Source organism: Heteronotia binoei, chromosome 12 (assembly GCF_032191835.1).
Source record: "Heteronotia binoei isolate CCM8104 ecotype False Entrance Well chromosome 12, APGP_CSIRO_Hbin_v1, whole genome shotgun sequence".
Lineage (NCBI taxonomy): Eukaryota > Metazoa > Chordata > Lepidosauria > Squamata > Gekkonidae > Heteronotia > Heteronotia binoei.
The window spans coordinates 30,344,452-30,589,650 of NC_083234.1; the positions used below are offsets into that span (position 1 = coordinate 30,344,452).

At 43.4% G+C, this 245,199-nt stretch overlaps 1 protein-coding gene across 15 annotated transcripts; it reads right to left on the reverse strand.

The window, feature by feature from the left end:
- Window positions 1-10,253: 10,253 nt before the first annotated feature.
- Window positions 10,254-235,656, reverse strand: CAMK2B (calcium/calmodulin dependent protein kinase II beta). 15 transcript variants are annotated; one of them, XM_060251387.1, is made up of 27 exons: window positions 235,492-235,656; window positions 185,886-185,980; window positions 129,200-129,259; window positions 113,554-113,608; window positions 108,083-108,148; window positions 77,570-77,642; window positions 71,323-71,425; window positions 71,135-71,218; window positions 70,091-70,185; window positions 66,600-66,722; window positions 62,739-62,822; window positions 58,469-58,511; window positions 55,863-55,937; window positions 47,076-47,113; window positions 46,567-46,638; window positions 35,152-35,196; window positions 28,736-28,784; window positions 24,482-24,586; window positions 23,988-24,116; window positions 23,048-23,176; window positions 21,264-21,392; window positions 20,442-20,570; window positions 19,827-19,955; window positions 14,145-14,220; window positions 13,516-13,610; window positions 11,377-11,611; window positions 10,254-10,955 (listed from the first exon to the last, which is right to left on the reverse strand). In XM_060251387.1, exons 1-26 carry the CDS (start codon window positions 235,554-235,556, stop codon window positions 11,379-11,381), a joined length of 2,379 nt encoding a protein of 792 aa, XP_060107370.1. In that variant the 5' UTR covers window positions 235,557-235,656; the 3' UTR covers window positions 10,254-10,955; window positions 11,377-11,378. The 15 variants fall into 15 exon arrangements, with proteins under 15 accessions (XP_060107370.1, XP_060107357.1, XP_060107358.1 ...); XM_060251374.1 differs by lacking the exons at window positions 21,264-21,392; window positions 23,048-23,176; window positions 23,988-24,116; window positions 24,482-24,586 and having other exon boundaries at window positions 47,076-47,116; XM_060251375.1 differs by lacking the exons at window positions 21,264-21,392; window positions 23,048-23,176; window positions 23,988-24,116; window positions 24,482-24,586; window positions 77,570-77,642 and adding an exon at window positions 98,363-98,435 and having other exon boundaries at window positions 47,076-47,116.
- Between the last annotated feature and the right edge of the window lie 9,543 nt (window positions 235,657-245,199).

A 245,199-nucleotide genomic window follows, 5' to 3' on the forward strand; every position in this document is an offset into this window, starting at 1 on the left:
CATATAAAGTCAAGAAAATGTTACATCAGTCTGAAATTTGGTACATAGAAAGGCCACAACAGGGTGAAATTTCAACAAAAAACAACCCATTGGACTTAAAATGGCTGAGCTGTGCACATACCAGAAAGAAATGTTTTGCAGTGGCTGGTGGAGAACTTCCTAATTATCCTTGATCACTTAATGCTTTGTTTATGAAATGTAGTAATTAAATAATGTGCTAGATGCCCTGCGCCCTCTGTTACAAAAAAAGATTGTATCTCTTTTCTTGCTTATAAAATCAGGCCTATTTTTCTTTAAAATTTGGGAGGGATGGGCTTTAGTTGAAAAATATAGCCTGATAATTTCATTCAAAATCAGTGTAAATGAGGGCACTTAAAGCTGGAAATAGTTTATTTTTGTTCTCAAGATTATAAAATAAAGTCCCATGTAAGAGAAGAAGAGTTAAGACAATTATCAATTATCAGTTCACTCATTTTTGGAAAAGTGGACACTGTAAGTTGAGGTCGCCACCTTAAATCTGATGTTGTATGAACAGTACACTAGTTACGGAGAGTTCCATTTTGGGCTGGTTTGCCAGTTAAGGTCCATTGGGCAGGTGCACTCTCTTAGCACTAGTTCCGTCTCTTAGCTAGTTGGGGTGGGCATCTGTGCTTTATGTTTTGCACAAACTTCATTGGTGAAAAGTGCTGTCAGTTCGCAGCTGACTTACGGCACCCCTGTAGGCTTTTCCAAGACAGGAGACCTTAGGTCTGTCTGCTTCGCACACCCTTGCACTTGCATGGTGGTCTCCCATCAGAATACCAACCAGGGCTGACCATGGCTTAGCTTCCAAGATTTGATAAATTCCTGCTAAGCCTGGGCCATCCATGCAAATTTAATTACATGGGGGAAAAGAATTCCCAATGCAAGGAATGAATGTAACACCAGTACCAATTAAGCGGAAAGACCTAAAAGGGTAGTTGTGCTATGTGTAAGTTGTAACTAACCACAAAGAGGCAGATGTGTAACTTCAGTTTTAATAAGGCATTGTAAGAAAATTTAAGTTGCATGTGACCCATCAAAGGGCTTGAGTTGTCAGTGCTTGTGTTGTCCTATATTGTTATCTCATGTTGGAAAAGTGCTTTGGAGGTTGTCACATGAAGGGTTTTGGCTAATGGGCATGGCATGTAGAAAGAAGAAATTGTAGAAATTCCCCCTCCTGTATAATGCCAGTGCCTAATTCTCACTGCTACTTCCCCCACCTTGAGAATCAGAAAGTAAGCATTTCCTTTTTAAGTTCCCTTGAAAGGTTTGATACGCACAGCTTTCCATAGTTGGTGCATTGCTTCGAAAAGAGGCAGTCCACCATACCTTTCTTTGAGATTTCTCTTAAAAGAACCCGTGTTGGTTAGAGTGGAAACGCAGGAATGTGATCAAGAGAAAAAAAGGAACCAAAGCTACTTTTTTTTGTCCCTTTTTTGTTTTGGTTTTTTTTATTTGCAGTTTCCCGAGACAAAAACAAAGTCGGAATCATCTTTACACTTACAAGGCTCAGAAAGAAAAGACAGTGAAATGGCAAGAAAAAGAAAGGGAGAGTAAGTCAGAAAGAGGAAAAGATCCACCAGCATTCATGGGACAGACTTTTAACAGCTCAGCTTTGCTTTTAGTTCTCATAGATATAGATATATATAGATTTTTTTTTCTCTTTAAAGGTCATGCAAAAGAAAATACAACCCCCCCTCCCCCAATCCAAAAATACCCCCAGCAACGCACTTAGTTCCATAGTAAACAAGGTGAACACCAAAGGGGAGGAGGCCCCGGTACATTAATGTTTAATAATGAAACACCTGTTTCAACATGCGGCTTGTAATTTTTTTTCATATACATGGATGTAGAGACGTTTCTCAGTATGTCTTCCAAAGAAACCATACAAGCATAGTATATTATGCCCCCAACTGTGAACTCTCACTCTCCTTGCACATTTATCCAATACCCACCTCCCCTATCTTCCAACCCCTCCCCTGGAAAAGAAATGCAGAAAAAAAAGGTGCTTTGAAAGACAAGTCACCCAGAATGAGCTGGCTCCACCCATCGCCTCCTCCCTGGTATACAGCTGGACATTACCCTCTTGGAAGCAGGATCTCCCTCCTGATGGAGAAGGGGACATGAGTCACCTTGGTTGGTTTGTTAAGATTCTGTTTGTGTGGATAGATGCAGAAGAGGGAAAAACATTTGTTTTGACCTTTAACCCCAGCAGTCTGCATTCTGTTCTCCTAAACACCCTCTTCCAGCCTCAGAGAGGGCATAAGGGGGATGGGGAGGGGAAGGACGGCAGGGGTACAACCTCTCCTAAGCCTCATCTAGAAAGAGGAGCATCATTTAACACTTTTTGCACCACTCAGCTCCTTCTGAATTTTTCTCGTCGGGTTTGGCGGTGCAGTGCAAAGCCCAGTCTCGGGACAGGGCAGGAGTAAGAGATCCAATCTCTTGAGAATAAAGTGCTTTCAATGCTGATCAGTGCTGGTGGGACACCCGCCCACCGACGCCCACCCTCTCTCCTCCCACCCCTCTCCCCCCTATTCTCCCACCCCTGCTCAGTCATTCTGGCTTGGTCCAATGGGTCCTTACATTCATTGGCCACGGGGAGTGCTGCATGAGGTGATGAGGATGTTTGAAATGCTGCTGTCTCTACCAGTCAGAATCCCATCAGCTATGGTTACACACATGCCATGCGTTTCCCCTCTTAGTGGCAGAGGAGGTGATGACTCTCTCATACCTAACAATGGAATGAATGGATAAGCCAAAATGTCTTCTAATTAATTTCAACATTCTTGAAGACCCCTCCCCGTAATTACTTACTCTCGTCTCATTGCATAGGGCAAGCTGGCAGCTCTATTATACTAATATACAGGACCGTGTCTATTGCTCTCAAGCACATTCTCAGAGCCAGGCTAGCAGCTCTACAAAGAGATGCTAATGTGCAAAGACATCATTAAATCTAAGACTGGCATGAACTTTGCCTAAACCCTGAACCACGGCCAACCTCCCCTTCCCCCAAGGCACAGCTATGCTTTGAATATTACACACTGTGCTGTCATTTGAGCACACTGGCACCTTGACACCTCACACCTTCAGAACTGAAACTTGCATTGCCAAGGGCTCATTAGTGTCCCATCACCTTCACCTAAGATTTTTCCTATCAATCCTCACAAGATTTCCAAGGTCAATAGGAAGCTTTGCCTTCCCTCTTCCTCCTCTCATAGTCCCTTTATGGGTAATTTTGCCCTCCCCACTGGGAGAACCTCTAGGAAGCTGCGCATAATATGCAATTTTAACCCTGGGACATCAACTTTTTAAGGAATCCAAAACCAAGCATGCAACCAGCCCCTCTCTTTTGAACTGGACATCATTGTTTGGGTCTGCAAACTACTAAGAAAAAAACACTTTCCCCTCTTGGTTTCTTGGATCCTTATGTACAGATTCCACTATATGTTGGGGCCATCACATCAGCAGAATGGAGATTCAATCTCATATGTCCAGATTTGGCTTTATGGCACTTCAATTACTAAAAAATAGCAAAGAGTGGGTATAAATATTAAGGAAGATGAATGTGCTGGTGAGCTCTAGTCTGGTTTGCTTCAGGAAGGAATGTGAAAAGTCCCTTTATGAAGGATACACACAGGCATCTCAGTGGACTGTGCACCTTACATTTCTGTATATTCGATAATGTCTGACAAGTGTCTATGCTATCACAACGGAACTGAAACTACCAGAAACACTAATGCTACTCTAAAAGGCAGAAGCATGAAAAATAGGACCCATCACCAAGCACTGAAGCAACAGTATTAGAACCAGCTCCTTGGAATGTGCACAAAGAGTTGCAGCCACATACCAAATTGTGTTTACTAGAGGGCATGATATGCTTTCCCCCTCGGTGTGGTCGATTCCAGCTCTGATACCATGTTCTCTGAGGGATCTCAAACTGAGTAGTTTCTATTCCCACTGACAAACTCGGCCGTTCACCAAAATGTTTCTGTTTAATTAAAAAAGAAGCTGGTTTGGGTTTCTCAGTTCCAACATCTCTGGAGCAAGAAAGAAAAAAAATGATTTCCCATCAAGCTCACCATTCCTATCAAATTCCAAAAATAGGAATGTAAGTACCTCTCTAACATGAATGCATGAACTCACACCTCTGCAACATACAGAAGAGCTACCTTTTAATGGATTTATAGTCGTCTTTGTTTTCTCAAAAGGGCTGCATGGTCAATTGTACAGATTCAAAGGGTCGAGCTGCTGCATGTCCGGCTGATATGAATGAGACCTGCAGAATATTGTACAGAGCTCCAAGCAGAACACACAGCAGCTTCCTTCATGTAGCTTCTCACACATATCCTGTAGAAATTGTGAATACAAGAAAGGCATAGCTGCCTGCAATAAGTCACTACTCGTCCGCTACCTATGTTTATATATATATTCAAAAGCACCATGCACACAGCAGAGCAAAGGTAATGGAAAATATGCAAGGTTATTCCCTAGCAGCCAGTCCTGTGGAATGATTTTAGGGACCTCCAAAGTTTTACATTTTTCTTTGAGATGTATAAGCCATATTTGTTTGAAGTACTCCTTCCACAACTTGCTCGGCAAACACCACCTTAGTGTTAACAATTCTGATCTGGAAAGTTAAGGTGCAAAGCAGGGCCAAGCAATTGCTGACTTGTTGGCAGATTTCAGCATGAAAAGCATACCTTGTTTTTATCACAGGGTTATGTACTCCATTTTTCATACTAACAGGTGAGCAATTGGCTATGAGGTTGCAGTGTGATGGATGGAATTTTTGGAGTTTTATCAATCTAGAAGGGAGAATCTAACTGTACAGAGAGCTTCAAGTGTAGCAATAGCTGGACAGGTAGAAAGTGAAAAGGTGAAACTTACCATTTTTTTTTAGTGTTAGGCTGCTAAAAGATACAGTAATATGGTCAGTAACAGTGATGGTGACCTCATTTGCCTGTCTTACCTAAACTTAGGAGATCTGTTTGATAAGGAAGAAACTAATGATTTATCTTCTCTACACAGAATGATTTATAATGTCATTCTAGCTCCTAATGTCAGGATAATGGGAGAGGCTGTGCTTGCCAAACTCTCTTTTATGCAACTATTTAAGGGACAAGGAACTCTTGTCCAGATGAAGAAATTGCTTTCTTTAAAACAAAAATATCATTCCATCACATATTTCCCCCAACAACTGCAAGCCATCCTACAGGAAAGCTGGGTGACTCACCACTTGGAAATCTAGATGAGCAATGATAGTTAACAGCAATGCCTCACATCAGACCTCTGAACTTGAGTAATCAACTTTTATTCTTCTTGGTTGGCATGAGCAATAGAACCTCCTGATTTCATTAGCTTATTTACAGCGCTATACTCAGACAAGCACACTTTTCACTGTTAGCTGCAAGGACAGTTAGACACTAGCAATATCAATTTATTTCTCATTCAACATAACACAAATATTCTGATCTCTGAATTGTTATGCAAGAACAGTTTGGCATATAACAATAATGTAAGCCAGGATTCCAGTAATCTACTTAACCAGTCATTTGTTTTTGATGACATCTGGATACTTTTAGACTCTTAGAGAAAGTGGCACAAGCCAAGCCATTCATAGAACTACTAGGTTGCTCCTTAACAACCTATTTCCATATTTTTAGAAGCTCCTACAAAACAAACAGGGTGGCTACACAAGTGACCAAAACAGCTGCTAATGAAACACTGTGTGACCTGAGACATGTGCAGCTAGGACCTCCGGCAGGGTCACTGAACAGTATTGGGGCATAACACTTGCATTCCAGAGTCTTGGATGAAAAACCCAGACATGCACCTCTTGGACCATAGCAGCAAATTGTTTTGACCAGGCTATTTTCCAGGGTATAGTCTGATGTTGTGTTCATTTGTATAGCCCTTTTCTGACCTTGTGCTAGCAACCTGGCTATACAGCTTCCTCTTACTTGCACTATCAAGTCTTTCGTTATCAACAGCCGCAATCCAGAAACCGATTACACAAGCCATGCTTTATAAAGGCAGCATGGAACTTTCTGACTTCAATCTGGCAACATTTTAAGGACTGGAATGGATTTTTCTTTTTTATTCATTTGTAGAGGCCTAAAATTCAGGAAACTGGAAACAAGTAGAATGCCATTTCATTGCTCAGCATAAGATAGCTACATATTCCAAGGGAAGTACACAAAGTATGTTAAAGATGGTATTAAATTTCTGGCCAGAGCCAAAAGATTAGAAATCTGTAAGTGTACACTCACTTTAATATCTTCAGTTCAGCCCTAAGTTTAGTGCAAACTGTTTGTATTATCAAATGACCTGGTAAGATGTGGGTATTTTATAGGCTGCCTGGGAACTCTTGAGCGCAGTGACATCTCACCATACGTTTCTTTTGACTGCTGGGGAGTTGCATGGGGAAGATATAGGACTGTGGCAGTCGTGTTCCCCACTGGATCCAAGATATCAAAAGGAGGGACTGATGGTGTTGGATGATAAATTAGATAAGTATGATCTTCAGGCACTTTCTCGTCTCCCACTATACTTCTGCTCTAGCTCCTTGCTGGAGACAAGTGAAATGGGAAGCATTCAAGAGTTATTCAAGGTTGTGTTTCCTTTCAGCTGGAAGATCATCCAGTTCATTGCAAGTGCCTCAATCTTAGTAGAAATCAGCGATACAGAAAGGATGCGCACCATTGCCTGTTCTTGTCTGCTAGTGTGCATTCATTATATTTACTAAAGAGGGAAAGAGAAATTGCAGTTTTGAATCTGTTACCATTGGCTCCTCCCAAGAAAACATGGTCTTAGTGGTGTCATCAAAAAACTATGACATGGAAGACTATCCCCTAGGAAATGGCCTGAGATGATCCTAGGGATCAGCAACTGGCTTCCAGAGAGTAATAATGAAATAGGGTGTTAATTTAGTCAGCTACTATCTGCTTCACATACAACTTTCACAGAGATTACTATGATACAGTAATCTTTATGTGCAAAACACTCATCAAGCATGCTCAGACATCTCCAGTGGATTAATCTCACTATACTGCTGCAACATCATGATCCCAACCTTGTCTACTAATTACTAATGGTAAGAAATGTGTAAGTTCCTTCAGTAATGCACTCAAGTTGCCCATGAGATACAGAGATCACATGGGATGGGTCTGACATTTAAGCTGAGTCTTTATTCTGTACATTCTCTATGTTACCTCATTCTCTCCTTTCACTGGCCAGCAATAACAGGAAGTCTGTCATTGAAAACATACTTCCTAGTCTTGGTGCTTGCACTCACTGTTGCTGCCTTGGCTCTATGCTGGTACTTTCACACTCCTTGCAGATCCTGCTATTCCAGTGACTAGCAGTGATCAGAATGGGGATCATGATCACTTCCTTAGAATACAGGGTGGATGGGTGGCATGCCTATTGAGTGTTCCTAGTTTTTATAGAACCATTTGGTTGAGCCAGGAAGACATCCTTGGCTGAAAGTCTGCTTGTGGCTGCAATCTTTGTTGCATTCTCCCCCCCCCCCCCCCCCCCAATTCTGGTTTGCTTCCTTACAAACCTTCTTGAATTCCTTGAACATACACACTCCCTGCTTTTCAGATTTTAGGTTCTTGTTTTTCTTTTCCAACAATAATGTCAAGTTTGCATAATCCAGCCATGTTGACACAAACCTGCACAACAGCTGTTTGCTGTGCACGGTCAGGAACGTCATCACCTGACTTAAAAGTCATCCTTTAAGCATCAGTCTCAAGAAAATTCATTTCTGAGTGTTCTAGAATTGGGCTACCCAAACCTAACACCCCAAGCCTTGGCAATTGCATTTCATCAAGTATTATTTCCTTCTACTGAGAAGCAGGAATGCCTTCCAAATGTTTATGAGCTGAAGTCACCTGCCAGTTGCAGTTCCAAAGTCCTAAAGACCCTAATGCAATTATAGCCTTCCTGCAGCTTTGACATTACAAATAAATCCTATTGAACACATTAGATGTGGAAACATAAATCTTTCATTTACAATCATAAATCTACTTCCAGGTCTCTTCTTTGGCTCCAGGTTCTTTTTGAACTTTCGAGGGAAGACAGTGCACTTCTGACAGCTCCTCCAGGATGGCCCCTCCACTGCTCTATTTTCTTGTCCTACTGTCATACCCATTCTGCAAAGTACTGATGGCTAACTGAGGACTGGGCAGGGTTCAGAAATGCAAACACTGCTGAAGTAGTAGTTACACAGAATTATTTCCCCACCTGGTAAGCATCGTCTGGGCATATGCTGATGAACCAGTTCTCTCTTAAAGTTTGAGGATGATGGTCACTGTCTCATTTTTCACAATGATACACAGACACAAAGCAAGGCCACAGGTGCTGAGTGGCACCAGAAGAGAACAGGTTACAGAGAAGCCCTCCCTCAAATGATCACGCCCCAAAGCATAAGCAAAGAAAAGCATCCCTGTTCATAGCTTTACGCTCTCCAGGCAAATATTTCAGGGCAGTCCAACTATTCCAAAGTTCAGACTGAACTGTACTGTCAAAGCCTTGAAGCGATATATATCTAGAACATACAGGCAAAATGCCTAACTATCAGGATGAGAGGGGTGACATTCCAGAAACTGGAGCTGAGAAATCATGGCATTCCAGTATCATGAACAGTCTACCAGCCTTCAAACTCTTTATCTGATAATGGTGAGTGTGTAGCTGAGGATCCTCTTCCCCTTACCTAATTCTAAAAAAATAGGGAACTGCCCACAAGATTCCCTCTGTTGTTTCTGATATTTACAACTTTCTATAGGCCCTCTCTACCATACCACTTGACGGGATTCTTAGGCAATCCATTAACTACCACTCTATTTAGCTTTGCTATTCCCTATAGGAGTGCACTCAATAATGTGAACAGTGGCTTGATGAACAATTCTGCATCTATCAAAGAACTGAGCTTACAGACACTGAGCAGGGGTAGGAGGAAGCAGCGGGCGTTTCTCCAGCCTCCTGGCAAGGAGTTTTTGGACACCCCCAACTCATCTTCCTTGTGGCCATGGACAAGGTCGAGGTGACCAGCTAAACCACTCACCAACCTAGAGCAGTAATTGGGCAGTGAGATGCTAGCAGTGGGGTCTCCTGTGTGAAAGGGTATGAAGAGGTGAAGGAAAGGTGTAAGGGAGACCAAAGAGGAACGGGGTCCCCCTCTTTCAATATCAAATTTTTCAGACACGTTCCTTATTTTGGTGCTTTCGGCAAATGTCAGCTGCTCATCATGCAGGCACAGGAAGCGGAGGACAATGGCTCATAGCTTGCCTTCCTTTGGGAGCAAATGGAGCTGAGATTGCTGGCTCGGCTCCACAACATTTGGTGCACTTGTATCTGTTTGCATTGGCTCTGTGTGTGGTTCAATAAAAAAACCCTTCCAGCTTTCTCTGCTAAGGCTTGGTCCATTTGACAAAACAGTCCCCTTTCAATAGGACAGATGCCATGAGGCTGTCGGCAGAGCCTGATCCTGCAGCCAGAGCTACCTGAAGTGGCTGGCTTCCCCTCTCCCTGGCTTCTTGGCCGATCAGCTCCTCCTCTTAGTGAGTTATAAGCTTCAGAGAGAGAGAATGCACAAGTTCAGCTCATCAGCCTTCCTCTTTCCAGGCTGATAAGATGTGGGAGCAGATCCTTGAGGCAGCATTGACGATCCCACCCCCACCCTTTAAATTACTACACTTTCTGCTCAAAAGGAAAAAGTAGAAGAAAATTGGACCAGGCTTTTAGGGAGCAGAACAATACCTGACAGTGAGGTATCTGATCCTCCCTTTTCCTGGGGAGTCAGTTTCCAGGAACTGGAAGAAGATCAGATTTTTGCAGTTCCAGTCTTCTCCTCCCTAGCTCTTCTAACTCAACTATCGCTACTGTCCCAGCCAGCCTCCTTAAGCAGGGGACTCACCCCCATAACAAAGCCTCAGCGTGGGCCCAGGCACAATGACGCCACTGTTGGTAGCCCTTGATGAGAGGTCAAGGTCAGGGAAGATTGGAAATATGAGCGCCAACAAGAATTCAGACATTCAAAATTCCTACAGTGAGACCTATGTGTATCTCTAAGGCTACAGTTACCCTTTCATGTAAGAACCCATCCCGCTGGGCATGACCAACAGCTTCCAGGCAATCCCCAGCAGTGGGTGAACATGGGAGGGGCCCCAGAAACTCAAAGGCCCCAGAAGGGGGTCACCTCATATCCAAAAGAGGAACAAAATAAATTAAAAAGTCTGAATAATTATAATCATCATCAATAATAATCCACAACCACAGCTAGAGGAGAAAAGAAACGGGCAGCCCGAGAGCTCGGGAATAGCATCCTCCGCAAAAAACAAACGGTAACACAGGTCACAGACTTCCAAGCGCGAACACAACCACTGGAGAAGGCCCATGCTTTGGCAGAGAATGCGAATACTATAAAAGTTTTTTGTGGGTTTTTTTAAAATATTTTTTTTCACCTAACAAACTAACACCGTTCAACACTGGGTTCGACACAGGGAGGTGGAGCCTTTTTGTTTGTTTGAAGTTGAAACATTTTTTTCATTGCAACACCTGGTCACCTGAACAGCCGGACGGACGGACACAAAGAAATGGAGTCGGGGACGGGAGATGCAGTGTGGCCACGCTGCGAGTTGGGACATCTGGGTTGGTTTGGCTGGGTTTGCTGATTTTTAAAAATTTCATTAATATAATTTTTTTTAAAGAATCATGTCTGGTTGTTTTTTTTTCTTAGTTTTTTTTCCTTTTTTTTGAGGGGTGTTTTTTTTCTTTTTTGCAAACACAGGCACTGAAAATGAAAGACGGGAGGATGGGGAAGGGGACACGAGCATGCGGGCACGTGCTTGTCACCGCTGCTCCCGGCTAGCGGCTCAGCTCAAATCACCGTCTCCTTCGAGATGAAACCAGAACAGCCAGCATAAGGTCTGCAAGACACAAGCATGGAGAGAAAGATGCTGTCATTGATTGTCTGAAAAATCCAGGAGGCTCAGGGGACTCATCTGAGCCTTCTCCTGTTTGGCAATAACAGCAGTTGGGTTGGTTTGCGAAAACTTTGGCAAAAGTTGACTATTTTCAGCCTCCCTCACACATAAGCACACATTCGCTTGTTCTGTATATGTATCCTTTCTGCACTTTTCGTTGGGTCTCCCATTCTCCAGCAACAAGAAAGACCTGCCACATAGAGCCATGTAAGGCTTCTAGTGTCCTGGCCCCATTGATGGACCTCCTGATGGCACCTGAATTTTTTGGCCACCGTGTGACACAGAGTGTTGGACTGAATGCACCACTGGCCTGATCCAACATAGCTTCTCTTATGTTCTTATGTACATATCTTGCCTAGCTTACCTTCACTGGAGTGGTGCCACTGGTGCTCCCGAGCAGTGGAAGTGGACATTCTGCCACTTGCCATCACGGCGGTGCCAGACGCGGGTCTCCTCGGACTGGCAAGTACGAGGGCGGCCCTGCCCGTCAATGTACTGCGTCAGGCGGATGTAGGCGATGCATGCAGCGTCTTCACCAATAACGTGTACATGAGGGTTCAGGATGGTGGTGTGAATGGGCTTGTTGTTCTTAGATAACACTGGAACAGCACAAACAGGAACATGGAGTGAGTTTGTGGGACAGAAGGTTGTTGCTAGGGGGGAGGGGAACGAGCATAGAAGCAAAGAGGTGAAGAGGCCAAAAAGAAATTGGCACAATTATTTATAAAAAGGTAAGCAAGCAACAGGGTCAGGTTTTAACATCATGACCTGAGGAATCTACTTTGCTTCATCTCTATTTATTTTAAATGTTCTAACATCTAGCCTGATTAAGAGTTCTGGGGATCTCAAAAGCTTATACAACATTTTGTGTCAGTTTGATCGGTCCTATTAAAAGGTTGTACACAGATATTCTTGGGTTTGGATTTGTTCTTTTGCATGGGCCAATATGGAATCAGGCCCCTGAGCAACTGGCTCTTGTCTGCTTCCTTCTCTCTCTCTCTCGCTTCCTTCTGCATCTCAGCTTGCTTTGCATGGCTTGCTGAATTGCATAGGAGCTACAGAGCAAAACTTCGATTTTCTCCATTGGTTGAGGCTCCTCCCCCCTCCTGGTCCCCTGGGGAGGGAGGGAAAGAGCCAGAGTTTCCTTTGCCCAGTTCCCTGGATCCCATGGGAGAAATACAAAGAAAGCACCTTTAAGACCAACAATGTTTTAAGCATGTTTTATTTGTATTTGTTTAACAAAGAATCTTTCATCATGTTTGTTTGTGTCCTTTAAAAAGTTTTATCTCTGCTACCTAAGTCTAAATAGGTACACACATGGCCCAGCCCAACAGGGTCTCATTTATGTCAAATCCAGCCCTCATAACAAATGCATTCAACACCCCTGGTCTAAAGGCTTTAATAAAGCTTTTTTTTCTGAATATCTGCACTGGTTTGCTAGTAGCAGGGATGCATTCAAACATGTTGAACACCCAGTCACAAGAGGTGCACACTTAGGAGAGTTTAGGAATGAAACTTTAAGAGTGAAACTGGCTGCCACAAGCCTTATGCTCTTAATGCTTTTGCATGGACACAAGGCTTGAGCATAATTACAAGTGCCTAAATTGTGTGGGATTGAATATCGTAGCACGACTCCACATTATCCTACTCAGTGAGATCCTGCTCAGAATACAGAAGTGGATGCAAAATTAGTATCCACCAGGAGCAGGGGCTTTCCACTGACTCCTCGACACTGAGGAATTCCTTCTTTCTGGAAGTCCACCTTTCTCATTTTGGAGGTGGCTGAGGAGTGGTGTTCCCCCCCCCCCACGCTCTTTCATGCTTTTGGAGGCAGAGTTTCATTTGTTTCGTTTATTATCTTTACTGTCTTTTTGGTTATGGCCTAGTTGCTTCCAGCTATTTGGGATTGTTGAATTTTATTAGTACCTGCCTTTTAATTGTTTATTGTTTTTAATGGTTTTGTAAAATTATTGTTGTGACCTACCCTGCGTCTGCTTGTCGTGAGGGTGGGATATAAATAGAAATATATACATACACACATACATACATATTTAGGGAATTCCTGCTTGCTCCTGTTTCTGATGCTTTTAAGACTGCTTGTAATAGATTTTTTTTTAGTATTTATTTGAGTGGGAATATTTAGTTGATGAATGGTGGGAAAGTCTTGTAAACAGAGGTGAGCACCCTCAGATGAGGCCCTGGCAGTTCCCAGAAGGCACCTGTTTGTCATCCTCTCCCCATAATTGAGGCAGACAGATTTGAGGGAAGAGATGGAAATCTTTTAAGGTGGAAAGGAAACATCAGAAAGCGCTCCTCATGCAAATAGCCTTCTGATTTGAGAAGGAAAGCGGGTTCTGGGAAAGAAATCTTTTTGTTAATGGTCGGGGGGAAAGCTCAAGTTATCAGACATGGTTTCAATTTGGGGGAAATCACACCCTTTTGGGGGATGGGGGAACAACAAAGTGTGTGAACCCAGGGCCTAAGTATAACAAGATATACTCACAGTTTTCAAAGTAAAATCTGTGGAAGTCCATTCCTTCCACGAGGTTGCCCAAGGCTTCTGGCTCAAATGAAGTTAGGCCTGGATCACAGATTTTTCTAGTAAAGCAGAAAACACAGAGATTGGTGAGCTGAGGAAGCTTCCTGCAGTTGGAGATGAACCTATACAATCTTCTGCCTTTCTCTAGTATTCTGAGGTTGCTCGCATAAGACAGTGTCATAGCTGAGCCATAAACAAACAAGAACTTGTTCCAATGTGTAGATCAAACTGCTCATTGTCCACAAAGTTCTTACACCTGGGGTTACAGTTACTAAAGTGCTGCTGACAGAAACTGTGGTGAGATAGTCCCCTCATTCCGTGCCACAGTTGCCTTTGTATGGAAAGAAGAGCCTGGTTTAGGAATCAGTCAACTGAGGTATGGGCTGGAGGGGGGTGGGTAGTAGCAAACCACTCTGTCTGCTGCATTCCACTACACTGAGTGTGGATATCTAGTCAAGAACTGTGTTGGTCTTAAAGAAATAGTAAGTTAATATTGCAATCAGATTAGTCCTATTGATGGAGGGATGCTGATGCACATAAAGTCAGATATCCAGGCTGGCTTTTCAATGAGATCCTCTGCCCGGCTTACTCACGCATAGGCCTCAAAGTCGCCATTGTTCACAGCCTCAATCAGCTGCTCAGTTATCTTGATGATTTCCTGCTTGCGGGCTGCAAAGGGAGGAATGAGGAAGAGGCAAAACAGACAGAAAGAGAGAGAGAGATGATGTACAGCGTCAGTGAGAGCAGGTCACATGCATGCCCAGCTGCCCTAACAGAAAGCACTCCACCAAGTCCAGCTTTAAAAAGTGGCTTGTCTTTGGGGGGTGTGGGAGAGGGGGACTTCTACATTGTAAAGGACGTGGCTACTGAATCATCACATCAGTAGACAGGATAGAAACAATCTAACATTCCCAGGAAGACATCCTAATTCCTTACAAACTTAAGCACATAGGCAATTTAGGTCCTGAAGAGCACAGACAACTTCCCCATCAACACCCCCCCCCCAAAAAAAAAAACTTGGAAGAAAAGAGGTACATTGAGTACATTTATGGGTGATTCCACAGCTACTGTAGATCACAAAAGTCTAGGAGCTGCCCACATCCTTTTTGCAGCACTGTAGGTTTGGAACATTACACATCTCTGCAGCCAGCACACGTGGGAGATCTGGGGAGATGCAGGAATTTGCAAGGCACCCAAGCGACCCAGTTAGAGCAAGTGCTATGAATAATGCAATGACCGAGTGGCAGAGATGGTGTCAGTGGCTTTGCCAAGGTCATCTCTTTGGAGCAGGAGCATTAGGAAACTTGTGCCCTTGCGGAAGCATCCATTTCACGCTTGCCTGATGTAGCACACTACACCCTTTCCCATTCTGAGCCCAGCCTCCCACCAGTTGTCCTTTGCCCAACACAGCTTGCCTCCTAACCTTACACAACAATGAAAGGTTGTAGAAAGACTTAAAAAAATGTGGAGAAGCTCGGGCAGCAAGGATCCCATTCACATCTCAGGAACTAGTATGTCTAATGTATAGCTGAGTCTCAAAGCTCCTATCAGCTATGGTGTCACGATATGGCTCTCTGGACATGTTATTTGTGTGGAACTTTGGTCTTCCTAAGCTGAAAAGTGAAACTTGTAGAGTTTTAAAGTTGTCTGAAGACTGAAAAACATTATGTCCACTGTCAGCACTGCAAACAAAAATAAACCAACATGCTGCCTTCTTTGCTCAGTCCTTCACAACTTGTGACTAGCAAGTCAAAGGCTGCTCACCAAAAGTTTGAAAACTTCCAGTTTTGCTACCAAAAAAAGTGGTGTGTCAAAACCTCTGGTGGGCTTCCAGCTGGTTGTGCAGGAGTGCTAGCTTGTCCCCATTGTTAAGTAAAAAGAGGACTGGATCAAGACTATCTTTCACAATTGCCTAAGATTAACATTTCGTATACTGAGTGACTCGTGCAATTCGATGTCTCCATAATGCCACACATCTTAAGTCTGCAACACAGACGACTGTCATTCTCCATTATACACCTCCTAATTTTCATCTCCTTTCTATGTAGCTATGGTCTGAAATAGAGAATATCCCTTGCTTTGCACAAGCATGAAAGAGTATTAGTATCTCTGCTGAACAAAGCAGTGGACATATATGTGCCAGAACGGCTTTGGTAATGGCTGTTCATTTCTTGATGCTCTCCAAAATTAGGCTTTCTATATATATTCTTCCTACATCCTACCTATTCCTGATCAACATCTCCCCTTCACAATAAGTGAGTTCCTCCACTGGCCTTTATTTTAAAAATCCTACCCAGTTTTCTCCCAACGGTTCTGAAAGTTTATGTCTGCCTCAACCTCTGGACTCTGCCAAATGCAACAATTCTAGAAAGAGATGCTAATCTCCCCTTTCTCCTCAAAGCTCATAAGAGTTACCATCTATTAATTTCCCATCTTCATGTAACTTTGCTGACTCTGATGTTCTCCCCAACTTGAAATGTAAACTGATCCCCAAATGCTCAGATTCCCCTCCTTTCAACCAGCCTCTCTATTCCAAGCTAGAAGTAACATGAAGATTCTTCTCTGAAAATTAAATGCAAAATAAATATGGAAGAAAGATCTTGACAGTAGTTATAACCTAGAAACAGAGGCATTATGAGCTTGGAAAGAGCCCTGTCTGTCTGCGAGCATTTCTTGCCCTTGTTCTGGGCTTCTCACTTTGCAAAACAACATCTTACAGACACTGTCCAAATGCAAACAGCTACTTCCGTATCAGGCTTGTGTGATGTCATGTTTTTTTCAGATCTGTATGCATAAAAAGCAGCTACAAAGGTGCTTCCAAATGACCTGTTAGAAACTCCTGAACTTAGGAGTTGAGCTCTTTTGGTTGAAATGCCTTCTGAGCTGTCTTGACTAGCATTCAGTGGCAATTTGAGTGTCAGTGGGTAAGCTGCTCTTGGGGAAAATGTAAGTAACTAGTCCATGTTTACATAAGGGTAGCACATATTTTCAGAGAGCTCAAAACCAGGCCCAAACAGCCCTGTGACCTGCTTAAGGTGAGATCATTTTGCAACATCTAAAAGAGGTCAAAGGAGGATTTCTGGAGGATTTGTAATTTATACTGAGAATGCTGAACATATTCTGGCCTGTACTCTCAAGAGGAAGGTGGTTTCTCAGAGACCCCATGTTTTATAATCTGTCAGCATTTGCACGTAACAGGGTTTTAGTACAACCTTATTCTTCTTTATCTAGCAATATATGAGATAGTTTATGATGAAACACCACTGAACTGAACTAAAGGCAATGGATCTCTCACCCTAGGAGGCTTCCCTTAGCTATGTATGTACTAAATCCTAGATGAGAGACGAGTGTGTACCAAACAGTACTGGAACTCATATAACCTGTGGAAATAATCTATACATGTGCACAACGAACCTGTGCCATGGTACTCTCTCTTCAAGCACAGAGATAGCTACTCATTACAATATGACAATTTCAATTAGTTTTCATCTGTGTTCCAACAAATTTACATCTATAAACCAAACTCTGTCTTTTCCTATTAATACTCCATCCTATCCTACCAAGGTTTGTCCTCACAGTTGCTAACATGAACTAGAATTATGAACTTTAAAAACAAAAGCATGGCAAAAGAGAGAGACTGACTGTCCTTCAACCATGTTGGTTGCAAAATAAACACACAAAACAAGGGATAACTGATTCATCTTATGCCATCTTAAATCTGCAGAAAGAGTTGATAGCCAATGAATGCAGGGCATTACGCTGCTGCACATCTCACCCTGATGACAGACCTCATCTCCCTGGAAAAACAAATGCATTTTCTTTAACCTTCCAACCAAGCCAGTGCTTACCTGAGAGTTTGCCAGGCATGCCTGCTTCCACTTTGAACTGAGTGTTCTCCGTGTGCCCTGCTCTAACACTATCTGCATGGCATCTCAGCTCACATTCACTGGTGTCTCCCTCCCTGCAAAATGTGCCAAGCTGTTATCCATCTCTGTAAATGAATACTGCTGCTAGGGACTCCCAGTTTCTCTGGAAGAGAAAGAGAGTTCAGAGCAGGGAGAGAAAGAGTGCACAACTTGTGACTGACTCACCAGCTCTAGAGATACTACCAAAATTCTCAGCCCCACCAGTGCAACCTGAAAAGCCTTTATTTCAGTCCTGCTTCGCACTCATGCAAGATGAACATGTATGTTCTGTTCTTTGTGCCATTATCTGTTGCCTTGTGCTAAACTTCTCATGTAACTTTACGCCATCTGTTATTTACTTTTTTTGCATTGTTTTGGCCTATAAATGGTGCATAATTTTAAAATGACATCGCAGAAATAAATGAATCAGAAATATCAGCAACAAAAAAGGGTTGTAACAGTTTGTGAACATGACAAAGGCATATTCATACATCACTAATGCAGGGTTAATAAATCTCTTTTCTGCAATTGCTATTGCTTGCCCTTTAGGAATGTGATGCCCTTGGAGATACACTTCAGTCACTACAGGCTAGGGTAGGCTGAATCAGCTCAGTTCTGCTTATCTCATCTCATGAATCTGAGGCCCTGAATTGCTAGATTTGAGTAGCAGCTTAGAGATCAACAAGATTTTGGGGGTATAAGCTTTTGAGATTCAAAGCTGCCTTCATTGGGGAACTTTGACTTTTGGAAGCTTAAACATTTATTGGTCTCTAAGGTTCTGCTGGACTCCAGTATAGCTGTTCTACTGCAGACCAACACGGCTACCCTCTGAGGCGCTGAAGGTGCTAATAGGGAAGGTTCAGGCTCTCCTGTACAGGGATTTTATGCAAAATTAAGGACTGGGAAGAAGAAACAGTGGGAGATAAAACAGTTCATCAACAACATGCTTAGGAGACCACACACAGGTTATGTGCCTGAATGACAAGAGGCTAGATTCTTTATTCTTGTTAATCCATTTAAAGTTGCAAGCAGTGCTTAGCAGCTCGTCTTCAACTGGCTACTGTCTGTTCTGGCAGGACCCACCCCAATTTCTCTTTTAAGTTGTACAAAAACTGGAAATGAAAAAGCAGTGTATAAATGCAAAGGTCTAATCTTTGCTGGAAACAGTTATTTCATCGCTCACCGTTCTAGAGTTAGTGTTGACAAAATGTATTGTTTAGGTTATCAAACAACAACAAAATATAAGAATATGCAAATACAGACATAACTAAAACAGAACCCACAAATATATTCTAAGCCACTATCACATCAAAGAATCCCCTAGGTATTACAATATGTTGGCCACAATCTAGAACAGAATTGGCATAAGTTCTCGTGATTTTGACTGCTACCTCTATGCTGCAACTCCTTTTACAAAACTGCATGGATCTTAGTAACAGAAGTCACAAATGTTGCCACACGTGGGAGTACAAAACAGCAGATGTAACATACATGGGGTGTTTGATTCATCCTGTGCAACAGATACACACATTGGATTTATACTCCATTTTAGCATACCAGCACTCCTTGCTATAAGGATGGCAATCTTAAACTGAGACCTGATATTGTCATTTTTTTTTAAATAAAGCAGGAGCATCTTGCATCAGGACATTCAAATATTTGAGCCTTTGAAACAAATGTTTATAGGAGGAGGAGGAGGGTTAGATTTATACCCCACCCTTCACTTGGAAGTCTCAGAGTGTCTTATAATCTCCTTCCCCACAACAAATACCCTGTGAGGTAGGCGGGGTTGAGAGAGCTCTGAGAGAGCTGAGACTGGCCCAAGCTCACCCAGCAGGCTGCATGTGGAGGAATGGGGAATCAAACCCAGTTCTCCAGATTAGAGTTTGCTGGCTCTCTTAATTCATTTATACCCCGCCTTTGTACCCAGTGGGGACCCAAAGCAGCTTACTTTGTTCTATTTCCTCCATTTTATCCTTACAACAACCCTGTGAAGTAGGTTAGGCTCAGAGAGTGTTCCTGGCCCAAGGTCATCCAGCAAACTTCCATGGCACAAGTGAGGATTGAACCCAGGTCTTCCAGGCCTGACACCCTTAACCCTCATACCACACTGGGTCTATTATGATACTTCCTTCACACCATGACGATTTCTCACATTAGGCTTACAATATGCAATGCAACCTGGATTAATACTCTCTGTTAGCCTGCATTCACATAAGCATAAAGTATTTGTCCAGTGAGGCTGCAATGGTGCATGTGAAGCCGTGCAGCAATAATGTTAAGCTGAGCGGTAAAGAGTTTAGAAGTGAATTCTCTTCTGGGTTTAACAAGAACCACCAGGGCTTAGCTGCAGGCCACAAAGCTACTTACGATCAGAAGGAAGAGGGGTTGCCATGAGTGGAAGAGGGAAAAGCTGGCTGACAGCAGGCTGTGGCCCCTCAGCTTCTGGGGCTCCAGAGCCCCGCCTCACCATGCCTAGGACATCGGACAACTTGGCAGCTGGGATGAGACAGAGGGAAGAAGGCGTGGAAAGAACAAAACAGAACAAAACAAATGGAAAACTAAGAAACAGGAAAAAAACAAATGGAGAGTGAGAAGAGGTAGGAATGCAATGGAAAGAAAGAGACCAGATCAAGGGTGATATGCTTTTAAAGTCTGACAGACTATCTAGGCAACAAAGTGGTTGAATCCATTCTGTTATTGACATTCAGCCTGCTTCATGCAGTGCCAGTCGTCTTAGAAAAGTTCCTTAACCATCCATTCCCTCTACAAACAGCTGGGTTTACTCATCTGGGGGCAACTCTGTTTCAGTACACCGTCTATATTTTGGAGGTTCCCATCTGCTCTTTCCAAAGCCAAGTCCACATTTAATAAAGGCAAGTGGAATAATTCATGCAAGATTATGGTCAAAAACACAGGAAAACCATTTAGATTTTATGTCCCATTGGGTGTAAGGCAGAAATCCCAGTGACATCCACTACTTACACTGGGGAGGAACAGGGTTTGCAACGACTGGAGGTGGGAAGGGCAAAGTGATGGAAGGCTTTGACTCTTCTCCTTCTGGGGGCCCAGAGCCCCTCTTCACCATGCCTAGTACATCCGACAACTTGGCAGCTGGGGTGGGGACAGATGAGAGTAGGAGAAGGAGGGAGAAATAAGAAAACGAACAGAATGGCAAAAAGCAGGGGAGAAATGAATGGCAAAGGACACAAATAGGAACATAGGTGAAAAAAAGATCAGGTCCAAAAGTGGAGTTAGGTAAGTTGTGGGGTTCTTTTGGATACCACACATGGTTTAATAGTTTAAGAAAATCACTTTTCAGCCCATCAACTAAAATAAAGTCTATGTAGTTTAGGAAAAGTGCAACTAATTAGTCTTCCTAGAACCGTCTTTCAAAAGAAAAGATCTTAGTTTTAAAATCAAATGTTATCTGATGACTAAATTAAGTAAATGAGATCTGATCCAGAAATAATCTTCTCCTGGACTATACTTCAGACTATAGACTTAGGGAGGGTGAAATCACATGACTGGCTGCTCTATAAGCCCTGTTCACAAGTGACAATGAACACATGTACAACCTGTGTCTTTCCTAGCACTGGACAGCTTTTAACCAGGAATACCAGGGACTGAACTTGGGAATCTTCTGTGTTGCAGAGCATGTGCTCTGTCAGACAGCCACAGCACAATGCATCATGCATTCTGATTAAATGGACCTGTTAATTGCAAGGTCTTGGCCAGAAGGAGTAGATGAAACAGCACAGGTTCCTCAGGAATGCATCATGGCCTTTGGTATTAAGTGCTACTTACACTGGAAAGGAGGAGGATTTGCACCACTTGAGGATGGGCAGGGCAGGGGGACAGAGAGCTTTGGTGCTTCTGCATCTGGGGGCCCAGAGCCCTTTTTCACCATGCCTAATACATCAGACAGCTTGGCAGCTGGGAAGCAAAAGATGAAACAAGGAAGGAAGAAAAAGATGAGAAAACAAACAAAAAAAGAGGAGAAATAAATAAATGACTAGGAGGTGAAAATAGAAAACTGAATCAAAGGAGATGACCTGGTTTTGGGGTTTCTTCAAATATTGCCTAAGAACAGTCTTGTCCTGGAGCTGTTATGGGAATATTTCTCTCCTTATCTATGGGACATTGTGAGTGATCAGAGCTGGAGACAGCTCAGCTAGATGATTTTCTCAGTTTTAAACATTGGAAATGGAACTATATCTTCACAAGTATCAGAAAGGTGACCCTGAGATTGTATCACCTTCCTCTGTAGTGTACGGAATGATCCAAGCTATTTGTATACTGTATGCTAAATGTCCTCCTTTTGCAGCCACTTTTGGCATATCATGGGCTTTTCACTGATGGTGAAAAAGGAAGGAGGATTTCCTTTGACCATCAAAAATAGCTATTCTGGGGATTACTGGACCAGTACTTTCCAAGGCCAGGTAGGATGGGAGGCTATAGTAAGGAGAGGAATTGGGTGCAATTGACCAAAAAGCTGATTGGATCAAACCCCACTGCTGTGGCTCCTATTTGCTCCTGCACTCTCTAACACAGGCAGCTGGAGTAGTTGGTATAGAGACTTTGTTGCACTATAGGAGGAATTTTAACTGATATTTAAAAGTTATACTTCTACACATGCTATGCTGGGAGTTTTCTTTGCTGGACACACTGCTACTTACTTCTAAGAAAACATACACAGGATTGCACTACTAGCCTTGCTAATTTGCAGTGTTTGGGTTGGGTTCTGTCATTAACTATTCTGTCATAATGAACTGTGAAAAGCATAATTTGATATGTTTACTGATTCTATATAATCCTCTGAATTTATTTTGGTTCACTATTGTGGACAATATTTAGCTCATTTGTCCAGCTGCAAAAATTGAAACAGCCTCCTGTCCCTTAAGTGATTCTGTAGGATGTGCAGAGAATACCTCTTGAACAACTTGAGGTACACTAATTTTGACCCAGAATTTTGCTTGCATTCTGATTCCAATTAAAATCTAAAAGCTAATATTTGAGTTTGTTGTAATGCAGTGTGGAAATTACAGCTCTGTTCTTGCAGGTAGCATGGGAACTGACCTGAACTTTACTTACAGAATATATATAGCATAGCTTGCTTCATGCTTACAGAGTTAAATATAGGTTAAAGTATAGAAAAAAGCTATTATGTAATCAGGTGCTCTTCTTTTCCATCCTGGGATAAATGACCACAATGGAATGGGTGGAGTTCAGAATTCTTTAAGAATGCAAAAAGGCATGTCCTAAATGTTTCGAGATGCCCACAAAATGCAACAGAACTTGTTTATTCAGGATACACATGAATGTGTCTTACATGAGATGCCAGTGACTGCACGTGGGATCTCCTGTAGCCAAAGCATGTACTCTGACATGATCCCTTTCCTATCAAACCTGATTCAATAATCCCTTAAACAATCATACCCAATTCTAATTGTGTACTCAAGCAGTCAAGGAATGTCCTGTGGCACTGAGTGAGGGTAGCTGGATTGGCACAGGGAAGTGGCTAAAAGGGATCTACGAAAGGCTCTTACAGCAATTCCCCTTGGCAGTCCTTGGTGTTACATGCTACTTACACTGGAGAAGAAGAGGATTTGCAACAACAGGAGGGGGGAAGGGCAAACCAATGGAAGGTTTTGGTTCTTCGGCTTCTGGGGGTCCAGAACCCCTTTTCACCATGCCTAGTACATCAGACAGCTTGGCAGCTGGGGTGGGACAGATGAGAGGAGGAAGGGTAAGAGTGGAGAGAAAATAAACATTTTTAAATGCAGAGGAGAAAAGTACTAGAAAGAGATGTTAGAGAATGCAAGTGGGAAAAGAAAATGCATGGGAAGCATTAGGGATCTCTTCTAATACTACAGTCACTCTTAGGCTAATAAGTTTACTGTAAAGCATTTTGGGTTAATTTTTTCACTCAATGTGGTTAAAAAAATATGGCTTAAAAGCTGCATCTATCCCAGGAAGACATTCTTTTTATTTATTTCAGCCCTGCACTTTTGCTATATGAAGACTCACCTGCTGTCAGATTATTTTAGGGGAAATGCTACCTGGAAACACCTTCAACAAACTACACCAGCCTTCAGGCCAAACACCCTCTAAGCCTCATCTGATCCAGGGAGGTGGCTGAATAAAGTTTGTCGCCTCCTGGCTCTGGTATTCCAAGGAGGTGTCGCATCCAAGAACATGCCAGAGTCAACCCAGCTTAGCTTCCAAGATCTGAGGAGATCAGGCTTGCCTGGGCTATCCAGGGCGGCTAATTTGTAATATTTGTTTTTAACCTTTTTTTGCAAAAAACTGCAAGGTTACCATAGTGTGAACATGATGCAACCTTTCATAGGCTTTTGAAACCTGGCTCCACCTTTTCTAGCAAATGAAACTATCTGTAGGGAAATTCCCTTTGCATTCAGTAAAGGACACTGAAAAAGTGAGAGGTCTGATGCTACAACGGCCCTCTAAGGTTCCTTGCTACTCTAACCATCCATTGATTCAAAGCCCTGGAGTCTACCTACTACTTACATTGAGGAGGCAGAGGGTTTGAAACAGCTGGAGATACACAGGGCGGAGCGGCTGGAGGCTTTGATTCTTCAGCTTCTGGGAGCCCCGAGCCTTTTTTTACCATGCCTAATACATTACAGAGTTTGGTAGCTGGGATGGGACAGATGAGCAGAAAGAGAAAGAAGAGAAAGCAAGTGTAATGGAAAAATAACATGGTGAACAGAGCTAGAGAGGTGGATTAGGAAACAGGAACATTAGATGAAAAGCACCCATTAAGTCCCATCTAATGTACTTTTCCCCATGAAGCAATGCATGTATTGTGTTCTTATCTGTGCTTTTCTGGTTATGGACACTGGATCAATATTACACATTTATTAATTGCAGTCAGCGTGCTCTATCTGCAGTTGTTCCTCAAAGCAGACCAACATCATGACTTAAAGGGACTTAGGGCATTTATTGATAGAGGTTGTGCACTCGGAGCGGAACCAGAGGAACACACAGATCTTGTGACTTACAAGCAGCAGTGGATGGCATCAGTGATGTTTGCAGACTGGGAGGAATTTCAGGGGCATTTCCAGGATTCAACTGGCTTTTTACAGGTTCGTTATCAGTGGTCTTCACTGGGGAGAATTGGTAAGAAATGGACAACAAAAGAAAACACCATAAAGAAAGGAACAGAAAAAAAACCCTAAAAGAAAGGGGTGATTTCATTCAGCAGGAGGGGAAAAAAAGGAGACAGAGGATGGCAAAGTAGAATATACATCCAAGGAGAAAGAAAAAAGGATGAAGCAACAGGACCAAGATGAGGACAAAATACATGCCTCACTAAGATGGAGAAGAAAACACACGCCGCAATAACTATTTACAACAGCCTTGTGTTATTAGCTCCATTTTACAGATGGAGCAGCACTAGTTAAGCTCCAGAGAGAATAGTTTGCCTAAGCTTATACAAAGCTTAGTTTTGAACCCAAAATACCTGGTTGGTTGCTCATGCTTTTCACTGTTACACTACAGCAATAGTGCGACCATCAAGCCACCTACTGTTTCATTAAATATTGTTTGGCTGCCAAAACACACCTCTGTATGCTTTGAGGCGTGTTGAAATTCGAAGAGAAGCAAGAGTTAGCAATACCAAACACTGCGGGAGCTTATTGATATTATGAACTTAGGTCAATTTAGCGACAATAACACTACTGATAACACTATACTTGACTGGATTAATCCTAATACAAGTAATATATCACCCTTTCCTGGCAAAATTAATCTGTTCAGCCTTGGAATGCACTGGTTATTTCTAGCTATCCTGTCCTGCGGATTATTTTAAGGGTGATATGGTAGTTCAAGCCTCCCTTTCTCTGTGTACCTTGCCACCTTGTTTGCCACAGGCTGGCTGCATCTGTCATTCACACCCTGCTTCTGAGTGCAAGATGCTAGTCAGCTGACAATGCCCTTCACTGCTGCCTTAGCTTTATCTCATTATCTTTCTTTAGTAGGGATGTGCATGAACCTGTTCGTGGTTCACAAACCAAAGTTTAAAGGGAATGTGGTCTCTTTCAACAGGGTTTGCCGGGCCACAAACCATGAACTGAAATTAACTACATTTTTCCAGTTCATGCCCATTGCTATTCTTTAGCCTTTCCCCCTTCAGCTCTTCCATCTCAGCTACAGTGCTGTTTTCTCACACTTACCCCAAAATGCACCCCCACCCCAGAGTATTCCAACTTGGTCATCCTTTGGCAGACTTGAGGGTTCAGGCAGTTCAGCTTCACAAGAGCTCCTAAAGTACAACTCCTTCCTTGCCCCTCTCCTGGAACATCCATACTAGCCTGGGCAGCTTTTGGCTGGAACAAACCCTAGGTCTTCAGTCCATTATTTTTAGAACAGCTGGACCTGCTCCCAGTTTCAGGCTGGCAGCAGCAGGAGTCAGTCTTCTTGAAAACACAAGGCTGTCCCAACCTACCCATTACCATAAGCTCTACTCAAAAATGCTTGGGAATCCAAGGGAAGACTCCACTCAGAGGAGTGTTTCCCAGGATCTAGCTGTGTGCTGCAACCATCTCAAAAGGATGTACCCAACATGTGATTTATGCGCAAGTTAAAAATCCCATTCCCTCAAGTACACCACCATGAACACAAAAGGACTCAAATCAACTTTTTTTTTTTTGCTTCTCGGACAAAGGAACTGCAAATTACTGAAAACGCTTATTTTTACCCTCTTTAGATTACTCTGTTAAATCCAGTGAGTGACAACTAAGAATATTTGCATGAAAATTTGCTCTTGCCTGCCTCCCCCAAGCAACCATACCACAAAACCTGAGGAAACTGTACCAGCTTCCTCTGAAATACTGCAAGGGACCAGGAACATACCTCTCCAAATCCATGCTGTTTCACTGTTTGCCCTAAATATATTGCTGGTTCAAACACTGATTAGATTGCTGGTGCAGTGCATCTGGACCTGTTTAGTTTATTAAATTTATACCCTGCCCTTCCCACCAAGGCAGGCTCAGGGCAGCTGTTGCCCTGCTCTACCACAGAAAGACCAGGGCCTCTCTCATAGTTTTTGAACCCAAGAGACACTGCCCCTGCAGTATACTGAACAATCCAAGGGATGGATTTTTTTAAAAAAAGAAAGCCGAGTTTTGCTTTTTCACTGCAAAAAAAACAAACATTTGTTAGCTCGGGGCTCCATTACAATTAAAACAAGAAATTATGACAATATATAAAACATTTTCCTCCTTTGGTTTACAACTTGATTCAGAATTCAGCCTTAAAATTATTGGTGGCGGAAAGTGCCATCAAGTCACAACTGATGTATGGCAACACTGTAGAATTTTCAAGACGAGATATTCAGGGGTGGTTTGCCATTGCCTGCCTCTGCCTTACAACCCTGGTATTCCTTGGAGGTCTCTCATCCAAATACTAGCCAAGGGCCCACCCTGCTTAGCTTCTGAGATCTGATAAGACTGAACAAGCCTGGGCCATCCAGGTCAGGATATTCGGAGGAAAACGAGAGGGATTTATGCAGCAGGTGAAATCTGCTTACATAAACTAAGAAGTTGCAAGTCCTGTAAACTAGATGCCTTCCATCACAAAACAATAAGGCAATGCACCTTTTGGCCAAACTGCAAACTTCAGAATGCATTTGTATTTTCAGAGTAGTGTTTTACAGCCGATGCAACCTCCTCCTCCTTTTTGTCATTAGCTTGGTTGCTGCCAAGGTCTGCAAGCAGTAATAAAACAGGTTAGCACCTGTGTCTTGCCAATAGAGGGCACTGTACTCCACAACCTGCGCATCCAGAATCTCCCTTCCCTCTTCCTATTCCTAGTGTTGCAGCTTTCATCTCTTAAAAGGCATTTCGCAGTGGACCCTCAATACTGCAGGCCACATTGCAAAGTTCTTAGTTCTGTGCACCTTCCCAAGGAAATCAAGAGAAGATATCACAGAGGCAACATTTCTGCAAGAAATGATGGATTATCTATACAGAAAGCATGGCAATGCATCATAAAGTACCACAGTGAGCTCAGAGCTTTAAGAAATGTGCAAATAGAAAGAAAGTTTCCTAATGATCTTTATTTTAGAATCACACTCCTGAAAGGAAGGCCTGCAGTCTGTTCATGCCTTTTATCTGATTGTTCCCAGAGAAGAACTTCGGGATTATATGGTTTTACTGACTGACTCTGTTGTTTTAAAATCACCATTCTAAGCCACTTAAGAGTCTCTTTTTGGGAGAAAAGAAGGATACAAATAAAAAAAATTGCTATGGTTCATTGGACTGTCAGAGATATGTATCAATGGCCTGTGAAGCAACTCTTCTTCTAAAGTTTCCCCAACTTTTAAAAGTAGTGTTGCAGGATCCATGGTACTGGTTCTACTTTTCTTCTTTAGCTGCCTAATTTTGGACCAATGATAAGAGGTATACAGTTTCTACAAACACAGATGCCACTTAGCATTTAGTACATAAAACAGTGCTATGTATATTTAGGAAGAACAGAACTTTTTCATTTGTATTCCAATAATAATCACAAATACACCCAGAGTTAGAGATGGAACCACATGATGCTGTACATCGTTTTGCTAACTGACAAACAGCAAAAATTAAAAAACTGCAAATGCAAAGCAATTATTTGGGCTTAAAATACTAAATGTACCTTGTGCTAAAATCCATTAATTCCTCTCCATAGTTTAATTAGCAAAATTGCACTGATAATTCTGAAAGAGAACATATGAGGCCCCACCAACCACCCCAGGCAAAATTTAACTGTTCCATACTAGATCTCAGAAAAGTGGGAAGAAACTTTCCATCACCCTTGAAATTTTCCATTTCCCTGCCACCCCCAATTTTAAACCTCTAGTGAAGAATGTCACAGAACTGAAGATGTGTGTGGAGGGGAAAGGGACCATGAAATCCAGTAGAAAGAAACAGAGGATAGAAACTATTTGTCTTCAGAGAATAAAGCAACCTGGAGACTTGAGTAAATTCCCACAAACCCAGTACTTAGCCCTGTCCTCCATACCACAGGATATAAATCATAGCCTGTATGGCTCCATTGGATTTAAATGCTTAGGAACTCCTCTGTCCACAAACCAAACTAGTCTCCTCTTGCTACCGTGCACAGCAGACCTGTAATCCTTTCTCATTTTCCCAACCTGTATTTTTTTATAGCTTCCAAAGATCCTTTTATGGTCGAAACACTCAAACCACCAAAGGGCTGCCAGCTTTCTCAGTCATGAAACTTTGACTTGCTGTTCGATCCCTTGAGACTATTACCTTTCGTGTCCTCATCCTCTATGGTGGTGTTTGTGCTGTCGGAGGATTCCTGTGGAAACAAACAGGGATGGAAGAAGGAGAAGACAGAACATTAGTGGCTCCAATCAGAATGGAACATCTGAGGAGAGGCTGATAGTGAACAACTGATGCATCCAAAGTAAGGGCCTTGGGGAATAAAAAAGGGACTTGGAGGGTGGACTTAGAAGCTTTTTTCTCAAGCCCCTTACCAGAGGAAAAATAGAACAATGGTAGGGCTGTACATTTTTATCCTCTTTTTCTGACTCCAAGATAGACACTTCTTAAGCCAGTTAAAGCATGTAAATAATCAGTACAGGCCTTCATTATTACGATGTCCATTTTTTAAAAAATCTCCTGTGGCTTTTCAGGACATTCTAGAAGTCCATATCTTTGTCCTTCAAACCACATCTGACCTCTCCCACCTCCCCTTTAAATGGATTCTTAAAAGTTTCCTTCATTTCTTTATATATGAAAAAATCCCTAGGTCAAAGCTCAGCAAACTTAAAAGCTCCGATCACCCTGATTATACAGAACATGTCCTAAAAGTGTTTTTAGCTTCGGAGATAAGGTGCAAAGTGGGGATCCACAGATCTCACTTGCAGGTGGCCTCTGAAGGTGAAATATCTCACTGCAAGTGAGATCTGCCAATTCCTGCTTGGGATAATACAACATAAACAAGGAAAGTAAAACAGTAATGGCTAATTTTGTAGGCAAAAAATATATCAAGGTGTTGGCAAGAGAGAGCATGCAGCAATTATAAAAAAAAAAGACCACCATCCAGGGAAATGCTCTGAGAACTGCTGCTCAGAATGGGTTGTCTATATGCAGCCTCTCTCAAGTTTTGTTTCTGTGGCCATTTTAAGTCAGAGATTCCCATCTGTTTTTCAAGCCATGAGTTATGTAAATTCTCAACTTCTCCAAAATGCCACAGAAATATGCTGCAGATACACAGTGAGCAAGTTTGGGAAAACAGTTGGTGCACCTATTCTCAAGGAAAGTCAGATTCTTCTTTTTTCAGTGAACAAAAAACTCCATAGCAACTTGCCAGTAATGCAGGCAATTGCTTATAGCCCAGTCCTTTGCTATCACCTATGAAGTCGCTGGGACAGACTTCGTGCTGCAGTAATAAATCACAGCCAAAGGTAGATGAGCAGAACACATGGAGGGCTAAAACAGTAGGACACCATCTCAGCATCTGTCTTCATATTGAAACCTTTTGGAAAAACAATCCGGTGTTTTTCTCAAAATGCAGGGGGTAGGAGAACTCATAGGGGGAAATCCCCCTCCTGATTCTCCCCTGCTAATGCTCTCAGGAAGTTTTGTTCCTCCCTCCCACAACTAGTCTCTGAAACTATTTAAGTACCCCTCCTTTTTGCCAAACATCCTTTACAAAAGCCCCCTCAGTCCTGCATTTATGCTTCCTTGGTAAACATGAAACCCACATTTGCTACAAGAATGTGTTATTTCTACCCTTGCTCTAAGTATATTCATCTGTACTTTGGGTAAATGGTCACCAACGTTTCGAACTAAAGTGGACCAGATTAGCCCCTCTTCTGCTGATAAGGAAAATATTCTGCAAAGCATTTTCCCAGAACGATTCTTGCAAAGACCTCATAATTATCTATATGAAGCAACAGAGAACAGCAAACCAGCAGTAAATTAGACAATGTGTTGTGTGGTTTATCCAGCAAATTAGGAAATAAAAGACTAATTGTTACAATAGCAATTTCAACCTGTGTTTTTCGGTACTCCCCTTGGGATCAGCCCACTCTCTAAACAAACTAGTGTCCTTCAAGCACTGTGCGTTCAGCTTCCGGGTACCCCATGGCTACTGCCATATTTATCAGGTCCATCATTACTCTGTCAAGAGTGCAAACATTTGGGAGGGTCCATGGCACAGAAATCATCCTGTGCTCACCATGCAATTGGTGCCAAATTGCACTAAGGAGCAAAAGACAGGCAAATGAGAGAGAGTGGATCTTGGTTCTGGATGTAAGAGATCAAAGACAAGGGGATGACACCATGGGGGAGGTGAAGAGTGACAAGCAAATGCCCCGTTTGTGGTAGTCCTGAGTACAGGGTTGGGTCTGATGGTCATATCAACAGAAACAGGCCTCTCTAAAAACTGAAGGGGCATAGAGGAACGTTTTTCTGTGCAGGAGGAGGAACCAGATTTGCTGCCTGAAGTCCAGGTACTATATCTGCATTTTGGCAACTTCAGTAGAGTACACTTCTCTCTGAGAAAGTGTGCCATTTAAAGACAGTACTCAGTGATGCAGAGGTCTGGCTGGGGCTGAGCCTTGGAATGAGCAGTGCAAACATGCTTCCTCCACAGCCAGCCATACTATAAGCCTCAGATGGTAAGAACATTACAAAGGACTCTGAACTTATAACCCAGAAGGGAAATACCCACAGTTATTAAAAATTCATCAAGCCTACAAATGAAAGCAATTTGTGCAAGTATGCAGCCAGCTCTGAATATGTTGGCACCATTGCCCAAGGAAGCAGAAATGGCCTATTAAGTCCTATTTTCTTTTGCTAAGAAGCACTTGGAAACACTGCTACACGCTTTGAATTGTTTTAAACATATGGGAAGTCTAACCAACTCTTTGTATGCGTAATTTAGGCAGATGATACATCCATATATATAACTTCAAGCTTTCATACAGGAATTATCTGTATTATGACCAATTGGATTAGCTAGCAAAGATTTCCCACCTAACCAGCTCCACAGTGCTAAATGTTGTATCTCATATGAACTCTCTTGCAATCAGGAAGCTGACTTCCGAACTGCTGAAAAAAAAATTCCCAAAATTTCGGAAACTGAACAACTGTGAGAATTCCCAGAGTCTGTGTAGAACAGCTTGTGTGTCTTAAAGGGAGCTGAATATCACTAATTATTTATCAGGTCAGCATTTCTCAAGCCTTTTGAACTCTTTTACCCCTGTTAAACTTCTGTTTTCATTCCCCCAGACAGCACTATTTGTTTCATAGGTTAATGTACACTCTGTGCACACATCTTGATGCTGTGTGTGAAGTTCCCTTGATTTAGTACCACACTAATGTTAGAACAGGAATATAACATGATCCCTGATCCTATCCAAAGCCTGATACAGATAAACACCGGAATAAAGCTGCAGCAGTAAAGGTGCCGTCTTCCTGTCCTGCAATTCAACCTGGATCAGCAGGTCCACTCAAGTCTTGGCAGGTAGGGCTTGTGGGTACCACCTAACCTTAAAATTTTTCCCTTCCTAGACCCTCCTGTCTCCTTTTCAGTCTGTGGGACCTAAGCGCCTCAAGGGAACACCATCCTCCTGCCCCAGTATAAGAATCAATGTATTACATATATGCAGCAATAGGACCCTTTTTAAAAATCAAGACCAGCTACAACATCACAAAGGAATAAGCAACTAGCAAAACAGCTTTGTGTATGATTTAGTGGGTTCTAATAAAGGTCTTAGAAGCCCTGTGGCGCAGAGTGGTAAGCTGCAGTACTGCAGTTTAAGCTCTGCTCACGTCACGACCAGAGCTTGATCCTGGCAGAAGCTAGGTTCAGGTAGCCGGTTTAAGGTTGACTCAGCCTTCCATCCTTCTGAGGTCAGTAAAATGAATACCCAGCTTGCTGAGGGTAAAGTGTAGATGACTGGGGAAGGCAATGGGAAACCACCCCATAAAAACTCTGCCGTGAAAACGTGATGCGACGTCACCCGAATCAGAAACAACTGGTGCTTTACCTTTAATAAAGGTCTTACCCTACTGTTGTGTTTGGATTTTTTCCCCATGGAGCAAAAAATCTACCAGCAATTTCTGTATGTCTGCTGCATTTTGCCTTCCTTTAGACTTCTTTCAAGGTTACAGATTTAAGATTCTACATAATGATCTATAACATTTCTAACAAAAACTCTGAGGTGTAGCTTACCTTTTGTTAGGAAGTAAATCTTACTGTTTTTATGTAATATGGCTGGACAAGCTACTTATAAAAAGTACAGCCATTTAAAAAAATCTTTGCAAAATCACCTTCTGGACAAAGTTCTACTTTCCTGCTAAAGTATGTTCTGAAAATAATTCTTATTTATTACTTTATTTCTCTTTTTAAAAATTGTACTGCATATAAATTGAGAAGCAAGCAGGTTTTGGCTCCCAAGAATTTTGCCTATTGTTGCTCTTTTGCCCACCTGAAGGTCAGAATAATTTCTGCAACAGCTTAGGCACAAAAGGACAAACATTTCAGGTTGTGCCCCTATGGTTTTTATATTATGTAGAAAGAGGGTCTTAATCCTTCCTCCTCCTCTCAAATGAATAGGCGTTTATTAGAACGGCGAGTCTTTTAAAAGATTGTATATAGGTGGCTGCTGGATCTGACCAGTTTATGGTGCCACAGATTAAAAGGTGATGTAGGTAGGGTGAAAAGCCCTACCTGCATCACCCTTTAATCTGTGGCACCATAAACAGTACTTTAATCTTACTTAATGGTTTTGCGGTACTTCAATCTTACTTAACTTAAATTGCTGAAAAAACTGAAGGTGATGCAAATCCCAACAGGTTCCGTTATAGACCACATTTTTTAAATCTTCAATGAGATGATAAAAATAGAAGAGACTGATTGGAATCGCAAGGGTGGGATAGATGAATAGAGAATTTTCCACCCGACCCAAATTTCCCCTCCAGAGAATTATAAACTTCTAGAGGTTTGAGGAGGCCAGTTCCCCACCCCCACCCCCCATTCCATGTCTCTAGGGAACAACAGGCATCTTCTCATCAGGCCATTTCCCTCTTTTTGCTTCTTTAATTTATAAACTAATATTTTTCTGCCTATTTGGAGTCAGCCAAGCATTCGAAAGCCCCTATCCCTACCTTGTCTGTGGGTGGCCCCATTTTGCTGCTTTCAAGTCAAGCATTTCCCTCTGCTTTTAGAAGGAACTATTTCACTTTATATTCTTCAGACTGCTGAAAGCGGATTAAAGCTTTTGTTTCAAGGATGTGTATGAAGCTTAGAAAATGAGGACAGTCCCCCTCTCTCTTGGCAAAGGCTACGTCCTCAATGTGATGGAACTTCAAAGCACAGCGTGCCTGCCCAGCATACAAAACAGAATGGCGAGGAGTTGACATATTGGCAGAAGAGGAGAGTCTCACCTCCTCTTTATGCTGACCCAGAACAAAAAAGTTGCAAGAGCTCATCTTGATTCAGCTGCTGTTCTCATTACCAAATACAACACCCATACACATCTTACACTTATTTTTCAAAACAAAGGATGCATAGCTACATTATTTTTCTTTTAAGTCATGTAAATAGGAAATAATATTTCCAGAAGAAATTGGGGGCGAGGGAGGGACACTACCATCTCTGTAGGGTTTTCTTCTTCCTTTTTTTCTGCTTGGCCTCTATCCAGCCCTAGTTGCTTCCACACCAAACGTTTAACTCTGGTCATCTTCCCCAAGCTCCATTTAATGGCCATGCCAGATGTACTGAGTGAATGGGCTTGACGAGGAAGCATTAAAAAAATTGAATCCCTGCAGCAGGGAATGGGTAAGAAATGTAGGCTTGGGTGGAGGAGAGGGCTGGATCCAAGCAATGGATGGATGTGGCATGGAGTCTATATGTCAGTCCTCAGCCAATCCGAGTTCTTGGATTGGTCTTTTTGGTCTGCATGGCTGCGTTCTTTCACTTAGGAGCTCAGTATAGCTGCCCTTTGATATAGATCCTCTGGGGTCAGAGTAGAGGCTTCCTTCCTTATCCTGCCGTCCACAGCAAAATGCCCAGAGGCTAAGGTCAACTCCCTTCTCCTGTCTAATGCACATTCTTCCAGGCAGGCGTGCATTTTGAAACTACCAACCTTTTCCTCCTGTTTCTTTCCCCATAACCTAGAGCCTCTTTGAGGGACAGAAATGTACTGAAACGATGAGTATGGAACACACCAGGGAACAGGACAATAAACCTCTCCCCCTCCCTCCCCAAAGAGGCCTAATCTTTATGATTCCCCAATAAGACCAGTGTCTTGTAGACCAGAACTGTGCCATCCACTTCAGCTGTATTACTTGATTTACACTGGAGCGTGTGTGAAGGGAAAGGGGAGCTGTTGGTGGAAATGGGCTTCCCAGAGAAACAACTCCTTTATCATAAGCACACAGAGAATCCCCAGGAAGACTAAACCCTGCTCCATGGGGCAGCTACAGTTTGGATTCAGCTTGGGTAGACAATCTCCTTAATTGACAGCTGCCACAGATTCTGTCTTGCACATGGTTTCAGACATACCGAAACAGACAAGAGGTGCACAACCTGAGCCTAAGGTCTGTCCCCAGAGGTGAAATTACACAGCTGTGCATTGAGCAGAAAAGTCAATTTTTATCCAAGATCACAAAAGGGCAAACTGAGGAGAAGGAAAGACAGGCAGCAGTACCTTAATGCCGTCCACTGGGTTATGGATAACGGTGGTTTGAGGTTCCTACAGAGGAAGGAAGAATGAACCAAAGAAGAATAAAAAAAGAAGAGGAGGAAGAAATGAAAGAGATCAAAAGAAAAGGTGATAATTGGAAGGGGGAGGGAAATGGAGCAGAAAATGGTGATAAAAATGTGAAGGAAAGGGAAGAGGATGAAAAAGAGAAAGACCAAGACCCACATAAGAGCAGGGAGGGGAACAGAATGGAAGGGAAAAAAGCAAAAGGCAATTAGTTCAGCAAAAGGCAAATGATTAACAAACAGAAAGTGGCAGAGTAAATCAGGAAGAGAAGAATCGAAACTGGATTTTCTATGAATGAAACCAAAATCATATTCAACCCCCATGGCAAGATTGTTGTGAGCCCCTTGGAAATGGAGAGCACAAGCTGAAATCTATGTTCAGCCCTTCTGCAAACCAAAGAAACCTTTGCGACAAGGAGAATGAGAGGAAGTGCCAGGATAAGAGAAAATGGTAGAAATGAGCTCCCCATGAAGATGTGGCCAATCCATACCTGGGTTAATATCCCCAAAGAGGCTCCATCTGAGATTAAACAGGGAAGAAAAAGGAAAGCAAGAGAACAGAAGGTCCTTGGATCATGTTCCCCACACATGCTGGGTTGTGCCATTTGCATTAAAGACAGACTTTAGTTATTGAAAGTGTTTCAGAGGAGTGTGACCCATGATTGTCATGTGAAGCGCACTTTTTGTCCATAGATTCTCACAGTAGAAAGGCTGGTGGGCTAAAGAATGTGCTCTTTAGGAGTCCAAATAAATCACTATAATATATGCTGCCAAGTTTCCCAGTGGTTGAGTACTTACGCTTTGTATCAGTCTGGTGGCATTATCATGCTCTGAAGGGCTGAAACATTAAGATGTACTTACCTGGAAGTGGGCTATGAAGACACCCACAGAAAATCCATTATGTCCTTATTGGCAGGGCTGCTGAGAGCTCCCATGCCTCCCCTCAGCTGAAGATTTCTGTAGGTCCCTCCAACATACATCAGTCATACAGACACACAATCCAAACGTCTAATTAAAATAAACCACATGACTTGCTCAGCTTCATGGGATCCCCAGAGTGACTAGGACAGTTTGTCCTCCAGGTTCCCTCCAATAGCCCTGAGAGCCAGTTTGGTGTAGTGGTTAAGTGTGCGGACTCTTATCTGGGAGAACTGGGTTTGATTCCCCACTCCTCCACTTGCACCTGCTGGCATGGCCTTGGGTCGCCATAGCTCTGGCAGAGGTTGTCCTTGAAAGGGCAGCTTCTGTGAGAGTCCTCTCACCCCCACCCACCTCACAGGGTGTCTGTTGTGGGGGAGGAAGGTAAAGGAGATTGTGAGCCTCTCTGAGACTCTTGAGTGGAGGGCGGAATATAAATCCAATGTCGCCGTCTTATTATTATTATTGCCCCCCTGGCCTGGGTGGTAGCTAGAATGGCCATTCGATTGAGAACTGGTGGGTAGTTTTGGGAAGTAGGTTGCCAGATGCACCCGGCAGGGCTCTTATGTTCTTATGAACAGAGTGCTGATTTCTATTCCTTTAATGAGGAAAAATATGGCCTAAATCAGGGCTTTTTTTGTAGAAAAAGCCCAGCAGGAACTCATTTGCATATTAGGACCATACCCCCTGGCACCAAGCCAGCCGGAACTGCATTCTTATGCGTTCCTGCTTAAAAAAAAAAGCCCTAGCCTACATTATTTTGCACAGGGACAAGTTGTCCAAATGCAGAAGGTGGCCAGGGGTCTTATATCTGATGAAGCAAAATGAATAGGGCAGGTGCACCTTATATATAAGTAAGGATGATACATTTTCTGAAGTTCCCTTTTCTGCATAACTTTTTAAAAAACTAGGGCTCTGTCTTCCTTTGTATTTGATTGCCCTGCTCTGGGAAGGAAACTGCTTACAACTAGCTCAAAGCTTAGAAACGGCTTAACTCTTACTTATAAATACAGTATGTTTAACTAGGCAAGGTAAGCAAGATATACACCTGGGAAAGAAAATAGCTGTTTTGAAGGCTTCTTTGTGATTAGCAAGGCTTTCTGCCCACAGTGTGTGTTTTTCCTGCCCTCCCACAGTGGTCTGAAATGTTCTCCAAAATCCAGAAACAGGAGGCATTTAGGGCTGTTGGAGGGAAGGCTGGGAAAATCATGCTCTGTAAGCATAAATCCAGCACAGACTCCTAGAAAATGATAGAGTTCTTTTCAATCTTAAACAATTACTTGGAAGAACATGCCACTCAAACCAGAAGGTTTCAATACGTTTAGAACCAAGGAGCTGATTATCTACATCCTCAATCAATAGATTGTGTGTCATTTTGTTTTTGACATGCTGTAAAGCACTATGTACACACTGACTGGACCATGCTCCTAATATTTATTACATGGGTCCTTCCTTAGTTTTTGTTTCCCTAAAAGAAGATTCAACTGATCCTAGGAATATTAAGCAGTTCTGGGGCACGCCAGCAAATGTGTTCAAACTGCTTAACTCATGTAATTGTAGCTTTAAAAGGAATAATTTAGCAGCAGGAAACAATATCTTAAGCAGTGGATTCAGATTCATTCAGATTATTCTAAAGCAATACATCTTCCTCATAGCTCACACCTGACAATCTGAATCATACCAAGTGATGCTCCATGTTAGACACTAAAGCAACCTGAAATCAATGGGGTCACTTAGTTAAATCAAGGCATGCAGTCAGAAGCAGGCCAAGCTGGATGACTGATGAAGGGTTTTTGCAGGTTGTCTCAACTCCTGGATCTGTGGATACTCATACCAAAGAAAAAACACTGGGGTCGTTTTCGCACTCACCTCCAGCCGGCGCGACCCCCCTCTTCACCGCGCAGGATCTGCGCGGATTTCGCACTAAATGCCGCGGAGCAGCCTTTTGCACCGGAAGCTCCCGGCGCAAAAGCCGCTCAAACGTAAATCGCCAAAAAGCAGTTTGGCGTTTGCGCGGCTTTTGCGACGGGAGTTTCCGGCGCAAAAGGCTGCTCGGTGGCTATTAGTGCGAAATCCGCGCAGATCCTGCGCGGTGAAGAGGGGGGTCACGCCGGCTGGAGGTGAGTGCGAAAACGACCTGGGTTTCACTATGTCCCCAAGTTAGCTTGTATTGCAGGAAGGATTTCACGCTTTATCATGGAAAAGGGCCAGGAAGACTCAGGTTTGTTGCTTGAATTGGAAAGAGCGGGGGGGGGGGGGAAGAAAGCTGGAGTTAATGCAAGTCGGGTGCACTTCAGCGGTCTTTCTAGCAGAACAGGAGTTGAACAATTGGTTTGTACAAAAAGGTAGGTAGATCTCCATGCAAATGCATTATCCATTGCTATGGCAACTGGCATTACCCATTCTGGAAGCAAGTCAGAACTGGCTCTAAAACAAAATATCCTGATTGGCTTTGTAAAGAATTAAACAAGGCTAGGGTTGAGGTTTTAATGAAGGAAAGGCGGTTCTTATCTGAAAAGGCGGGAACTCGGGGGGGGGGGGGGATATCTGCCATGGATGAAAGGGAGTGAATGAAGGCAACAGATTCCTTACCAAGACCAAAAGTTGCTCTTCTTGCCTTTGGTGGCACATGTTGAATTGGAGCATTCACTAGCTACTTCCTAATATTTAATGCACCACAAGGAGCTCTAGCTATTGTAGTCATTGAAAGATTCGTCTCAGCCTTCAGCAGAGCCAAGGTTTCTCCCAGCGGACAATTGGTGATTTGAACTTGAAAAGACTTCCATTTTACATAATCAAAAGCACAGTTTTCAAGCCCATTTCTCTAGAGGAGCAATATTGTCTGGCACTACCACAAAAGTATTCTTTCTTTGTGTCAAAACAAGTTGCCATTCTGTTCCAAACTCACACTGACTTCTAGAATGCTGCAGACTGAGAAGCAGAACTTCCACTAAGCATCAACAGGCTTCATGTTATTTTCTGATTTTCTTAATATCTAGACATATATAGGGAGGACATGCATCAGTAACAACTCTTCTCCCAGCTTTGCCATTGAATGGTGCCATGTGCTATGGAAACCATAGTTTAATAAAGAATTGAAAAAGCCTCTTCTAAAGAGATAAAAGCAATCAAGTAAAGAATGGCTGCAATAAATTAAATGATTAAATTAAATGGAGAATGATTGCCCACCTGCAATAAATTAAGTTATTCATCATTTCATCTAGCACAACTGTCCACTTAAAATCAGAAAACTAGTAATGAAACTACTAAAGAAAAAAACAAGCTGCATAATTTGGAGAGGGTCATTTTCAAACACATCATGGCTAAACCATCCAGCCTGTAACCCAAAGGATGCTGCCTGGGAACATTAATTCTGTTCTTAATGGCATATTCACAAGTCATTTTTTAACAGTGAATATGCATCTTACGTTATACCATTGCTCTGACATGTACATTGTTCTCTACTGTCTTATGGGCCCTACTCCAGGTGCTGGTTCTGTATGAAGCTCAAAACAGCCTGGTATCAATAGTCTGCCTCTTTTCCAGTGTTCCATTATGACCCAGAGACCAGCCAAGGATGTCCTCTCAATGAAATCTTTATGCCATGTTCAAACTGGCATTTCCCAAGAGGCATTTCCCAGTGGAGGCCACTGAATTGTGTCACCCTGGAAACCCATCAAGATCCAAGCCAAGGAATCTCAGAAGCACTGCATGATCCATCTACATTAGGATGCTTTTTAGTTGACAGAAAGGGGGAAGGGGACATTTAATTACATTTTAATGGGACTACTGAATGGGATTTCTAGGTTTCTAGGTGCCCCAAGCCCTTGGAATGAGACAGGTTACTCACACAAACCAACTGACAACAGACTGAGTTTTGTGAATGCTCCACACAAGCAACAAGTTAGCACCTTCTAGATAAACCAGAGGGTGGCTGTGTTGATCTGCAGTAGAGGAGCTAGATCTGAGTCCAGTAACACAACAGAGATCAACAAGGTTCTCAGGGTATAAGCTTTGGAGAGTCAAAGCTCCCTCACATCTATGGGAAGGCTGACTCTTGGAAAGTTTATACCTTGAAAATCTTGTTGGTCTCTGTGTTGCTAGTTGTACTCTATGATACTACTACCAGTTTTTCCAAGGTTTCCAATGGAACATAGAATCATAACTTAGATATGTAGCACATATTCTTGAACTGGTTCACCAAACCACCCATTGACAAACTTCACCCTTTGAATCAATTTATGACAATAATATAACTCCACTTTGTACCGTATGCGACCAACTTATAAGTTAAAATTAAACTTCAGAGCAGGCTATGTAAGGAATGTACAACTGTTGTGGTCACCAGGTTTCAACTTCTGAAGCAAGATGGTAACCTGAGATAGACTCTGCAAATTTTTGCCAGTTCTTTTAGTAAAAGAGAATGCACTACCTGTTTGCCTGAGCTCTTACCGTCTGTGGTCTGGAAGCAGTGGGATAGTATAGCTGTCATGCACTAATTTATTATAAGCTATACTTACCTGATAGAAAAGGGCAACCACAGAATTTCACGATGGAACACTATGTAGTTTAACTGAAGAAGGCTATTTGGGGAACCACCACATGTTCATTACATTTTTGGCGCGGCACATTCCACAGTAACACATTTTAAGGAAAAATAACTCTGCAACTTCGCATCTTAATTTGAAATAATGTACATACCATTTTAAAAGAGAAATACTGACAATGCTTGTCTCTTAAAGAAAGCAAAGTCTGCTTTCAGAACATCCCCATCTGACCTTTCTACCCTTGAAGTTACAAAAAAACCCAAGAGGGCCAACCAAATGGTGCTGTGTAGTTGGCATAGTAATGAATGCAATGGAATTGAATCCATCCTATACTATAAATGAAATAAAACAAAAACTCGGGTACAACTTGATGTTAAACTGCATACAGAAAAGATAAGATCAAAAAAGAATTGAACCTAGCTCCCTTAATCAATTTTGAGAGGTTTAAAATTTCTCCTACAATTCTAATGCCCTTGCATGGAGATGCTTCAATCACTCGTTAGCACTCATGAGAAAATTGGAATAGTTCAAGTGATCCCCCTTTTATATAAGCACCCAGCTTACAGTGATTTCCTCTAACTTTGTATGAAATGTCAGCAAAATAACTGATCTGTGATCTCTCAGAGCCATGAGTCATTTGCAATTTATTTAATTTTATAGAGCGGGGGTTGGGTTGAGAATCTTGTGGGTAGGGCGTTAGGTTCAGCGAAGAGAACAGTTAGGGACACTCAGGATCAGGAACCAGATTATCCCAAATAATTCCCTTGATCAGTGCACTTAGAAAAAAATAATGTAATTGCAAATTTGTGCACAGAGAAACCAGCATGCCAACTAGAGCAATGCAACAAATTCATTACTGCTCACACCCATTCATCCTACATTGCAAGTTGGGCAGCTCTTTGGAAGTGAGCATCTGCACCTAGGTGCCACTCCAATCAACTTGGAAAGTAAACAATTTCAGAAATTCTCTGAATAAAACAGCCACAGTGTGTAGCATGGAAATGCCCAGCAATGAAACTCTGGCTCTTCAGGACACCATTAAAATCTCTCTATTTAGGTTTAAATTCAAGCCTAACTGGATTGTGAGGATAACACATTGGCTAGCAATCCCAACACTCTCTGCTTAACCTATCTCAAATAGGTGTTTTGAGGCTAAAAGGATAAAGTGTCCCAGTGGATAAAAAGGTATGATATAAATGAAGTAAACAAGGGAATAATACATCAACTAACTCCAGGCCAGTGTTCCCTCTAAGCTGAGTTAGTGTGAGCTAGCTCAGTTTTTTAGCCTCTGGCTCACATATTTTTGTCTTAACTCAGGAAAAATGGCCCCAGAGCAAGCAAATTTATGTAGTCGCTCACAGAGAAGAATTTTTGCTCATAAGACTCCACAGTTTAGAGGGAGCATTGCTCCAGATGTGTATAGATCCAGGTGGGTTGGTGTGAAGCAATAGAACAAATTTGGAATCTAGGGGCATCTTTAAGACCAACAAAGTTTTAGTCAAAATGTAAGCTTCTATGTGCTCAAAGCACACTTCATCAGGCAATAGTATGGAATGGAATTAGCAGTCCTACATATATAGATTCACTGCCCACTTTATAAATGTAGGGCTGCTAATTCCATTCTATACTATTGTCTGATGAAGTGTGCTTTGAGCTCACAACAGAAACTTACATTTTGAATAAAACTTTGTTGGTCGAAAACAGGTGGCCAAACTGTAGCTCTTTCTCACATGTTGTGTGGCTCTCAAAGCCTCCCACTGCCCCATTGACTGGCTTGGAGAAGTCATTTGTCTCTTTAAATCACTTCTCCAAGCCAAGCTACTGGTGGCTTGGAGAATGCATTTCAAGTGAAAGTTGCTTTCTTTCCACCTCCCTTTCCCTCCCCTCCCCCCATCTATTTGCCTGCTTGCCTGCCCTCCTGCCTTGTGGCTCTCAAACATATGACATTCATTCTATGTGACTCTTATAAGTTAAGCAGGTTTGGCCACTCCTGGTCTAAAAGGTGCCCTGGACTCCAACTTTGTTCCAGGCATGTATGGAACTGGAATGGGTTAACTGAAAATGCCAATATGTGCTGGGAAAAATGGTTATATGAGCCTCTCCTAGATAGGATTTATTGTGGTCATAAAGACTGAAGACTATCTCAGTGGTAGATCTAAGTGGGCAGCCATGTTGGTCTGAAGCAGTTGAACAAACCAGGAGTCAAGTGCACCTTTAAGACCAACCGAGTTTTATTCAGAACGTAGGCTTTCATGTGCTCTCTAAGCACACTTCATCAGATGAGCGGATCAGGTATTGTGGGCTGAAATACATGAAGTTTGTTAATTAAGAGAGCAAACGAGCTGTGGTCACATGGTGAAACAGTGTGGCTTGACCATTTGGTCTGGATAGCCATAAAAGGCAATAAAGTTTCCTGCCAGTTGGTGTTTCTACAAATCTAGGTAAATAACAAAAGGACGTGTATTTCCTAGCTGTAGTCCACCTCAGTGGTACTGTTCCACCTCATTTGCAATTACTATCAACCAGAAAGGCCACAATTACTTCCATCCCTACCATAAGGCCTGTGCTGGTAGCTTTTCCATTCCTCCATCAGCAGCTGTTGCAAGGTGGGAACCAACTGCTAATCATTCAGGCAATCATTTGCCTTCTCCACTTTCCCCAAAACATAGGGTGGGTGCCACATTGAGGAACAGTGCTCAGAAGATCAACAGGTAGCAAGCTTGTCAAAGAATCACATGCAATTCTCAAGCCACTGAGTTAGTATCAGTGTTCTAGTTATTGCTCCTGTGCAGCATTGCTTGTGTCACAGTTCAGCTTGAAACAGAATGCTGCCAACTGGAATGCATCTACTCGCAAGGCATGTGCATGCAAGACTGCAAGGTCAACAAGAAAGGGCCAGAGGACAAGATGGCTACCCTGATTTCCTCTAAATCCATGCCTGCCATATGTATGCAGCAATAGCCAGAATGGTAAGTGTGGATAATTGCTTTTTTCCTCCTTGGGGTCTTTGTGTAATTAAAGGGTAAGAAACGTAAGAAAACTGCTGTAATAAGTGCATCAAGGCAGAAACCCTAATTTCATGTCCATTTTAAGCACATTTTGTAATTGGCTTGGTGGCTCTACCCTCTCCCCTATAGCTGAAGCACAATTCTGGCTCAATACACGTCACTTGAAAAGTGGATCATACTTATAAATAGATGCTCTCAAAGGAAATCCTCTGCTTCTGCCCATTCTTAGCCTTTAAAAAGTTTGTGCTAATTCTCTCCAGATAGAGAGAAGTATTATAAGGGTTCCTCTTAGTCCACCAGAAGTAAACTAAGCCTGGGGCCTCTTGGTCTGCATCAGAGCTGTTTGCTTAGGCAGCTAAAATCAACAAACCTAGAAGAAGCCAAGGTCACATGTATTATTGCCTATGTCAGGGCCTCCTATCAGGCCCCTGAGCAACTAGATGCCATTTGCTTTCTTCTTCCTATATCTTGCTTCCTTCTAAATAATAGCTTACTTTGCAAAGCTTGCTCAATTGCAAAGGAGCTACAGAGCAAAACCTCTATTTTCTTCATTGGCTGAGGCTCCTCCCTAGTAGAGGAAGGGGAGAAGAATAGCTTGCTTTGACAGGCTCTCTCAATCGCACAGCAGAGCTACTGAGCCAAGCCTCTCTTCTATTGGCTGAGGTTCCTTCCCCCTCCCCCTGTTCCCTGGAGAAGGAAGGAAAGAGCCACAGCTTCCTTTGCCCAGTTCCCTGGATCCCAGGAGAGAAACACAAAGAAAGCATCTAAAACCAATGAGTGCTAACGTTTTAAGCATGTTTTAAGTTTTTAAGAAATGTATATTTGTGTTTGTCTGTGTTCTTTATAAAATTTATTATCTCTGCTACCTAATCTTAAATAGGTACACACATGGCCTGGCCCAACAAGGTCTCATTCTTGTCAGATCTGGCCCTCATACCAAATGAGTTCGACACCCTTGGCCTAGGGTATGGATGATCTTTGCTCTATACTACAGAGGTTCTTTGGGGAGCTGGTTTTCTAGATTAGGAAATGGGGAACATAGAGGTTAAAAGAAAAGGAAGATGTTGGTAAAAACACACACAGAGGGCGTTTTCGCACTCACCTTCAGCCGGCGCGACCCCCCTCTTCACCGTGCAGGATCTGCGCGGATTTCGCACTAAATGCTGTGGAGCAGCCGGAAGCTCCCGGCGCCAAAAAGCAGTTTCCGTTTGCGCGGCTTTTGCGACGGGAGTTTCCGGCTCTTCTGGCTGCTCCGCGGCATTTAGTGCGAAATCCGCGCAGATCCTGCGCGGTGAAGAGGGGGGTCGCGCCGGCTGAAGGTGAGTGCGAAAACGCCCAGAGAGAAAAACATGCTACTAGCTTTGCTGAAATGTGTCTCCAAAGACTATTAAATAAATTTTACACAATAACCTGGATATTCATTTTATAAGCATGGGTGCATTTAATTTCATAGTATAGACAGTACTCAAAGAACTTTAGGAAAAAATCATTTGCTGTCTTTGAAAGTACATGCTAGTGGCTGGCTGGATGACTTCTAAAAATCCTTTCTACCCTTTTAGAGATTTTATAACTAGATGAAAATCAGCAAAGAGTTTGGTTCATCAATGTTAATATTAATAACAAAAGCTGAAAAAATGTACTAAGGACTAGTTTTTCACATTACCAATGAGATACCGTATCAGTTTGGGTCCCAAACATATGTATGTTCCTACAAGAGGCAGATGATTAACCAAACTTACTGGGTCCACTCATTTATGGACATTTGTACTGACATGGTTAAAAGCCCTCCACCACACGTGGAAGAAGTTTAATTCTCACAGTTCAGACCTCACATTATTTTGACATCTGAGCTGCATCTATGCTGCAAAGACAATGTGAGAGAATTGAGTCTAAGAATCTCTAGTAGTGTGTTGCTCATATGAGAGTCAATGAAGAAATCAAGTTTGTTCTGCTGATCTGTTTTTAGATTATCTTCATCTAAATGCTGGAAATTCCTTTGGATCCACTGAAGCTTTGCCTTCTAGACACTTATGTCAGCATTATATTCAGACATGGTCTGTGCTCAGAAGCAATTCCCCATGTGGTTAGTTCAGTACTTTAGGCCTGACAAAAGCACTGTAGGTCTTTTGTGGACAAAAGTATTTATGAAATTCTCTCTACTATTATTTGCCTGAGTGCTAGAGCTAAATCAGCAGAATGAAAATGTTTATTTTCTAAAGTGGCACTTGCAAAATATTTGCTTGTTTCCTCAGCTAATTCCAACATGAACCTTTGTGTCCTAGAGAAGCCTCTCATTCCAGCCATTGCACGTAACATGGCCATGTCATATTTCCTACAGTGACTGAGACAAGCCTGCTGCCGATCGGCATGACTGTATAACCAGCAGAGTCAGGGAAAGTTCTTGTTTCTTAAACACCTTTTAAAAGTTTTCAGTGCTTTGGTGGGTCTTAACATTCACAGGAGAGGAAAAGTACATCCACATGCTGTTCAGATAGGGAGAGAAAAGGCTTTTGGTGTTTGCTGTAGTGGTGTTTGCTACAGTGCCAATGAAATCTGATATTTTTCTGGAACAGATTATAATTAAGAAACATTTATTGTCAGACTGGGCTTCAGATTAGAGAGTTCAACTACATAGGCATCCTTCCTAGTGAATCTACAGCAAGAGCCCGAGAGATGTAGGAGATGCCTACAAGTACATGGCATCACCGAGGTATATGGCATCATATAAGAGTCAGCATATTAAGAGTGGACATAATTTCCGATCCCATAAATCCCTTATGCAAGCTTTAAGCAGGAACTATATTACCAAGGTGGCAAGCAAAAACTGTGTCTCCAAAATCTTTTTACTGAAAGGACTATACAGAAAGTACAAAAGACCCATACCAGTGCGGCTGGAGGAAGAGTCCCTTTCGGGCTGGTGACCCCGGCGCTGCCTTTGGTGCTGTTCGTTTGAGCCTGCAGGAAATAAAAGTGCACAGATACAAAAAAGAAGCCTCAGAAAGGGAAGAAAATTAAAATTACCCTCCACACAAGCAACCCATATTCATATCACCCAGACCCCACAGGAAGGCATAGCCCCCTATTGAGATAGGCAGCTACACATAAACATGGGTTCTGGTAGCAAAAGAAGATAGGAAAAGTTCAGAGCAGATGTTGTCAAATGCTGCAGAGTTTCATGTGTGAAAAATCAGAATATTCCTTCAACCTGAGAAGGTTGACTGTTTTGTAAACACTGGGTTTTAATAGCTCTAAACTATAGAATTTAAAAAGACACACTGCAGGTGGATTATTATTTTTTTGCTGTTAGTGTGGCATAAGCTGTAACTGTCTCCATTCTTCCCCAGATAAACTGTTAGGCAACCCCCCCCCCCCCCCCCCAGAATGCTACTTACCTTCACTCCATCAGCTTTCTTGTTCAATAAACTCTTAGCTGCTGCATGAGGAGGGAAAGAAGAGACTTTAGTGGCAACTCTCTTAGTGTCCTGAGACATACTCTGTCCTGCCTGAACAGCCAAAAAAGATTCACACAAGCTGTATTGATGCAGTTTTCTCATCAAACAGCTAAAAGGAAGATCAAAAACAATGGATAAATCCCAAATTCTATGAGGGTGGGCAAAGCACCAACATCTTTTGAAGCCAAAAATGGAGGTATCGATGGCAAAATGCCACATGTGGGCAGTTTCCCAAATGCAGGGAAATCGGGGGAAGACTATAAAGTGGAAATGTCCTTGTTGATGCTTGAATCACTACGTTGTCTCTCTTTTTCCCATTGGCCTGGGCACATATTGAATTGTCCAAACCTTGTGCAATAGCAACAAGGAGGGAGTATTTGCAGGACAATGTGCCCAGATTAATAATAGTCTAAAATAGGACTCCACTCCCACCAGAGAATCTCTCAAAACCTTCCCACAACTTAATGTTTATGGAAGACAACTCATGTATTCTTTGTTTATTGTTAAGTTTAGGTACACTGCACCTACTCAAGCAATGTGCCTAAACTTAATAATCGGATTTCTCTGCACTTCAACAAAATGCACATTGGTATGAAGCCCATTAAGATCTATGTAAACACTGTGTATTGAGAATACTGAATCTCTGTAACACAGTTTCACACAGTTCCTTCCCACTATGAGGTTTCAGATCATTCTTGCCAGGAAGGCATACTTAGGAATGGCCATTGAACATCATTTCTTCTTTTATTCCAAGAGTCTCTAAGAAGGGGGGAAATGGGCTGCAATCCAAGCTTTTCAACAAGGCAGCCAACCAGAACCTCATGTAACATGTGATCCTTAAGACTACCTTCTCTACCTGTCTTCTGTGCACCTCCCAGTAAGACATCAATGCAGCCATTTCTGCAAAAACGCTGCCTCATTGATACATACCCTCATCTTTTCTTAGCCATGCCAGAAAGCCTCTTCACATGTACTGTCTTTACTGATCTCACTTGTATTGTTTTGTCAATCTATTGCACTTAATCTAATGCAACGCTTCGCTGTTACTTTAACGTTGCTGTTACTCCAGTTAAAACACAGCAGTACAGTACCCTTCTACCCAAATGGTTCAGCAAACACAGAAAACATCTGAATAATCGACATTTAGATATTGAGTACCACCTACGTAAGATTAGAGTGGTCCAGAGGACAGGATTAATTCATAAAACTATGTTTCTAATATACTGCATTGCTTCAGAATGCTTCTTGTTTCAGAATTGCATCTTGCCTTTTAAAAAATTTTTTGGCTGAGGAGAGACCCAAGAGTGATATGGTGGGTAGGCTGGAGGGGCTGAAATGAAATGCATGGCAAGGGGTGGGTAGGAGGTGTGCTACAGCAGGCGGGATATATGTTATCATCAAGAGGAACAGAAATATGGGTGCCTGTCATATAGATCTGGTTAACAGAATTGTGAGGGACCAGCAAAGCCATGTGAAAAGTCTTTAGTGAGTAGAACAAGTTATAATGCTGTGGCTAGGAGAAATCATCTATTGCCCGTGGTACGAGGCCAACACGCTGTAACTAGAATGCATTTTGTTCAATTATCCTCCGCAAAATCATAACCCATTACTGAATCCAATCCAGTGGCTCTGTGGACAAGCACTGACATCAGTAGGACCATCATCCTCAGAACAGGAAGAGACCATTTATTTTGGGACCCTGTGAGGTCATGAAATGTCTACCACATTAAATCCAGTCACCACAGTAGGTATTAAGGGCAGAACTCGAGAAAAAGTTTGCTTACCTTACAGAAATTTACAGAAGAGGAAAGGCGAGAGAGACAGGCAGGTGAGAAGGAGGTTTGGAAGGGGTGAGGGGAGAGAGAGAAGAAAAGGGAAAAAAAAAAAGAAGTGTTGAGACGGAAAGCAAGGCCTTTGGGGTGAAGGCCCAGTCTGACACCAAGGGAAAGTGAAGCAGCAGCACCAGCACCACAAAAGCAGCACTACAGTGGACTTTGCTCACGCACACACACACAGGAAGGAAGGAAGGAAATGGTCCATACAGTCACCACACTAATGGAAAGATGGCAGTCCTTGGAATTGCTGATGGACTCCGTAGGATGACACATTCTCATTTTCCATAATGGCTGAGCTCAGTAGTCCAACAATTAGATTTGCTTATGTTTTTATTAAACATATGATCTTTGTTTCCTCCTCCCATCTCAATCCTGAACTCTTTACACTGTAAACCTTTTTTGGGTCTCTCTTCCATATCTATTAGTGAGCCATGCTGTCTGCGAAGTCTTGAGTGAAACAAGGCAGGAGTAGGAATGTAAAATCTGCTAATTTCCCCGGCAACCTTCATGAATTCAAATTAGAGTTTTATGACAATCAGTTGATATCAGATTGTAAGGTACAGGCTCTGCTATGTATTTTACCACCCCTCTGACTGCAGACCCCGTTTCTCCCTCATACTACACTTGATGGTCCTCTGTCCCTTCATCTTGGGGAGCACACGTGCACATTCTAACCTGAAATCTTGAGCAGAAAAGAACAGAATTTGCCTATAAGGTAAGAGATGGCACCATGAAAACCTCTCAGGAGTTCCACAAAGCACAACTACAGAAAAGACACTGTCTTCAGGAAACCACCCACTGGACTTCTGAAGATTAGGGTACCTAAAGAAAGGCCTCCAATTACAGTTTCAACTAAGGTACTAAGTCATAGTGGTTTAGGTGGAGGGGCTGAGGTGCACTGGTACCAGGGTTTAATCCCTGGTTTGTAAAAGGACTAGGCAGTGGGTGATATGAAAAACCTTTGCCTGAGACCCCAAAAAGCTGCTACTGGTCTGAACAGACAATACGGGCCTTGATGGACAAATGGTCTGATTCAGTATAAGGAAAATTCATATGCCCATGTGTAGTGCTTTGCATTACACACAAAGCCATTTGAAAGACATACCAAGAAAAAACTATCACGTCACCTTCAGCTCTCAAAAACAACTCTCTTCCTCCAGCATGAATTACATTCTTGTGTATGGAAAATTAGAGAAAAAGGAGGGTAACACCATGAAATTTTGGGACCTCTGCACAGGTTACATGTTAATGGATATTACTACATGTACAAACAGCTTACATTTCAGCGGGTACATACTGTGAAATAAACACACACATCCACCTCTAATTGTATTTGGTAAACCAACTGTATATGGTAAACCACTTACCCACAAATATCATAACATGTCACACAACTTTTAGATTAATGTAAAGTATGTTAATATAAAGATTAACCATGGTACCTGGCATTTACCCACAAATTGTATGATATGTACCGTAACTTTTAGATTAATATAAAGTAAAAGAAAGCAGAGGGGGAAGATTTTGGAATTTGCAGGAAGGGCAGGAGTACAACATCTGTAGGCAGAAGGTCCCAGGTTCAGTCTCCAGAATCTTGGGTAAAAGACCTCAAGTAGCAAGTTCTGGGAAAGACCCTTACCTGCCTTTGACCCTCTAAGAAGTACTGTGATGTCAACACACGGTACTGAGGTAGATGGATCACTGGTCTGACTCAGTGTAAAACAGATTCCTATGTTCATACATACTGTGAATTTTAGATATCGCAAATGTAGTTTGCCATAGCAACAATTACTCTCAATACAGAAGATGAGACCACTAAGAGGTGAGCATTTTGTTTGATTGGTATATGTTTAGGGCAGCAGCAGGAGGACCAAACACATTAACCTTAACCCAGAGAAAATATCCAAGAACAGAATCCACAATTGTGACTGGATACCATAAAACCTTTCCTGAATCTTCATGGTTGCAGTTACATGGTCAACACTCAAAACAACCCCTATTGTCTTCTCTCATCTGATTCATCTGAAGCATCACAGATTATGTTCATGTAGACTATCTGTAGACTATTTTATTATCTAGATTATTTTGTAGACTTGCTTGTGACCCACTAGGTGTCCATTTTCTGTGAGTGCTTTCTGGTTCCTCAGTTCCTAAATTGTATCAAAATCTCCCTGAAAACAGTGGAATCTCCCTAGCTCATTTACTCACCTGGAGAAAAACAAAGCATAAAAGGTTAAAACACAACTGTTTTCATTTATGAACCAGGTCAAAATTCTGCTATTAAGCAGCACTATCATATTAAGAGAAAGCGTGAACAGTTGTGATGCCACAAATAGTTTCCTTTCAAAACTATTTTTGTCTTCCCTCATATGAAACCTGTTCTCTATATTTCATTTTAATTCATTTTCTATACTCAGATTTATCTCATTTAACCTTTCAAACTCTCTCCTTGCTAGTTTGAGAGTTTCCATAAACAAATACATTCCCAAGAATTCTGGGGCAACTTTTAAAAGCAGTAATTAAAGTAATTATAAGACATATAGTAATGGAGTCAGATGTTCTGAGGAACAGAAGCTTTAAAACAAGATAAATATGCAATGAGTTGCCATAATTTCCCATCTGCTTCTTCATTTTGCTCACACTTAAGATCCTAAAGAATATTTTCAGAGGGACACTGAAGCCAGGTTGATTTCTTCCGACTGGTCAAACTGCTGCTGCTGCCACCATGCATATCACTTCTCCGCATGCAGTACCACCATCAGCACAGACATAAGCAGAAGCCCTCATCCACCTTCTGATTAGAGATGTGACTAGGCAGGGCCCTGGAGCATGCACCTGGGCTACATAAACTCATGCAACAAGTCAGCACATTCAACCTGCAGGCAAAGTTGGGATGCAGACAGGGCAATGGTTAAGACAAGCAAAGAGCTGACTTTCGTGTGAGAAACCTTGGCATGAAAATGCATCAAGGGGGACCCCTGTCTGCATGCCCAAGAATTGTCCTTGTTGATTGCATATGGAGGGGAGATGTTCTCACAGCAACGGCCTTTCTCAGGTTCAAGTCAGTCTTAATGACTTTCCCTAAGCTGCATCAGGTTATTTCTCCTACTAGCTTTTCTTTTTCTTTTCTTTTTTGTATAAATGATTTTACAATCCCTCACCACAAAAGGAAGATCCTTCTTTGTGTTGGTCCTTCTTTCCACTCTCTTCACAATTGGGACTATTCAGGTGGAGCTTTAGAAAACTCCCCAAGATTGGGTTGCTAAGATGCATGCCAACAACCAAAGAAAGTCACAGGAAAGGTGCTGAACATTTCCTGGTGGTATATGCACAAGGCAAAACATATTTAAGGGTGCATACAGATGTACCCATTTTGAGTGATGAACCTGCTGTGGAACTGCATTTCTGACCCATTGTACAACCTTGCTCAGAGAACTGAGACTGAGAGCAATTAGTTCTTCCTATTTCTAACAAAAGCTGACACTGCTGAAGGCTGGCCGTTGTAACCATCACTCTCCACAGCTGGACTGGCAAAGTGCCAACTGGTTGGCCTAACAGCCAAACTCCCCCCTCCCTTTTTCAGAAGTGATGTTTCAAATAGGAAAAAGCAAGCTGACTTTTTAAAAAATGCTAATAAACATATTACCGGATTAGCATGCTAGGCTCCAGACTATTTTTAATTCCGAAAAACTCCTTCATAAAACCATGGTGGTTTGGGGGGTTTGGAGCCAGGTACCCGTTTCACCAGATGAGGGAAGAGGGAGGGGGGACAGCAGAGGTTACCCACATAGTAAAAGTAACTGCACTGGCTCCTGTAGATAGATACATCTGTATGCACCCTAAATCAGGGAGAACTCTCCCACCTATCTGGTCAGAAAAGTTTCCTAAATATAATAGTCACAGCCAGTTTGTGATGGATGTAGAAACAACGTAATCCAAGATTAATTTGTCTTACTATAAGTGCCAAAGCATGCCAATTTTAGGCTATATCAAAGGAGACAGCTGAGTGTTGCAAGTTCACACAAGAGAGGAACTGATGCCTGTACATTCTCCAGAGTAAATTATCAATATGCCTGCTCTGTAAGGATTCTGTGTGCCCTCCCTCCAACTGAAAAAGGAACCACCCTCAGTGGAGTGGTGCCTGATCTTAATGGGATAAATGCTTTTGCATCTTACTCACATTAATTACTCATATATCCTGACAAACCTCTATTTGGTTGTGACAGTCAGGAACACAACTTGTCACACATTTTCATGCACTGCCTCTCTCCCCACTCCACACACCAGAGTGTGACTGAAACATGGAATGGGAAGCCTTTGAACAGAATGCACTCTGACACAAAATCTGCATGGAGATGCAAGGGAAAAGGCAGCTTCCTTTCCACAAACTGGGATTCTGAATTATCCTAGATCAGAACCCCAATTTGTACAGGGGGAACAAAGAGCAGTTTGTCCATGCATCTGCATTCAGATATCCCAGCAAATGTGGTATTTGGCTGAAGGCCGCCCTAGCTTCCTGGGAAGTTCTCCATTCCATCCCTTGTGTGAAGGGAAAAGGGTTTGGTGTTGCATCTAAATAAGGCTGCATCACCTGAGCCCCATATTAAAGTTGCAGCAGCATATAGAAATATATCTTTATACCCCATGAATATAACTGAACATGAGTGGTAACAGAGAACATCATACAGAAAACATCAGTTCCACCGGTGAAAGAACCCCATTTGTTCCCATTGATATAGCAAGCAGCGGTGAAACAAATAATGTCTTAAAGAATGGATGGTTTTCCTACTGCGTTAGGAATGTATATGCATTGGTAAGTGTGCACTGCCAAGTAGCAAATTACATCGTATTTTAAAATTCCTGAAAGGATCAAAGACAATATGTCCTTGTGAAAGTACCACCACTACAACAGTGTTTTCTAGTCAGAAAGATTAAATGCCACTAGCTATGTTTTAGGGCTGATAATTAAAGATTGTGTATAGTCATGCTGTGACAGAAAATTTCCCCAAACAACAATAGTATAATGCATTTTTATTATGTCCAAATAAACTGTCAAAAACAGTGAACCAGCTCTTGACCGGTTGATTGTTCAGTATGCCTCTCAAAGGGGTGTGTGTACTTTATGGCATGACGAGGAAGTCCCTAATTTGCAGTTTGTGGAACCTTAAAAATGGAATGCAAGGCAGCATGTGTTACAGACTTAGTTGGATTACATCATGCTCATTGAAATTCTACTCTCCCCTCCCCAATATACTAAAGGCTACTGGGGTGGAGAAACATAAAGAATGGCCATTTTTTCTGTTTCTCTTCTCCTAGCAGACTTTCGTACATCTTGAAACCAAGCGCCCAGCACCATCCATCTAATCAAGTCTGCAACACAGCCTGTACCCTATTTTTTAAGACCAGTAACTACAATATATTGTGCTCCTCCATCATGCTCTGAAACAGCTTTTTCCTCTCTCCTTCCCTGTATGAACATCCTGCCAGATGAAGAGTTCTGGGGAACTTGAAAGCTTGTTCACTGTTTTTATGATATGTTGTTGGTCCTCATAAAAAAACATCATGCTACTGTTGTTTTTGGAATGTTGCTTACAAAATTCAGGCCTGAGAGCCCAGACTAGACTAATCTTGTCAGAACTCTGAAACTAAGAAGGGTTGGTACTTAGTCTTGTCTTAATCTTGCCAGAACTTGGAAGTTAAGGAGGGTTGGTGCTACTTAGAAGAGAGACCATTAGGGAAGTCTAGGGCTGCTATGCAGAGGAAGGCAGACAACAGCAAACCACCTCTGCTCATGTCTTGCCTTGAAAACAATTAAAAGTGTGCTGTCCAGTTGCATCCAACTCATGGTGATCCCATGGCAGCACACTTTTAGTTGTTTTCATTGCTGGAAACCAAATGTAACTATGCTGTGGGCATTTACACATTCAAAAGAAGGGAAAGATGCCTTATGTTTGTGTATAATCATTCACTTAATATCAGTAAGAAATTTATTTAGTTTCTGAGGCTGCCTGTCCACTCCGTCTCTTTCTTACATGACTAGACCCTCTCCCATCAAAAAATCTAAGGTCACTGCAAAGGTCTCAGAAAGGACTTGTTTCCTGATGAGAGTGGACCTGGTCACATAAGAAAAGGCACCTCACAGTTTAATCTTAAACAGAGTCACAGCTTTCTAAGTTCACTGACTTCAGGCATCCTGGAAAGCTGGGAAGAGAAAAGATGGAGCAGGCTTGAAAAATCCAGGGGAGGCTGGACATGACATGAGTTCTACCAATTGCCCCTCTCACTTAGATCGTCATCATTCTTTGCTCTGTGTATGAACTGCTCTGCCCCCAGCTCAGTACTGGTGCCAAATCAATATTATATACTAATAATTGATGGTATTTGGTATCACCTATGAAAGGAGGATATGTGGAGGCAGTGCCATAATTAATATCCATCAGATTTCCTGAACTGAAGATTCTCTCCTTCCCTGCCCTCTAAGATAAATCATGTGGTTTCTCTTATGTGGTGGAACTGAAATACTTCTCTTGTTTAACACTGATCTGAGATTCTAGAATAATTTTGGCAGTACCTGATCTTAGCTGCATGGATCTCTGAAAGCTTATGACTTTTTTTTAGTATTTCAGTTTCCTAGTATCACTTGATGGGATGAGTTAGAGTTACCATCACTGACAAATATATAATTGGAGACAAATAATCATTTATAGTATTTGGTAATATATACGGAGGTAGGCTATATGAAGAAGGGGATTTGCTACTGGTTGTGAAAGGGGTGGTCCTGGATTCTTAAAACAGGGTGTGATGAGGTGCTTGTGATGAGTGACACTTCATGCGCTCAGATTTCAAAGTGAGAAAGGGGGGGGTGAGGAGGGTCTCTTCAGGACACGTCTACCTTGCTCCACCAACCCCATGGTGGCACCGGAGGCTGCTGCAGACATTGTGGCGGGAGCGGTGGTCTGTCTGCCCACTGTTAGCACCAGGTTGGGAAACAAAGAAATAAAGGACAGCATATTGGGAAAGGGACGGGGTAAGAGTAAGAGAAGAACAGAGAGAAAGATAAGAGAAAGACAGAGGGCAAGTAAGAAGGGGAAAGAAAGGAGACAAAGGAAGCAGAAAAAGATTAGAGTTAAAGTTGAGATGAAGAGACGTGACTACTGGTAGCAAACTTGCATTCACTTTTATACAATCCATGGGTCAATCCATCCAGTTCAGGAGTTATCCTAGAACCCTCCTATTCTCTTTGTTCTGGATACCCCATACTGCATAGCATCTGGTTGGGGAACCACAGTGAGTTCTGAGCATAGGATCATGCATTCTATAGATAGCAAAGGAAGTTGCTGCTTCTAAAGAGGAAAGCTACTACTTCTTTTGGCCTCAAGGAGAGGCAGGGAAGGTTGTTTACATCTCCACTGTTGAATTATGTCATCAAAATCTTGTAGGAATGTCAAGCTGTGAACATCAAAGAAGGATTTTTGCTGTTAGGTCTGTGAATGCTAGAGGTTCATGAAATTATCATGTGGCACAGGAAGTACATAAGCCATGCACCAGTTCTGTGGTTCACTTCCTGAGCCTCTTTACAGAGACAAAGAAACCTTGATTACCGTTTATTAGCACTTCAATATCATCACTGAGTTTTCCTCCACTATAATTCTAGAACTGTTGACTGAGGAGTTGCTTCACATCAGCAGTGGAAATGTGAATGCCAAGTATGAGACCCAGTATTAGCCAAAGAATCAGTTCACTTGGTAGCTCTACAGAATTTGGCAACTGTCACAGAAAAAGTTACCCAGCAAATGACAGTTGGGTATTTAGGATCCATCATCTGCTTTCCAGTTGGAAGGATCTGGTGAACATTAGAATTCAGTGGCTTCCCCAGATAAAATGACAGGCGATTCAGTCATTCTCCATAGCTAACAACAGTATGAGAATAGAAACATCTTATGAATTTCTCCCTCGATGATTGTTCTTCAGTACTTTCCCTTCTCTCCTCAACATCTTTAAATGCTACTGCTTTCTTGACTTTCTGTATAACAACACCCAATTTCTGCCCAGAAATTCCAAATTCCACAAAAAGGTATGGTAACATGTGATTTCTGAAGTATATAAGCCAAATATTAATCCTGTCATAATGTTATTTTATATAGTGTTATGGGATTTCATAGGATTTTTTTTCACCTACTTGAAGAATTTGGATTTCCTGGTTGCGGAAGATGGATTTTGTTTTTGTTGTGTGCTGTAAAATTCATGGGGCCTTGAAGAGGCCCATGAACAAGGGGATGAGAAAAGGAAGCCCTGTAGGAGAGTGAGGGGGGAAGAAACAGTGTGAGTGGGTGGATTCTTGCTTGCGGAATCTACTCAGCCATCTTACACCCTCTGTTTTCTTGTAAAATGAAGGCACTTTTATTCAGCTTCTCTAGCCAGGAACAGCAGCATATCTTCCTTGGGACCAGCACTTGGCTGCTATAGCAGGGCAAATTCTTCTCTGATTGATCAGATGGTGGTCATGAAGCAAAACAGGAAATGTCAAGAGGGAAAAAGACACACTGAATGTCTGCAAAACCAACAGAAGTGTTAATGGCTATCAGCTAGTGCCTAAGCCCTTGAGATGTCCACTCTAACAGTAGGTTACCAAGGTTTTCTGAAATTAGGATTGCCTGCATACAAATCATTTTTAAAAGTATTCACATTTCTCTCACAAGTAAGAGAAATAACAGTAGTTGCAGGTGCATCATATTAGACTTCAGGAGATGTGAGAGTAAAGAGAGCTAGAGTTGGGAGACAAGATTGACATCAAGGTCCAAGGGGTAACTCTTGGATATATTCAAGATCAGATTGCAAACTAAAGGTGATTACTATCATAACAACATAGGAGGTCCTAAGAAATAATTACAAGTGTGAGTTTGTTTGGGTGGGTGGGCAGGCGATACTGTCCTCTTCCTAATGCCAGCCCTTATGATGGGGGTGGGAGAAACTCTAGCAATCCTGCATTCCAAGATCAAAATCCTAAATGGACAATGTTGAATCAAACTGTTTTAACTGGCTATGTTGTTGAGGTTTCTGCAGGGGAATTAAAGGAAGGGGAAAGGAGGGGAAGACAACACCAGAAGTCAGTCAAATGATACTCAGAGTTCTTGAAAGAAAATGTTTAAGAGGGCACTCTGTGTTTCCTTCTGTTTGGTTTTATTTGTGCAGACTGATTATAAGCAAAAATAAATTAGTTTGTTATTGTATTCCTGGTCCTGGTATTTAATGTTCCACATCAGAATACTGCCATGTCAAAGAGAGCATAGATAAGAAGAGAAAGAGAATGGAAATCACACTCTCAGGACTGAGTTTGATTCACAAAATCTATATGAGTGGAGTTTGAACAGGAGTTATGCTTGTTGTAAAGCACTACCTCAGTTAGAGGGTTTTTTTCTTTTAATTAAAAAGGGAATGGAAATGACAGCAATGTGAACATCTTTCTTTTCTCTTCATTAAGAAAAGCAAAGTTCTCACCTGAAAAGTTTCTTGTTGCCAACATAGTGGTAAGAATTGCACCCTAAAAGAGAGAAAGAAAGGAGATTTTAGATAGATTTTCATAGGGGATTTTTTTTTACAGAGTTTAAGCACAATGGGGGGCTTTTAAGAATGAGAAAAGAGAACAGAGTAAATTTATGGAAATGCTGGATAAGCATCACTGAATGAGCAAGACAGTTTCTACAGCCTATACCTGTGAAACTAACCAAAATCAGGTATAATGATAAGCCGTGGTTTGTTTAAATTTTGCATAGCATACTCTAGTTGTATACTAGAATGAGCACAAATCCTGCTTCCCATTTCCCCAGTTTGTTTGCTTCTTGCTTCCTCTCTGCCTTCCAAGAGAGGAAAGACCCCTTGCATAGACAATTCTGTGGCCAGGCAGCTGCAAGAGGCAGTGCTACTCAACAAGCTGTATGCACAAGTTTGAAATCCTACTTTGGTGCCCGTGCTGATCATCTGTATTCTGTGACATCCCAACTTCATAACTAGCTCAAGTGCTAGTTCATACACCCTTTGTTCTGATTTTCTGTTGAGCTTCCTCTTGTTGGCCAGGGCTTCAATTAATTGAATCAATCAATTAATCAACTACTTAAATTGTAATTTACTTATTTCTTTTATCATATTTTGCTCCTGCCTGACTTGCTGATTAGAAAACGTCATGTAATCCTATAGTAATTGCTGACTTTTATATCCTACAGTGTCTATGGACTTTTTGCCTTACAGATTTAGGATGCCTTATTACACCTTTTATGATTGTATTATGACTTCAACTTCAATAGAATCTTTTCAAAAGACAAAAAAAATGCTAGTTTATGACATTTGAATGCTGCTGCGGTGTAGATGACGGGGGAAGGCAATGGCAAACCACCCCATAAAAAGTCTGCCAAGAAAATGTGATGATGTGACATCACGCCATGGATTAGTAACGACTCTGTGCTTGCAAAGGGTGTTTGCACCTTTACCTTTTTTATTGTGTGGCTCAGGACAGATGTGCTGTTCCAACTGTGTGGCTATGGATAATCCTGCCTCAGTGCAACTTTCAAAGCCTTACAAATCACTCTGAACTTAAATTCTCAAGCTGATGTGTGTAACAGCAGCCTATGTGCACACAGCCCACCTCATAATTGAGAAAATGACTAATGGCTCCTTGTAATTTGACAAAAGAGGCAGCCATCAGATTCTGACCTGAGAACTTTTAAAGGGGATCAGCAAAGACAGCACAAAAGGTCCACATTTTACACAGAAGTACTTTTTCAGGTAGCCCCCAGCTTTGAAAGAACTTTCCTAACTCCCAGTTTGTTTCTGGGCAGCATTTGATTTGTTAACATTATAGAACTGGCAGATAGCTAATTGACCAATATCGACAACTGCCTTTGTATCCATCCATCTGCCCAATAGCATTTTAAACCACAGATCTTGTTGCAGGAAAGGAGATTGTAAACCGCTCTGAGACTCCTTTGGGTAGTAAAGGGTGGGGTATAAATCCAATATCCTCTCTTCATCTCTGAGTAGTGTACACAACTCACTCCTCTCCTCCATTTTACCCTCAGAACAACCCTGTGAGGTAGGCTGAGAGTTTGTGAAAATATGCCACAGGCATGCCCTTACTTGCTGTCTTCAGAATGTTTATGGGGGTGGGGGGGAAACAGCACAGTTATTTATAAATAACTATCAGTGCTATCCTAAACAGGTCTCCTTGGATTCCTACTCAAGTTTTCTCAATGGAAGTTCTCCCAGGAAAGTGTCCGTAGGAGTGCATTGTATGTAATTTATCTATAAATATTAGTGAGAACTGCTGACCAAGGAATAGACAGATATAGCTAAAAATGGTTAGTTTTATTAACATAAATGATCTCCCATAAAATCATCACCAAAATGCTAAAGGAGCAACTCTATCTCCCTTCACTTGTTTCTATTATTTCAGCCTTTGAAGGTTAGAGACACCTTGTTGAATAAATCAGTTCAGGTCATGTGAGGCCTGAAGATAAACGTTTGTGCCCTAGAGCTGTCCATTCTAATACTATATTACTTTTTCCATCACAGCTGTAGAAAATAGGTTAAATAGTTTGTAACAAGCAGATCATTAGCATATAATCAGAAGAAACAGGTTACTCTTATAGAGGAGCCTGACTGAAACACTTCTGTGTTTAATCTTGATCCCAGGGTAATCATTTTCATTTCATGCAGGGTGGGGGGGTGAGGGGAGAACATTATGCTTCATCTGTATCCTTTTAGCAAAAAGTGTGGTATGGTGTTTGGATTTAATGAGAAAAGCACCAGGCAACTGATGTACAGACTTTGGGTGGGATCACACTAGGAATCTGGCACTAGTTCTGTTTGATGTGTGCCACAGCAATCACACAGTTCTTGCCCTGCTGCTGGAAGAGTCATGGGCCACGCACATGCAAGAAGAATATTCAGTCTGCTCCTGCACATGTGGGGCAGGTGCATTGCGTGCCCTGGCCATTCAAACATCCAGGAAACACACCCTGCATGTGTTTTAGAGATTTTTAGGGGTGGGCTGGGACCAGCATTTTAGGGATGGACTGGGACCAGATTAAATAGCTACCAGGAACTTCCCTAAAATGAGGTAAGTATGGGCAGTACTTGGGGGGCTGATGTGCATGTGTGATCATGTACATTACATCTGGAGGGGAGGTGTGGTTAGGTTGGGCCAAATCTCTTGTGTGATCACACCCTTGCAAACTACAAAATTCCACACAATCCATCTACAGATCATACAGTGAATGCACATGCAGAATCCATGGTATATACATACTCTGGGAAGTAACAACTGGTTAAGTAAGACTTCCCAGCATGCTCAACTGTTGCATGTACAATTGTCACATGCACATTATTTCCAAAATAGCAATGCCAATAAGCATCTATTTGAGATAGTGATTACAGGACACATAGATCAAATTATTTTTAGCAAGAACATGCTAGATTGACTGGAAACTGAAGGAAAAGAACAGGCTGCAGAAGCTGAGACACATAATGGCCAAGACTTTTTGCTGTAGATGTTAAAAGGGAAAGGGTAAAAATTTTAGAAGACCTCAACCACAACAAGTAGAAGCAACAAACTCCCCAGTAACTAGGTAAGAGAGGTGAGCTGGAATGGAAAGATTAACTATCTTCCTTCAATATTTTTGGCAGGGTGGTGTAATATGAAGGAAGAATCGCAGAAACAGAAAGAGATACAAAACTAGGTATGACAGTAGAAAGTATTGAAAGAAGGAGGAGGAGATATGGAATGAAGTTTTGGAACTGAAAGAGAATAAAGCAAGAATAAAGCAAGACAGTTCAGAATGGGGGAGGTAGAGGAAGGGGAAAATGCAGAGGAAACGAAGAAGGAAGGAGTTGATTGGTGTCATGAGCCCTGACAAGGAGGAGCTGGAAGGGTTAACAGACCTGGAAAAGTTGCCAATCAGTTCCACAGCTGAACAAACAGCAGCTGGTCCATCAATCACTCTCCAGGCACCAGTGTCAGCTGTTGACGATCAATTTCCTCCAAGCACTCCTCCTCTCATTTCAAGAGTTCGAAGAAGGCTCCGGAAAGAACTTTCAGAGCGAAGACATGAGGCACGCTGATGCTTCAGGTCTCTCAGCCCTGAGTTCTAGCAGAGTCACTGCCACCCAGGGAGCAGGCTGATTGAGACTCCCATATAGCTCCCACCCAGGACCCGGTAACCTTGTGGAAGCAACAAGTCTATTCTCTGGCTTGCATCCATGCTCCTCCCTAATCCTGACCTGCTTGATTTCCTTGGCACCCTGACCTTTTGGCTTTTGGACATTGACTTCTGATTCTGTTTTGTGATTCTGCATTGGTGACTTGGCTCCTGCTTGACTTCCTGGACTTTGCCCTTGGACTGGCTTTGGACTGCTGCCTGCTTGCACCCTGAGAACGTGACGATTGGAATCAATACTGGACAGTGTCAACTATCCTTTTGAAGAAGATGGTCAGCACTCTCACAGGGCAAGAAAGAAAGGAAAGTAGCTGAGTCGGTGAGAGGGGAACAAGGATTATTAGCCAGACGATCAGTCAGGAAAATAAACCAACAGTACAATCCTATGCAGAATTATTCCATTCTGATGTGACTTTGCATAGTATCATACTGTAAATTACTTAGCATGGAATAGAACAGAAGTGTATGTGGAGAGAGAAAACTGCAAGCAAATTCAGCACTGGAAGCCCCAAACATCTCCCATGCTTTACTTTTCTAATTTGTAAGACAACTGTACTTACCTTGAGCTTCCTTCTGGCATTGAATTTTTTCAGACACTCTACAGTCTCCTGTCTGTGCATCATGGAGGCCACTGTTGAACGTTGCTGTTAAAGGACAAAAAAATAACATGAACAAAGTTTGGAACTTCTGTCTTGGCACAAGAATATAGGAAGGAGAAAGCAACAAAAAGGGAGGGGTATGTGTCCTAAGATGTGCAGTGGATATTACTTCCCATAAGCCTCTGAATATGACTGCTGTATTTTATATATTGCTCAGTCATGGAAGAATTTAAGTCTGTACACTAACACAGTACATAAATATATATGTACTCTCAATATGCTGGACAAATTCAGGTGGGTAGCCATGTTGGTATGAAGCAGCAGAATAAAGTTAGAGTCTAGTGGCACTTTTAAGACCAACAAAGTTATATTCAAGGTATAAGCTTTTGTGTGCAAGCACACTTCCTCAGATACTTCCTGAGGAAGTGTGCTTGCACATAAAAGTTTCTACCTTGAACAAAACTTTATTGGTTTTAAAGGTGCCACTGGACTCAAACTTTGTTCTATATTAGGCAGTCTTGTCTGACTGCCAGACTACTGCAACTCTCAAGAATCTGGATAGTATAAGGGAGCAACATTTTGGAGCTCAACATGATAAAGTTCATTCATAACTTAAGACACAACACTGCAGCTTTCATGGATGAGACAAAACCTCTGCCTGAAACAGGATAGGAGTGGGGCTATGGCTTGGCATGCAGAAGGTCCCAGGTTCAATCCCTGGAACTGCCAGTCATAAAGATCAGGTGACAGGAAAGACCTCAGCCTGAGACAATATAAAACCATGCCAGTCTAAGTAGACAATACTGAATTTGATTGACCCCGGGTCACATTCAGTAGAAGGCAGCTTCTTGTGGCTTGGAATGTGCCGGTCTGGCGTGGGAAGTGGGGGAGGGGTTGGCGATCTGGCTGGTGTACCGTCCGCCTAACGCACCAGCCAGCGCCTTACCAGCCCTGATGGAGGCGGTGGCGGGCTGGGCGTTGGAGTTCCCAAGGCTTATGGTCTTGGGTGACTTCAACGTCCATGCAGACGACGCGGCCTCCAATCAGGCGCTGGACCTAGTGTCTTCCATGGCGACACTGGGACTCTCCCAATTTGTTACCACTCCCACGCATCAGGCCGGACACATGTTAGACTTGATCTTTGCGTCCGGGATTCTGGTGGACGGTATCGCAGTAGAAGCGGTGCCATGGTCGGACCACCTAGCCCTTAAGGCCCGTGTGGGTGCGCCCCCTCGACCCTGTACAGGCGGCGAGCCTATTTTGGCTCGCCCGCGGAGTCAGATGGACCCTGAGCGGTTCCAGAGGGCTCTGCGGGACCCCTGGCCCCCTAGCAATTCCCTTGATGACCTAGTAGATACCTGGCATGACAGGTTATCCAGGGCCATCAATGAAATTGCACCCCGGCGTCCTCTGCGCCCCCGAAGTAGGCTGGCTCCTTGGTACACCTCGGAGCTACGCCAACTGAAACAGGGACTCAGACGACTAGAGAGGCGGTGGCGGCATACTCGTGACGAAGCGACGAGAACATCCTATAGAACGTTTATGAAGTCTTATGAGATGGCAGTCAAAGCTGCAAAGAAGGAATACTTTGCGGCTAGGATTGCATCTGCAAATTCGCGCCCAGCACAATTATTTAAGATAATTGAGAATCTGACCACTCTGCCCCAAGGCAGACCAAACATGAAAGAATTGGAAATAGGCTGTGAGGCTTTTGCGAAATTTTTTGCAGATAAAATCTCGTCACTCCGCCAGGACTTTCCTGCCACATTGAATGCAGTAGATGAACCCGGGGCTCCGTGCCTGTCTTCTGGTGTTATCTTGGATCACTTCGACGCGCTTAGTCTTGGGGAAGTCGACGAAGTCCTCTCAACTGTACGCCCTACAACTTGCGACCTTGACCCATGCCCCTCCTGGCTAATCAAATCCTGCCAGAGGGAGCTTAGATATCCTATACGGGATATCATAAATAGATCCCTCTTGGAAGGGCAATTTCCAACATCTTTGAAAGAGGCCATGGTCCGCCCTCTCCTGAAAAAGAGTACAGCAGACCCGGCCGAATTGGCAAATTACCGGCCGGTCTCGAACCTACCATTTTTAGGTAAGGTTATAGAGAGGGCAGTGGCGTTACAGTTGCAGAGTTTTTTGGATGACACTTCCGCCTTAGACCCTCACCAGTCCGGCTTCCGTCCGGGTTATGGGACGGAGACAGTGCTGGTCGCCTTGGTGGATGACCTCCAGCGGCATCTGGATCGAGGCGGCGTGGCTGTGCTGATATTGCTGGATCTGTCGGCCGCATTTGATACGGTCGATCATCAGTTACTGGCCCGCCGGCTCGCCGACACGGGGATTGGGGGATTGGCCTTACAGTGGCTGTCCTCCTTCCTCGAAGGACGGGGACAAAGGGTGGCCATTGGGGGGGAACGGTCCCGGAGGCACCCACTAGTATGTGGGGTCCCACAAGGGGCAGTTCTCTCCCCGATGTTATTTAACATCTATATGCGCCCCCTTGCCCAGATTGCCTGGAGGTTTGGACTTGGGTGCCATCAATATGCTGATGACACCCAACTCTACCTGCTAATGGATGGCCGGCCTGGCTCCGTCCCAGAAAGCCTGGACCTAGCATTGCAAGCCGTGGCAGGCTGGCTCAGACTGAGTGGGCTGAAGTTGAATCCAACGAAGACAGAGGTCCTGTGCTTGGGTCGCGGTGCCCTGGGAGGGGAAATCCCCTTGCCAGTCCTTGACGGTGTGCAGCTTAAAGCGGCACACAAGGTCAAGAGCCTGGGGGTTCTTCTGGAGCCTTCATTATCAATGGAGGCACAGATAGCGGCCGCTGCCAAGTCCGCGTTCTTTCATCTTCGTCGGGCGAAGCAGTTGGCCCCCTTCCTAGAGCGCCGCGACCTAGCAACAGTGATCCATGCTACGGTCACCTCGAGACTGGACTACTGCAACGCCCTCTACATGGGGCTGCCCTTGTGCCGAATTCGGCGGCTGCAGCTGGTGCAGAACGCGGCGGCTAGGCTGTTGTTGGGGCTCCCAAGGTGGGAGCACATACAGCCGGGGCTGCGCGGACTGCACTGGTTGCCAGTGGCATACCGAGTTCGCTACAAGGTGCTGGTTATTACCTTTAAAGCCCTATATGGCCGAGGACCTACCTACCTAAGGGACCGTCTCTCCCCATATGAGCCCCAGAGGGCACTGAGGTCATCTGGGAAAAACCAGTTGAATATCCCTGGGCCAAGGGAGGCCAGACTGAAAGCCACCCGGGACCGGGCCTTCTCTATTACTGCTCCATTACTGTGGAACCAACTCCCTGAGGAGGTGAGGGCCCTACGATGTTTAGAGGGATTCCGTAGGGCCTGTAAGACCCACCTTTTCAAGATGGCCTTCAACTAGCGAAAAACTGTGACAAATCTAGATATGCTGCTAGAAATGCTTTTATTCCTGAAATGTTTTTACTTCTGAAATTTATTGAAACCTGTTTTAACGCCATACTGTTATGTTAATTTTAATACTCTGTAATTGTTTTAACTATTTTATAAGTATAATTGATGTAATGTGTGTTTTATGTTGTGAGCCGCCCTGAGCCTGCCCCGGCGGGGAGGGCGGGATAGAAATAAAAAATTATTATTATTATTATATTATATGAAACTTCATCTACAAGCAATTCTGACACCTTTTGCCAGATTGCTACACACAGCATCAAAAGCAAAGCAGCAACTGGAATCTTGAAAGAAAGGGAAAAAATAAGTAGATTCAAAAGACGTTTCCTTACTATGATAGGCAGGTGTCAGGCACAAAGGCAAGAGAAACAGTGACACTTACACAGACCCATGGATGTTTTAAAGCTTCATGAGCTGTAATTCTCTTTGCAGGGTTGATAGTTAACATCTGGTTTATGAGGTTTTTTGCTTCAGGGGTGACTGTGTCCCACTCAGGAGAAGGAAACTGTGGACAAAAAGAGGTTACAGGAAGGTTATGTTGGTGAACACATCAGTGCCCAAGGAGGAGGGTGCTCCCATTCAACAAGTCAGCATTTAAAAAAAACAAAAACAAACCAAAAGCAGTTTAATAAACCGGGGGCAGCTTTAGAGTCTGTCCAGAGTCCCCCATCCAGTCTGTATAATTTTTATAATTACCATATCAGAGGTAAAATAATATCCACTCCCAACTGAGGCCTTGTATACTAGGAATTTCTAATTAATATCTGAAATCCAACACACAGTCCTATCCTTCTATTTCAGCAAGTTCAACTGACATTATTCAGTTTTTCATTTCACTATTCTTTGAATAAAAAGAGGCCTACATGAGCAAATGAAAGAAGAATGCATGCTGCAGTTCTGGATGGGTGGAATTTTTATGAGACCATTTCCAATTCACCCTAACTGTAGATTACCAACATGGTTCTTGTCTACCCCCCCACAGATCTACCTCTAATGAACATGAAAGGAACTGAAGCTTCAATTTAATGCAGAGATTTTGCAATCATGCGTCAAAAGAGGGGAATTAAGCAATCCTTGGAATCTTAACAGCACGGGGTGCTGCTCATTGACATTGTTAGAAAAAACACTAGCAGATATCTCAAAGTTTGAGAATCACTGCATTATCTAGAACTACGTGTTCTTCCTTAACAGTGTCTTTAATACAGAAAGAGCCTTAAAAATAAGACACTCAAGGCATTTCACAAGTTACTCTAGAAATGTTATTTTTCTTTTCTCACCTACACATTCACTCCTACTGCATTATCCCACTCTTACCAGCATTACTGTGATGAGCACAGGATTTGAAAATATGTTTGTCAATGCAGTCTGTAGTTCTGCTCTTAAGAGGCCTTGGAAATACAATCACAGGCCTATGTTGATATGTTCCTATACTTTTTGAATCTCCCATGGAAACAGGATGAATGGACGGCAGAAATTTCTCCACAACAGACATATAATGGACTCTGAATAGAGGCCTGGAGTGATGAGAATTATTTCTGAGACATGGTGAGGAATCCAGTCTGAAGAGTTGTCTAACAGCACCCTCCACTGTTTGGCATAGCATAACCACACAGAAATATCATCATGCTGCTGTGCTGCATTTAGGCCTCAGTCAAATATGAGATGCTCACTCAAAGTCCTGTTAAGCACACATTTGCCCAGCTAGACTAACCTTCATAGCACTTGTTCCCCTCATAAATAATATGGATAACCTGCTCTAATCCCTTGGATATGTGATACTTGTGCTTGACTCAGCAGGAAGATGTCTACACTCCCCTTCCATTAGCAAGGAAGGCATGACTGCAGAATACAAAATTCTTGAGCCAGGTATGTTGACACATGGTCCACAGTGCTTGTACAGATTAAGGGACTGCAATTTAACACTTCAGGACACGTTCCCATCCATGTATCTGATCAGAGGAATGCTACGTAAATCTGTTATTAGTAGCATCTATTACATTCCTGGTCTTTAATGTAAAATAACTCCATTTGTTCTGGCTTTTGAAAGAGAGGGGGGGGAACGTTCACTTGGTTGCCAGGTTTCTTAAAACATGTGCTCTACGGCTGGATTTGCTCGAGGAGCAGAACAAGATAAAAGAAAGGACAGTGGCCAGGTTTGCCAACCCCAGGTGGGGTCTGGAGATTTCCACTATTGCAGTTGATACCTAGACTACAGAGATCAGTTCTCCTGAACATAATGGCAGCTATGAAAGGTATACTTTATGGCACGACACCCCTTCAGACCTCCTTCCCTTCCTCAAATGCCATCCTTCCTAGGCTCTTCTCCTAAAACTCCAGGAGTTTCCCAAATCAGAGTTGGCAACCCTAACTGTAGCACTATTTCAGACTACTGGCACTTCGGAATGTAAAAACTGCCCATTTGCAGTAGCTCTTTCCTTTGCTGTATGGGTTTTCTATTTCTAGAGAGGTTTTAATACAGAGGTGCAATGAAAAGTGACCTCCCCACAATCACTCCTGTAAAGTGGCACAATATATTCTACCATCTCTCATCAGTCCACCAACCTAATTTTATTGCATATACCAGGTCAGGACACAATGCATGAGACAGGCCAGCTCCAAAGCAGTTTTCAGTCTCAAATCCAATTCTAACCTCTCAAAATTGACACAAATGTGTAATTTTGCTTTAATTTCAGAGATCCTGTGTTTTGTAGATATGGGACTGCTCCCTCCACTGTCTCTGAAAAATGAAATGGTATTAGTAGTCTCTACTGTGAAAGCATTAGATTATGAGATTTAATGGGTAGTGAGCAGATTTTAAATGAACAGATTAGGGAGGAGCATATTATGACAGATAAAGGGGTTTTTTTTAGCTTGGACACAGGTAGTTCTAGGGATAGAAGTGTACTCTTCTGCATGGGAAGGACATGAGCTGAAATGGTATCAGTCCAATGACCTTCAAACACAGACAAGAAAGCAAATGAACACAAGCTAACTAGACTTCTATTACAGATATAAACCCTTAGCACTAAACAGTATCTGAAGGGCCATCAACTTCTATACCACCCTGTCTGTCAACCAAAGTCATCATCTGAAACTGTGTGCTTGGTGGTCCCACTTTAGGGAAGTGGATAGTTATAACTAAGAGAAAAGGCTTTCTCTGTTGTGATGCCTTGTCTATGGAGCAGACTTCTAAGAAACATTCACTTGGTGCTCAGTTCTTTGTTTGCTTCAGAACCATGCCAAACTTTTATTTATTTATTTATTTATTTATTTATTTATTTATTTATTAATTAATTATTAATTTTATTTATATCCCGCCCTCCCCACGCAGGCAGGCTACTTTAAATTCCAGCATCTTGAGGGCTGGCCTCTTGTCTTTTACCTTTGTTATCTGCTGCTGCTGTTTATTTGGAATTACTTCAATGTATACATTACTTAAAATTCAAATTGCGTTTTTTTATATTTAAGTTAGCCACCTTATAGTCTGTGTTTTTAAAACATGTAAAGCCAGGCATGCAGCCACTCCCTCTTGGCTTTTTTACAAATGACTCACCATATTTTTATCTCATCCCACCTCCAAGGAGCTCAAAGTAGCATGCACAGGATACTCCTTGCCTCTATTTTATTCTTACCGTTAAGTAGGCTGGGATAGCGAAAGTGTGTAACTGTTCCAAGGTCACCCAGAGAACTTTGTGACAGAATAGGGATTTGAACCCAGGTCTCCCCATTCCTAATCTGACACTGTAACCATTACACCACACTGGATCCTGTGTAAATCAATGACTGTTATCAAGGCCATTTAAAATATAAAATAATATTTTATTTTGTGTGGCCAATGTTGCAAAGACCTGAGAGAAATAAGCAATTACTCACATCATAGGCTCCAGCCTTGATCTGTTGGTACAGCTTGTGCTGATCTTCATCCCAGAACGGAGGATACCCCACAAGTAAGATGTAAAGAATAACACCTATGGCAAAGAATGTGATGGTGGTAGTTTAGAAGCAAGCACCTCAGGCCTCATCTCTCTCATTCTATCACTTGGGTTTGTCAAAAAAAGAAAGCTGGTAATATATTCTGGGTGGTAATTCTTATTTTCATGACCATCTTTGTGCACAAGCCTATGTAATTGGAGTGAGGGCTGCCAACTGCTTAACTGCTTCTCCATGTGCAGTAGACAGGTGAGATTATTTATATGCACCCCAATGTAAATCCTTGTCTATACTGTTATAATGGACTCTGGGCATGAGAACATCTCCTAGAATTGGAGAAGCCGAAACAATGATGTTTTCTTAATCTTTCTAAGCAGGTGCTGAAGATAGCCTTCTCCTAAAATGTCTGTTTCTGGTTGCTTCCTCCCTTTCTTTTCTCCTGAATGTATTCTTTTATCTGGAGCCTCACCCTTCAATCTCAGAAAGCCTCAACAGAGTTGCAGCTTGTCAAGCCAGAACAATGGCTGAACATTAAATGATTCATCCATTCCATAGCTCCAAGGAAGAAGTGAATAATCTCATACTGTTATTACCTGTTGGGCAGCTGATTGAATAAAGTCCTATTTACACATGCAGGAGAAGGAGGTGGTAGAACACTGAGAGGGGAGAAGGGACTGCAAGTGATGGATTCCAGCTCCATGCCAACAGAAATCCAGCATGGCACCGAGAAAGCTTATATTCCTCAGGTTCTAACCCACTTCTTTGCTTTCTATGCTGGCTTCCTATCTTCAGGAGGTTTTCACAATAGGAGAGAATTCCAAAACGCTATTCTGCATGACCCTCCACTTGCAGTTAGAAGCAGAATTATCCATTGTACCACTTCATAGTCTTTCATGTGTGATGCAGGACTCAGAAAACCCTTTGCCATGTTTAACTTCCTTACTCTGTGGAAGAGCCACAACAAGGAGTCACACAGTTTGAGCTTACCACATGCCCAGATATCCACAGGTTTGCCATAGGCTTCTTTGCGTAGGACTTCTGGAGAGAGGTAGCCAGGAGTGCCTGCAAAGCCTGAGAGAAAACAAGAGTTGCCAGAGCAGGTGGTTTGTGCAATTATTAGGTGAGGAAAGTATGATGGGAAATGATGAAAGGGAAGGAATCCAACCAGCACTCACCGAACCAGGCCTGCTGGTCTCCTTGCACTTCAATCGCCAAGCCAAAGTCTGCCAATTTCACCGCCGCTCCTTTGCATTTGCTGGCCAGAAGCAGGTTCTCCGGCTGTCATGGTGGCCCAATTTAACATAGGATGCCATTTTAATAGAATCATGTATAGTTTTTGTTTGGTTTAAAGTAAAGAGGAGGAAAAAGAAACAGAATAAAACAACAACAACCAGTTTGCAGAAGCTGGGTAGCCTGCAATCAACTCCTCCCCCCCCCCCAAAGTATGACAGAGAGAGAAAGAGACAAGCTATATTCTGGAGATAGCCCTGTTCCATAGCTAGAATAAAGGGAAGAATATTTTAGGGCAGTCTGCTCTTGTGTGAAGTGCTGGCTGAGGACTCCAAATTTTAACTGCCTAGTCTGCTGGTCCTGAGGTTTATTTAAGTTATAATAAAAAGTTGATCTTCTGTGTCTCCCAGAGAACCAGAATCATCCTGGCATTAACAGGCTGCCATCAAACTCCACCCTAGACCAGCACACAATGCTTACTGCCCTTGCAAATGGCACTTCCCAGGGATTATGGGAAAGTATCTGACACATTTAGGCTCTCCAAGGCTATTGCAAACAGAAACATAGAAACAGTTCAGTTTCTTCTTTCGTTCACAAGGACTGTTCTTAGGGTCAACAGATAGAAAATGTAAATCAGGCTTTTTATTGCTAAGATTAGTGCAAGCTAATAAAACCTGTTTGATCTTTGTAGTGATTCTAGTAGTGTAGTAACAGATTCCTGCAAAAGAGTAGTCTAGACTGGAAAAAGGATGAACATACTGTTTTGATTTGTATGCTGACCTGGTGTTGTTTCATAGTAGGGTAGGAGCTTTTGCCTTCTTTTTACCTATCATGTGGCATCTCCCAAAGTCCCACCATGGTGCCAGTATGTTCATTTGCAAAAGAAAATGGGGATACCAGGAAAATGGAGGGTGACTTTTGCTCATCAGGCACTGCCACAGCTAAAAGCCTAGTGTTTTGCAAGACAGACCCTCATCCCGATTAAGATACAGAACAATTTCCCCTGCAACTTGTGTCCCCTTGAGCGATCTGCAGCCATCTCCTCTACAGGCACCTTTCTGTTGTGAATCTGCTTCCTGTTTGCAGTGCATTGTTGGTGGGATTCTGTAGTTTTGTTGATGGGAGGTCAGCAAGTGGATCATCCCATTTCGGAGCAGAGGGTTGGGCTGGTGATCTTATGTCCTTCAAATTTTACCACTTTATGAAGCTAAAGAAGCACCATCTCTGCCTGCCACATGGTGCTCCCCTGAATTTCCAGTTTCCAGCTTGTAAATGGACAACAACACAGCAGACAACATTCTATTCATCAAGCATGCACAAAAAAAGGGCTCCCCTCCATTCCATCCTTTGCTTGGACCTTTTGCTCCACCAGCTGAGATTAATTGGATATGCTTTGTGTTACACTTTCCCTCGCTTCCTCAAGTATGTTGTCTAGACTTCCAGATATATCTGCTAATAATCATCAGAGACAAAGAAGTCGCTAGTTAAAAATATCCCCTTGGAAACTTTGGAAATGTTACAATATAAGAAGAGAGCGTGTGCCAGTTCTAGCAATGGATTAAAGACAAGCTGTGTGGCTGCTGTATATGAACATGCGTCTTTGTGCAAAGGTACTGCCCTGCACGCCATGCAATTTTCTTCTTAATGTCTTTAGGAAGAACACCACAGTGAGGAACCCGGAGAGGATGAAAGCGGCCTACAAGCTCCAACTCATAAGCTCTACCAAAATCCTCAGCACACAAAGGTTATTTTCAAATGGGAAGCAGAGTAATTATTCTCAGGGAGTAAGACGTCTCATTGAACACAGTGAGACTGACTTCACAGGCAACATGCTTAGGATCACACCACACAGCTGTCCATTCATTTAACACGTTTTTCCGTCAACGTGGGAAGATAAACTATGAGGAGGGCCCTGCAGTCTGTCCTTTTCCATTCTGAGCAAGTCAAACCCCAAACTGAATCATCCTTCCTAGAGCCAGAATCTAGAAGTGAAAAGACAATGGTGTTTCAAAGAGAACAACATTCTGGTTTCGTGACTTTACACAAGTTTGACACTTGCTGATCACTGCCAGCTCCAACCTCTTCCGGATACTTTGCCCCTGAAGTCTTAGTTATCACAATCCAATGGCAGCTGCTTCAGTTTTACTACTGGGTGGGGAAAGAGAGAGAGAAAAGAGAAATGCTTCCAGCAGGAAGATCAATCCCCCACTCCCAAAGCATGAAACAGACATGCTGTATAGCTCAATGCTGTGCTTAGTATGCACGACCATTTCAGCTATACTATTCCCCAATGGAACATATTGGAAGTTACAGCGATTTCACTAAATACCAATTACAACTGTCCAACTTCAACATCAAAATCTGGCACGCATGAAAAGGCACACTCCCTACCATAAATCAAACATCAAGAGTCAATCATAATGATCCATACCACAATTGGTCCCATTTTAAACAAAATGTGAGAGACTAACACAATTCTGTCTCACATACAGTAAAGCAATTCCACCACCTTCATGTTTAGGATTCCAGATACTGAGATTACCAGTAAGAAAGAATGCATCCTGGAAGGCTCATTAGATGTGGAAGAGACTATGTTTGTCACACTTTTTAATTGTTTAAAATTTGTAATATGTAACACACTCAAACATACCTCTGTGTAAATTCTATGTCTAAAAACTGTCTCAGACACTGTCTTTGGCATTTCATAATGTATGGTGCAGATCATGACCTAAAAACCCTAAGCAGCCTGGGCCCCAAACACCTGGAAGGTCATTTCCACCCCTATCAGATCTTGAGGACTGACCAACAGTATGCTCAGCACAGTTCTGTGAGTCAACGTAATACTTCAGATATGGTCAGCGTTAGGAACTATGCCCACTGCCTCTACCAATACCCACTTATACTACCCAATCAACATTAAAGTCCAACTACCACTGAATAATCAAGCTCACAGAACAGAACCACTTTTGGTGGCCAAATCTGTGATATGCAGAAGTACTCTTTGTCTTAATTTACCCACTTAATTTAATCCATCTTTCCAAAAGGCTGGGAAATGAATCAACATTTTCATTGTGTGCAAGCTGTGCCATCTAATTCTGCTTGTTTGACACTGGGGGATTTCACACCTAAAAGGCAATTCAGTGACAGGGCCCATTTATTCCTATGTACAGGCTGATATTGACCTGATTACCTCTACACAGTTTCTGAAGACTGCTTTTTAAATAACAGTTAGTGCCTATGAAAATGCTGAATGATCTGAGTTTCATAAGCATTAATCACTATGTAAAAATCATTTCTCAATGTCTTTTTTGTGAAGACTAATGGAGAAAAGCTGCCATCCTCAGGTATAAACAGTATAGAGGCTGTACAAAGAGAATGCACTTAGAATTACTGAGGTTGCTTTCCTTCCATTCCATGTCTGTGCATGACATAATGCCACATAAACATCCACATTTATAGTCTATCTAATAGTCTATCTTAATTTGGCAACAAAAAGAAGTACCAAATCTAAATCAAAGGTTCCATTTGATTGCAAAAAATCAGATCAGCACCCATCAGTAGATTAAAAAAAAATATGCTGACCAAGCAGAACATATATTTTGTGACAAAGGGCCAGTGCAAAATTAAATCAAGTTTTCATTTATTTATTTAAATGGGGGATATTTCATGCCATTTATCATAGGTAGCTGAGAACCACTACTGCATTATATTAAATATATATATATAAAGGGCAAGAGTTCTGGAAAAGCAGAAGCTCTGTTTCAAATGGCACAGGTCTAGGTATGCGAACAGAACACTGTCCAGGACTAGACTAAGCAAGAGAACTCATGTTTAACATCCAACACTTCATTTCCATATCTCCTAGAAGAAAATTCTATTCTTGAGAGTCATGTTCTCAAAACATTATTACTACCAGCATATACTACCATATGCAGAAGGCTTTGCATAAGAATATTACACAATGGAACACAGAAAAAACGGGCCATACTGCTTTAGTAACATTGTCCAAGGCTCTGGTGACATTTTTACATACAAATTGTTCCAGATCTTGCCTCTGTGTCAGATTTCAGATCTTTATGCAAAACTTCATTTGGCAATTGTGAAAGCAAGGTCATTAGCTATGTAAGTGATTCAGATAAAAAGCGCTGGGATTTGAGTGTTAAACTTCTAGCCCAAAATGAGCCTACCTATTAGTGTGATGCACAAAATAACTAGGCATTGCCTTTGTTAAGCAGAAGGTTAAACTAGCAGAGCTCCATTGTTGCAGTTTTTCAGCTTTAAAATGTCTACTTTTTGTTCAAATTCATATTTTTTAGCTCAAAGGGAAAATATATCCGCAATTACAGTGGAGGTGGAGTGAGAGGGGAAGCCCGGAATCTTTGTAAATGCCAACAGAAACACCACATTTCCCCCCAGAAAGCAGCTTTGAAATACATCTTGCACACATAAACACAGAATTGTCATCATAAGGTTCCCCTTTATCCCACTGCTACTCTGACAAACGTGGGCATTGCTATACCTTAACTTATGGATGAGTGTTCATAACACTTGTCAAAACAGATCCTCTTTATAATATTCAATGACTCTGGGCCTACTGAACAAGTGTTGTAAAGAGGCCAAACAGAGAACAAACAAACAGATAACAAGAATCCAATACAGTAAGTGATAGAAAATGAGTAATTTGCGCACATTTAAACCAGACATAATGCATGCAAACATCTGCAGAGAAATTACATCCACTTCATCTACAGGCGACACTGCTCATGTGGAGCCTTTGCCCCACACACCCACCAATGGAGGGGGAAAATGCTGGAAATGGTTGAGGGTGGGAAGAGGAATGGCTAAAGGAAAGTGGAAAAGGCAGGGAGCAGTTGGGGGGGGGGACGACTGAATAATGAGTTGTTTATTGAAAGCACAGCAATTCTACTGCCTCAAGTCCTAACACCATGTTCCCTGTGGACTGTCACCTGACAGCTGCCCAGAAATCAGCTCAGATTTGCCAAAGGAGAGGGTGGGCTACACTTCACCATGCAGCATGCAAAAACAAAATGGTTTTGTTAAAGACCAGGCTCTTCTCCGATATGTTGTGGGGCAGCCCCAAAACATTCAGGTGCCAAAATGAGAGGTATAAATTTGGGATTATGGATGGCATGGGAGTAACAGTACTAGGAATGGTTGATACTGCTTGTAGAGGCAGAAAAGCCTTCCTTGCTATTAGGAATGATGGAAATGCTAGGTCCCTGTTGCATACAAAGCCCGCTTGAAAGAAACCAAAGTCCACTAAGAAAGGGAACATCCTTTACTTTAGGGTTCATCCAAAAGGTACCAGGAGTCTGGGTTTTTGTTTGTTTCTTTTTGCAATAGCATGTGGCTAGAAACGCAGGAAACATCCCAGTAAATGCCACAATAAGCAAAAGATGCCAGCTGTCGAGGACACACTATATCTGCTTGGGTTCTTCTTGATCATGTGGCTTGGTAAGGACTGGTGAGTACTGATGCATAAAACTGGAATCAGGAACACATAAAATGGCCTTCCTGTCCCATGGAATTAGAACCTTCTGGGTAACCTCTTAAATGTGATTACTCTTCTCCATATCTCTAAGCACTCAACCTCACTTCTGGCTTTAAATTAAGGTGCAGTTTGTGATTTTTACCACTAAGTGGCAACAAAGTGCAGGTGAACTCCTCCCTCCACCCTCCCCTCCAACCAAATAACCACCTCTACAAAAGCCCGGTAGAAGTTCAGCTCTGCAAGACTGTGGTAAGCATCAGTTCCGTGATCACAACTGTGTAATAAACTACATCAAGTCTATGAGTGCCTCCAGTCCCACAACTATCTCCAGAGGGGGCTGAAAGATGGACTATTTCTTCTTTGTGGGATGGTGGGTTTGACCAAGTGCATTGGGATATGGCTCCCCATTAGTCAGTCGTGCCAGGGGAAGAATCACAGTAAAAGCTACAATACATATGCTGGTATCATTAAGCTGATTTCTGACTGGGCTGTCTGTGGAATGTCCCAGTTCAAGCACTGCTGGTTTTACATTGGCCTACTTCACAGAGGCCCCTGCATTGGGATTTTCAGGAAATTTGATCTGAACAACTCCAAACTGATTCACTTTTTCAGGAAAAAAAAACCACATGCAAAGATACAAAGACGGACAGACGGACAGAGCAGTGGGGAAGAAAACTCACCTTGAGGTCTCTGTGGACGACCCCCATTTGGTGGCAATGGAGAACAGCCTCCAGGATCTGCTGGATGCAATGACTGCATGCAAACACCAGGGGGCGTGTTAGTTCACGGTGAGTGGTAACAACCACACAGGCTGGTGGGGGGGAATAATGGGGGGGAAATAAGGAAAGGGAAGAGGAGGAGGAGGAGAAGGAACAGGAAAAGGAGGAAAAGGAAAATGGAAAAATAAAGGAATCTGACTCCCTCTCATCTCACGTGCTAACTGTAAAAGGAGAAACCCCAAGATACAGATACAAACCCTAGAAAAGTGAGAATAGAATTGAAAAAGGGACGTTACCTACCCCCACCCAGAAAAGGAAAAATGCAAAGTTGACTGTAATCCTCTGAATCAAATCACAAATGCCAAAGCAGATTTTTTTTTCTGGGGGAGGGAGGGGGGGGTTGAGCATTACCAACGTGGATGCTGTGCTAAGGGTAGGCAAGACAACAGCATCACTTGGGAATATCAAAGGAGATCAGTAATCTCTCTCCCTTCACAACAGTATGTCTTCTACCCTACTTCAGGGCCTGCTTACCTGGAGATGGTCTCCCAACCTTGTTATACTATAAGAGAACTAACCAAACTTTACGTTCATATGACTGCATCTTTTGTTTATATGCTTGTTTTCCATTAGGTTCAATGCATCCACAGACAATTTTAAAAGGGTACATATTTAAATGAATTTTCGGGTACAGCAGCTGGTTGGTTACTTCGCCCCTGTGGGAAAGGTGGCACTCTAAACCCAACTAAAACATGATGTACTTCTTCTTTTGAGACTGTCCCTTAATTCCTTTTCTCACAAGGAAGGCAAGAAAACAATAAAGCTCTGCTCCAGCAATGCCACCTTTAAGAAATTCAAAAAGGAACACAACAATACCAGCCCCCCTCCCACAATGAGGCAAAAAAGTAACACTTGGAGCCCTTATCGTCCCATTAGGCTGGAGCATCGTGAAATCTTGTTAACATACAGGCTTTTATTTCTTAAATGAATATATTACGAAATGGAGGCCAGACATAACCATACAGCCCTTGAAGAAATCCATCTCCTTTTGCCACAAATTGTTCATTTATAGGGTCTACAGTCACAAACTTCCATGAACTTTTAAAGCGGTTTGTGGTGGTTCATGGATAAAGAAGAAAGAAAGGGTTTCAAGGGACTGCACAAGAAAGCCTGAAACAGCTGAGTAGCGGGGAACAGGCTGCTCCCTGCTGCTCAGCTGTTTTTCAGGCTCTCTGCAAACCCTCTTTAAAGGAACTGTGGTCCCTTTCAATGAGGTCTGAGGGGTCACGAACCAGTTCAGTTCGTGAACGAACCCCCCTCCCCGGTGGTTTGGCCACAAACCTACATGAACCACATTTTTCTGGCTCATGCCCATTCCTATGACAGGCTGGATCCAGTTAAACTGTTCTCCATTTGTTACAATGCTGCCAGCACAGCCAAGAAAGCTGTCATGCTTTTCTACCCTCAGTACCATATGTAGCCACTGAAGCAGACAACACTGGTAGCAGCTCCTAAAGCTAGGTTCTATTATTATTATGAAGTGTCACAAACAGATAGTTGACTGGTAGATGGTGTTCTGCAATTCGAGATCTAGCCAAGTTCTTGGGAACTGCAGATGTATCTCTGCAGGATTCCAAGGGCTCCAGTGACAACTGGCACGATGATAACCTTCTTCTCCCAGAGGCACTAACTCTGTTCAACTATTATTATCTTTATTTTATTCCATTTGTATCCCGCCTTCCCCACAAAAATCACATATTAAAATCAAACAGACTAATCAAAATATATTTAAAATTGTCAGAACTTCAGCATTAACAGCTGACTAGTGCCTCAACAGATAACCAGTCAATTGGGCCCAGGTGGTTACTCAGATCTGAAGTCAATGGAGGGGAGGCCCAATATAAAATGGGCACCTGCTGCCTCAACTAAAGGCCTGGCAGAAGAGCTCTGTCTTGCAGGCCTTGCGGAAATGTAGTAGGTCCCACAGGGCCCTGATCTCTATCTGTCCAGGGGCCCAGCTGAGACTCTGGCAGCCCCACCTAGCCCCCTTGCCCTAGAGCCCCCACGGACCTCCTCGTGCCCTGGTGCCACCCCACAGCACAAACCTGGGCTGGCTCACCAGACCTGAAGGCCCAGTGGAAGATGCCAGGAGCTAGGAAGACAGCAGCGGAGCCCCACTGACTGTGGAGCAGCCCACCAGCTCAGGAGGCATCTGGAAGGAAGAGTGGGCCTGGCTGAGCACCCAAGGAACATGCCCAAGCACTGTTGCGGGAGGGGTCAGCAGGAGTCCATGCCCAAACAGGGAGCCAGCTGAGTGGCTAATGCTGCTAGGCCCAAAATTACATCAGCAGGGCAGAAAAGGGGAAGTAGAGAGGACCCGAGGAGGGAAGCTGCGGAGGAAGTGGAGACACCCGGCATCAGAATGTGCCCATTGATAAAGGGGGGTGGGGCCAGAGCTATGGAGGGAGGAGACAGAAGGGGGAGAGTATAAAAGGGAAGGACCAGAGGGGGTTGAGGAGGAGAAGCGCTGCAGGACTGGGCAAGCCAGGAGTGTGGAGACCAACAGGGTGAAATTAATCTGGTCTCCCATTCAATTCTGAGACCCTGGCCCAGCAGCAAGGCGGCAGGGTGGCAGAGGTGGGAGGGGTGAGACTGGGCGTGATACTATCATTATTATCATTATTTTTTACCATTATTATATCATTATCATAAGCATTGTTACATTTTTATCTTGCTCTTCACCCAAAGATCTCAACTGCATGCATAATTCTCCCATCTCCATTTTTCCCTTGCAGCAACCCTATGAGGTAGATGAAATTGAGAAAGTGTGACTGGCTCAAAGTCACCCAATAAGCCTCAGGGTAGAGATCTGAACTTGGGAAGCCCTGTATTTACAGAGCCCCAGCTCTGCCTTTACTGTTCCTCTAGAAGAAGTTTGGGGGCTTCGGTCCCGCAGATGCCAAAAGTGGGAAATATTTACTTGAGAAAGGTCTTCTAGACATCCACCTGCTTTAGTTTGCTGTTTCACCTAGTCCCAGCTTCTTGGAGCATGTAGAAACAGCCTCTCATCTCAGCCTTTTCTTGACTTTCCCTTCAAAATACTTTGCTTCCTTGAATATCAACTGTTTTACTCAACAGTTCTCCATAGAAACCAGAACGCAGCAAATAGAGAAGGGGGAGAAGAGATTTCTAGTAATGGATCCTAAAGAACTGCATTACTGGCATTGAGAAGAAAATATACGATAGGTATATATGGCATAATAGTACACAAATGCCACGAACAACATTTGCCTCCACCAGTTCTATTCTCCAGGAACGTAGTAACAGGCAGAGAAGGAGCACCATGTACAATGTACCTCACTAAAAAGATTACAAGTCACCACTGTATAGAGAGAGCATAAAACTGATACCCTCTTCAGGGGTGGCCACACTAACATAAGAGCCACAAAGAATAAACATTAAATGTTTGAGAACTGCAGAACATAAACAAATATTACACACATGCCTTTATTAAAACTCTTAATACTTTCTTTGCACAGAAAGACAAAATACATAAGTATGTACTTTACAGCATGACCATGCTACAAGGAGGCTTTTAAAAAAGCTGGGAATAACAGTCTTCATAAAACCAGCATAGGCAAAGTTTAGGGAATTATTTTTGGCACCAGTGGGAGCAGGAAACACACATATTGTTGGAACTCTCTGTCTGGGACAGTGATGCTCTGTATTCTTGGTATTTGGGGGGGGGGCACAGTGGGAGGGCTTCTAGTGTCCTGGCTCCACTGATGGACCTCCTGATGGCGCCTGGTTTTTTTGGCCATTGTGTGACACAGAGTGTTAGACTGGATGGGCCACTGGTCTGATCCAACATGGCTTCTCTTATGTTCCTACATGTACCATATAAATAACTGGCCACCGTTTACATCATTATGCATCTCTCTTTGCCTTGACACCAAGGTTAGTAAATAAAGCTCCTACAAGAGCTATAAAACTAAGGGAAACAATGCCCTCTTTAATTCTGCCCCACTTTCCAGTGGTTCCCTTGGCTCTTGCAGTCTCTTTTCTCACCCTAGGTCTCCAGGCAACCTCTGTGGTGGTGGAGAAGAACAAACCTGCCTATCTCCTCCTCCTTCCCTGCTTCACACATAGTGGAAACAGTCACCTACCTATGGGTTAGCACTCAGAGGCTGGCTGAGGTCCCGATGCTAACTAAGCCCACTTATTTGGGAGTAAGCCTGTATTAAGTTCCTCCTTGACCTCCAGGAGCCACACAATATGTGTGAAAGAACCACATGTGCTGAGACAGAGTTTGGACACCCCTGCTCTGTATGCTGATACACGTCCAACAAGTTCCATGGTGAATATGGGGAAGTCTGCTTGGCATTTCTTGTCAATGACCTGGGGCTTTCTTAGGCTGTCTTCTGAGAATGGGGTGGGGGAGGCCCAGGTTTGAAAAGACTGGAGACTCTTGCCTATTTCCATAATACATTTTCTGATAACTCTATGGAAACATAATGTGTGAATACATTAGAAGTGAAAGCAATATGTCTCTACCTCACTGGCTCTCAAACATTTTGAATTAGGACTCATTTCTAAGTTTACTGTAGTAGTTTTCAGGACTCAGCCTGCTTGCATAGTAATTACATACTGCCGTCCCCTTTCCTGACAAAGAACAGAGGTGCTACATATCAGTTAACTATGAACTAGAGTCTGTTTTATTTTTCAGGTTTATTGTTTACTGAGCAATAAGCTATTTCGTGGCCATTTCAAATAACATGCAGACGCAAACCAACATTTGCCATTCAGCCTCTCTGAGCATCCCTTTCTAGTTCCTCCTGTTCCTCCCTTCCCCTTCACAAGATCCACCTGTAAGAGAGCCATACCCACTTTTGGGTCCTAACCACTGCTTTATCCTAACATGAAAGTCTCTGGAAATGGCTGACAAACAGCGTGTCCTAAGAAGATAGTTTCAGAGGGTAGCCTGTTGGTCTGCAGTAGAACAGCTAGATTTGAGTCCAGCAACACCTCAGAGAATACCCCCCGAACTCTTGGTCTCTAAGGTGCTACTGGATCCAAATCTAGCTAAGTGAAACCCTTAGAGTGATACCCTTAAAAGGGTTCAATTTTAGTTAGGATTGCACTGAAAGTCAGCAAATGTAACTATACATTCATGCACTAAACTTCCAGTGACTAGAAAACTGAGTATGAGTTGCCTCTCCATCATGGTGTTGCTGCTGCACTGAGGCAACATGGGAAAAAGTCAAAGGCAGATATTTTATTTCTGCCAAAGTGGTGCCTCAACCACTTTACGGGGTACCTATCTGGCTTGATGGATGCAATCCAAAAACAGAGAGGATACAAGTTTGATTCCTCAGAGCTATTCTGGGACATCCTAAATATATAACGGGGTGTTATGAGCCTGAAAGTGGGATTATGTTCATTAAGAGCCACTGCAAGGATTGCTCCCCTAAACCTTTGGCTATTTGCCACAGAGATCCATCTTCTAGTTTTGCCTTTTCAGTATTGAGTGGTATATTTCTGAGCAAATGGAAGAAAATTATAATCCAAGAAATTTAAAGTACTGGATTTTCTATTTCAGCTTTACTATTTTTCGATCTGTAGAAGGCAGGCTCGGGCATCAATCAAGCGAAGAATCTGCAATACAGATTACTAGAATATGCATACTGTTGCATATAGACCTTGTTTGCCTTTAACCTAGGATCTCATCTTTCCAGTACTCAAGAAATGTGCAAGCTATTTAAAAAATATAAAGCCATTCAAAATACAGAAAAGCTTTTACATTAATATGGTATAATGTAATAATAATATGCCATTCTGGAGAGTCTTTACAAGCAGATATCTTCAAATGATCCACTTTGTCCCTATGGTACCAGGACAATGGAGACTGTACCCAAATGCTATTGTTTTGTAATTATTACAAAGGTGTTATAATAATTTGAATTACAATAATTAAAGTTAGAGATGAAGTAATTGCTCCATTCTTGGCTGTAGGTACCAAGCTGTTAAGGAGAACAACTAACTACCCTTTTTCTTGCCGGAGAGAATGTACGTATAGATTCCATATCTAATACTGGTTGCCATGAAATAGTTCATTAAATGCTTATATGTCTGCAAGATAAGAATCTGCATTTGCAACTGTCTTTGATACATGTATTCAGCAACTTCAGCCTGCAATTTCTTAAGCCATGTTTACAGATAGTTGCATGTTGGAAATGTGCTTCATAATCTCCATGCAGCTAGCCAATGGCAAAAGGGCAACAAAGATATCAACAAGTACTGAGCAAGAACCAGGCGTACCTGCATTTTGAAGGCTAAGGGGGAAAGACTACAGAAGTGAAGAAACAGCAGAGGGAGCCTGCAGAGACCATGACATCATGTGCCCTACAAGCAGTGGGGCTTAGAGGCAGGCAGGCAGGCAGATTTCTACTTTCTCAGATTTCTGAGCCAAGTTGTGATAACAGTAAGGCAGATTTCCAGGAAGCTATAGCCAAGCTCTATAAATACACCTGCATACATAGTTACTACATTCACATTTTGAGGTATACACAGCAATTTTAAATTTCCACCTAAAAATGAAGCTGCCCGTATTCAGGTACTCTATAAGTGACTGCGATCCCTGGGAACAAGTGATTACTCTGTTCTATCCTGTGCATCCCTGATGCACTGAAAATCATTATCCCCAAGATGTAGATGAACAAGCTGATCTCAACAGAGAGCTCTTGAATCCTGAAAATGCTAAGCTCCCACCTGTTGTCCTTCATCAGCTCATCTGTCTCCACAGAATGGTCATCAAAAAAGACAAAAAGATCTCTTGGGGAATAAATATCAATAATGTATCTCTGTATGTAATGGAAGCTATGTGAAACAGGAGAGGCATTTCTCTAAACCTCTGTCAACTCAAAACTCATATGCCCTGAAAGGAGATTTCAAAGATATTCTGGCATTTCCACAAAAGGCACTAATTTTAATACCATGTTTGATCAATCCTAGGAAAGAATGTGTAAGGATATTTTTAAAAAGATATGAAGCAGGTGGATACTGAGTCTCAACCTATCCAGATGAGTCCTGTCTACTTTGACCAGCAGCCACCATCTGGAGTCTTAGGAAAGGAAAATATCTTCCCCAACACCTCTTCCTTAGTTTGTTTGAGCACAGATGTCAGGGACTGAATCTGGGAACTTTTGCATGCAACGCCTAACTCCTTCCCCTTCATCTCGTCCATACCACCTTTTCCTCTGTTAAGCAGCTTTTCCTTCCTATACTGGGCCATGCTTAAGAAATTATACCATTAGGACACTTTTGGCACTTTTACACTGGTTATGAATTTAAAAAGAGAAATCAAAGTTCTAAAACTTGCCACCCAAATTTAGGAACATCGCAGCTTGGTATGCATCCAGTCCATTAACTGGAATTGCTGGGGCAGGACAGGACTTAAGATTTGGTTCACACACATACACACACATACCCAGCCATCACTCCAGTCCACATAGTAGAGAAACACACAAGTGCACCACTCCTTCACAAATCCCCGACAACATGCAAAGCAAGTGCCACATATATGTAGACACCCAATACTTGCCCTTCAAAAAGGGAGACAAAACACCACATGCTTTAGGCCTCCTCATGGAGCACCTACGCCATACATCATCCTAAGTGCACAGTGGAAGAAGAATGTCAATCTACCCTGCGGAGGATATCACTGGCAAAATATGCACTGGTTCTCAGATACACATTAAGTACTGTCTCGAGAGATGCTGATCTGTAGACAATTTATTGTGAAGGTGCAGTAATAATCTTATGGCAGCTGCCCTAAGAGCCAGACGCTATGTCACACGTATGACGCCTGGAGGAAAACAGAATGCTGCACAGAATGGCCCTGTTGACATCTCAAGCCATCACCACTCTCTCAGTTCTTGCCATCATTAGCATGGATTTGAATCTCCAATTTCATTATTTATCTATTATGATTATTTATATCCTGTGCTCTCCATTAAAAAAAAACTCACAAGGAGGCTTACAACTATAAAAGAATATGACGACATACAAGACAGGAGCAACAGTACGTAACTGTTGATACTAATCAAAGAAAAGGGCCTTTCTCTTTCTCCTTCTGCAGGATGGCTGGTCCCTGGTGGCAGCTGGCTGGGCAGGCTGATCGAAAGAGCCTTCCTCTGCAAGATGGCTGGCTGTTGGTGCAGTCTGAGCAGGAGAAACAGGTTGCTTACCTGTAACTGATGATCTTCGAGTGGTCATCTGTGCAGTCACACACATGGGTCTTGCCGCAGGCAACGGATCCATACCTCGGAGCTCCAATAGCTCGCCTATAACGTCTTTTGGCGCGCTTTCCTCCCGCTCTGGGGAGCAGGCAGCGACCGCGCATGCCTGGAGCGGGGGGAGAGCGCCCATTCCACTCAGTTTCTTCCAGCCGCCGCCGGCACTGACACTATACAAGGTTAAGCAACAATTACAAGAGGCCAGCAGCGGGGAAGGCTGGGTGGGCGTGTGTGACTGCACAGATGACCACTCGAAGATCATCAGTTACAGGTAAGCAACCTGTTTATCTTCTTCGTGGTCTCTGTGCAGTCCCACACATGGGTGACTAGCCAGCTAGATGACCTGGAGGAGGGTGCTGGTAAAGAAGAAAGTTAGTCACAGGAAGCAATCAGATCACATGCAGTCACCCATCAGGTGACATGGTATGCAGCATAAAGATGGAAGCGGATGCACTCACCCCTGGCTTCAGTGGAAGATGGATCTGAGGACCGCTTGACCGAAGGAGGCGTCACGTCTCGCACGAACGTCCAGCGCATAATGGGAGACGAACGTGGATGGAGAGGACCAGGATGCAGCCGCACAAATGTCCTCTAGAGAAACGCCTTGCAGAAAGGCCGAAGACGTCGAGACCGCTCTAGTAGAGTGGGCCTTAAGGCCTTCGGGCAAAGGCTGTTTAGCCAGTTCGTAGCACAACCTGATGGCACTGACTACCCACTTCGACAGACGTTGGGTAGAAATTTTAAGACCCTTGTGAGGGTTTCCATAGGCCACAAACAGGTTAGGGTCCTTACGGAAAGGTTGTGTACGGTCAAGGTAGAAGGATAAAGCCCTTCTAACGTCCAAGGAATGTAGGGCTCGTTGTCCCTGGTCGGATGGGTTGGAGAAAAAGGTTGGTAGAGAAGTTGAGGTTGATAGGTGGAACTGGGAGACAACCTTAGGCAGGAACGCAGGGTCCGGACGCAAAACAACTTTGTCCTTGTGGAAAATGGTGTAGGGAGGATCGTAGCGGAAGGCGCATAAGTCACTTGCCCGTTTGCCCGAGGTAAGGGCTACGAGTAATGCTGTCTTCCAGGAAAGAAGGTTGAGGTCTATGGTGGCCATAGGCTCGAAAGGGGCTCTCATCAGGCAGGAAAGGACTAACGATAAACTCCAAGTCGGAACAAAGGGCTTAACAGGTGGGTTGAGGTGCAACATGCCCTTAAGAAAGGACTTTGATAAAGGATGGGAGAACACAGTCTTGCCATCAATCGGATTGTGGAAAGCAGAAACTGCAGAGAGGTGAACTTTCAAGGAGGAATAACAGAGTCCCGATTTCTGTAGAGAAAGCAGGTAGTCCAGGATTAGGTTAAGTGGAGCCGTTTCCGGCTGCAGATGAGAAGATGTCGCAAAGGAACAGAAGCGCTTCCATTTACGCTGATAAGAAAGTCTCGTGGAAGGCTTTCTTGCGTTGAGGATGATATTGGCTACCTCTGTTGAGAGGTAGGTGGATGTATTCTCCATGCAGCCAGGGCCAGGACTCAAGGGTTGTGATGAAGAACCTGACCGTTGGCTTGAGAAAGGAGGTCGCCCGCAGGAGGAAGCCGGCAGTAAGTGTGGTGTGACAGTTGAAGCAGCCTCGTGAACCACGGTTGCCAAGGCCACCATGGCGCAATGAGGATGCAGTCTGTGCCATCCCGAGCTATTTTCACCAGCACACGCGTCAGAAGGGGGGTCGGTGGAAAGAAGTAGTGAAGGGGACCTGTCCAGTTGTGCAGAAATGCGTCGTTGCCCCTCCTGCAATAAAACTGAGGACACTTGGCATTGTCCCTGGATGCAAAGGCGTCCACCTGGGGTGTTCCGAAGCAACGGAAGATGCGCCGAAGGTAGGTCGGATTGATGGACCATTCGTGGTCGTCTATGCGAATCCTGCTGAGGGAGTCGGCCAAAATATTCTCCACACCGGGAAGATGAATGGCAGTCATGAATATGTTGTGCTTGACACACCATTCCCAGAGCAGTACAGCTATACGGCAGAGACGGAGGGATCTGGTGCCCCCTTGCTTGTTTATGTAATAAACAGTTGCCATATTGTCCGTAGAGATCTGAACATGCTGGCCCCTTATTAGTGGGAGAAATGATTGAAGAGCTCTGTGCACCGCAATCAGTTCTAAGCAGTTTATATGCATGAGGCTCTCGGCGGTCGTCCAAAGCCCTCTGACAGTTTTGTCCTCTAGGTGGGCTCCCCATCCCCACTTGGAGGCATCTGTTGTTATTGTGGCCGTCGGGGAAGTCGGTAGAAACGGCTTGCCCTCGAGGAGATTGTTGGGTACAGTCCACCACGTGAGAGATAGAAGCGCTCTCTGTGGAACAGTGAGCAGAACAGCTTGCGGTTGCGTTTGAGGGTGGTAGGCTCGAACAAACCAGATCTGTAGTTGTCGCATTCGCAGTCTGGCAAAATGAAGGACAGATGTAGTAGCGGCCATAAGGCCCAGCAGGCGTTGGATTGTGAACGCAGACTGACGAGGTTGTTGTTGAACTGACTTGGCTAGGGCAATGATAGTGTGTGCCCGATCCTCGAGGAGAAAGGCTCGATGCAGGGAGGTGCAGAGAAGGGCGCCTATAAACTTGAGGTCCTGGGTAGGTGTGAGGTGCGATTTTGATACATTCACGCGAAGGCCCAGGGAGCTCAGAAGAGTGAGAGCTATGTCGAGGTTGTGTTCCAATTGCTGTTGTGTCGGGGCCACAAGAAGCCAGTCGTCGATGTATGGGAAGACTGGGATGTTCCGAGTGCGAAGCGCAGCTGCCACAACCGCCATGCACTTGGTGAACACGCGGGGCGCAGTGGAAAGGCCGAAAGGTAGGGACACATATTGGTAGTGGTCCCGGCCCATGGCAAACCGCAGATACTTCCGATGTTGAGGTCGAATGGTCACGTGGAAGTAAGCGTCCTGAAGATCTAGGGAAGCCATCCAGGAATTCCTGGGAATAAGGGGCAGGATGGACTGCAGGGAGATCATTCTGAACTTCCTGTATGCGATGTGCTTGTTGAGCTTCCTTAGATCCAGAATGGGACGCCTTCCTCCATCCCTCTTGGGAACTAGGAAGTATCTTGAATAGAAGCCTGTCCCCCGATGTAGGGGGGGAACGGGCTCTATGGCTTCCTTGTGGAGCAAGTCCAGAATCTCCTGACGGAGGAGAGAAGACGGAGGGGTAGCTATGAAATAGTGGTGGCGAGGTGGAGAAATGAACTCGATTGCGTAACCTAGACGCACGATGGTCAGCACCCAGGAGTCGGTTGTTATCGAGTTCCAAGTGGGAAGGAATGGTGACAGACGTGTGTGGAGAAACGGTTCGGGAAAGTCAAAGAGACTGTTTAGAAGGAAGGGAGGACTTTTTAGGCTGTTGTGACCGCGGCCTTTGTTGAAACTGAGGTTTCTGCTGGCCAGTCTTTCTCTTCCAGAAATCAGTACGCTTAGGTGACCTTTGACGCCTTTGAAATGATGGTCTCCAGGGCTTAGCACGGTTGGATTGCTGGGAGAATGGTTGGGAGACTCCCAAGCGCTTAGCACGCTTGTGGCCGTCATCCACCGAGGCGAGGACCTCGTCAGTAGAAGCATGGAAAAGGCCGAGGCCATCGAAGGGGAGGTCTTCGATCTTTTGTTTAATGTCCGGTTGTAAATTCGTGGACCTTAGCCAGGCGTGGTGACGTAAGGCAACAGAGGACGCAAAGACCCTGGAAGAGCAGGAGACAGCATGGCGTATGGTGTTGATCTGTTGCTTCGACACTCTAGACAGCTCTGATACTAAGCCGGAGGCCGTTCTTTGGGAGGGTTCAGGAAGGGCGGGAATAAGAGGCGTAAATTGGTTGGCCAAGTTGAAGACATAAGCCGAAAAGTAGGCTAAATAATTGTTCAGTTTAGAATTTGTGGAGGCAAGGTTGAATATCTTCCTGGCCAGGGTGTCTAATTTCCTGCCTTCACGGTCCGGAGGTGTCGGATGTCTGGATGGCTTAGCCTTAGTGGCTGAGTGCACAATAACAGAGTTGGGTGCCGGATGAGAAGCAAGAAATTTAGCCTCAGGAGCGTGAACTCTGTAGAGAGAGTCAAAGCGTTTAGCGGTTGGTGGGACCGAGGCAGGTTTGTCCCAGGTTTCGCGGAGGCCTTCGAGGTGCACCGGAAGCATAGGAAGCAATGAGCCAGGTGGAAAGTCCGTTTGCACGAGGTCGTGTACAACGTCAGAAACCTTAGGTGAGTCCGACGGAAGAGTAATGTTGAGGGCTTCGGCCATGGTGGTGATTAGATGGAGATAGACCTTGGACGCATCTGATGGAGAGAGTCGGGGCTGTGGTACCGAGTCCGAGACTACCGAGTCAGGACGGTCCTCGGAGTCTGACGATGCTGAGGATTCAGGGTCGGAACGGGAATCCTCACCCGAAGGAGGATGTGGAGGCCGGATCGGGTCCGAAGGAATGGTCTTAGGCTTCACCGTCTGAGCAGGTTGGTCTGTAGGAGTGGAGACCGGAGGAGCAATCGAGGCCGAGGCTGATGGGGTGCGCGGTCTAGCATCCTCTGCCTGGTAGTGGTCCCGGGATCGCTGTAGATCGGAGTGAAGTACGCATTCCCGAAGCCTATCACGGAGTCGAGGGGAATAGCGAGAGTAATCAGGCTCTCGGATCCGATGTTGAGGATAATCATGTTCTCGGGTCCGATCTTGATCGCGGGATCGAGAAGAAAGGTCACGGTCGAAACCACGGGGCCGTGGCTCTCGGATCCGATCTCAAGAGTAATCACGGGGTTGAGGAGAAGAGAGATCACGGTCGAAACCACGAGCCCGTGGAGAATCGCGGAGTTGTCGAGAGAAGTCACGGAGTCGATCACGGGGTCTAGGAGAGTCCCCGTAGCGGTACGGGGAATAACCTGAACCCTCCAGAGATGGAGACCGAGAAGGACGATGGAAACGAGAGTAGTGACGGTCGTATCTGGGAGTGGCATAGTAGTCGCGATAATAATCCGAGGAGTCGGAGTCTCGGCGCCCACGTGGCGATCTGGAGCGGCCCTTGAGAGGCGGCGACCGGGAACGGGCTCGACGTGAGGGTGAACGAGAGCGACCTTTGTTTGAGGCCTGAGCGGCCGAGTCCTTGTACAGGGGAGAAATCCCGATGTCTCGGAAGTCCTTATACAGGGGAGAAATCCCGATGTCTCGGAAGGATCCGATCCGAAGCGGAGGTTTAAGGTAGGTCTGGGTAGACTCGGTGGTGAGATCGGGTTCTAGAAAGTCGGTCGGGACCACACTGTGCACCGAAGGCGAACGAGAGTGGACTGGTATAACCTCCACTGCTGTGGAAGATTGAGGTGTCAGTTGGGGCATGTCGGTGATGACGTCTGACGGAGCCGACAACTCAGGCGGAAGAGTGGGTTGTGTTGGAGCCGCAGGATCCATAGACGTCGATGTCGAAATTGGAGCCTGAGGCTTCTTAGGAGCCGAGTGCGAGTGGAGTTTCCTCGGAGCCGAATCGGCCGATCCGGAATGACGAGATTTTTTGTGCGCCGGATCCATAGATTCCAAATGGCGCGATTTCTTCGAAGCCTTATGGCCGGTCTCGGCGTGCTTCGGACTTTTTATCGTCCGTAGAGGCCGAATCTCCCGCTTGTTGTCGGGGAGGCGGCGAGTCCGACGCGGGCATAGCCCTTAGGGACAACTCAATCAGGAAACTCCGGAGCCTTGCCGCACGGTTTTTCCGGGCCTGCTTTCCGAAGTTCGCACAATGAGGGCAGGAGTCGACTCGGTGAGATTCCCCCAAGCAAAAAAGGCAGTGGCTGTGGCCGTCTGAAGAAGGGATTTTGGTCCCACAGCGCGTGCACTTTTTGAAGGTAACTTTCCCTTCCATGCGCTCCGGACAAGGGAGGGGGGGAAGGGAGAAAAGGGGAAAGATAGCGCAGAAACGGGTTTTTTTTTTTTTTTTTTAGATTTTTCGGGACGAAAGGAGAAGATATAAGAAAAAGAGATACGATACCAGGTGAAGAAAAAAGGTCGAAAGGATGAGGTAATGGACGAGCTAAGGAGGAACGCAGCGAGGAAGGTGTTGTCCGGGCGGCGGTAGGAAAGAAACTGAGTGGAATGGGCGCTCTCCCCCCGCTCCAGGCATGCGCGGTCGCTGCCTGCTCCCCAGAGCGGGAGGAAAGCGCGCCAAAAGACGTTATAGGCGAGCTATTGGAGCTCCGAGGTATGGATCCGTTGCCTGCGGCAAGACCCATGTGTGGGACTGCACAGAGACCACGAAGAAGATCCAGGGGATACTTTGGCTATCCTTTGTTCACCCTATAACCTTCCAGTGAACATGGGACAAAGTAGTTGAAAGGGACTGGAAAGGAAAGGTCCCCTGTGCAAGCACCAGTTGTTTCCGACTCTGGGGTGATGTTGCTTTCACAACGTTTTCATGACAGACTATTTTACAGGGTGGTTTGCCATTGGCTTCCCCAGTCTTTTACACTCCCCCCCCAGCAAGCTGGGTACTCATTTTACCAACCTCGGAAGGATAGAAGACTGAGTCAACCTTGGGCCGGCTACCTGAATCCAGCTTCCGCCGGAATCGAACTCAGGTCGTGACGTGAGCCAAGAGTTCAGACCACAGTACTGCAGTACTGCTGCTTTACCACTCTGCGCCACGGGGCCTAAAGGGACTAAAGAGTCACTAATCTGCATGGCTGAAGTAAAACAAAGTCTGAGTGTAGTGGCACCTTTAGACCAACACAATTTTATTCATAGTATAAGCTTCTGTGTGCACACACCCTTCCTCAGATACTGGTGTGAAACAGAATTTCCTCCACCCTTTACTTATGGGAGTGGGCTGGTTGTCAGGAAGGTCCATTTAGAGTCAAGTGAAGTGGTGACCCTACTTTCACTTCTTACTGTGGTGGAAAGCAAATCCTTGTGCTCTTCCCTCTCCCAACCCACTTCCCTTTTCTAGGTGACAAACCTTGTTTCCCCCTCCCTCCTGCTTTTACTGGCTTGAATGAATTAACAGAAACTGAATTGGGTTTGGTTACCTACTGCCTGTGGCTGAACTAGGCAGCTGTAGGGTGTTTTTACACTGGCAGTTTGCGACTCTCTATCATTGCATTGGAAACTCACCTTTTACATTACCTAACGTTCTCACAACTGTTTTGTATCGTTGCTGCCCAAAGCATCTACATTTGTTTCAGTGAGATGAGTTTTGGAGCTGCTCCTGCAACCTTTTTCTCCACACTAGTTTTGATCTGGTCTTTTCTCTACAGGTGTTTCAAACTTGTATTGTAGAAGTTTTCATGCGTTTTAAAAGACTCCTCCAAAAGCCACCACAAGGTGCAGTAATTTGTATGAGAACTGACAGCACTTGAAATTTTTACATATCATTGCTTGCCTCATCTAGGATTTAAATTTGTATTGTTTTGCAGTGTTGACACTATTTCCAAGCAATCGTATACATTTAACTAAGCGCTGGTATTCCGGTTGCCCTCTGATCAGAGACCCCCCCCCCCCCAATTGAAACACTTAAATGTAAAAGGAAAATAATTAAAGCGGAACAGTGGCAGTCAATTTGAAGACTCTAAAACTCTGGATCAAACTGAATGTAAAAACACCCATAGTTTCCTGTCTGCTCCAGGACAAGGCAGAGGGCTCCCATCCCTTCTCAAGAGTATTTGAATGGTGTCCTGGTGCAGCTGCTTCTGTTGCCAGGCTGTTGTCTTGGTTGCTATGTGCTAGTCTAGGATCCCACTGGCTATTTTGACATGTTCACACTACTGGCCTATACTCCCCTCCCCTCTTCACTTTAAGAAGCCTGGAAAGGGAATGGGGACTCTCTCTGTGTACTGGGATTTTTAGGGTTCTCACCAGGAACATACAAGCATTGTAATGTGGCAGCAGTATTTGGAAAGAAAGACCAGCAAGCACCTCTTAGTAGAAATAGTGAAATTCTACGCTATGGGGTTCTTAGGAGGGCAGATAACAATGCTTCCATATGCAGTGACCACACTTGTGTACATTGCATAGACTGGAGGATCTTCTTTCTGCTAGAATTCAGGTCACTGAATTGGTAACTGGGCTAGATCAGAAGGCAGACCCCAGGAGCTAATCAGATTCCTCTGTTGGGTCTTGGTCTCCCTATTTACTGCAGTTGCCTGAATAACGTTTCCCTACTTCTTCTCTCTACTGTCTATAGGAAGGAAAGGAACAGGAGATAAATACAACAGTGACGTGTCTGGAGCAGCAAGTGCCCTGCTGAATTTGCTCATCATCAGTAATGCCACCAAAGGACCTGAATTCACTCCCTGAGCCTTCATAGGAAATACACATTCAACATATACCCATTTTCTAATCTAAGCACTTATTTTCCCCATTGTACATTAGGCTGGCAGATTAACTACCTTCCTCACTTGGGCATTGGATTTGACAACATTGCTAGCATGTACTGGATTCTGTTTTGGAAGAGAAATGTTGTATGGCAGTTTGAAAAGTGCTTACCTATGGCATCCTAGACATAAAACATAGAAGGGAGGGACAGTCTGCAAACATTTTTCAGAATATGCCAGCAGACACCCCTAATCCCAATTAAAATGGCATTAGGCTTATTCAAGATCATACTACAAATCCTTTATTCAATTAAAGTAAAACAAGCCTCTCAAGTGCTGAAGGTTATGGGGGAGTGCCTTTCGGAAGGCTGGACAGGACTTAGACCTCTTAACCTAAAAGACTGGCTGCTGCATTTTACATCTTGCCTACGTGAAGCAGCCCAAATTAGTTCCCCAAGTTGCATACAAGACCAGAAGTGCTGGGGGAGGGGGCACTCCTGCATGCTGGGAAGTGCATTGCACAATTTAACACAGTCAGTAGAGACAGGTCCCTTTAATGTCATCTGTGGGATCTCAAGGCAAGATGGGGAACCTCTCCTTTAGGTAACTGGAGCACAGTATGGCCATGATCCAAAAATAGCCCTGTCCTTTCCCCAGGGCTCAGTTGGCAGTCACCTGTGCACTGTGAGCAGGTTGCCAAGTTCAATGTGCCAGAAGAACTTTGGCTTTTTGCCCAGCACATGTGATAATCTTCCCCTGAGTGGGTGACTCTAGTGACTATAGGAGAATCACTATCAGTACACTTTCTTTAACTTCAGCATTTAAAATGTGGACTTTACTAAATTAATATCAATATTTCTAGACTTATTTTAACAAATTACTGTTTGTCATTTGCTTACCAAATAAGTAATACCACCTTTCTCTCTGTGTGTATAAGAGAGAGATAAATTAGGTCTCTGGATGTTACATTTTAGGCCTGTTATTCTTGAGAGGAAGAGGAGAGAAAGGAAACAAACTCTTCTTCACGAAATACCGATACTGGAATGGGCCAGACTACACAAAATGCAGCCCTCTGAAAGATCCCAGGGCTCCCTCACTGTCCACATTCTGCTCCAGTATAGAAATCCAAAAATTAGTATGTTTCTTACTGGAGGCTGCTCCTCCTTTCACTCCAATTGATTATGTATTCAGAGCCAGTCATGTGCAAAGGGTACATGGTTCCTACTTGGAGGTTTTTACAAAATGTCAAGCTGCTTGGGCAAAAGGAAGTTATTTCTATTGTTAGAATTAAAAACGCTGCATACTTAAAAGCCATACCCAAACCACATATTAACGTGACACATTACGTATTAGATTGAGAATCTAAAGTATACAGGCAAACTAGGAAAAGGGGGGAAAATGCACTCTTATCAAAGGAAATGAAGCTCAGTTAGTTTCTCTGTAGGAAGGTGGATGCCAGTCTAAAATCAAAGCAGGGTAAGCATTCAGACCCATGGTTTATAATGGAATTAGGGAGGAACTTCCTTGATGAGTTTAACCTCCTATATCCCAGACCGTTCTGGGATGAACTGGAGGAAGTGATCTAGGTAGAAAGAGTATCCAGAACATCCAGATTTACAGAAAATGTCACAAGATAAATAATTTAACATTACAAAAGGGTGGAGGGAGCTGCTGCCGAGCACTACAATCACAACAGCCATTTCCCACTCATGAGAAATGCCTTGGGTGGCTACATCTTCTTGCAGAGACTTTTACTATGCACTGCTCTAGATTATAGGCAAAGCCAGATCAGAGGCAAAACCAGACCTGACACCACATCCACTTGTACCTATCCTGTATCTACTCCTGCCCCTTCTAAGACAGCATCATTGCTACTGCTGCTGCTCTGCTACCTTGTTCCTAAAATACAGCAGCAACCTTCCAAGCCAAAAGCCTTCCAAGAGTCAGTCCTCACCTGCTGCAGGTAAGGTAGTAAGCCTGCTTGTGAATACCATTTTAGAAAGTGGATGAGAGTTCACACGATGGAACACTTCACAGTACAAAAAAATGTCTCTTGCACACAGAAAGCTATGAAGTCAGGATGAAGGGCAGGCTACAACCATATCCCTTGATTTGTTAGCTTTCTACATGCTGGGAATATTTTAATAGGGTACATTCTATCACATGAGGTTCTCTTAGCACCCCCCCCCCCCGCAGGAGTTTGGAAACAAGTGTAATTAGAGCCAAAAGATTACAGGAATGTGAATGAGAATCATTTCTGTCTCCGTACAGAAAGGCTTTAACATATGTAAAGGCAAGTGGTTCACTTTGGTTAGACATACTCATGTGGGCCAGCAGCACAATTTTCTAGTTCTGAGAAACAGCTGTCCTGCTAGAGTATTATCCCTTTTTTGGGGGGGGGGTGTTCTGTATTTTAAAAAGAGTGTGCTGACCAGAAAGGGATGAGAACCCTATGCTTTTGATGTGAAAATATTTCCCCGCCCCTCTTTGGGGGCAATGTACATTGGTACCACATTTATGACTTCATTGGCCTTAGGCAGTAGTAGATCTAACATTCATGAATCTACCTGACAGTTTGCAAATGCACTTATTCTAGAGCCCTCCACAACATTCTGTACCAATGAATTACCTATGTTAACTTTCAATAACTTCTTGTTTAAAACTGTTGTTGATGAGTTTCGTTCTCCAAATTCCCAGCTTTTAGTTCACTTTATTCAATCTGTATTCTCTCTCACTAACAAAGACTTCAAGAGGGTTCCTAGCATCTAATTATTAATTTTTAGAGTTAAGAGTTTTCCTTCATTTACTTCCTTTACTGTCTGTGATAACAAACCTCTACCTTAACGACTGCGAGGACCAAAGAACACACGATGCTAGAGTTTCATGACTGGAATGCCAGACTCGTCTTTGAATCCTGAAAAGCTTCCTTCCTCAATGCTGTGGCCCCAGCCCCTGTCAGCTCTCTGTCCCACTGCCAAAAGCTACTTGCTAGGACCAAAATACTTGTCTGGAGATCCATCCACAGTGCTCCCAAAGTCAGGGGTTAATCTGGTCCTTAAGGTTTTTTCAACTGTAAATTCCAGCCTTTATCTCTAAAGAAAGGTGACTTTGATTTTTTTTTCTTGTTGCCCTCTTTCAGCCTCTTTAGCTTTACTGTACCATTGGTCAAGTGGGGCAAGCAGAACTGCATGCAAAAGTCTCAGTTAATATGTACCAGATATTTATATAACAGCACTACAATCTGTACTTTGAGCATACAAGTGATTGCATAAGTAAAAAAATGGAAATCCTCATGCACATGGTCCACGGTGAGGAGCATTCCCTACCAAAAGCCATGATGTGATATCAGTTCACAGGCTGCATGAGGATGACAGCCACGTTCTCAAATGCCGCCCTTTTATCCAAGTCCAGAAGAGCATCCCTCTTGCCATCAAACAGAATGGACTCAGGGGAATTTTCAAGTTTCTAAGTCAAATTTTCACTGTACACTGAGCAATGTCATCACCTGGACCAACTTCAGCAGTCAAGACCTCAAGCAGACCCCAGAGCCCCTCTTTATCTGGGTTGATGGCCATGCACCACATTCCCTGTATTGAATCACCTCTGACCTTGAAGGCAACAAGCAAATGCTTTGGTCCAAACAGAAAATGGGCCAAGAGTCAGGGAGGAAGGATTTTGGTAAACAAGATAAAAAGATGCAGATCAGAAGGGAGGAGGAGAAGGAAAGAATACGCGCGCACAAGCACGAGAGGGGAGGGATGGGAAAGATGAAATGATGAATGCTAATAGAATCAAGCCAACTGCGGTCATTTCCTTTTTTCTGATGTGAAAAGAATAATTGCTGGTCCCAGGTATGCTCAAACTGATGGAACATCTGGGTCAAGCATCACCTTGTGTGGGAGAAGTCCCAGATTTCACTACCTGCCTGCCCCAACTGGTCTTGCTTGAGTTGTGTACAGAGAAGTATTTTATCATGCAAGTTCAGAAGACTGGGAAGAAAGCAACTCTGAATATATCCCCCCAACATGCCAAAAATAAAAGGAAACTGGCAGGGTTGAGTGTTGGACCTGTCCAGGTTCAATCTATTATGGCAAACACCTACACTCCCCGCCCAACATTCTAAGAGGGTGAAAGGCATATATATACTGACCTTCAAGTCCCTGTGCACAATTGCATAGTGGTGAATGTAAGTTACGCTTTCTAATATCTGATGGATACAGTGACTGCAAAACAAAACGGGAAGGGAGGAAGGAAGAGAGAAGGCAGGTTGGGGAGGAGGGGGGCAGACAACGAGGAGGATCGGGGGCGGGAAGTGAAGAAATCATATGCAAGAGACAAGTGGAACAGGTATAAGAAGAACAACAAAGCATAGGAAGGTTACAGAAAAAGGTGGTGAAAAAAGACAACCCAAATATGCATGACAGCAAACAAAATCCAGAGATTTATAACGTAAAAGGGGAGCAGGGAAGGGGGAAGATCAACAGGAACAGACAGATGGACAGACAAAAAGGGACAGGGGGCAGGGTGGATATGGGGACAAGAGAAGGAGAGAAACAATGTTGTGAAAGCTCAGAGACCACAGGGGATTATCACAAGGTGTGTGCAGATGGCTGTTAATAGCACCAGGAACCGTGTGCAGTCAGGGTCTGAGAATGGGGAAGCAGATACAAAGGGAGTCTTTCCTTCCCTCCCTCTTCCCACCCCCCAAGAGATCACATGGGGCTACAGAAGTTGTGGAAAGGAGCTCCACTACTAAGGGAAGAGAGGCAAAGAGAGTCGTATAGTTCACCTCAGTCTTAACTAAAACAAAAAAGAACAGAGGGGGAAAATCCCCTTGCATGTGAATGGAGACGGAAGACATCCATGACATTAACATGGAAACAAGAGGATACCACCAATGGGTACGGCCAGGTGCTTTCATGAGCAGCATTCACTCCCAAGAGGTATTCCTGACCTGCACAAACATCAGCTGCTATGTTCTTGGATTCACCAGGCAGACAGATTATGCCCAGGTAACCCAGTCCAAAACCATGTGCACTGGAAATTCCCCCAGAATAACCCCATGCTCAGTATAGGAAGTTAGTAGTATAAACGACTTAACCCAAGATGGGCTAAAAATCTCTTTCATAGGAATTACCATGGGATAAAGACATTTGCACATCTGGATTGCAGGGTCTTAATCCCACATGGGATCCTGATACATCTTTAGCCCACCTTAATGCTCCAAAACTAGGCTCCTACTCACAGCTCCTTTCAACCCTATTCTAATATATGCTTTGCTGTTCCAGACTCTGGCATTCTGCAGCTCTGGAAATATTCCCTCAACTGTCCAGGACTCTGCTCTTGTAATCCTCTGTCTTTGCTCTGCCTGTGCCTCTTCTTTCTGGCCCTGCGCCGTACTTTCCCCAGTTAGCTTCTAGTGTCATAGTTCCACTCTTCAGCCTTACCTGAATACACACAATTAATACCAAAGATTGGAGGTTTATATAGACAAACAGCCTCTAGGATAAAAGTGTAACTTTTTTTCACTCAATATAGATTAAAAGCAAGTTTAAACTTTAAATTATAATTGTGTTTGCTGCATCATGTATACTAATCTTTGCAGCACTAAGCACAATAAAGTGAAAAGAGGAGCTTCACACATCCAAACAAATTCAGTGACACACTGGGGGGGGGGGCATACAAAAGAAAGCCATTGCTAGCCTGCAGCTCCTAGCATGTGTCCACTGCATATCCCCAACATTTGCCTTCCAAGTTGTACGGAATTTAGCGCTACAAATAATCACAATTGGTTTTAAGGCCATGCTTATATGACACACCTTATATATTTTGTTTCCTGACTCATGGAACCTTGTTGTCATGCTTCCTACAGCTTGTATATCCGATACTCAACTTTCTTGCTCATGCTTACAAGGCTTCTCGTTTTAAGTATGGGCAGAATACACCTCTACCTTACTATCAGCAAGATTGTGTTGCTCCTGCTTTGGCAGTCTTTAAATCCATCCTACCTACAAGTCTCCAAAGTAATGGATGAATTAAGTGTTGCATGAGATCATTTCACAGAACCCTTCAAACATTTATAAACCCCCCACATGTTTGTCACTTTCTGGTGCCAGCCATGTACTGTATTCAAATGGCTTCTAATCTGTGCATCGTATGCCTCTATTAAAGACAGATTTAACGTACAAAGTGCACAAACTCTAACACACACAAAAAAGCTTAGATAGGCACACGTGGAGGATAGTGAAATACAAAAGCATGTGCAAAGTAAGGAAAAAAAATAAAAGCGAAAGAATTGTTAAGACTGTAGAGCTGGTGGATGTGCTTACAATCAGATCAAAAACATAGTTTTGAAAAGATAAAACAGCCCTGATCAATGTTCCCTCTAAGCTGCAGAGTCTTGAGAGCAAAAATTCTACTTTGTGAGCTACTGATATTAAAGTTGTGAGCTAGTGGCATTAAAGTTGTGAACTACTGCCATAAGTTATAGTGCTCTGCGATCATCCTTCCTGAGCTAGGATAAAAATGTGTGAGCTGGAGGCTAAAAATCTGTGAACTAGCTCACGCTAACTCAACTTAGAGGGAACACTGGCCCTGATATAGTCAGAACAGCTAAGATCATGACAAAGATTAAAGGAATTTAAAGAGGGGTAAGAGTATTTTATTTTGTCCAGCAGCTATTACTAGTGCTGAGAAAAATCCAATTAAAGAACCAAGTTCTAATGGTTAGTGTGTTTATTCATTACGGTATTAAGCATGAACTGAATAAAAGTGCTAACATTTACAAGGATAAATCATGCCAAAACCTGACTTTATTGTAGACACATACAAAGGAGTGTTGTGAGCCAATGAACTTGCATTTGGCCTTGAGCACATAAATTGTTTGTGTTTCACAATCCTAAACCCACTTTCTTTACTATACAATTCTTCTCCAAGAATCTGTTTCAGAAATGGGTGTGTGTGTGTGTGTGATATTTCATGAAATATATAGGAGAAATCTACACATGTGACAGTGAAGAACCCACTCAACCAAATAGTCTTGGTTCCCAAGTGAGCCAAAGAAAGAAGGAAATGAGAGGATGGTGGATGGCCATGATGCTTGATCTAAATGAGGATCAAATCTGGAAACCTCTAAAGAATGGAAGAAGAATGGGAAGACCTAGCACCAGAGGCTTTGCTTTCCCTTCTTTCATATGGCCAACAGTTACAAGTGCAGCATTACTACAAGGAGAGAAATTGTACTTTGAGGCCACAGAATCACAGAAAGACAAAGTCAGAGATGCCTGAGAAGGGTGCCACATGTATTGAAGGTGGAACAACACATGACAACAGACTTTGTAGAAGTGCTATGACTACCATGTCTCCCCTGTCTTTCCTCATTCAGCTGTTACTCCATTATGTCTCCAAAACAATTTTCTTACCCTGCAAACTCAGCTAGGAGCTTGGAAATCAAGATGGACTTTGTAATCATCGCTGGATTCTGAACTTCAGGTGGCAATCCCAGAGGATTGAACAAGGAACAAGCCTGATGAAAAACATCTTAAGAGTCAAGCTGTACATTCAGAGCAATCATGTGGTACCAAGTTCAAGCTACAGAAGCGGAACTGTATGTTTGAGGGCTTTCTCCATGTAAAATACTTTTTCACTGTGGAGGGGCTAGACCAACTCCAATGGTACCTTCCCTTCAGTACAGAGTTTCTGATATAGGGGAGTATTTGAATACATAATGCTATACCTCAGTTCTAAGGGGGGGGGGGAATGACAAAAGGGGAAGAGCATGTGATAGTTGTATAGCCTTACACATCATAGGGAGAATAGTAGAATTTGTTCTACCTCTCACAACAATAGAACTTGGAGTCACCCAATGAAGCTGATGTGTAGTAGAGTCAAGACAGATAAAAGGAAGTATTTCTTCACAGCCTGCATAATTAACACATGAAATTTTCCAGCATAAGATGTGCTAGCTCAGATGGCTTTAAAAGGGGACAAAACAATTTCCGGGAGGATAGTTCTATCAGTGGCTATCAGCTATAATGGCTAAATGGAACATCATGTTGAGAGGTAAGGCATCTCTGAACCCTAGCTGCTGAGCAGGCAACAGCAAGGAAAAGTTACTCCTTTTATGCTCCTCTTTGTGGGCTTCCTGAAGGCATCTAGTTGGCCATTGCACAGAACAGGATACTGGACCAGATGGAGCTTGGGCTGGATCCAGCAGGGATGCTTTTTAGGTTCTAAACAGTCCAGGAAGGGCTATATATCACATTTCTGAATGTGTATTTAACAGTGTGGTGAGCTAAGATGGGGACCAAGTGTTCCCATGAGTTCTTGTTTTGATTCTCTCTACAAACTTTGCTGATACAGCAGAAGGACACAGCTAGATCAGGGTATAATACCCAGCCTTTTCATGGCTGATCAGGCTCTCAAAACTGGAGCCAATTGAACATCTTAAGTGTCACCACTATACAAATGACCCCTAAAAGCAGTTATGGAACTCCTGTGCTTAGGCAAGGTCAAAGCAATAAATTCAAAGCACAAAGATAGAACATCTTAGTCTCTTGCAACATCTGGAAATGATTCTTTTTTTATTTGTAAGTGAAAGAGAGGGAAATTTACCCAGTCTGAGATAATAGTTTATCTCTAAGGAACCCAGCACAGTGATCCTATAGGCCTGGGTGATGCTAACTTTACCCTAGTAACAACCTTGTGGGGAAGCTTAACCTGAGACAAAGTGGCATATATCTTACCACCCTATGCTCAGAGTTGCTCTCTGTTCTTGCAGCCCTTTCCAGTCCTCAGAAGGATCATTCTTATGGTTGCAGGACCCTCATGGAAGAACTGCCATGACAGTTGAGGGGTTGCAGTGAAGAAGGAAAAGGGGATGAAATTGTTTCATTCTTCCTCCCTCTTCCACAAGCACAGCATCACTGAGGAACACAGTCAATTCCATCCTGCTGTCATTCCTCACTCCCACCCACTGACCCACGCCGCTTTCTCTCTACACAGGTCCCGCAAGCTTTGGAATGATCTTTCTGGATGTTGAAAGAGGCTGTAGGAATGGAGAACTCCATGTGCCTTCTGACTGTCCATGGATGGTTGGATGCATGCTGGCTAATCGCCATTTCCTAATCTATGCCACTTTAAAGTTGTTTGAGCTTCACGGTTGAGCAAGGATTTGGAACAAGCCTCTGGTGTTCTATCGACTACATCACAATTGCTTGGTGGCTGTCATTTAGTCATCCCTGAAGAGACCTAAAAGCTCTTTACTATCTGATATTCCATACTGACCCTTCTATATCTGTTGGTTACAGGAAAGGAGCAAGCCCAATCATTAGACAAGTTGAGGTGGACTGAGTGAAGTGAACTGGCTTATTTTAGGGTATCATTAAAAGGGGATGCCAATTGTCAATTTTTTTAGTTATCATTAGAGTTTTATTCCTGCCCTCATGCCCACCCACGCTGAGGCACCAAAATGGCTTTGTAAAGAAGAAACCCTAACCATATCTGTGACTAGCTCTGAAAATATGGTTCTATCCGAGAATCCACTTCTGGAGTAGAATGAAAAATGAAACCAAAATGGAAGTAAATGCCCCTGAAACTGGGGCATCTATTGCAAGAATCCATTTTTTAAAGGAGGGAGAGGAGACTGCATGGACAAGTGGTACATTAACTTCTCCCATCTGACACCCTTCAATTCCAATCTTCTAGTTCCTTCTCACAAGTACAGGTATTACAAAGTGATCCAGATGCCATTAGGCCTGGACACAGTGATATTTCCAAATGGCCATCTTCCTTCCCACAAATTTTTAGGCCTTTTGGGAGTAATGCTGTAGTCTGTTCAAAAAACCATTTTTCTTACTTTTTTGTTTCCTGAAGAGAAAATTAAGAAAAGAAATATGACTCTAGGTCTTCATGGAGAACTAGAGATGGATTTTGGCCCCATATTCCAGGAAGAAATCCAGACACCTAGCAAAAGTCATATTACACAGATGCATGGAGCACAGAGTCTAACAGGGTTTGAACAACAGAATCAATAACAACATGGCAAATCATTTGAACCTGAGAGGCACGGAAAAACATAAAAGGTATCTGTACTACATAGGATAAGGTCTCTCCCAAAGTGCAGTAAGTTCCCCCAATCGACCAACATTCATTTTCACTTCAGGGGTTACGGGAAGAATTGAAGATTAAGTAATAGGAAGCCAAAGTAACATTTGGCAGAACTAAAGGAAGATGGAAGGGCAGGGCACACATCAATGGGTCTAGAAGTGAATGAAAGTGGAAACCAAACCCGAGAAACAAATCTGATTGCCTGGCCAAGGACTCCTCTCATGTTATTAAAAAATGATACTAGAATGATTCCAAACACATGCCATCACCCCCCCCCCCAAAAAAATTCCACGTTTCCCCTGCTTTCTGTAACACTTGTTCTGGAGAGAAATACTTACATACACTATCAGTCACAGCTGATATCAAAGGTTATCCCCCCCATGCAGCACCCACATCCCAGCCAACTGAAGCAAGCACATGTCCATATAACCTATCCCTCTCACCTGTGCAAGCCTTTATAGCTCTCTCAAACTTGGGATTTTGTCCATGTTTACACTGTTTCAGTATAGAAGCCTTCACAAGTGGTTTGTGTAAATCCTTTAATTCCCTCAACACACTGCATTTGGTTGTTCTCATTTAGAGTGGTGGATACTACTAGTTCTAGCTGTATTGGTTCTCTCTAGCTGGCTCAGATCTACCCAAGCCTAGTACTGGGAATAATACTGCCAACATTTGCATCTCTTCCTCAAGAGGAATGTGCCACAAAAAAGCCCCTTGGTTAAGGCAACTTGCCTTGTTTCCCTGATGTGCAGAAGGGAAGGCTATCGGTTTTTTCATGGCACATGGCCATATAGCGTAGCAAATTTTATTTAGATTCTATTTGCAACAGAAATCCTAAAACTTACTAGGGCTCAAGAGTGCCACCTAGAGAGTCTGGCATTTTGGACCCTGGATGGTTACAGTGGAAAGACCCATTCACTTCCATTCCACATCAGACCATCCTGGCAGACTTAATCCCTTTTGGACAAAGGACAATCCAGTTTGAACCAGACCACCAGATGCTTCATGGATGTAGGGGTATATTTTATACAGCTCTGATTGGTAACAGTAGCCTCTGACATCAGAGGTGGAGCTTTGCATGGGATTCACTAAAGCAGCTTGTTACTCTCAGAAAAAGGGCTAGTTTAGGTCCAATTTCATTTACCATTAATATCTAGACATTTGGGGTTTTCCTTTTTCTTCAGTTGTCAGCCTTCAGTTGGGTAGGGGTAGGACTTAAGGACCCCTTCAACTTCTTGTTGCTTCAATGAACTCTACACATGTTCTGTAGAGCCTGCTACAGCCTAGGTACTGTGTGTTTAGGTTTAGTTCAACTGAACTGCTTTTCACTTGAACATCTTTGTGCTGCTGCTGTGTGCCTTTCCCTGTATTGTGATTTTTGCCCTTTCTCTAACATCTTTTGAACCAACCACCCTTTCCTTTTTTATTTTCAATAAAGATCTTAATTTTTTGTTTCACTTAGCACAATTTATTTCTCTGGATATTGCTCTTAATTTCTTCCCCATGTGCTAGACTGTATAGATGCTACCTTGGTTGTAAGGCACTTTCTAGGGCTTCTACCTTGTCACTTTGTTATTGCTGTAGTACTGTGCTGGAAGAGTGCCTTCTCAGTGGGTCAGTCTAGATATTCTCAAGAAGTCTTGAGTGATGACAGCTGGTTACCAGGCTGCCTTCCAGGGAACCCAGGGCCTAAGGGAGTTTCCCAGCAAGTAAACATACCATTTTCCCCTTCCTACTGCAACACTATTCACATACTGTGTTGGGGGCAACTTTTTAGAATAATATCATGGCCAGACAACTGTAGTTGCCAGCTTCAGCTTTTTCCACAGCCAGCTACAATGTCTGGCATCACTGGTTACTCAGGTATGCCGTGTCATTCATCTTGGGTGATCTATGAACAAAAAGAAATGTGTCCTGACCAATTATGATTTGGTTTATGACAAGGTATCTTTGGTCAGCTCCCAGTGAAAACAATGGAGTCACATACAAGGGAAAAGATGGCTTTAGTTAAAGGATCTCTGGCTTGTCACCAGATTCAAAGTCAAAGATATAATTCAGGATTTTATGTTAAAGGAACAGAACAGTTGCTATCCCAATGTCACTTTAGTATGCAGAAAGAGAGGAACTATGCAGAAAACGAAGGGGAATGGGTCACATAGGAAGAGCAAAGCCAGCAATCTCACTTCAGTATGATCTCTGACCCTGATATGGTTCTTTCTTATGATCCCACTTCTCTCCATTCTGATAGTTCCTGAACAGTCTGAGAAAGAGCAACATGACAGCAGCTACTATGCCAGTCCTTTCACATAAGAATCAACCCTCAGAGTGCATTTCCTACTCAGGCAGTTCAGCCCTCAGGAACAGCTTATTGTAATGAGAGAGATGCCAGTTCTGCTCCCAAGCTTTGCTGATACTCTTCAATCCCAGTCCACAGCCACTGCTCCTTTGTCATTCAAATGGTGAGCTCCTACCATGACAGACCATGAATGCCATCAGTTAACCTTACACTCTTGGATTCTTTTTGAAGATTGCACTTCAATGCTGATGCTGCCCTTTAACCTGACTACTCTTGCACGCCACAGTTCTTTGCCAGCAAGGGCTAATTCTTTGGGTAGAAATGCACAATATGCAGGGAGATCCATGAGCAGATCTTCCCAGTGTTTATTAACACAACAGAAGTCATGCAGGAGGTCAAATCTGAATTGTGACCATGGAGGGGACTTGGATTAATTCTCCCCCCTTGCACAGTTTTTATAATCAAAGGCCCTCTCTCCACGATGCTGCTATTAGTCTTCACAGGGAAAAGAAGGACAGACCTGAAGATTAACAGCATGGGGTTTGGTTCCAATTGGTGAAACCATGACGGTGAAACCTCACCTTCCCTGTATGCCCCAATTCAAATCAGGGCTCCTAATGGCTTCTATTAGCATGTTTAAAATACTATTTAAGAACCTGTTACAGATCTCACAGTCTGATACTGAGCTAAAGTGCTTTGCCACAATCTTTTCTTCTTTCATTGACTTGTAGAACATGTTGCATTTTCACCCACAGTCCCCAAATAACCCAGCTAACCTAAACAGGACAGCATCCATGAGATTAATTATTAACCTGAATGAGGTAAAAATGAAATCTATCTGGAAGTTGAAAAAGTGCCAACCTTTACTTCTGTGACTTTGTGTTCTGCAACTGCTATGTCTCCTCAGGTCTTTGATACTCAGATTCAAGTCCATTTCACATTTCAGCCAGCCAGGCAGCTGGCCCACTAGTTCTTAAGCCAAATCTCTGCTCCCTGCCAGTCTTTCCTTAGAGTAAAGGAGCTGTGGTGGCCTGACTTGGTTAAGGTCCATTTTGAAATGGATTCCTGTTAGGGCAATCAGATGCAACAGAGGAAGGGCTCTTGCACTTTTGTGTAGAAGAAGGAATTTTAGTATTCCTCAATGCATGGCACTGTGATGTAATGGGCAGCGCCTGCTAAAGTTCCATATTCTCAAGATGCATCCTGTGTTGCATCAGATTGTTTTCCTGAATAGCCAAAGAGGGGCTCTGGACTTGGCAAAGGGGCACATTGTGGCAACCACCGGTACCAAGGGGATACAGATTTTTGCTGTAGCCTTGTGATACCTTTGAGTCCAACCCCTCATCCCAGTCATGGATGGGTTAATGTTGCACAGGTACAAGCTGGCATGGGATTAGGGAACAGAAAGAAGGGGTGGGGAAGGGGAAGGGTTGGAGTGGGATAGGTGGAGGTGGAGTTACCACTCACCTTGCATCGGCTTCACTGTAGTATTCCCTGGCGACAATATCTTCAAAGAGCTCCCCACCCGTGACCCTGAAACACAACAGAGACCATACATCTGATGAAGTGGGCTCTAATCCACAAAATCTTACACCACAATGCAATCTGCCAGTTTTTAAGGACCAAAAGACTCCTTTGTTTGTTTTATCGTTACTTCCAGGTATTTTGTAAACAGACTCAGGTTTGCCCTACATTTGAAATTTTGCTCAGAACACCCCCATGAGAGTGAACTGCTGCAGCACTGAAAGTATAGAGAAGTTTATTGTGGCATTCTTCTAGTGCCATTTCCCAAATGGTCTGATATATAAACGCCCACCCCTCTGCAAGTGACCTACTAGGAATATGCTTGTTACTAGCAAATGCCCAAGAGATCTGCTCTTTTCATATTCTATAATTTACATAGCTTAACATTACAATGCACAGAGACAGCTGGCAATATAAGACACTGAAAAAATCCTGAAAGAAAAGATGATGAAATAATAAGGAATGTTATGGCAGACAATGGGGTTTCTGAAGGACTGCACTGCACCCATATTGGCAAATGAACGTAGACCTGTTAGCAAGGTGTATAATTCTCTAGAACTTCAAGCAAGAAACGTTGCCTATGCACACAGATTATTTTATGTATGTCTAATAGCAATAAGCATTTGAGTACAAATGGTAATATTTTAGTCAGAAGGGGCATTTTGTCAAGGTTGGGAGAATCAACCATATGGTTGGTAAATAGCCTGGATGGGTAGATACAGATACCAACATTTGTACTAGTTACTAGTTTATATTCTTTTTGTCAGTGAGATATCTACTGACAAATTCCAAGACAGCTGTGAATAATTTTTCAGAGCTCAAACTATGTCTGCAAGGAGTCAAATGAGATACCAGATAAAAGCAAAAACAGGTAGATTTGTAGGGGAAAGATAATGACTTTGTCAACTGGTCTCCAACAACAGATTTATCTCAATTTCTTTCTTGTTGCAGAGTTTAACACATGCTACAATCTCTGAAATCTCTACAGTGACTGGCTGACAAAGCTCAATAAGTCTGCCTTGAAATATTTATGAATATTCCAGTTGCTCTGAAGTTTTAAGAAATGATCAACAGACAAGGATTATGATAGGATAGTCGAGCGTTAGTGGGAAGTTTAGCAGAGAATGGCATAGGAACCAATGTTCCCTCTAATTTTTCCCCGTACTGAGTGAAGCAGTTCACATCCTGAGCAGAATATAACAGCTGTAACCTTAAAATGGGCAGTGCAAAACCCAAGTATCATAGGGTTGGAAGGGACCTCCAGGGTCATCTAGTCCTACCCCCTGCACATTGCAGGAAATTCATAAATACCGTCCCCACACCCCACTCACCAGTGACTCCTGTTCCATGCCTAGAAGATGGCAAAAAACCTCCAGGATCCCTAGACAAACTGGCCTGGAGAAAAACTGCTGTCTGACCCCAAAGTAGCAATCAGCATTTTCCTGAACATGTAAGAAAGAGCTAGAGAACTAAGCACTGATACAACACTTCCTGACCTCCCTCTCATTATCTGCCTAAGTTCACAGAACCAGCACTGCTGTCAGATGGTCATCTAGCCTCTGTTTAAAAGCCTCCAAGGAAACCTGTTCCATTGAGGAATCACTCTGTCAGGACGTTTTCCTATTGTTTAGCCAAAAACACTTTTGATTTAAGTTCAACCTGTTGGTTCTGGTTTGACCTTCTGGGCAAAAGAAAACAACTCTGCACCGTCTTCTATATGACAGTTCCTCAAGTTCTTGAAGATGGTGATCATATCACTTCTCGGTCATCTCCACTTCAGGCTAAATATACACAGCTTCTTCAATCTTTTCTCACAGGACGTGGTCTCTAGACTATTCACCACCTTCACTGCCCTCCTCTGGGCATGTTCCAGCTTGTCTACATCCTTCTTAAAATTGTGGTGCCCCAAATTGAATACAATATTCTAGGTAAGATCTAACCAGAGTAAAGTGATAAAATCACTTCACGTGATCTGGACACACAGCTCCCGATTGTTGCTAAAGGGGGGGGGGGGGGGGTTGTACATGTACAACTGTGTTATGTGACTGATAGGTATACACAAGGGTTGCATGTGACTAATTGCATCTATGTTTGTGAATGAGGAAGTATATTGGTTAGTGAAAAGGGAATGGACTTAAATGTATTACACACATACAGCAGATCTGCAAATTTATGTAATTCTCCAGCCGTAGCTACTGATTTTCTTTCATGGGCTTTACTAAGAAAAGATGTATTTGAAGGATTTAGAGGGAAGGAGGCAATCTAAGAAACCAGTGAACAGGCAAGTCGCTGAGGGCTTAGGAGGAGAAAGATTGTCTTTTCATTCTCTATTTCCTCATTATGTCATAAACCTCTTGAAATGTCACTTCCACTTGACAGAAGACAGATTGCTGAGCCAAAAGGGGAGACCCCTTTACCCACATACACAGCACTCCTCATCCTCATCCATCAGGTGAAATGGGAGGGTACTATGCACGGAGTCCTCAGAAGCTCCATATCTGAAAGGAGAGAGCTGACCAACTCTTGCTTCTTTAATTGTTTTGTTTTATTAATTCCTATCTCATCAACTTCAAGGATCCTTGACTGAAGAGTGATAGACTTTGAGCCACAGCACAAAAGGAGCCACTGAACCAAACAAAAGGAAGGAAAGGCAAACTCAACCCAAAGTGGGAAGGGGAAGTAGGGGCATGCTTTTCATTTGAGCCAGGGGTCATCAGGGCTTAGCTGAAGAACCTGCCATGGTTCAGCTCTGGAACAGGTCAAGATGATTATGAGTAACCACTTTTGCAATTGGAAAAAAGGCTTTTGAACAAGCTCAAAGCTGGGCTCCTTTTACTTTAAAAATTAAGTACTGGGGAAAATACTCCCTTGGAACCTTGTGAATGCTGCAAACTGGACAACCTCACACAAAGGGCACTGCACAGGACAATCTGCTTTGCCAGGCTTCCCAAGCCGAGCACTGACTCTTTTCGTGCTGTCACTGCAGTTCTAAATCTTGTTCTCTCTCCCACCCACACAGGGCTACAGCTGTAATGCCTGCTGCAATCCGCTTTCTTCCCTCTGTGCTGCCTGGCTATGAAGAGCACGCATGGTCTCCTATGTGACAGCAAAGAGAACAACTTCATACATTTGCAGAGAAAATTTTTGTTACGGCTGCTTCCCTGACAGCCACCTCCCTTACTACCTGCACCAAAAATATCTGCAGCAATTTGTCTGCAAATCAGAACTCCCAAGGTAATTCAAATTCTCTTCCTCCTCTCACTGTTTCCTAGATTTTTCCCCCTAGAGTTATTTTGAAATTTGAAATAGCAAATTCTAGTGGAAGAAAACTCAGGGATATGCTACATATTCTGATATCAAGTCATGAAAAAGTTCTGACAAGTTTCTCTAGAGATTGCAGTTGTACTGAGGGAAGGTCTGTTCCGTGTGTGTGTTCAAGAGAATCTGGGAAGAACTCTACATAAGAAGACACATGCACAAATCCTTCCAACACTGAGATTTTTGTCACAGGGATGGCTAGCAGGATTAGGCCTGTGACTGTTAATCTGGGAAGTGCTCAGATGAGACAGAAGGCCACACTATTTAATATCTAGGTGTGCTGAACATCTGCGCTTCTCAGATTTTTCAGATGGCTTTAGATGAACAAGCTTGAGAGGCTTAATGATGGATATCAGTTCTAATGCACTCCATATCCAGAAGAGTCCTTAAATTGAGGGATAGCCAGTAAAGAAAGCTAAACCATTAACTGAAAAGTATTTTTCATTCTAAGCAAGAAGTTTGGGAAGCTCTGGCACCTTGGGACTTATGTTTTCACATGGAAGGGGGATGTAAGGCAGTTTTAAAGAAGAAAACACTAACATGAACAAAGTCACACTATTGAGACTCATTTCACAACACAGAATATTATCAATAAAAATAGGACCAGGTGGAAGCCAGGCAGGAATTTTAGAAAGAGGACAGATATGTATTCAGTGTGCGCTCTCTCCCTCTCTTGCGTGCACACACACACATGCAAGTATGTATAGGCCAGAATGAAATAGGATTTTTACAGTGCTATAGTAACTCCTAAGCACTTTTTCCTACCAGCATTCTGCACTTCCATATCTTATATGAGTGACAAAAATGTGACCAAAAGAAAATGATGTATGGATATATCTTACACTTGCTAAATTAACTCCAGAAAGAAAAAAAGCACCTGTAACATTACTCTATGAGGTATCCTGCCCTATTGTTTACATATTTTTCCATATAATAAAAAAATCCAAGGAAAAACCATGACATAAAAATTGTAGGTGACTGTTTCTAATAAGGAAACACATAAATTGCCAAGCAGAACAGAGCAGGCAATAGCGCAAGTTAACACAGGGAGTTGTAAGGGATTTCGTTATCCCCTCCCCTGCATTATTGCCGTCACCATCATGTCTCTCATAAAAAGGTCACCCTGCCTTCTTCATTCTGACCAGTGCAAGTGCAGCCTTCTCTAACCTTCCAAATACCTAGCTTCATCCTACAGGTACCAGGAATTGCCACACTGTCAAGGGATCAAGAAGCTCAATCCCACAAAAAGCTAGTGAAGCCACAGCAACAACACAGCGACAGGCACAACCCACAGCTCAGCCTCAGGTGTCTTTTGCCATGTAGCCCCAGGGCAAAACCCCTGCCTTTTGTTTTTGATCCTACTGCTGCGGGGCCAGGGACATGCCAAGGTCTGTGTGACTCCAGAAAAAGCAGGAGCTGCACTGACTCAGAGGAGAGCTAAATATAGCTCACTGCTTAACTGGAGCTGTCAGAGAGGAGGAGATATGAGATCACCAGCTTCTATATCTGGAACAAAGTGAGAGGCAGCCAAGCAAAGCACACAATGTCTCCCAAAAGCCCCCAGACGCTTTGCAAGGAGAGTCAGCACAGGACGTGGCCCACAGCCATTCCAACAAAGGGAAGGGGGAACGAGAGGGATAAACAGAATCACTGCCCGGAGCCCTCAAACCGATGGAGGGTTTAAGCCTTCTTAGTGTGCACATCCCTGGTTAAACAGCTGTTTAGCTACATGGGGGATAGTATCAGGGGCACTGAGTCACCACCATCCCAAATCCTCCTTTTCCCTCCTTCCCACCCGCCCCTACATGTCAAAGGCATCACTGCAGCTGTAGCCTTCTTCCACCCACATCAGTGAGGATGCCACAGCTCAGGCTGCGCGACTCCCAGCAGCACACGACATTTGCTCAAAAGAACAAGCAAGTTCCCCAGAGGTCACCAAGACACAGCAGCTAGGGTGCTCTTCTAGAGAAACACATGAAAAAAGTATTTAACAGGAAATTCCAAGGGAATTTCAGAAGCAGTCTGACTGAACATCAACATCACGTGCAAAAATGAGGTGCATCTGCAGATGAGATCAAAACCGATTTCATACTTACAGATCAAAGACGAGGTAGTGGAAGCCTTCTTCAGATATGCTATCATGGAGGCGAACTGCAAAGGAACATAAAGGATACATTAGGCAAGGTACTTCCCAACATCCAGACTGCAGCTCTGTAAACTGCAGCTCCTTCATCTGCCTTCTCTGAAGACACTACATGTCATGGGTGCAAAGCTGACATACAGAAAACAACCAGCAACATGTTAATTGAGCCGTATTTTAAAAATACTGGCTGTGTTATTTGCAAGTCAGGTGGAGTACTTCAAATGCATCCTTCTCCTTTCCAACAACCCTTTCCCAAATATACCGCCAACTTGCTTCACCACATTGCATTGCCCTACATGACTTAAGAATACACATCTGTCTTGCTGGGTCAGACTAAATATCCATCTAGCCCAATAATACCCATGAGAAGCATGACACACTAGTTGTACCCAGTAGCTGGTATACTGCCTTAACATGGAGCTTCACTTTTATTATTATCATTAATAGCTACTGAAAGCTCTATCTTACATGAGTGTGAGTCTTACTCTTCATTTTTAAGGTCAAGACTGAGGTCCTCATCACCATTAATATTTCAGGTTAAGTAATTATACCTTATTCTACAAATAAAAAAACAAGATAAATGAAGTTGCAACTAAACTAGAATTGAGAAATGGTGCCTCAAATCCTCCCCTTTTATACTTCAAATTTTAGAATACAGCTGAGTTTCACACACACACCCCAAACACTAAAGAAATGTGCTATAACCTGTGATGAAAAGGAATTAAAATATCTTATGGGATTGATGTATGCATATTTTAACACTGTAATAGTGTTTAATCTGCATTAAGAGTTTTTAATGGTGCATAGGATATATGCTGAGTTGAACAGGTTTGAACTTTAAGAAGATCCACAGGTCTCCCATAGTACTTAAAGCAATGTGCTGAAGTGGGATAAGTGTCCTTATCATTACACTTCTGCAAGAAAATGCCCCATATCCAATAAGAGACTTGCTGCTAAATACAGAGAGAAGTTTCCCATACAAATCAAATATCAAGCAGTATTAACATTCCTAACGGTGAATAGAGGCAAACAGTCACTTCTTCTAATAGGAAACCTGATGGTCCCTTACCTATCAGTACAGCAGTGAAATTAGATCATACATCACCCACAGACAAGGTAGGAGTTTCTCAAGGGACTCCACTCCACAGATAAGTTGGGGGGGGGGGGGGGTAGGGAGAGGAGAGAATACTGGCTTTCTCCAGCTGCTTACATAGTATCCTGGAGAACATGAAAGTCAGGGGATGCATGCTATCAGGTGTGCATGTAAGTTAGGGAAGAAAAAGGTAAAAAATTCTGCACATTGTATCTCTCCAATTCAGAGTGAGATTAACCGCCTCCTGCACATACAGCCCCAGAGGCTCAGCAGTCAGAACAACAGGGTAGTTGCCCGATTGTGCCAGATCAGGGGTGGCTAACAGTAGCTCTCCATATATTTTTTTGCCTACAACCCCCATCAGCCCCAGCCATTGGCCATGCTGGCTGGGGCTGATGGGAGTTGTAGGCAAAAAACATCTGGAGAGCTACCGTTGGCCACTCCTGTGCTAGATCACTCTGGTTTAGAATTAGATGAGCTGCAAACTACCTATCATGCAAAGGAGCTCAGCAGTCTTACACTACTGTGCTGGGCAGGGTTAATTCTTTCCCCACCCATTCCATTTCTCGCATGGCCCAACTTGTAAAATCAACTTTTAAAACATTACAGTCCATTCTAATTGAGTGCAGCCTAACATTTGTTTTTGTTTTAAGGGGGAAATTCCCGATGATGTAGCAAATGAAGTTCAAAGATGACTTAATTAGTAGAATGCCTAGTTGAGAAGTTCTGGCACTGTTCTTAGTCCTTGGATGTTGTGCTCTGGATTGTAATGTATGTCTCTGTTATTAATACAGAGTAAATCAGAATAGAAAAGCACAGGAACAAATGATGGTGCAGGAATCTGCAAATGGCTTTGGAACTACTCCATTCTGCCCAAGAAGATGGCTTGAGGACTGCTGAGGTGGTGCAACTATAAAGTCCTGTTGCATATCTAACTGTGCCATTTTACTTTCACCTGTTAACCATTCATTCTCAGGCAGCACATTTTTAAAGCTGGACTCGCTTTAGTCTTGTAACTCAAGACAAAGCATTATGGAGGAAATACCAGGGTTCAAAATGCAGCTCATAGTTATGTTTTTAGACCATTTTTCTTTCTCCTTCCACAGAGAAAGAAGAATCCTGTCTAAAACAAAGAAAAACCAAATGCCACTTGATCAACATCTTGAAAAGAGTTTAGGGCCTGATTTGATAAACTGAAACACATGATTATAAAGAAGAAATGCCTTTCCTTTAGGGAATAAATAATGGTCCTTCTCACAGCATAGATCTAATCATCTATGATTCAGTTGAAGCTGTCTCTTCCAAGCCCTATAACAGCAAATGCCTCTTGTACCTCTTTTCTTCTTTAAGACCACACGTATGCTTTTCCTGTCTTCTCTATAGGAAGAGAATTTGTGAAAAAACACCAGCAATGAACTGTCAAACTGTGGTATGCACTTGCCATCCAAACCAGAGCAGCAAACCAGTGTCAAACTGTGGATTGCAATCCTAGAGTTGAGGGCAAGTGCAAACAATAGCTTGATGGTTTGGCCATAATGGAAAACTATGACAAAGAGGAACTAAATGAACAGCAGCACAGTATGCAGAAGTGGGGATTTAGGAACTGAAGGCTTGTTTTGTGTAGTACCAAACCATGGTTTGACATTACATACCGCCTAATTTACACATTGTTCATCAAGTATAGAGATGACAGGGAACTGCCAGGCCCTCTGAAATGAAGCTCAGACATGAAGTTCTCCTCTCAAAGAGGCGGGGGCAGAAATCCTGAACAAAATGATGGATGCCATCTTTTTCCTTCTCAAAATGCACTTACCGCTCTTCAGACTGAAGCATCTTAACATCATCCAAGACAGAAGATTTACATTGGTTGTACAGTGGAGCTGACATGAGAAAATACGTGAGCTGGATCAAGAGCCAACCTTCCTCACATACTCACACAACATCACTGAGGAACTGCTCTGCTTTTCTTTCCTAAGCTTTGAGAGATTGTGATGTTGCTCATGAGAATAAGACTAATTAAAGAACGAGGAAAAACCTATTTGCAAATGAATGATCACATCTCTGAAAAGTTTTTCACGGAAGAGGAGAAAATGTCTAGCAAGAAACGCAATCATGGGGGATGGTTTTTATAAACAGGATGTTTGTTCTGCCAAAAGCATGAGTAGCTCTCATGCTCCACGCTGAAATTCATGTTGGACGATGTCTCACTTCCTAGGACCAGATCCACCAACAACCATATGCATCCACCAAGAACAAGAGAGTATGGAACACTACCAAATCACCATGGTTGCAATGAACATCCACTGATCACTGTCACTGGAAGGCATATCTGCACCACAGACTTAAATTTGTTTAATGGTTATCCTCTTGCCCTCAGAGAACAGTATTTCTGTGAGAAGGTCTCGGAATCTCTGACTGAGAACCCTCAGCTCCCTTACCAAAGTACAATTTCAAGGAAGAGAAGCAATGATAGTTAAAATGGTATAAAACTGATATATGTTTGCAATACAGATATGCCCCGAGGATACACAAGGGAGAGAACACTCAGCTGAACCTAATACATACCAAACAAGGAGACAAAGAACATTCCGGAAACAAGTGCTGCAGTATCATTTACATTAGGAACAAAACTGAGATCTAGAGTGATGAGATGAATCAGGCTTAACTTAACATCTTATCCAAATGAAGCCAATTTCCTCAGTTGCTGCGGAGTTTCTGTTCCAGTTTATGTCTGTTCAAATAAAGCAGGCAGATAGCTTCCCCTACTTGCTCATAGCAACCCTCATTTGTCTTATTTCACTCTTCTTTCCCTAGTTTTGAAAACTGCAGCAAATCCAGTGTGAATGCTAAACAGCACAGCTGCTGAATATAACTAGACATTATATAGCAACAAGCAGCTCTGCTCCTCTCAGGGCCAGATCTGGGGGGGGGGGGGGCAGAGGGGGGTGCTTGCCCTGGGCACCGACAGGGGGGGGCATCAAATTGGGTATGTAGTCCATTGCATTCTATGGGCCCATAAGATAGAATGGGCCCATAAGGGAGCATCATTTTTTAATTTTGCCCCCCCTCAAAAATATAGATCCAGTCCTGGCTTCTCTAACTGCTGACATGTGGCAGGCCTGATGGGAAGGCCAAAAGGGGGACACAAGACAAAACTGCTGAAGCACTCCCTACACATACATGCAGACACAGCTTACTTTCCTGCACCATGTGCCCTAATGTCATTTTCCCCTCAGCCAAAACCAGACAGGAGCCCGATGGCAAAAAAGTGCCTGAAAAGAGGGACTGTGGGAAGACAGACATTTGCAGTGATCCCTCTAAGCTGAGTTAGTGTGAGCTAGCGTACAGTTTTTTAGTCTCCAGCTCACTTAGTCTCACTTTTGTCTTAGCTCAGGAAAAATGGCCCCAGAGCAAGCTAATTTATACAGTAGCTCAAAATGTTAATGTCACTAGCTCCTGAAGTAGAATTTTTGCTCACACGATTCCACAGCTTCGATGAAGTTTTCGTCACTTGTGCTATTTAAATCAGGTCCTCATTCTCCTTGACATATGACAAACAGGGAATCCACACACATGGGGGAAAGAAATTTCTTTAGTTTACACTACTGGCCACTGATTCCCCCTAGTTAGTACTGTCTCCTCTTTTCCCTTCTTCCTGCTTGGCTCTGTTTCCTTCCCAAAGCCACTTTGTATCTCTCCACTCTGTTTGCCTAACCATCCAGTTTTTGAGCTAACCTGGCCTTTCCTCTCAGCCATATGGCTAGATTGCTGGGGAGCAGAGAATAGACAGTGCAAACTTTGTGGACTTTTAAAGTTTGTTTTTGCCACAATAAGCTATGGTTAGAATATAGTCAGTTCTCCACTTAAGAATCAAGCCTATGTGAAAAACATGCCATATCGGGCAGATAGGAGAAGCTGTCTTCTGTCCAACATGCTAACAATTAGGCTTGATTTTCATGCTGATGCTTTCAGTGTCTCACAAGGAAAACCTGAGGTGTTATAGACCCTGCAGGAGGGCTTTAGTGCCTTCATTTAAGCATGCCTGAATCAGCTCCAAGGGTATACTCGAATGGTAACTTCATGAGATAGGATAGATTATTTAGCATCTAAACAGAAGTGTGTTTGGAAGCTGCACTTAGTGCAGAATGCTACAGCTAGACTGCTGTTCAAGTCTATCAGGAGCATGTAACCATGATAGTACCAGGACCGTTGAGAGCCACCATGGGCCCCCAGACATTGATTCCATCTGACCTCCCATATGACTCTGATCCAAACCAACTATCATAACAAACCAAACAAATCACTTGGCTTGCTGTTACCATGAATATATAGTAATAAAAGATTTTGGCCTGTCTGTCCATGTTTGTTTATATATTTGGTAGTGAAAAGTGCCACCAAGTCACAGCTGACTTATGGCAACCTCATGGAGTTTTCAAAGCAAGAGACACTCAGAGGTGGTTTGTTCTTGATCTGCATTACAACTGTGGTATTCCTTGGAGGTCTCCCATTCAAATACTTGCCAGGCCCGACCCTGCTTAGTCTCAAAGATCTGATGAGATCAGGCTAGCCTGGGCATTTATTTATTTATATCTCATCTTTCTCTTCAATGGTGACCCAAGGCGGCTTATACTACGTTATCCTCACAACAACCCTGTGAGATAGGTTAGGCTGAGAGTATGTAACTGGCCCAAGATTACCCAGCAAGCTTCCATAGCAGAATGGGGTTTCGAACATGTAATGAGAGCTTTTAACTAGTACAGCAGCCATCAGCCAAGGTTGCTTGTCATGCTTCATTGCTGGACTACTTGATGGGTTTAGCATGATCTGTTAGGGAAGTCTGCTTCAGTCTTGCAGAAAGGGAAGTCTACCTGATAGCAGGGTGCTATTTTGCAGGGCTCAGACTTCCTAGTAGCTGCAGCCAAAATTGTCCCTAGTAGCTGCAGCCAGAACTGCATTAAAAAGAAATGAAAAGATGTTTAGCTGGATGTAGCATGAGTGTGGTTACAAGGGCCCTCCAGCTGACTCCCCCCCTCATCCCCCTCTGTTGGCAGCCCTGGATACTATAGCAATTACATGGCTACCAATCCACTCCCAAGCCCAATTCAAAGCATTGGTTTTGACCTTTGAAGCTCTACATGGCTTGGGACTGGGGTATCTGAAGGATTGTCTTATCCCACATGTTCTTGCCTGAGAATTAAGATCACAGGGAGATTGTCTCATCAATCAATGAAGCTTGTTTGGTGAGTACATGAGAGATGGCCTTCTCAAGTTCTCAATGGCAGCCTAACAATTATGGAACAACCTCTCCAGGGACGCGCACCTGGCCCCCTCACTTTCAATCTTTAGGAGGCAGTTGAAGATGGTTTTATTTAGGACCATGTTTGGTTAAGGTTACTAGCTGTCCTAAGGTGTGATTTTAAATTTTGGTTTTGATGGTTTAATGTATTTTATGTGTTTTAGCCACCTTGAACTAACAAATATTTTAAGACTTTAATAAGATTTAATATGATTCAATAAGTTTATTTTTGACTTAAATAAGATTAAGTCAGGCTGCTCGCCTACCTTGATCTCCTATCTATATCTACAGCAGAAAGGTGGACCAAGACCAGAGGCAGCCACCTAACTGGCCTGAAAAGTTAACAAGATATTGTAAACCCTACTTCCTTTTAAAAAATATTATTAAAAAGAACATTTGAACTCATGTCACTACTGTAATCTTTTTTCAGCAGTATGAATCAAGTTGCAGGATAGGGCAGGGTATAAATTGAAAAATTAAATTAAATTGATTCAGAAATAAACATATTTCTCTGTCCCAGCTACTGAATCATCTACATTAATGGTAAGAGATCTCAATATTCTAACAGTTACTAAATGGTTAGCTGTAAACTTTTCTCTTCCACAGTTTCCTATCAGTAAAAAGCCTTTTCTAACTCCTTAAACTTCACCACTTCCTTTTTTTCTTCAGCCTTAGCCAGTCCACTTCCCATCTGTCATTCCCCAACTGTCATTCCTCAGCTGTCATCCCTCAACTGTCATTTCTCAACCATTAACTCCTGCTTCTCCTCCCCAAGATTCTAAAAAGAGTCTCCCTAACTGGGTGCAATTACCCATTCAATCACACATTTGTTCTTTTCCAACCAGCAGACTCTTGTATTACAGTTTCAAGTAATGGCATCCTTCCTAAATTTACATATTAAAAACCTAAAACACCCATTTAAAATCTCTAATGTGTATCTACAACTTTAAAACAAAGTCACGCTCACCCACCATGACACCAAAGACCAGAAGCTAATGCAATGATTGGTCTTCCTGGTTCCTCAGGAGTCTTTAAAAGATATTTTATTTGCCAGGATTCTTAACAAGATATAGATGCAGACATCTTTGGGGTTATTTGGGGTTTTATTTAATATATTTTAAATTATTATTTTCTTAATTGTGATTTGTAAGCAACCTTTTACCTTCTAAGTAAATACAGCAAGCCAATAGAGCTTCCCAAACGCTTGTGTCTCCCAAGAGTTTGAGAAGCCCCTTTAGGCATGCATGGCTTTCTGCACTGTCTTTAAGGATGCCACAATGGAATGATTATTAACTGCTCCAGCTCCTGTAGGGCCAGCAGGACAGGAAATGAAGGGAGGCAGTGGATGTTGCCCTCTGCTATCTGCTGCCTGAGTCCATCATCTCACCGTGCCTCACTGGCCTTGATTAAGACTAGAACAGCTCTCCTGGGAAAAGGACTATGTACAGGATGCCAAACATGCATTGCACTTCCTGTACTTGGAGTTAGTACAAAAACATTTAACTGGGAATACAGGGAAGCAGCTATGCAGATATAGTATTAGACAAAAGAAAAGCAGCCATTCTACTTGGCCTTGCAATTCACAGTCCACAAGAATAAAAGATGGAGTCTAGCCATAAAGATCCTGTGCAGGTTTTTAATATTTTCTCAATGAAGGTCCTAGGATCAGCAAAATATAATGCATTGGGCCCACAAATTCCCCTGAGATACCAATTAATGCAGAAGATAAATAATACAGAAGAACTGAGTAAGGGTGGTATCAGGCATCAGCACAGTAAGGCATCTACAAGCTCCCACCATCAACTAAAGGAGTTTGGCCCTTTTACTTCCAGCAGGAATGAGAGATTGCTCCAGATGTCCCATTATGTTGCTGGGACCTTTTGGCTGCTCTCCCAATTTGCTGCTGGGAGTGGTGCCTGGAGGACTGAAGACTGACTTTTATGCTTCTTTAATCTCTGTCTGTTGCTTTAAAACACACTGGCCCCAATGGGACAAAGAGGTGCAAAAGAATATATATTGCTTCCTCCTCCAGGAATGTGTGGGTGTGCTGCACATGTATGAAGTAGCGGCATCTTGAGGGAGGGGGGATTGGGGATAACTTGACCAAGCCTTCCACAACCTGCAATCAATCCTAAAATTAAGAATATGCTTCCAGGACAAGCCACAGAACATCTAACAAGGGATCAGAGAGGAGTTACCACTTTTCCTAGCAACAGCTTGTACCTCCTTAAAGAGGAACTTCACGACTTGAAAACCACAGACTTTAAGTAATGGTGGTGTGGGGGGGACATACTACAGAGTTTCTGCTGGTGATAAATGCCTAACTGCAGTGAATCCCTCTGTATAATCTCAGCTTCAAACCACACTGGAGAGAAATGCACATAGACATATATATATCTCCTTCTTTCACAAGTGCCTCATTGCACTGAGCCCCTATACCTCTCTTATACCTCACCAAGCTGTGGCATCTGTTTCAGCTCCATTATATAATAAACTGATTTTCTTCTGCACTTGTGGCTGTCTCTAAACCCTCCTAGAAGGTACCCATGACAACACTGTTGCCATAGAAACTAATGTACTTCAAAGGGGGGGGGGGACAGAGGGAGACTAAAAAAGGACCAAAAAAGAGAGAGAGAGATTCAAACAAAATAACTGGCATAAACAGACTGTGCACACCAGAGCCAGGGGGAAGGGTGTCATAAAGTTTTAATTGGCCAGTTGCTTGAGAAGAAAAGGCCTGCCAAACATGCTGCTTATTAAAAACTCCCTTTTTATCATCCTTGATGGCTTCAGAGACTGCAGTGGGGCTGTAACATTCTCTAGGTCGCATCCAGACCAGCAGTTTTGTGTGTACCGTGTGTTGCATGCAGACGGGCTCACTATATCCTCGCACCTGTTGCTATCTGCACACCCAAATCTTGCCATTCTGTGTTTCTGTGGCGGCTTTTCCTTTATTTTTTGGCCTGTAAATGCTTCCCTGGACCATCCGTGTGCTGCCACCTTCCTCTCTTTCTTGAAATCCTGCCTGAAAACCCACCCTTTCCAGACAAGCTTTCAGCTTAATCTTTAACCCCTCGGTCCTCCTCCTCTTTGACCAAAGCACACATAAACGTATTGTCTCTCATTCGCCCCTCACAATTCTTGCCTCTCCATTTTCTCCATTGCTTTAACGCCCTCACCTTTATCATCTTTCCCATTGTGGATTTGTGACCGCTGAAGAAATTTAAATCATCGCCCTGTGACTGCAGTACATAACTGGGGTCCCTGCCATCAGAAGATTAAGGGACACTGGGTGGTATCTCCCTCCCAGAAAAAATCAGTCTGGCCCCAGCTGGATACAAATGGCTATTAACAACTCATCACTTCAATTCAGACCCTGTCAGGCTAATGTCCTGCCTCTGCCTTTGCCCTCCATGCTTCAGTTGCCAGGTCGCAACGGCATGCTGTTGCCCAAAAGTGATGTAGGCATGTCAGGCAATGACAGTCTGGATTTTGGGCAAAACTCTATGGTAGAATGTGCTACAAATCATAGAGTTTTGCTTAAAAGCTAGAGTGTCACCGCCAAATGTCCCCAACATGCCTACATCACTTCTGAGTTACATAGACACGTCACAGTTATTTCCAGCTTCTCAGAAATAAGTGGGGGTAATTTGGAGGAGAGCACCCAAAAGTGGGACATCCCTGCCTGGACCAGAGGGCCTGGCAACCACACCCACTCCCTCACTTCCTGGCTTCAAGGGCTGACTCACACATTCACACTTGAGGGAGCAGAACTCTGAGGTAATAAAACACAGGTTACTGAGGAAGACTCAGCATGGCTTCTGTAAGGGAAGATCTTGCCTCACTAACCTGTTGCATTTCTTTGAGGGGGTGAACAAACATGTGGACAAAGGAGACCCAATAGATGTTATATACCTTGACTTCCAGAAAGCTTTTGATAAAGTTCCTCATCAAAGGCTCCTTAGAAAGCTTGAGAGTCATGGAATAAAAGGACAGGTCTTCTTGTGGATCAAAAACTGGCTAATTAATAGGAAGCAGAGAGTGAGTATAAATGGGCAGTCTTCGCAGTGGAGGACGGTAAGCAGTGGGGTGTCACAGGGCTCGGTACTGGGTCCCATGCTCTTTAACTTGTTCATAAATGATTTGGAGTTGGGAGTGAGCAGTGAAGTGGCCAAGTTTGCAGATGACACTAAATTGTTCAGCGTGGTGAGAACCAGAGAGGATTGTGAGGAACTCCAAAGGGATCTGTTGAGGCTGGGTGAGTGGGTGTCAGCATGGCAGATGACGTTCAATGTGGCCAAGTGCAAAGTAATGCACATTGGGGCCAAGAATCCCAGCCTCAAATACAAGTTGATGGAGTGTGAACTGGCAGAGACTGACCAAGAGAGAGATCTTGGGGTCGTGGTAGATAACTCACTGAAAATGTCAAGACAGTGTGCGATTGCAATAAAAAAGGCCAACGCCATGCTGGGAATTATTAGGAAGGGAATTGACAACAAATCAGCCAGTATCATAATGCCCCTGTATAAATCGATGGTGCGGTCTCATTTGGAATACTGTGTGCAATTCTGGTCACCGCACCTCAAAAAGGATATTATAGCATTGGATAAAGTCCAGAAAAGGGCAACTAGAATGATTAAAGGGCTGGAACACTTTCCCTATGAAGAAAGGTTAAAACGCTTGGGGCTCTTTAGCTTGGAGAAATGTCGACTGCAGGGTGACATGATAGAGGTTTACAAGATAATGCATGGGATGGAGAAAGTAGAGAAGGAAGTACTTTTTTCCCTTTCCCACAATACAAGAACTCGTGGGCATTCAATGAAGTTGCTGAGCAGTCAGGTTAAAACAGATAAAAGGAAGTACTTCTTCACCCAAAGGGTGATTAACATATGGAATTCACTGCCACAGGAGGTGGCGGCGGCTACAAGCATAGACAGCTTCAAGAGGGGGTTAGATAAAAATATGGAGCAGAGCTCCATCAGTGGCTATATGTGTGTGTATATATATATGTGTATATATATATGTGTGTATATATATATATATATATATATATATATATATATATATATATATATATATATATATATATATATATATATATTAGCCACTGTGTGACACAGAGTGTTGGACTGGATGGGCCATTGACCTGATCCAACATGGCTTCTCTTGTGTTCTTATGTTAAAACAGGCAATGCTACTTCAGATGACAGGTGGTGAATTCCAGCTTTGAACTACGGCTGCCAACTCTGGGTTGGGAAATTCCTGGATATATGGGGGTAGAGCCTGGGGAGGGTAGAGTTTGAAGAGGGGAGGTTATAATGCCATAGAGTGAGCCCTCCAAAGTAGCCATTTTCTCCAAGGTAAATGATTTCTAGTGCCTTTCTTGGAGGTTGGTAACCCTACCAATGACCCATTATAATTATGAAAACCCTCTAAGCAAACAGAAAAATAGAAAAGCAGAAAAAAGGTTCTATTCCTCTCCTCATGTGCTATGCTGGTTTTCTACTTGCAGGCCACTTTTAACAGAAGAGATCAGTCTTAAACAACAGAATCCATTCTACCACTTCAACATTCCTCTACCTGCATGTGTGAACCAGGCCCTATTCTATAATTCTGAATGCAGGATTATTTTTATTACTGTAAAAGTACCTGCCACCAGCACTGTGTATTAAACTTATTTAAATTACCATAAGCTTCCTTAGGAAGCAATTCTTGGCTGAAAAGCCACATAAAACCAAATAAATTAATTACAGAGTAAATAAATACACTTGCAAGCTCCCTGAGTCATTAAGTTGCCTGTAAACAGCAGTAGAACTCCTTCACCTAAAGCCTAGATTCTTTTGTGTCACTCCATTCAATCTTGTCATTAGTGTCAATAGGGGTGGTGGCACTCACTTAAATACAATGTCAGGAAAAATTCAATGAGAAAATCAAAGAACACCATGAAAATTTTGGGGTGAGGCTGTTGTAGCACCTTGTCTCTAGAATGTTTTCCCCAAACCTTTTGCCAGGCACCAAAACTTTTTGGGTACCAGGCCAAATCTTTCTCATTTATCTAAGATCTGTTAACCATTAATCAGGGGTTTTAAAATCATCTATAAGTGCAATCCTGAACAGAGTTATACCCCACCAAATCCCCTAAAGTCAACAGGTTTACAAGGGTGTACCTCTGCTTAGAACCACACTGTTCAGACTTTTTAGATCTTGTATTAATTGAACCTTCTGATTCTGGCTTTAATATATACTTATTTTTAACACAACTGTTTTATGATGGTATTTAATGTTCTTTCTATGTTTCATGTTTTACATTGTAGCCTATTTTATCATATATTGCAGTTTTTATGTGTTTTATTAGATAACATTTCACACAAATTTAGAAAAGCGGTATACAAATATTATAAATAAATTCTTACATAAATAATTAAATTTGGCAGCTTGATCTCTGTCCCATGATATGAGACAGCAAAAGGCACCACTTGCGCCGGTGCATAAACCATTCATTAACGGAACAATTCATTTAAAGTTTTCAAATCATTAAATAATGGCTTAAAGGTATGCCATTTGCTATAAGGAAAAAAATACTCAACTATAACATTGTGTCTAAATTTGAATACTTACACTAAGCATACAAATTGCTTTCCAGTTTTTCTTCTGAAATAATGTTATGGATTTTACCAGAACAAATCAGTCTTATTTTAATCTACAAGGCTGTCAAGGAAAGCATCCTGTCAATACTGTAACTACTTTATTTTACTGCCTCAAGTTGCAGTGAGGAAGAAGAATGTGCTGACCACTGACGGTCCAAATTTCCCAAGTAGCATTTCCTTGACTTCTTAGCTATTTAATTTTTCTTAAATTTATGCCTCTGAACACTTCTGTACTTTTAAAAGTCAGATACTAGAGGCACAAATGTGTGTTATACAAAAGTATTTCCTGGAGATGCAAAGTACTAAATAAGAAATAATAACTGCAATGGGATATGGCATTTCTTTCCCTTAACTCTCTCCGTCCTTCCTACAATGCCCCAGTTAACCCAATTTTAATATTCAGCTCCACTGCTTGCATCCTTACACAGGAAACAACCTTCGGGACTCTCCCATTCTTGCATATTCCCCAACTTAGAACCCCACTCCAGTGCCAATTTCTTTAAAAAGACATATTTTTAAAAAGGGAAAGTGGCACATGCCAAACAATTACTGAAGAATGTTTTTTTTAATTGAATTGGGGGAGAAAGTCATGTTAAAATCAGGTAGATTTGAGTCCAGTGGCACCCTAGAGACCAACAAGATTTTCAGGGTATGAGCTTCTGAGAATCAAAGCTCTGTTCATCAGTTCTACTGCAGACCAACACAGCTACACTTCTGAAACATTAAAATTAGACTGCATACTACAAGCAAATAGCATTTTCAGAACCAGACACTGAAGCAGCTCCTACAACTTTGACCCTGAACAGTTACTAAACTGACTGGAGCACCATTTAAGAAATGGGTCCACTGGTCCTTTTGTATAGCTCTGCTGTGAGTTCCAATGTTCCCTCTAAGCTGCAGAATCTTGTGAGCAAAAATTCTACTTTGTGAGCTATTGGTAATAAAATTGTGAACTACTGGCATTAAAGTTGTGAGCTGCTGCATAAATTACTGTGCTCTGGGGTCATCCTTCCTGAGCTAAGACAAAAAGGTGTGAGGTGGAGGCTAAAAATCTGTGAGCTAGCTCACACTAACTCAGCTTAGAGGGAATACTGGTGAGTTCTACATCAAGCATCTGTTTCTATGAAATCCAGATTCCATACTTGTGATAATGAAGCAAAGGCAAAGTTTTTTTTTAAGTCCTCAATAATTAAATAAATTCTATGGCCGCACAGCACATCATATATATGTTGAACAAACTCTGCTAGCCATTTCCATCCTTTCCCTATCACCCATTTCTATCTCTCCGCATCCCTTCAAGGGGTTCACCCCATCTTCACATAAAATATACTACCAAGGAAAGTATGCAAATTAAAAATATTTAATGCAAATGCGACATGTCTGTACACCATTTATTTTGGCTGCATAATTTTCTTTCACTGCAAAACTCTACATCTCCTGACACTGGAATGGCAGAGAACCAGGGCCCTAATGGTTCAAAACTGCCCTGAGACCTGTATGGTCCAAGCTAGTCTGTTCTTGTCAGATCTCAGAAGAGAATCAGAGTTGGCCATGGTTAGTACTTTGGGAGACCATCAAAAAGAAGCTCAGGGTTGCTATACAGAGGCAGGCAATAGCAAACCACCTCTGAATATCTCTTGCCTTGAAAACCCTGCAGGCATATCATATGTTGGCTGCAACTTGACAGTACTTTCCACAACTCCACCCCATGGTTCAAAACCACCCAAACAACTCACTGCAGCACCATACAAAAAAGAACCACACTTGTTCTACAGAATTTGTGTACCAGAATACACTACACTCCATAACAGCAAACTTCTCCAAGATGCAACCACAAAATAGTGACCCTCAGGGCATTCCATATAATCAGGTCTTTTTGGGTAGAAAAGGCCCAGCAAGAACTCATTTCCATATTAGGCCACACCCCCTGACATCACCAATGTTACACATAGGGCTTTTGTAGAAAAATCCCAGCAGGAACTCATTTGCATATTAGGCCACACACCCCTGGCACAAAGCCAGCCGGAACTGCGTTCCTGCTCAAAAAAACCCCTGCATATAATTAAACATGCAACATGTTTCCCTCACAGGAAAAAACATGCCATTGTATGTGAAAACTTACAAAACTGAATTAAATTTGTGCAGTGAAAGGTAAGACTATGAGATGGTAAGAATCTTCCTAAGGGGAAAGGCTGCTGGCCTTGTCAGCTTGACCCTAAAAAAAATGCTAGTTACAGACCACAGAATGAGCTGGCTTGCAGTTCTATTAATGCAAAATCTAGTCTACTGAATACGATTTATAGATGGCAAGATTTTGCATGCTCCACATGCAGAAGTACGCAAAAACACACAGATCTATTGGAAAAGATTTTGGACAAATGCCTTCTCAAGCCTGGGTGATAATCAAAACATCAGCTCACTGGACTGGACAAACATTCCTCCATCCTCCCTACCATTTAAGCAGTGCTCTGACCAAAGAAAATACTAATGACAGGGAAGTATTCTCAGTCCTCCCAAACCATCTTTAAACTCACCCCCCAGCCCTCCCCTGGCAAATACTTACCAATGTTGGAATGCTTCAAGAGACGGCAAATTCGAGCTTCTCGCTCCAACTTCTGATGATCTAGAAACAAAATAAGAACAATGTATGCCATGAAAACCAGTTACATGTGAGTTTATTTGATTTAATTCTTAGTTTCTGCTAAAATCACAAAAGGAAAAGCTGTTATTGGTAGGGTTGCCAGCTCTGGGTTGGGAGATACCCTGAAGATCTTGAGGGCAGAGTCCGAGGAGGGTGGAGTTTGGGGAGAGGAGAAACTTCTATGGGGTATAATGCCAGATAGAGTCTACCTTTCGAAGTGGCCATTTTCTTCAAGTGAACTGATCTCCATTGCCTGGAGATCAGTTATAATCCCTGGAGATCTCCAGCCACCACATGGAGGCAGGCAGTGCTCGGTATTGCTTTGAGGTAAAATCTGATTAATACCTCAATCATGATCATGTTTACCATGAATGTAATCTGATTGACTTCAATGGGGCTCACTTCCGGGTTAGAAGTGCTGTCCTAGTTATGGCTGAAAGTCCCAGCAAATTTTCCAGCATTCCAGCGTAAGAAGATCATGGATTGTTTCAGAATTCAATCAGCTTTAGCTGACATGAATATATGTGTGATATAATATTAAAAACATTGTTTTGTAAGACATGCACATGTTAGAACAATATAATAACAAAAATAATGTCTGCTCAAAATCTAAAGCTATTCAAAACCATTCATTATTCAATCTATTCCTATACAGTTTAGCTGTCTTTTTAAGAAACTAATATTCAATATGTTCATTCAGGGGAAAAACAGATGAGTAAGAGGATATGAAAAAAGATTTAAAAATAATAAATGGTGTAGAAGAAACGAGTATTAAAAAATTATTTTTGCTTCCTCAAAACACTGAAACCCAAGACCATTAAATCGATTAATCCAGTTGGTAGTAGGTTCCATAAGCAGTTCTTCATCAGTACATAATTAATACAGTATTCATGTCACAGGATGTTGTGATGACCATTGCCTTCTGACACAGAAACGTGGTTTTATGTTTCTACACAGAAATCAAGAAATTTGTCTTTGTAAATAAAAGTAAAAATGCTCTAGTCATCATCTCTGCAGACTATCATTCAGACTATAAGGTCTTTGGACAGGACTGTGTCTTGACCTTTTACATGGTATCCATTGCAGACACCCTAAAAATAAAAATGCACACATTGAAACAATAGAGTTTCATTAATTTCTGTATTTTCCTTCATATTCTGCACACTGACTATTTTGCTTCTTTGCAAAAAATTTTGTTTAAACTGAATCCAGTTTTGCCATAGGATTCAGGGGACTGTGTCACTAATGAAGATTGACTGTCTCATTTGATTTAAAAAGAAATTCTTGCTGTACATTGGCAACTGGATGGTAACATGATTCTGAGCTATCCTTTGAATGTCCAGTAATTCATGTAAATCAACTGCATATTTAGTTATTCTCCTAAATCATCTGGGTGATTAGCAAAGGGTGCATTTTGATGCACCCTGAAGGCAAGTTTTTTCCTTCCACAGGGTGAGAGCAGTTTCCACTGACATTTCCTGTGAAGAGGGCAAATGCATGTAGCAGGGATAGGAATGCTGAGTCATCCTCTCACCAGCACTACTATTCAATTTCAGGTAATATACCAATGTATTTTTTTTTACTATGAAGAAACTGTGTATATATTTGTTCCATTGAATATGCATTCATCCCCATACAAATTAATTTTGAAAAAAAATTAATTTTTAAAAATAATTTTTTAACATTTTAATTTTTTAAAACTGACTCCTAAAAAGGGGGATGTGATATTGTGATTTCACTGACTCATGCCAATCAGTGCTGAGCACAGACATCTTCTGCAGAAACCACACAAAATGAGTGTCTCCTCAACACAGTCCAGGAAAAACGGATAGTCTTTGAACAAAAATATAGAAAATCTATTTCCAAAGAGCTCTCCACTCAGCCATGCTTCTCTGTATGCACCCGAATATGTGTTGATAGCAAAGTAACTCTTCATACAATCAAGAGACGAAGAGTCTACACAAGTTTAGATTATTTGTTCAATTCTCAAGCGCTGCCTCTTGACAGCACTCCCACCATACACGGAAATTGGTTTCCTGTTCTTCACATTCTTATATGCATTTAGGGACTCCTCCTTTTCTAACGTACTTTCTTCTTTTTCAGTGGAGTGAGGGATCACTGTTAGAGGATCCCCACCTGCAGAATTACACTGCAATATACATTTGCACTGCATATTATCTAGACGGTAGGTGTAAATGAAGTATTAAAGCAGGATTATCCTGAGTCAAAAGTTGCCTGAGAAAAGGAGGAATGTTTCTAAAGAAGTACAAAGGCGCTGCTGTATCATGCAGCAATTATCTTTCACAAATCCAGAATGGTTCTATTAAAAATTATTCATCAAATGTCAGCCAGACAACATTATGATTGGGGACAGAAGTTTACTCTGGAGGGTTGTTTTGCAATCCAGGACAAAGAACTCCCCATTAAATGAAAGAACTGTCCCCTGCAAGGCAGCCCAAACTTGATCTCTTGTCTTAGCATGCACCCCTACAGGTCTTTTTTTCCGAGGCAAACCCCAACACTATTCAAATTTCTGTGAAAATCTCCATAATTACAACTACTACACTTGAGTTAACATGTGCATTTGCAAAATTTATTCCAATCAGAGTGCTGGAGCTTCCTTGATGCAAAGCACATGCAGTTTACATTGTGTTTGCGAGCTGCCAACCCTCTTGTATGAGTCAGAACTTGGGCGAAAACTGTCAAAGCCTTTAAGAAACGGGAAGGCCCACTGACTGTTTGGCAAGAGCTGCCTGGCCCTTTCTTGCAAAGAGCTGGAGCGCTGAGAATGTGACAAACTTTTGCTGTCAAACTTTTTAAAATTCCTTAGTCCCCTCTTCATCCCACCTTACAATCAGGTATTTCAGCTGAGGAAAATGCAGCTGCCTTTCCTGCCTGCGAGTGGTATGGTGCATGATATGAACAGAGTTCATGGAATTGTACAACTTGCATATGAAACACAAAGGCCTCTGGCACAACAGAAGACAGCCAGCACCAGCCTACACCAATAAATCCTTGCAATCTGGACCACCGTTTGCTGCCTTCTGCTCCACAGACAGTGAAGTCATCCTTGCACAGTCTCCAAATGCAAATTTACCAAAGTAACACAAGGGGAATAGTTTAGGGTTTGATTCCTGTGATACAAACCTGCAAGACTTGGAAATCCAGGTATACACACTCAGACTAGAGTTAAAACATCCCTGATCCCTGTATTGTTTTACCAAATCATATTAAAAACATACTTTAATTTATGTATAAATGTTTACCTATCTATTACACGTTTTTCTGCCATTCTTCTAAGCTACTGATAGGATCATACATTGTTCTTCCTTAATTCATTAGATCCTTGTAACAACCCTGGGAGTTCAAATCACTGATCTGGTGTAACATATAATCTGACATTTACAGTGTCCTCAAACATCATGCAAACTTGGAGGGAGGAGAAAGTGGTATATCAATGATAACAGCTAGAACAGAATTTTGTGTATCTTCCCCCTCCCCCGAAAAGCACAAATACTTGAGGCTGATAGTGCTTGTGAATCTCCTACTCGAAGTATTTATGATTCCTGCTCATCTGAATGTGTCACAAATGAAGTTGACCTACAAATGATCCCCAAAGCAACAAGCGCTTTTAAACAAATCCATTTTACAAATTAATTTCATGTCATCAAATAATTTTACCATATTTGCCTTCCTCATTCTCACAGAAAAACTCTGAGGTAGGTCACTGTTGACACCCCATTTTCGCAAATTTGAGGATGAAACAGAATCACACTCCGAATTCTATTTTGTATGCAGAATTTGAACACAGTTCTGACACCATGACCAATGAATATTGGTTAGAACACATTACCTACCAGAGTAATATTTTATCTAGTGAAAATGAGCTCATATCTAGGAGAACAATGAAAATAACTGCCCCATCCCCAAAATGAACCTCTCTAATACAATCAACCATCCAACTCCATTCTGAACAGAATCCAATTACATTCTGTATGGAATGGAACTTTCTCTACTGCAATGCCATATATAAACCAAAGTATTAAACTTATATTGGAAAGAAATCTTATATTACTTAATGTTATATTTAAGTTTCTGTGCCTGGGATTGGCCCATGTTTCTATTTCCTTGCTGCTGAAGTTAAAATAGTAACATAAAGAACCTAATGTCTAAGTCCATGGAAGCCCCCAAGAATCAAAAAGATAAGACTTGCTCATTTCTTGGCACAACTTTTCAACCCCTAACGGCTTGGATTTGAATGCTATTAAGTTATCCATAAAGAGTCACCAGATGTCCATCTTGTAGAGGGCCATCCATTTTTCCAGTATATCAGAGTCCCATAGAGCATAATGGATGTCTCTGTTTCAAATACCACAGCCCCCAAATGTCTCTGATCTGGCAAACCTTCCAATGAAACGAGGTGCCCTTGCAATTAATACGCAGCAGACATTCGTCCACTTGACAGCTGGCTGCAATTAGCGGCCTATGATGAGGATGAAACCCAGGGGGGAACAGATCGCTGGCTGCAAGCTGGAAGGGCACCGACAGAATGACGAGATAGACAGAGATAGAATTTCGGCTGCTGCTCAGTCAACACCATTTCTTGCAGGGCCGAACATGTGCAGTAATGAACAGTATAACAGCAGGGCCAATCTGGGGAAGCCAGGCTGTGTGGACAAGGATGGTCATGGTTCTATTGATTTCAGAGAGTTTGATGGACTTACAAGCTTGGAAATAGTGGATGAAAAATTTGCAGAGGCAAGTTGCAAGGGTGTGAAGCCCAGATGCATATTGCTTCAGCCACTGTCGATCCCATCAAAAGTTGTCTAAGGCCAGGAATGGCCATTTCCCTTGAAAAGATAGCTTGCTCCAAACCAGAACCCTCACTTTGTAAATGGTATCTCTGGCAATGGGACCTGCCCTGGTCTTGCAGGTACAATTCACCTCCGCTAAGGCAAGACACACTCAGCTAGCAGCTGCCTTGGCCTAGCCAAAACAGGCCCCAAACAAGGCAGGGCAGGGCGGCAGGCTTGGGATAAGCAATCCAATCTGGCAGTCAGGCACAGCCTGTCAGGTCACTGAGTCCCACCAAAGGAAGGGAGCAAATCAAGAGGTGGCTGCACCACAGACAGAGTTCCAGGACTCTTCCTGGCTGGATGAAAGGGTGAAGGGGTGGCCACTGGGAGGGGATTGAAAGGGTGGCCTGTTTAAGGAGGATCTGCAGCAGGTCAGGGAGGATGGAGTACCTGTGCTTAGGCAGCATGTGAAAGGAGAGGGCAAAGAAATGAGGATGGATCAGGTGGTTCAAACCCCTCTCATCTCCATTCTGAGGCCCTGGGGATCCTCCACTGCAGGGAAGGTCATGGTGAAACAAGAGCAAAGCAGCCTTTGTCAAGTGAGAGCATCACACTGTATTATAACCACACCACTCCTCTAATGGCTCTGGTGCTGTTATGCAGTCTCGGTAAGCCCATCTGAAATCACTATCTGCTACTACCAATGTGTTATTTTAAATTCCTATCACAACACCACACTATATTAGTCTCGTTTCCAATTATTGTAAATGCAGACAGACCAACCTTACTACTGTGCAAGTTGGATTGCTAGTTCTGTGTTGGGAAATAGCTGGAGAGTTTGGGAGTGGAACCTGGGGAAGGTGGGGTTTTGTGGAGGTGGGATCTCAGAAGAATACAATGTCACAGAGTCTATACTCCAAAGCAGTCTTTTTCTTTAGGGGAACTGATGGTCCCTGTCATCTGGAGATCAGTTGTATTTGTGGGAGATTCTCCAGACCCCACCTGAAGATTGACAGCCCTCGTGTAAGCGTAGGTGGTCATATTTATTAAGGAAAGCATCCGCTCACATTGTTGAGTTTAGTACACTAATTTCTGATGCTCGGAAATGGATTGCCGTGTGTGTGGAAGTCTTGCATTTCTGGCCAAGGTCTTCCTGAATAAGTATCTGTGACTGGCACAGATGGGATGAGGGTGAAGACAATGCAGTGAATCCAGATAGAATGATGGTGGGATAATTGTGAAGGCTCAGTCAACTGGCTGTCTGAGGAAATGCCTAATTTGTATGAGAGTTTCACTGCCCTTAAGAATCAAGTTCACAAGGTTGAGAATGCTTTTTTATCCAGCCATGCTGCTGGATGTCCAGGTACTAGCTGTGGCCAAATTTTACATTGCTAGAAACAAAATTCTGGCTGCTGACATTCAGGCTTTGGTGGCTTCATGATTGAGCTACTATGTTATATACATGGAAGAAGAAGGTGGTGTTGGATTTATACCCTGCCCTTCAACTGAATCTCAGAGTCTCAGAGCAGCCAGCGAAGAGAAGACTGAGGAAAAGTAGGAATTGAACAGTTCCTCCCTCTCTTCATTACCCGTTGCAATTTCACTTTCTTGCCCTCACAATGGGCCTTCCATGTCCTTGCTCTTTTTCTTACTCTGAACATAAGAAAATAACCCTTTTTTGTTGTTTTTAGCATCTTTGGCCAGCCTAAGCTCATACTGAGCTTTAGCTTTCCTAATGGGCCTTCCATGTCCTTGCTCCTAATGGGCCTTCCATGTCGCAATGGGCCTTCCATGTCCTTGCTTTTTTTCTTACTCTGAACATAAGAAAATAACCCTAAATAGATAATAAGTACACTATTTGTTTATAAATCTTGATTTGTCTTTTCCCTTCTGTAAAATGAACACTGAAATTACTTCTTGCTTGAAAATGTGTGCAATATGATTTCCTTTCAATAAATCATGAATATTTTGGAACAAGTTTCTCTCTCTCAAATTAAGGGGTTCCTGCCACTTTCAACCCCACCCCTCCTTGTCTTGCTGGATGGAATGGGAGTCCTAGGAAAGCTTCCTATATTCCTAAAATTCCCTAACATGGGGATGTGACCTAAGGGCACCTGCCAATCTATTAATAGATGTAAGACATAACAATAATATGACATCTATGTTGAAAGATAATGGTTACCTTATTGCTTCCAGGCCCAATAGAGGGTGGTGGTTTTCACCTTCAAAGCACTAAATCAGCTGGGTTCTTAATATCTCAAGGACTGTCTCTTGTATGAATACTGCCACCTGCTTCTTATGATCTGCTAACAGTATCTCAAGAATTATGAAATCTCCTCTCTTGGGGGCTTTGGAGGGGGCTTTTTTCTTAGGAGAGTACCACCATATTTATTCAGCATACTTTTGAGGACTAGATGGTCAAGGTATTGATAGTAAAGTCCATTAGCAGAGTGTTCTTTAATTTTAATGTCTGCCTTTGTGTATCTGGCTATTTCTGCTTTAATTGTTGTGGCTTTTAGTACCTCTGTTTTCATAGCTTTCAATTGTTTCACTTGTCTTGGGAACCACTGGTTGAAAGCCAGTCCAAAAATAAAATTAGAACTAACAAGCCTCTCCCTACTAAAACTGAGCTGGCCTCACATTCTTCTACATTTATCTGTGCTGCCACCTTCCTCCACTGGGTTGCATTTTGGATTGCAAGTTCATTGGAGCAGGGAGTCTATCCCTTTACTGCTACTCCGTCAAGCACTATGCATATTGATGGAACACTATATGAACAGAACAAACAATGCCTATTACCTTCACACCTGCTTTTGAGGCACACTTTTGGAGGCAGCTGCCTGTAGCTGCAAACCAGACTGCTTGGACTATTAGACTGATATTGGCTTGACCCAACTACAGAATTCTTAAGTGATCCTAAATATTGTACAAAGGGACAGCAAGAAGCCCTGTGACTCTGGGTCAAGACCTGGAGCAGAAGCTCCCTGAAAGGTATGGTGGGTGAACCCAGAACTGGGGGGGGGGGACACAGAACTGGGGGGTGGAAATCCACCCTCACAAGAAAACCTTTTTAAAAAATACTAACATCTTGAAAAAATTATTTATTAAGCCATATAGGCATGGCCAGTGCCTAAAATCTGATGTTTGCTCCTAAATAAAGTTAAGCTGAGGAAGCATAAAGGTTTGCTAGAGGGCAAAGGTACTGGCTGTAAACTTCATCCACCTTTTTGCACTTGGAAAATCTGGGGTCTTTTGCCATGAATACACCAATAATCTCACTGTCCGCACTTCTCTTCACTGCTGTAGCAAGCAGGCAGGGTTGTCCCTATATTATAATTATAACTGGTGAAGGGGTCATCTATCATGCCAAAATGTCATGGAAGCAGTCAGACAGGGCACTCCCCAATGCATGCTCTTGCTGCCCCCAACTCTAAAAAGCAGGAGTCTCTAGCTTAGCAGCATCCCCTCCAATTTACTTGCAATGCCAATCGACAGCTCTGATGAGTTCAGGAGTAGGGCTAAGTCAAGAAGCCCCTAACGTATTAATTTTCTTCCTGGAGGGAGTTTTCTTTTTATTTTTTTAAAACAAGCAAAATTGAGATTTTCCTTACTTCTAGTCCAAAGTGTTTACAGTCCAGGAAAAACTTAACAATGTGATTTTGCCCAATATGATTAAGTCCATCTCCTCAATCCAAATTACAAAGTAAAAAAAAAAAATATTGCAGCAGCCAAATATCATTGGGATATGAGAGGGAGATCTAAAGTTAATATCCTAAAAGATAGCTCAACTAACATGCATGAAAACGAGATGAATAACCAAGAACTAATTGCATAAGGGTGGTGAGATGAGGCCTGATATGAGAGAAACAATAACGGTGACAACATTTAAACTGCCCAATTAAGAGCATCTGATATTCCCTTATTTGCTGCCCAAAGCCTGTTGAAAGAAGAGCAAAACACAAATGTGATATTAAAAAAAAAGATAAACCAGAAAGATGGTAGTGTTGATTGCCGTGGTTGGGAAGGAAGGATGGAAGGAAAGATACAGACTAGTGAAAAAAACAGGCTCACGTGAAGTATGCTTGGAGTCACAGCGATTTGCCATTTCTAATGGCTGAATAGCCGCAACAGACTACTAAATCCAACTGTGTGTTATTAGCAGACGGGTGGGCGTGGCAGGGCTTATAACTTTCCTACAGTTCAATATAGCATTTTTAAAAGCTTTCATCCGTTTCTGGCATTTCTCCATCTCTGGTGTAGCACAGCATAGGAGAGGAAAGAAAGGAATTAAAAATGTGGTGCAAAAAAAAACCCCTCCCCCAAACCTATGATGCATATCTCTGACCAGGTAGTTTTTAATCTCTGTGGGTGGGGTGAGGGGTTTGCACCCCCTGTGATGCTAGTAAGGCTGGCCATTTGGACAAGCATCAGAAAGCCGTGCAATCTCAGCAGACCTTGCTGGCAGCGCAGCATGGGGAGGCTGCTGCTGCTGTTGGCTCTTTCTGCTCTTAGGTATGCTGTCTACTAATCAGGGGCATTTACAGGCAAGACAAGCATCTCTGCTGATGCACAGGGATCCCCCCTCAATCTGGCATGTCAGGAGCATTTCCACAGCAACAAATGGCTCCTGAATAGATTGTTCAGTCAAAGAAGCCACTTGTTTCCTTTGAAGGCTGGAGGAGGATCTTGGCAGGGTGGAGCACTCCACTCTGGGAGACAGTGAACGATGTCCTTTCTTTGGAAGTGGGGGTGTCCACAAAGTGCCTTGCTTTGCATTGTCTCAAAATCAGCTCCTGCATGGAAACAAGGCTGGGAATCCCTAGAAGAGCAAACAGTTTAAGAGGTGTGATGAGAGTGGTGGAAAGTGTCGCTGAGTTGCAACCAACTTATGGTGACCATGTAGGCTTTCCAAGGTAAGAGATGTTCAGAGATGGTTTGTTGTTGCCTGCCTCTCCATAGCAACCCTGGATTTCCTTGGTAATCTCCCATCCAAATACCAACAAGGGTCAACCCTGCTTAGCTTCCAATATCTGATGAGATCGAGCTAGCCTGGGCCATCCAGTTCATGGAGCACCTGCCCCAGTTTAGGAGTTCTGCATAGATCTAAGGAGGTACCTGTACAAAACTCCTCAACTTTGGTATGTGTACATTCAGTTGATGTTCCCCAAACTTTATTGCCTTTACACATCCTCCTCCTCCTCCAGTACTAGCCTCTCTCTATCTCATACCATGGATGAGAGGTTGACAGGGAGACTGGCAGGGTTGTAAACTCCATCAGTATATATTCAGAAATACTACCTGATTTTTTTTCAAGACACCTGTTTTACTTGCTGGGTCAGTATTATCTTAAAAGCCAAGCTAGGTGCTTCCCAAGCTCAGCATCCTATGTCATATCCATTCACAATGGTTTATGCATGCTGGAAAATGAGAATGGAATTGAATGCACCACTTCAGACTGCAGGTGATAGATTCCAGCTTTCCCTTGAATGAGCTCCATGCAATCAGAAATCAAATTCTGCAAGAAGAAAGCTTCTGCCCCCTTCTCCTCACTTACTGTGCTGCTATTCTATTTGCAAGGAGCCAATTTTGAACTTCAGGAAGCATTCCAGAAGAGGATCCACCACAAACCTTCACCTGCAATCTGAAGAACACTGTACCCCCCTCTGCACTCTACCACGTTATTCTCCAGCGCAGGTAACGAAACCTCAGAAGTAGCTCTTTGCATTCCACAACACACGGCAGGAGAAGCAACATAAACACCCTTTTCTTGGAGCCTGGGAAAAGCCAGACCTTCTCTTGAGCAGAGCCCATGGATTAGTGAGAGTTCTTTATCTTTCACAATAATTGGTGAAAAATCACCATGTGTCCTATTAAGTGCTGCAAACCCTTAAGAATTCTTAATACCAATACCCAGGGCACTTTTAAAATATATGATTCCACCCCCCCCCAAAAAAAAATCAAAATAAGTCCATCAAAGAGTAATATATGCCATTATTTAAAAACAAGGACCCAGAAGCCCATTTTACATGTGCCTTAAACAAACAGCTGTCTTACAGCTCTGAGATTTTCATGCATTTAACAAAAGACCCAAATATTTTAAAAGTCAGGCAGAAGGCAACCATTAATCAGTGCTGGCCATGGCCAATTTACTTTGTGCATAAACAATCACACAGTAAAACTACAACACAAGTACATCACAACTAACATCAGAACATCTTTGCCGGGTAAGATGCTCCATCTAGGCCAGATGCAGGCAGAACATAATCTGAATCACAGATCCAGGTTCTCTGATCCATCAAGGCAGTTCTTAATGTTCCAAAGCAAAAGTGTATATGAGCTAGATCTTTAGTATGCACTCTTAAATTTACAATGCATCACACATCAATGGGCCACAGGGATTCTTGCTTAAGAAAAAAAATTAGACCATGCAAAATTGAAGTCAGCGCACCCCTGATCTAGGACAGTGTCCTAGTTTCATAATGAGCAGCCTTGGATGCTACAGAGAAAGAACACAAGAGCACAAGGCGATAATGGAGCAATCCATCTCTTGGCTTCCATCTGGGGTTTTAACATTGCTTTGAAGGACTTCCAGTCAGCTGGCCAAGCCATTTACCTACACACTCAACTTGTGAGCCTACTCAAATTTCATGTCCCTAACTTGAGAGGACAAATATAATTGCCCCTTGAACTTCAGCATTAATTAACTCCTGGGAACTCCAATAATGACATATACCGTGCATTTGCCCCCTTTTAATCTGGCTTCAGGCCTGCATATGGGATGGAAACTCCTTTAGTTGCTCTAGTAGATGATCTCTGGATAAAGGCATTCCATCACTGTCAATCTTTGTCCCCTGTGCTCTTTTAACATTTATGTCTGGCCACTGAAAGAGATCATCTGAAGTTTTATGCAGATGACTACTAGCGATGTTTCCTTAATCATGCCTCTAGAAGCTGCAGCCTAGGCCACCATCCAGATGCTGAGGTCAAACAGATAAAGGTGAGGAAACCGGAGGCAAATCCAGACAAGACAGAGGTGATGCTAATAGAAAAGAGATGCTCAGGGTGGTAATTATTGGAACTTTCTTTTTGGTGCTGTTATCTTTAGTAGATTGGCTTAAAAGACATGGAGAACTTCTTAAATTCTGCCTTACTAAAAGAAAAATAATAAGTTGTATGTCGGCCAAGAACATCTTGCTCCATCTACATCAGATCTGCAGGATATTAGTCCTTCTAGACGAGGCTGACTTTGCTGTGCCAATCCATGTTTCTACAACTCTTATGAAGGACTGGCCGAGAAAAAGACAATCCTGGAGGGCACTGTAGTCCCAAACTCTACCAGCAGCAGACAGAGTTATTCAAACTATGGAAAATTGGGTTTTTCTTCAGGATCTCTAACATCCTTATATAAACGTAAGGGTCCTCTTCAGGCTAATATGGTATAATGATCCCTTTTTCTTTTTCTTTTTTGATGGGCAGGCAGTAAGATTTGTCCTGATTGGTCAAGATGAAACATGTATTCAGAAGTTGGTATTTTGCCTTTGCTGGTTCAGAGATCAGTGTTGCTGGTCTTGGATTCCTTGCAACTGAGACTTGGGACTCTCCACTAGTTGATGCCCCTTCTCAATGTATTTCACCAGTGATCCCTGGCTCCTCCACTTTCCCATCTTCAGACTGACTCCTTGGCTTAAACCAGGACTGTGTTCTCCCCAAAGGGATGCCGAGAGGGTTTTTTTTTTTGTAGAAAAAGCCCAGCAGGAACTTATTTGCATATTAGGCCACCCTGATCCAAAGCCAGCTGGAGCTGTGTTCCTGTGTGTTCCCACTCAAAAAAAAGCCCTGGAGATGCCTGTCTGACTCCCTGGTCCTGATTTTCATGACCTCATGTTCATTATGCTATAGCCTAGGCTTGGTTGCTACTTCCTGCAAACCCAGATGTATGATAAGGCTACCACACACACAAACACACACACACGCTCCTAATACTGTCACATTAGAAAAGAACCAAATGAAAGCATGTAAGTCAAGCACAAATTAAGACTTCACCTTTCAAATCTGCCTTAATCTAGAATCATTATCACCCCAATACACTACAGCAAACACCACTTAGAATCTCCAATCCGCAAATAAATATGCATTGGAAGATTGGCTTCAGCACAGCAATCTAAAGGTGCTGATTCACTGATGGCTCTGTTGCCTCTTTACTTACAGCAAGGCAGCCATGTCTTCCCACACACTTTTTTTTTTTTGCTTTGAATCACACTCCATGGTATGCAAAACAAGTGTTAGAAGGCTGAATTCAGATGCTGCTTCACTCACACCTTATCTCTAATGCAGAACACCATTTTCCCAAAGTAAAGTCTATAGACAGGGAAGAAAGGTGGCATGGTACAGCCCAATTCTGGAAGCAAACCAGGATCAGTACTTGGATAGGAAACTACCAGGAGAATCTGCAAAGAAAGGCAATGGCAAACCATCTCTGCTCTCACTTGCCTTGGAAGCCCCTTGCTGGGGTTGCCACAAGTCAGCTGTGACTTGATGGCACTTATGGATGTAAAGTCTAAAGGCACATGGGTCAGCAAACTCACCAGAGCTAACCAGGGCTGGATCTGATCAGTTCCTGTATGGGTGCTCAAAAATTGCATGGATGTTGCCTTGAGTTTCGTGGAACAAATGCAGCATGCTAGTGAAAAGAAACACAATCATTTCCAGAGAGATTTCATCTCCTGCTATTGACTGAATTGACCTACACTGTGCTTATTAAATGTCTCTTCGTATGGACTGTTATCGATGTACAGCTTTGAGACTCAGCGAGAAAAGCAGGCTTATAAATACAGTAAATAAATAAATGGAAGTATGACTTAGGGTCTTATGTCAATCATAATGAAAGGAGGGAGTTTCAAAGTACAAAGACAGTAAATCTGCTTTTTAGGAAGATGCAATAACCATACAAGAGGCAGCAGCACAAAAGGGTGAAATAACAGAGTAATTGAATGAGGCAGGAAAACATCAGAAAAAATGGGTTCATTGGAGAGGAAGGTTTTGATACCACCTCCAGAAGAAAAGGACAAGAATTAAGGATAGGCATGAACCTCAATTTGTCACAAAAATTGCCTGTGTTAGAAGTTTGTGAGCAGAGGGTTGTACAATTGTGCCTGCAACCAACCTCTGAGGAACCTCCATAGTTTTTATATAGGTTGTGCAGCAGACATGCTGGCACCAATTGTCAAAGCAATGACTTCTGCAGCCCTGGAAACACCAATATTTGTTTGGTCCTCCAAACGCCAAACAAATGTGGCCCTTGTGGGACCAAAGGGTGCAGAGGGAAGTGTGAAAGATTCCAGGCCAGTAGTGGTAGGAGATAAGGGAGAGGCGGAGGAGAAGTGCGCACCAGTGGTGGTGCAGGAGAGAGAGGAGGTGGAGATCCAAGGCTTGAGGGAGAAAGGGGAAGACAATCTCCTTTTTCAAAAGCAGTGGAAACTTTAGGAAAATGGCCAAGGGAAGCTGGCAAATGAGATCAGGCTAAAAATGGGGATCCCAAGAGACCCGGAAGTTGAGGGTCACAGGGTCAGAAGGAAAAGAGGGGAGCAATCTCCCTTTTGCAGAAGAGGAGAGTCAGCTGGAAACTTGCTGTGAGTTTGGCATCTCTAGCCTGCAGGCAGAGGGGCGTTCTACCGCATCACAATCCTCACAAAATGAACCAGTTTGGTAAATTGGAAGGTTAGTAAGACCCCACAAACAACGAACCAGGACAAACCTCCATTTTCATGGATCGTGCCCATCCCGAACAAGAGTGACCACTATTATCTGAGAAATTTAAACCAGGGACATCATGGTTAGCATGGGACGGATGTAAAGAAAGAAAGAATGGGATTTTTCCATCTGTGTTGTCTCCCCCCTGGCAAAACATAGATTCATAATGATGTAGGGGGGAAAGGAACATTGCTGCATTTGAATTATGCTGTGTATATTTTCTTAAGGGCAGAACTCATTTTGTAAAGCCAATGTAGGGGATGGTGATGTGGTATCACCAGCAAGAATCAACATACAGGATGATGGTGAGAGGCGGGGGGGGGGGGGGGGCGCAATTTGCACATGAAGGGCAGACAGCGGATGTCATCAAGGCCTGAGTCGTTACCCCCTGCTCTGATGCCCCTACCAACTGGCAAGTTATGGAGTCTGTTAAGGGCAGGTAGACTGGCTGCTAGGTAAACTGACTGTATTTAGTCTTTATAGTTTTTCTGTTGTTGATGACATTGGAAGGTGCTCTGAATCTGCACTGGGTGAACAAAAGTGGATTTAAAAATACACAAACAAATAAATAACTATGATTCCTGATTGCATGTGGTTTAAGGCCAACTGTAAGGTTGTGGGGCTCCTATCTGACAAAATAAATGCAGCTACAAAGTCTGCAAGCAACAGTAGGAAATCAGGATTGCTGGGGATAGAAGATTCTGGATCCTTTCCCCTCCTGTAATTTTTTTTTAACAAAAATCCTTCTCCCTGAGCTGCTTTGTGCAGACAAAGAAAAAAGGATGCCAGTCCAAGGGAAGAAAGAGATATTGACCCTGTCAAAGAGGCAGGAAGCACCAGCAATCAGAGCCATTAGTTATACATTCAGTATAGGAGAATCGCTGAGGTCTGTTACACTGCTAAGAACTTCAGCTTCAAAAATCTTGAGTTTCTCCATTCGCTTAACTCCCCTGTGCTTTCTGCCAGCACAAATGCTTAGTGGTGCACAGGCCTTCACAGTCACGCTACTTCAAACAAGTTTGAAAACTTGATACAAGAAACAGAGGCTAATATCTCCCTTGGGCAGCTGAGGGAATTCCATTATTTATTTATACATACAGTCTAAAGCAAGGCTGCATGGGGGGGGGGGGCATGATCTCTGCCTATAAATATCTTCAAGCTAATCATTTAAATAAAATGGAGGGATTTTATCCTGAAATAATGGGTAAAAACTATCAGAGTGATTGGAAAAGGTATCCAGTGTTCTCAAAGGAAAAATCCTGTGGAAATCGGTGAGTCTGGATCCTTGTCCAACTGGAGAAATAATACACCTTATCCAAGCATTTCTCAAATAGCTACAATGAAATGTGAATGAAGAGCTACAGCTGGAGTATTTACAGAGGAGAACGGGTGGGCAAATGTGGGTGCTTGACCCCTCCCATACATGTTGTTTCTCCCCTACAAATGTTCCTCCCCAAGGCTGTGCTCCAATGAATCTTTTATCCAGAACTTGCCATTGAAACATCTTTCTAGATAGAAGGGATACAGAAGAGAATGGTTTCCTAGCTTAGCAGATTACTTCAGTTTCATTAACAGGGCTCTAGAAATGTATACATATCTAGCAAACTGTAAACTGTCCAGTGACTCTACACTTTCTTCACAGCAATTAAATTCAATTAAAATTTGCTTATTGCTAATCAAACATCTGCATTTCTCTGGATTCACCTTTGCATGCTCAAGATCCCAGGTTCAATACCTGGTGTCTATAATAAAAGGATCACAGGAAGCAGGAGTTGGGGAAAGACCTTTCACTGCCAGAAACCCCGGAGAACCACTGCTACAAAGCTAGATGGACCAATGACCTGTTGCAGAAGAAGACAGTTTCAATATTCATTCTTAAGTATTAGGAAATGGGATGAGGATTTGTCTGTCACATTTCAAACTGACCCTGCCTAAATAGAATTCAGGGTAATGTACATGGATCTCCCCTCCACCCTTTTATCATGAGACATAGGTTAGGCTGAGAGAAAGTGACCAGCTCACAGCTACCTGATGAGTTTCAAAGTCCAGCTAAGTTTCAAAGTCCAGCTTCTAGACCAGCTCTAACCACTACACTACTCTGCCTCATAGTAAATTGTTATGGCCCTCTGAAAATAGTTAATTGTGATCTGTGATGTGAATCATATATCCCAAAGGCTACCTAGCTAATATTCTACCAGCCTTACAATGCAGATGTTCCCTAAATCTACAGGTAATGATTCTACCTGATCAATAGGGAGGTGTGAGAGAATTAACAAGAGCATTTCTTGACAAAGGTTTTTAGATCTTTAATACTAACATTGATGCCAGAGCTAATCAGTGCCTGTTGTCTGCTAAGCATTTTTAGAAAATCAATAACATTGTTAAATGGCACAACAGAGACAGAAGCCCTGGGAAGAGTCAGATACATTAGGTCAGCCATCCAGAGACACCGAGCTTTAATTTGTAACTGTCTCTCCAAAATGTACAGCATATTTCAGATTTCTGAAGGCTTCACATGATGGGTGGGAAATTCACTCCAGGGTGGGAAATTCCTGGAGCCTAAGAAGGGCAGGGTTTGAGCAGGAGAGGGACCTCAGCAAGGTATAATGCTACAGACTCCATTCTCCAAAGCAGCCAGTTTCTCCAGGGGAATTGATATCTGTCACCTGGAGATGTAATTCCGAGAGCTCTCCAGGAACTACCTGGAAGTTGGCAACCCTACTAGGAACACCCATGGTAGGGAGTTCCCCACATCTGGAAGCACCATGCATGGCCAGCAACCAACAACTTTTGAAGAAGAAGAAGACTGCAGATTTATACCCCGCCCTTCTCTCTGAATCAGAGACTCAGAGCAGCTTACAATCTCCTTTATCTTCTCCCCCCACAACAGACACCCTGTGAGGTGGGTGGGGCTGAGAGGGCTCTCACAGCAGCTGCCCTTTCAAGGACAACTCCTGCCATAGCTATGGCTGACCCAAGGCCATTCCAACAGCTGCAAGTGGAGGAGTGGGGAATCAAACCCGGTTCTCGCAGATAAGAGTCCGCACACTTAACCACTACACCAAACTTGCTCTCTTTTCTTGGGGAAAAGGCTTATGACTTCATATATGCATTCTTTTTTTGAGAACGAAGAGTGATTAAATTCCAGTACCGTTTTCTCATATATTAAGAATGCACTGTATTAGGGCCCAGGCTGGCCACTACTGCCTGACAGAAATCACCTGATTTTCTGTGATGTCACAGGGAAGATGTGCAGGTGGAGGCCTCTCCACAGGGTTGCCAACTCTGACTTGGAAAATTCTGGAGTCTTGGGATGGAGGCTGGGGAAGGGATGGGTTGCTGATTCTGTGCTGGGATAGTCCTGAACATTTGGAGCATAGGCTGGTGACAGTCGGGTTTGGGGAGAGAGTTCTGCAGAGATGGGATATCACAGAGTCATAATATATATATATATATATATATATATATAGACACACACACACACTGTGGCTAATAGCCACTGATGGACCTCTGCTCCATATTTTTATCTAACCCCTCTTGAAGCTGTCTATTCTTGTAGCCGCCACCACCTCCTGTGGCAGTGAATTCCACATGTTAATCACCCCTTGGGTGAAGTACTTCTTTTTATCCGTTTTAACCTGACTGCTCAGCAATTTCATCGAATGCCCATGAGTTCTTGTATTGTGAGAAAGGGAGAAAAGTACTTCTTTCTCTACTTTCTCCATCCCATGCATTATCTTGTAAACCTCTATCATGTCACCCCACAGTCGACGTTTCTCCAAGCTAAAGAGCCCCAAGCGTTTTAACCTTTCTTCATAGGGAAAGTGTTCGAACCCTTTAATTATTCTAGTTACCCTTTTCTGGACTTTTTCCAATGCTATAATATCCTTTTTGAGGTGCGGTGACCAGAATTGCACACAGTATTCCAAATGAGACCGCACCATCGATTTATACAGGGGCAATATGATACTGGCTGATTTGTTTTCAATGCCCTTCCTAATAATTCCCAGCATGGCGTTGGCCTTTTTTATTGCAATCGCACACTGTCTTGACATTTTCAGTGAGTTATCTACCACAACCCCAAGATCTCTCTCTTGGTCAGTCTCTGCCAGTTCACACTCCATCAACTTGTATTTGTAGCTGGGATTCTTGGCCCCAATGTGCATTACTTTGCACTTGGCCACATTGAACTTCATCTGCCACATTGACGCCCACTCACTCAGCCTCAACAGATCCCTTTGGAGTGCCTCACAATCCTCTCCGGTTCTCACCACCCTGAACAATTTAGTGTCATCTGCAAACTTGGCCACTTCACTGCTCACTCCCAACTCCAAATCATTTATGAACAAGTTAAAGAGCATGGGACCCAGTACTGAGCCGTGCGGCACCCCACTGCTTACCGTCCTCCACTGCAAAGATTTGGTGTAGTGGTTAAGTGTGCAGACTCTTATCTGGGAGAACCGGGTTTGATTCCCCACTCCTCCACTTGCACCTGCTAGCATGGCCTTGGGTCAGCCATAGCTCTGGCAGAGGTTGTCCTTGAAAGAGCAGCTGCTGTGAGAGCCCTCTCCAGCCCCACCCACCTCACAGGGTGTCTGTTGTGGGGGAGGAAGGTAAAGGAGATTGTGAGCCGCTCTGAGACTCTTCGGAGTGGAGGGCGGGATATAAATCCAATATCATCATCATCAAAGACTGCCCATTTATACTCACTCTCTGCTTCCTATTAATTAGCCAGTTTTAGATCCACAAGAAGACCTGTCCTTTTATTCCATTACTCTCGAGCTTTCTAAGGAGCCTTTGATGAGGAACTTTATCAAAAGCTTTCTAACTTTGTAACTAACAGTGCAATCCTAAAGAGAGTTACACCAGTCTAAGTCTATTCATTTTAATGGGCTTAGACTCGAGTAAGTCTCTTTAGGATTGTACTGTAAATCCACCAATACTACCACTTCACGGGGAGTTTTGCCCACAATCCGTGCATCCATTTGCCTCAGATGGTATACCCAAGAGGCACGGATGAGACTAAATGGCATATGAAGTACTGACTTACAATGCAGAAAGGTATTGGTGTCAAAGAAGCACCACAGAGCTCAACAGATACCCTATATAGCAGAACAGCAAGTGCTGCTAATGTTGTATCAATGTGCAAACAAAAGCAGCCCCCTCCATATGAGGAAGTATTCTTATACTGGACTAGCATTACTGTATATGTTGTACAATTAAATGTGGAACAATGGAGCTGATAATAAAGCGGGGTGCATTCAGTTTGCATCTGTTTGGTCATGACCAGAGCAAGCCAGGGAGTCCACGGGTTCATACACCCCCCTTCCCCTCATGCAGGGTATAGAGACTGAAGACTTCTGGGATCAAATCACAGGTCATGTAGTCATGTCAACTATCAGGGAGGAAACACACTACGTTTATCATTAAGCTGTGGCTTACAATACTGGTGTGTAGGCAACAAACCAATTTATCTTTTTGCCTGACTGAAACCAAGAAGTGTGAAGGATGCAAGTCTGAGGACCTTCTGAGGCTTATTTATGCACTTAGTCAATATCAGTGGTGGCAACGTGTCTGTGGAATGCCTTTCCCCTGGAGACTTGTCTGCTTTCTTTCTTTTAGGCGCCAGACCAAAACATTTCTTTCTACCCAGGCTTTCAAGTAAGGGTTGATCTTTTTGAATTGCTTTTACAGGCTGCTTTTAGCCTGGGAACTGTTTTGAGACCCAGTTTAGGCTGCTAAATGGCTGTTTTTATCCTCTGGCTTGGTTTTTAACAGTTAATTTTTAACAATGTGTGATTTTGAATGAGTTTATCATGTTTTTACAATGAAAGACACTCTGAGCAGGTTCTTCAAAGAGGCAGCGTATACACTTTCTGAATAAAACAAGCAAACCAGCAACCACTGAACTATCCTGCCTATACATTGTGAAAAAAATGCTGAGAACGGTTCTGAGTTCATAGGCAGAATGATATACCAAACTAGAAAAAAGAGCTAAGAATATTTTACATCCTGGAAGTACATCATGCTGATGTGACAAGGGTCATTTGAACAAGGCAGTTTGTGCTGACCCACGTCGTTTTGAGCATAGGCTCAGCTCTACACACGCTGAAGGGAGGCACCATATACCACTGTTAGAGTTCACTCTGACAAAGGTGTCTATCGTCAAGTTAAAACTGGTGACTGACAGCATTCAGAACATGATATCATCTCATTTATGATAAGCAAATGAGAGACAGAGAGAGCTCTAATCTATGAATGATACAAATAACTGGAAACTTCATGCCTGAAATATGTAATGAGCTAATTGATTCAGACAAAATATTTAGATAGGAAAGTCTGATGTGATAACTCACAAAAGTGTTTGCATGAAAGGGTTCTAAATGAGCTAGACAAGAATATTTGTTGCTTTTAGGGATCCTGGAAAAAAGCCTTGTATAGAAGGAACTGACACTGCAGCATTCATTTTAAAGGAACACAATTACAGCAACCACTGGTGGGCAGTTAGCTGTTATGGGCCTCCAACTCGAAAAACTTTAAAAAGGATCGATGCAAATTTAATGCCAGTCTGTAGGAGAAAGTGAAATCTATGTAATACCTTTTATTAAGACTAACCAAAGGACCAACAGCATTCAAGCTTCCAAGTTCTACAGAACTCTTCATCAGCCTGGCTCTTAAAAGGGAGAATGAAAGGTGTTTCAGGAAGCCCATGTACAATGCCAGTGAGATCTGAATAGATAAAATGATTCTAGTTACAACAGGTATCAAGTGGCACTTTTGGTATTCAAGAAAAAAAAGGGGGGGACAAATGAAAGCATCCCATTGAAAATACAAAAACCAGCAGAAGATAAAATGCCTCTCTAATGGCAAAGGGATACATGGGTTTCTTGAAAGACTGAAGGCACAAGAAAAAATGTGGTAGTTGTATTAACCGTACTGGAAATTAATTTAACATCAAGAGCCAGTGTGGTGGTTAGAATGTCAGACCAGGATTTGGGAGACCCAGGCTCAAATTCCGACTCTGCCATGGAAGCCTGCTGGGTGACCTTGGGCAGGTCACATGCTCTTAGACAAACCCACCTCACAAAATCATTCTTAGGATCAAAGGGAGGAAAGGAGAATGGCATAAAGCCACTTTGGGTCCCTACTGAGGAGGAGGGTAGGTTATAAACAAAGGAAGCAAACATCCAGTCTGAGGGAGAGCTTCAGAGAACTATAATCCACAGCAGTGTGTAAGCTTTCTTGTGGTTGGTCTTAATAAATGATATTGCATGGCTTTTGCTTTGAACCAATATGGCCACCTGCAATCTCTCTATGGGTAAAAATGTTTTGTAACTCACCCACCCCCAAACCCCCCACTTTATTATATTATATTTTTTCCTTTTTATTATATTTTTTCCTTTTAAGACAGTATTTGAAAGAAGCACCAAAGTGCTCTCAAGCAAGGTCTTTCTTGTAGCGCCACACAACTTTCAGAGCAATACATACTTCAGAATGTGTTTCCATATTAAGGTGGGGGTTTTTGTTTCTAGGTTTCACATGTCCTGAATCAATTTGTCTGACACTCACATGCTACACAGGGACTGTGCCAATCATTGTGCTGATAACTGCTCATGCAAGACAGCAGACTTCAGGTCTAGCAGGATCAGCATGGGCGACACACTCCAAAATAGCAATTGTAGCCTAAGTGGCCTGCAAGAGTTGGCACTTCTCCCTGTGAGTCTTTCCCCACCCTTCCAATTTAGCACAACACTGCTAAAGAAACACTGGGGGAAGTTGCCATTCAGAGTCCACTAGAGCTACAAACAACCTTCAGTCCTTAGGCGTTCCATAGCTCTAGTGGCCAAACTTGCTTAATGTAACAGCCACATTAGAACACCAGATGTTTCAGAGCTGCAAAACAGGAAGAAAGGAAGGCAAATAGATGGGAAGGAGGGAGGGAGAGGTGGACAGAAAGCAACTTAACTTTAAAGGCATTCTTGGATTCTTGGTTTGGAGAAGTGATTTAAGGAGACAAATGCCTTCTCCAAGCCAGCCAATGGGGCTGGTGGGGATTTTGAGAGCCACACTATGTGCGAGAGTCACATGTGGCTCCCAAGCCACAGTTTGGCCACCCCTGCTCTAGAAGTTCTCTTGTATCCATTATTATCCAATTGGGATATGCTCATTAGAATTTGTAACATTGGCATTTTGGACCTGGTGCTCCTCAGTGACCTAGTAGAAAGCCCACTGTTATTGCTAATAACATTTGTGGCTGCCAACAATTAAAAAACAGTCTCCTGGGAAGTAAGAGAAAGAACAAGACAATAATCCTAAAGATATTCAGAATGCATGTGTCAAGAATTCCCAGCCCAGGGAATCCTTGGTATGAGTGGGCAAGGCTCAAAATTACACAACCAACCGGGAGTGTGAGTCCTCACAAACTAGGGGAGGGGTGGGGTTTGCCTTGCCACCAGCCTTTAAGAGCATCCCTACAATCAGAAGCCAGTGCGTAGACTCCTGATCTTTCTGGGATTAAACCAGAACATCGATCCTGCAAGGTGGGGTGCTTGCAGAATGTGTTTCTATGAACAGTTTACCAGTAGGTGGGTGCTGTAAGTCTAAAGTACTGAATTTAGATTGCAACACTTAAAGCACAGAACACCCAGTATAATCAAAAGACATTTATTAAAGAGTGCAGAATATTTTCAAAGAGACTTAGAAGGATTTTTTTTAAAAAAGCTATCATTTAAGGTTCTAACTAGACAATAAGATATTAATTCAAAGTTATCCTTCTCAGTGGAAGTAAATCAGTGTTTCAAGTCACTTTGTCCAACAGTCATGTCACCTGGCAGCACCTGGTACCTTTCAAGGTCATCATACCTCCTGTAAACTGAGAGCAGCTACACAAAGAACTATAAAACCAGCTGTTTTAAAGTCTAAGATTTGCGAGGGCAGAGGGCCCTTCTATCCAGCCAAATAACTGTGATGTTATGTTAACATGGACCTGTAATAACAGCAGAGAAGCAGTTTATGACAGGATGATTCTCTCTGTAGTATAGATCAAGCATCAAATAAGTGAGGTGTGTGTTAGCACTACAAACCTTCCAGGTAACCAAATGCTTACTCCTTGATACTGTTATTCAAAGCACCAAGTAAGCCTTGTCAACTTTTCTCAGATTAAAACCTCAGCTGTCTCCCTTTGATCTGTTCCCTATGTTCCTGGCCTAAGTTTTAATATGAAGCCTGAATTAAAGTTTAATTCTATGTCTAATTAAATAACAAGAAATTGACTAGAGGTCTATATTCTTGACAGCATGATATGATACCTGTGGTTTAAGAACACATATCTCAGTACAGCCAATTCCCCATCTTTGTGTTGTACTTTGTGTTGTACATAGGGTTGCCAAGTCCAATTCAAGAAATATCTGGGGTCTTTGGGGGTGGAGCCAGGAGACATTGGGGGTGGAGCCAGGAGCAAGGTTGTGACAAGCACAATTGAACTCCAAGGGAGTTCTGGCCATCATATTTCAAGGGACTGAACACCTTTTAAATGCCTTCCTTCCATAGGAAATAATGAAGGATAGGGGCACCTTCTTTTGGGGCTCATAGAATTGGACCCCCTGGTCCAATCTTTTTGAAACTTGGGAGGTATTTTGGGGAGAGGCACTAGATGCTATACTGAATATTTGGTGCCTCTATCTCAAAAAACAGCCCCCCCCAGAGCCCCCGATACCCACAGATCAATTCCCCATCATTCCCTATGGGAATCGTTCATGGAGGTGCATGATGGCTCTGGGGGCGGGGCTTCCCCCGCCGGCCAGCTGGCTGGGGGAGGGGGGAAGCCTGTAAAACCTGGGGATCCCCCGCTGGGATCTTGGGATTGGGAAGCCTAGTTGTACAGCTCTATAAGGTGGGCCATCACGGCACAGGTGTGATTTAAAACAGGGAGTTCCCAGATCACAGCTAATTCTTTTTGCCTCTATACTACACCAGCTACAAGGAATTGAAAACACAGGCCATTCCAATTTGATGTAATGTTATATCATGGAAGATCATCACACTCGCAGATATAAGACCTTGTTGGCATGTTGGACAAAACTAAAAAGACTTTATTGTAGTGCAACCATAATTATCTGATTGTAAATGAATGTGAAAGAGAACCTAGTTCTCATTATACTAAACAATACTGAAGATTAATTTCATTTGAGGCACTTCTGAACTTGCTTTTTAGTTATCCTAACTGGCTTCTCTGCATTAGGGTTACCAACCTCCAGATAGTGGTTGGAGATCTCCTGCTATTACAACCAATCTCTAGGAGACAGAGATCAGTTCACCTGGAGAAAATGGCCACTTTGAAAGGTGGACTCTATAGCGTTATACCCATTGAAATCCTTCCCCTCCCCAAGCCCTAACCTTCCCAGGCTCCACCCCCAAAATCTCCAGGTATTTCCCAACCCAGAGCTACATACTCTACTACATACACACACACTACATACTCACACACATACCTAATTGCCAATTCTTCCCTCTGAACCCAACTCCATCTGGGTCCTACACAACTGTCTCTTCCTACTATCTCTTCATATGTGGCTGATCCACACATGCTTGCTTGTACCAGTATACCGAGTTGCAATACACACTTTATCTCAACATTACATGTGACATAATTAGGCTTCCTTTGTTGTTTTCTATGCTTTTTTGCCCCTCTCTACTTTTCTAAGCATTGCCACCCAGCCAGAATTTTATCATCTCTATCTGAATCTCACCCTCTTGGACCAGTTGCCAGAACTGGGGAGTGCAAAGCTGCTCTTAATAGTGCAGAATCATGTGAATTAAGGCACTGAAATGGGTGGGGGCTGTAATTGTAGTGCAGTGTACATGCACAGTGTTGTACCTGTACCTGCATAAAGATAAAGCCTTCCACTTTAAAAAAGAGGATCGTAATCATGGCTGCCCCCTTGGGGCTGGATGCATGTAGTGTGTGTGTTATTCTTTCAGCCACTGCACAGGCAATACAGCCAGTCCCCAGCAGACTCTAAACCTCTTCACAACAGTCAAGTGACTGCCTACCATGGGGGTCCCCAATGTGGTGCCCATGGGTGCCCACCAACACTCTTCCTGGTCTTCTTAATTACTGTTTTCACAACAAGTCATAAACAGCAAGCACTTTTCCTAGTGCTTGCTAAGTGTTTTTTAGAAACTGGGCTGGGCCAGGTAGAGCTATTGGACACTACAGACTTGACTGGCTGAGTAGATTTCTTAAAACAATGCTTTGGCAGCAGATGCCACCACTACAAAAGGATTTTCACAGTGTGGCTGAAGGTAAGCTGCAGCAGCCATTTTGTGGCTGGCTCCGCCTTCTGAAGGAGCTCACAGGCTGCAAACGGTTAGGGACCCCGGGCCTACTTTCTCATGCCAGGCCATCTCTCAGGTGATGTAACATCTGGAGGGGCAATGGGATCCTAGCCAGGCTGAAATGCCTGAAACAGATTCCACAACCAATCTGGATAGGAGAAGCTGGATTCTTTTCACTAAAAACTCCCTACATGCATTCAGGACAGTTTACTCCTAGGTCCTTTTCCTTGGTAGTTTGTCTTCTTCCAATGGGGTGGTGTGGGGGGTTCGACCCAGGTGCCAGCTCTTTTGTAAACAAAAGATACCAACTTGGGAAAGTGCAAAATCCTTATTAACCTGTCAGATGTGTCAGAGGTAAAATTCCATACCCCACTGAAATCCCTGCTTAGAATGACTACTTCCAGTATCTGCCTGCCCTAACCTCAATAGCCCAGGCCAGCCTGATCTTTTCAGATCTCAGAAGCTAAGAAGGGTCAGGCTCCAGACCGTATTTGGATGAGAGACCACCAAGAAATACCAGGATTGCTATACAGAGGCAAGCAATGGCAAACCACCTCTGAATGTCTCTTGCCTTCAAAACCCCACTGGGTCACCATAAGTCAGCTGTGACTTGCTGGCCAAAAAAAAGATCTGTCTGTCATGAGTAGTGATGTGCATAATGTCCCTTGCATGTGAATACCCTTCAAGACAGGCGCTGCTCTAATCCCCTTGCTCTGAGTGCTCCCACAAAGATGGGGCAAACTCAGTTTGTGCTTCCCACATTCCCTCACTCAGATAAACCTCCTGAACCCCATGTAATCTTTGTCATTGGGAAAATACCTGTTCAATAATCTGCTGTTCCAACATGAGTATCTCCAATCAAAAGAATGATCTCACACCAGCCTATTGTGTCCCAGAAATGTCCGTTGGGCCACCATAGCTCAGATAGACACATAGGAGCTTTAAATGTTCAGGACAGAAACATATACAAGAGTTCATTCCCTCTTCTCCATCCCTCAAGGCTACTAAGCAGTGGAGGGACGAAAAAGAAATCCATGAACCTTGCCATCTGTCTCTTACCACCAGCAAGAGTCAGTCTGGATGTAGTCTAGGGAATCTCCAAGCAGCTCAGACAAATTAGGAGGTCCGAAAGCATGCAGGTCAGGCGGCTGACAGGCAGACTCTAGAGCCAATAAGCTGCTGAATACAGGCCAGGCACAGGCACCTCTTGCAAGGCTCAGGGCTGTCAGTCAAAGATGCCGAGCCGTGTTCTCACTGGCAGAGGAGTGTAATTGCACGACTGAGCATGCTCCAATCTACCTGCATTGCAGTGGCTCAGACTGTCCTCTATTAACCCAGCTGTATGCTAATCCCATCATGCCATCCAGGACACTTATTAGCACAGCGGCAGAAGTCAGAGGAGGGAGGTTTTTGCTTCGAATGCCAGAGGGTGGCCAAGTGAGTAAGGAGGGGAAGGGGCCTAGAAGAGGGCAGGAGAGAGAGAGAGAGAGAGCGGGGGGGGGCACACTAATAATGCAGGAGTTTCATTTAAGTAGCATAACAAATGCCCTACTATTTAAAAAGATGAGCTTCCTTAGACAATAAAGCAGAGAATTTTGAGCTCCCCAAAAAACTAGAAGAATTACAAAGAATCCTGGAAAGTCAAGTGCCACACAATAACTCAGGGGCAAGGCTCCATCCTATTGGCTGAAAGCAGAAAAGAACAAGAGTCCAGCAGCACCTTAAAGACCAGGAACATTTGTGGCAGGGTATAAGTTTTTGTGAGCCACTGCTCACTTCTTCAGATACTGGCATTTTGTTAAGCCACTTTGGACAGTCCGTGGGAGGCCTTACAGGTTGTTTCCCAAAAGTGGAGTCAAGACCGTTGGAAAAAGTACAGAGAAACTTAACATGCTGAAAGGCCTGAGTGGGAAACTGAAACAGTCAGCGTCATAACAGAAGCACAAGTGATCATTCTCACTTTACAAGGTATAGTCCCACCACCATCACAAGTGTGTATCTTGTCAGATCTCAGAAGCTTAAGCAAGTTTGGTACTTGGATGGGAAACCATCAAGGAAGGCTCTGCAGAGAAAAGCAATGGCAAAACAACTCTCCTTCCCACTTGCCTTGAAAGCCTCTTGCTGGGGTTGCTGTAAATTGGTTGCAATCTGGTAGTACACACATATTTATCTAGGTATCTGGAAAAAAATACAGTGCGAAATATGAACCCCCCCCCACCCTCCAAACTGTATTTCATGGGACTCCGTAGTTATATTTCCAGCAATTGCCATGCTGTGCTATAAATCCAAAGGGAGCTGGGTGCTTCACCAAGACTCTTTTTGGCACAGCACAATTTTTGCTTGAATACAGAACTGGCTGGTGGAAAACAATGGTTGTCAGCCAGTTCCCTGACACAGCTACAGCCAAGACAGAGGGAAGAGAACCTGCAGAAGCAGGGAAGATTGGAGAGGGAGTGCATCAAAAAAGGGGCACATGGCACTATGGGGTGGGGGGAACAGGCAACAGCAGGGAAGTCACCCGTTCCTCTAGAGAAATCTCCATGGAAACACACTGTGTGGAAGTTCACACATTCAAAGGGAGACAGCTGCTTTACAAAGGGAGGTGAAGCGGCAGGACAGCTGAGATTACGCTTTGAGGTGAGCAGGCCCTTGCTGTGCCCAGGTTTTGGGCAACCAGTAGCCTCATACAAAGCCCTGCAAGAAAAATTCATTTAGAATAGATGACTGTAATAGAGGGAAGACACTGAACAAAACTGAGTGAAACTCCCAAAGATGACAGGAGCCTATAAAAAAAGGCATGTTGGAGGAACCAAAACCTGGTTTTCTGATGTGCAAGACTCAACTAACACTCTTAAACATCTAGCAAGTGTCTAATTTTCCCAACACTCTGTATTGTATGCAAGATCTCCCAGGCTTCAATGAGCTCTCAACTCAAGGTTACAACTGACTGCAGGCCCAACATCAATCCTCCCAACTTAAGTCAACTCCAGTCCTGGACTTGCTGTCAACACTGAGATGAATCAGTTTCCTTGAGTCTGTGGTTCCTGTCCACCATTGCCTGCCCCTTTACTTATAAGCATGGATATTGTCAGCTCCTGCATCCCTCTCATTACACAGTTGGCACATTTAATTTTACTAGTAGGACTTAGAAAGGGAATATTGTTTTAGATCAACTAATATACCTCCTCCCCTACACACACCATTTTTCAGGCAATCTCTGACACGGGATGGATTCATATCACTACAAAAGATTTGGTAGACAGATCTGGGCATGTACAACCCAATGTTACTGCTCTAAATGTGACACAGATGCATGTGTGTGTGTATTTCACCATGTTTACACACTGTGGAAAGACATGACAGGAGTCAGGACACTTTTAAATGTCACATATATTGTATACATACATGCACAATGGCATATCCTTTCCTGCACAGAAGTTATATTCATATAGGAAATCACTTTTCTTGTAAAGTGACCCATTCCAATATTTCCTACCATTATGGCAGAGTCAATACTTTCTGCAATGGCAGAGACATTAAAAAGTCTCTCCGAATTGCTGGGTTCTATTATGCCTTTAGTGGATTGCCTCTCAGCCAATTTTCCTTTGAAATGAATCTGAAATCTCTATCTACTCAGTCTGTCAATGAGGAGTTAATGACAGTACACACTACTGTTTATATTAGATCAGTTACAATGCAAAAAACCCCTCAAACCCTTCAGGACATGCTGGTGAGTTCCATGCAGTTTGATCAATCAGCTTGCATTCAATGCCACTGGAAAAGTTCAAAATTCACAGCACCAGTTTAATGACAATGCAGGATTCTAACCAAGTCATTTATTTCTTCCTTCCACCTTTAACTCCTGCAACAGGATCTCCTGACTATCCTGACACCTGCTATCTGAGAATTTAAGCTACCACGAAATGAGTACTTTCTGTAGTGATTGATCTGATAACTTTGCTTGTAGGATTCTTTTTTTATTTTCTTCATTCTGACAAAGTTTCATAAAGTATGTTTACAAATACCTTTATTGGCATAGAAATAAAAAGTGCAGCATAGCAAATTTACATGGAGTTTCAGCTATAAAAACCAGTCAAACATCAAGAAGGGGAGCAAGTCTTTTGCTCCTTGATTGTTATGGCAGCCTAAAGGTACTTTACAACCAGGCTTGTGATATGGGAACATTGGTCAGATAGTAGAAAAAAAACTAACTTCGCTTCAGGTAATCCATAAAAATTAGACAGAATAGGTTTGATTATACAGTCCCGCACTTCCCCATAAAAATCACAATGAAGTAAAACATGGGCGACCATTTCAAGGTGCCTTCCATTACATGGACAGACTCTATCCTGATAAGGGATGTTGGCAAACCTCCCAGACTATACCTCTGAGGGTAGAACATTGAGTCTCGCTAACGTAAAAGAGCGGCGTAACTGGGGTGAAGTAATCTGGGAAAGGTACGCAGGAGGCAGCCCATGATCTAGGAAGATACCAAATGCTAAGTTTTATGTCCAGAAGAACAAAGGGACTGTTTCTCAATATCTAAGATCCTATATTTCAGGATTCTGAATGCCTGCGTTTCACTTAGCATACAGAGGCTGTCCAAGGGTACACCTATGGAATGTATTTTCTTCTGGATCTGACTATACCAAGTGTAAACGGAGGAATCTGCTAGCATCATATGGATATAACTAGCAGGGTCTGCTCTAAAGTGTAGGTGTAGCCAAAACTCATAAAGTATGTGATTTTAACAGAGTGATGCAATATGAAGTTTTCATCCTAAAGGCTTTGGCAACCCAGTAATGATGTTCAAGTTTTAATGATGCATTTGAAAAGCTGCTCCATTACCACCTCATTATGATCAGCTTGGTGGAGGCACATCAAGTATAAACTAAATGTTAGACCACATGAACAAGAGATCATTGAAGAAATTAAAAATATAGGCAGTCAGAGCAAACAAAAAAAAGCATTTCCTTCATAGTCAATGGATATTTATCTTATAGAATTCACTGTCACATGAGGTTGTGATGGCCTTAAAGATGCACTGGACTCAAACTTTGTTTTGGATGCCTTGATTAGCATTCACTGAGTGACCCTCATCTAGTAAGAGGAAAGGCACATTTTTTTCTATATCCTCTCTGTCTGTAACCCCTTTAACGATTGCATAAGCCTCTATTGTGCTCCTTCTTAACGATTTCCCCCCAAAACTGATAACCCCCAAATGCTCTAGCCCAGGGGCGTCAAACTCATCTGTTAGGAGGGCTGAATCTGATATAAATGGGACTTAGTGGGGTCGAGCCATGCATGTCCTAAAATGCAATGCCAGATAGTGGAGATATAGATGTTATAAAGGACACGGACAAACAAAATTAAAGATATTATTTTTAACTTAAAATACAAACATGCTTAAAACTCTTGCAATATTTTGTTTTAAACAAAAAAGTGGGGGGATAGTGGGATTTTGAAATGCAATTTTTAAAATAAAACATCGTGGAAAAAGCACAAGGATCACAGCAGAAAACTAAAAATATAAAATGCTCTCAGCCGGGGAAAACAAAGCGGCAGAGCATTGCAAGTTTCTTCCCCCCCATCCCCTGGGTCTACTCAGATTAGCAATGGCTCTCCAGTGTAATATCCCCCTTTGGCTGTGGGTTCCCAAATTAGAGTACTCACTAGGCCAGGGGTGGGGAACCTTTTTTCTGCCAAGGGCCATTTGGATGTTCATAACATCATTCATGGGCCATATAAAATTATCAACTTAAAAAACAGTGCTCTGCCAAGGAAGAAGAATTCTGACTGGCAAAATTAATGCAAATAACTGTTTTTCTATTTGAAATCATGTGGGGAAAGCCTAATTTGGCACATGCACACATCCCTGGCCCGCCACCCTAGGTCAATGCCTAGGTCCAGCAGGAACTCATTAGCATATTAGGATACCCCCCAAAATATTAGCATATTAGGTCACACACTCATTAGCATATTAGGCCACACCATCTGGGATAATCAAGTGCAAACTGAACTGGTGGTAGCTGGCTCCCACCCCTGCTACCCTTCCCTCCCTTCATGTAGAAACTGCAGCAGGGGGTGGGGGAGGAGAGATGGAGAAAAAAATGGAGGGGGGGGGAAATAGGAAGAAAGGGAAGTAAATAAATGATGGGGAAACTTCCCTGAAATGTGACAGTGACTTTTCCAGGCCGCACCAACCATGGCTCAGCTTGGCCCAGCAATCCCTGAGGGCCAGACCAAGTGATCTCAAGGGTCGTAAATGGCCCTCGGGCCATATGTTCCCCACCCCTGCTTTACAGTGTCCAGAGTCTCATATTAGTCAGATATTTCACATGGGGTCAGCATGATACATCTGGGCACACCTCAGACGCTGCTATCCTAACCTTACGCATCACTTAACATCCTCTAGCCTCAGCCTACAGAATACCCATACCACAAAAACGGTGAAAACAGCATTGCTAGATGAAATACAAAGGGCTCACAGGGCCTACCCAACACTAAAATCAATGTAGCTTTCACATGCTTAACTTTGGCAGGTTTAGTTTGGACAAACACACACTAAATGCTAAAGTCACACTATCTCTGAGATACGCACACACATTTATGGTTTCAAAGGACTTTGATAGGCTTAGAAAAAGATGTGGTTTTATCACACAGCAGGGGACCAGGAAGGGCCTTCTACTAGCTGCCACCACTCTGGTAAGGGTCTGAATGGGAGGGCCCAGAGCACCCAACCACCCCTGTTTCTTCCTTTTTTAGCAAAACCTTTTAACTGTGACCAAAATAAGGTTGCTAAATCCAATTCAAGAAATATCTGGGGACTTTGAGGGTGGAGCCAGGAGACCCTGGGAGTAGAGCCAGGAGCAAGGTTGTGACAAACATAACTGAACTCCAAAGGGAGTACTGGCCATCACATTTAAAGGGACCGCACACCTTTTAAATGCCTTCCCTCCATTGGAAATAATGAAGGATAGGGGCACCTTCTTTTGGGGCTCATAGAATTGGACCCCCTGGTCCAATCCTTTTGAAACTTGGAGGGTACTTTGGGGAGAGGTGCTGGATGCTGTGCTGAAAATTTCCTGCCTCTTACCTCAAAAAACAGCCCCCCCCCCAGAGCCCCAGATACTCACAGATCAATTCTCCATTATACCCTATGGGAATCAGTCTTCATAGGGAATAATGGAGTGCCCAGCAGACATTCCGCTTTCTAATGACCCTGAAGTAAGGGGAGGGCCTTCAAACCAGGGAATCCCCTCCCCCACCTGGGGAGTGGCAGCCCTAGACCGAAGAGACATAAGGACCCAGGCAGTTAAACAACAGTTTATTTACAGTGCTCAAACAGTAAGTGTGTAATAAAAACTTTCAGTGCAACAGTGAAATTTATAATCAGTAAATGTTGGTGCAAAACAAAAAGAGAAACCCTAATATGACTTGCTAAATGTTCCCTTCCCTAATACCAAAACTCACCCTCCTTGAGTGAGGGATGGCTCTCTTTCTCCAGAGAAAACCTTTCTCCCTACAGCCTTTCCCAGAGAGAATGAACCTGCTTTCCAGCCAGCCTGATTTATGCTCTCCTCCCAGGTCCCACCTCTCTTGGGCAGCGTTCCCTCTAAGTTTAGTTAGTGTGAGCTAGCTCACAGTATTTTAGCCTCTGGTGCTCACATTTTTGTCTTTGTTCAGGAAAAATGGCCCCAGAGCAAACTTATTTATGCAGTAGCTCACAACTTTAATACCAGTAGCTCATGAAGTAGAATTTTTGCTCACAAGATTCCACAGATTAAAGGGAGTATTGCTTTTGGGCTAGTTCTTCCATCCAAAACATCTTCACCCAATCAGAAAGACAGAAGGGATCCTAGGAGGTGCAGGCCCCTGTATCTACTCCTAGGCAGGCTTCTCCCTGCCCTCTAGACCAGGGATTCTCAACCACCAGGCCGTGGACCAGTACCAGTCTGTGGCCTGCTAGCAACCAGGCTGCGGAGCAAGACAGAGGTGCCCTGCCTGCCCAGGACCCATGCAGACAAAAGAGGCAGTGCAGCCTTGATTTGAGGCAGGAAGGCAGCCTCAGAGCAAGGCAGAGAAGCCCCACCACCCCTTCTGCCCACCCCCACCCCCGATCAGCTGACTGGCAGGGGGTCTTTAAATGGAAAGGGGAGGCAGATTGGCCTTCTGCCACCTGGCTACCTAGGTGGCAGAAACAGCCCCAGTCTCTCCCCACCCCCATTTAAAGGCCCCCCATTTGGGCAGGGATGGGGTGGCAAAAACCTCAGTGCTCCTCCTCACTGGTCTGTGGAAAAAGTTTCATCCACGAAACCAGTCCTTGGTGCCAAAAAGGCTGGGAGCTGCTGCAACCACACTAGGCCTCAGATCACGACAGGTTCCTACATGTACACGCGGCTCAAAGACGTTCTGCGATAAGAGAATATAAATATAGGAAAATGTACTACAGAACAACATCACATTAAAAAATTATAATACTGTTGAGCACTCCCCACTTTCCCAAGCAGATAAAAGTTCCAGGAGCAGCACTACAAGCCCCTTATTTTCTGTAGTAAGCTGCCTTTTAAATATTTGCTTTCTTCACAAATATACAAGCAGAACAATGGATAAGGCAAGGAGAATGTCTTGCAGAGCAGCTCAGATGCCCCAGACCTTGGGTCCCAGGAGCCCCTATGCCCCAACATGCTTCACCTTAAGACAGCCCATAATTGTATTTACTCAAAAGGAAGATGATTCTGAATGTAATCCCCCCCGCCAATGTTATACACTAAAAGTTTTTTAGTACTGTAATTCAGGGGTGCAGGCCCCTGTATCTACTCCTAGGCAGGCTTCTCCCTGCCCTCTAGACCAGGGATTCTCAACCACCAGGCCGTGGACCAGTACCAGTACCCAACCCCCAAGTCTGCTCCATCACCACAGAGCTGAGGTACAGCCTCTCCTCTAAAACATCCAGAAATGTTAGAAAACATTAACATTCTTTTTGTCAAACACCATGAACTCATCCGGTTTCACTTTATACCATTTACTATAAACAGACAGCAAATTCATAATGTCACATATATGTAAGGGTTCCCAACTCTAGGCTCTGCGAAATTCCTGAAGATTTAGGGGTGGGACAAGAGGGGCAGGGGTTGGGAAGGGAAGGGACCTCAATGGTGTACAATGCCATAGAGCCCTCCCTCCAAAGCAGCCATTTTTTCCATTTTCTCTGTTGTCTCAAATCAGTTCTAACTCCAGATCTCCAGGCCTCACCTGGAGGTTGTCACCCCTAGAACTAGTATAGCTACATAGCAAGATATAGGACCAGTCCTGCAGTAAGAGGACCCCAGTGCTTGGACTAACTGCCTATACCCCTGGCCTCCATTTTGCCTCAGTGGCAGCTAGTTCAGAAAAGGCCAAGATTAATCGATATGGTGCCTTCAAAGCAAGGTTCTATTTTCCTTCTGCCTTAAATGTCAAAGACAAGATCCTCTCAGTATTCAGAAAAAGACAATCTCAAAGATAAATAAATAACAAGAGTGGATTGAAGACTGGCCCAGTGTTTCCTTTGCTTATTTGCTACCTAGCGATAACAATGTTCTTTTTGGCTTTTCTTCCCTACTCACCACGGATAAATCTTTAAAGTTGCAATGTAACATTTAACTGTCTTAGCACAATTTGCAGGTAGATCTGTCAATCTGGAGTCAACGCATTTATAAATATCTCAAAATGCTCAAAATAAAATCTGAAGTGCTAAATAATGGAAAAGCTGACAGATCCAGTTAAAGTTTTATGGCAACAAGCACAGATAAAAATTTTAAAAACCTTTTAAAATCTCATGCAACTATGAGGGGGGCAGTGAGGAGGAAGTCCCAAAGCAAACCTTTAAGAGTAAAGTCTGTGTATATGTGAATATATAAAACAGAGAGAGCTGAGGAGTGTGAACAAATAAATGGCTGGCCAGGGATCAGAGAAAAAGCTATTTTGGCTTTTAAAATTCATAGTATTTCAAATCACCAAAACGGGATGGTTCTTTGAATGCTAATGAAGAGGACAGAGTTTTCAAGGTGGTGACATCTGTCACATTATACAACTAATGCTTAGAGTTCTTAAAGAGCACAAGTAAAAGTCCATGTATCAAGCTAAGATCCTGCACTTTTAACCCATTCCAATGATAATACCTATCTCTAAAACATTACCCCATTTTCCAGTAAATACCAACACAAAACAAAAAGTGGCTTATAGTAACAGTGAAATCTATAGTTGCAATAAGTGCTGTAAATCAAGGAATAGAAAAGTACAACCCAGTGCAAAAATATAATATTCAGCAAGATCCCAAAAATACAACACCAATCCAGCAGCCAGAATAATCCCCAACTGAGCATCAATTAACTTAAAACAATCATCTCTCAAAAGCATTTTTACCACCTTCCTAAAGGCCAGAGGATGGGGTGAGATATGCCCTCAGGGAAGCTGCCAGTTACTATCATAAGTGGTTACTTCTAATGGCAAGAAGAGGCTGGAGATAAGTTGTATACATTATAACCCTGCAACACATGCTGCTGTCCTCATCCCTACCACCCACTGAGCCCCCTCATGACCTGGAGCCCCCCCCCCTTCTTCCTTGACAGCTCAATTGTGGTGGCAAGTACATTCAAGCTGCAACTGACTTATGTTGACCATGTAGGATTTATTCAACTATTAACTGGGAAAAGCCCTATAGGGTTGGAAAGGGGGAGCGCAAATGCAGAGCTAAGTTCTATAATTTTGAAGGTGAAGCTCAATTCTATTACACCCAACCCTGGCTGAGTGGAAAGCCTCCGTTGAAGCTTGCAGTCACCCCACATTCACCCTTTAAGTCCAGGTTGCTCCAGGTTAAAGAGCACTACTTCATGTGGAAGCTCCCCCAAAAAAGTAGGAACATCTGGCTATCCACACAGGCAAAAAATTCCCATGTGGAAGCAACCACAGATGAGTCCCAGATGCACAAACTTGGTTTCAGAATTTAAAATACCGCCGCCAATGTTAATCCTTGTTTTAATGGACCGTGAAAGGCTGATATCAGGCTAACGCTAGCTCTGTGCCAAAGACATCAACATAGAACAAACACAATCTCAGTGGTGGGAACCCATTCATTTATCTATCTTTCGTAGCACACTCCAATGTGAGAACATATGTATTTACATCACAAAACCCTTGGATTGTTAGGACATGTCGCTTCCTGGGGGGAAAAAAGTCTCTGTGTGCATCTCATGAATTGCTGAGCTATATTCTGAGAAAAAGCAGTCCCTCAAGTGCTTCTAAAGAGAAGAAGAATTAAGTAAAGGAAAAATTATGGGGGATTATCTCTAAGTGATGTAATTCTTTAGGGAACAGAATGTTCGGCTCTGGGACAATCATGGAAAATCAAAACGGGGGGGGGGGGGAGGCAGAGGAATACAATTACCAGCTGTAGGTCCAAGTGTGCAATACCAACACTCTGCCAAGAATGATTGCTACCTGTCATTTGTGGCATTTAAAGTCCACAAGGAAAAGATTTCAGGAAGCCAAGATGGGGGCTGAACATATGACTCTGTCTTATATTGGCTGAGTCCACCGGCCATTATCTCTAAGGGGCAATTATCTAAGGCAGGGGTGGGGAACCTCCATCCCGAGGGCCATATGCAGCCCTCAAGGTCACTTGGTGTGGCCCTCGGGAATTGCTGGGCCGAACCGAACCATGTGGCAGCCTCTCTGGGACCTGGCTGGCCAGCAAGGATCGTGGAGCACAGCTGCGCTGTGCAGCAACCTTCCCAAGGCCAGGCAGGAATCACAGGGGCCAGATGTGCTGTGGCTGGCTGGCCAGAATTGCTGTAGGGCCTGGAAAAGTTACTGTCACAGTTCAGTTTGCGCTTAATTATCTCAGGGGCCGTGGCCTAATATGTTAATAAGTGTGTGACCTAATATGCTAATATTAGGGGATGTGGATTAATATGCTACTGAGTTCCTGCTGAGCTTTTTCTACAAAAAAGCCCTGGACCTATGCATTTGCCTAGGGCAGCGAGCCATGTGTGTATGTGTGCCAGATTAGGCTCTCCCCACATGACTTCAAATAGAAAAACAATTATTTGCATTAATTTTGCTGGCCTTAATCATTCTCCCTCAGTGGAGCACTGTTTTTTAAGTTGATAATTGTTTATGGCCCACGAATGATGTTATAAATATTCATATGGTCCATGGCAGAAAAAAGGTTCCCCACCCCCGCTCTAAGGGGACCTAGACCTCTGCCTTTCAAAGCCCTGCCACTTTAAATATTGTATGTGCAGATGCTGGGGCTAACTTGGAACTTCTTGCAGGCTAAGCATGGGCTCTTCCATTGCACTGTGGGGCACCTACAGCATTGTTAAGCAACAGTAAGCAAGAGAATACATCATGATTACCTTATGAGCGATGAGTGAGAAAAGGAAAGGAGAGATGAGACTGCTTGCACTAAAGATTGAATGTGCTTAACCCATGGGGTGTTCAAGGAGCTTCCAATAACCATGAGACTTCCAATAAAATACACCAACCATGGGCTGGCGGGATCAAACTTAGGTAAAAGCTGCTGCGGTCCTCAGTGTGCAAAGTTAGAAAATTCAACTGAAATAAATAGGGTTTTCTTCCCAGCAAACAAGGTACAATTTTGGTCTCTCTGTTGGACTGGATTTTCCCTGTTTTCAGTATTACAATGCCTTAAAAATAAAATAATGTACAGTGCATCAAAATCTTGTAATCTCAGTTTTCAACTATGGCCAACCAGGAATCTACCAATTCATTGTTTAAAGCAACATCATAAAAACAAACAAATGAAATAAAATGCTCAAATGAAGCAGATGGCAGAGCAGGAGGCAGCAAAGAACAGTATGGATTTAGTCAGTTTCAATCTGAGGCCTGGACAAAAAGAACCTAGTGCATAATCACTAGTAAAGGAAGGTACCTGATAATACAATAGGTAAGGAGAAAATGACGTGCAAACAAGGTGCCACAGCAGATAAAGTCCTGCTTCCCTACCTGCCACTGGACCTTACCTGTAAAGACAGGACCCCCCCCCACACACACACATAGTTAGACTTCTGCAGAATGTCTCACTCAACAGGTGAGACTGTCCTACAGGCTATGAAAAGTGACCATTACTTTTGAGCTTCATAGTCTGCAACTCATCTCTGCAAGAAACCACTTTTGCAATAATAGATCAGTAATTTTCCTGTGTACTTTAAAAGCTTCTGACTATGTAATGGAACTACTAGGCAACTTGTCTCTTCTATATCTTTCAAATGTGATTAATCTCCTGACTGCAAAGGCAATATATAAAAAGCAAGATGTGGAGACAAAAAGACAAAACGAATTTTCAGATGAAGACAACAAAGACGACAAAAAAGAAGACCAAAAGTGTACACTAACTTGAGCACAACAAGAATAAGCCTTTGGGTTAAACTGTATTATATTGGGGAGTCATAATCACATCCCTTGACATTTAGTTAAGTTTTAAATAATATAGCCAGGGCTATGCTGGATCAAGGAAGTAGCATGGGGAGGGAGTTATCTCACCCCTTCTCCAGCACCATAGCCCTGTTGAAGGAAGGGCTTAAGTATTTTGGAGGCTAAACTAGCAGCTTCGGACAACCATGCAACACAATGCCTTCATAGTTTGAAAAACAGATGTTTGATGCACACACACTAAAGCACAAGCAGTTACTCTGTCTTGATATTTAATTTGAGCCACCTGAAGTATTATTCTCCTAGTTCTCAGCATTTTTATAACTCTGTGTCAGCTCCAGCTGCAATTTTTGGCACTCAGCACTTTAGTGCTTGAACAAAACACACACACAAATGAAAATCCCCATGATAATCACAAGACACCTGAATAACAACAGGCTGGGTAACCTGATCTTGTACATATTTAGTAGGAACTGCAGTTGAATACAATGGTACTTCTTTCCAAAATAAGAATGCATGGGGTTGCAATCTACAGGCACACTCTACTAGGGGCCAAACTAGATGTGACATCTAATTTGTGAGCAGGATGGGGACTTAACAATCACACAGCTGCTGCAAGTTCCACATGTAAATAATTACCTCCCCCCCGCAGATATTTTGCATCAGAAAAATGACCGGGGGGGGGGGGGTACAGTATCCCTTCCACCTTCCATAACATGGTGGTACTGACCAGAATCGGCCCCCTATAGTGTAGTTTAAGGAACTCCTGTTGGGGAACTCTCCTTAAAATGCTGGTGCCTCCCCAGGCTGAACTCAGAGCTACCTACCTTGCCTAGTACTTACTTGTGGTCAGCCAAGTGAATTAGAATCTCCATTTCACCCACAAACATGCACTGAAAGAGGCACAGAAGGCAAATCCTTTCATTCACATCACTACGATGTATTATTCAGTAGTGTCAGATGGAGCTAGATCTTATTCCACAGTAGATGATCCCCAGTTAAAAGAATCACATCGTAGGAAATGTGAAATACACCTGACTGGGGCCCTGGGGACCCACCTCTAGTCACACTAGACAATGCTGACCTTGAAAGACCAATAGGGAAATCAACTGGGTGGAGAGGGGTCAGGGCTTTTCCAGTCATGGTCTCTCCTTTGGATTCCTTTCCTAGGGAACTCTGGTTGGTACCCTAGTTGTATAATTTTTACCAAAAGCCTGAGACTTTTTTTATTTTTACAAGCCTTCACTGGTTATTGCTGACTCCCTGTTTTTACAATTTTCTGCTGATGACTGCCATTTTAATTTGCTGTTCTGCTGTTCTAACATTATATTGTTTAAGTGGATTTTTTTTTTCAATTTGGCAATTTAATTTTTATTTGTATGTTGCTTTGGGGCTGACCTAAGTTGGAAAAAGTAGCTCAAAGCGCAAATATTTGCAAAGAAATAACTGATAAACAATATCACTAATTTAGTTGCAAGACATTCCTCTTGGACCACTGCACTATAGCGTGCACCTTTGTTATTAGTGTAAGGTAACTCAGGGGCAAAACTGCTCCATAAGTATAGGACTGAGACAAAACTAATTTATATGTTCAAAGGAACCTGACCCATGGTTCCCAATACCTTTCCCTTGAAGTAAGCATTTCCATTCAATGGAGAAAGAAACAGCAAAAGTTGCAGGCATAGCAGATTGTAGTGCAGTCTCAGAGGCTTCTACCCTGCATGTTCCTAGTGTCATGCTTTTCCCGTAAACACAAAACTGTAGCTTTTAGAAGTTTTACACACATTTCAATCTGAAAATAAATATCTGTGCAACTGCCCGAAAATTTAGTTCTGGATACCAAATTGAAGTTCCTGCTTCAAATTTTGGGAGATGCTCATTTTGCAACTAGCAAGTATATTTTAATATCAACACAATTTCTTCCTAAATATGGTGAAATGGAGAAATGTGATCAATACCTACAGACTCTCAAAATATATATTCCTTTATGTTTCATGTACTATTGTATAAATAAAAGTTAGGTTTGCTTGAGGGTATCAAGGCTAGCTTGAGTGGCTAGTTTTAGTAGTGCATTTTAAAAAATATGTATTTACTTCATTTATACCAGGGGTGGCCAAACTTGCTTAATGTAAGAGCCACATAGAATAAATGTCAGATGTTTGAGAGCCACAAGACATGAACATCAGGTATTCAAGACGTGCAAGACAGAAGGAAGATAGATGGGAGAGGGAGAAAGAGGTGGAAAGAGAGCAACTGTAAATGCATTCTCCAAGTCACTGATTGGCTTGGAGAAATGACTTAAGGCTCGCTGATGAGGCAGTGGGGGCTTCGAGAGCCACACAATATGTGTGAAAGAGCCACGTGGCTCCCAAGCCACAGTTTGGCCATCCCTATTTTATACCCTGTCTTTCTCCCTAATGTGGATCCAAAGTGGCTTAAATTGTTCTCTCCTCCTCAGTTTCACCCTCACAACAACCTTTGAGTATGTTCAACTGGCCCATGGACACCCTGTGAGCTTCCACGGCACAGTAGGAATTCAAAGGTGGTTTCCACAAAGATGCTTTACCCACTGCACCGCATCAACTCCCTATCAATAACCAAAGACTGCCTTGTGTTTTTTGTATCTTCATAAAATAAAACCAAGTTTGCTTGAAAGTATCAATTTTACCATACGACAGACATTAGTGGCTAGCCTTAGCTGTGTATTTGTTTTTAAAATTTCCATTGATTGAGCCTTATATCAGTATTTTCCAGGGTTTTGAACAGAATCGATATTGTGCTAATTGGCTAGTAATTACCAGGATCGTCCTGTTTCCTGTTTTGAAAGCTACTGCTGCAGTAGCAGCTCTGTTTCCTAGTTGTGCCAAGTTTCACTGCTAACCAGCTTTAGCCAACACTGTTACAACTCTCATGCTCAAATTTCAAATGCAGAAATGAAAAAAAAAATTCCTGGATCCAGAAAAGATTAAAGGATTATTTCAGTGACAGAAATATCTCTTACAGTGATGGAGAACAACAATTTAGCTTGTGTGACAGAAAGTCATGAGGCAATCTGATTCTACCACAAATTCGTAATGGCTGCAATTATTTAATTCAAAGACAAACAAACAGCTAGGCGGCAACTGAAACCAGAAAAGCTCCCCCCCCCCAAAAAAATCAAAGTTTATACAAGAAACAAATTTTAAAGAAGGATTAATCCAAGGCTGAAAAGATGGCAGCCTCGCCTTTGTCTTTTTGAACTACAAGAAAAAGTTTGAAGCATTACACAGAATTTCAGTATGTACTGATATGGATCATTTGCTGCAAAAGAATTGCATAAGGAAAGAGATGGGTAGCCAAATTGCAGGATTTGTTTTCTGATCATTCATTTGAAGTCTAAGGAACTCCTAAGAATTTGATTAAAACAGCACCTTTATAGACACTGCTTTTGTAGAGAAAAACTCAAATCTGTTTTTGTAGATTCAAGTGATAGAATAAAAAATCAACTAGTGGTTTGCCTAGTTCTTCTGAAGGTCTGGTGCAAAAAACAAAAACAAACAGAATACAAGTACTTTAACAAATAACAACTGTTTAAGTACTGTTCCCCTCCATCTTTCTACCTTTTTGTTGCTCCTCAAAATTTCCACACACCCTATCCCATCAGTTATCATCACTGATTTGATTTATCAAAGTCACACTATCTATTCTGAATAGGAGTTCTCTGGGGTTTGGGGTAGAAGTCTTTCACATGATCTGCTGTTTCATCCTTTTGCCATGGATTGAACCTGGGGCCTTCTACATACAAAGGTCCTTGCTCTGCTGATTCTTCCCACCCCAATCTATTAATGAGGAACAAAGGTGGAATTATAGCAAAATCCCATTGCTTTTAAACAATCTAAAATAATTACTTCTTTAATCCTTAGCTTCCGTGTAGCATATTGGATAGGAAGAAACACACATGAAGCTGCTGTATACTGAACCAGACCCCTGGTCCATCCAAGTCAGCACTGTTTACTCTGACCAGCAGCAGCTCTCCAGGGTTCTTTTAACTAGAGATGCCAGCAATTGAACCTTGACCTTCTGAATTCAAAGAAGTGTCTCTTCCACTGAGCCAAAGACTCAGTGATGTGGAGGATGGAATTCCTGCATCTTTAGCACAGGTATTCTTGACTTCCTTGTATCCTACAAGTATCACTTACTAAAATTCCCCTCTTCCATATTATTGTCAGCCTTGTGTTCTTTGTTCTTTTGCATTGGGGCACCTTTGTGCTTATATGACATAAGAGTATTTTGAGATTGAATGAATTTTTCACAGATTTATAGTCCGCTGACAACATGGCTAATGCATACTTTAGCATTGGAAAGTTTTGCTAAAAGCATGTTTCTCAGGCCTTGCCCCACTGGGACCTGCCAGGGGTAGGCTCCTCCAGGGCTCGATTTCAGTCAGGGATTGAAACTACAGCCAAGGCCTCAGAATCAGTAGGAGTGAGGTTTCAAACACTGTTCCCCTCTCTCCTGTCCACTGACTTTCTTCCTAGGCCAGTTTCCTTGCTCTCTGGATCTGCCACCGAGCTCCAGGAAAGTCACATGCTTTTCTTTTGTGGCCTGTGTGCTTCTCCCCATTTAAATCAAGAGCCTTGGCCACCTCCCTGCTGCCGCAGCCAACCTGTTCCCTCCCTCAAAAGGCAGGAGGCAGACTCCCTTGTGTAGGAGGGTGTCCAATCGCTGTTGCTTCAACTTGCCCCACCCCCTTGTTGTAGCTGCGATGTTGGCCATCATTTTGCCCAACCCTGCCTCCCTTCACTGCTGTCAGGCCACCTCTGTCCACCACCCTGCTGTGCTCCCTCTCAACTCTCTTGCCAGCTCCAGGGGTCCTCAGGTGGAGGTCTAGCATCTGACAACCCACACTGGCCCCTTCCCTCCCTCTACTCTCCTCTGACATCGTTGGTTCCCAGGCCAGTCATGTCTCACCCCTCACAGTTGGTGGCACTCCCAGTTTTCCCTCCTGATGGTAAGTTGAAGACTGTTGCCGGGTTGGGGATGCTCGCCATCGGGGTGATGGGGTGGTGTGTGATAGGGAATAGGCCCCAGATAGCATATAAGTTTTAAAAACCAAGGTCCACAAAATGATGCAGCAATACTGCAAGATAGCCTCTTGCTCTTGCTACTGTGGGCATCTTTTCCTTTTTGAAGATCAAGAACCAGTGTTCCCTCTAAGCTGAGTTAGTATGAGATAGCTTACATTTTTTTAGCCTCCAGCTCACGTGTTTTTGTCTTAGCTCAGGAAAGATGGCCCCAGCACAAATTAATTTATGCAGTAGCCAAGTCACTCACTCACAACTTTAATGTCAGTAGCTCACGAAGTAGAATTTTTGCTCACAAGACTCCACAGCTTACAGGGAGCATTGCCTAGAACTATGACAGTACTATACATAAGTACGATCAGGAAGGGAGTACTCAAAAAGCACAAAAGAAAACAAATTTCAGAAAACTATAATGGGTAATGTGAGGGAAGACTTTAAAATCTCATCATCCAACAGATGCTGATGACTTGTGTATCCATAGTTTGCACAACTCTGACTAACTAGTACACTGGGGGAAAAGGGGTATTTTCTCAGCAAACAAATATTTTGGCCATTAAGAAATACCACCTCTCTTCAATGGAAGCACTTCTTCAACAGAAGATTCCAAACTCCTTCACAAACGATGCATCTATTGAACACAGAAATCATCATATCATCTATACTGCCATTATCTGCATACAAGAAGTCTGAGCAAAGTAACAAATGTATTCAATGTTTCTTCTAAATTTGATACATTACAAAAACTATGAATGAGAATGGAAAACATGAGCCAGATACAAAACTTCATGCTCTTTACTTACATCAAGCAAGGTGAAAGTAAAAGTTACAGATGTAGTTAACGCACATGAAATAACAAACATTTCTCTTCCATCTTTGTCATCCACAGCACTTTAAAATCAAGTCATTTATTCAATCCATTGCAATGACTCCTTTTCTAAGGGCTAAAATGAGGCAAAGAACTTCTGCAAATAATGCTGGTTGCCAAATTAAACAACTAAAACTACCTAATATTCTTCAAGTCCAATTTATAAATAAAAACAACACAGAGGTATCAATTCACAATTTATATCCACTAACTTCTCTGTGACAGCACAAGATCCCTTTCCTGTCCATGGAATTCTTCCACCCTCAGCAGCACAAATTCATTGGATATAATTTTCCTTGTCTTCACCTTAACCCTAGCTACAATCACACTAAATAAGGCACTTTCAATCCACTTTCAATGCACTTTCCAACTGGATTTTGCCACTTCACACAGTAAAATCCAGTTGGAAAGTGCATTGAAAGTGCATTATTTAGTATGCGTGATCACAGCTCCTGTTTCAATGAGCCAATCAAACTTGGGGATGAGATTTCCTTACTAAATCCTTTGGCTGTTTCCAATTTATTTTATTCAGAAACTGTCACATGTTCGGCTACCTTGGACAAACCTCTTCTCATCTCCCACAACTGTTCCTGTCTGAAGAATGTCCTAAATATATGTTGAGGACACTAAAAGCCTTGGAACCTACAATGAATCCATGTCCCAGAATCACTTTGAAGAATTCACAGCTCCACCTATCCAGGTTCGGAGGACACGGTGTTCCATCAGCTGAGCAACTAAAACTGTGGCCAGACATCCTCAGATCCTTCCAGGAATGCCAGAGCCCGTATTGAGTAATTCACAGTAAACATATAAAAGTTGACAGCAATTAGAAACTGGATTAAATTTGGTAGATCATTAGTTACTGATGAATGAGGAGACAGTAAATGAAGGGTAGTGTCATTCAGGGAAGAATTAAGGCGCAATTTATAAAAGGTTCTCCAAAGAACATCTTAGGTTCAAATGTAAGCAGGTAATCGAAGATAGTTTTGAAGCCCTGAAGGCTGAGGATTAGGTTAAGATCTCTGAACGATACTCAGGAAAAAACTGGTAACCCATGCAATGCACTGAATGATATATTTTAACACTGACAAAATGTCAGACAACTTAACCTGTACCAGCCAGCAATCTTGATGCTAACATGCAGAGCGCCAAATGAAACTCTGGAACAGTCTTCAAAGGCAGCTCTGAATAGAGTGCAATGTTGTAATCTAACTTGGAAATTATTACATAGAGCAGTCTTGCTTTTCAAGGAATGCAACAACTAGGGTTGCCAGGTCCCATCAGGGGTTGTCCTGATCTCACAGAGGTCTGGGAGGAGCAGAGCAGAGCAGCTCTGATAGCTGAGACAGCTGGAGAAATTGCTGAGAATTTCTGAGTTTTGAAGGACTACATTCTAAGGTTTGTGGGGCTGCCTAAAATTCTAAGGTGTGATAGCTGGGGAACTGCTCTTTGTTTGGTTGACTGCTCTTTGTTTGGTTGACTGCCTTAAGGGTGAAAGAGATTGAGAGTGATTGCTGCTGATTGAGAGTGATTGCTGAGGAGTGCCCTGCTCCACCTCTTTGCATTTTAAGCTGCGCCTTGCCAAAGGCTGAGCACATCTCACAGAGGTCTGGGAGGAGCAGAGCAGAGCAGCTCTGATAGCTGAGACAGCTGGAGAAATTGCTGAGAATTTCTGAGTTTTGAAGGACTACATTCTAAGGTTTGTGGGGCTGCCTAAAATTCTAAGGTGTGATAGCTGGGGAACTGCTCTTTGTTTGGTTGACTGCTCTTTGTTTGGTTGACTGCCTTAAGGGTGAAAGAGCTTGAGAGTGATTGCTGCTGATTGAGAGTGATTGCTGAGGAGTGCCCTGCTCCACCTCTTTGCATTTTAAGCTGCGCCTTGCCAAAGGCGCGAGCCTTTGGCGCGAGCCAAAGGGCGAGAGCTAAAGGGCTCTTGGCCTGTGGCTCTTCGGCTAGGGGCTCTCTAAGGAGCAGGAACCCAGATCCCTGGCTTCCTTGTTCTCCAAATAAGGTAAGTTCCCAATAAGGTAAGTTTAGGTAAGTTGACCCGCCAGAAGGGGAGCCACTTAAACAGCATTTAAAGAGGACTGTATATTTTAATATATATATATATATATACAATGAAGATAGAATGCCAGCAGGGGGTTGGGGGCTTTCCAGTGTTTTGCACTGAGTGTCACATGTATGACTATCTGCCCAAAGGACAGAAGTCTTGGGTGTGTGCTCGATGCAAGGAGCTCCTGGTCCTCAGGGAACGAGTTCGTACCCTTGAGGCCGAGGTGACTGCCCTGGAGAAGCAGAGACGGTCAGTTAGGCACTTGGGGAAGACTCTCGGGGGCGTATTAGATGAGCCCCGCTCTGAACGTAGCAGCCCCGTTGCTGCCAGAGAGCGTGAGGGTCGAGAGGGAACAGGGCACCGTGCTGAGGATAAGGGGAATGCGCCCTCAGAAGGGACCTCTTCTTCGGTCGGTGAGCGGGAATCCTTTCGCGCCAAGGAACCATCCCTGAGCAGGGGGAGAGGGGGGGTATTGGTAGTTGGTGATTCGATCATTAGGCAAGTAGACAGCCGGGTGGCGAAACCGCGTACTGACCGTATGGTGACTTGCCTGCCTGGTGCGAAGGTAGCGGACATTACGCGTGTAGTAGATAGACTGATAGACAGTGCTGGGGAGGAGCCTGTGGTCGTGGTGCATGTTGGCACCAACGATGTGGGGAAATGCAGTCGTGAGGTCCTGGAGGAAAAATTTAGGCTGCTAGGCGGGAGACTTAAGGCCAGGACCTCCAAGGTAGCCTTCTCGGAAGTGCTACCTGTTCCACGTGCAGGGCAGGAGAGACAGGCACAAATTAGAAGTCTCAATGTGTGGATGAGACGATGGTGTAAGGAGGAAGGGTTTAAGTTTGTTAGGCACTGGGATGCTTTCTGGAACAAGCGGGAGCTGTACAAAAGAGACGGTCTCCACTTGTCCCCGGATGGAACCAGGCTGCTGGCGCTTAAAATCAAAAAGGTGGCAGAGCAGTTTTTAAACTAAATCTTGGGGGAAAGCCGACAGGAGATGAAATGTCTCTGGTTCGGGAGGACTCGTCTCAAAGAGATGAAGGGTTAGCTGCTATTTTTCTACCGGGTAACGGACCGGAGTTGTCCACTGTGAAGGTGACAAACAATATGGACTGTCTGCCAGTGTCTCGAGGCGGCAGGAGGAAGGTGGCGGGCCTAGCTAGCCTGGGAAATTATAGATGTTTGTATGCAAATGCTAGAAGTGTTCAAAGTAAAATTGGTGAATTGGAATGTTTAGTGCTGGGAGAAAACATAGACATTGTGGGAATTTCAGAAACTTGGTGGAATGAGGAGAATCAGTGGGACACGGTGATTCCTGGATATAAGCTATATCGGAAGGATAGGGAGGGAAGGGTTGGAGGTGGGGTGGCTCTGTATGTCAGAGAGGATATACGGTCCAGTAAGGCTGAGATCAGAGAATTAGATTCACTTTTAGAAATGCTTTGGGTTGAAATAGAGGGCCCAAAAGGAAATTTAACTATGGGAGTTTGTTATCGCCCACCAAATCAAAAGAGAGAGGACGATTATAATATGATGGAAGGCTTAAAGATAGCGGCTAAACGTAAAAACTGTGTTGTAATAGGTGATTTTAACTACCCGCAGATTGATTGGGTCAATATGTGTTCTGGTCGAGAGAAAGAGATTGAGTTTCTTGATGCTCTCAATGACTGTGCTATGGAGCAGATGGTCTCAGAACCTACCAGGGGTGGGGCGATCCTGGATTTGGTCCTAAGTAATGCCCAAGACTTGGTGAGAGATGTAAAAGTGATTGCGCCGCTTGGGAGCAGTGACCATAATGTTATTGATTTCACCGTTTGTATAAATAGGGAGTTGTCCAAAAAGACCACCACAACCACGTTTAACCAGTCCAAGTGAGATTAGTAAAAGGGAACACAGGCTGTGGCAAATCAAATGCAAGACTGTGATCAGGCAGGCAAAAAGGGACTATGAGGAGCATATTGCAAAAAACATAAAGACCAACAATAAAACTTTCTTCAAATATATTAGAAGTAGGAAACCAGCCAGGGAGGCAGTGGGGCCCTTGGATGACCATGGGGTAAAAGGACTACTGAAGGAGGATAGGGAAATGGCTGAAAAGCTAAATGAATTTTTTGCCTCCGTCTTCACTGTAGAAGACGAGAACTTTTTGCCCGCCCCAGAACCACTAATTTTGGAAGGGGTGTTGAAAGACCTGAGTCAGATTGAGGTGACAAATGAGGAGGTCCTACAACTGATAGACAAATTAAAAACTAATAAGTCACCGGGTCCGGATGGCATACATCCGAGAGTTCTGAAGGAACTCAAAGTTGAACTTGTGGATCTTCTAACAAAAATCTGTAATCTTTCATTGAAATCTGCCTCCATTCCTGAGGACTGGAAGGTAGCAAATGTCACCCCCATCTTTAAAAAAGGTTCCAGAGGAGATCCGGGAAACTACAGGCCAGTCAGTCTGACTTCAATACCGGGAAAGTTGGTAGAAACCATTATCAAGGACAGAATGAGTAGGCACATTGATGAACACGGGTTATTGAGGAAGACTCAGCATGGGTTCTGCAAGGGAAGATCTTGCCTCACTAACCTGTTGCATTTCTTTGAGGGGGTGAACAAACATGTGGACAAAGGAGACCCGATAGATGTTGTTTACCTTGACTTCCAGAAAGCTTTTGATAAAGTTCCTCATCAAAGGCTCCTTAGAAAGCTTGAGAATCATGGAGTAAAAGGACAGGTCCTCTTGTGGATCAAAAACTGGCTGAGTAATAGGAAGCAGAGAGTGAGTATAAATGGGCAGTCTTCGCAGTGGAGGACGGTAAGCAGTGGGGTGCCGCAGGGCTCGGTACTGGGTCCCATGCTTTTTAACTTGTTCATAAATGATTTAGAGTTCGGAGTGAGCAGTGAAGTGGCCAAGTTTGCGGATGACACTAAATTGTTCAGGGTGGTGAGAACCAGAGAGGATTGTGAGGAACTCCAAAGGGATCTGTTGAGGCTGGGTGAGTGGGCGTCAACGTGGCAGATGCGGTTCAATGTGGCCAAGTGCAAAGTAATGCACATTGGGGCTAAGAATCCCAGCTACAAATACAAGTTGATGGGGTGTGAACTGGCAGAGACTGATCAAGAGAGAGATCTTGGGGTCATGATAGATAACTCACTGAAAGTGTCAAGACAGTGTGCGTTTGCAATAAAAAAGGCCAATGCCATGCTGGGAATTATTAGGAAGGGAATTGAAAACAAATCAGCCAGTATCATAATGCCCCTGTATAAATCAATGGTGCGGTCTCATTTGGAGTACTGTGTGCAGTTCTGGTCGCCGCACCTCAAAAAGGATATTATAGCTTTAGAGAAGGTGCAGAGAAGGGCAACTAGAATGATTAAAGGGCTGGAGCACTTTCCCTATGAAGAAAGGTTGAAACGCTTGGGACTCTTTAGCTTGGAGAAACGTCGACTGCGGGGTGACATGATAGAGGTTTACAAGATAATGCATGGAATGGAGAAAGTAGAGAAAGAAGTACTTTTCTCCCTTTCTCACAATACAAGAACTCGTGGGCATTCGATGAAATTGCTGAGCAGACAGGTTAAGACGGATAAAAGGAAGTACTTCTTCACCCAAAGGGTGATTAACATGTGGAATTCACTGCCACAGGAGGTGGTGGCGGCCACAAGTATAGCCACCTTCAAGAGGGGTTTAGATAAAAATATGGAGCACAGGTCCATCAGTGGCTATTAGCCACAGTGTATGTGTGTATATAACATTTTTTGCCACTGTGTGACACAGAGTGTTGGACTTGATGGGCCGTTGGCCTGATCCAACATGGCTTCTCTTATGTTCTTATGTTCCTGCTTTTGGGGGCTTCAATCCACCACCAGTCAGCTGGCCAGTGGGGGAAACTCTGCCCCCAAATGGACATTGCCGCAATGTGATAACATCACTTCCAGATGACATCATTAAGCTGGGGGACATCAGATGGCAATGCTTTGGTTTTTTGGCAAACTCTATGGTTTTGAAGGCAAAAACAATGTTGCCAGCATGATGATATCAGTTCCGTGTGATGTCATTGCACTGGTGACATTGTGCCTCTCTAATCCCCCCACCACAATGGTGAGAGGACCTGGCAACTCCTACAACTGAGGTATAATCAAAATTTGTCTGGAGGAGCTACATATCACAGATAATACCCATCTGCTGCAAACCCATTCCTTCAAAAGGAGAGGGCAATTCTGCTTAGTTGTCTGACTCCTCATTCCTGAATACCTCCTCCTATTCCCACCAACCTAAAATGGCATTCCTGTGAAGCACAAGAAAATGCCTATTTGAAAATCATTATAAAACAAAGTATTATCTTCCAAAAGGTGTCTGAAAACTATGTCTGGTCTTTCGGACACAGTAGCATGCATGAAGAGATATAAGAAATTTCAGTATTCCAAGGAAGCAAGATACTGAACAGTCCAAATGTTTGCTTTCGGATGTCTTCAAAATTAAATTATTAAAATGAATGTATTTTAAGAGCCTTTGTGGAGATTAGTTTATATCTATCAAAACAAGACAGGTGCCCTTTAAGAAAAAAGTAAATTTAGTATATAAGCCCATTTCATGTTGAATAATAACTATCTAGTTAATAAATACCTATGAACAGATCAGAAACTAGCCTGAAACAGCATGGGGTGGGGAGCATACTTTCCTCTCTGCACATGCTAAATTATATCTCTGTCTTCAAGATTATTTGAGGCCTACAAAACTAAAGGGCAGAAACAAGCCACTCTTGACCCAGTAAGGGGGAGCGGGGGGAGAAGAACAGAACAGACTAAAACAAGATCTCTCTTTTTAAATTCCAGCTCCCCAAATTCGAGCAGGCCAGCCTTGACCCAGTAAGGGGGAGCGGGGGGAGAAGAGGAGAGAACAGACTAAAACATGATCTCTCTTTTTGAATTTCAGCTCCCCAAATTCCAGCAGACCTATACAGATCCATTCACAGCTTTCCCTGTCAAGAATGCTATCCCCACTTCAGCTTAAGTACATTAACGCTACTTGACTCTAACACTTTATCTGCCAATCTGACAGCTATTCCCCACTACTGCCATAATGCCCTTCTTTAAATGCTACTGATAAGCACCCACAATATGCCTCATTAACTTAACTCTGTCTGCCCCTTCACACAGATCAGTCAAGTTTAACCCAATCATAACCTTGAGCTCCTGTTATTTTCTAATGATGATATTGGATTTATATCCCACCCTCCACTCCGAATCTCAGAGCGGCTCACAATCTCCTTTACCTTCCTCCCCCACAACAGACACCCTGTGAGGTGGGTGAGGCTGAGAGAACTCTCACAGCAGCTGCCCTTTCAAGGACAACCTCTGCCAGAGCTATGGGTCACCCAAGGCCATCCCAGCAGGTGCAAATGGAGGAGTGGGCAATCAAACCCAGCTCTCCCAGATAAGAGTCCGCACACTTAACCACTACACCACACTGGCTAATCAGCTCCTATTCTGAATGCTAGCAATTTCACATGAATGTACACTTGATTTTCCCTTCATATGCATGTTAAGTCATTCTCCTGTTACAGTCAACACATGTATAGCTCAGTGTGTGATTTAACATAAACACACACACTTCAATTTATCCAGGTACTGATCCACAGTTTCATTTGTAAAACGAATGTGTGTGGATCTTTCTTACAAACAGATGCATGTGTGTTCACTGTAACGTGAACAGGGCATCTGCAATCTCCATATCCATCATATCCTGCAGCTATCCAATAGAATCAGAGTTGGAAGGTACCTCCAGGGCCATCTAGTCCAACCCCCTGCACAATGCAGGAAACTCACAAATACCTCTCCCTAAATTCACAGGATCCTCATTGCTGTCAGATGGCCATCTAGCCTCTGTTTAAAAAGCTCAAAGGAAGGAGAGCCACCACCTCCTGAGGAAGTCTGTTCCACTGAGGAACCACTCTAACAGTCAGGGTTTTGCCATGTGTGTGAGGACATGCAGAGGCTCTCAATTCTACTGGATATACTGTCCCCAGAACGAAAGGCCTAACCATAAATGGGTGGTAGAAACAAAAATTCTTATTCAAACACACACATAGCCAGGCCTGGATGTCTCTGTGTGTGTTTGTTCATGTGTCTGGTCTTTACTGAACTCAGAAGCAAAAGAACTGACCCTTCACAGTCAACTGATACTTCTGTGGAACATGCTTGTCTTATTTGTTAATTTCTCTTTAGGCAGCTTTGTGAAAAAAAATCTTTGTATTAGTCTAGACATGTCTTCTTTTTAATGTAACGTGCACATACATTTACCCAGTCAAATCACCGACCATTACAACATTTTCTCCTCTGGCCATCTTATTTAGCTCTTTTTCCAAGTTACAATCACCATTGAAACTGGGTAGGATGATGAAGTGCGCACGCACACAAAAGCTTACACCCTGAATAATTTTATTGTTGTTGTTCTTAAAGGTGCCATTGGATTCTAACTTGTTCTATTGCTTCAGACCTACAGGGCTACTCACCAGGATGGCAGCAGTACATCCTCAGTACCATATGACTTGTTAAGTCTAGTGTGTTAAGGATTACTAGGATTCTGCTCAAAAAAGATATTGCAGAGCTGAAAAAAGCACAGAGGAAGACAACCAAGATGATTAGGGGGTTGCCACTGAGGAAAGGCTAAAGACGACTAAAGGGAGGACATGACAGAGGTTTATAAAATTATGCATGGGGTGGAGAGAGTTGACAAAGAGAATTTTTTCTCCCTCTCCTAAAACACTAGAACTTGAGGACATCCAATGATGGTAGGCAGTAGATTCTCAATGAACAAAAGGAAATACTGCTTTATACAGAGAGTGATTAAAACATGGAATTCACTGCCAGTGGATGCAGTGATGGCCGTAGGAATAAACAGCTTTTAAAATGGTTTAGGTAGATTCATGGAGGATAGATTATCAGTGACCGAGGGAAACCTCCACATTCAGAGGCACTAAACATCTGAATCACAGAGCCAGGAGGCAACATCAGGGGAAGATCTCAGTCTCTATGTCCTGTTGTTGGATGTCCAGAGAAATTGGACACTGTGTAAGACAGGATGGCCACTGTGTAAGACAGGATGCTGGACTAGTTGTGTAAAACAGGATGGTGGAACTGGACTAGATGGACCACTGGGCTCTTCTTATGTATCTCCACCCACAGTGATCCTCTGCAGGAGGGTTGATCCTCTTAAAGTTTTCCAGGTTATAGGACTATATATACCTGCTTATATGCAAAGCAATACCACACACTCAATGTGCTCTTCTACCTCCAGATTTTAAATCCCTTCTCAGCACTCTACCTGTTGGCTGCTACGGCCACTATATGTATATTTTCTCTTAGGACCAAGTGCTACAAATCCCTTCTTTAGGGTTTGCGCATCCTAGCATTAGTTGATGAACACCCATAATAAACGAGCCTTCTCTGCAAATGTCTTTTTTGTGTTCTATTTTTAACTTACGGTAAACCCCTAGCAACAAAAGGTGACAAAAGATCTAGTTAAAAGTGGTGAGGGGACCCCAGATACAATTTTGTACACCCTGTGAAATGGTATTTAGAAGGACACAGGGAAAAATAAAGGCTTCACGTGACACAGTTACAATTGACCACAAACAACATTAAATCTATGCCAGCAATCAGCTGTGGTGTCAAAAGATGACTGTAAGCTACAGCGAGAGCGTTCACAAGGGGCAGTGATATTGTACCCTGCATACCTCCCACTTCATCTGTTTGTTAATTTCATTCAAAACTATATTGGGGCTCTAACACTGAGAAACCTCTCACACTGAACAACTACATTCAATATTAATTCAGTGTTATTTCGCTATATTCGTCTATTTTAATTAGGGAAATGTGGTTCATGGTTAGTTACATCAGAGCTGTAGCTACAATCATACCCATGACTGTTTTGCCTAAATTTTCCATACACAGAGATTTCACAAGAGAGTATGTTATGAACGAAAGAAAGAAGAACCCGGGTAAGTAAGAACTGATAGGTACCAAAAGAATGTGAATAGTGGCCCCCATTCATCATTCCATTAAATCAATAGTCCTTTTCAGAAGTTGCATGGGGAATATAAAACCATGCCTACTGGGACTATGTTCCACCCCATAATGCTGCCAATATGCGCTGTCATCGTATCATTTGACTATGTCATCACACCAGATGAAATTGCTATTGTATATATCAGGAGGATTGCAGGTAACAAACATACTCCCGACATGCATGGTTGGTGTCTCCAAACGTACCAGAGTGGATTGGCACAGCTTTACATGAATGCTTCCAGATTTGAGATAGACATGCAGGCAACCATGTTCATTTCCCCACAAAAAGTAAGTACCAGTGACCTCAGTGGGAGTCCCTCCCAAAAAAGCATGTGATCAACAAATCTTTCGCAAAATTAATAATGAAATTTGGCAGACAACTTGCTCAGGATCAACTCACAGCTCTTCTACTGCAAAGGCAAGATCTTCAACCTACCACAGGAACTGAACCAATCATAGAAACTTTGGCTTGATGCCAAGTTTGCCCATGAACACAGAAACACGAAAGTCATACAAGCTCATCAACATTATCTCAAACCATCAAATACATAGGTTGTACCCAAATTCTCATTCCAGCCTTTAAAAAAAAAATACAGCATCTGTGTAAGCTCATAGCACATTTCACAGGTGCTAAGAGACTTTCAAAAATTACTACTTCATGGCTTAATGAGTCCCATTCTCACCTAGTGGCCAGTTCTACTATCACAAGGCCTGGGTTAATCACTCACACCACAACTGCTTTAGCAAACTCAATTTCCTTCACTTTGTCTTCATTAATCCCATAAAAATACCCTTCCAGACATGAACTTCCATCACCAGCCTGTTCGTTCCAGTCTATCAAGTCTAAACATCCCCTCCTTTGGAACTGTGTTAAACTTCAAGACACCCAAGGGCAAAAATAATGTTAGGGATGGCAAAAACTCTCCCCCCCTTCTGTCAATGCAAAGAAAAATTCCCAGCTAAGTTCTGTAAACAGTGAGAAACAAAGAACTTCTACCGTCTGGATATTCTATGCCCTTTCAAAATAGGACCATGAACAGTATCTGTGGCAAATATTTTTCTAGTAATTTCCTCACAATTCCTGACATTCCACTTGCTTTGAGCACAGCAACGCCTCATGGATCTTCTGATTCATGCAGGAAGTTTATCATCATCCTTCAGTTGGCTGCTGCTGGAGAATGGTCCTGTAACAGAAAGTTTCAAAGGCTCACCACCCCGCTGGGCTAAGAAAAAGAGAACCTACCTCTTGCGGAGAGTTTCTTGGTGTTGATAATCTTTGCCGCATATTCGTGTCCAGTGCAGAGTTTGACACAGCGTCGCACAACTGAGAAAGCCCCTCTGAAGAAAGAGCATCAGGAAGAAAAGAGGGAAGGAGGTACAAGAGAAAGAAGAGAAATTAATGTCTATACTTTAGGACCATCTCACTGTCATACTTACAGCTGTGTAATCTACTTGTGTTTAACCCATGTTGCCAAAACACATCAGCAGATGCATGTAAAACAAGACAGATTAATTCATTTACAGGAGAGAGAGAGAGAGAAAAGCACCAGCTATTATCAGATTGTTCACTGGGCCACAATTTCTCATAACTCGGTTACTTAGCACTTGATGACTTGCAGGTAGAGAAATGAACTGTCTCCCGTGAAAAACAACATGCACTTTCAAGGCGACAGGAAAGCTTTAGCCATGGTGCATGATTTGTGATGGCTCACTCATACGTACAAGTTCTGTCACCTGGAGTGATTAAATGAATGTGCTTGAATGAACCAGCCCTACATGCACAGAGATGTTTTTCTGCTTAAAGTAGCCCCTATACAAAGGCAGCCCTGACCTGGATAGCTCAGGCTAGCCTGATCTTGTCAGACCTTGGAAGCTAAGCGGGGTTGGCCCTGGTCAGTAGTTGTAAGGGAGACCACCAAGGAATACCAGGGTTGTGAGGCAGAAGCAGGCAATGGCAAGCCAACTCTGAACATCTCTTGCCATGAAAGCTCCACGAGGTCACCATAACTCAGCTGTGGCTTGCTGGCAGATATATATATATAGGGCTTTTCTGTAGCAGAAATTCCTTTGCATATTAGGCCACACACCCGATGTAGCCAATCCTCCACGAGCTTACAGTAGGCCCTGTACTTAGAGCCCTATAAGCTCTTGAAGGATTGGCTACATCAGGAGAGTGTGGCCTAATATGCAAAGGAGTTCCTGCTACAAAAAGCCCTGTATATATAATAAAATATACTTGCTGGTGATACCAATATAAAGCACTGTAAAGGAAAAACACGATAGCTATGGAGCAGAGACAGGGGAGCAGAGACAAACAGAGTGCCTTAGCAGTGAGATGGGAGGAGAAGAGCAGAAGTTCCACAATATCTACACAAACCTTCACTGGTAACATTCACTGAACAGCTGCTTCCACCCACCAACCTCATTACCAATGCCCTACAAATGGACCCACGGAAATGGCAGCCAGCCTTTCCCCAAAATCACGTCACAAGTCACATTTTCCCAAAATTGTGTCACAAATGAATGCACTGATTCAGGAGCCAGAAAAGCAGGCAGCAGTGCAACATAGGAAGTTATTGAAAATACACAGGCCAGATGTGATGCTTCTCCAGTGTATTTTGCAGATAATTGCTGTATCAGCAGTAGCATCAGCAAGGACTGCTGCCTCACCTATTGCCAGCCTGTTGGCTAAGATCTTTGTGCCCCCAGGTGGTGACATGAGACAGGACTTCTTCAGTAGTGGAAGGGCACCTATGGAATTACCTTCCCCTTGAGGCTCAACTGGCATCAGTACACCTCTTTTCCAATATTTCCTCTAAACTTGTGGAGTCTTGTGAGCAAAAATTCTACTTCATGAGCTACTGGCATTAAGGTTGCGAGCTACTGCATAAATTAAGTTTGCTCTGTGGCCATCCTTCCTGAGCTGAGATAAAAATGTGTGAGCCGGAGGCTAAAAACTTGTGAGCTAGCGCACAGTAACTCAGCTTAGATGGAACACTGCTCTCTTCTGGGTGCTCTGCCAAAACATTTATTTACTAAGACTTTAATGGGTTGATTTTTTTTAAATGTCACTCTTAAAAGTGCGTTTTTAGTCTGAAAACCCAAAATAACCAGTAGCTGACTTATGTTTTCACTGCCCTCACTGAGTTCTAAATGCTGGATTTTAATTGATGGCCAATGTTTTATGTTTTTATTATGGTGCATTATATAAACTTCCTTAGGCAGATTCCCTGGAGAGGTTGTATAAAATTTCTATAAATAAATAATGGGAAGGGCAGGATGTAGTGCAGACCCTCTGACATTGGTGGACCTGCCATTCCTCCAGCTCTTAACTAGGCATGTGATGGAACCACATTGCCTGTGCTTCTTGAGGTAGCCATTCTCTAATAGCACATTTAAGACATCAACTCTTCATTGGAACTACACACATAAGGGCAGAGAAATCAGAAGTATGTCAAAAGATACAGTGTGCATGCATGTTTATTCTGTGTATATAATAAAATACACCATATACAGTTCATGCAAGTATACAGCAAGAAAACAAGTGATCACAGGCATACTCTTATTGTAACTCAAAACCTATACAAAATATTCCTTGGTTGAAGAGGTAGAATCCTTGCCAATCCCCCAAGAGCTTACAGTAGGCCCTGTAAGAAGAGCCCTTTAAGCTCTTGGGGGATTGGCTACATCAGGAGGGTGTGGCCTAATATGCAAAGGAGTTCCTGCTACAAAAAAGCCCTGCATGATAGTATGGTTGGGTTCTTAACAGCTCCTTCTTCATGGTCTTTCTAATAAGATTCTGTGCCTGTGCAAAGCTCTGTATACAGGATTTGCATCCATGGAGCATTATTTCTTTACTTCCCACTGCAGTCCAAAATGCATCTCCTCAGCTACTTCTGGGGAACAAGGGACACTAAATATGATATCAACAAGCAAGCTGTCACAAAAAGTAAGTGGCGTGGATGCAGCATACACTAGCAGCAGTTTATGCAGGACTCTACTTTTTGGCCCTCACCTAGGCACAGATGATTGTACATAGACCACTAAACTGGAGAGTGTGTCTCCACACAAGCCATTTTTAAAATGAAGACTGCTATGCAATTGAATGGGGAAGAATATAAAAATCCACAAGGAGAAAAGGAGGTTTTGCTTTATTTTACTTTAACTCACAAATTTGAGGATGGAATTCCTAAAAATGCACCTACTGAAGTGGTCAAAGAAAAAAGAAAGTAGGCATGTACACTGTGGGTGCTTCCTTACATGCTAAATAATTCACTTTCAATCCATTTCAGTGATGGTTTGCAAGTAGATTTTGCCATTTCACACGGTAAAATCCAGTTTGCAAAGTGGACTGAAAGTATGTTTTATTTAGTGTGTATGAAAGCACCCACATGTAGCTTCAAGCTTAGCTCTAGAAAGTTCTGAAGGAGGCTTTGCACAGGCATAGAATCTCATTAGAAAGACCATGAAGAAGGAGCTGTTAAGAACCCACCCAACCGACAGAGAGAAAAAGCAAATTTTAGCAATCCGCATCTTCTATTCATGTTTCTCAATAAGCTAGCCCAATAGTGTAGCACTTTTTAAAATGGTTGCGTTAGACACTATCAGAACACTTAGACTAATCACTCCTACTCAGGAGCATGATAGTGTACTAGATACCTTCAGGAGATACAATTCTATGAGCTACAAAGGTTGGTACACAGGCTTAGCAATAACTTCCAAGTGCCCCCAGTTCCCAACAGCTGTGTCTTAGTCATTCCATTATTCCAGCTAGTAGGGAAGTTCTTGGATGATAACTGTGTTGATTTCAAGTGAAAAGTTGGGAACAAAAGAAAGTATTTAATTTAGGTAGGGATACTCCCCCCCACACTCATGCTAAACAAGTATAAGTGGAATACTTGGAGAATGTAAAAATTGATATATTGGATCAGACCAGGGTCCATCTAGTTGGGGTCATTCTGTAGAAAAATAGTTGGTGGAGCTCATCAATTGTTATACAGCTGCACCTACTATTCAATGGGCAAGTAGGCAGGTGGGAAGGAGAAGGGGGAACTCTCAGAAAGGTTCAGAAGCTGTGCTCCTGTGAGCTCCTGCTGAATTCAAGGCCTTTCAGTATTGTGGTGTTAGCAGAGGTCATACAGATGTCACTGGAAATTCCCAAGCAATTAAAGGTGATGTCTATCCCCTATAGCAGTGGTTCCCAACCTTTTTGGCACCAGGGACCGATTTTGTGGAAGACAATTCTTCCACGGACCAGTGCAGGGGTATGCTGGGGCTTTTGCCACCCCAGGCTGCTCCCTACCCCATCCCTGCCCCCCATGGGGGGGGGTCTTTAAATGAAGGGTAAGAACATAAGAGAAGCCATGTTGGATCAAGCCAATGGCCCATCCAGTCCACCACTCTGTATCACACAGTGGCCAAAATACACACACACACACTGTGGCTAATAGCCACTGATGGTCCTTTGCTCCATATTTTTATCCAATCCCCTCTTGAAGCTGGCTATGCTTGTAGCCGCCACCACCTCCTGTGGCAGTGAATTCCACATGTTAATCACCCTTTGGGTGAAGAAGTACTTCCTTTTATCCATTTTAACCTGACTGCTCAGCAATTTCATTGAATGCCCATGAGTTCTTGTATTGTGAGAAAGGGAGAAAAGTACTTCTTTCTCTACTTTCTCCATCCCATGCATAATCTTGTAAACCTCTATTATGTCACCCCTCAGTCGACGTTTCTCCAAGCTAAAGAGCCCCAAGCGTTTTAACCTTTCTTCATAGGGAAAGTATTCCAAAGCTGCGAAGGTCGCTGCCACAATACCCCTTCAGTTCACCTGGGACCCGGGCAGATGAAAGAGGTGATGTTTCAGAGCTAGGCCGTGTTGCCTATTTAGTCCGCCCAGGTTCCAGGCAGGTGAAAGGGGTGGTGAGGCTGCTCTGCCTCTTTTGGGGAAAGGGTTGGCAAGACTGCTCTGCCTCACTCCACGGCCTGGTTGCTAACAGGCCACGGACTGGGACTGGTCCATGGACTGGGGGTTGGGTACCCTTGCCCTATAGTTTATTCTCAGCATCTGATTATCAGAAGCATGTTATTCGGGGATGTAGAAGTAACATTTAGCCACCACATGAAAAGTTATCCACCACGGGGTCTCTTTTGTTGTGAGTTATATTCCAAGTAGAAAGTTCAGGGCTGCAAACAAGATTTTATTTTACTTCTTTTTTTTTGCTGCATGCATTATACTGGATCTTTTTCCTAATTCTGTAATCCACCTTGCATCTATATGAGAAAGGCAGAGACAATAAATGAATAAACAAATCACACGGACATTCAATCAATGCACAGTAAGCACGTTGACAGTGCAGTGAAAAATAGGAAAAGAGAAGGCAGTGCATGTGATTCTTCTTCTGAGTTTGTTTTTTTGGGAAGGGGGGAAGCAAAGAAAGCAAAGGAGTATCAACAGTCTACCAACAAGAAGTGCTGGTGTTTTTAGCGGCTATTGCTGTTATAGTTTACTGTATTATACAGCTAGGGTGGAAAGAGAAAAAAGAACAAAAGACTAAATCAAGAGCAAAAAATTAATTATTATTTCAACATTACAAATAAGTGTTTGCTTACACACATCTTCCACTCATTTTGAAAATTAAAAGAGCAAATTGTTTTAAAAGAAATGTAACAAATCATATACAAATAATATTGACACATTCAGACTGCACCTTTTCTCCTCCAATAGATATGGAGCCTGCTGTTTGAGCGCTAAAGCCCAAGCAGCAGATCGAGCCTGTATACTAGACAGCAGAGGGATGCACTCTGGGCATTAAGAAAGCCAAGTTCTATGTGCAATACAAACTAAAGAGCAGGGTTTCACAGTTACAAAGAACTCACACAAATCTGGAAAAGGCTGCTGCCTAGAAAATCACTGCATCTGCTACTAATTCTGTGTGACCAACTGTCTATTTACTTACTTGAAAGGGCAGTATGAGTAAATAATGCATTTTCAATTGTTTTCCAAGACAGAAAATGGGATTAATGACCTTTATAGTTAAGGAAGTATTGACAATTTACATGCCAGTTATATAATATCTGACACTGCAGAACCAACCAGGCAACTTGCTGCAGGTTGTTTTCTCCTTCAACTGGGTAACAATCCACAGCTCTTCAAATGGAAGAGTGGAACAAATGCTGGTGTGATTGCTGTGCTAGACAGAACACTAAAGTCTGAAGCTGAACACTAAAGTACTGCTTGGAACCTGAAACCCTTCCTTCTTATGTAATGAAAAAGAGTTACTACAGCTCTGATTGGAAAAGGAGGACAGTCACCTTTTTTACTGTCCTTGATCCTGTGCTTTAAGCAGAAGCTTGCTATGTAGAAATCTAACATGTGAAACATATCTTGGCATGGAGACAAAAAGGTATCAGAAGGGCCACCTGCTAATCCAAAAGCATTAAGAGTGTGATGCATGAAAATGCATTAGACCCTTTTCTAGTTTCAAGATGCCATTCCCCTTCCCTCAGTCATAGAGGTACCCACTGAAAAAACTCCTCTACATCCCATGCTGGCTGGGGCTGATGGGAGTTTTAGGCAAAAAAAATCTGGAGAGCTACCGTTGGCCACCCCTGGTCTACATTGATCAGCATTAAGAACATAAGAGAGAAGCCATGTTGGATCAGGCCACTGGCCCATCCAGTCCAACACTTCATTTCACACAGTGGCCAAAAAACCCAGGTGCCATCAGGAGGTCCATCAGTGAGGCCAGGACACCAGAAGCCTCCCCCAGCACCAAGAATACAGAGCATCACTGCCCCAGACGGAGAACTCCATCAATACTCTGTGGCTAATAGCCACTGATGGACCTTTGCTCCATACGTTTATCCAATCCCCTCTTGAAGCCATCTATGCTTGTAGCCCCTGTCACCAACACACTGTGTTTGCACTAGCAGTTTGCATTCCTCCCAGTAACAGTTCAGGTGGGAAAATCCGCTAACAGAGCTGAACCTCTCAGTACAATGGAGGGGCACTGTGGTGTGTACATCTCCAAAAGAACTACTTCCAGCATCCCAGAAATAAGTGGTCTCAACAGATATAGCATCATCCACCTTTCCTTATTAAAACCAAAGGAACAATCTCTTCCAGTACAAACTGCAAAGTAGGAGAAATCAGCCCATATGGGGAGAAATTACATCTGTTTTGTCCACATGCTATATAATAAACGTGTTACTACAGAAGTAAGAGCAGATTTAATTACTGAGGGAGGGAGCTCTTGACTACACCACACCACATTGATCCACATTTCACCAACTACACTAAAGGAAGATGAAATAAAAAAAGAAATTCCCTTTTCCATTCTTTGTCATGGTATAACTGCTATGGTCTTAACCAGCAGCTAAAGTATAGGCATGCCGAAGTCCGTGTTCACTTAAGCTTTACAGACTCACAACACAGAAAAATTATTTGGTTTTTAAAAGAATTGCCTCCATTTGGGGAAAAAAAACAACTGGGAACAAAAACGGGACTCAAAGTAGCTACAAACGTCAAAATATCTGACTCATGTGTAACTGTCAATTCTGCCACCATTATCATCCCAAGAATCTGGAAAGCACACACTGTTCCCAATGGTTCAGCAATACTTACAGGAAAAGCTCTCTTATCTCAGAATATCATTAGGCGATCTTCAGAGGAGATCCACTGTCCAATGCTTTAAAACTCTAACCAACAAGGGTTATTTTGAACTCTTGCCACAGTATGTATGCTTAGTGGATCTGAACCCACTTTAAGTCAGAGACACCGATGAATGTAAACCGCACCCCCAGGATGATTCATGGTTTTCAAAGTGGTCACCACATGGGTTGTCCTGACTACCTGGTGAGTCCTAGACAGACATTAGCAGTTGCAGGAATACACAGTGCTGGCATGGAGACTTTTCCACATGGCTAGAACGATCCAACAGAGGCTGCATACAGCTCAGGAACTACTTCCTGCTCTTCACTAATTTAATTTAGTTTAGTTTTTTTATTTATACCCCACCCTATCCCACAAGCGGGCTCAGGGTGGCTTACAGCAGTAAAAGCAAACATCAGAATGAAAACATCATAAAACAGTTTCAATACATCAGAGCAGCATATTCAAAAGAGACAGACACTATTTCAGGTATAAGCAGCAAACATATAACAGCACGTATGGCCAATGACTATCAACTCTATACAAGCACGATGAGTGTAAAGTGGTAGGGGGAAGTGATGACGTTCAAGGGACGCCCGCCGGATCAGTTAAAGGACTGGCGGAAGAGCTCCATCTTGCAAGCCCTGCAGAACTTTGACAAGTCCCGCAGGGCTCAAATCTCCAGGGGAAGCTCATTCCACCATGTAGGGGCCCAGACCGAAAAGGCCCTGGCCCTTGTTGAAATCAGTTGGGTGTCCTTAGGCCCAGAGATCGCAAGAAGATGTTGTGAAGCAGACCTCAGAACCAGGGGAGCTCATATGAGGAGAGGCTGTAAAGGGCCTTAAAGGTGAGAATCAACACCTTGAAACGGATCCGTTACTACTCTAGTACAAGCCAGAAACATTGCACTGGTGGCTTCTGGACTGAACAATTTTGTTGGGAAAAAGAAGAGAGTTTCATTTTTTCATTCCTAATCACAGATGTTTCAAATCAATGTAGTGGTGAAATGGGCAAGATTGGATCTCAAGAAGCTTCTGGAGTGATCTGCTTCTCTCCAAAGGAGAAAGCATTGCATTTTTCCCACTAGTAAAGAATAGATTGGTAATTATATGTGTATCCTTAAACACACTACAAAAAATTAAAACATTTCAAAAACAGTTTCTAAAACTGCAATTTAGAATTCAGGCACTATCCAACTGCAACAATCTCATTAAAACATATGCTTTTATTACTCATTTACATAAGTTATACCCTGTCTTTCTGCCAGGCCCAAGTCAGCAGCTAACAGATTAGAAACATATATAATAAAAACTCATCTTAAAAAAACAACCATTAAAACCAAACAAATACCACATAATTAAAACTAAATTAAAATACACATGAGAACTTAAAATATAACAAAATACAGGGCAGGAGGAAGGAATCACGGAAGGAAGGCATGGCAAAATTTTAAAAAGTCTTCTCCCATGGTGGAAAGTGGCATCAGAAAGGGACAGGTGAGTCTCACTGGGGGGAAAATTACAGAGATTGGGTGCAACAACCAAGGCGGGCCTTCAGATGGGTTGCCACCAGCCTAATTTCAGAAAGTAGGGGCTTCAGAAGATGACCATAGCAGTCAGGTAGGTTTGTAAGGGACTAGGCAGTCCTTCAGGTATGCTGGTCTCAAGCCATGTAAGACTTTAAAGATTAACACCGGCACCTTGAATTGTTGCTTAGAAACAGATTTGGACCAGACAGAAGGGATAGGGTCCCTATGGCCCATTCCAGTTAGGGTTGCCAGGTCTTACCTGACTGCCAGCGGGTATCCCCAGTCCTTTTTCTGGGAAACTTTGGCATCCACGTGCTTTGTGTGCGCTGCTATGATGTCACCTTGAAGTGACATCTCCACATGGGGATGCTCTAGAACTTGGAAAAAATTCTATGGTGACCATAGAGATTTTACCCAAATGCTAGAGTGCCCCACCCAATGTGCCCAGCACAATGATGTTATCTCCAGGTGACATCATTGTGCTAGACACATTGGGTGGGCTGGAGCTCTTCAGGAGTGGGGCTCCCCTAGAGACCCCAAAAGTGGGGGAAATCCCACCCCTATTAGAGCCATGACAACCCTAATTCCAGGCAACATCCTGGCCACAGCATTCTGTATCAATTGAAATTTCCAAATAATTTTCAAGGGCAGCCCCATGGAGAGTGCATTGCAGTAATCTATACTACACACACAGTGCATCTGGACCAATCATGCTTATAGTTTCTGCAATACAAAAACATTTAAAACTTGGTACGAGAACACAGAGAGACACAAAAATTAACACGTGTACCACAAGGACAGCTGCTTCCACAAAAGGATTTTTCCTCACGTGGAATAAAGGAAGCCCCAGATTAATTACACTGTGCTCACTTTCACAGGGGGTGGTTCATATCTATAAAGCAATTTGGGCCTTGTGTGTGTAAACTAACATCAAACTGAAGCCAACTTCTGGTGGCCCCATAAGGGTTTCAAGGCAAGAGACTTTCAGAGACAGTTTGCCATTGCCTTTCACTGCATAGCGACTTTGGAATTCCATCCAAATACTAACCAGGTTCAACCCTGCCTAGCTTCTGAGATCTAATGAGATCAGGCCAGCCTGGATCAATACAAAAATCTACCAGGATTTACAAATCACGACAAATACATAATAGCTTTAAGATATCCAAGCCAGGCATCTCCCAGAATGCCTTGTAACACTGTCAAAAATTAATACAAAATCATCTATGTTCAGCATATTATGAATTTATAATCCTGCATAAAACTCCACACAGGAAAAAGGGATGGATGAAAAAGACCACCCAGACCCAAATAACATGTAGCACATGACCCAGAAATATGAACTCCACGTACAATAAAATGCTTTAAGATCTTCTAAGGTGATGAGACTGATTCCTATCTGCCAAATAGATTGCATGCAGCTCCTAAGGTACTTCTGTACAGCCTCAATGTTCTTATTAGAATCCTTGCTTTGATTTTAAAATTAGCTTCAAAATGAAGTCAAACTTTATACACTGTAATGGGCTCTTTTCGAAACCACACAGATTTCCCTTTGGTGGTCATGACAGCTTACCAATGCATTGACGGAGATGCCCAATTTTCTCAGTGCTTATTAACTGATGTTCCAATTCATTTCTCTTTTTTCTATCTTGCTACTATCACACATTTTAACATATATCTGAGGCATGTTAATAAAGCCTAGCCAATATTACTCCATGGTGAAATGAAGTGATAAATGTATGCAATATTAAAGCACTTTAGCTATAGAGTTAGTGGCAGCTATTTATTTAAAATCAGCCCCTCTTACAATAATACAGAAGGAGACCTTTGAATTGGGTGTTCAAGAAAGCTCTGGAAGAGAGCAAGAAAGAGTTGTTGCATACTGGGGAATCTTCCTAGCTATGCAGGAAAACTGCATGTTTTTAAAGACAACAGCTTTTCACACCCAGCCCCAAACTGCTTGAAAACCAAGGTGTCCCAGAGCAGGGCAGACTTAGGCAGTAGAAACCAAGGGCAACAAAGCAGCAACACTAACCAAGTTCGAGTAGCCAAAAAGTCAGTCCAAAAGTCATACACAAAGGAGGCCAGCCGAGAATCCAGGGAACAAGGTCCAAGCGGGTCCAAGCGGCACAGTCGAGCAGGTTCATGGATCAAAGCCAGCAGTTCAGAAATCACAAGAGGTATCAGTACCAGGTGCTGTGGTCACGGCATCTCCAGAATGCTGACAAGTTGCTCCCATGCCTGAGCTGTCTGAAGTCCCTTATAGGGTTGCCAATCCCCAGGTGGGGGCAGGGGATCCCCCAGTTTGGAGGCCCTCCCCCTGCATCAGGGCCATCAGAAAGCGGAGGGAGGGGAGGGAAATGTCTGCTGGGCACTTCATAATTCCCTATGGAGACTTATCCCCATAGGAAATAATGGAGAATTGATTCACGGGTATCTGGGGCTCGGGGGGGGGGGCTGTTTTTTTTGAGGTGGAGGCACCAAATGTTCAGTACATCATCCAGTGCCTCTTCCCAAAATACCAAGTTTCAAAAAGATTGGACTGGGGGGGGGGGGTTCCAATTCTATGAGCCCCCCAAATAAGGTGCCCCTATCCTTCATTATTTCCTATGGAAGGAAGGCATTTAAAAGGTGTGCAGTCCCATTTAATGTGAAGGCCAGAACTCCCTCTGACATTCAGTGATGCATGTCACACCCTTGCTCCTGGCCCCACCCCCAAAGTCCCCAGATATTTCTTGACTTGGACTTGGCAACCCTAGTTCCCTGTTTTATGGGTAGTTCACAGCTGGGTCTCATTGAACTTGCAGGGGAGTTGTCCGTTTGGCTAATTAGCCCCAGGTGCTCTTCCTGACTTAATAAACACTGGGCTGTGAGGCTCAAGGAGCTGCAAGCACAGTCACCTCCTGCGTTCCCCTGGCTCTGGGGAAAAGGGAGGCGAGGCAGCCTTTCCTGAATCCTGGGTCGTTGGCCCACTGCCTGTGGGGGTTGCCTCCTCTGTGGCCTCGGTGCCCATGGGGCTAGGGTCCCCACTGTCCTTAGTAACCTCAGCAACTGGTGCCCTAGGGCCCGCTTCTGCTGCCTCAGAGACACTGACAGAAGTGGTACCTGGCTCAGCTGGCCGTGCATCAGCATCAGCTGCTGCAGGCTGCTGACCCATGACATCAGAGCAGGGAGGGGCTGTGGCTCAGTGGTAGAGCATCTGGTTAGCATGCAGAAGATCCCAGGTTCAATCACCAGTTGAAAGGATCAGGTGGTAGGTGATGTGAAAGACCCTGGAGAGCCACTGCCAGTCTGAGTAGGCAATGCAATGTTCATGGATGGACCAGTGGTTTAAACGGCAGCTTTATGCATGACTGCACATGACCTCGTGCCATCACAGGACCCTGGAAACACAAAGCAATGTCCAGGCACAAACCTTAAGGTGCTGAATGACAGGTGATGCCTATACTAGGAGAAGAATTTGTTTTGAGGGATACATGCAGAAAGGTAGTCCCTGTTCTCCCTACCACATTTTGACACGATCTCACTTGTGCTTTTCCTAGTTGACCTTACCCTCAAAAAATCATCAACTTTACATTTTGTGTTGCATCCCCAATACAAGTTTAACATCAGAATTAGCAAGAGACCCAGAGAAAACCTTAATAACAGTCCTTAATCATCCACATACTCTTTTTTTTTTAAAGTATTTAACACATGGTGCAAAGCGAGGATGACCATCTCAGCACTTTGCAAACATTCAACCATGCAGCAAGTCTCACGAGCATATTTTCCAGCCATGATCTTACTGGTTCAACTCAGCAGTATAATAAGCCCTATTGGCTGGCCACAAGGGACACGGGCAGGCTGGCTGTCTCCCCCGTATCCCACATCTCCCCAGTCAGGGGAAATGCTTTTGCACATCACAACATGTAGATCTTCTGCTTTTGCTTTCTGCTGCATGTTGCTTGTCCAAAATGGAAAGTCCCTACAAACAACTTAGTGCACAGCCCATGCATCTCCCCGCAGGGAAATGAATTTGTTCTTTTTTTGAACAAAAGAAAGTGCAGCAAAAAGCAGAAGCTCAAGTCTCTCACGTAGCTGGTTTTCTGCTACATATTGTAATATATTATATATGAAGGATCCCAGATCCTGTGCTAAAAACACACACAATGCACAAAGGCACAGAAAAAGGCCACAGGAGCATGTTCACAATGTCCATGGAGGTAAATGTGAAAAATGTTACATCAGAATTAATTGTCAATATAGGTATCACAAACCCCTTATTAATAAAGCTGCAGAGGCTGCTCCTGGGAAACGTAAAACACTGCCAGTAATATCCATACGCAAAGCCATAATTGCAGCCCTGTACATTCCTGCAGCAACGACATCATAAAAAGGCATTCTTGATTCACAGGCCACTAGAAAGAGCTCACAAGTCTTAGACTTCTTTTCCATCACTGTGCTCGAAATCATAGGCCTTATGCAAGAAGAAGTGTTCAGTCTTCATTCCCAACTCATGAAACAGGAAGACTTACCTGCTTTACAGACTCTTGTAATGTCCCCCTTCCCAAGAAATTACCCCTAGTCAAAGCCAATTACATATCCTGACATCACATGAGATAATATTTTTGCTATTGGCAGGTGATGGTCATTTTCCTGGTATGGCACTCTCATTTACTGCTCCACAGAGTAAAGTCAGTCCACCATCTGCCAAGAAAGTGGCCTGGGAAAGGAGCTCAACGTTCCTCTCAACTCATAATTCCAGGGCTGCAGTCCTGCAGAACACAAAACCAGGCACCATTCTGAAAGAGGCACTGTGCCTCTTTGAGTTAGGGGGATACATCTTCTGCACTCAAAATATGTCAAGCACTACGTAAATGCAAAAATTAAAGAGGTGCTGTGTTTGAACACCTTTGCAACAAAATTAAAGGAACTTTAAAATGCATCCCTTTTACTAGACTTGGGTCTATTTTGTTTGCCTCTGTGCAAAATATTCAACCCACTGCATTTTTTTTAATACCTGCCTTTTCTCCAAGGCGTTCAAGGCAGTGTACATGGGTGTTCTCACCTCCCTATTTTGTACTCACAACCATGTTAGAAAGGTAAGGCAGACGTTGGGTTCACTCTATCAAGTGGCAATCACATGCTTCTCTGATCTGAACACTACACAGCCCCATTCTTTTATTGCAAGTTTAATTTTTGTTGTTCCTAGCCATTGTGGGGAAATGATGGCATTAAAATGAAGCAAATTAAATAATTAAAATAGGAAAGCTGAGCATGTGCTTAAGGCTCTTCCGGTGAAATGAATGGACAAATCAGCCTCTGGAGAAAAGAAATCGCAAAAGGTCTCTCCACTTCCACATTGGAAGAACAGGAAATGGTATTTACCTGAAGGAAAATAACAAAAACCAAGAAGACAAATGTCTTCCTTCTTCTGGAAAGAGCACCTCGCAAGTGTCACACATTCACATTTCAATGGTGTATGAGGCGGGGGGGGGGCGCAAAAGGAGAAAGATAAGATCATGGGTGGCCAAACTTGCTTAGCGTAAGAACCAACACCAGATGTTTGAGAGCCACAAGACAGGAAGGCAGGCAACTTTAAATGCATTCACCAAATTGCCAGGGGGCTTGGCTTGGAGACGTGATTTAAACAGGTGAATGTCTTCTCCAAGCTGGCCAATGGGGCAGTGGGGGCTTCAAGAGCCACACAATACATGTGAAAGAGCCACATGTGGTTTCTGAGCCACAGTTTGGCCACCCCTGGATAAGATCATATCTAGACTGGAGGTTCCTGTTATTGCAAGCCTGATTAATCTTTTTTGGCACCTACCAATTAATATTAAAAAACATAAGAAACCACCATCATATAGGGTTTAGCATGGGTTAATTTTGTTCCTTGTTCCACAGTTCAAGCTGTTGACAAAATCAAAAAGGAGGTTTGGGGCACTTTAAAGATTAACAATTGATAATGGCATAAATTTTTATGGATTAGAGCCCATTTCTTAGTGAACGCCTGTGAAGTTGCCAATAAGGTTGCCAGGTTAGTCTCAGGAAATATCTGGGGACACTGAAGTGGGGCCAGGAGCAAGGTTGTGGCAAGCATGACTGAACTCCGAAGGGAGTTCTGGCCATCACATTTAAAGGGACCACACTTCTTTCAAATGCCTTCCCTTCACTGGAAATAAAGGATAGGGGCACCTTCTTCGGGGGCTCAGCGAATTGGACCCCTTGGTCCAATCTTTTTGAAACTCTGGGGGGTGGTTCTGATAAGCCTGAAGTGGGGGGACGGCCTCCAAACCAGGGGATTCCCTGCCCCCACCTGGGGATTACAATACAAAATGGAGGTTCACAAGACAGATCGCAGCAAGACAGAAACAAACCGTGAACAAAATTAAGGAACATAAAGTACCTGACTCAATAATATATATATTTTTAAATCACCAGATCAAGAATATCACTGATAATCAGAATGGATTATATGAAATCTGGTAATATACATGGGAAAAGAGCAAAAAAGTGCTCACAGTAGGCCCAAAAGGCCATGTGTACAGCATGTGACATTTCTATGCAAAGCTCAAATGCGTGCAAATTAGCCATGAGCAACTGCATTAACCAGTGATCTTAGCAAAGGTAGTAAGACTGTGTCAACACCTGTAGTGATACAAAATTACCTTTATAGCAATTAAGACCAAGATGAATACAATCAGATGTTCCGATAAATTCTAGTTTTAATTGTGTGTGTGTTGTTTCATTGTTGCTTTTAATACTATGCATTTCAAAAAACTTGTTTTAAAGTTTCTGATTGTTCACCAATTTAGGAACCCTTAGGGACTGTATGTTGTGTGGAAGGGTGTTATAAAATATTTTTCTAAAAGGAGACTGGAGTCTCCATCTGAAATTGCTGTAGAATGATGGTAGCTTTCATCAGCTATGTCACCAGTATATTTGGCCCTCCAGATTTCTGTTTGTGGAGATCGACAGTTTACATCTAGTTGGTTTACAAAGACAGTAATAGTAAAATGTAAAAAAGGTTAAGGTAGTCCCCTGTGCAAGCACCAGTTGTTTCCGACTCTGGGATGATGCTGTTTTCACAACGTTTTCACAGCAGACTTTTTACGGGGTGGTTTGTCATTGCCTTCCCCAGTCATCTACACTTCCCCCCCAGCAAGCTGAGTATTCATTTTACCCACCTCGGAAAGATGGAAGGCTAAGTCAACCTGAGCCGGCTATCAGAAACCAGCTTCTGCTGGGATTGAACTCAGGTCGTGAGCAGAGAGTTCAGACTGCAATACTGCAGCTTTACCACTCTGCGCCACTGCTCCATGCATGGCCACCGATTGTTTGATAAACCTGATAAAAGCACCATTGGGGAGGGAGTTTAAAATCACTTTAAGGAGTATTCTTGAAATCAGTCATGGACATCTTCCTTGAGGTATCATGCATCCCAATTATCTCAAGGGATAAATTTACATGGATAAGACAACATGCTTTTGGGTCCTCCACAAATACAGCTGCAGCTACCCAGAAGTCATTCCTGTTAATGGTCAAAGAATGTGCTACTGTGTTCCTGGAAACTGCCACTGAGAATTTGCAGCTGCATCCATTAAGGGAATGAACTGTGCTTTATATTCTCCTGGTGAATGCATCACCCAGGGACAGTTAGGAGAAATCAGATTGCATGAAAGGGCCCACAGAGTATTTTTCAGCCCCCAGAATTCCTGTCCAGCTTTACAATTCTGTGACTTCCAAACCAGCCTGTATAGCTTTTAAGAAATTAAACCGCTACAAAAATAAGTTTCATAAAGCCCCACCCCAATTGGAGAGCGAACAATCACAGAAGTACCAGAGAAACAAAAGCACAAACTCTTATGGCCATATCTGCATCTGGAAGCTGCATGACTCGGGACTGTGCCAGTGAGAGACCTTTAATGTTGGCGGCTAGAATTGTACGTGTTCTGCTAATGCCGAAACAAGCACATAGGTCTGGTCTAAAAAAAGGATGCCCATATCAAGTTTGCAGCATGAACCTTCCTAAGAGGTCCACCCTTACGCACGAACACACACAGAGCTCAAGGAAGTGTGTATGCTTAGCTCTCTGGAAAGGAACAGAACTGCTCACTCCCCCCTCCCCACAATTGTAAAAACGGCTGCATTAAATATCAAACACCTGAAACCCTGGAGCGGGGCCAGCTAGCTGGTCTTCCCTGTAAAGGCCAAGCTCATTGTTCACTAAACAGACAATACGGAGCTGATCTTTTATCAAATGACTACTACCATCCTTAGCCTCAAACCCAAAGTTAAGGAACCATCAAGAGGACACCTCAGCTGGTGACTTGGAGCATATGATGTCCTTCCACTGTAGTAGCCACCTCACAAATAAATGGACTGAAAGTCCCTGGCTACCAGGAGATCTACATACAAGCAAAGAGGGAGTGAAGAACCTGAGAGGAAATATTTGGAAGGTTGCTAAGCAACCCAGCAATGAGGTGGCAGCAAGGGAGACTGAAGAGGGAAGAGAATGAGAGGGAAGCCCTCCCCAAACATGAATAAGTGATGGAGAGGGTCTCTCTTCCCTCAGAGAGGGAGGGGAGAAGTATAGTCTGTTGTCACAACTGCCAAAGAGGCCTGAATGTCTGTTTCTGAAAGGTCTTGCCAATTTCTATCTTCCACAGACAGTTTTTCAAGACTGAGTGAAGTGATGTCCCTAAATAAGCAAGGCTTCTCTGCCTGCAGTTCAGCTTATCTGGTCTATAGCAAAGGAGACACGCTCTCACACATGATGGAGGCCAACCAGAAAGAACCGACTCTCCCTTACACAAAGCCAACGGACATGCTGAGCTGTGTGAATTGTTCAGAGACACACCTGTTACATCAGGCCAACAAGCACTGTTTGGATACTTTTGGCCCCAGGGGTTTTCTAATTGTTCCCTTCCTTTTGTGTCTTTTATTTAGGGGGTTGGCACAAGAGAAGCCCAGGGCTACAGACAGCTGCAGCACTCAATGCCCAGAATTAACACGCTCAAGTCATCAAGCCAGCCAACAACAACAAAAAATGTGACAAGGAACAAGAGGCACAAGAGAATAAGAGTATTTGCCAGCTTCGTAGAAGAGCGTGACACTCAGAGGGGCACAGTGACCTACCACTGTCCTTCCTGACTGAACGAAAAAGGCTTTCAGAAAAAGAAGACTCATCCAAAGCAAAGCAAGAAAATAAAATAAAATTCTGCTGTTCACAATTCTCCTGGACATTCCCAGTGCCGAGCATGCTGTTCAGGGAATTCAGAGCTGGAATTCACTTTGGGAAGGGGATATGATGCACCATATCAAGCAGATGGATGGCAAGAATTCCACAATTCCTATGGCAAGAATTCCACATATGGCACAGGTAGCCCAGGTTTGTGGCATGCCTAGACAGAAGCAGAGAAGCATGAAGGCCTTGACTTTTTGGAACAGGCACTATTTGCCGTTAAGGGAATGAGCCTTGGACATCCTTCAGCTCACATTCACCTTCTTCTCCTTACATCCAGCTCAGGAATTAATGGCTTCTCCTGCAAACAACAGTTTGTCAGATCACAAACTATGGTTTGTTTTCTTGGTTCTAAAGCAGGACTCAATCCAGAATTCGAGATGCCTCAAACTAGACTTCACACAAAAGAGCTCAGTTCATTCTGAAACCTGGTACAGGCAAAATGACAAAAGCCAGGTAAATGTAACAGTACTGGATAGTACCAATAGTGTAACATTTGATTCAAGTGGGTAGCTGTGTTGTTCTGAAACAACAGGATCCAGTAACACCTTCAAGACCAACAATGTTTTATTCAAGGTATATCTCAAGAAGTGTGCGTGTAACACACGAAAGCTGACACTCTTGAATAAAACTTTGCTGGTCTTAAAGGTGCTACTGGACTCTTACTTTATAGTGTAACATTTGACAGGAGAAACAAAAAATCTACATAATTATCCAAGGATGCGTACTTGACCACCAACAGAAACATGGACATGAGAGAATAAGAGATGCGTACAGGACGTCATTAAAATCCAGTCAATCTATATTTTGAACAAAAAAAAACCCATCAGAAGAATCTTGTATTGAAACTTTATTTGCTAATCTTAAATAATGCATCCAGTGTAGCGCTGATTTATGCAACACGTTGCAGCACAGAATTAGGGCTCCAGCATTAGCCATGGAGGCCAGGATTTGCTCACATTTTGTTTATGTGTGTTTCTGTTTTTTTGGCAGTGAAGTCATCCCAACCTTGTGCCTTAGCTCCCCCTCCCCCGCATTCTAATAATAAAGTATACACAGCCTCTGCCTGCCAAGTGATCAGCCATACCCTGCTGCCCTTGGATTCCTGGATGGTTAGGGCTCTCCCACAGCTGCCTTGGCTGCACTCAGAATTTCAATGACCACTTTTCTCTTGAGCAGGTCCTGTTTCCTTTCAGCAATGCCCCTGCCCCCTCTTCCCTTTTCATGCCTATCATCTCTGCATCCTTCTTCTCTCCCATCCATCCCACTCCAACATTGATGGTGAGGCTGTATTGGCACCACTGAGTGATGAGTGCTCAACTCTATCCTTTGCATAACCACCATCCCAGCATCCTTCTTCTCTCCCATCTGTCCCACCCCGATATTGATGGTTTGGCTGTATTGGTACCACTGAGTGATGAGCGACTGGGTAATTAAACACCCCTTTTAAAGAGGAACACTGGAAACAGATAATCCAGCACTTTAGCAACACTCCTAACCCAGCAAGGTTACAGACAGCACTATCACACATGTCTGCAAAGCAGATCTCACATGATCAATTGGCAGTCCAAGGAATATACAATAAACCCACGGTATGGAGCCAACTGCAGTGAGAATAGCTGTGCATCTTGCGCACTGTCCTCCACCAAAGCCTCTTCTAGCTTAAGAGGCAACTCTGTTCCTCAGCTACCTTCAGACAAAACTAAGCACACAGTGTCACTAAAAAGAAAATCTCCTTGCACTATACCCAAAGTTTTAAAAGGACATAGTAACCAGCGAGTGCCACCCTGACCAGTTATGATGGATCTATAAATAGCACACGTAGCGAAAGGACAGCAATTTGCTAAGTTTTCATTCTGCTATGGAGTGATCAGACACAGGATCAGTTACAGAAGCTGGGTCTCTCCTATTCCTGATTCACGTATTGAGGGAAAGTGTTTCAGCTCATCCTTGCCCCTTAACAATCCTTGCAGACAATCAGAGCAGGACCAGATGATGGTTGTGCAGTCTTGAGGCTGAATGCCTGCTTTTATCACAAAGGCATCAGGGGATGAGCCTGCCTTTGTTAAGAATACTTCTCATGCTCCCAGTTGTGTGCTGCAGTGCTGAACCAGGAGTACAAGAATCCGACTCATGACATGCCCACAGGCTTTCTGGGAAACATCCAAGCAGCCCACATTTCTTCATCAGTGCTGATCGACAACGGGGCAATCACAACGGCAGCCCAAGTATCCTGAATGGAATGAACACGGCATGCTTTATGCCTCAAGTGTCTCCAGAACATCTTTAGAAGGAGGGCTGAAATACAATTTTGCCACACACACACACACAAAAAATCATGAGGTGCCACACATCTGCTCTCAACTTTCCTCCTCTTCACTTTTCACAAAGATTCCAGGACGCACAAGCTTCAAAGAACATCTCCTGTGCCACCAACCCAGATTTCTGAAACACCCAGTGAAAGTAGTGCTCCATCACTTTCCCCCTTCTTATGACTACAAACCAAAGATCTGCAAAGGTGAACAATTTTATAGCTTGCAGAAATGAGTTGTGCCTTGTTGCAGAATTTTGGTTCCTTTTTTAAGTGTACAAGTGACTTCAACTTAACCCAGTTTACAGCCCCTGATTCAGGGAATGGAATGTGCTCTCTCACTGCATGCAATCACATGGATCAGCTGCACATGATGTGTCCCATGTAAGACTAGAAAATTTCTAGAAATCCATAGGATCCATCAGGTACTCTCCCCTACGTCCTCAAGGTCTCAAAGGGCATGGCAAAAGCACTCATGGGCCTCTGCAAGCAGAAATCATTGTAGATAGATCGCTAGCTGGTATTGCCCCTCAGAGAGCCTACAATGGCAACAGGGATGCCACACACCATACAACTCACTTATCCTGTGTAGATCAGCAGTAATTGCTGCACAGCACATTGGACCATATTTCCGGGCCAGTAAATGTGGATCAAGAAGATCTACATTTACAGAAAAACGTACACTGCAAGAATCTCCTGCTAGTATCACACACCGGATGTTTTGGATACATGTTGGCTCTGCACATGGATTCTGAATACAGCATTAACTAGTAAAAGGGTAGGGGCTAAAACAGACTGATTCTTGCCTGAAAGACAGACATACTAACTTATAAAGCCCAAACACTTGGGAGCAAATTGAGGGATGTTCCACATCAAAACTCTCTCCTCTTGGGAGTGCATTTCCATGCTTAATGTCTTGGCCAAAGTTCTAGAGCATTTCAGAATTGTTTTTGTGCATACATGGACACCATAGAGACTACAAAGAAGCAGCATTCTCTGCATGGACTCAGGGATACCCACTTCTTCATCACTGAATCTTCCAGTTTGGTGTAGTGGTGAAGTGCCAGTGGATTCTTATCTGGGAGAACCGGGTTTGATTCCCCACTCCTCCACTTGCACCTGCTGGAATGGCCTTGGGTCAGCCATAGCTCTTGCAGAGCTGTCCTTGAAAGGGCAGCTGCTGTGAGAGCCCTCTCAGCCCCACCCACCTCACAGGGTGTCTGTTGTGGGGGAGGAAGGTATAGGAGATTGTGAGTCACTCTGAGACTCTTTGGAGTGGAGGGTGGAATATAAATCCAATATCATCTTCTTCTTCTTCCAGGATTGGGGCTCTGATGTTTAAAATATAAGTAATATCTCAGGGATTAACAACTCGCAAGGCACATCCAAAAGGCAAGGGAAGCTCTGAACAGAGACTAAAATCCAACTCCCCTTTTGCCTTGTAATAGGCTTCACAATGAACTTGACATGAAAAATACCAGATCTCCCAGTAGTTCTGCTTGCAAAGACCTGGGACTCCCCACCACCCTGTCCCCTACACACCCAGCTATTCCTGCTGTGATGATCTAACAGGCAGGCAGAGGTCGGAGATGCTGGTTAAAGTTATTGCTGAGATATCCAAAATCCCTCAGGTTTCAAAAATTATGCGGCACAGAAGCAGCCGCATCCTTCCAGCTAAGGCTTCTCCTTCCCAAGTGCACAGGGGAAGCCATAATCCTGTGTTTGACATCCGCAAGGCGTTGCCATGGAAACAATGGGTATCCTGGATTGATAATGGGGATGATTATTGCAGGGCAGAATCAAGGGGGCAAGGCAGCCATGAGCAGGGAAATGAAGGGATAAACGGAGGAGACAGAGAAAGACCTGGAGGGTGGATTAAAATGCAGAGGAAGGACAGGCTAGGGTAGACGGCCCCTCTGGGCAGCACAATGCACAAGCCATCTCCTGGCTTTTCAACCCAGCTGCAATCTAGGAACTGTGGGTTCAGCTCACAGAAGCTCCAGCACAGCACCTTTGCCAGAGAACTCAAGAGTGAAAATGCCACAGAGCTGCCAGTTGGGCCAGGCCCGGTGCCAGGAAGGTGCCTGGAGAGCATAAGACAAAAGGAAAAGGAAGCGAAAAAATCTATTATCTTGGCCCACCTCACGGCTGAGGGTGTTGCTCAGATGAGCGACTGTCTCGACGTTGAAGAGACAAAATGCTTCCTTCAGCAGGAGACAATATGAAACCCACAAACCACAGCAAAAAAGGGACAGTCAAGCCCATAAAAGCTGGTTCTGGCTTTGGGCCACCAGGCAGTCTCAGACTGCATTACAAATGACAACAGTTTCCAATTCTTTAGCTGTGACCATTGAGTAGTGACATTAAGATGTATGATTTGTGGTTTGTTAAGTATAGGAAGCATTCCAGGTTTCCCAACACCCACTCCTTTCCCTGCATAAAAAGGAATACAAACTAGGATGAAGTAATGTTAAAGAACCAGAGAAGGGTAAAAGGGAACCAGAGCATCAGCAAGGACTGCAAAGCTAGAGAATTGATAGACCATTCTAAAAGAGAAGGACAGGTAAGACACTGGATAAAAAGTGTAGGATAGTGATCCCCAACCTGGTACCCACTGGCACCATAGCACCCACTGATGGGGGTCCTGGTCTCCATTTGCTCCTTCCTGAGAGCCAATCCTGGCTTTCCTCAACCTCACTGGAGCAGGAAAACCCAGAAACAACTGACCTCAAGAGGAGGATACTTGGCTTGAAACTTCGACGTTTTGTGACTGGCCCTACTGCCACCCAACAGCCATTTTCTGATTGTTGATGGACATCTGAAGCAGTCATTTTGTGGCCGTACCCACTCCCTGTTCTCAAAATCCTAGAAGTGCCCAGAGGTTCAATAAATTTGGGGATCCCTGGCCTAGATATGCTCTTTCAAATCCATGATCAGCCCACAGAGATCACTGGGTGGCCCTGTTCATGTCACACCAACCCCTCAAGTCTACTCTTATCTTGCAGAGCTGCTGGAATACAAGCTATGCGCATTTCAGACATTATAGAGTTAACTGTTTGTTTACCTGATAGAGGAAGTGATGTACTGTAACCTAAACCCAATTGTAAACCAAGTCTTCTTTGCTGGGGAAAGATATAAACCTAATATTGGTCAGAAAGGTCATTAGGTGTGAAAAGCTTTGATCTTATATGCAAGCTGAATAGCCTGTCTTCCTGTTTGCAACTGCTTTCTGCAAACAAGAAGCTAGACAAAGAGTTGTTGTTGTATAATGTAGCAATGTAGAGGACAAACATAGTTAGACTAGCTGGTAAAAGCTAAGTTATATTTCTTTTTTATCCCAAGTACCCTATCTTGATGTTTTATAGTAAACTTTATTTCTTTTGATAAGCTTAAGCCTTGACTCCATTTATTGCCACTCCACGCCTCTGAATTTAACGTATATTTTCCAGCAAGAGTTCATTGCACAGGTAAAGTATAAAGCAGGCAAGACACCTGGTATACTAAAAGTGCCAGAAAAAAACAATTCCTTAACTTTTCCTTGCCACAGGACCAGAATAATAGCAAACATTCTCCCTAATATCTCCCTGTGAGATTCAGTGCAGTGACAATTTTTAAACATTATGAGACACAGGTCAACCTCCACAATACCCTGAGATGTAAGATTTCTAGTACATTTGACATTTATATCCAGAGGAGCATTTTGGAAAATTATGACATTTTGGCATGAAAACTAATCCAAATAAACACATACATGTTTTGGCCTCAATTTTTTTTTAAAAAGTGTTAGTCCTCCTGACATTCTCAAGTAGAAATAAAGGAAATCTGTGTTGGTAAAGCAGCAGCAGGGGGTATAAGCAACAGTCTCCCTTTTTGTGGTGAGAGAAACGAAGCAGAAGGAGGTGAAAGCAAGGGAAGAAAAAGGCTTCCCCCCTCTAGACATTCGCCTCCCACTTTGTCCATCCTTCCCCTTGCACCCTCAAAATCTATGATATTTCTGATCACATCAGAAATCAAAGGGAGCATGCATCTCACAACCAGATAGCACACACTCTTGCAATCCGTATTATGCACAGCAATTCCCCTGCAGAGAATGACGTATGCTTTTTTATTCTGTAGCACAGGCTGCCAAAACGTACATAACACAATGTCCCCACCTGAAACCACTGCCCGCAAATTGTACTTGAGAAAATTATGCAGGATCCCGTGCATGGCTCTGTATACAACAGCACCCAGTTTTAAACATAATTTTCTTTTTTTTAAACCGTCCTACCAATTTCAGTTTGACTATACGCATTCAGGACCAGACTGTAAGAGTGCTGATCTGGAGAAGCATGCCGGGGTGTATTAAACATGACAAGGCCTTTCAAAATGTACATGTTGTAGACTTCCACTCAAGGCATGCAAATCCACAGCCACTCCAAGTGATATTTTCTAGGAAGCTAAATTATACGCTGCAGATCTTTCAAAGGTCCTGCAGCCAACCACTTGATTTGCAGCCCATTCCAAAGGGGAAGTTCAAATACAGGTTGTGGCATGTGCTTTGGGGGAAATGCGAGAAACACCCAGTTCTGCACCTGGACTATGGTGCTTGGATCCTGCTACTGCTCTACCAAATGACCGTTCTGTATCATGTACCAAACAATCCATATCTAGATTTGTACTGCACTGCGATTTTGCCTGGGGCCACTGGAACATGAAAAACACTCCTGTTCAGAAGCCCAATTCATAATTGCCCACCAGTTTCAGCTGTACCACATTCCTTGCCATACACCCTCTAACACTGAAAAGGGAATGGGTATCAGAAGGTTCACAATGTGGCCAATCCACACCGTTTTACGAATTCATAATTTACCATCAAACATCACTGCATTCACACACAGTGCATATCAAGCAAACAAACCTCTCTTATAGTGTGATTCGGCCACAGAGCTGCACTAGACTCTTCTGCACTTTCCCTTCAACCAACTCAGTTCCTACCTGCCTGAGGCTTCATGGCTCCCGCTGCATCTACCTCCCACAACAGAGTCTATGTGGTCCATAACCTATGCAAGCTACACTGTACATTCCTTCAGCTTGACACTGCATAAGATTTTACCCAGGCCTTCCTCACAGGGTGTCTGTTGTGGGGGAGGAAGGTAAAGGAGATTGTGAGCTGCTCGGAGACTCTTCAGAGTGGAGGGCCAATATCATCATCATCATCATCATGAATGTGCTTGACAATTCCAAGTCTAAACTGACGCCAAATCCCAAAATATGAAAATTACTGAGAACATTGTAAAGAATGCCCTAAATTGCTTTTATTTATTAACATGAGCATCATAAAATCCCATGCAGTCTTAACAAATGTAAAGATTTCTTGGTCTAGCTGAACACAGTCATGAGATACTTCAATTCATTCATGAAAATTTTTAGTGTACACAACCCCAGATGTTTTCGGCTGGTACCAACATATTTAAATACAGAAAATAGTCAAATATGGGAGAGTGGACCACCCCATCAGCATTAGTTTGTATTACCATGTCAGCAGTGCACAAAGTAGAATTTTTGCTCATAAGACTCCACAGCTTAGAACAAAGGTGTCCAACATGCAGCCAAAGGGCTGGATCAGGCCTCCAGAGGGCTCCTGTCAGGCCTGTGAACAACTCACTATCATCTGCTTCCTTCTCTCTCTTCCTTCTGCATCACAGCTTGCTTTGCCAGGCTTGCTCAATCGCACAGGAGCTATAGAGCAAAGCCCCCGTTTTCTCCACTGGCTGACCAGCACAGTGTTCAAAAGTTCACAATGGGCAATTTCATGTTTTCTCCTGGATCTTAGGCTCAAAGCATTGTTCATGAGATTTCTGTAATGAATGTCAATTAATCAAAAGTAGGTTTGCAACTTACAGATACAAACCTGAACAGCATACTCAAGATTGCTACAGAACAGATATTGTCTCCAGATTTTGATACAATAATTCAGAGCAGGAGGTGTCAGTTATCAAAAACTGATAAATAAACAAGATATTGCAAAAGTACTAATCTTTTAAGCATATTTTAAGTTTTTAAAAAATCTTTGTGTTTGTCTAGATCCTTTATAAAATTTATATCTCTGCTATCTAGCATTACATTTTATGATATACATGGCCCAGCTCAACAAGCTCTCATTTATAACATCTTATCCGGCTCCCATAACAAATGAGCTCAACACTCCTGGCTTAGAGCGAGCACTGCTGCTCAGCACCATCCAAAAGTCAGCTGGCCCCCTCAAAAGCAGCATACCATTTGAACTTTGATGAGGAAAGCCTGAATCAAATATTTGATTTCAAAATATTGAGCCCCGGAGGCCACTGAAGTTTATTCCAAAGTGGAGTGGTTTGAATACAGAAATCATTTTCACTTTCCTGCAGAACTTACTATTATTATCACTCTCAAGCATAGCTAGCAGCTACACAGCCTTCCTCAAACATCTTTATATCCATCCTAGTATTTCTTCCCTCTGCAGGCCAGAATTTCTTTTCTTCTTTTCCCTGAATATATCTGGTACCTAGCACATTTGTGTGTACAGATCAGGGGATGCCTGCAACTTCTGCACTCACTTCAGGTGGCACGCACAAACTAAGCATCTTCATTCTGAATGCAGAAGCAGAAAGGTTCAAGAGGAGACTTCTGCCTACACTTCAGGTGGCATGCACAAACTAACCATCTTCATTCTGAATGCAGAAGCAGAAAGGTTCAAGAGGAGAATAAGATTGCCCATCGTAAACAGAATATATGATTTGATAAGGCCTTGCATTGAGTACCTGCAGGAACCATTTAGGGCTCCCAGGCAACTGCTCCAGCTGCCACCAAAGACAGTAATAAAATGACACCAGTTTCCAGGGGAGACCTCATTCTGCTCAACAGCTGCCCCCTTTCAGAGAGAGGAGAAGGAAATCCAAAGGGAGGATTAATACAGCAGCCATCTGCCATGGTCCTGGCACAACACAGTGTTAGAGAAAGGCCAGCCTCTCCTAAGCAGGACCAACAGCCGCTGCTGCAAGGGCACTACATCCAAAGAAGGGTCTGGAATGAAAGCCGGCCCATTCCAAGCAAAGAATGCCTGAGTTCAAGGTGGACTTTTAGACAAGTTAGACTCACAGCTTCAAGGTAACTGGGGCACATAAATAAAGAGTTTGGGGATCTAGCTTATGTACCCAGAGATCCACATTAGAGAGCTTTAGAACTACCTGTACTTCCACTTAGAACTGAAATCTATTTGCTTCAGAAAGTTGTGATCTGTGAATTTAATTAATACAAGCAAGTGAACCATAGGAAAGGGGAGAATCTGGTCTTCCTAATCCTCACAGTCATCACTTTCCCTCCTTTCCTCTTCCTCACAGGCCCTAAGGTATCTCCCCTGCTTCTGTCCCTGCCTCTAGCCACCATTTCCTCCCTCTTTTTTCCTCCATTGTTCTTTTCTTCTCTCTAGCTTTATTTTTCTCACCTTTTTCTTATTTCCTGCTGGCTGACCTCTCCTTTTCCTCCAAATCACCTCCAATTACTGAAGGGAAACTAGAGCAAAGTCTGGATTATCTAGGCATCCATAGTTGCCTAGGCAATCCAAAATGGCTGCCAAGACCTTGTGAGGTAATGTCGCCAAGATCTCATCATTTTAAATCTTTTAAATTTTTATTTTACCTCTCTATTGTAAAAAATAAGATTTTCTCAAAACCTGGGGCTTTTGAGCCACATTCAGAATTATACAGATTCTTTGCTTATTAGCCATGTAACAATTGTATAACCTCATTTCCTCTATTATTAGTCTTACAACCCCACTGCAAGAAGATATCATAGAAGTGAAAGGATGTCACTGTAAGTGTATGGTGTAATGGCTGTATGGCTGTAAGTGTATGGTGTAATGTTTTCAGGTCACAAAAAACCAGTGGACTAACAGTAAGGTAACTCAGAATAGCAGAACCTATGCCCAGAAACTTTCAAATCTGAGCTTCCATCTATGCAAGGCTGAATGAATTAAGCTTATTTATCAGGAAAGGAATGTACAATGGTATTAGCAGGATGGTTAATTTATTAAAAGTACAGAATACAAGAAGTAATAGTTCCATTCTATTCTATGCTACTCAAACCTCATCTAGAACATTGTGTCTGTTTTCATGATTCATGCTTAATAAGCCAGACAGGGATCAGAAAAGAGAAATAAAGTTAAGAAGAGATACAACAATGATCAGGGTATGGAAAACAAGTCCTATGAAGATACCTTGGAGAAGAGAGAACTTGGAGATGTGGGGATGACATATGCTTCAAATACCTGAAGTGCTCCCACATACAAAAAAGCAAGGACTTGTCCTCCAGGGCTCCAGAGGGACAAGATTAGATTTAATAGGCTTCAGTTACAAGATGGTAGAGTTCAGATGAGCCATTCCCCCCCTCCCAGCAAAAGTGATGTAGGATGGAAGGAGGGAAAGCTAAAGCCCCTCTGAAACTAATTTAGCACACCTACACACTTTTTTACCAAGCAAGTCCCAGGCCAGACACAAAATGTGAGATGTGTTGGGGGAGACCATAACTCAACTCACTATTCATGTACTGTATAAGGAGACCTTTATATAGCTACAAAGAGAACCTCTGCTGAATGCATGGAGATGATCACTGGCGCATCTCAGGTTCTCTGCTCTCTAGTCCCCCTCAGACCAATTTATTTCCTCAATACTGGCCTCCTTCCCTTACATTGATTTTTATTTTTTCTTTAGTCTTCTATAGCAATTCACCTAGACAAAAGGACTCAAATCTTAACATGGCAGATTCATCAGGTGACAGGGGTGGAGTTACATTTAGAGAGGTACTTCTTTTGTGTCAACTTATGACAGAACCAGATTCACAGCAGTATTTAAATGTATTTGATAGCTAACATTTCTTTCACCAGCTGTTGAAGCAAAATTCAACTTCAACTTCCAAATTTTAGGTTGGATTCAATTACTTACTTCCACTAAGTGAGACAACTCCTCTCTTTGCAGGACGGAATTGCTCGATACAAACCTTTAAAACGCTACTGTTCTTTCAAAGTTTCTGAAATCTCACTCCTGCTCCAGTTCCACTTATATTAAAAAGGCAGGTATGACTTTATGCCGTTGACTAAACAAAGTAGAAGACTGAGGTAAACAGCTAGGGGACTTTCCACACATGTACCGTGTAGTATCACAGTGCAACACTGATCTTACCCAAATTATCTCCTGAACATAAATACTCCAAGAACCCTGATGGTTACTGTGCTTGGTCACCCAAATATTAAATCCTCAGCCATTTTTGACACAAGGGCTACTCCCACCTCCGTTCCCAGACAAAAACTTTTGATGACTTAATATATACTGAAACAATGACATTATATCACATCCCACGGAACTGCCTCTCGCATTACAACTCCCCCACCCCCCGCTCAGTCATCATCTAGGGGCCTCTTGCAGATGCCTGGCCCCAGGATAGCTTGGTTAGCTGTGACCAGGGGAAGAGCCTTCTCAGTTGTCTTACCTTATTGGTTTTAATGTTGTAAGTCACCACAAGACCCTTTGGGTGAACAGCAACTAAAAAAACCCTAATAAATAAATCTAATCTAATAAATAAAAAAAACCCATGAAACTTGTGACCCAAGCTGCATCATGGCTAAGAGACTGAACAGGGAGATGCCAGGATTAAATCTTTTATCTGTCAAAAATTCAACCAATAATTTCAGGCAAGCATCTCTCTTCTCTTACCACCCCACATGCAATACGGGCATAATTCTGATTTATCTTTTGGGGCTGTGGTTAAGACTACAACAAGATAATGTGCTCTGAACATTGAAAGCATTACATAAATGCCAAGTATTATTATTAGAATGCATTATGTAACATAATACTAGTTTCCACCAAAATTCGCCACTCTAAGACAGCAATCCTGAAGAGGTTTATTCCAAAGTCCCATTTTGTTCAGTGGGGCTTACTATCAGGAAAAGCATTCTTACCACTGCCGCAAAAACTTGCTTCCTATATTGTATCCTGCTCTTCAGGGTAGCATACAGGTTTGCCCCTTCCCCACTCTGAGTCCAGTGCAGATTAATTCACAAACAGTAAAACCTAGGAGTGAGCTGCATGATCACATGGTTCCCCCTCACCTTCCACACACATTTCTCCTGCCCCCTCTAATCAGGCCTGGTGCAGTATGTGACCAACAGCAGTCTCCAAGGGAGTCTGCAAGAACATCCATTTGCACTGATGACTACTAAACAGAACACTGAACTGGAGCATGCAGATCTGCTTAAAGAAGGGGAGGGAATCACACATGCAATTCCAAAGCCAGTCCCTTAAAATCCTAATTTTTTAATCGGCACAGGATGTAAGAGCTATTGCCTCAAGCCACCTGCTGAGTCTGGTAAGTGTAATTGCACTGATTATGGCCAACTCACATTATAATCTCCATAACCAGAGGCACTAAAAATAAGTCCAGGCCTGTTATGCTGCTTTAAAAAAAGAGAGAGAGGATGGGGAATCCCTGAGAAAAAGAGTAAGGTGGTTGTAACTTTCAATCTAACAGCCCAATTTGACCAATTTTTTAAAAATGGAATTAGCCACATCTAGTGCAATACAAAATTGGAGACTCACAGTAGCCCTGTGCATGCGGTTTAGAACAATAGCAGAACACTCCTAAGCAAGCATCTTCAGATGGCAGTCCTCAGAAGCAACAAGTCTCATTCAAGTCTGCAGGACTAACTTCTCAGCAAACATATTTTAGGACTGTGCTATATTCACGCTTAACAGAAACACACAAAGTAGGCTTCTACCTGCTATACATCTAGAGTTGTAATGCTGGACTAGGCTGGATGTGCCTAAACCCACTGATTCCAGTGGTGTAGGCACATCTGGCTCTGCATGGGATCAGGAACCGGATCGCAACCCTGATTTCAACATAATCATTTGTTAATGCCTGACATCCTGTTTAAAAAGGCTTCAATGGTTAATTATGCTTACTGTTAAAAAATGGGGATGAAAGGTGCCATTCTTTGGCGTCAGCTTCCATCTGTTCATGTATTAAGATAGAAAAATAGCACCCTTTCCATTTTTCTTCTGTCTTCCGCCTCTATCTTTCCTGTGTTCCCTCTACGCACATTATTCCAGTCTCTTTAAGATGCGGGACTTCATTCAGGCTGCTTCTTCATCCACTTTGCCTTACTTTGGAAAAACCTTCAGTTTCTACATCTGCCTTGGGCTGTAGAAACAAGAGCTGAACGTGCTACTCCCAGGAAAACATATAATCTTGGTTTCACAGGAACATTAGGTTTTCAGCAATATTCTTAATTTTATTTCAATACCTATTAATTGCTCTTCTGAACGGTGCTTGCACATTAAATGGAGGATTGCCTCCATTAAAGCCTTTAAGGGAACTTCCCACCGACACACACACACATATATACAGGAGACACAGAAAGAGAGGGGGGGGGGAGATTGACCAAAGCACGCTCTTATCATTTCTTCAGCCTTATCTGCTGAAACCTTCATCCTCCTTATTACGCCAGTGCAGGGAATTAATTACACACCCAGCCAGAAAGAGACAGCAAAAGGCTGGAACGACACCCTGCACAAGTCATAGAGAATGTGTAACATGCGAGGGAAGGTGAGTCTTTTCAGCACAGCAAAGCTACCACAGGCAGGCCACCCCTCAGTCTTGTCACTGTATGGCTCAAGATGACAGCCCGGCGACTTCCGGGGTTGGAAAATGCCGAGCTGAATTGCTTCTCAGAAGGGGAGCAGGCTGGGGCTTCTGTTCGGGGTAGTGGAGGGCAATTTAATGCCTACTGCCTACTTTTCTCAGTCAGAGATCAGTCCAAGATATGCACAAAAAACTCTGAGGAGATTTACCTTGGCTAAGAGGGAGTCCCGGGGGGGGGGGCTCCTTTGAGGCTTTGAGGGGTCTCCGGAGATGAGTTGCATATTCATCATCTGCAGAAGTTTCCAGAATCATTTATTTGACATAAGCTCGACAGGATCCTAACCGCTAAACATCTAAAGCTATACAAGACCGGTGTTGGATCTGGATAACTGCAGAAAAAGGTACTATCTTCATTCTGGGACTATTTAAAGTTAAACAAAATAAAATCAGAAGGTGGGAAATAGAGATTCAGAAAGCTTGGAAGAAGAAGGGGAACAGGGGCGAAATTTGAATTTTGTAAATTTAAAGAACAATGCTAAAAAGTGGAAAGGAATTTATTGTTTTGTCTACTTGCGGTTTTGGTGAAAAAGTCCCATCATCACAGATTTGCAGCTCTCACAGTCAACACAGGAAATACGTCAAACATTGCGAGATCTTTTTACCAGTGAAAACGGGATTTTGTGGCAAGAAAAGCAGGAAGTGTTGGATGGAAAAGGGAAATCATTGAAGCAGCTAGCCTACTCTAGGACTATAATATAGAAAAACGTTGGCGGCCATTGCTAGGAGGTCAAAATTTAAACAAAGTTTTTAAAGTGTTCGGGACATTAAAAATTGGTGAAGCTGACAGTGGTGACAATGGTAAATACTATTGGACATTATTGCTGATAATTATTTTAGAAGCCTTTTGAAGGAAAAATTTTTTTAAAGGAAAGCAGAAAGTCGCGACCGCCGTTTTGGAAGAAATAAAAACGTCAAAAATTAATATCTGAGCCCAGGAGGCTCTGAGGACGGTGAAATTAGGCTTATTGAAAAGGGCAAGCCTTACTCTATCAAACCTGATAGTTTAAATTTAATTTGGAGAGGTCAAAATTTTCGGTATTTTTTTTAAATGTCAGAGCATAAGTTAACCCGTGCAAGGACTGCCTCAATGGAGAAAATGCAAGAGCAGTTAGAAGCAATGGAAGCCAGGATGATGAAAGGGGTGAGAGACATGATAACTGCTTCTAAAAAAGAAATTAGAAAGGACATTGAAGAGCTAAGGAAAGATAAAGAAGATCTCAGAAATGAGACTGTGGTAACATCAAAGAAAGTGCAAGAGGTGGAAGAGAGAGTGAAAGTACATGATTCCACCTTGCTAAAAATGCAAGAAAAGGTGGCAATTCATGACTGCAAATTGATGGAAACCCAGATACATCTGGGAGGAGTACCTGAGGATGAAGAGACTGATTTGAAAGGATATATAATAAGAATAATTGCAGAATTTTGGGAGGAAGATCCTGAAGGAACTAGAAGCAGGTATGACTATATGTATAGAGTGAACTCACTATATGCCAAGAAAAATAATCTACCAAGAGATGTGGTTATAAGATATATGACAAAAGAAATGGTGGGAAAAATCTTGAATAAATATTTTGAAAAGACATTGATAGTGAGAGGCAGCAGAGTAAGAATCATGAAAGAATTGCCAAGACAAGTGATAAATGACAGAAAAGCATACAAAAAATTGACAGAAAAACTACGTGACAATGAAATGAGGTATAGATGGATAATACCTGAAGTTCTGAGCTTTGAAATGCAAGGAAAAAGTATTACAATTACAAGCACACAGGAACTGCGTCGGTTTTATGAAGAACATAAAGAATTTGCACCATGATGGGTTACAAATTATTATCTTGTAATGTAAATGGACTAAATTCACCACAAAAAAGAAAGGCAACGTTTCATTGGATTAAAAAGCAAAATTGTAATATAGTTTGTTTACAAGAAGTGCACATCAAACAAAAGGATTACAAATTTTTATGGAATAAACAACTGGGACTAGAATTTCATTCATTGGCTGAACAGAAGGGGAGTGATTTTCTATATTAAACAAGAATTGGAGCCAAAATTAGTGTTTAAAGATAAAGATGGAAGATTTGTAGCGGTAGAAATAATATTAAATGCAAAAAACCTGTTGTTATTGGGACTGTATGCACCAAATGGTGCAAAGGATGCTTTTTAAAAAGACATTATACAACAATTTGATGAACTGACTTATGACCAAGTTTTGATAATGGGGGACTTTAATGGAACAATTAAGAACACACTGGATAGGTCTGGGGGTTAAAAAAAAATAATAAGGAAGGAAAATTGCCAAAGTCTTTTTTTGAATTGGTTAAACAAGAAAATTTGGAGGACATATGGAGGAAATTTAATCCTGAAGTGCGGGACTATACCTTTTTTTCAGCAAGACATAAAACTTTTTCCAGAATTGACATGTTGTGGGGCACTAAAGACTTAGGTCTTATAACAAAGAAAATAGAGATTTTACCTAAAATTGGGGCTGACCATAACCCAATAATGTGGATTACAAAATTGTCTAATAAATTGAGAAGATTTACTGCAGAATAAAAAAATAGTGACATCTCTAGAAAATGAAACTAAAGCTTTCTTCCAAATAAATGATAAAGAGGATATAGAATTTCAGACGGTCTGGGATGCTTATAAAGCAGTAATGAGAGGAATATTGATTACATTGAATAACAAAGATAAGAGGGCAAAAGAAAAACAGATGTTGGACATTCAAAATGAAATAAAGAAAAAAAAGGGGAACTGAGAAAAAGGCTAGGGAAAAAGAAAATTATAAGGGAGATTACAATATTACAAACGCAAATGAGACATTTGTTAAATAAAGAACTGGAATGGAATCTGAAAAGATTGCAGCAGAAATCTTTCGAGGGAGCAAACAAACCCGGAAAATATTTGGCCTGGCAACTGAAGAAAAAGAGAGAAAGTAAAATTATTAATAAAATTGTGGTGGATGGAAGAGAGGTGGTAGATCAAGAAGGAATAAAAAGAGAATTCTTTAAGTATTATGCCAAGTTATTTAAAGGTGTTAAAATAAGGAAAGAAAAGATGGATGAGTACTTACAAAAGATAAAAATAGCACCCTTAGCAGAAAATATGCGAAAAGTTTTGAATGATCCAATTGAAAAACAGAAATTGAAGCTGCAATTAATGCAATGAAAAATGAAAAAGCACCTGGCCAGATGGATATACAGCTAAATTTTTTACAACCCTCAAAGAGGAGTTAATCCTGAAACTTCAGAAATTGATGAATATGATAAGAACAAAAGGGAAAATACCAAATACGTGGAAGGAAGCTGTTATTTCATTGATTCCAAAGGAAGATAGAGATGTTACGAATGTAAAAAATTATAGACCAATTTCATTATTAAATAATGACTATAAAATATATACAAGAATCTTGGCAGAACGGTTTAAACAATATTTGATAAATTTTATAAAGGAAGATCAAGCGAAGTTCCTTCCCAAAAGGCAAATAAGAGACAATATCAGAACTGTTGTAACTATTGTAGAATATTATGAAAGACATCCAGAAAAGGAAGTAGCATTATTCTTTGCAGACACAGAGAAAGCATTTGACAATTTAAATTGGGATTTTATGTTTGCAGCAATGGAGAAAATGGTGCTGGGAGAAAGCTTTATAAGAATGATAAAAGCCAGATATACTGAACAACGTGCAAGGCTATGTATAAATGCTGATCTTAGAGAAGACATGATAATTAGTAAAGGTACAAGACAAGGTTGTCCACTTTCCCCACTGTTGTTTATAATGACTCTTGAAATATTACTGATGCAAATTCAAGAAGATAAAGAAATAGAAGGATTAAAAATAAAAGGATTTACTTACAAATACAGAGCATTTGCAGATGATATAATGTCTATAAATGAAAACCCCATACAAGTCACACCTTTGTTGTTAGCCAAAATACAAGGGGAGTTGGCGGGACTTTGTATTAATAAAGAAAAATCAAAACTTCTATGTAAAAATATGCAAATAAATAAGCAACAAGAATTGCAGAGACTAACAGGCTGTGAAGTTACCTCCAAGGTAAAATATTTGGGTGTGGAGATAACAATTAAGAATACTGATTTGTTCAAAAATAATTATGAGAAGTTATGGCATAAAATGGATGAAGATATGTTAAAGTGGAATAAACTTAATTTGTCACTGTTGGGTAGAATAGCTGCAATTAAAATTAATATTCTACCAAGTATAATGTATTGTTTCAAACTATTCCGATTGTGAAAGACAGTAAACAATTTAATAGATGGCAAAGAAAAATTTCAGAGTGTGTGCGGGCGGGGAAGAAACCAAGAATTAAAATGAAAATTTTAACAGATGCAAAAGAGAGAGGCGGATTTCAATTACCAGACTTAAAATTATATCATGAAGCAGTTTGCTTAGTATGGATAAAAGAATGGATAATGTTGTTAAACAAAAAACTCTTAGCATTGGAAGGTCATGGAAATAAATTTGTCTGGCATGCTTATATGTATTATGGGGGAAAAAAGATAGACGACTTTTTCTCTCACCATTATATAAGAAACAGCTTGTTAAATACATGGATGAAATATAAGAAATCTGGAGATGAGAGAAAACCGTTATGGATAGTGCCAGCTGAAGTGATAAAAATAACAGCTGACGGGTGAAGAAAAGTGGTTGTCATATAATCAGCTATTAAAAATACAAAGTGGCAAAATAGAATTGAAAACTGCTGAAGAGCTGAATAATAAATATGATTGGTTTCAAATGCAACAAATAAAGAGCTTGGTGGAGAATGACATTAAAACTGAAGGAATCAGAAAAGAGCAAACAGAAATGGAAAAAGTTCTGCTTGGAGATAATGAAAAATTAATTTTAAAATTATATAAATTACTTTTAAAATGGTCTACGGAAGATGAAGTAGTGAAATCTCAAATGATTAAGTGGGCAATTAATGTAAATAAAGAAATACAGATGGAAACTTAGGAATATTTGTGGAAGAACTCTATGAAGCTTTCGACATGTCATAGTATTAAAGAGAACTGTTTTAAAATGATGTATAGATGGTATATGACTCTTAAGAAATTGGCAAAGATGAATAATAAGATGCCAGGCAGATGTTGGAAATGTAAAAAACATGAAGGTTCTTTCTACCATATGTGGTGGACTTGTGAAAGAGCAAAAAAGTATTGGCAGATGATTCAACAAGAAATTTCTAGGATCTTGGGATATGAATTTAAGAAAGTTGCAGAGACTTTTCTGTTGGGATTACAAATGGAAAAATTTCCAAAAGAAGATAGAACCGTAATGTGGTACTCGCTTTCAGCTGCTAGGACATTATATGCACAGTTGTGGAAGAAAGAAAAAATACCAGAGAAATGGGATTGGATTATAAAAGTTATGACATGGAGTGAAATGGACAAATTAACAAGAATGTTAAGAGACTATGATATAGAAGTTTTTAAGATGGAGTGGAAAAAGTTCAGAAGATATGTAGAAAAAGAGTGGAAAATAAAAGAACATTGGACAATTTTTGATAATGATTAAGTTTTAGAAAAAAGAAGAATATCAATTTTTGTTTTTATTAGTTAAGGGTACCTTTAAACATTAGTACTTTAAGTAAATAACACTGGCGGGGGTCAAGTAACGGGGAGAGGGGTGGGTAGAAAGTAATATATGGGATAGATAAAAGAAGTTATTAATGATGCAAGAAATATAATTTGTTACCATATGTTACCAAATAAAATTGTTTTAACCCTAAGATGACAGCCCGGCAACAACGTCATGACACAGCTAACATTCTTGAGAGGCTGCCCCACAGACTGCTGAGAAACAAAGATAACACTGAATGTCATCTCTATAGACATGTCCTGTAACCTCCTGCAGCAACAATTCCCAAACCATGGTTGGAAAGTTTCAAGTGATTCATGGTGGCCCACAGAACCACGTTGGCAAGTTTCAACCAACTGAACATATTAAAAACAGAACAAAGGGCAAGGCTACTGCCACCTGCATACTCTATTACTTGCAATTTATTCTTGCATCAGCATCCAGACTCTCTCTCCCCGTTTGCCTAGGCATAGCCACTGACAGAGATTTTTTTCTGCTGGAGACCATGTGGCAGCCACGTGCTCCCAGGTCAGGCGGTGTGGCCTAATATGAAAATGAGCTCCTGTTGGGCTTTTTCTACAAAAAAGCACTGGCAACTGGTGACCCCTGGGTTAAACCTGGTTCTCTAAATAGTAGCATCCCCAATGTGCTAAAATTTTTGCTCTCAGGTTTGCTTGTAAGGGGTGAATCATTCAACACATGGACTGCATCTAAATGTTACATTGCTATTGCATACGCTCTCCAGAAAAGCAAATCAATGATGTCATACTATTTAAGCACATGTGCTCTCCTCTCCTCATGCCTGCTCAGCCCTTAGCTAGGGCATGACCAAGCCTGATTATCCATGAGAGTTCTGAACAGTTCTGTCACCTGCACTAACTGCCTGAAATGCAATGCAGCCCAAAGATACAGAAGTGGACCATCCCTACTGAATTATGATGGACAATTTTCTATGGTCTACAACTTCAGGAATAAGAAAGAATGAAAAGTAACCAGATCCAAACTCCACTGCCTTTTGAATTGCTATCAAATTCTGCAACGGAAGGAACTGCTAGCCCTTCTGGACCTAGGCAGTCCAGCACCTTGCAGTTGCATACTAGTCTCCCAACTGCCTTTATATTGGACAAGTGCAAGGTCTATTTTTTCTTTATTACACATAGCAGTAACTGGTGTGCCGGATTAAAAACTAAACTAGGAGAAGACTGTCACAGTCCAGATTCCAGCAATTAGAATGGATCTCTTGTGTTCTAGCTTGAGTCACTATTTCTGTAGATAGAGGAAAAGCAGTCATAGTTCCAAGATTGATATACAGCATTCTACACCTTCACTGGTCAACTAGACTTGATGCCCAAGGTTCCCCAATTATAACCTCTCTTTCAGCCTCCACCACAAGGATATCATCTCCCACCACCTACTGTGTCCAGATCCTCTCTGAAAGCTCTCTCAACTGAACACCTGTACATGCATCTTCAAAAGAACCTTAATCCACCTCCTCCTCTGTCCTGCTGTTCCACTCTGCAGCAACTCTCGCAGAGCTCTCCCTCACGCAGGCACACTCCACTCTTCCATATTCCCCTTAAATTGCATCTGCATCTCAGCAAGAACATCATGTAACGTCCAAATGTACCTTGCCAGGTTTTGCAAAGACCCATCTCAATACTATCAGAGCTTTAAATAAACTATGCTAAGAATTTAACTTCCTGGTACTTTACAGGAAAAAGTCACTTATATAGACCTCTAATCTGGAAATGTCCCAATTCTGGGCATGCCTTGCTTTCCATTTAACTACAAACACAAATATTCACTTCCAGACATCACTCTAAGACAGCCAAATTTAATGCATCCCATCACTGTGTTGATATGTGGAGGAGGGAGATGTACTATACATATTTGAAAATATGCCATTAGGGAGCTTGCATAATGTGGCATACATAGAGATGAATAAACTTGCCATCCATATTCAAGTTGCATTTTTAAAAAAGAAAATGCCCTTCTGGATGCCAAGAATGCATTATATCATAATCTCCTACCACTTCAATTCAAGGGAAAGTGGTAGATGGCAGCCTACATTACTAACAACGGATGATATTGCATTCTTGTATTTCAGCATTACAGACTTGAGTCTACACACACCCGTACTTTGAAGCAAGTCCAACTGATTTCACTAGACCTTGCTTCCACGTAAAACTGCTTCAGATCACATCTTTTAAGGCAAACATTTGGACATTCCTGACCTGGATCTTGATCTTCTCAGCAACGACGAGCAACATTATCAAGCACAGTTCTGGCTTCGCTCAAGTTAAAGACTTTAATTCTGACCCCCAGACCTTTCCCACTCCACCTGGTCAATTGTTTCTACAGCAGAGACAATTACTGGCTCTAAATTCCTCCAGGGGTGCTGAGGTTCTTTGCTAGGCTCTAATAACAGCTTATTTTCTGTATGGCTGTAGGAGGTGTTGGTCTGGAAAAGGAAGGAGACGGAGATATGGTTATGCTCAATCCCTTTCCAACCTTCATCCCATCCCAAGACATGTCAGCATGGAGGCTAAGACTGTATGCCCTCCTTCAACACGAATGTTGTGTAATGCCAGGTCCATTAATAATAAGTCTGCAATGCTGCAGAAATTATTTGCAGCACATAAAGTGGACCTGGCATGCCTGACCAAGACCTGGACTTTGGGGGGGGGGGGCACAAACTGTTGCCTTGAAAGAACTGACCTCCCGCCAGGTTTCTTAGTCCTTCCTCAGTCTCAGTCTCAGTGAAGGGTGGGGTGTGGTGGCCATACTCATCTGAGAGGATTCCTCCTTCTGGGCACTCTCCATCCCAAAGATTGCCAGCATTGACTGTGTTGGCCTGATGTGCAAGGCCATAGCCAGGATTTCATGTCTGGTGGGGCCCACAGCAGGATTCGTTGTTTGGGGGAGCCAGGGGGCCACCCAGTCTGGCAGCCCTAGGCTCTCAGCACTGTGAGCTGCCTTGAGTTCCACAAGCTAACCCTCCTTTGCCTGGGCATTTACAGCAGCTCCACACCCCCCACCCCTTTCTTATATGCCCCTTTCTTATATGCCCCTCTTTCTTATATGCCCCTCTTGCGGTGGACAGACCAGCAGCAATGCTACTATTTGTTCAGAGTGGTGGTGAGCAAAGGGGACAGATTGGGGGCCCTCCAATGGAGGGGCCATACAGTTGGAAGGGGGGGGGTTGAAAGGATGGGCCTGCCCCCCCCCCCCCCAGTTCCCTGTAGCTACAGGCCTACTGGTGTGGGACTGAGGAGAGTCTGACTGTCTGTGTGATGTACCAACCACCTAGTGCACCAGCAAATTGCCTGCCTAGCCTGCTGGAGGTAGTAGCTGGCTGGGCCTTTTAGTTCCTGAGACTGACAATACTGGAGTACTTCAATGTACATGCTGCTGCCGCTGCCTCTTCACTGGCTTTGGACCTGGTGTCATCCCTGGCAGCACTAGGACTTTCCCAAATTGTATCAAATCCCACTCATCAAGCAGGCCACACATTGGATTTGATCTCTGGCATGGGGGTAGATGTCTGATGGACAAGGATGTAGTGCCACAGTCAGATCACTTTGCTCTGAAGGCTCGGGTTGGTATCTCCGCCCTTTCCTGTCTAGGTGGCAAGTTGATTTTTGCTTGCCTGCAGAGACTGATGGACTCAGTCAGGTTTCAGAATGCTGCAGGATCCAATGCACCCCAATGATTCATAGGATGAGCTGATAGAAGAGTGGAATTCCTATCTTTCTGAAGCCATGGATTAAATCACTCCCTGATGTCCTCTTTACTCCCGAATTCCCCCTGGTATAACTCAAGAACTCTGGGGGATGAAGCGGGAACTGAGATGACTAGGGTGAGCTTGGCAGTGATCTCACAATGAAGCTGCAAGAATATCTTACAGGGCCTTTGTGAAAACCTATGAGGTGGTGATGAAGGCTGCCAAGAAGGAATTCTATGCAGCTTCCATCGCATCCACTAGGTCTCGCCCAGCTCAATTGTTTAGGGTAATTCGATTTCTAACAGAGCTCACAGAGAGACCTCAAAATATTAGTAATTCAGTGCTAAGCTATGAGGCTTTTGTGAACTTTTTTGCAGAGAAAATCTTGTTGCTCTGCCGCAATCTCCCCGCCAACTTTGATACAGTAAGCAAACTGGAGGCCCCTTGGCCGTCTTTGGGTTCACTTTTTGATTCTTTCAATAGGCTCTCCAAGGCCAATGTCGATAGGATCCTGGGTGCTGTTAGGCTGACTGCATGTTGCTTGGATCCGTGTCTCTCCTGGCTAGTGAAAACTGGCAGGGAGAAGATACAAGACCCTCTGGTAGATATTATCAACTTGTCCCTAAAACTAGAGGTTTTCCCAGAGTGTCTGAAAGAAGCTGGGGTTGTCTTGCTCTTGAAAAAGCCAACTTTGGATCCACAGGATCCTTCCAATTACTGCCCATTTTCAAACATCATTTCTGGGTAAAGTAATTGAGAGTGGTTGCCGAGCAGCTTCATTATTTCCTAGATGACACATTGGCACTGGATCCATTCCAATCTGGCTTCCACTCTGTCCACAGGACGGAGATGGGTTTGGTTGAGCTTCATATGCTTCGTGGGCAGTTGGATCAAATCAGTAGGTGCTGCTGTTATTAGACCTCACAGTGGCATTCAACACAGTCAACCACAATCTTTTGGCCCACCACCTTGCCAACATAGGAGTCTGGGACCATCCTGAAGTGGCTCTCCTCATTTTTCCATGGTCAGGGACAGAAGGCGGCACTGGGTGAGAGGATGTCCTCTAGGCACCTCCTGATATGTGGTGTGCCTCAGGGAGCCATCCTCTCCCCCAATGTTATTTAAGACCTGTATGTGCCCTCTTGACCAACTGGTATGGAGTTTCGGGCTGAGTTGCCACCAATATACCAATGACCCCCAGCTTTGTTGTTTGGCAACCAGCCAGATATCACTCCTCTTAACCTGGCTGTGGGATTGGAAGCTGTAGTGGGATGGCTAAAGCAACGCCACTTGAGATTGAATCCTTCTAAGATGGAGGTTCTGTGGCTGAGTCATGAAGATGCTGGCACAGGGTGCCAGCTCCCAGCTCTCAACAGTGTGCCACTGAAACTAGCACCTACTATACAGAGCCTAGGGGTGATCCTGGATGCCTCCCTGACAATGGAGGCCCAGATCACCAATACTGTCAGGCTGGCATTTTCCCAACTATTCTAGGCAACTGGCCCCCTACTTGTCTCACTCCAACCTAACCACTGTAATCCATGCAACAGTCACCTCCAGACTGGATTACTGTAACTTGCTCTACATAGGCCTACCCCTGAGGCTGTTCTGGAAATTCCAGCTGGTGCAGAATGAAGTGGCCCAGGTCCTTACAAGGATCCCACTCACAGCTCACATCTGTCCTGTGCTGCAGGAGCTGCACTGGCTTCCAGTGGAATATTGGATCCGGTTAAAGGTGCTGGTGTTGACCTTTAAGTCCCGTAACTGCCAGGGACATACATATCTCTGGGACCCCTCTCCTGGTATATCCCTGGGAAAGCCTTGCACTCTGTTGATCAACATTTGCTGGTGGTTCCCAGTCTGAGAGATATCCAGCTATCCTCAACCAGGGCCAGGGCTTTTCTTTCCCTGGCACCAACCTGGTAGGATTCTCTGCCAAGTCCCATCTGGGCCCTGTGGGATGTTATGGTTCTGCAGGGCTTGTAAGGCAGAGATGTTCTGCCAGGCATTTGGTTGAAGGCAGCAATGGTTCCACCTTGGCACTCCCACTTCCTTCAGCCCCCCCATAAGCTAACAACACCATTCTGAACTTGGACGCCATCTTGTTTTTGTAGAATCTAATGATTTATTGTCTGCTACTTTGGTTTTAATTGTTCTTTTGCAGGTTTTTATAACACTGTAAACCACCCTGAGCCGTTTCTGGGAAGGACAGTCAAAAAGCCTATTAAAGTAAGGCCAGAGTTCTGTTGAAAACAGTGGTAGGCTTTAACTAAGAGTGCAGAATAAGGCCCTGCATTTTTACATTAAACACAAGTCATTCTCAGCAAGGAGCTTAATATTCTCAATAGAAGGCAGTCTGTTAAAAAATACAAAATAATTTTTTAAAAAACGTAACCCCAACCAACTTGCATTTGGACAACATGCTGCCTCTCCTACTTCCTTTTAATCTCTCCTCAAAACATAAACCTTTGGCACAATCACCAAATTGCCCTTCACTACTGAAGGCGAACAGGGCTGCTGGGGTGGAAGAGTAGGGGTCAAAATGGGGGACCAAAGTCAACCTGGAGGGCCCAGGAGCTTAGCAAGGAGCTGCTGTGGGGGGCAGAGGAAGCCTCCCTGTTCTAATCAAACATTGTGCATGTGTTCTTCTGAATGTGAAGATGAAGGAAATCTTAGCCCATTTTGATTCTCTGCAGGCTTGAAACCAAGCTTAAATTATGTGCAACTGGAATACCCCACTCCCCAATCATCTACATTTTCTTTCCTTCCCTTTGCCATCCCCCATATGACAAAAGTTTAGATGGCAAGTTCCTCTGGGAGAGGCATGTCCTTTTGTATTCTGCAAATGCATGATGACATGATAACTTAACAGAAACCCTGCTGGATCAGAACAGTAGCCCATTTAATTCAGCGTCTTGTTTCACAACAGCCAATGAGCTGCTCTGGAGACCAAACAGGCATATTAGGCCACACACCTCTCATGCAGCCTATCCCCCTGGAGCTTACAGCAGGCCCTGTACTAAGAGCCCTGTAAGCTCTTGGAGGATTGGCTACTTCAGGGGTGTGTGGCCTAATATGCAAAGGAGTTCCTGCTACAAAAAAACCCTACTACAAAAAAAGATGAAGAAACAGAAGCCTGAAGGAAGGGTAGGTGAAGTGAATCTGAGGAGTAAAAGAACACAAGAGACAAAAAACAAGGAACTGAGGGAAGAAAGGACTTGTGTCAGGCAACAATCTGAAGAACTTCCTAGCATTCTAGATCAGTAGGGGATGTATAATCTGATGGAACAGAGAGAGAGATGTGTTATGGAGGCTGGTCTCTAGAGGCAAGGCCACAGGAAAAGTGAGGTTTAGCCTGTATCTTAGAATAACAAAGGGTGGCAGAATTCTAGAGCTGAAGAGAGGAGGACCCACAGTATGGGGCAAAACTCACATAAGGCCTGGAGACAGAAGTGACTGCACAAGGCAAGGAAGCCATGGAAGGCTGTGGGTCAACTCCAAGTCAGGGACTGCTTGCTGGGCCTAGAGTTTAGGCCTATACAGCAGGGGTGGCCAATGGTAGCTCTCCAGATGTTTTTGCCTACAACTCCCATCAGCCCCAGCCAGCATGGCCAATGGCTGGGGCTGATGGGAGTTGTAGGCAAAAGAACATCTGGAGAGCTACCGTTGGCCACCCCTGCTATACAGGTAACTTCTGCCACATGTGGCTTCTGGCATCACTGCAGCATTGTAACCTGGCAACCCCAAGAGAATCATATGGCCAAAATCAAAGCGGGAGGGGGAGAGACTGAATTTCTCAGGGTTGTTTGTTCTAGCCAGCCAGTTCTTTGCTTCCAGGCATCTAAATCAGCCATGTCTAAGAACTTTGCGGGGCAGCGCCCCCCCCCCCAACAAGAATTCTAACTAATTATGAAACAGGCCTTGGAATGCAAAAGGGAGCTCTGGTTCTTCTTAGAAAAATGGAAAGGAAATTAATCTTGTCCCCAAAAGGCAAAGGATAATAAATAGCCTAAGGGTGGAAAATTCTGAATGCCAAATTATAATTTCCTGAACAGCATCAAGGGCTTTCATTTCAGAAAAAAGAAGTTCCAACCACTGCAGGCCATGCAATCCTTCTGAATGCAGCAGGTACCTCCATTCAAACTCACACTTTATTGTACTCATGAAGGTAACAGGCCTCCCCCCACCACCTCTCTCTAAAAAAAGGTCAGGGGGAGGGATACAGAACCCTCAGCAAATCCAGCAGGGATGCTTCATTCTGTAGCAACTAATCTAACATTACAACTGTGGCCAGGAAAATAGCTGGCTAGGAATCAAAGACAGCCATGGCAAAACAACCAAGAAGAACAGGAGCCTGCTTTAAGAGACAGGGAAATCATCAAACTGCAATATCAGCACTACTCTTGCAAGGATAAGGTTGGTAGTAGAGCTGCACTGTAGAATTTTTAAAGTCACTGTAGGAAGTAAAGAATATCAGCATGCTGCCAGATAGCAGGATTAGTTCATGAGCATTGACTTGAATCCACTTACTGAATAGAAGTATTTGGCTTAACTATCTTTGCACCATATAAATCTTAAACTATTGCTGGTGATACCGCATTAAATACCGAAGTTATGAAACAGTTACACCAAAACCATTTATTTTAGATACCCCACTTGGGACTCCAAGTGGCTTACAACATCATTCTCTCCTTCTTAATGTTATCCTCACAACAATCCTGTGAGGTAGGACAAGGGAAAGCATGCCTGGTCCAAGGTTTCCCAGCAAACATGCACAGCGGTGCAGGGATTCAAGCCTGAGTCTCCCCATATACTAGCTTGACCACTCTATAACCACTACACTGACTCTTTCTTACTGAGTGTGAGAAACTTTGGAATAGGCAGAGATCTCACTGTCTTAGGAGCTTCCTATCCTCCATTTCAAGCTGTTTCCCCCAACAGGGCTGGATTTAGGGGGGGGGGGCAGAGGGGGATGCTTGCCCTGGGCACCACCGGAGGGGGGGGCACCAAATTGGATATAGAATCCATTCTATTCTATGGGCCCATAACGCAGAATGGGCCCATAATGGGACACATTTTTTAATTTTGCCCCCCCTCAAAAAACATGTCCTGCCCCCCAAAACACTAGCCGTTTTGAGAATGTCCAGAAAGATTAACACAAACATAAATTACCAGGAAGAAGGATCACTTCATATGAAAGAGTTTTATGCATATATAACCATGTTGTTCTGTAGGAGAAGAGCAAGATTCAAGCCTAGCTGCACATTAGAGGCCAACAAAATTCCTGAGGTGTGCGCTTTTGAGAATCGATGCTTCCTTTGTCAGATACCATAAAAGAGATACTAGAGGCAGGCAGCAAGACCTAAGCCAGATCTACAGTTGCATTTCTGCTTAGTTCTGGGAAGACCAGCCATCTGATTATGCACGCGTGTGCACAAGATAGGCAGCCCTGAGAAACAAGACCAGTCCACTTATGAGAATATCTTTGACAACAGGAAGTGAAAGGAGACATTCCAGACCCCTACGTCAGTACTCACGTCTGCCTTCCCCACCACCTCCTTTCCACAAATGGACAAATCATAAGCATGTTCACCCAGTGCTAGTGATGGGGTGGGAAGAAACTTTGCTCATGCTCAGCAGCCCTTTCTCAGCTCTGTCATTTACTCCACAAGCCCAAAAGCTAAGTTCCAGCATTAAAAACAGTTCTAGATCCTTCAGCATAATAACCAATGTGTTTTTACTAACAGCTTTGGCCTGAGGATAGCCTACAGGTTAGAATGACAGAGAGTCTGCTCTGCTCTTGCAACTTTGCCAGTCACTTTAATCTACAGACAGTGGCCCTGGAGAACATTGGCTTCTAGGCCATCAAGAGCTTCACCTGCACAGTCTCACAGAACAAGTTAATGTTAAAGGCCACAGTGGGAGGTGACAGTTCAACAGAGGGTAGCCCTCTTAGTGCAGTGAGCTAACTACCTACTGATCACTTTTACACATTTACTAGTCTCAGCTGCAAGCAGGCTTCAGCTAGTTGAGTTTTCTCACTCACTTACTTCCTGGAGGGGCCCTCCTCCCTGCAAAGTGAGGTGTCCTGCCACATTTACCTAGGGCATAAGCGCTGTCCACCACCAAGAAGCAAAGAAAACCTAAACAGCTGTGCCCTAAAAAACCATGCACACAAGCTTCCCCACCCCCAGGGACTTCACTGGTTGTGCCCCCCCCCCCTCCCAAGCATCCCAGCAAAGGTTGTCTAGCTTGTCCCATATGCAGGCAGCACCCTCTCAGCAGAGATGGCATCACGCAGGGTCAAACAGGAGCATTTGGGGTAACAGGTCTTATTCCTCTGATATCAGCCTCTACTGTACATCTCCCTCTCCAAGTTGACTGAAGGGCATCCCCGAGCATGTGCAGAGTACCTCCGGGGTGACCACCCGCGATTTGCGCCGACACACTCAGAATTAGGGGGCAGTCCTCAGAATTATTTGAGCTCTTTTTCATAAAACGAAGCAGTGCCCAACGCGACTCCACCACAACACAACGGCTCCCCTCGCTCCCCATGCCTCCCCCACCGTCTAATTAGACAGGCGTCGCCCCCCCCAAGCAGCCTCCGCACCTCCCACTCCCCCCGCCTCCTCCTCCTCGCGAGGCAGACGCACTGGCAGCCGCCCCCGCCGAGCAGCGGGGCGCCAAGCAACCAGCTCGCCGGGCCCACGGCAGCCCACGCACTCCACACGGCCTGGGCGGCGGGGGCGGCGAAGGGGCTCACTCCCCGCCCAGGCTCAGCCTTCCTCGGGCTTGCAGTGGAGCCGCCGGGTGTTTCCCCGCAGCGCACCCAGGCGCCAATTCGCCCGGTAGAGGCAACCAGCCCTCCCTTTTCCTCTCTCTCCCCCACCCCCGGTAGGGTTGCCAATCCCCAGGTGGAAGCAAGGGATCCCCTGGTTTGGAGGCCCTCCCCCTGCTTCAGGGTCATCAGAAAAGGGGGGGAGGGAACTGTCTGCTGGGCACTCCATTATTCCCTATGGAGACGGATTCCCATAGGCCGGTATAATAGAGAACTGATCCACTGGTATCTGGGGGGGGGGGCTGTTTTTTTTGAGGCAGAGGCACCAAATTTGCATCCAATACCTCTCCTCAAAAGACCCTCCAAGTTTCAAAAGGATTGGACCAGGGGGTCCAATTCTATGAGCCCCCCCCCCAAAAAAGGTGCCCCTATGCTTCACTATTTCCAAGGGAGGGGAGGCATTTAAAAGGTGTGCAGTTCTTTTAAACGTGATGGCCAGCGCTCCCTTTGGAGTTCAGTTATGCTTGTCACACCCTTGCTTCTAGCTCCACCCCCAATGTCTCCTGGCTCCACCCCCAAAGTCCCCAGATATTTCTTGCATTGGACTTGGCAACTCTAACCCCCGGCCATGTGCTTTCTCCGCACGCCCGGGGAACAGGCGAGAGAGGGAAGCGCTGCAGTGAAAGGCTCGGAGCGGCGGCAGCAGCACCCGAAAATAAATCCCCGGCGCTGGCTGGGAGGGAGGTGTGAGGGTAACGAGGGCGGTTGCGCAAAGCATCTCAATCAGCTACGGAGGGCTCCGGGCGCTCAGAGGGGAAACTCCGCCGCCGAGCCAGCCGCGCTCGCCTTCCCCCCCGCGCTATTTGCCATCCGCGGCTCTGCAACGTGCGTCATGTCTGCGCAGCGCGGGCGAGCCCCTCCCTGACCCCCCCCTTCTCCCCAGCCCGGACCCCACAAGCTCAGCCCCACAGGGACCCCGGCGGGAGGCGAGGAAAGGGAGGGGGCGGCAGGCCTGGCCGCGGGGCGGGAAGGGAAGAGAAGAGAAGGGGGGGAGCGAGGGGCAGAGCAGCGCAAGGGCTGCCCCTTCCTCCTCCCCGCAGCCAACCCCTTAGCAAGCCACCAGCCAGCCGGGCCTCCCTTGGGGCCAGGGAAGGAAGCCAGCCGCTCGCCGCCCGGGCTCCAGCGACCCCAGCCCTGCCGAGGCCTTGGCTTCGGGCTGGGACTGGAAGGAGCGAGCAGCGGGTCTGGTCCTCTTTCTCCCTCCACCCCACCCCACCGCAGTTCCTCCCTCTTGCAAGGCGCGGCGCCGGCTCCTTACTTGCCAATTTCCTCGTATAGCTGATACTCGTCGGTGAAGCGGGTGCAGGTCACGGTCGTGGCCATCGCGGCTGCAGCTTCGCTCCGCAATGAGCCGCCCGGGCTCCGCTCCGGCTTGGGCTCGGGCTGGCAGCGGGGGAAGGAGGGGCTGGCAGGCAGGCGGGGAAGGCGAGGAGGGAGGAGGAGGAGGAGGGGGGCGAGGCTCCGATCGGGGGCAAGAAGAGACGCCCTGCCGCTGCCTGCCTGCCTGGCTGCGTGCAGCGCCTGGCGAGGAGCGGTGCCGCCGCTGGGCAGAGCCCGGGAGGGTGGCCAGGGGAGGGGCGCCGCCGCCAGCCTCAGGGGAGAAGGAGGGCAACCCTGCCGCGCATCCGCCGCCCCCGGGCCCACCTCGCCGCCGGAGGGGGTGGGAGAAGAGGAGGAGGAGGAGGGGAGAAGGCCGGGAACCGCTCCAGCGCGCTCAGCCTGCAGCACGCTTGGCGGGGCGGCGAGGAGAACCGGGCCTACCTACCAACCCGCTCTCCGCCGGGGGGAATCGGAGCCCCACCTTCCCTCCTCCGGGCGCTGCCAGGGCCCTGCCGTCGCTCGCGCGTGGACCTGCTGCCGGGACCGCACGCAGCGGAGGGGGTTTCCCCACGTGCAGCGCTCGCCCGGCGGTTCTCCCGCGGCCCAACCGGAGCCTCTTGCTGCTGCCCCGCGAGTCACCCCAGCGGCTCACAGCCCGCCCCCCCCCCCCACGCATATCGGCTTCTGCCTCTCTGGTTCTTCTGCAGCCGGCCGAAATGGTCAGGCTTGCTTCCCCCGGACCACCTCAGGGCCTCCTGGCGCCCTCCTGCCTGCATCCACCCCTGGCCGCTCTATCCCCTTAGATGCTCAGTTAAACACCCTGCGCCCACATATTGGTGCTTTGGGGCTCCAGGATGCGTGCACATGCACTACACAAGCCCAAACTGTTAGGACTCTACTTGTTCACGCAGGTACTCCCAGAGACCCTGAGGCGCTTCAGTCGCCCACTGGTGATGGTTTGTAATCGCTCGTTTGCATGGTGGGGGATCCAGCTGGGGTTTTGCACCTGCTTACAGCCTGCAGAAACCAACAGCAGCTAAGATTAGGACTGGTTCTGCTTTCTTCTTCCCTGTCTCTCTGATTCTGGTGTGTCCAGTTGTTGCTGACCTGAGTATTTTCCCATGCTGCATCAACACACCATACAAATAGGCTAACCATAGAAACAGTGGCAGTAGGCCCTTTGAGATACATGCTGAAAGCACCATTGCACAGCACTGACTAAACAGGCCCCTTCTGCTTGGTGTCTTTGACCAACAGTTATGCATAACTATGTCTGTGATGCAAGCCACTAACAAACATCAGTCTTGTAATAAATGCACACAGTAAACTGTGCTGGTTTGGAAGGAGTAGAGGGTATTTATCACTTGAAGATGTAAGTGCATTCAGAAGCAAGGGAAATTATACGCTTATTACTGAAAAGGTTATGGAGTGGCTGAACACAATTCAAAATCCAGTAGCGGTGTGCGTGTGTGTTTAAAGTGCTTTCAAATTGCAGCTGACATGGCATCCCTAGCAAGGGCCTTTCAAGGCACATAAGCAGGGGTGGTTTGCGATTGCCTTCCTCTGCAGAGGCTTCCTTAGAGGTCACCCTCGCAACCCTGCTTGGATTCCAAGATCGGGCTATACCATGCCACCTTCCCTCCCTAAGTAGCACCTAGTGTGTGCAAACTACCATCAAGTTGCAGCTGACTTATGGTGACCCCAAAGGGTTTACAAGGCAAAAGACATTCAGAGGTGGTTTACCATTGCCTTCCTCTGCACAGATGATTCTGTAAATTGAATTCCTATAATACTTCTGAGGCCAACACTCCAGCTTGTATTCCATGACAATGTCATCACAGAATTGTACACTTTTTTATGGCCTTTTAACCCACACATTTTCCTTGTGTATGTAATAAATACATGTTCTCTCTCTCTATGTACATATACAAGGCTTTTTTTGAGCAGGAACGGCATTCTGGCTGGCTTGGTGTCAGGGGGTGTGGCCTAATATGCAAATGAGTTCCTGCTGGGCATTTTCTACAACAAACGTTCTGTACATATATAATTCCACAATATACATCAGCTAACTGAAGATTCATTAAAAGCATCTGACGACGTCAGCTCTAGCCCATCAAAGCTTATGCTGTGTATACAAGCTAAGCACAGTGACCATTCTCAGAGGTATTAACACACTCTATCTAGTTATGTTTAACAACTTAATACTCATAGAGGCTAAGTGAGGGATCTGTTCTGTTCAGACCTGGTTAATCTCCCCCATGCGCTCTCTGCCACAACAGCTTTGCTCATCAGAGCAGGGTTTTCTGCAGGTGCCAACCTGCAAATGGGCAAAATCAACGACTGCATGTGCCTTTGCCATGGTCCCCTCCTTGTGCAACAGCCTGCCTGAGGTCAGAAAGGCTCCCACTGTCATGTCTTTCTGCAAGGCAAAATTTAATTATTCAAGAGGGCTTTTCTGCACAAGCAATAGACTTGCACTGTGCTAAATTATTCATCAAGTTAGAAAAATTATTAGGACTGTGGTCTATACTACTGTGTACACCTTGTTGACACTAGGATCCTACAGTGGAATTTTGCATTGTTTAATGTGTCATGTTAATTCTTACCTTTTGCTTCAGTTCTATGTTTAGACTTCTGGTTGGTTCTATGACCTATTGCATTGTTTACTGAATGTCCCATCCATTGATTGTACTGATTCATTCTGCATAATCCATCTTGAATGAGAAGGTAAACAATAAATAATTGTGTTTATTAATATATTTTGTAATTTAGTAATTTCTTGCCAGAGCCTTCCTTTGAAGTTTCCTTGTTGAAGAGCAATAACTTTCAAATCAACAACAGGGTGGATCATGGTAGATTGAAATATTCTCCCACTGGCTTCTGAAAACAGCCAATTTTTTTGAATGTCAGATTTCTGGCCACTTATTCTTTTGTGTAAAAATTAAGTTGTCCTATGCAAACTGCAGAACTTTCCATTAACAGATGACTGTATATTTCACATCAGAGAAGAACGTGAATGAGCCTCAAAATGGCATGGCTGATGTTATTAGAACCACTACATTGTGTTCCCTCAGTGGATATCATCACCATCAGCACATCATAAGAACATAAGAGAAGCCATGTTAGATCAGGCCAATGGCCCATCCAGTCCAACATTCTGTGTCACACAGCGGCCAAATATATATATATATATATATATATGCATTGTTTTTAAGCTGGAAGAGTATGACTGGCCCAAGGTCACCCAGATAGCTTCCATGATACAACAGGGGATTCAAACCTGGGTCTGACACTCCTAACCACCACAACACACTGGCTCTTATTATGTGTTGCATGCAGAATTAGGCCTGAATGGATAGTCCCCTGACTTGGCTAATTCCACATCCCAGTCTGATGAGAGGGGAAAATTTTATCTACTTTTCTGTACCGGACTTATTTTTGTGTCTGCCACCTCTATTCTTAACCTTATCATCTGTTTGTGGAATTGGATTAGATGCAAAGGCCAGCAAGACCACAGCAAGCAGAAAGGGTTTCCACGAGGGCAGATTATCATTTGCATCCTGCAGCAGTGGCCACTGTCCTACAAACAAATACTGGATACCCCACTGAAAAGTGTTTCCAGAGTGCTCAGCTCAAAAAGCCCTGAAAATGTTTCGTCCAACCTCTTCACTGGTAATTGCAAAACCAGGGTCAGTGACAACAATCTGCCTAGCATTGCTGGTGCAAAGTCTCATTAACTTGCAGGGAATTTACGGCAACCCCATAGGGCTTCCAAGGCAAGAGATGAACAAAGGTGCTTTGCCGTTACCTGCCTCTGCATAGCAATCCTGGATTTCCTTGATGGTCTGCATCACTACCTGGTAGCTTCTCAAATCCTGGGCTAACCTGGGTCATTCAGTAGAACAAAGTTTGAGTCCAGTGGCACCATTAAGACCAAGGTATCAGCTTTTGTGTTCACACACACTCATTCAGGTCAGGGCTGCCTAACATGGCCTCTTTGCTTTTATAGCATAATGGTGAGAATGTCAGACTGGGATCCTGAAGAAATGGGTCAGAAGCCCCACACTATTGTTAGTTTGCTGGGTGACCTGTGGTGTGTCATTCTCTGTCTGTCTTATCTCACGGGGTTGTTGCGAGGCTAGAGAGGAGGAGAGAAGAATGGGATACACTGCTTTGAGTAACCATTGGGAAGAGCAGCACCCTTAGAGGCCCTGCTTGGGTTGTCCCACTATTTAAGGCTAGATGGGAGGTGACTTGAGCAAGGCCTTCTATGTTGTGGCACCAAAACTGTGGAACACCCTCTCCAAGAAGATTTGTCTGTCTCCCTCTGACAGTGTCTTTCTACATCTGGTAAAGACCTTTTATTTTGCCTCCTATATCCCCCAATATTGGGTTTTGGCTTGCCTGCTAGTATTATTTTCGTGGTTTTGATTGAATTTTATATTTTAACTGCTTCAATGTTTTTTTAATGTTCATTGCCTTCTGGGCCCCGATTGAGTGGAAAGTTTTTAAAATGTTGCAAATAACAAACACAACATTCTGAAAAGATCATTGTACAGAGACCAAGAGAATATATATTTCTTAGACCAGTTACTAGAAGGAAAGAAAGAAATGGTATAATGATGAGGAAGCTCAGTGAAGAGGTTCTGGTGTTTTGTCTGCCACTGATGGAACCCTGGTTCCATGTTCAGGTGACAATATCACTGTGATACCCTCTGTTGGCAGGGGGCCTTTAAACTATGAGGTTTAATGCCATGCCTTCCAAGTAAGCTATCACCAAAGCATCAGGGGGAGCCCATCCCTTGGACCGTGGCCTGGCAGCACAAAGCCGGGCAGGGAGCCTGAAGAAATGCAGAATGAATCCCTTCTCTGCTTCAGAGGAGACCCCCCCTCTCTTTGCCAGAGCAAACCCAGTCCCCCAGCAGCCCTGCCCATGACTGCCTGGTGCTGCTGTTGCCATGGGCACCGTGGGCGGCTGTGGGGGCTGCATGTTGCTGACAGATATTTTTGTTCTAACTAACCAGAGAGGAGCGATCACTGGGTTTCTGGGAGGCAACGGTGCAGCTGGGTAGAAGCAGCTTTGACACCAGAAAGGATCCGTTCCCTAATCCCTTCCCAATGGAAATTTTCCATGTTCTATAAGGAGAGGTCTGGGGGGGGGGGCTTTCCTATCTCACCCTCCAACAAAGTAAGGAACCAACTCTTCATGTTTCAATTTCATACAGGGTAAAGGCGGGATTTTGCATGCCTGTAACTCCCACTTCCTCAAACTCAAGGAGACGTCCCTCTGCCCAGCGATTCCTACTACCAACCCAGAAACTCTTCCAGGGAGTTCAGTCCTATAGAAAACCTTATAAAATTATGTGGTCCTCTTGCCAAGTAATCCTGCCTAGGCTTACAGGGCGATTGTGCAGTTGTATGCCTGCTTACTCAAATCAGTCCCACTTCCCTCTACAGGAAGAAGAGGAGGAGATTGGATTTATATCCCACCATTTACTATCCAAATAAGTCTCAGAGAAGCTTCCCTTCCCCTCCTCACAACAGAGGTAGGTGGAGCTGAGAGAGCTCTAACATAAACTGCTCTTGAGGAACAGCTCTGTGAGAACTTATGACTGACTCAAGGTCACATCAGCAGGTGCATGTGGAGGAATGGGAAATCAAACCCAGTTCTCCCAGATAAGAGTCCATGTGCTTAACCACTACATCAAACTGGACTCGCTCCCAGATAAGTATGCACAAGATTGCAGCCTTTGCTTTTAAGGTTGCAGGTCTGTGTTGGAAAATACCTAGAGACTTTAGGGGTGGATCCAGGAGAGGGAGGAGTTTGGGGAGGGGAGGGGCCTCAACATGGCACAATGGCATAGAGTCCATCCTTCAAAGCAGCAATTTTCTCCAGGGGAGATAATCTCTGTCAGCTGAAGATCAGTTGTAAAAGTGGGAGATCTCCAGGCCCCAGATGGAGACTGGCAACCCTACCTTGCTTAAGCCCTTGAGAGGTCACAGAATGCTTGAGAGGGTCTTTTTACGAGGTAAAATGGAATTCCTTGCAAAGCCCCACCTTTATGAACTTACATGTGGGTTTTGACTTTCTTGCTCTCTTCCCAAAACACAATTTCTGTCTTGGGTCAGTGCACAGGTCATTTGTGTGTCTTTTGACAAAAAAGAGGTGTTATTACATTTTTCTTTAGAAACATAAACTCCCCCCTTCAGGGGTAAAAGCCAGAGTCTTGCTTCTGGAGGTTGCTCTGGGCCGATGTAGCTTCCTGCAGCTCCCCCCCTGAACATCCTTATCTATTTCTTAGGCCAGAAAAGAGAGTCAAGAGGTCCTAATCTTGCCAGCAGCTGCTGATTTTCTTTCAGATCTTTTGAAATTATCTCCTGAAGAAGTGAGAGATAAAAGAGAACTCAGGGAATCAGTGTAAATGTAAACTAGCCCTAAGTTAAATAGGAGTCGGGTTTGTTCACTACTTGTACTTAGACAAAGCTGCCTCCACCCAGTGTTTTAGAAAAGCCAGAGCTAGGAAGCATTGCCTTGTCTTAAGGATCCATGAAAATGTCATGGCTGACTTTATAATATACATTTCCATTCCTTTAGGAACACTTAGGAAATTCAAGAAGGCCAGGGATCAATAACAGAAAATCTGAGCTTTCCCCATTGGGGAATGGTGACAAGAGGGGAGCCGTGACAATAAAACCAGTTTCAAAGCAACAAGGAAATCGGTATGAATGACTAGCTGCAATAGCAGGAATATCATTCACATCATATAGTTGTAACAAGACAAACTTGGAACGTCTTAAGAATGTTTAGTCTCACTTGCATATTTATTGGGCTACTATTTTGTTTGACTGCAGCTTGCTGTCTGATCTGCCTGAGGTTGTTTTACACTGATGGGGTAGCCTTCATGTGAATGGCGTGTGGCCAAAATATAGAATAATAAGAGTGGGGAGGGACCTCCAGAGTCATCTAGTCTAACCCTGTGCACAATGAGGAAATGCACAAATACCTCCCTGCATCCACCCACCCAGTGACACCCGTTCCATGCCCAGAAGATGGCAAAAAAAAAAAAAGTTCTAGAATGCCTGACCAAACTCATCTGGAGGTGTTTTTCTTAATCTTTCTTTAACCCTGAAAAAATACAGGTTGCGGGTACCTTGAAACGAAAAGCCTACTTTCCCAAAAATGGTGACTGCTGTTTTCTAACAGAGCTATTAAAAATTCCTAATTGGTTTATAACGCTCTTAACAGCAAGGAGGTGGGGAATTAAAGTGACTGTTTCTTAAACACTGCTTCCTGGCATCCAGAGGAAGGGTACAGTTTATCAATAGCACAGAGCTCCACCTACTGTCCAAAATCACATGGCAGGCACCAGGAAAGGAGCTGGTGGGTGCCATCATGCCCATGGACCCCTGTAATAGAGTACTGGACAAATAAATTAGCTTACTATTGGTACCTCCCCCAAGCGGGTCTCGTATAAAGCATTTTGATCAAGGCAGAATTGGAAGTTTAAATGGCTCAGCAACAAGCCATGCTGAGGGACACCTTTAGTACTTACAAGCCAGCACTGTATGGGCCACTCAGTTCAGACATGACCAGTGTTGCCAACGATGATGCCTAACCCCAGGCATTGGTGGTGGTGCAGGAGGCAGCAAGCGCTGAGTTGGCTGCAATTGTCGGTGCTGCTGACAGGTCTGAGACAAGTGGCCCCTAAAGTGAGAGCAGCTCTCCTGGGGTTTGGCTTGCTCATAGCTGTTAGTGACCTTACAGGGCAGCGACCCACCAAGAATGTCCCCTGCAAGCTAAATCAGCCAGTTCACCCCCATTTTGGTGAGGGAAAGCAGTGGGCATCCTGGGCGCTTGGTTAGGTTTCCAGGGGCTTCACACTTGATTGCCAGATAAGCTGCCACCCACTCCCCTCTCAGTTCTATGCTCTTACTAAAACACACACGCAAGCAATGGGAATTCCATCTCCCTCTTGATCTCTGCCTCAATTTTGCTTTGCTTTAGCAGCATCCAGGGGCACATGTGCCTAATGTCTTAGCTTCCAGATTAACGTCTGGTCCTTAAAATTACATGTTGACTCAGCAAACCAGCCATCAATTATGATTCAAATTAGTACTTTAAACAGACAGTTAGGGAGGTTTTGCCAGGATGTCACAGAAGGTGTGAAGTAGCCTCACAGAAGCTGGCAGAGACACACTAAGGGTGGCATCTCTGTTCACTTGGGGAAAGAGGCCACTGTGGTATGCAAGTATGCCACAAATTGCTTTCCAGTATTTAAAGTGTTAAAAAGGTAAAGGTAGTCCCCTGTGCAAGCATCAGTCGTTTCCGACTCTGGGGTGATGTTGCATCACGACATTTTCATGGCAGACTTTTTTACGGGGTGGTTTGCCATTGCCTTCCCCAGTTGTCTACACTTCCCCCCCAGCAAGCTGGGTATTTATTTTATGGACCGCAGAAGGATGGAAGGCTGAGTCAACCATGAGCCGGCTACCTGAACTAGCTTCCACTGGGATCGAACTCAGGTCGTGAGCAGAAAGCTTGGACTGCAGTACTGCAGCTTTACCACTCTGTGCCGCGGGGCTCCTATTTAAAGTGTTGCATTGTGTTAAAATCCAACTCTGAATGCAGTCCTGTCCTTTCCCCCATGGGCATTGAGTACTTCTGGCAGGAGACATCTCGTGAACAAGCTAAAAAGAGCACAGTCTCATCCCTGCTGCGATCCGCTTGGACTTCAGTGTTTTCCACACAGATCCTCTGGTAAGCCAGTACATTGAACTGGCTTCCATGCGGATTAGATGCATTGACTCCGGCTATTTCTCCCTCAGTCCTAGCTCAAGCATGTATCTTCATTGAAGCCCAGCCTTTACCAAATGCTTAGGTTCCTCCTCTTCAGCCAGATGTTATTGCAAGAATAAAAGCAATGGTCAGGCAAACAGATCAGAGGCCTTATCTCTCTCATCCTTTTTGCCCGCATCTTCAGAATGCAATGGAAACCATCCAGGCAAAAGTGACCTGATAAAGCCCAGACAACATCCCCTGATTATACATCAAAGTGACATTCAAGTCACACAGATACAAGTAATTTTGGGCCTTCAACTGCTTAGCAAAAAAGTTACATAAGTGTGTGCTATGTGTTCATACTGATCATCTTCTGGACCTGCCCATAGCAGGTCTTGTACCACTAGGAAGAGTTCTTCTTCCAAGGAGGTTCTACAAAGTGTGAGAGTTTCCTTAGGGCTAATAATGTTCACTGCTTGGGTAATTTCTGCATTCCACATCTTGACCGATAGTCTTCATCAGCTACCAGTATAGTAGTCCATGGCTCCTGTAAGCCTAAATCCTCACCACGAACTGGTCTGTTCATGACAAGGGAATAAGTGAAACTTCCCCTACCCATCAACCACCACTTACCTGCTCAGTGGTGAAGACCAGAGCCAGAGTGTGACCTTCTCTGTGTGTGCTACAGATATTCTGGGGCAGTACCATAGGTGTCACAGTAGCTAAGAAGTCCTGGGTTGTCACAACAAGGTGAATTCCATGTAAATGTTGGAAGTCTCCTAGTACCAAACCCCTAGAAAGCTGCACACACTTCCACCAGCTCAGATAGCTACATTTCTAGGAAGCAGCGTGAATGGTACATGAGCA

Coding starts and splice junctions, on each gene's coding strand:
- CAMK2B (XM_060251387.1), bottom strand. CDS start 235,556: ATGGCCACGACCGTGACCTGCACCCGCTTCACCGACGAGTATCAGCTA. Junction 46,639..47,075: donor AGAAAGCTGATGGAGTGAAG/GTAAGTAGCATT, acceptor TATTTCCTGCAG/GCTCAAACGAACAGCACCAA. Junction 24,587..28,735: donor AGAGGATGAGGACACGAAAG/GTAATAGTCTCA, acceptor AATTCTCCCCAG/TGAAGACCACTGATAACGAA.